Source organism: Drosophila arizonae, chromosome 4 (genome assembly GCF_054131065.1).
Source record: "Drosophila arizonae isolate 15081-1271.41 chromosome 4, UAZ_ARI_1.0, whole genome shotgun sequence".
Classification (NCBI taxonomy): Eukaryota; Metazoa; Arthropoda; class Insecta; order Diptera; family Drosophilidae; genus Drosophila; species Drosophila arizonae.
Genome location: NC_142924.1, coordinates 12,979,962 through 13,197,068, shown reverse-complemented (window position 1 = coordinate 13,197,068; position 217,107 = coordinate 12,979,962). Strand labels below are relative to the sequence as shown.

Below are 217,107 nucleotides of genomic sequence, written 5' to 3'. Positions count from 1 at the left end.
TGCACAGAAGATAGTTGCAGCTTCTATGGACAATATCCTGAAGCCCTATGGCGCCATCAAAGGAGCTGCCCAACCGCAGCCAGAGAAACTTACAGTAGACAAAGCAGCTGAAACAACAAGTTCAACACAGTTCGCAGCTCTAACGCCATATGGCGCTCTTAAATCTACCATACATGGTAATCTGTTGCTGTTAAACTCACCATATTATGCTGCCTATAGTCTGCCATTCGCTTATGTGGCGCCATCTGTGGGTATAGCAGCCGCAACAACGCCGAGTACAACAACCAGCACAGCAAAGTCTGAAACCACTGACGATATTCCAATAAAAAAAGATGAAGAAGAAAAAGAAACAGCCGAAGACACCATTGAGACATTGCAAAAGCTGCGAGCGAAGCCACAAACCTCAGCTGGTGATCTAAAAAGCGATACTCGCTTACGCGCCGCTGTTAGTCGCATCAATTCAGACTATGTGATCGAAGAGATTATCTCCGTGCCGGGCAAGCATATATTGTCCAGTAGTTCTCGCTCCATCAAACCACAGACGAAGAAGGCAACAGCTGCCAAGCTACGCAAAGGTAGCGGCAAACGGCCACCCGTCAAAGTAGAAGCCACTGGACGCACCAGCACCAGCGCAAAGAACTTTCCCCAGATACCATTTGCGAACTACTTCCTGCCCTATCATCCCGAGCAGGCACAGGCCATACAAGGACGCAAGCAGGCGGCGCTCATACTAGAGCCCCACTCCAAGGCTGTGGTAGGCAACGGTGGTACCGCTATCTCTACGCCCATCTCCAGGGCGCTGCTGAAGAAGGGCGTGCCCACCAATGTGTACTTCAATCCGGAATCGGTGGCCATTGCAGGCGTGGGTGGTAAAGCGCATGCAGCGGCCGATCTGGAAATCGATTTGTTTAACTGAAGCGGAGTCTGATCCACTGGAGACATATCTGTCTCCAGCTATGTAGCTTAGTGTAGAAATCCATATGTTCCTATCCTATCTCTCTCTCGCTCTCTGTAGTTGTAAATAAAGATGTAGTAAACTATTTGGCTTTCTACCTCAGGAGTAGTCGTCGCTTGCTCACCATCCGTAGAAATTATTGCCCCATTGCTTCTCCTTATCCACGCTTTATCCCTGCACTATCACAAGCAGAATTGTACAGGCAAAAGCCGCACTTCACTTCCATAGCACTTTAACGAACTCTATAAAATTTAGACACAGATCGGCTGGCTCCAGATTCGGTCCACTGATCTACCAGGATCAGCTGCCCTACTACGGTGGTTTGAGTGGTCAGGTGTTGCTGCTGCAACCGCAGCAAGATGGCAGCATCCGCAGCAGCATTTTGCAGCGTCAGCAGCCGCACCCCAAGGAGGCAGACGACACCATCAGCATTTCGGCAGCCAGCATCTCGGCAGTAGCCAATGATAGCCCCGGCTCCTCCATCTCGGCTAGCGGCAGCAATTTCAATCGCATTCAGGAAGCAGCCGCTCGTCTGGTGGCCATACAGGAGCTGGCCAAGCGGAAGGGCGCCTTCAGCGAGGAGGACAACAAGATCTATGCCAACAGTTTGCTGGAGCTGGGCCAAGCGGCTACAGCCTTGGCTCTGCTGCAGCAGAATGGACAGATCAAGGATTTCAGTGTGCTGCTGCAGCCGGAATTGTTCGGTGTAATGCCGCAAAAGCAGCCCTCAAATCTGGGCCTGGAGGCCAACAATCCAGCGGATCAGAAGATCGATGACCATAAGCTGGAGGAGGTGACCGAACAGCAGTTGTCGCCCGATGACATTCTACCGCCCCCCGCCGAGGATCCCTACGAGGATGTGAACGACAGTGTGGCTGTCATAGCGCCCAAGAAGGATGCTGCTGTGGCTGAAGCCAAGCCCGTGGGTAAGTCTGGCTAAGCTTAGGTTATTAGTTAAGCTAAGCTAATCTTTATGCTAATTGCTCTTTTAGGGGTCTCCATTGCCGGCGAGGGCGGCGTTGCCTCCTCCAAGCCCAATGCCGTTGCGCTCTCGGGCCGCAATGGCCTGGCTGTAGCCTCACCCAAAGCCACGGCCATTGCTGGAGTTACGCCCGAGGAGGCGGCTGCGTTCAGCATTACGCTGCCATCACGCAACCAGCTCGTCATCAAGACGTCCAATTCCCAATCAAACGACGATTACGACTACAGTGATGGCCCAGTGGCCGTGTCCACTTTTCCACGCGTGCGCGACGCACCGCAGCGACCCAATGCGCTCGTCGAGAAATGGCGTGTGGCCATTGCCGAGGAGTACGCAGCCAGATCCAAGGAGCAGCAGGCCCAAAAGCCAATCATACGAGCAGCGCCCAAGCGACGCCTGCACCACGAGTAGAGGAACACGCCGAGGAGCAGCCTCTCGCCACTGAGCATGAAACATGAAATTTTCTATGTACATCAAAATTGCCAATAAAGAGAAGAGAAAAAGATTTGCGTATCAAATTCATTCGGCCATTGAACCTTTGATCTTGGCAACACTTTGGCTAAAATCTAAAACCTTTTTTCTGTTGCCTGCCAGCAGGGGCTACAGCTGCGATGCATATCTAATAGACCAGCAAGCTGTGATTATATTTTAAAACGAAATAAATTTTACTAAAAAAAAGAAAAAAGAGGGAAGGAATAGGAAAAGAAGATATATATAAGGGAGCCCAGCCAGAGAAGGAGCTGATATAAGATATAAGTACGAGCTGGCAAGCGCATATCTTGATTAATCTTTTCCGCCAGCAGGCGGTGCAGGCAGCATAAAAATAAATCTAGCCAATGGGCCAGGTGGGGGTGAGGCGAGGCGAGGATGCGCTGCACAATGTATTCAATTTGCACCTGAACCAGTTTCCCAGTTTCTAGCCATTGCCATTGCCATTGCCATGGCCATGGCCATGGCCAAAGCTCCCATGATGGTCGTCGTGAGTGGCTGTCAATGCGCTTGCAGCGCTTGACTTCTATTACAATGCAGGTTTAACAAACTCAGCTTGACCAAAAGCGCACACCAAGGCGAAGACCAAGACGAAGACCAAGACCAAATCGTAGCGACATACGTGCAGCACGTACAACAACATCTACGTTGACCATCTGCCATGGCCAGAACCTGGCTAGCTGCTAGCTGCCGGCTGCTGCTGGCTGTTGCCTGCAAACCAGAAAACCCTCTTCTGTGTGCAAGTGCAAAACGAGTACGAATAGTGAGTGCGAATGCGAGTGCGAGTGTGAGTGTGAGTATGTGGTATGAGTGCTTGTTATTGTTGTTATGCTCAACAAGCCATTGAAAATGTTTGAACCGGATTGAATGGTTTTTTCCGACTGTATGTAAGATGCAAAGGGGGCGTGGCTGATGGCGTGTAGTATGTATATTACTGATTAGAAATGATAGTAGAATCATTATCGAGCTGTCTCCTTGGGATACATAAAGATAGTATTATCTCATTGTAATAAAATTTCTAAATGTAATTCCTTTTGCAAACATTTGCTACAGGGTATCTTCTAGTCTGGCATTTTCGTAACAAACACTCTTACTTGTTGCTGTTGTTATTGTTGTCGCTTTAGCTTAGCCAACTTTGGTCATTTGCCGCCTGCTTTGCGTGTACTCCTTTTGGCTATCTTGGCTATGCCACTCCCTCCGCCCCTGCCCCTGCCCCTGCCACTGCCCCTTCCACTCCCACCGCACACTATTCCTGCGGGAAGCTGCAAATGTTGCAGCTTGTTTTTCAGCTTGGGCTTCAGCTTGCTGTGCTGCTTCTTCTTCTTCCTCTTCTACTTCTTCTTCTCCGCCATCTACCAATTGCAGCTCTTTGTTCTTGCGCTAGGTCAGTTAGGCAAGCGAGCACATTATAAAAGGCCCATGGCAGCCAGCATTGGCCACCAGTTTCCTTGAAGTGGTCGGCGTGTCAAGACTGAGCCACTCAGCCACAACCACCAACTCCAAACCACTCACAACATTTGTGCCAAGTCTCAAAGCAGCATCGCTTGTGTTACCATTCGCCATCTAAGTTAACCGTTTTTTGTGCCGGATTAAAGTGAGCTGCTCGCGAAGAACCAAACCTCTCGTACAGAAGCGGCAGTTGCCATCAGGTAAGCTCTCTAGATTTTTGTTGTGTTATTGCCTCTAATGTGGTTTAATGTCGTGCCCTAAGCTCGTTTAGAAAGTCCATGTCCGATGAATTAAGCTCAGTAGGCGCGACAAAGCGTCAAATAGGAAAGCGAAAATTAGACTTGAATTTGTTGTTAAGATCTCTTTATGAGGGCATTTTTTATATATTTGTCATTAAGTTAACTGAACGAGTTGTTTATCTTAGCGATAGACATCTCTCTCTGGAAGGCATCAAATATGTTAATTTATGAACAAGTATCATGCAACCGATTCAATTATAATCATTTGAAGTCTTTTTGCTAGAAAATTTAATTTGCCTATTGGTAATAGATTGACTAATGGAATCTTAAAGGAATTTCTTAAATATGAACCCATCTTAGTATTAAAAAGTAAACTACTAAATATTTTAAATATATATCCATTTAAATAAATCTCTGACTGAATAATTTACATACTTTACATCAGAAATCCAGTATTATAAAGAGGTTTTTGTTGAAATATTAGAAATCTTTTTTTCTTAGTAATAAAGACTTGTTTATATTTATTTTATGTTGATAAGGATTATTTGCTATTTTATTTATATAATTTTCTGATAAACCAAATGCATTTTATAGAGATCAAGCTTTAAATAGATATCTATTCAGTGAACTACCCAAAAATATACTCAAAGCTAGTTTTAATACATTAAAGTGTGATTATTATTTAAAATTGGTTAAATTTAATCACAAATTTTGTTTAATATATATTTAAAAAAAATCAATATATTGATTTAACTTATGTATTTCTAATAAATTCACTGAATGGATAATAAAACCTGAAATAGTAGCTTACGACTCTAGAGAGTCTATGCTTTCGCATATTTTCCCTTGAGGTATTGATAATCGCAATACTATCATACTCAACATCAATGTAGACTCATCTAAAATATAATAAACTAAAAAATTATATATCAAATATTTCCTCTTAGACAAGAAATATCTGCTTGTCCCTTAATAAAGACAAGATTTCTCAGTTCGAGGAACTAGTGGGTACTACAATATTTGTCGTTAGATCACTATACACCCCATTTAATATGAGCAGAGTAAGACAGAAAACGTCTGCGAATTCCTTCAGTATAAATGCCTTAAGTCAGTTTGAATCAGTTTGCTCAGTTTCAGCTTGCTTGCTAACAGACATTCTTTCCTCGAGCGATGCACAAATTAAGTTTCCAGTTCAATTAGTAGTTGCAATATTTTTCCCTTCACTATCAAGTCGAGCTAAAGGGGAAAGAAAAAAGCGGCCCAACGCGCTGACAGAAACCTCTGAACTATTAAAAACATTTTCAAGTTCTAAACGCTGCAGTTGCTGCAATTGCCACGCAAATGATAGGGAAGAAGAGACGGTGGGATGGGTTGGCTTTAAATAGAATATGCGCGAGTAATAAGACTTGGGGGAATTTGATGCCCCTCGGAGAGATATGATCAGGAAAGCGAAAAACCAGTTATTAGCCGAGCTGCAATCAAAAGAGTTGGCCAAGAACTTGGTCTGGCAATTGCAGCTGAATGGCTCGAGTGGATTGCTCGACTGCAGCCAGAGAGCACATTGGACACTTTATGTGTACACCAGAATTGGCTGCTTCAGAGCTTTTCCAAGAGCCAATCAAACCGCAAACCGGTTAATAGTTCGCATCCTGTGGCACATACATGCAATTATAATGTTTAAATTTAGAATGGACTTTGGTTGGCCGACTATAAATAGCTAGCCAGGGCAATACCAGTTTGGCAGCAGCGGCAGCAGCAGCAGCTACCAAGCTAATGCCTGGCATAGACAACTGTAGCTAAAGCCTTTGCTCTTCCCTCCCCCTCTTAGCATAATGTTCATCTTTGCGCTTGTCTGCCTGCTGGCAGTGGGCAGCCAGGCGAAGCCACTGCAGCAAGTCGTGGAGCCGGCCCAGCATATTGTCATTGTGACGCCTCAGGCGCAGGTGCACCTGGAGCCAGCGGTGCGCTACGTGCACGGCTTGTCCCCAGTGGCGCGCGTCTCGGGGCCTCATCATGAGGAGACCATTGTCTATGTGCCAGCTGGAGCTGCAGCCTCTGTGGTGCCCAATCTAGGCGATGCCGTGTCCACTGGCCGTGCCAGCAGCCGCAGTCCAGCACAGGAGACCAGGCAGACTGAGGGCTTCCCGAGTGTCAATCAAATCCAGCAGCAGGTGCAGCAGGGCGTTGAGATCGTAGGCGGACAGTTGGGCGAGGCTGCTGAATCAGCAGCTGCTGCCGGCGCTGGCTTTTTCCCCGGCTTCTTCCCCAGCCCGGGCAACAAAAACGAAGAGTTGCAGAAGCTGAAGAGCGAGAAGATCGAACTGATTGAAACTCCGGCCAATACCCAACCGCTGCTGGCTGCCACCGAGGCGCGTCACTTCTACAGTCTGCCTCAGGTGTATCACACGCCCGTGGTCGATGTGGTGCATACCCCAGTCTACTCGTGGCCCATCTCAGCTATACGCGCACGCAGCATTCAAACCGATGAGGCACCAATTCAGGCCACTGAGGAGAAGGCATGGCCAGACCAACCAGAGCCTCAGCCACTGCTCAAAGAGCAGAAGCAGCCAGAGCAATCGGAACAGCCATTGGATCAGCTGGCACAGACCATCATTCCTGCAGCCGTCGAGGCCAGTGAATTGAAGGCAGAGATTGCGCCACGTCAGTTGGAAGAGAGCAATGCTATCAAGGTGGAGCAACAAAGTGAAGAAAATATTAAGCCAACTCTTAAGGACGCGCTTCAGGAAACCAAAGCCGACTTCGCCGAGCCAGCCGTCAAGGAAGCCCCCAAGGAGGCCGAGAAGGAAGTCATACCGGAAGCCAACCCAGAGATCAAGAAGGAAGCCCAACCTGAAGCCAGAAAGGAAGTCGTCCAGGAAGCCAGGAAAGAGGCCAGCCAGGAACCCAGTTTGGAGGCTCGCAAGGAGTCCAGTAACGAGGAGATCAAAGCACCCATTCTGAAGTCCGATGAGGGTAGCTTAAAGGAGCTAATTAAGGAGACCAACCAGGAGCTCATCAAAGAGGCCATCAAGGAGCCCCTCAAGGAGACCATGAAGGAGCTCATCAAGGAGGAAAGTGAGTAGGAAATTTGAAAAGAAATTTAAAAGTTAAAAGTTAAATCATAAAATATACAATATTTATTTTGCATTTCCTGCATATTTAGTCAAGGAAGAAATTCCTTTGCTCAAGGCCTCAGCTTTTCCCGATGCAGCTGCCATACCCGCTGATTCAAAGCTCAAGGCCGCAGCTTTTCCCGATGCAGCTGTCATCCCCGCTGAGGCCCAGCACCAAGCGGAGGCACAGCAAGCAGAGGCTCAGCAGGCCGCCATCGAACAGGGGACACCAGCAGCAGCAGCAACAGCAGCTTAGGTAGCCACAGCCATGAGATCAATTCACATCGCATCAAACCACATCGAATCGCATCACACACACATAGAGACACATACACACACTCATACACAGATATTCTATATGGGCAACTTTGGTATTCTACAACTCGATCTGTTCCGTGCCTAGGCTCTGCGCCAGGCCGTGGGTTAATACATTTAGTTACTAACACAGTCACAGCGAATCAATTTCCGACTTTCAGCAACAATTAATAAAAGCCAACAACAACAACAACAAAAGTATAATACAAATAAAATAAAATATATATGAAAACAAACATCTAAATGCATATACGTTCATTCATAGCTAACAACATCTAGAACACGTTCATAATCATCATTCATCATCATTCATTCATTCATTCATATTCATAACCATAACAAATGAAAAATGTAAAACAGAACAATAAAAAAAGTGAATGTAAAATGTAAAATACGGAGAGAGTTTTTATTTCTTATTCCAAGTTGAAGAGAGAGACAGTCCAGCAAAGACTGAGAAAACAAACTTGCATGAAGGATTGTCGAGAGATTAAAATATTAAGTGCAGAGAGAAGTCTTATGAGTGAAGAGCGTATAATCTATACAGCCATCATCGACCGATCACTCATACATGACAAATATTGCATATACTCGTATACTCATGTTCAAGTCTCTGAGATGATGTCTACCCTTTCATTTGGAATGGGTTCTCCATCATTTGCACACTCGATTTTTGGTTGGCCTCTTCTTACTCATGAGCGAACGTCGAATCGAATTTGGAGCAGCATCATTTGCTCTTTTTTGAGTGAAATCCTATGGACTATAAAATGCGAAGACTGCAGCAGCACTTGTTCAGTCGTTTCGTGCAGAGGAGTGAGGGAGGAGCTGTGTTCTACTTTGGGACTTGGTATTTATTTAGTAATAATGTATTTTAAATGTTTCGTATAAGCACAATATTACGATGTTAATTATGATAATAATAATAAATTGAATGATGGTCTTTATCATAATAAACTTTACTATAATATTGTTGATAGGTAACTGTAATACTTATTTTAAATATTAATATTTCATCAATTGTGATTATTAAATTAACATGAATCATAATTATTGTTTGCAAAATTATATAGACATTTATTTTCAGGAAGCTGCCAGCGGAAGGTAAGCTTGACATACATATTAACATATTGACGTAATACATTTTATAATATTAAACTTCTAAACACAAGCAGAACACGGTAATGCCAGCCCCACCCTAAATACATATTGTATTTGCAAACCTATATATAATTATACATACATATATGTATATATATATATATCTATAAATATGTATATCGTCTATAATTATGCAACTGGCCAAGATGGGCTAAACGCGTACCCGTAATTCCCCCTGAACATAAAAATATTGCACATATTACAAACTCACACACACACACCTACACATACACAGAGCTAAGCATAAATCGCGCTCCATGCTGCATGCGCGACGCATACTAAGTGCGCTTAGAGACGTGCCCAGCCATGAGCTATGGGCAAAGTGTGGGCGCCTCTCTCACGTTACAGTTACAACGATACTCGTGGAGCTGAGTGGTTTATTGACAGAATATATAAATACAAAAATAAATAAATATAATAACTCTTAGCTGTATATGCATGTGTATATATAAATATATTTCTGTATGTATGTCAATCACTCGTCCTCGCCCACAGTTATCCAAACATCTTTTCGTGGCAGGATTGTGGTTGTTGTTGTTGTTGTAGTTCTTTTTGTCGTCGTCGTTGGTTTTGTTGGTTTTGTCTGTGGCTTTATTGCCTTCACCGTACTTGCCACAATTTGAGGCGCCACAGTGGTTACCTCATCTTTGCGCACGGGATGACTGGTGTCCGTATGGCGATAGATGGAGAAAAAGGTTTGTATGCGTTGTATTATCCTCTCCAGCAGCGGCGGAAACTTGTGCTCCACACCATCGCCGTACATCTTGATGTTGAGTTTCGCGTGCTCCTGGTTTGAGTGCAGCTTCAGGGCTTGCAATACGCTGCGTAATAGCAGGAAATTTTGTATATCGCCGCCACTCTGATTCTGTGGATGCTCCAAGATCAAAGTGCCATTCGGCTTCAGCTCCAGATAGCCAATCTCCTTCGTATCCATTCCGATGGCATTGCTCGTCTCGTCCAGCTCGAGGGGCACCACAGCCGCCTGCAGCGCCGCCGGCGAAAGCAACAGAAGTAACAGCAGCGTCTGCATCAGCGCTGCCTTGATCTGCATCTTGAAGTGGTTTATTTTCCTTTATTTGCTGGTAAACCTGACTGTGGACAGCTCCGATCGGCCAGTCGCTTGGTATTGCACTGGTTTTGACTTTACTTTAGCTTTCGCACTTATTTCAACTGCTGCTGTTGCTTCTTCTTTTTCTTCTTCTTCTTCTTTGGCTTCGAGCCCTGTGTGTGTGATTGAGCGCTGTTTGCTTTGGAGCCATTTGATGGGCACTGCGAGTGTGTTTACCTGGCGGGCACCGGGCCAACTTTGTTTATTTGACATTTTCCGTTGCTCACCTGGCTCTCGGCGCTCTCAGTGCGCTTCGACTTGGCTGTTTGAGTTAGTTATTTGCATTGAAGTTTCGAGCTATTTGTTCATATCTTGTTACACATTAATACATCTATTTGCCATTTGCGTATACGTAATATTTCGTTTACCGGTGCAAAACATTTCCAAAACGAACTCTGTTGTATCTCAGTTCACTTCTCATAAGGAATTCAATAAAGCGGCATTATTATAATAAAATATATTCATATTTAAATATGAGCGACAGTTGCACAGCGTAAACCGGCTTTACGAAAATTAGGTCTGCGTTTTTATTTAGACTTTTGCATCATCGGCAAATAAATAAATAAGAAACAATAAACTTATTTACAGAATGTCTAAAAAGGAATTAAGAATGTGGCAAAGTGATTCACTGAATATTAGATGTCACACATTTGTTTACCTGAAGATAGAAGTCAGCATACTCAACGTAAATTCCAGAAATTGTTTATTTATATTTATATAAGAAATCACGAAATAAGACTAAGTAGCATAGATTAACTTTGACTAGTTTGTTGCTCATTTCGTTGTCAAGAACCAAGTCTTAACCTGTTGCTGATTCATTCAATATTTGGAACCTCTTTTGTGTGCCCTGAGGCCATAGCGGTTAGAAAGGGTATTTAGTGTTTGTTTGTCAATCATATGAACTATGATAAGTTCTTAATTAGTTTGACTAGTTGAGTAATAGCTATGTAAGTCTATCTGTTTATTTACATGTCTAAATGTTCCTCTGCGTGACATTCAGTATAAATATATATTCGCATATATCGTATAATGTATATACTTAATAATATACTATATAAATAATAAACATTATTAAAGTTAGAGATTATGATATACAAGCAGCAGTTCCTTGAAAAAAAATCTAAAGAACCACCAATGCTTGATTGACACAGCAAGTCTGCAAATGATGAGGGTATTTCCCAGTCTATCATTCCTAATTAGTGCTCCCATAGTTTGTTTTTGAATCTGTATATCTTTTGTATTCTTTTCAGCTAATGAAATTCAGTCAGCAGAACGTAAAAGTAAAAAAATCGCCATTTGCGTCTATGAACAGCGATAAAAAATAACATAAGCTAAAAATACGTTTTAATATTATTAATGGTCAATAAGTTGCATAATGAAATATATACATAACATACATATATAATATTGATATTTGTTTTGGTATAAATTACGTAGAGCCCCGCTGTCTGGGTGGGAAATGAAAATTTGTTTTAACGGTCAGCTTCAAATGCTTGAGGCGTGCTTCTTACCTATTATTTAAATAGCAATATCATTTCTGTAATTGTAATTGTAATTGTAATTGAGAAACTGCGCAGTTTGTTGTGGACAGCTCAAAGCTGAGCCCTTGCACGACTTACAAATCCAAAAAAAAAAAGCCAACAGAATTTAAGTCAAAAGACTTAGGCAACAAACTTGCGGAATCACAGTCAAGCAGCTCTCATTGCTTGAATTGCCACTCGAATTGACATTTGATAGCGCATCTGGGAAAAGATACGATTAATTATGCATACATACACACATATATGTTCATCTGTAGCAGAGACAAGTAAAGTGCTCGTCTGCCTGAGCTTCCGCTGATCGTTTCTACAGGAAACCCGAACCCCTAGAGCTAAAGCTAAAGCTGTACATTTTGCATTAATTAGAAGTGAAAAAAATTGATGGAAGTACTCAAAAATTATTTAATAAAAAATAAATCATTGCCAGCATATAGCAAACGCAAACGTGGTTGGCCACGCGTATACCCAATGCCCAAAAAGCTATTTCATATCCAATTGATATTTCCTTAACAGATGAACAGGTTTTAGATGCCTGTCACTAAGTAAGATTATTTGATATGATATGAGCCAAATTTAGTATATTATCGGCTCAGAATATGTTAGACCTAACGTATCGTAACCACAAGATTTAAAATAGCCCACATATTTTACTCTAATTTGCTTACCTAGAACTTATATAAAGCTAGTAACTTAGAAAAGCGTTTATGAACATGTGCTTAACTCAGATATTGTTGCGTGTGAGGGAAAATCCCAAAGAACTCGTTCTGCTATACTTGAATTATACTTACGATCAAATATGATGTATTCATAACACAAATTAAATATTATAGCATGTGTAACATTAATATAAAATAATATGTGATCTTCGCGAATCTTCTGGTTGTTTCAAAAAATTCTTTTTTTTTTTTATAAATATTGTCGTATTTAAAGTAAAACAGGAAAAACAAGTATATGATATCTGATCGGTATCATACACTTATTTCTCCCAATCCTTGAATCCCACTTCCAGTAATCTTAGCTGGTGATCTTGTTCAGCTCTTCGTACATGCTGATTCAAGTAACGTGAAAGCTTTAAGCACAACCTTGGGAAACAAATTTAAGGAATTCATATTTAGCAGCTCAATTTGATATAATTCTTGAACAAGTAATATAATAAATAATTATAAAATTATTTTAGAGATTCTCGTATACTTTTATATCATATTGCGGATATAAAACTACCTATCAAATTGCGGAATCTTCTCGAAGCCAGTATATACTACCCTATGCCACATTCTTTATAGGGTATCAGTCAGAGATCAATGAGATAACTGACAGCCGTCGAGCTAGCCAAAATGCCACTTAAACTACGATAGACACTTGCGGGTGCGCTTACAAAACAAATATTCTATGAACTACAACAACGGCAACAACAACCAAAAGAGAAAGATGATAATAAAAAAAAAAAATTGTAAAATAAATATTATTTAATAACTAATTGAGCATTTGGATGCTCGCATACATACAATTAATGATGTGAGCAAAGCAGACACAGAACAGCAGAAGCAACGCGTGAGAAGTGTGAATTTTCAGCTAAGATGAACTTCAAATTGTTGTTGATGCCGATGCCGATGCTGATGCTGATGCTGACGCTGAGTAAGAAACCGGACAGAAGCGACGAGCACATCTTCATTCAACGTTCATTTGTTAATTTTATGCAAAACAACAAAATGTATTGTATAAAGAAAAAATAAAACGGAAAACAACAAACTGCGAAGCAGAGTTAGTATAAAAGCCTTGCGCTAAAGTTATTTAGTTATTAGTAGATCGACAACAGTTCAAGCAACAGCAGCAGCATCCAGAACAGTGTTTGTTAAGCAATAAAATAGACACTATATATACCATATATATAGACATATATATATATCAAGTGATAATCAAGTTTCGCAATGAAGTGCTTTATATTAGCCGCCTTTTTGCTGGTTAGTAGCCCAAAATATGAATCGTGTTAGTGTTTTATCATTATGCATATGAATTGGCAACAAGTTATGAGCTTTGGATAAATAATGCGACATCTATGGATCTACTCAATTAGAAGTCCGGGTTGTAAAAATGTCAAATGTGCAAATATAAATGTCTCTGACGTCTATTTGCCACGCGTATCATTTATAGATGTGCAAATTGTGTTACACGTTCCGAGGAAGTTGACCAAATGACATCATCATCATGATCATCATCATCATCGTCATCATCAAGATTGAAGTTTATCAAAAAGCTGTGAAGCGTGGCACATTTTATAAGCCATTAATTCTTAACTTTTCGGGTTTCTTCTTATAGGTGAGCTGCGCCAGCGCCGAGAACATCTTTAAGATTAACATCACGCCAGAGGAGGCGCAACAGTATCTGAACAGCGCTCAACTGCGAGGCGTTAATGAGATCGAATATGCGCCCAAGACTGGGGAAAATCCCCTGCCCGAGGCACGCAACGAGAAGGGAGAATTCGTGTATATGGGTCGTGTGATTGAACATCCCGAGGATTATGTGGAGGAGCACTACGATGCGCATCAGTACCATGGCCAGGATGGTCTGGGACAGTATGTGTATGGCTACAAGGACTGGAATCAGGGCAAGAACGAGAAACGCGATGATGCTGGCACCGTCACTGGCTCCTACAAGTATGTGCAGCCACATGGTCGCGATTTCATTGCCAAGTACTATGCGGACAAAACTGGCTTCCATGTTGAGGACAACCGCCCGGCGCATTTGAAGCTGCCAGCAACCAAGACACCCGCCGTGCTGAAGGCCGAGGAGGAGCACTTCAGACTGTGGGGTGAGCTGGCCGCTGCCGCTGGCCACAATCCCGATCCGTTTGCTCCCGAATACCAGACGGGCGAGGGCGCCTACCAGCCCAGCGAGGCAGAGACTCGCGAGTACGTGCACGACGAGAAGCCCTATGTGCCCGGACCAGAGGAGACGGGCGAGCCCAAGGGCTTCTTCTACGCCTTCGACTACAACGTGCCGCTGTTGCGCAACAAGGCGGAACGCGAGGAGCTCGAACGCCTGCGCGCCATCAACAACAAGGACGAATAGAGTGCTCCTTGACGTAGCTAATACTCACATAGAAAATAGCCTAACTCTAGATATTTATTCAATGATATATTAAATAAATCCAGCAGCTATTACAATTCTCAAATACGTTCTGTTTTCTTGATTTTATTGTTACATATACATATATATAAAATGTGGTTTGGTTGTTTTTGTTTGCTTAAATTGTTGTTTTAAACCGTCCACTTGTATAATTTTATTTGTTGTTAATCTTAACACATTAGTTGTTGTTTTTGTTGTTGTTGTTATACGTTCTTTACATTTACATTTTGTATTTTTGTTGTGGTTTTTTATTTTATTTATTTTTTGCTGCTTTTCAAGTAAAATTATTGCTTTTTTGAACTTAAATTAGGTTTTTTTATAAGCATTCGAATCAATAATTTTTAATATTTTCGTTTTCTTTCTGTTGTTTTTTTTTTTTTTCGACAACCAGCTAAAACTAAGTTTTAATTTAATTAAATTATTTAATTAATAAATCGATTAATCAATGCTTTAGTTTTTTATTATTTTCATTTCAAGTTACAAACACAATTTTGTAATTATTATAAAAACGTACTTTTGATTTTAAATATTTTTGTTCTTCTTTTCTATAAATGCAATGCCATTTTTTCTATGGCACTGAAGGCTGGCGAAATGCATTTTAGAGAGAACAACGAAAACAAAACAAATCTCTAAACTGAGACTCAAAGTATTTTATAGCATGCTTTTGGGCGTTGCATAAAATATATTTTAAAATAAATCAAATTTGTATAGTACTCTCGCAAAAAGTAATATTTAATGAGACGAACGTAAAAGCCAAATTTTTTTTAAAATAGTTTAAATTTTGTTTCGTTAATTTTTTTTAAAAGATATTCCCTTTAGATTTTGCAAGAGTATCAAAACTTCGGCTGACCAAAGTTAATTGATTTGTTTATTCGATTTTCAGTATAATAAATATATATATATATTTGTTTTGTAATTATGTTGAAAATAGTTTCGATGTTAAAAACAAAAATTTGATTTTCAAATGAATCACAATTGAATTTTCGTTTTAAATGAAAAGCGAACATTACAAATGCACACATATGTACTCGTATACTCGCCTATATGCCTTGTGTGTATATATATATACTTATATACATATATATATATGGATATATATGCTTGTACATATGTATGTGATTTATATATGGCAGCTTTGTTCAGTCCAATATTGAATTTTCTCTTTTGCACATTAAGTTCTATTTAATTTTCACTGCATTTTTGTGGTTTAAGTATATAAATATATCGAGAGCTCTTGAAGTTCTGCTCAATTAGTGCGAACGACATGTGATTAGAAAATGGAAAAACCAACTTTAAATAAACAATACAATAACAATATAGAATAGAATAGATGTTTATCATATGAGTACTTTTTCTTTCAGGTCATTTGATTTGCATTACTCAAGTAATTTGGAACTGTTCTTTGACTACTGAAGTAATTAACTTTAGTTGATATTGAAATAAGGCAAAACGAAGCATTTAGAAATAGAAAACAATATATAGCATCTCATATGGATAATAGTGATAATGCAAGGTCACAAAAAGGTACTTTATAGAGCCTGCGTCGTCGTTCACACGAGTTCAAACTTCAAAGAACCGAAAAAATAAAACTTGGAGATCATTTGAGCAGAGTGGTATAGGAAAAATGAATGCGTAATACTTGTACAGCTGGGTTCTATTTTCTATTGTATCAATAGGCCCTCGCTAGTCTAATAACTAGTGGATGATAGGTGTTTTCGTGCAATGTCCATTGCTGTGTGTGTGCGTGTGATTTTCTCTTGTCTACATATTTCTGATGATAATTTGGCGCATGAGTTTCTTTTTACGATTGCCATTGATTGGTTTGATGACCTAATATTTAAGTTCTCTATTTTACTTATTTGCTTTTATTTTCCGTTTCTCTCTCATTTGGTTTGTATATAAGGCAAACTGTATGCGAAACATACAAATATTGAACTATATAAATACTTGATTTTTATATTTGTTAATCTTTACGTATGCCGGGGAAGAATTATGGAGAAACTGTGGATGACAAACCCAGACAAATTGGGCGCTACATATATATACATACATATAGATATGTATATATATGTACATATATGTATTTGAGTATGAATGGAGCATGGCACAATATTATATTTTTCTTTTTCAGATATTATTACACTGAGAGTCTGTCGATTTGCCTTCAAAAATTGACTGATACAACGGTATATATTGTATATATATTCATATATAAACGTACTTTGTATACATATATATATATATATATGTATGTGTATGTATGATTTATGTAAATCTTGTATATATTAAATGTCCACGACTCTAAATACTCCTAGGTGCTAGTGAAGTGCTAGTGCTACCCGAAAGGTAGTTCTCTCTCTACTCATTACTCGTATCGTGCCTGTTTACTCGGATATCCTTTACTCTTCCTACTTATGAAACTTTATGTGATCATTGTTATCAGATATACTTAACTACTTGGCCACAGCAGCCGCTGCCGATGCTGCACTGGGCGCCACTTTCAGCTTGATGAACATATTGTTGTCGTTGTTGCTGCTATTCAGGTCGAGTTTCTGCACCTCGCACTCGAGATTGTTGATGCAGTTCTTCTCGTACTGTGTGGTGCCATTGTCCGTGGCTGTTTTGTCACTGGGTGCTTGCTCGCTGGGTGCCACCTTCTTCTCCTTACTTTTCTTCAGCGCATTCAGCAGAGTCTTCTCTTTGCTCTTGCTCTCCTTGTGATTGCCATCCTTATCCTTGTGTTTGTTGTTCTTGAAGCGCGGGAATATGCAACCGTTGGGCAAGAAGCCACCAAGCTTCTCCTTCTTTACTGGCGCTGCTGGAGGTGGCGTGGTTGCGGGAGGCGTGGGCGTGGGCGTAGGTGTAGCTGTGGGCTGAACAGCAGCAGCGTTTGGCGTTGGAGCTGTTGTCAAGTTTGTTGGAGTACTACAACCATTGCTGGTAGTCGTATTAGCAGATCTGCTCTCTGGCTCTTGTGTCACTTGCTCGACTGTTGATAGAGACTCTGAAGCAGATGGAGATCCGCTGTTGCCATTAACAACGACACCCGCATCCGTTTGATCACCGCAAGAATCGCCAGGCGTTGACTCGTTGCTACCCGCTTGTTGCTCTTGCTGCTGCTGCTCATCCGACTGTTCACTGGCTACCTTGTTATCCAACTGCTGGGCAAATACGGCCAGTGTAATGCCATTCCCATGATCAGTCGTCATAAGATCGGCATTATATGCTGGGGGCAAGCCGATCTCCGATGCATTTGACTGAGCAGCGCTTCCAGCACGCATTGCATCCGGTGACTTGGGAAACATTTGTTGCGTAGTGATGTTTTGATAGTGCTGCTGTTGGCGCTGCTGTAACATTTGCTCTTCACGCTCACGGTCCCGCTGCGCCTGCACAGCATTCCAGACATCCTTAAGCTCGCCCGAAATGTCACGATCCTTGAGTATGACGGCGTTTCTGTAATAAATGAATTTTATTTTAAGTCCTCAAATGGAAAAGCAACGCTATACGCACCTGACTAGTTTCACGCCAGGATTCATAGCCTCCACAAAGTCGCACATTAGCTCTACCATAGCGCGTCGTTCCTCTGGATCCTTGCTATGACGTCCAGAGTCTTTGAGCACTTCAGGATTCGCCATAACGGCAAACACAATTGGTGGACTGCGCGGGCTGCCAGGCGGCACCTATTAAAACAAAATCATTAAAGACCTGTAGAAGATTTTCGTTGTAGCTTGTACTTACGCGCATGCCTCCATACAAAGGTATTGGATCACTGGGCTCCTGTGGTATGACAATACGTGTCCAACTTAGCACATTGATAAACAACTCCTCGCCAGTTTCAGTGGTGGTGCGAATACACATGTGGGGCTGCGGCGGGTTCTTGAAGTGGCGATAGGCTCGTGAGTGTCGATAGCTGTGTGGTGGTGGCGATGATTGCATCAGTGTCATCCCCAACCCCATATCGCCCTGTTGCTCTAGCTGTTGTTCTTGCTCCTGCTGTGCATGTTGTGCATGTTGTTGCTGCTGCTGTTGCATTTGCGCATGCTGCTGCATATTATTATGCTGCAGCTGTTGTTGCTCCATATCAATGCTGTAGTTGTTGCTTGATGTCATAGTCTCAATGGTTTCTTCTAGGTCTATGCCAAAGGTATTGGCTTCAGCATCATTGGCAGTGCTGTTATTGTTGCTTGTATGTTCGTTATGTTGTTGTTCTTGTTGTTGTTGTTGTGGTTGTTTCGATTGCTGCTCCTGTGCGGAACTTTCAGTCTCAAGCTCCGCGGCCGACATTTTCGGTTTGTATTTATTTTGTGGTTGTTATTATTTGAGTTACTTTTGTTTGTTTATTAGTTTTAAGCAGTCTTTTGTTTTGCCCTCCTCTGCTGCTGTTTCTTAGACGGGTTTTTCGTGCTCTTCGCTCTTCTCTTTGTTCTTATCGTATACACTCACACCAACATGCGCTCGTTCTCTTTCTCTCTCTCTCTCTCTCTCGCTCTCTTATTGCTGTCGCTGACTTAAAACATTACGGTGTCTTGGTCCTGTTTTCAGCTTAACTTTTGACCTTTTGCTCTTATTAATGTGTGTGCATATTACGCGTTGTCTTCTTTGACATTTACTCTGCATATATATTCAATTATATATTGCCCGCAAATACAAGCCTTATCGTGCACGCAGTAACACACACGCACACACACTAGCGCACAGACACAGCAGTCAAACTCCCTTCACCCCTACAACACGTACAAGTGGGAGGAGTTGGTCGTTGTCGTTGTTGTTCTCGTTGTCTGCGAAAGAGTGGGGGGAACGTTTAACAAAAAGAAATCAAGTAAATGGTAAAAGTTCAAAAGAAGCGCATCTGTATTTTCATTTTTTATTATTACACTTACACATTTCACGCGTTTTCATTAATAATAATGGTTTTCCAGTTTCATTGCACAATACACATACAGAAGCACACAATGTACATACACATACACACAAACAAAAACTGCGTTTCTGCTTCACATAATTTTTCCTCATCAATTGCTGCTGCCTACTGACTGCACTTAGAAAACAATGCAACGACAGACGGCCGCGCGCTGCGCTGATTTTTATATTTAGCTTTTTAGCAGCTTTTCATTGCGGCACACACACAAAATAGCCGAATTTTCCGACGACTTCCCAACATAAACAAAAAACTAATGTAAATGTATCCAGAGTGACCAGTCACCTGTAATGTGTATATTTCGTGCTGCCAGATAGTTAAAAAATATGCCATTCGCTATCAAACAGTGTACCCAATGCCGGCGCATTATAGAAATTTCAGTGTGTACCTGTCTTTGGTATATTCTGCATTCTCTGCCGGTGTGGATATTTTTTGCAATCGAAAAGCAGAAGTAAAAGCTAAAAATTAACACATCCAAACATCAAAGTGTTAGAAAACAAACGAATTAATTGGAAAACTATTCGAAGTGCCGTAGTGTGCAAAATAGATAAGGGTTGACTAATTGAGATTTGGCGCCGAACTAGTAAATTTTTCTATTGCCATTGCGGCATTGTGTGGTGTGTATAACAAGATGGCGTCCTCGCAAGTCTCAAACAAATCGGGCTCCGGCTGGCCCCGGCGCGGTAGCCAAGGCCAAGCGGATGCCAGCATTAGCAACAATGGTACACAAAAATATGCACCGAATCAGGCATTAACCATAAATCGCACAATCAATCTGTAAGTAGTGCCATAATCCAGTTGTATAGAGGAAAAATCTCACATACATTTGTTCAACCCTTTAGTTACCCATTAACGAATTACACATTCGGTACCAAGGAGCCGCTCTTTGAGAAAGATCCATCTGTGCCGTCACGTTTTCAACGTATGAGAGAAGAATTCGATCGAATTGGCATGCGTCGCTCTGTAGAAGGTGTGCTCTTAGTGCACGAGCATGGTTTACCTCATGTACTCTTGCTGCAGCTCGGCACCACATTTTTCAAGCTGCCAGGTGGTGAGTTGAATGCCGGCGAGGATGAGGTTGAGGGTCTCAAACGATTGCTTTCTGAGGTACGTTGGTAAAAAAAAAATTAGCCTATAAACATATCAATAATAATGTAATATGCTTTGCAGACGCTGGGTCGTCAAGATGGTGTTAAGCAGGATTGGATTGTTGAGGATACGATTGGCAATTGGTGGCGCCCCAATTTCGAGCCTCCGCAATATCCATACATTCCACCACACATAACCAAACCAAAGGAACACAAGCGACTGTTCCTGGTGCAGCTACACGAAAAGGGTAAATATCCAATCCGCTAGCCAATGGTGTTTTTCGCAGCGTAGGTATTAATGATGGCAAAAAAAAAAAAAAGACAAGTACATTTATATATATTATACATATAACCTTGTATAAAGTTTTTGCCAAACCGATACGCTAACAAACCTCATGTCATATCTTTTCAATGCTGTTTAGATACGGACAGGAACGCCAGTTACGATGTACCCTGAGCTGTTCCATAATAGCGCCGTGTTGTGTTGTGTAATCTCACGCATCTGGCATCTGCCCAACCAAGCATAGAGCTCTTCCTCAACGCTCTACTCTCAAGAGTCCAAAACAAACAGAAATGAAAAGAATCAGAAACAGATCGCATAATGGCCCCGAGGCGCATACAATTTTAATTAGTTCGTCGATTCTAGTTCAAAACTTTTTGTACAAAATTTTTACTTCAAATTGTATTTGTTGCTCTCTAGAGTTGTTGGCATATTTTGCGCATATCCCAAAATTCTTTGATTGTTCATGTTGTATTAATTTTGTAAATATGTCGACATTTCTGTAAACCAGAGAGCGCAATCCTACACACGATACTCTATCTAATTTGTTTATTCTTTTGGATTGTTATGTGTTGAGCCGTTCTATTGTAATCGGGCAGGCAGTAAATAGTTTAGTTGAGAAGTGCATTGTAAAAGTTGCCGGTTGTCGTCTGTTAATGCGCACAAATCTCGCGTGTTGTGCTGATTTGAGTGCATTGCAAATGCAACTGGACTAGGCAGGCAGTCGTTACCCGCTCCTTAAATAATTTTTAAGCACTCGTTTATGTAACAATTTAATAACTCTGTGTTTATAGTATTTCCTTGACATCATCCATTGTGCAACACTCGCACCCTGTATAATGTATGTTGCTTTTAATGGTAATTGAAATTATGTTCATATCTACTAGACTTTGTTTAATGCACAAAATGCTATAAAATTCATGTTTATCAAATTATATGATTTATTTGGTGCATCAATAACGAAGTCTGGTAAATTAGCTTAACGAACTATAAATGAATGTAAAAACAAACAAAAACAAATGAAAACTACCACAAAAACCAATACAAACTTTTATATATCATACTTAATTATGGCAGCGAATCTGTAAATTGTTTTGTATAACCAATTGTAATTATTTAGTTATTTCAATAATCATGTGATTTACAACCCTTGTTATATCTAATGGTCTCTTCTACATACATAAATTCTGTCTCTATCGTTTTCTGTAATCTAGCACTATTTGCTGTGCCCAAAAATTATAAGCTTGTTGCGGCGCCCCTATTCGAGTTGTACGACAATTCACAAGGCTATGGACCCATTATATCATCGCTGCCGCAGGCGTTGTGCAGGTAAGAATCGTATTGGCAGGGATCCTTTCTTCATTTCTCTATTTATTTTTAACATATTTTTAATCTTCATTACAGATTCAACTTTATCTATATGTGAAGCAGAGGCGAAGACCCCCACTTTTCCCTAGATAGGCTGCATCACCAACGATAGCTCTACTTTAAAAAATTTAATGCACCTCAGCTGAGCGCGTCGCCAGGAGATGATTTCCATTTCATTTGTATATGTGTGTGTGTTTGTATAGCAGATTAAATGCAAAAAGACCAAGCGTATTGTGGCTTGGCGTATAAATAGAACTTGAAAGTTTATTTTATTTATTTTGGACTATTGCATTTACTTAACTAGGTATTACAGAGTACATATTAATTGGTTCAAGAAAATTGATATTTTAAGTATGTTAGGGCCACTTATAGCATATATTCGCTATAAATTTGCTCGTAATAATCGCGTTTGCTGCAATGGAAGATACGCACAGCTTGTGATTATCAAAAGTATTCACTAATATACTATGTTATGCATGTGACTGCTGTTAACTAAATTGAACTACAGACTGTAATTGATGCTGGACTAACATTTAACTGCGCTGTTGAGTGCGAGGGTGTAACAAATGAACTAATTAACAGAGAACTAAAGAGCATTACAAGCGAACAACAAAAGTGAACTAAAACAAGGAGGAACCGTTTGTGTCTGTATCTAGTATTTGTTAATAAATATATCTTAAATGTTATTTGCTTATTAATTGGTATGCATATTTTATGTTTTTATGACACGTACAAAAAATGTAAACATATTAGCAAATATTGCTTGCAAATCTATGCTGACTGATATTTCGTGTAGACGAGTTTACCACAATTTATTGTGATAGAATTTTAGATCGTTATAGCCCTGATCGGTCAAGCCGCCAGTTGATGACACTGTAGACATGGCATCTGTGTTGTCCTGGACGGGCGAAGTGATTTCATTGCCCAGAGGACGATTGATCTTCACTACACCAAAATCTTCGCGCTCCTCTTGATTGAACTCCATCTTGCCGGTAGGCATAACGGCCATGCCCACGCCAAAAGAGCGATTCTTCATGCCAGTGTGCTGCTTGCTCAACTGAAATGCTGGTGCCCTACGATTATCCCCAATAATGCTCTCGGCAGCCTCTGGCGAGCGCACTTTAGGTGGAGTCGGGGTTTTACTCTTGGGAGGTGGTGTTGGTGGAGTGATCACCTCCTCTGGCTCAGGCTCTGGCTCAGGCTCCGGTTCTGGCTCCTGCTCCTGCTCCAATTCGTATTCGATATGATTTTCGACCGTCTGCAAATGCTGCATTTGCAATTGTTCAGCAATGTCTGCAATCTCGTTGCCTCTGTTGGGAAAGTTAACAGAGGCTGTTAAATAACATACTACTCGAGGTACTAAATAAAATTTGAATTTGAATTCATGTTGATTTTATTGCACGGCAAATGAAAATAAATAAAGTATAAAAAATTGCGAAAATCGAAGGAGTAAATGTTAAAATAAAAAAAATTTACATAAATGTAATCACAATTATCAGGTATTTTGTGTGTAACGGTCGAGCGATCGAACCAATGTGAGCGTGTGTGATATGTGTCTTAGTGATGTGGGTGTGCGGCGAGTGCAGCCTCCTTTCCTCTTCGTTAATATTAACTATATGATAAGGCAAAATTATAAATAATTTTCTATAAACAAATAAGAGCTTTGTACAATTGTTTAGTTAACATTATATTGTTTTGTTTTGTATGTAATGCAGCCACTGGTGCGTATGCGTAATTATTTGATTCTGAAAGATAACAAAAGAAAAGTAAGTGAAACCAAAAATGAAACACAGATCAAACAAAAACGAACAAACATATACTCGACAAGTGTTAGTTAAGAAATATGGAGAAAGGTGAGCCAATCGGCTTTACCTGTTAGACTCTGCGCTGCCTCCACCGCCGCCCTTGCCGGAACTAGCGCTGCCAGCATGAATTATCTGCGCAACAAAGAGATGAGAACGAAATATATTAGAGACAAACACAATAGAGAACTGGGTCATATCTGCTTACTGAAACATTAGGGGTAGTATTATATTATATAGCCAAACCAAAAACCAAATGCAAATTAAATAGCTCGATTAAACTAAATTCATTTAGCTTAGCAAGAATACCTTTGTAAATAGTCACTCACACATACACGCATTTAAATAAAGGAAAACAAAAAGCTTTCATATTATATAGTTTTAGTGGACAGCCCGTCTCCTCCACCGCAGCTAACGCCTTGAATCTAGCACAAGTGTCAAGCGAAGTTTTATTTTCTACACGAGTCGCCCTTAAAACAGCCCCTTGGCACGCAGCCAAAATAACTGCTTCTTTTTAGGGGTTGACCCACAAAAATAAAATGGCCAACCCCAAAAGATTTTTCGGAATTTGTATGAAATAAAATCTGTAGTTTATTTACAATGAAATTTCGAGTCAGAGCATGGAAGCTTTAGCTGTTCTAGCAAAAAAAAGTTGTTATTCATCTTTCGACTTGGGCAGACTTGGTCGGAAAAGGTGAACAGGGAATTTTGTATAGCTATGTATATATGTATATATGTTGTGTCTTTGCTAGTTGTTGCTTGTTCATTTTGGCACTTGGTTAACTTCAAATTTGGATGCATTGTGAGTCAACACACTCACACGCAATCGCATCTAAATTTCCTCAAATTGAATTTCGTATGCCAAAGATCACACAAGAATTCAATTTTCCATTTTTGATTTTTAGACTTCGCAGATGATATCGAATTTGGTTATTTCTTATGGGTTGTTCCTGCTTGTTGGTCATTATTGCATTGGCATACCAGCGTCGCCATGGCCCAGCTCAGGTGTGCGCACCAGGTAAATGGTTGTCTGGCAATTGGGGCATGTGGTGCACATCTCAGCAGCCGGCGGCACAGCATTAGCCGCCTGAGAAGACTGTGGGAATAGGTGGTTTATCAGTTCAGTTTACGAGCAGTTTCTATGCAACATCAATTTACGTAGCCCTGTTGCTGCTGCTGCTGCTGCTGCTGTTGCTGTTGCATCTGTTGGTATTTACGTGGCGACATCTGTGCCGGTGGCTGCTGCTGCTGTTGCATTGGCTGCTGCTGCTGCTGCATCTGTGCTTGAGCTTGACCTTGTCCCTTTGCATCCTGCTGCACCATCTGCTGCTGCTGCTGCACATCCGGTTGCTGCTGATGCTGCACATGGGCTCGTCCAGTTGGATAGGGATCGTGGCGAGTGGGTTGACCAGCTGCCGGTGGCTGCACATATTGCGGCGCCTGTTGATTCTGCTGTTGCGGCATCGATTGCTGTGGCTGCTGTGCGGTCACAACTGTTGCTGGAGCCAATGGCTGCTGTTGCTGTGGCACCGCTGCAGGCGGCTGCTGCTGCTGCTGTTGCATTTGTACTTGTGTCGGAGCAATATTGCCGACAGCCTGCTGTGGTGTCTGAGCAGCCTGTGGCGGCAGCTGCTGCTGCGGCTGCTGCATTAGAGGTGGCTGCTGTTGCTGGTATTGCACCTGAGACTGCAGCGGCTCTTGGCCAGAGGCGACACGTATGGGTGCGACAGCAGCATTGGCAGCCGGCTGCTGGGTGCCGGCCACAGGCACATTACTGGCTTCCAGACCCGAGTGACGTAAGCGTGAGGGACGTGCAAAAGCGTTCGAAGCCAAGAACGAATCGTCCACATCCTGTAAGCCTGAACGGCGCTGGAACGGATCCTGGCGATAATTCATGCGACTCAAAGCATCCAATGGACTCTTGCGTGGCTATTATTAGAGGTTTCTCTTTAATTTGACTACAACTCAGAATCTAATTGCTGTGGCAGCAGCTTACATTTTCCACGTTCTGCCTGGCCTGGCTGGGCGTTAGGCTGACCTCGCTGCCGTATTTGCGTGCCACGTTAGTAGCATTGGCCGGCATACCAGCAGCATGTCGCGACTGCAAGTCAAAGTTGAGCTAGATGCAAAACACTCGAAACACCCCTGCAATATCAACTTACGGCAACGCTCGTCCTGGAGGCGCCTTGGCGAGCATTTCCACGCTTTTGATCCATATCAAATCCTTTTCAATTTCAATTCAATTATAAAATTCGCACGATAAAAAGCACACAAAAATTACGCGAGCGTAGAAAAAAATTTTTCTTTCAGTTTTTCTCTGATATTTTAAAATGACGCTAATCGAAATAATTTTTATGATTTGTTCAGAAATTAAAACAAAAATTCGTTGTGAATCGTGTGAAGTAGAAATGTTAACTAAACCCTAACGAACATTTCAATTCAGTGGCAAACAGAAACCGAACGAGGCCTACTACGATCCAAATGATTTTTACTCTTTGGCATACAAAAAAGAAAATTCAAAACAACAAAAAACAATTGAAGCAAAAGGTGGCTCTGTGGCGCACTCAAAGTCCACTTATAACTGTTAAGCTTGAAAGGTGAGAAAAGTGTTTGAATATTTGAGTACCTCGGCCATGCTGCATGTGGGTCGCGGTGCGCCGTAACGTCCATTGGGTGAGATCTGTGTTATTTGCTGCAGCAGTGCCGCCTGCTGCTGTTGCTGCTGTTGGTGGTGTTGCTGCGACTCGCTGCCACGCCTACCGAAACGCTTTTGCTTAGACGTCTCGTCGCCCAAGTAAGTGGCCCCAAAGAGTTGTGTGTTAGGACTTGATTGATGTATGGATGGGTTGGTTGATGTATTTGATAGTTGTTTATTTGTTTGTTGATGTTTTTGTTGTTGTTGTTGATTAACGTTAGTAGGCAGGCGCAACATGTGAATTGAAAATAATTAATATTTAGTATATTTACTTAATTACATATGCATATTATTACAATTATAATTAGTTACTTTTAATACGTTTCGCTCAACTTGATAGCTGAATATCGTGCTCAACTGATATAAATATGAATTAATAAAAATCTCGTGATAAACTCATATAAATATTAATAATAATGAAAGAAAGGTAAACTTGACGTTATATTGCCTGATTGTTTGAATAATTGAAGCGAAAATTTGATTTTCAAATCGCACTAAATTTCTCTGGCATTTATAATCAATCAATCAATTTAATTTTCATGTTCTGCTTCCAATTTTCTATTTATTATTTTGCATTTACATTTATTTTTTTATTATTATTATTTTTCTAATTTAATAGATATATTAATGTTTTCATTTCACTCATTCAATCAAAACGACTTCACACTATCTCAAGTTGTGCGAAACATATCATATACATATAACCAAGATATAGATATAGATAGGAACAGACTTAAATGTATATACGTATATAACTAGTTTTGTCTAGTGAAAGCGCAAGCAACAAGCCACCGTTAATAGATTGCATACAATTGTTTTGTAAGGCTTATTTATCGATAAATGCTTTTCCGCAGGCGATCAATTTTATCGCAGACGCCCACTAATGAAACCGGCACACAAACAATTGGGTGAATTGTTGAGTCGGATGTTTGCGTGCGATATGCAAATGTTGTTGGCCAAGAAATGGGCAACAAAGCCAACGGAAATGTTTCCTGCAAGGCGCAATGCCTCAATTAACCCACTGCCCTGCCCTGCAGTGCCCTGCACCGCCCCCATTGAGCTCACCTGTTTGTAATGTGCAGCCCATTCTTGGTGCGCTCCGGCGATGCGGCATGTCCATTCCGTGAGCCATTCTGACTAGCTTCGTCCCCGAAAAATCCCTCATAGAGTACGAAATTATTCGCCTGGGGTATGGTGCGTACCAGGCCGTAGTGCTTTCTCAGAAATCCGAGCAACTTCTCGGACGGCCGATCGACGGAGCACTTCACTGGTGTCCAGTGCTCCTCATTCAACATGGTCTCGAACAGACGCTTGCCCAATCCTGCACGCTGACGTGACTCGTGCACGTAAAAGTCCAGGATTGAGGGCGACTGCTCCATCTTGCGAGTCTGACCCTTCTCGTCGAACAAGTAGAGATCTTTAGTGCCTACCTTGAGCAGGCCAATGACAGCGCCGCTATACGAAGAGCAGATTCCAGTATAGATAATAATCATGGATAATGATAAGAGTTGATAAGTCGACTTACTTGTGGCCTGCCTCAGTGTCCGCTAATAGATAAATGGTCTGGTTCTCCGACATACGCAGGCGTTGAGCCGTTGTTACTGGCTTGTTCAGGCCCTGCGATATGGCCGACAACTGACCTAATCGATCAATTATCTCGGACATCTTTGAGGTGGCATCTCTGTGGGCGTGAGTGTGGAAAGCGTAACGGTTAATTGACTTACGACTCGAATTGGGTATACCGCCCGCGTACAGTTTCAATACTCACAAGCACTGACGCCGATCCCCTCGAAAGGTGTGCGGCAGTAGATTCGATGCCACTTTGATAATTGGCTGCGGAAACAGCGGCTTAATATCGAAACGGAATTCCACCATAATTGCGACCGCCGATGAGCGAATAGATCAACTGAAAATGCAATCGAGAAGGCCAATTAAATAGAGCATTGCAAAAAGGCGCGTTTCAATTTGATTATCAACTGCTTTTTGGCTGTCGTTGTTGTTGTTGCCGGTGCTGGTGGCGCATCTAATTTTGGGTGCGACCTCGCGTGGGAATCACCGCACCACATGCCATTCAGCTAGCTAGCTAGTTCAGCGGTTAGGAAATACAGGTCTACTAGGTGTGCTGACAGGCAAATTGCCATAAATAAGTAATAGTCTTGAGCTGCGCTGCCTCTGTCAGCCTACACGCCAACCGATAACGGTAACCGTGCAATATGCGTATACATACAATACAATACGTTATCGGTGTCATTAAACTAATGTCTGTGGGCGGAGGAGCATGGGAAAGTGGAACACAATGCGGTTACAAAACTCCTTTATGGCTAATTTGCGAGTGCAACGAACTGATGCCGACAGAAAGAGAGCGATAAGCGCTTTTGTAATTACAATTGAGTTGTGCAGGGCGGGGCGGGGCAATCATTTCGAGCGCATGCAAAACTTTTTGCCGCTGCCACTTTTTGAGTAGTTTTGTCAGCCACAAACTTAAACAACAGGCTGCAATTGCAGTCAGCGTCAACGCTGCAGTCGGCGTCACTGCACAGCGCAGTTCGAATGTCAAAATGCGATAGCAACAGCAGCAGCAACACCAACACCACACAAATGACGTGTTTGCACTGTGCAGCATAGCCCCCAGCAGAGAGGGGATTGCCTTGCAGTTGACGTTCTTGTTGTTTATTTGCCCAACAGCAAACTGTTGACGTTGCTATACGTTGCCTATCTCCTTCTCTCTTTCTCCACAAAGTGCTTTCCATAAGCCAAAGCGCATGATCTAGAGCAAAAACAAAAACAAAAACAAAAGCAAGAGCAAGAACAATGCAATGAAACTCATAAGGAGCGAGCGCGGGTTACCTACGGCTCTTCTTGTTGCTCCCCTTTTAAGCTCATCCGTCTTACATACAATTAGACATACATACATGTATGCGCTTTTGTAAATGTGTCAACTATGTGTGTATGTGTGCTTGCGTGTGTGAGCATGAGAACAGGCAAAGGAGCTAAAATCGCGTGTGAACGGCATATGTGAACGAGTGTAAGTGAGAGAGTATTATACATATGCACATGTTCTTACGCGATCACAGCAACTACTAGTGAACCGTTAATCAGCAATAAATGCAGTTAGAAACAAAACGCTTGACAACTTGCATTTTTGTTTAATCGAAAACAAATCAATTATAGTCCGTCAGACAGATCGCAAATATAAATCTTTTGCTTGTGCAATTAATAGTTGCACGCCCTGTGATGAAATTAAATATAGCAATTGCACGGCCTTCTGTCTGGCCACCTAATTATTTTTTTATTTTCGTCTAGCAGCTGATTAGTCGCTGACTGGAGGAAAAAACCAAGCCCTCGTCTGAGTCTTGTGCCGGTGCCTCACAGGCTAGGGTAAGCCCCTTCATGCCATGCCCTGCTCTACTTCAAGTTGTTTGTTGTGGGCGTATATTAAATATATAGTAATATGATTCCATACATATATACATACATACATACAAAGCACACATGTATGTAAACAACGACTTCTCGATTACAATGAAATAAATAGACGTCAACGTGCATCAATTATTTACCAAGTGACTAAACTGAGCTATATTATGTACATAGGCGTATTCTATTATCGAACCTTAGTCACACACGCGTGGCAAACCAAAGGCCAATACAAATCATTTGTATTCAATACAAACGTACATACATACATATGTATGTGTGTGTGTACACATGTGTGTATACATATGTACAGAGACCATTATAGAGCCTAGTTTTGTCCTGACACGACTGAAATTAAGCTAGCCAAAAGCAAAAGACTTGGGTCAAATTTATGCAGCAACAAGGTCAATCGATAAATGGAAAGCAAGTTGCCAAGGTAAGGGAAAAGTTTGACGCCCAACAACCGGTGCTGTTGAATTTCTGACAGGTGTTTGTTGTCCAAGGCAACAAGGAGCAACGACGGCCTGGCAATTAAAACTTAATTTTTAACTACTGTGTTCAATTGAAGCCGTTAGCTTGTTAGATCTTGCAATGTGCACGCAACGGGATTTATCGTTATCGAAGCCAGTCAGAAACGAAGTGCATAATCGCTGGCAATGAAATATATTTGCGGTCTCGGGCTGTTGTTGTTTACAGCACGCTTCGCAACCGACCTGAACAATGATCAAAACAACTTGTTATTCCTCAAAACAACAAAAAACCACACCAACACCAATAATTGCATTTAACCACAGCGAATGCAATTCAATTTTCATTACTTACTGTTTTTGTTTGCTTTGCACGCGCCTTATGATAGTTTTATCTACTGGACAAAACGGACGGCGCAAAACGAGAGAGGGAGCGAGAGAGAAAGAGAAACTGCGAAGAGTAGAGTCAGTGCTCAGCGGCATGATACGTTTTTTGACGTAACATGTAACGTAAAACTTTATTGCATCAGCCCTCAGAACGCGCCCCTGTATACTAATACACACATGCACATTTAATAAAAATTTATATATACATGTATGCATATATTATATAGAATACTATATATTTTTCTTCTCATCAATGAATTTAAAAAAAAAAAAAAAAAAAAAGAAAGTCATTTCTATATGTATGTTGATTCAGCCATCAACTTGACCACAAAATAGGGTGTATAATGCTTTCCACTGGTAGAAACCTATCAACTGATAAGACAACACAATTCCGGTTCTCAAAAACACGAAAATAACTCCTGCGCTCAAGGTTTTCAGCAGTACAAATTCGGCATGCGATCTCCTACACTCTAATCAGCAATGTTTTATTGGCCTGCTTATGATAACAGACGAACGCCAGACATCAATAGGTCGCAAAACCAGCTCAATCCGGTTTCAATAAGCACTCGAGCAGTAAGTGACACTTTTTTTCTTAAGATTGTGATAAAGACAAACAAACATACTTCGGGTGTCTCACTCACACGCGGCTGTACAAAGGTTGGCTCACGCATTGGAACGAAGAGAATTTGGAACATACAAAGTAGGTGAGCTGAGAGTCGGTGCAGAACTTATGTATATCTATGGCTAATCGACGAACATTGTAACACTCACTCACACATACAAATAAACCAGCTGAGTTGTAATTGGCAGTTATCGTATGATCGCCTCTCAAGCACATGCACAGACACATACACGCACACAGACAGACTGGTCAGCGTCGCGACGATTCGTTTGCTAGCTGCGTGAGAGAACGAGAGAGCAGGGCAGCAAGCTAAGGCGGCGCTGCACTTGTATTTGTTTGTTCAAGTTTTCTTATAAAGGCGCGCACACTGACTATTGGAAAATCAGTTGTAAAAGACCAGTCAATGCGTACAGATCGCAACCATTAAATACAATTTACAAAAATATAACAGAATACAGACAACCGCGTCATGACAAGTTAAACAACTGAAAAGAAAACAGAAACAAAAAACAGCTGAGCAGAACGAAACGCGCGTGTGCAAAATAGAGAACAAAATACATGCGTATGTATATATAAATATATACACACACAAACAACAATTACAACGGAAAATTTTGAGAAGCGAATAGCGTGTGAAAGACGCAGAATCGTAACGTAAGCGCAACCGTCTTTACGTAATTAACAGAATCAACGTGATATCCATACGAAAAATGAGCAGCTCAGTGTTAAGCATGGTTCGTCCAAGTGCTGCCACGAACGGCTGTGCTGGCCCCACAGCAACAGCAACGGCCACTCTGCTCGCCCAGCAACTAAATGCGGCGCTGGCTAGCGGTAAAAGTACTGTAGCCGCTACGCAGCCAAAACAACCGCTGCAGGCAGCCAAGATAATAAAGCAATCGGACATCGTTTGTTTCGATGTCGACTCAACTGTCATCTGTGAGGAGGGCATCGATGAGCTGGCCGAATTTTGCGGCAAGGGCAGCGAAGTGGCCCGCGTAACCAAAGAAGCCATGGGCGGCAGCATGACCTTCCAGGATGCGCTCAAGATTCGCCTGAACATCATTCGCCCGACACAACAGCAGGTAGCCGAGTTCATCAAGCAGCGGCCCAGTACGCTCAGCCGGAATGTGAAGCGATTTGTGGCTCAGCTGAAGGCGGACGGCAAGCAGGTGTATCTCATATCTGGCGGTTTTGATTGCCTCATCGCCCCTGTGGCCGCAGAGCTGGGCATTCCACTGAGCAACATGTTCGCCAACAAAATGTTATTCGACTACAAGGGCGCCTACGACAGCTTCGATGTCACCCAACCCACATCTCACTCTGGAGGCAAGGCGGAGGCAATTAGCATGATTCGCAAGCAGCAGCCGGCAGACACACTAATCACAATGATTGGAGATGGTGCCACCGATTTGGAAGCTGTGCCACCGGCAAACAATTTCATCGGCTACGGCGGCAACGTGGTGCGAGCGGAGGTCTACAGACGCGCCCAGTATTATATAACAGACTTCGAGCAGCTGATGTGAAGGCGGAGGTGGAGGAGGTCAACCACAGCGAATTTAGTATTGCAAATCGGCGTGTTATAGTTTCTAGAGCAAATAAATTAAGTATATAAGCCTACATATAAATAAATAAAAATATATATACAGACATACATTTAAATACATTGATAATGTGTACATGCGAGTGCATAAGTTTATAGCCACTTGGAAAACAATAAAAACGGCAGTTAAATGTAGAGTAACAATAGTTTTGTAAATTGTTTTAATACTTTCCGAAAGTAATTCGCATACTGTAAAGCCTTGCTTGAAGAAACAGCTGCAAGACCACATTTTAATATTGCAAAAACAGATGACGACATAGCTAGCGCAGCAAATCAGTCAAGCAAAAAATAAAATAAATACATTGATGTGCCAAAAATATTCTAGAAATTACGCTATTCGCACCACTGTAAATATTTTTATTTACATACATACATACATGTGTGTGTATACAGTTTATTGCCTTCTCTAAGAGCATTTAACAGCTCTGTTAAAAGGCAGCCCAATGCTGTGATGACACTTTCTATTTGGCTCTGTAGTTGCTGTTACAGTATCATTAAAGCAGGGCATGAAATGGAAACAAAAGTTCGTCGCGCTCTCTTTTAGGGTAATAATAAAAACAAAACTAAATCAAAGGGTAATATCATTAAGCACACTTTCTAAAGGCAATAAAACTACATATTAGCCAACCGGCGCTCCCATTTATGTCATTAACAATAATTATATTACACAGAATTTATCTAAAACAAAAGTCAGACAAGGCCGTGGTCGTGTAGGTGTTATCGACAGCCGTACCGATAGATGTTTACCGGCAAAAAAAAATTGTTGTTGTTTGAGGGTCAACGTCATTTGTTTTAATTTGAGCTTGCTCTACTCTGGCGCCATATTAGGAGCGAATCGGCTGCTGAATCAAGCGGCAAAGGCGTGAATTAAGGCCACATTTGATGTCTGGACCGTTGGGCGGTCAGGTTTTTAACGCTTAGAGCAGCAATTAGCGGAAGCCACCAAACAAACCTATGAGATCACCAACAACAAGAACTGCGTAAAAGCATAATTATGTTTCCAGCTATGGCTTACATACAAGTGTATTTCTATAAGTGTGTGCGTGTAAGATTCAAGATTTCATGGGGCTACCGTTATGACGCAGGTCTTACGGCTACAAATGTCTCATGCAAATGACTCACACACAGTTTCGGCTATGTCGCTAAAAGTGTGTTTGTCGTATCTGTTAGTGTGTGTGTGTGTGAGTGCATGGAAATGCTATAAAAATTATTTCAACCTGCAAATGACGTAAAAATGGTTTTATGCTCACTGAGCCGCATCCAAAACGGCAACAGCCGCACGCACACACAAACATACAAATATTTACACAAACAAAAGAAACTGGTAGCCGAAAGTTTGATAAAATGGCAAATAGCACAAAAAAAGCAATAAACTTACCACAATAATAATAAACTGCAAATACAGTGATTTTATTTATTTTATGGTTAGACGCCGTATGAACGCTCCAATCAGATTCCAATTGCACGGCTGCTGTTGCGTTGGCGTAACTGCTGCACAGATTTGCGTTTTCTTAGTCTGAGGGTGTTTGACTGCAGTTGCGACTTCGGCGCGGGGGTGTTAGTCCGTCGAGTTTCTTATGCTGCCTTTATCGATTGTCAATTTAGGTCTTTGAGGCCAAAACTTAAATAATTTCACAACTGTTTGTTTTGAACCAGATTTAACAAAATTATTGTTGGTCTTGTACAAATAGCTATTGTCTCAAGACTGGGGCACAATAATCGCAGCAAATATCGCTCAATAGTTAATACACCAACTAAATATAATATATTTGTTGTTTTAATTTAAGATATGCCGATTTTTATTTACTTTTGTTAGCTTAAGATGACGGCGTTGCGGCTATGAAAACAATTTCTGTGTATGTATATGCCCCGCTTGAAAACACAGAAAACCGACACGCACGATTTAGCGTCCGAGCAAACGTTGTTGTATGCACGAGAGTTAAATAAGATATAAGCTTTACAGTGAAGCTTTAACGTGCCACAAGCTTTTTAACTAGCAACAAGCTAAGCCGAGAAGTTGCTTATAGCAGCTGTTTGTTGTAAAGGTTGGCCGATAATTCGTAAACAGACTGAGGCGGATGTGCGATAAGTGTATCAATGTTGGCTGGGCACACTGGTAGCAGCACTGTTATTAATATATAACTCCTTAAAGACATAATTACAAGCCACTAAATTGTTTTTAGTCAAATAATACTCTCGTACATAAAACAAACCTAATTCAATGATATTTCAATAGATTTCAATATAAAGGATTCTGTTAAATAACAGATGCTATCGAGCCAAATGAACGCCCTCTCAGAACTAGAGTTCGTTCATTTAGTTAAGTGAGTCATTCGATCGAACTTATTCCGAACGGCTCAATACAACTCTACAAACAAAGGACGCACAGGACGCACACACTAAATACGCATACAGAAACGAAATGCCACGGAATGGCGGCGATGCCGGCAACGGTGGCACAGGCTCAAATGCCACCAGCGATGGCTGTATCTATCCCGATGATGTTATATTGGAAAAGGGCGTAGCATTCAATGTACGCTATACGGGCTGCGTTGAGGTCAAGACCTCCATGAAATCGCTGGACTTTGAAACCCGAACGCTGCTCGCACGGTAGGTGAACAAAAATGAAAAAACAAGAAATTCAACTCCAATCAACAATCTCTGCAAGCTGCTAACGGCATACAACAATTTCAGTGAATGTATTAATCGAGTATGTGAAGCAGCTGGTCTTAAGTCTATGAGCAAACGGCGATTGGACAAAAGGCTGCACAACTTCATTTCGGATCGTCCCAGTATGGAGCATGCGGGCACCAACATCATAATTAATGTATCCAGTCGTGCTTTAACGTTGAGTAATGTGGAAACGGGCGAAGTGATTGCCAGCCACAATATGCCTCGGATATCGTTTGCTTCCGGTGGTGACAATGACACTCTCGATTTCCTGGCCTACATTGCCAAGCGAGAAGGCGACGAGTGGCGTGCCTGTTATGTGCTGGAGTGTGCAGGCGGACAGAGCGAGGATCTGATTGTGACCATTGGGAAGGCTTTTGTGTTGCGATTCAATGCGCTGAGCAGGCAGAATTGTGTGGGCGCAGGAGCAGCAGCTGGCACAGGCGCAGCTACCACAGATAACATTAATCTGAGCTGTAAAGAGAATGTTAAAGAGTATTACAATGACTTACCCAACAAGTTGCCGCCGGATCTGCCTTGCGACGATGAGTCACAGCTGCAGCCGCAACAGCCATTGGCACAGGCACAAATACCGCTTCATCCGCACGCTCCTCGTGTCGCCCAGTTAAATTTGAAGAAGCCGCGCGATCGCTTGAGCAGCAATCTTATCGATCTTAACTCCCCGCCACCCGATCAAACCACCAACAAACATTCACTTGGACATTTCGATCCGCTGCAGGCAGGTTCTGTTGCGGCGGGCGTGGCCACAAATTCCATACGCGACGTGTTCGATGGGCCCCAGTGTCCGCTGACTGCCGAAATCTGGTTCCATGCGGCCATCTCACGTCCCATTGCCGAACGCCTGCTGCAGCAGGATGGCGACTTCCTGGTGCGCGAGTCGCAAGGCAAGCGCGGGCAATATGTATTGACGGGATTGGAGGGGAAGACACCTAAGCACCTGTTGCTCATCGATCCTGAGGGCGTGGTGCGTACCAAAGATCGCATATTCGACAGCATCAGCCATTTGATCAATTACCATTGGGTCCATGCACTGCCCATCATCTCGGAGGATTCGGAGCTGGTCTTGCGTAATCCGGTGCGCAGACCCAACTTGGAGCAATCAACTGACAATGCATAAGCAACATATACAACTCTTCATATACCCCCTATACATATATTGATATCAATATATATACATATATATATATATTTGTGTACACGCTTAGATTTACATATGTGCACTCGTAGAGAATATCTTTTATATATCGTCGTATCATTGTATAAAGAACAAACCCATTTATTTATGGATCGAATGTATACATATTTATATGTGCATGTCTACACAGTATTTTTCATTAAAATGAAAATAAACCAACCAAATGCATTTACTTAATCGCAATCCAAAGACAACACAGTTATTGATTTAATGTTTGCATTTCACACACTTGATGTTTGTTTATTGTGCTCCAATGCAAGGTTTTCTCTTTTTATAAAACAGGCATCTTTAAGGGACCACCATCTTCCGATCTAAACCTAATTGCGACGTCCAAAGTTGTTGGTGTTGGGCTGGGTCAGCTGCAGGCCACGAATGTTGTGGAAGTCCAACAGCTTCAACATCTCCTTAGTATCGGCATCGACCTCAATGATGTCCTGCTCCAGAGCCGAGACAGCGGGCACGTAGTTATCACGACGCTCGCGCTCCTCCTCCTGCAGCTTAATGGAAATACCACGCACCTGGGAGTGACGCAGACGGCCCATCAAGTGGGTAACATAGCTGCAGGAATGTAGACAAGAGCAACAATTAGTATTGCAATCCCATTCACAGCAGCTTCCAGTTGCACTACTTACCCGGCAATCTTGTTGCGGAGGGGCTTGGTGGGAATGATAGCAACCTCCTCGCAGATACGCTTGTTGGTGTGGAAATCCAACGTCAAGCGTGTGTAGTACTTCTCGATGATGACCTTAGCGGCCTTCTTCACTGTCTTGGTTCTGACGCGACCCTAAATTTTAAAGTGAAGAGGGTTGGAATACACAGATTAGTTTGCGGCTGTATACACACATAAACAATCAAGATTTTGAGTCAGTTCTTTGACTGGGCTGAATGAAATTTCACTACGCTTGAGAGCGGCACATATCTGACCACAATAAGCTTCACATATTTTTGCTTTTAGTGCAATGATTGCATTTTTAAATAAAGTTTTTTATTCGAGTTTTGACATTCGGACACCCACCATTGCGAACGTTGTTACCGGAAAAGAACAGAAAAGAGCAGCTGTCAAAATTACATCTTTTGTGTGAATGCACACACAGGGTTGTATGCGCTAGCGACTATCGAAAACAGTCGTGTCGGTGCGAATGGCTAAAAGAAGAAGCGCCGCGGTTACCAAAGTAACGGAAACAGTGCGAATTTATTTGGTTCGCAATTTTCAAATAATAATTAGGTCATCGAAATGGAAAAGTCAAGCAATAATGATGAGGAAGGCGCTGCTGCTGCAGCATCCAACTCAAATTCGGAGGAACAACAACAGCAAGCGGGCAATAGCAATGGGAGCGCAAACGGTTCCGATTTTCAAATCAGTTTAAATGATTTTCTCGATTTTCTCAAACTTTCCTGTCACGTAAACGATATGATAACAAAAGTTGAAGGCAAACCGTATAATCGGGAGCCCGTGCCACCCGCCGAGAATTTAGCTGGTGTCTTCCCGAAGCGAAATTCAAAAAAAGAAGAATTCGATTTCAATAGTTTGGCCGAAAATGATTTGGTTAATGAACTCCTGGGCCTCAAGCGTTCCCAACGAAATACGAGCAGCAGTAGCCTAACCAACGGTAGCACCAGCAGCAGCCGGGATGAGAGCAGTCGTACCAGCCTGCTGCTGCCCGATCCTAGGTCCTCAACGCGCTCCGGACACATTCACAGCGAGCGAGGCCTACATCCAAAACTCCGTGAACAACTGGACTATGTCATCAACGAGGGTGTGTTGGACTCGGTGCTCTCCTTCATTTGTCCAATGCCCTTGCCTGTTACCTTGGCACCCAACGGCGGGCGGGGCAAGGCGACCAAAGTACCATCGTCGCAGCCATTGCAGTTGGTGAAGGCGGATCCTATTCCAAGTTCAAATAATTTAACGACGCCCAGCTCGAGCTCGCCCAACACTCACTCGCCCAGGGAAAGCCCAGCGGCTGAGATGCACAGCGGCAACAGTGTGGTGCGTGCATCCGTAAAGGAGCCAACTGGCAAAGCATCCTCTACCACAGCCACACGACGCAAATCCCTGTTGCTGGTCAAGGACAGTAAGCATTCGCGCCAGGACAAGAAGGAGTGAGTGCATGAAAATAAATACAAGAGTAATTGCATCGTTTCATCCCAAAACCCTTTTAGATCAGAGGTCGTGATCCACGTGTGCGACGAGGTGAAGAACACCTCGCGTGACTTCACCTGTCCGCAGGGTCTGTTGGTGAGCAAAATGGGCTACTTTGCGGATGTTACGGCCGGGCAGCGTCTGGAGGAGATGGACATATCGGTTCACTGTGACATACAGATTTTTGACTGGTTGATGCGCTGGATTAAGTACAGTGCTCAGAGCCAGGAGCTGCCGGCACCAGGTCAATGCAGCACCTCGGGTCCTCAGCTGGATGGCAACAACGTGGTGCCCATTCTGGTCTCGGCCAGCTTTCTGCAAATGGAGCCACTGCTGCTGGAGTGCCTAGCTTTCTGTCACGCCCATCTCAGCGAGGTGGTGCGCACTTCAACGAATTTGTCGTGCCTCAATGATGCCCTAGTCACCCGTTTGGCTGCCATGTTCACCAACCTGGAGCTGGAGATGGTGCGCGATAAGAAGGAACGTGTCACGCCCAGGCTGTGGACGAAGCTAGTGCAAAGCCTCTGCGAGCCAGATCCGGAGGTGCTGCGTGGCCATTTCTATAGCATCTCTGGACTGTTTCGCTGCGTGCGCTGCTGTCGCTGCGTGACCAACACGATGAAGTCCCACGTGAACTGCTTGCCAAGCAACATACGACTCAACCGCTGGGGCCAGCTGGTCAGCAACCATGTGCGCGACACCAACTGGGATCTCAATGTGTACGTGATGCAGCTGTTCAAGGACCTCAAGTCGTGGCGCAAAGTCTACTGGAAACTTTGGGGTCATTGCCACTATCTGTATTGCTGCACTTGTGAGGCTTACTTCCCGGTCTATCAAATGAGCTGGTGCCGCTACCATCCCGAACCGCCGAGTTTTCTAGGTCCCGACGCAGAAGGACGCATTGCCGGTCCAGCTGGACGCTACCCCTGCTGCAAGCAGCAGGCGTTCCGCTACGAAACATTGCCAGGTCCCAATGTAAAGCATGTCATTTGGTAAAGACTTTGAACGATTTCTGTTTAATGGGATTTACGCTTCCTTTCAGGGCTGCCAGTTTCGCGAGCACAGCGTGCTGGTGGACACAGATCGGGAGCGTGCGATCCTGGCCATTGCCCAGCTGGTTGGCGAGAACTACGCGCTGAGTGAGCAGCCACCGTTGCATCTGCAGGAGCTAGCCGCTGCGGGTGAGATTAGTCCCAATTGGTTGGGCATCTCGTTGACGCCACAACGTTGTCGCCAGGGTCTGTTGCCGCAGCTCTGCATGGACAGTGGGTTATGGTTTCCTCTCGACACATAAGAATCTCTTTGATCATCCAACTCAATATCTCTCACAGTGACCAATCATCGCGTGAGCCGACGCTGTCGCTATGAGAATGAGACCAGCTCCGAGTCGGACAACAACTCGACCAGCTCTGAGGATTCGCGCCTGCCGCGTCTACGCAATCGCAATGCGCTGCTCGACGATGATTACTCCTCAAGCAGCGATGGCTGCGAGTCAGATCATCGGCCACCGCCGCGCAAAGCACGCGGCAAAAAGAAACGAAAGCGGTAAATAAAGGGAGAGAGAGAGGGAGAGTTATGCATACTCATCCCATTATTATCACTCATCCCTCATTCATAACTCATCTCTCGCTTAGGTCGGCTGCTGTCTCTGGGCGCTTCTGGTCGGGCGAGCTGTCGGCGCGCAGCAATCAGGACCATCAGCGTGACTTCGAGGAGAAGATCATGAAGCAGGTGGCCAGCTACGTGTCCAAGAAGACGGGCCCCGATCAAAATTCGGCGCACAGTACCCAGCCTCTGGGCGGCACTTATGTGCGACTGGAGACCGAGTGGAAGGAGATGCTCAAGCAGCGTCACAGCAACCACAATATGCCATCTGGCAGTGCCAGCAGTGCGGGCACCGCTGCTGGAGGCGTTGGCGGCTCTGGCTCATCGGGCAACAGCATCAACAATCAAAATGTCCACTCTGGCCTGGGCGCCACAGTGAGCAGCATGATGGGTGTTCCGGGCGCTGGCCAGCTGTCCAAGCAAAAGCACAAGTAGACTCCTAAATCGAATGGCAAATAAAATGTAGACAATATTAGAAGTAGGAATTGTAGACAAATGTGTTTAGCCGAAGAGTTTTACACTATGCAACAAGAGCGACAAAATTATTCAAGTAGACAATAGACGTGATTTGTAGAAAAGTGCATTAATCAACTATGATCTGGAAAATATTATAAATTAATGCAAAGATTACGTAAATATAGTCAAATTGAGCAAATACTTTAGTATTCATTTTTTCAATTTTGTTGCATAGTGTTCTTTTAAGCAACTAATCAATAGATTCACCTTGATGCATTTCTTAATAGTTGTTTATTATTTAACTTAACGCAATTTACAAAGATTTTTATTATAGATCGTTTTTCGTTTTTAGCTTTAAAATTAATTTGCTTATGTTTTGCTTGCGTCGGCTAGCGACATAAATAAAATCGGGATAAAGGATACAAATTGTATGATTATTAATTTTAAATGTGTTTGCAATTCATTTGTTTATATCTTATACATTTCTTTCATAACTCAAATTTGCGTATTTCCTCTTTTTATGAACTTTTTCGTGATTAGAGTTTCTTTTCTTTGTTGTTGTCCTCGCTTAACAATAAATGCGGCTGCACAAACCGAACCCTGGGTTCTATTTCTATCATAAAAAATTATATATATAATCAAATGTCGTGGGCGGGCTGTGCCCCAGGCTCAACCTGTAGCAGGAAATGCAACACAATGTTCAATGTTCTGCTCACTTAAACAAACAAATAAATAATGAATTCCACACTATGAAAAAGAAAAACTATTGGGCCACAACCGGAACTCACTTTTATTACACTTTAATTTATTGTTTTGAGATGAAAAACTCGCACGAAAAATGCGATTGGGGCAAGTGAGAACCGGAATGGACCGCCAGCTTTTGCTTTTTTTGCTTTTTACAATTACACAGTAAATAAATTTGGAAATTAACAAAACAAATATTTAAAATTTTCAATAAATAGATTGTGTGTGTATATGTGTGTGTGTGTGTGTGTGTATTTGTAGTGTTCTTGTGTCTGCTTGTGGGTATTAGATTATCTATGTATTTGTGTGCTCCAATTGTGTATGCCAATTAAATAAAGTTGATCGGCTTTTTGGTGTTTTAACAGAGTACTTAAAATTTTGCATAGTAATTGTTTGCTGTCCAACTGATTCGTAAACAAGATTGACTGATATTGAAATTGAATTTGCTACTGCTGTTGCTGTTCCTGCCTGCATCGTTTTCGTTTAACTTGTTGCTGTTGGTGTTTTGCTGCTGCTGTTAATTTTATTGTTGTTGCTGTTGCTGTTGATGATGGTGTTGTTGTCGCTGTTGTTGTTGCTGTTGCTGTTGCTGTGGTTGTTCGTTTCGCCGCAAAGCTAACTGAATAGACACTCGGTCGCCTTCTCCAAATTCCAATTCTCTTTGGATAATACAGCGCGCGCATCGTGCTCATCAATGCCCATGTCCTTGAGGCGCTGTATCTTTGAATCACAATCGGGAAACGTGGTCGGGCCACCGGCATACGCATTGGTCCAGTGTCGGGCAGTTAATACGAATAGATCGTGCTTATCCTTGAACTGATATGCGACAACGGCATCCTGGGGATCATCGGGCTCGGCGGCGGCCAGCAACGCCTGCAGCGACAATAATACCGTACGCAATGTCATCGCAGCGGCCCAATTGTCCTTCAATATGTCTAGGCAAATGGCGCCAGTGACTGACGAAATGTTCGGATGCCAAATGCGTGTTATAAATCGAACCTGAAACACAACTCCGAGTTTATACAAATATTTGTATATACATATATCATATATCACACCTCATACCATATACACACAACATGCAACGGTAGACTCACCTTTGGTGGATTGAATGGGTATGTTTCTGGTACTTTGATTTCCAGCACGAACTTGCCGCCCTCGTAGGGCGTGTCTGGCGGGCCGGCGATCTCGCCGCGCAGTTCTGTCCAGCTATCATTGACTAGCTCTATTTTGATTGAGCACTGTACGATCTACAGATATGGTTTAGATATACGATATTAGCTTAAATCGATTAATAATATGAATGGAATTATGCAATTTGATTGGTTTACCAGGCTCGCGCCAAAACAGAAAAATTTCGGATTGGAGCCAAAGTCCTTGACTTCTGCTCACATATGTGTGCATGTGTATACATATACATGTACATGTATATACATCTGTATATATTCGGCTCGGGCCACACTCACCTCTTCGCTGCGCATAACTTCTTTAAATTCGCGCTTGATACGTGATACGGCCATGTTCGCCATGATTGTTAATTTGTTCTTGGGAGTTTTTGTTGTTGTTTCTGGTGTTATTTAGCTGTTGGTAGATTTTACTGCCGATTACAGCAGAGTTCTCGATTGTTGTTGGATTGTTGATTGTTGTTTAGTTTGTGCTGTTATTGCTGTTGTTGTCGTTGTTGTTGCGTAAATAACACGCAGTTCGCTGACGCTGGGTAAAAATCTATGATATATATATAGACATATATGTTGCAGCTAAGTGGCGGCAGCATACAAAAACAATATGAAACGCTTCAATATTTCAATTATATTAAACTGACACTTTTTTCAACAAACTGTGCACGTAAGCCAGGGCTTCTAGACTATCGATAAACATTGGCAGTCAGCTGCTGGCAAGTGTGACCCATACGCCATATCGGAAATGATAAACCAAATGTTAAGTTTGCGATTTATAGCTATCGAGTCTGTTAATGGGAGGAGTTTCACTGTGATGTGTTTGAATGTTAATAATTAACCGTTTACCTACAGTGCTGCAAAATGTTTCTATATATTTGAAATTTAGGCGCCAAGTTTTCATTGACTTTGAGATCGTCTCATGTTTTTTTTTTTATGCTAATGCTATGAATATGTGTGTCTTTAACTTAGACTTCATCTATGTCTAGGTATCTGGTAGATACGTATCACATTGATGACACAGTATTTTTCCACAGCCGTTTTCAAGGCATTGCGTTGATCCCTCAAAATGAACTTGATTTGACCTCAGGTAGAGACTTCTATTACGCCTTGGCAACCGATTCACTTCGATGGCAATTCAAAACTCGTTTTTGTCTCTCATAAATAAGAAATGCGCGTCTAGCTTACAATAGGGTTCTCGCCAGCATAGCAACAGCAGCCAAAATAATATACAGCAATTATGCGACTCAACACTATTTATTTGTATTTTTATTTTTTTGCTTTTGTTTTTATGTTTCCTTTCTTCAGGTTTCAAAAGCAGAAAAAACGTGTGGGATGAGAAGCTGCTGAGCAAGACGTGTTTAGCTGTTAAAAATAGCCCAGTCAACATTTTTTAAGGTCATTCGATACGTCTAGAGTCTAGACTATGTCTGCTCTAATTTATTTACATTTCTAACTAACTTTTTATCAATTGGTCAACGCGAACATTCTAGCTCGACGACATCTGAGACCGTTTCTGTTTTAGTTTTGTGCTGCGCTTGCTCGCTGGGCACGTGTTTCGTTTGTTTTCTTTTGCACAGGCGTTCGTCGGCCCAAGCTCCATTAAAAAAATATAAAACACAAATTAAAAAAAAAAAAAAACATACCGAGTTGCCGGCGCGCTTACTCTTTGACTTCTTTGATTACTCTCTCATTCTCTCTATCTCGCTCTCCACGATAATCACTCTCCGTCTTCCATTCTCTGCTGGCTTCTTCACGCTCTCTTTTGCTTGGCAGACAAACTTCATGACTTCGCCACCAATGAAATCATTCAGCTTTTGCATTTTCATTGAAGCGGCTGCATTCTTAAGTGCCAAACAAAAGAATAAACGCGGACTAAGTGAAACGTGAGTAAAAAACAAAAACCAACAAAAAGCAAGAATAACCGTTTCAACGCCTAATTTGTTTGTGTACCTAGTTATTTACGAACCGAATTGTTTCTGCACATGTTTCATGTAAGTTGAATTCTATTGCCGAAACGTGTTTACGTATGTGTGTGTGTTGATGTGTGTGTGTATATGTGTTTTTATTGTGCTTTATCTGTTTCTAATGGCAAAGAAAACGTGCGTTGTCAGCAGCTAAGAAGCTGGCACGTGGTTGCTTACACCTCAAACTTCTCATTTTTTTATATGAATGCAGCGACGCCATTTGCATTTGCGTCAACAATATATAATATATACGCACACACAGATGCACACATACATGCTCACAGACTACGTCAGTGCTTTCCTTTTGTAAAAACATTTTAGCCTGGCATTTTAGCATTGGCTTTAGTTCATTTAAATTTAGACACGAAAACAATTTGACAAATCTCTGCGTATTCCATTGTTCTGCTCAAGTACAGTCGTACTATACAACAAAGCAGCAAAGACGAGCCCCCAAAAATAAATAGCTTTAGTTGGGACCATTAGCATCGACCAGCTTAAATAAAAAGCAATGCAAAATTTAAATGCATTTTTTGTAGCCCTCGCAATTGCAGCTTAACAGCTGGGCAATAATCAGAAGGAAGAGAAAAAGAGATTGAGATAGAGAGTGAGAGAGCGAAACAATAGTCAATGTTGCGGCGAAAGCTTCTGGCACTAGCATTGCTCTGCGTCTATTAGCTTACATGTGTTTATGTGTGCGTGGGCAGATGTATGCATGTGTGCTTATGTGTAAGTCCGTATATGTGTGTGTGTGAAACGCATACGCCATGTACGCGCTCAGTAGTTCCAATCGCTCACTCGCTGCTGGCGGCGTTGCGCTTGATTCTGTTATTCTCAACGCCTAATCTACTGTCATAGTTCTACTAAATATACTTATAAATCATACAAATATATATTATTGTAAAAAGCTATTTCTTTACGTGCGCGCTCTTTGCTTTATAGATTCACCGTTCGTTTCTCAGTCGTGTATTACCGTTAGCACCTGACAAATAGCGGCAAATTGCGCGCGTAGTGTTGCACGTCATTACAGAGTTTTCGAGCATTTTGTCGTGATGCCAGATACAAAAAGTTTAAAATCTGAACAAAATGGTGCGTATTGCGTTCAAGGCTAAAAGTATATTTCACGGCCATTGTCAAACGAAAACCCCCTAACCATCCATACAAACAGCTGTTCGGTTTGTGTCGTGATAAAAGCTTTTCGGCACGCGCCTGTTTGCATACCAGACTATTTCCCATAGATTCGCGCTCTTAAATGAGAGCAGAGAACGTAGCGCAAGGCTTTATCAGGTTAAGTGCGAGCTTTTGATTACTGTTTTGGGACTGCCGGACGCCAGGAGAACAAACAATGTTGCCAGACTGTATTCGAGTAAAATATCATAAATATCATATAAATACGAGTTGATGTTTCTTGCTTTAGTTAGCCACAAATATTGTTTTCTTTCTAACCACTTTGATTGCCAACTCAAGTAGTCTACTTTCAAATTCGTCGCGATCTGGCCACAATACACAACATTCGCTCACTCACACAGGTTGCGATAGCAATATGTCAAAATAGTCACATGGCTGATGCTTGGGGTGGCTCTGGTGAGACTCGTACTCTTTCACTCTCACTCTCTCTCGCACTCTCTCTCTCCCGACAACACATATGCCCATACTGTTGCATGAGATATGTATATATACAGACAAGCTTTTCGCTGCTTACGCCAGATGTATGAATGAATATTTGGCGCGTGAGTGTGAGAGAGCAGCAGCGCAGCAATGCTTTCTGCCGCTGCCATCATCTGCTTACATGTATTCTCATGGCGCTCTATTACAAGCGTTCGTTCACTCTCTACGCTCTCTTCGCTCAATTCCGCCATGTATACGCACACACATACACGGCGACGTCGCTGTCGCTGCTTGTGCAAAAAAATTTTTATAATAAAAACTTGTACTCGTAGATTGTGTGATGCCAGTACGTTCTGCTAATCCGATACGCGCTAGAAGTTTGATCCGAGACAATTTGGAGAAACAGGCTGGTTGTCTAAATCTAATACACTCCAGAATGCCAAACATTAAAGTGTTTTCGGGCACCTCGCATCCGGATTTGGCGCAGCGTATTGTCGATCGCCTTGGCATCGACCTGGGCAAAGTGGTCACCAAGAAGTTTAGCAATTTGGAAACATGGTAAGTATATGCACACTAACGTATTTACACATACATACACAACAAAATCGAATCGCGTGCGCCAGCCGTTTAACCAAATGAAACAACAGCAACAATAACAACAACAATAATAATAATAACAAATTATGTGAAATGTGACCCCGTTAAATGTGTGTGATGATAAGTGCTCAAACGTAAATTGAAAGAAAAAAAAAAAAAAAAAAAACTATGTGTGTCCATGTGGACAGTTCCAGCTCCTTGACATTTGCCAAAGGTTGCCAAGCGCTTGGCCATGCGTTTTCCTCTGACTGACAGCAGAACGACAGCAGGTGCCCTACGTCTGGCTGCAGTTCAGTAAATTATAGTATTTTATTTCGTACATTTCTTTTAATGGGTTTCTTAATACAGTTCGTTTTGCTTTTTTGTGCTTTTTATTTTTATTGATTTAACAAGTGGACTGTACACCGTAGTCATTGGTTGCTTGCCGTGTGCTTGCCTTTCTATATGCATGTATGTGTGCGTGATTGTGTGTATGAGGCTCACGCATATACACACTTACACACACAAATACACACATGTATACTTAAATACTCAGACAATCGCGCAAAACACCAAGAGGAACACGCTCTGGCTACATTGAAGCCAATGTCGCGTGCAATTTGTTTGTCGCCCGTAAAATTTAAATACTATAAAAATATGGAATCTACATAAATATAACAAATTATTACATTTATATTTAATTAGCACATGTGATTTTACTTTGACACTGCTGTGGCGCAGCTTCAGCCTCAACTCTGCTATATACGCACACACAAACGCACACACGCATACTCATACATTCACAAGCGAGCAAGTCAGCTGCTACTCCAACAACAACAACAACAACAACAAATAATAATAAAGTGTCTCTGGTGGCTGGCGCCTTATCAACACGCACACACTGAAACGCGACACATACAAAGCGGCCTAAAAGAATTTTAATAGAATTAAATAAACGTTGAAAATGATATAAAGGAAATTAGCAAACAATTAGAGTGTAAAGGAAGAAAAAACAAAAATATAAAAAAAGAGAAACAAGAGGGCAGGCAAAAGAAATGAGTGAGAAAAGCAAGAAAAATTAGAGGTTATAATATAAATAATGCGCGCTAAGCTTTTTGACATGATACGCGCTAGCCAAATGAGCGTGAGTATTCCATACATTCAGATGTGTGAGTATGTGTGAGTTTGATGTGTAAGCAGTATATATGCAGACACACGTTTATGCATGTATTATGTTATGCTCCCGCATACAGACGCAACGCCACGCAACTCACACAAAGGTAAACTCCAAAACAGAAGCAACGGAAGACAAGTAGGCAGGCAGTAGGCTGGCAAGCAGAGCGCATGCAGGCACCAGACAGCGATAGCAAACCAAACCATAACACGACATTGTCACGTTTTTTCGCCGCCAACTGAGCGAGCCTGAGAGAGCGCACAGAAGAGAGTCACTCATAAGTCAGCCGATGACGATGGCGGCGTCGACGACGACGGCGACGTCAACGACGCCCCCACATGTTCATGCTGCTTTGCGCTCACGCGTTTGCTTTGCATTCTCTCTCTCTCTTTGTCTGTCGCTCTCCCTCTCTCTCTGTCTCTCTCATTGATGAGATGGCCCCCACGTGTGTGCTGCAAACGCAGACACAACAACACGGTGGTTGTGCTAATTTATGTTATTTTTGTTATTGTTGTTACTTGTGCTGCGCACTTGTCGGCTTGTTGTAGCTCTTTCTGGTTTGTTCTCGCGGAGCACTGAGCGCTGTCAGCAACAGTGTAACGTAACTAATATGTTCACAGTTAGATATCTCGCATTGCTCTTCTTCTTTATTGCTTGCTGTTGTTGGTGTTTCTGCTGTTGTTACTGTTATTATTTCTCTTGCACGATGACTTGATTGAAGCGTGTCTTATGTGCTGATTGGCGCTAAAAATTTGTTATTGTTACCCCTATTAGATCTATGTATGTCGCAGACCTGGGTTACAATCAATGATAGCGTTTGTAGGGCGCTGCGATGACGTCATGGAAATTCATATTCTTGATAATTGTTGAAACACTTACGAAATGTCCATTAATTTAATGGAAAATATTTAGAGCAATCATTTTCTGATAGTTTCGTGCGAGTAAATATTATTATTATTCATACTTAATTTAAGGCTTAGCCACAAATGACCTTGCCAAAGGCAACCCAAAACCCGCCGCCAATGCAATTTTTCAATAGCGAACGTAAATGGCCATCAATTCAAAAGGTCAAAACACGCAACTAGACCAAGACTAAAACCAAAAACAAAAACGATTACAAGTACAAATTGAAAAGTTTGATCGATAAGAAATTTGCGTGTTGTCCGTAATGTGAGACGAATGGGAGCAAGGGCTACGTCTGGCTAGCTGATAAGTGGTTAGATGCCAAGGTATGGGCTTAAAGCGAGCATCTATATACATACATATGTATATGCTTATGAGCCAACAGGAATTAAGTGAGCCTAGTCGATCGACGATACTTGTAGATTATACTATCACATATACACACACATGCAGAGGCTTGTCAGTTGTCGGACAAAAATAAAAGTCAAACAGCTAGTTAAAAATATACATGCATAAAAAAAAGCAAAACAAAGGAAACAGCTGCTGCTGGTGCCGGTGCTGGTGCTAGACAACGGTCTACCCTCTGACAGCTGCAGAGCAAGACGGTTAATACTTGGCCCACTGCCAGCATAGAGATCCCAAGAGTTGCTCGCAAGAACCAAAGCCAAAGCAGCAGCAGCGTTTGGCATTCGAGCAATGCCAGAGGCGAAAGTGTTTTTCTTCTGAGGGGAAAAAAAAAAAAACAAAATGCCAAAAAATGCATTCATTTCATGCAACGTCAACTGAAACTGCCACAGCATTAGCATTAGCATTGGCTGCTAATAAAATGCATTTTGGCAAAACCTAAGCGAACAATGCGGCGTATGCGTAATATGCCGTAAAACGCAGCCACAACAAAAGACAGCTGAGAGCGTGCGACTGTAGTCATAATTCCTGATTGCTAATGTCCAACGAGCACATACACACACATTATGTCATTATGTGTATATGTATTTGTGTATACGAATTGGCAGGGCATTGCAAAGGCAACAAAAAATATGTCCGAAAAATTGTCAATCGATGGACTGGGCGAAGGCGTTCGATATTCTGGGCGCAGTTCCACACGTAATTCAATTAACCTTCAGTACAAATAACAATGGCAATGACCAAAATGTGTGTGAGTAGAGAGCAGAAGGAGAAATAGAAAATCAAAACGAAAAAAACACAATAAACGAGAAAGGTAGAGGAAAGTAGGGGAAAGCTGTAAAAAGTGAACTATATATAAGCTAATCAAGGATATGGTGGCATATGAAAGAATACGAATTTATGGTAAATGGATATTATATACATATGTATATGTATAAAAAATATAAATAAAGAAATCTTAGCTGTCTTTAAGTACAACATATATTTGTAGTTAAGCCATTTGATATATAATGTTTATTTATATATGATTTATTTATAATGAAAATACTTTGTTTATAATAGATTGCTATTTTTTTAGATGTAACAAGAACTTAGAAACTCTATCAGACTTTAAACAGACCAAACCATTCTACCCTAAGCAACGATTTTCAGTGGGTATAATAATTACATAGAAATCAATATTTTTTTCAATTTATCAAGAGTGAATCGAGCTTCGCCTGTCGATAAGGTCAACATTGTAGCAACAAAAACGTTCTGGGAATGTGGCTTTAAAAATGTGCAAGAAATACGTTCTTTCGATATTCCACGTCAACATGATGTGTATATCCATAGCTAATGTTATTCTTCATAGTAGGACAACTTGCCTATAATAGCTCAAATGTAATTAAAATGTAGAAAATCTACTTCTTTACAAAAGTGAAAATAGTATATTGGTTTTGTGTTAGGTTCGTCTTGCTGCACGTTCCTCTTTCTGTGTGTTTATGAATGTGATTTGTAAAATGTATTACAGCTAGAGATTATTAAGCTTCTCTTATGATTTACCAAAAATAATTCAAATGCTTCTTAACGGCTTTCAAAAGCGGTAGAAGCCATACAAATTGATGTTGATATTTTCAAAGCTGAAAAACTTATTTGTTTACTCAAGCTAAATGAGCGGGAAGGGTATACAAAGCTATTCGTGAGAGTTGAGGGAATGTTTATAGATATGAATACCTATGTATATATAGTCGATTCGTAGGTCAATTTGGCAGACAAGTGTCAGCAAATTCTATTGATGAGAAATGGTTTCTGTCGCCAGGCACGAGAGTTGTATGTGTTTATGTTTGCCAACTCAAGTGTGCTTGAGAGTAAACAAGCAAATTGTCGCCCAGCAAGTCGATACTTTATATACACTACATAAATATGATATTCGATTCATCATATAAACTTTTCTAATTGAATATTTATTTTGATCAAATTTCAGTGTGGAAATCGGCGAATCGGTGCGTGGCGAAGATGTTTACATTGTGCAGTCCGGTTCCGGGGAGATCAATGATAATTTAATGGAGCTGCTGATCATGATTAATGCTTGCAAAATCGCATCAGCATCTCGTGTTACAGCTGTGATTCCTTGCTTTCCATATGCCCGCCAAGACAAAAAAGATAAGGTAGGTTTGCCCACTAGGGATTGTAGTTAGCTCTCGCTCAATAAATACTCAAATAACTTTCCTTAATTCTTAAATTTACACACATACACACAATATATAAAATAAATAAAATGCAAAGCTAGTTCGGATTTTTATAGCAACAATAAATACTGTAAAGGCAGTAAAGCATTAAACTGTCTAATATTGATAACCCAAACTATATACATGTATATGTATTATACTATATACATATATATATATATAATGTTAATCTCTGTGTGTATTTCTCTTCTTCTTTATTTTGCATTTTGTAATTAAAGTTTGAGTTTTTATTTTATTAATTTTTCCTCCCTAAAAACAACAACAACAAAATCGTTGCAAGGAAGCGAAGCTGTTAAAATGTGGAACTTTTTTCCTTTTGTTAATATAGATCTATCTAAATAATTTAATCTATAAATATTGTACAATTTTACTTACATATATATATAAATATTTGACTTTTTTCTTCTTCAATTAATTATGTTAATGCCGCTGTTTTCAACAACTTTTGGTGTCTACTTCGCGGTATCCCTACTACCCTCTCTCTCTTTACCTCCCTCTATTCCTCCTATTATCTACATATGTGTCTCATTCGTGTATGATCTCGCGGTATATTGAAACTATATCTACACTAGTTGCCGGGCGGTGAGGAGAAAGATGAAAAAGCTAAGCTTGCCAAGAAAAACTACGATTGGAAATTTAGGGTATTTAAAACTTTCAACAACAATTCCAATTCACCATTTTCATTTCAAATAGATACCAACAAAAGATATCTAATTTTCAATTTGTTTTGTTTTACGTCGGGCAAATACAACTAAAAATTTTCTCATCCTCAACTCATTGAAGAAAACTTGCAACAATAATTTCTCACCTCGCTGGGCTCTGGGCAAATTGCAAAATCAAAATCAAAACTTTTAATAATCTGTTGGTAAAAGTTCAATTCGATAATGCTTTAAAAACTAGAAATATTTATATATATTCAACAACAAAATTCTACAAAAAGGTTTTACAATATTTTAGCTTTTGTCTTTTATGTTTAATACACGTGCTGCATGAACTAACTAAAAAAAAAAAAATAAATAAATAAAATGGATTAAAAAACATCAAGAAAAACTGCAATGAAATGCGCTTTTGAAATTACATTGTTAGCAAATTTTTATATATTTATTTTACTTTTTTTCAATTGGTAAAATCAAGAAAATTTCCACATTTTTCTGCTCAAAATTCTATTTGTACAAATTGAAAATTTTGTAACATTTTTCTGTTTGTTTCCTTTTTGAGCGGCGCCGCTTCATTGCAACAAAAATATATGATTTAATACTTATATTAACACAATATTTATATTATTTTCACTTATACTATAATCCTCGTTTTGCTGTCTGCTCGTTAATTTGTCGTTTTGTGCTGTTATAGTATAATAATATATCATACAATATTTACGTTATATCTATATATATATAAATACAATATATATGTGTATATAATTTCTTATTGCACTTCTTAGCACCTTGTATTTGTGTACGTGCCCAATATGTCTTTTTCCGTTCAAATATAATATTTGATTTTAACAACCGGGTTCAATACAATCCTATAGAACTGATAAGACATTCGTCCGCCTAGCAACCATCTATAGTCTGTCTTTAATCCATTGAAAATTAATAGGGTATTTCAATAATATTTTTCGATGGCATAGCTGACCCCAAAAAGTATATATAATATATATATATTTTATTCGTGCCCAACTTTCATATATCTCCTATCTATTTCATGCGGATTCTGATTGAAATGTTTTCCCCTCATTTGTTTACGAAAATAGTTTAAAATTAGTTATTGATAACCCATTAGCAACGTCATTCATTTAATTTGACGTCAACTAGATTGGGGGTCTTTCGTAGTGCAGCGCTCTATCTCTATATGTGTATCTGTTTGTTGTACATTTGCACTCGGTCAGATTAACAGCAATTGTGCATTTAAATATATATTTTTTCCCGTAATTTTTCCACTTATTTTCGTCAACAAGATGAGATGTTTAATCTATAGGAAAAATGCATTGATGTGAACTCAAAATGCGTTTCTTGACATCGAACGATCGTCTGATTACTGTCATGGCATACATATATTATAATATGTACATATATTGTAATGATAGCTGGGTCTTAGAGAGCATTACTAGCAGAAGTATATCTAAAGTCTTTATATTTGCTATATGCATATTGGAGCTATCTAATTTACCTAATTTGAATTAAGCTCTATAAATTTACTCTCTTTTATCTATCTAGATGAGCTTAATAGAATTCACTTGACTTTAATTTCAATTAAACTCTATAAATTTTAAAACTCTTATCTATCTAGATGAAATTTTTATAGTAATACTTGAATTTAATTTCGATTAAACTCTATAAATTTAGTCTGTCTTATCTTTATACATGACATTTCAAGAGTATACTTGACTTTGGGTTCAATTAGTATATATATATTATCTCTCTATATAGTATTTAACTTAACATTCCCATAGATTCTATTTATATCTTAAGATATATTTCTCTAGTTTCAAACTTCTGATCAGCTTAGTTAAAATTTGTCAAATGCAAATTCTCAACTTCAGCTTCAATTCAACCTTCCATAAATTTTAAATATTTATAATTTTTGAGATCCTACAAATTAAAAACAATTTCCTTAGGTTTACTCGTTTGACTTACCTCCTCCCATACGTTCTAATAACTTAAAATTTGTATACTTTGTATAGTTAACCAATTCTTGCACAATCCAAAACAACACAATGTATAAATATACCCTTCCCAGCATATTGTTTTGTTTCTAGTTATTTCTTTTTTAGTTCCCTATATATTTTTTCTTTCTTTAAATTTGTAAAAAAAAAAACTTTGACTAGAATATTTCACTCAAACAACTTTTCGTTTCTTCTTTTTCTTTTTTCTCTACTTTCATTTGTTTATTTTCTTTTATCAAACAACTTTTATGAGCCAAAAACAAACCAATAAACAAATTACCAAATACAAAAACAAATATCTGTTAAATAAATGTGCTTAGGAGTTTTCACCCAGACAATATACTGTGAGTAGTTCTGCTAGCGGGTCTAAGCTTTACATTTTACTTTTAACTAGCTACCAGCGACAAAAATATTTTTAATATTTAATCTATAAAAACAAAAAAAGAGCTTCTACAAATTTTTATATATTTTTTAAAACATTTTTTTTTTTTAATTTCTATTTTTTCCAGTGTTTGCATTGAGCAAGTTTGACTAATATTAGCATATATATTATATAGAGTTTTGCATGTTAGTTTTTTTTTCTCCGAAATTTCTTAGTACACATACTAAATTTTTGCACAATTTATTGTCTCTGGTGCGCACTGTCATTGATGATCTGCACCCAAACATCTCTCTTTTCTCTCTCTTTGCCTCTCTCTCTCTCTCTCTCTCTCTCTCTCGCTCATTGTTGTCCTTTGTGTTTGTCGAAAGTCTTCGTTTCAGTTATTGTTTCTGTACCCATTGGATCGTTACACTTCTTTTTTTTGTGTGTATATATATTTGCCTATATGAACTCTATATTTATATATATGTTTTTTGTACACATGGTTAACTCTCATAATAAGCATAATATATAAATAATATACTTTTAAGCTCATTTACTATCTACGCTAATGATATACCTGATTCTCTTCCATATTTTCTACGCTGGCCCATGCACAGAGTCGTGCGCCCATCTCGGCGAAGCTGGTCGCTAATATGCTATCAGTGGCCGGTGCGGACCACATCATAACCATGGATCTACACGCCTCACAGATTCAGGTGAGTCTCAAATCCAATCCAATCAAATCAAAACAAGTCAAATAATGAAATGCCATATGGTCGGTGGGGGGGATCAAAATACAATTTCGTTTTATTTTTTGTGGTTTTCTAGCCAATGGGGAAAAGCCAAAATTAATTTACATTAAAAAAAAGAAACAGCTAAAACTTGGGGGAAAAAAAAATAGTCCTAATATATAAATATATGCACTTAGACTGCCTGTGCATTTGTGTGTGTGTGTGTGTGTATTTCTAATGATTGATTCTCAATTGCTGGCTAAATATTTGATTTGTCTGGAGGCGGCTCATCGACAATCGACGTTTGCATGGAGATAATGCGCACCGAGAGTGTGGACAGGTGATCGAGGAGCTGATTGATGCGCTTCTCCTTTTCGAGTATGATCTTCTCGAGATATTGTATCTTCTGGGTCAGCGACACTATGTACATTTCCTTCTTGTCGTTGATGCGCAGCTGGTCCTCGTACTTTTCAGTAGTCACTTTCAATTGGTGCGCCAATTGCGCATATTCAGACTCCGCCTGCAGATCCATCTTCGATTGTGTGGGAGTCTGTAACATGTTGATATCATTCGCATTCTCGTCTGGTGCCGGCAACGGCAACGGCAACGGCAACGGAGCATCGTTCGTCGTTTGGGTGGAGGTCTGGGAGTGTGTATTCACGTGTTTCGAATGTACAGGAGTCTCCTGAGACTGTGTTGCAGCATCGCTCGACGACTGTTGCTGGCTCCTGGTCCTTGATGGAGATGCTCGACGTGAGCCGAGCTGTATGCCATTCCGCTCGGTGCGCATCAGATGAAAGAGCAACGAGCATATGGCATTCATGTCGCCCGAGGCGAGCAGCTCCAGTGCGGGCCGCATCAGGATCAGATTCGTTTTACGTAACACATTCAGACTGAATGTCTCCCAGTTGAGTACCTTCTTTGCCAATTGGCCGTGAGACGTGTAGTGCTTCATGTTGACCATCTTGCCAACGACACTCTTAAAGAGCAGCGCCATATTGACCACATCGGATAGATCGCGTCTGGTGCGATGATTCAAGACGATCCTCTTGCCGACCAGCCAATCGCTCAGCTCCTTATGCTCCTCGGGCGTCAATTTGTGCAAATTCGACATCTTTTCCGTTCTGTTCCGTTCCGCTTATGGCATACGCATTGACATTAGCATTAGATATATGTATATATCTGTATACATATAAATATATGTTGTTCGATATCGAAAATAAAAGAGAAACGTTCAATTTGTTTTTGCTCCTGTTTGTTTAGAAGTTTATAGCCAGATAATGCAACTAAAAGTTTTTTTTTGGAAATACAAATTAGCTGAGAGTAGAAAAACTAATGTTGTGGAGCAAATGCGTTGACACAATTATGCCCTGTTGCTAAATGAATATTTTTTGTTTTGTTTTTGTTTTTGTAGGGTTTCTTCGATATACCAGTTGATAATCTCTATGCCGAGCCGGCGGTACTCAAATGGATCAAAGAGAACATTCCCGAATGGAAGAATTCGATCATTGTATCGCCCGATGCCGGCGGCGCTAAGCGGTAAGTGTTACTTTCGTTCTCACTCTTCTATGTATATACATTCATGTGTATAAACTATTTACAGTGTTACCTCGATAGCGGATCGCTTGAATGTGGAATTCGCGCTGATACACAAGGAGCGCAAGAAGGCCAATGAGGTCGCCTCGATGGTGCTTGTGGGTGATGTTAAGGATAAGATTGCCATATTGGTGGACGATATGGCCGATACATGTGGCACCATAGTCCATGCGGCGGATCGTCTGGTAGAGGCGGGTGCCACTAAGGTAGGTTAACGATGCTTTCGCTAGAGCTTCTTGATCATTAATAATTGTTCCATGTGCCCAGGTTTATGCCATATTGACGCATGGCATTTTTTCGGGTCCGGCGATTTCGCGCATTAACAATGCCTGCTTTGAGGCGGTTGTGGTGACCAATACTATACCACAGGACGGGCATATGCGTGATTGTCCCAAAATACAGGTGAGCTGGTATAACTTTCCATCTCTTACTTTCACTACAACTCTCTCCTCTCTCTCTCTCTCTTTTGCAGTGCATTGATGTGTCTATGATGTTCGCCGAGGCTGTTAGACGAACACACAATGGCGAGAGTGTCTCGTATCTCTTCTCAAATGTTCCATATTAAACGTTAAATACCACAACAACAACAACTTCAACAACTACAATCATAACAAGAAGAAGAACAGCAACAACAACAACAACAAGAAAACCAATTGCAAATAATCAATAGAAATTTAATTGAAAGCATCTCTTTGCCATTCATTCATCGTTATAAATATTATATTTTTATTAACTATTAACTATGATATAAACAGCAACAAGAAAGCGTCATTATGTAATTATATAAAGTAGCATAAAGTATATAACAACAATTGCACACTTAATTGCCTTCAAATCAAACAAACATTTTTCTATTAGTTAAACAATTTTGTTTTTCTTTTTAAACAATTCGCATTTTGTAAAAGATTATCAGCTCTTAGAGAGAAAATTAGTTGTATAGATTATATAGTTAAAAAAAAACACATACACTTACACACACACACACACGAATTGTAATTTTACACTGTGCAACAAGAAAATTTTTGATGTTTCCTTAAAATAAGTTTTGATGAGAAAAAATGCTTTGCAAGTTCAAAACGAAAAGAAAAATTAAAAAAAAACTAAAAACTTTTAGTAAATTTAAGTAAATAAGTAAAAATACAATTGAAAAGAAAATTTAGCAACTAGACGTTTAAAACAAACAAAAGAAAAAAAAAAACGACAACAAAAATTACAACAAAAAATAAAAAAAAAAAGTTAAAAAGAAACTGAAAAGAAAAAGTTCATTGATTTTATAATTATATTACATTAAAAGAGCTCGGACTCAGTCTTGAAATCATTAGGCGGTGAGCAAGAGGGGGAAACAAGGAGAGGGACAGGGAATAAATCAGTATCATTATATTGCCTCTACTTATATTATTGACCATAAAAGATTTTGAAAATTGTTTTGTTATTTATGAAGCCAACAATCGGCTTTTTCAATATACTATCATATTTTTTTTTTTTTTTTTTTTTTTTTTTAGTCTCTTGGGGTGATAAGAACTTTTGCTCTTTATTATTTCAGTTACTCAATATAATTTGATGAATTCTAACAATTTTTTTTTAGTTGCTTCATTTAGTACAGTTCCTTTATTGATCCATAGATCTACATGTAATATATAGTATAGTATATACATTTAAGACTTATATGACTTATATGGAAATATATAAATACAACACTCGAATTTTGGGAGGCGCTGATTAGAAATTGTCGGGAACGACAGAGCCCGCGAAACCAGTTCAAGATAATATACTATATAATAATACTTATCTAGGCCTTTTTTTTTACAATTTAAAACGGAATCTTTATGGATATATTGTTATGGAACTCATAAATAGATCTATGTGACAGCTGAGATTAGGTTGAGTTAGAATGTATATTACTGATAAAGAAAGGATGCTTAGAACTCGGCGTACTCTTCGTCGTCCTCCTCATCGTTGTTCAGACCCACTTCGTTGAAGTCCCGTTCGAGCACCGCTATATCCTCCCGAGCCTCGTTGAATTCGCCCTCCTCCATGCCCTCGCCCACATACCAATGGACGAAGGCGCGCTTCTTGAACATCAGATCGTATTTGTAGGCCAGATTGGAAAAGGCAACGCTAATGGCCGTCGTGTTGGAGAGCATGCAACAGGCGCGAGAGGTGGGAGCCAGATCGCCATCCTGGACAAAGGCCGGCTTTTCGTAGTTGATGCCGATCTTGAAGCCCGTGGGACACCAGTCAACGAATTGGATATGCCGCTTCGATTTGATTGCCGAGATCGCAGCATTCACATCCTTGGGCACCACGTCGCCGCGGAAAAGCATGCAGCAGGCCATGAACTTGCCAGCTCGAGGATCACACTTGACCATCATGTTAGAGGACTCGAAGCAGGCATTCGTTAGCGTGGTGATCGCATGCTGCTCGTGGGCAGCCCGATCCGCGGACATCAGCGGGGCATAGGCCACCAGGGGGAAGTGTATGCGAGGAAAGGGCACGAGATTCGTCTGGAACTCATTCAGGTCTACATTCATGGAGCCACTGAAACGCAGCGAGGCAGTCGTCGAGCTAACTATTTGGGCAATCAGGCGATTCAGATTGTTGTACGCCGGCCTGTCCACGCCCAGTTTGCTTTTGCAGATGTCGTAGATGGCCTCGTTGTCCACCATAAAGACGCAGTCCGCATGCTCCATGGTCGAGTGTGTCGTTAGCAACGCATTGTACGGCTCCACCACTGCTGTGGACACCTTCGGTGAGGGATAGACGCCAAAGTTGAGCTTGCACTTCTTGCTGAAATCATTGGACAGCGACTCCATTAGCAACGAGGTAAAGCCGGAACCAGTACCGCCGCCCATCGAGTTGAAGATGAGGAAGCCTTGAAGACCATCGCATTGTTCCACAATCTTCTGCAGTCGCGTTGTCACCCGATCGAGCACATCCTTGCCAATCGAATAGCGTCCACGGGCAAAGTTATTGGCTGCATCCTCCTTACCGGAGATTAGCTGTTCCGGGTGATACAGATACCGCGTGGCGCCCGTGCGTACGCTATCGATCACCGATGGCTCCAGATCCACAAAGATACAGCGGGGCACCTGCTTCCCATTGCCCGCTTCCATGAAGAAGGTATGTGCATCATTGTCGGAGGTGCCTTGGCCAACACTCGCGCCACGGCCACTCTCCACCTGCTGCGCATCCGTTTTGCGACTACCATCCAGATTGATGCCATGCTCCAGCAAATAGAGCTCCCAGCAGGCGTTGCCGATCTGCGTGCCGCATTGCCCAATTTGTATGGAAATGACTTCGCGCTTTAACAGAATTTTCAAATCAATTTGTGTTCTGGGTGTGGAAGGACCAATTATTTATTTAGCTCGCTCACCATAGTTTCGTATGCCAAATTACAGCTAATTAATATACGCAAAAATACAATTTAAAAGCAAAACTTTCGTGAACAGCTCGCAAGAAATTCAAATTGAATTTCTTTCGATGGCCACGTTGCAGAACAAAATGGCGTCAGCGATGGCGCTGGATGGATGCCGTTAGAACGAATGGCGCAAAAGCGAACCCTCGAAGAATGCAGAATTTTCTGCAGAGTTGCATTTGCGATCGCACTGGAATGGTTCAAAATTTGACTAGGTCAGAGTTGCAATATGCAGGACATTTAATTGATTCAGGGATGGAACGCTTTGAACTCATAAAAAAAGCTCTCAATTCTCTGCAGATTTCACATTGAGATCAACAATTGGTTTGAAACTTGACTAAGTCAATTTGCAATGTGCAGGACATTGAAGAGTTGCATTTCCGATCAGCACTTGGTTTGAAACTTGACTAAGCCAACGCTGCCATATGCAGGACATTTAAAGACTTAAGGCATGAGACTTTATATCGGCCGAGCTGCCAATAAATTTCTAATTTCTTTCATTCCTGATCAACCGTTGGTTCGAAACTTCACTAGGCTAGCTTAGCAACGAGGTCAATCAATGAGCATTGTTTAAGGGGTGTTGTGGTTCTATTATTTGTCAAACTTAAAATAATTTGCAATGCAGTGTAAAATAAATTCCTTGTTCCGTTGAAATGGCAACTTAAGCGTAGATTGAATAAATAGAAATTGGTTGGTGCATGCTGCAACTGCAGCCTAATCCTTGCGCGCGCCGGGCGGCAGCGTCACATCAAACACAATGGGAGCATTGTTGGGCAAATAGTTGATGTCGCACGTGGAGGCATTCACATAGATGATCCTGCCATCGCTCGTTATGCCATATCCTTCGTGCACATGGCCAAATACATGGTATTTGGGCTTCACACGCTGCTGCACTGTGCTCAGCAGTTCCACACAGCCCGCTCGTACGCCGGAGCAGCAGAGATCGCCATGGCCGACGGGCGGCGTGTGAGTGACTAGTATATCAACCCCAGCGGGTATTTGATTCCACTTCTCTAGACAGGCAGCGCCTCGCGGCACATTGAAAGCCCAGCGACAAAACTCTGGCTGCCAGGGCGAACCATAAATGCGGACGCCCCAAAGCTCAAGCAGCTCATCTTCCAGATAGATGCAGTTGGTTAAGGCCTCTCGTATATTCGGCGTCGTTACGGCGCTCTCCATGCTCTGTTTGTCATTGCCCAACGTGGGCAAATCATCTAAAATACTCATGCCTGTGTGCTTGGAGCTGAAAAATGAAGAAAATATTTTAGAACATATGTATGTGGAATCCTAGACTAACTTATTCTTACCGGTCTGCATGCGCCTTGTTCTGGAGGGGATGTGTAAAGGTGCGGTCGAAGCTGAGCTCATGATTGCCCGCAATCACGATTTTGTGCCTGTGCGGTAACGCTCCGATCCAATTGTTGAACTCGACAACCTCTTGCAGCTGTCCACACTTGGTGAAGTCGCCGGCATGTATGAATATATCACCATCGGGTATATCGAATTTAATGTAGGGCGTCAGTGAATGGGTATCCGACATGCAGACCACGCGAGCCTTATTGGGAGCCACCGTTGTGGTCGGTGGCTTCATAACAACCTTGATGACCCGCTGGCTTTTGCTGATCTCATTCCAGGCGGCAGTTGGGTCGCTGGTGAGCGGATGTACGACAACAGGCGACGCAGCCATTGTTGGTGCAGCGTACACGGCGATTAATACAACATTGATAGTCAATAATGCTGATAAGTACACGGAATTTTGTGGTTTTTAAATTAAATAAACACCGATTCGCCGATAAATATAGATAACGCAGCGAAGGGTGCAAAACAAAAAGTGAGAATCAGCTGTTTGCCAGGGCTGCCAGGGCACTCACACACAATAAAAATAAAACAAAATTTCCTAGTGGTAGCTGAAAAAGTTATTTAAAAAATGAAATAATTATTAATCACACTATATTTATAAATGTTACTCACACAAGATACCATCAACATATAGTTTATTTTCACTAGCCACACTTTGTGTCGTCACTGCACATCTGAAGCGCCGTCGCTGTTCGCGTCGTTAGGTGGCAACGCTGCATGCTAAACAAAAAACAGCTGTGCCTGCTGACTACTGTATCTGCTGCTTCTTCTTACCACTCACGTCGTGTACATTTTTCGTTTAGACAAATTCTCGAAATTTATTTGCAAGACGCGAATAATTGCATTTAACTGTGTTTTATTTGCTGCCAAGTGCTGGTGCCGTTGCCCGCCGCCGTCGCCGCGTAACGGACGGGGCAGAACTGTATGCACTCCGAGAAAACAAAGATGGCAGCCACTTAGTGTATTAAAAATTGTGTACGCAAGTGTTTTGGGGTCTGAAAAGCAGGCATGGATCAATTGATGGAGCTGGATGCATTTCTGGATGGCGTCAGCTCACGTCCAATCTTTGCAGGTGAGTTCTATTTTGGTGCGATTCAATTAGCTCCGTCTGGGTGCAGCCCCCTTTTGTTGTTTCTCTTACACTCGTTTTTTAATTGCCGCTGACGTCGCTGCTAATTGTTTACGCCCACATATCAAGTGTGCATTTTTATCTGTTTTGGTGTATGAGTGTGCGTTAATGCAAGTGTGTGTGTGTGCTTTACCACCTGGTACCACTTGCACCTTGTTTAGTACTCTACGTCGGCGCTTTGGCCCCTGTCTTCTTATTTCCTCATTTGCTAACCGATGATTCACTTTAATTGCGCCTGCTCTGCTCTCTATATACAAATAATGCCCATGTCCGAACAGCCAATCCATTTAAATATGCCTCTTCCAGTGTGTATTTGTGTGGTCATTGTTCTTTGGCTCTGCCATCATTTATTGAGCTTTGACATCGGGGGCTGTTATTTACCGTTGCCAGTTACAGTTGGATATGAGCGCATGTTTTCCTCTCCTTCGCGCACACACATAGCCGACGGTTGAGAGCCGGAGAAGAGTAAAATTGCAAGGCATTTAAAATTGAGAGATGATCACCAATACACGCGTATTTGGACACTGCATTGACCTAGACCTAGTCGTAAATATACTACGAGTATGTGCGTGTGCGTGTCTGCTCGCTCTTCTCTCAATTCGCTGTGATGGCATTTCATTCACAAACAGACAATGGACGCCGAAAATATAAACCTTGATAATGACATTCACAATAAGCAAGAACGTCAGTCAGTTTGGTCACAACCTCTGGCACTTATCCAACGGATGTTCTCAGTTGCTGCTGGTGCAAAATTAGAAGAAGAAAACAAAAAATAGTAAAGGCAGAATTTTCGCCGCTGCTCGCCAAAAGTCAAATGTCGAGTGAGCTCTGAGTGCGGCACCTGTGCCAATTGCATAAGTTGTGCGATTCTAGCTCAGTCTCCGTTTGTGTTTCAGTTGTAGTCGTCGCGGTTGTCGTCGCCGTTGCCGTCGCAGTCGTAGTCGCAGTCGCTATCCTGAGGCTTCAAAAGCTCATTTGTTTGCCAACGCGCCGAGTGTCAAGTTGCAGTGCGTTCTCTCTGCTTTGCTCTGGTTCTTCCTTTATTTGCTTTTTCTTCTTTAAAACTGTTTCGTGTGTAAAGGCGCGTTCCGGTCGCGTGTTCGTCATCGCGTGTGTTTTTTGCATTTTGTTGCTGTTTTTGGCAATTTATATGGCGTGGGCGTGATGTAATTTGCAATAAAACCCGTTAACTAACACTTATACGCGCTCATATAAGTTAGAGAGTTAGAGAGAGAGAGAGAGGGATGCATTTACGAAATAATGTGCTAATTCCCGAACCTTTTTCCTTTTGTGCATTTATAATTTGTTTCTCTTTTTATTACGGCTTCCACAGTTAATAATCAACTTGGTTGTTTATTGTTACAAAAATTGTACAGTTTGCATGATTAGCAAAGCCTTGCGAAATATAACAAACAAAGCAAATCGAATACAAATTGAAAACAAACAAAAAATTGCAAATATTTGTTTAGAAATTTGTGCGCACTCGAACGCAAATACAAACAAAACAAATACACAAATACACTTCCAGATGATTTATGTAATAAACAATAGCTTGGGGGCGTAAAATGTCGAGAGAACGGGTTATACAATGTAAGCCGCGACGCCTTTTTTCTTAGCCTTCAATTATGCATTTGTATGCGATTACGCATACGCGGCGTATAACAAAATTACGGAACTATTTGTTTGTGTTTGTGCTAAGTGCCATAACAACGTATGAACTACCTTGTTCTGAGCTAATTGCAATGTTGTTGGTTGTTCGTTGTTGTTTTTATCGAATTTATGTTAATATCCGAAATATTAGTGAAAACAAACGAGAACAAAAGCGAAGAACAAGCAACAACTATAAATAATGCCAATCATTGTGCTTTACAATTGCCGACGCTGTCGCTGGCGTCGTCGGCGTCGCAGTCGACGCCACTTGCTCAGCTGATTGAGTTGTTGTTACTTTTTATTGCTGTGCGGCTTTTTCCAATTCGCCGCTCTCAACAGCTGTTTCACACTTACCTCACACACTTACACTTTGGCACACTTGCTGCTCTCGCTACTTCTCGCTCTCTCTCTTTCTATTTCTTTCTGTCTCTTGTGTTTAATCATATTTTTAAATATACAATTATCGTTTGTTTTGATTTTGTGCTTTCAATTTGCGAGCGCGCGCGATTTTCGCTCAGCCTTTTTTTTTTTGTTTTCGCTTTACGTTTGCTTTTATTTATTTAGTTTTTTTTTTTTTTTTGATTACTTATTGGTCGTATTTGTTGTTGTTGACGTCGCTGCCTTTCGCTGCTGCTGCTGATTCTGACGCTGCTTGGAACTTTTTTTTTGGGCTGCGAGCCGCGCGCGTTTTCGCCGCAGTCGAAATTAGTCGTCGCCAGAGTTCGCCTCGCATTTTAGCATTTTACGTTTTCGACGTTTGTGTATTGAGATTTATATATATATATATATATTTTTTTTTTACACACACATATATTATATATGAGCATATGTATATATAAATATATAAATTGTGTGTTTTTGTTTTAGCCGACAGAAATTGTGTTTAGTGTGCGATGTGAACGTGAAGATATATGTGCTGCACACACCTATAAATATATAAATGATCGCGCAAATATATAAATAAATGCGTTAAATTGACTCGAAATTGTAATTTGACAACCGAATTTTGTATTATTGCTGTTGATTTTGTTATTGTGTTCTTGTTGCTGATGTTGTTGTTCTTGCTGCCATCAGCGTCATATGTCGATTTCAAATTCAAAGCGCTGAGCTCATTTTTTGAGACGCCTTTAAACGGGCTCATTAGCATAAAGAAGCATTATAAACACAATAAATACAATACATCAAGCTGAATTTCGAAAAAAGCTGTAAAATTACAAATAATCGTTATTATTTATATTTATAATTATATGAGTGACGTCAAAAAACTAACGAACAGCTGAATTTGTTGTAGCGCTTTGTGAGTTTGTTGTTTTTTTCGTTTTATATACGATCTAATCTCGGCCCGCAAGTCTTCAAATACGTTCGCTTTGTGGTGACACATTTATGTGCTGTATGGCCTGTGCTTATCAACAATAGCAACCAGCAGCAACAACAGCAACAATTACAACAAATAATCCTGCTAGGGAAGAACGAAAATCGACGCGAAATTAATTACTTCTCATAAATATAATGTGTGTTTAGATAGAGCAACACAGCTCACGTGCCTCTAATTACGTGTACTTACAAATGCCAGCGTTTATTTAATCACCTGCCCCCTGCTCCACCTACACACACACACACACACACACAGATAGAGACAGTGAGTGAGAGGGAGAGACAGACACAACCACAAGAAGAAATATTATTGTGCCAATTATTTGCGCTTTGTAATTTGTATTATTATTATTGTTGTCGTGTTTAAACGTTGGAAAACCTGCCTGAGCATCATTTTCCTAGCTGTGATTACTTTACAAATTTATGCGCCAGTTTCATGTTATGGAACTTTCAATGGACACCAAAAAAACTAAAAGGTAACAAATAGAGCTCCCTCACTTACAAAACATGTATCATAAATGTCTGTCAAACAGATTGATAATTAAATATTATCAGTGTGGGTGACAAAAAAAAAGAAAAAAGTATAGAAATATATCTACATATGCAAAGACGTATAGAAAAGTTAAGAAAAGCTCTCGCTATTTTTATTTTATGGCTTCTGATGGCCCATTTTCGCCTGGCTGAGCTCTCTAAATGGTTCATCATTTTGTCTAACGGAAAATCAATAAAAAATCCGAATCAATTCTAAGAAAATTTGTATTGTTTTTTCCATGGTTTTTTCCTACAAAGTCATTTGTTTTTGCAGTAAATTCAACTCTTTTGTTTAATAAATGTATTTGATTCGTGCAATTGGCTGATAATCTATAAAGAATCCTACACAAATCATAAATTTTTAGCCGCAATATTTCACAAAATTGTACGTAAACAAAAGGCAGTGCTTGAGGCGTGGGGCTAACTCGACTAGAAGATACTCTAAATTCATTTTCAAGTCTGGATAAAATCATTCTCAATAAGAAAATAGATATGCAGTTAACAGTTCACAATCAATACTTACTTCTCTGATAACCAGAACCAATTCTTTAAGCCTATTATACCCCAGCCTATACATTTTTGATTGGTATTATAATTTACACAAATTATTTGCCACATGTTTGTTCTTTTTGCTGATTTTTCAAAAATGTTTTTACTTATTTTTAATTGCGCATTTGAATTAAAAAAAAAAAAAAAAAAAAAAAAAGATACAGAAACATGTTTCGTTTTGCCTGCGCTGCAATTCTTCAACTTTTGGCCCACTGAAATTGGATGTGAGAATCGGAGACATTGGCTAAGTGGTGCGCTGGGGCAACAAGAGATCAGGGAGGAGATATTCGTGTTCGGTCGCATATCTTTGCCAAGTTGTTGTTGTTGTTGTTACTGTTGTAGTTTTGTCAAATGACACATCCATGGCGCATTTAAAACAAGAATTTCAGTTTGCTTCCATTCGTGTGCTTTACTTTCGCTTGGCTTCTTCTTCTTTTTTTCGCTTTGATGGGATGCGAGCGTGTTAATACGTTATTAATAATATACACAAACAAATGGGGAGAATCTGTCTTTGCTGTCCGTTTGAATTTTTATATTTTTAACGCAATTTTCCATATTTTCTGCGCATTTGTATACCTATTGAAATGGAAATAGGGTATATAGGAGTTGTAGATTTTCGGGTAGTTTCTCTTGGTGTTTATCTCTTTTCCATATTCAAGTCTACTTATAATATTGAAGGTTTACTCAATTATTGGTGGTTCCTCATTATCTTTCAACTCTCTTGTCCTTTGTTAAGATCACCTTTCTTGGTGATTCTCAAATCTATATTGCAGGGTAACATCTTGTCATTTATGACAAATCGTCACATTCTTGTCTTGTTTTCCCTCAGATCTCTGTTGTGGCGAGCATGTTTAGATAACGGGCAACAAATGTTCATAAGTTTAAATTATATTGAATTTGGAATGAGAAGAAATTTGAATTCTCATTTGGTTTTGTAAACTTTGCGCAATTTTTATGGCAGCTGGGGCAGTCGTCTGATATGCAAACATAAACATGCATATATATTATGCATATACACATGTACTATATATAGTATATCGACTTACGTAGTCTTTTATAAAGTTGATCAATTATTCAGTGACAGCAAAACCTTTGCCCTGAACTTTGACTGTGACCTTTAAGTGTCGTGTGAGCCCTTCGAGTCCTGTGGAACAGCTGACGGCCATGTGTCGGCATTGGGCAATGCCTGTCGCATTCCCACCACACGTTTTCCTTTTTACCGTCTAACATTTAACATTGGTTATTTATATTACTTGCAGCCGTATGTAATAGAGAAAGGCTTGCTGTGGCCGTAATGACAGCTTAAGGACAACAACAACAAAATGTTCGAATTGAACTTGAAATTGCGACTGGATTTTCATTTAATACATTCATGTCTATTGATTTGGGCAGCAAGTACGTGATTTGACCATAAGCTTAAGGGTTTGCCAGTGGTCTTAAAGTGGCACGAAGTTGTTTAAATATTATAAGACATTTATTGGATTTATTGAAGGCGAAATTGATGATAAAGTTTATGGGTCTTATGATTATTGTTTATTGTTTAATTCACACATGGTTAACAATTATCTTGTTTATTTATTTTTTATATTCCTATTATCAATATATCTACTGTGTAGGAATAGTCTACTTCCTAAGAGTTTCTTTATTATGATCTTAATAATTGTGTCTGATAATTTATTTTCGCTTGGATTGATGTCTTCAATACAATTTCAATTCCTCGAATAAATGAATGAACATTTAATAAAAAACATGAACTTCACTGGAAATTGAAATGCTCATGATTTACGTAGATGACAAGTCTTGTGGTGCTCGGAATAATCCACACAATGTTTGCTATATGTACTTACATACATATGTCTGTATGTATGTATGTTATATTTGATATATAATGGTGAAATTGGCTTTTCGCTTGAATTGATATCAAAAGGTGTTTGTTCTTTGACGTGTTGTTCGATAGCGCCGCGATAAAGTTATAGATAAAGAGTGTGTGTTTACTAATAATATTTAACGGAATATTGTATGAGGACGAACATGGACTTGGATTGGCATAGATTGAAAAATAGACGCGATGTCGTCATCTAAAAATAATAATAATACAAAAAAAATCTACACGAACAGAATTGTATCATATTGAATCACAGTCTCTGCCAATATTTGTATATACAAATATAGTATCTGTATATATTTTAGCTAGACATGTGATATGCCGATAATGAATTTATGTTCCATGCATCGTTAACATTTTCTAATTAAGATACAAGTTAACACAACTGAACAAATGAGCGCAAACGAGGAAATGGACTCTTAGCGATAACGACAAAACAAGTCTAAAGGGTATTCTTCATCCAGGCAACCTGTGTTTGGGCTCAAAGTTACAACACACCCACAAAAAAACTGAAAACACATTATGTTGATGATGAGATAATAATATTTTCTATTTGCAGATATGATTTGCTAGGCGCGTGTTAACGACATACAAGAAAAAACTAAATATATTTTGGGTAAAAGAAAAAACACAATCATAATTGTTGAGTAAACAAATTTTTGAACATACACGAATACTCACGAGCTTTGTTGTTGTTTGCTAAAAGGCTAAAAGGGTAGTTGGTAGTGCCGTCACACTTAGTGAATCATATTATATACACAGTTTTATATTGAGCTCCATTTCGGGGTATCGATAAGTTGATAAGAGTGCGAATCCATTTATAACTGCTATTATTTTATGACTGATTTTGTTTTTGCTTTTGCCCATAGGCACAAATCAAAACCCAAATGAGCAACACGTGAGCGACGCCGCCACAGTTGTTGTTGGTGGCGCGGCGGCCCTTGGGTCACCAGCTGGCGGCAGTCCCAATGCGACAACGGCAACAGAAACAGTTGCAGCAACAACAACAACAACAACAGGAGCAGTAGCAGCAGCAGCAGCAACAGGCACAGCTGTTAATACCACGCCCACAAAGAGTCCACAACGTAGTGCTTATCATGAAGATCTTTATCACGCTGGCGGCGATAACGTTGATAACGAGCTACCGCTGGAGGCAAACGGCTCACCCGCTCAGCGTCATTCCATAAACTCCAGTGAATATAGCTCAACGCCCAAGTCAGGACGCATTGGGCCTAACGGTGCCGCCACAGCAGCATCAGCATCAGCAGCATCAGTGTCCGCATCGGCGTCTGCCAATGGCAGTGGCACCACATCGCCCATAAATTATCAAATACTTGGCGAGGAATACCCTTACAGCATAGAGTATGAGTCACAGCAGCCACAACAACAACAACAACAACAGCAGCAGCAGCAGCAGCCACAGCAGCAACAGCTTTACCCACACCAACAACAACAGCAGCAACAACAGCAACAATTGTCGGTGACTAATCAGGAACAGTCGGGCGCTGTTCAAGCCTCGGCCACCGTCAGCTATAGCGCCAATCGTCAGAGTTACGCCTCCCCTCCAGCTGCATTGCCGCCTTTGATCATACCGCAACGCCAGTCGCTGCTGCCCTGGGGCGCACATTCGCGCAGCAACATTATAAACGTGCTGCCCAGTTACACGCAGGCCGAGATGCATGCGTTGGCGGTCAGTGTGGCCAGCGCTGAGCTGACCGCAGGTCCGCGACCCGGCGAGATAGTCATGCGTAATTTGTTCAGCGACTTCACAGCGCAGGCGGAGAAGAAAATCGAACTGGCCATGTTGGAGAGCGCCGATAAGAATCTATCGAAGTTGCTGCAACGCGGCGAGGATCCGCAATTCGATCAGCTGCTGTCCGCACTGGGCTCTGTGGCCGAGCATTGTTTGCCCTCGTTGCTGCACACACTGCTCGCCTGGCATCGCCGCCAGCTGTCCGATATGGAGATCAAGAATGACCTGAAGAAGCCAGCAACGGGCAGCAGTGTTCAGGCTGTGAACAAGACCAGCGTGGATCTGGACTTTCAGCTGCAGCGTCGCGAGGCGGCCGTGGAGTTCTTATTTTGTTTGGCTTTAATTGAGATACTCAAGCAGCTGCCGTTTCATCCGGGCCATGAGGATCTCGTGCGCAGCATCGAGAATCTGGCTTTTAAGCACTTCAAGTATAAGGACGGCCTGCAGAACAATCCCAATGCCCATAATATACACATGATTGCGGATCTCTACTCGGAGGTGATTGGCGTGCTGGCCCAGAGTCGATTCGCTTCGGTGCGCAAGCGTTTCATGTTCGAGCTGAAGGAGTTGCGCGGCAAAGAGGCATCGCCCACGACCACGCAGAGCATCATTAGCCTGCTGATGGGCATGAAGTTCTTTCGCGTCAAAATGGTGCCCATCGAGGAGTTTGAGGCCTCGTTTCAATTCATGCACGAATGTGGTCAATACTTTTTGGAGGTGAAGGACAAGGATATCAAACATGCACTGGCTGGACTTTTTGTGGAGATTCTAGTGCCCGTTGCGGCGGTAAGCTAACATATTTATAATTACATTCGAATATATATTAATCTATTTATTTGTTGTAGGCCGTCAAAAACGAGGTTAATGTGCCGTGCGTTAAGAACTTTGTGGAGCTGCTGTATGTGCAGACGCTGGATGCATCGACCAAGTCAAAGCATCGTCTGGCATTGTTTCCACTCGTCACTTGCCTGCTCTGCGTTTCGCAGAAGACTTTCTTTCTGACCAACTGGCACTACTTTCTGGCCATGTGCTTGAGCAATCTGAAGAATCGCGATGCTAAAATGAGTCGCGTTGCCCTGGAGTCGCTCTTTCGTCTACTGTGGGTCTACATGATCAGGATCAAGTGCGAGTCCAACTCGGCTACGCATTCACGACTGCAGAGCATTGTCAACTCCTTGTTTCCCAAGTAAATTGTTCTGGACATGAATGTAATGGCTTTAAGTAACAGTTTTTCTTTTGCAGGGGCTCCAAGGGCGTTGTGCCGCGCGATACACCGCTGAATATCTTTGTCAAGATCATTCAGTTTATTGCCCAGGAGCGCTTAGATTTTGCTATGCGGGAGATTGTCTACGATTTACTCTGTGTGGGGCGCTCCATCAAAGTCATACTTAATCCGGAGCGCATGAGCATCGGCCTACGTGCATTCCTTGTGGTTGCCGATTCACTGCAGCAAAAGGACGGCGAGCCGCCAATGCCGCGCACTGTGCCGGCGCTGCCCTCGGGGAATACGCTGCGTGTGAAGAAGACGTACATCAACAAGATGTTGACAGATGAGACGGCACGTAGCATTGGCATGTCCACATACTTTCCGCACGTACGTCGTGTATTTGTGGACATCTTACGTGCGCTGGATGTGCATTGTGGACGGCCATTAATGATGACGAATACGCAGAATCAGAACAAGGAGCCCGACGAGATGCTCTCTGGGGAAAGGAAGCCGCGCATTGATCTCTTTCGGACGTGTGTGGCGGCTGTGCCACGTTTGATACCCGACACAATGACCCAAGAGCTGGTCGACTTGCTGTCACGCTTGACCGTCCACATGGATGAGGAGCTGCGCATACTGACGTATCAATCGCTGCAGACGCTGGTCAAAGACTTTCCGGATTGGCGTCAGGATGTCGTGCACGGTTACACACAGTTTCTGGTGCGCGATGTCACCGACACCTATCCGCAATTGTTGGAGAACTGTACGCGCATCTTGTTTGTTCTCCTAACCATTTGGCGCTGCGCGATTAATGTCAACGGCGCTGCAGCCACCGGCAACAACAACAGCAGTAGCGGCAGCAGCAGCGTACCCAGCACAGGCGCCACTGGCGCTGTCAATAATCCCGCACAGTCAAAACTTGGTGGCGCAGCGGCTACAACCGGCACAGGCGTTTCCCAGGCCGCGCCTGTGGCTGCCGGTGCCACAGCAACAACAGCCGCTGGCAAGGAAACCACCAGCAGTCAGCAGTCCAAGCAGCAGCATCTAAACACAGCCAGCAGTGCTGCCTCGAGCATCACCACCTCCAGTGGCATGTCCAGCATTACCCAGCACACGGTGCTCAATATGGGGGCCAGCGATGCGGGCAAAAAGAATGAGATACCATTGATTACCACGCTCCACTTTGTGGAGGGCTTCGCCTTGGTGCTGCTCTGCAATTACAAGTTCTATTTGCGCAAGCTGGCAGTCATTATACTCAAAGAGGTGAAGAACCTGATGCGTGCATTAGGCCTACCCGAAACGGAACCACCTCTGATCGATGTCATGGATCGCTTCTGTCCGCAAGTTGTGGAGAAATGTCTGCCAATGCTGCCGCAGGCAGAGAAGACGGCCATACTGAATGCCAACTGTATTGACCTGTATTGGATAGCTGAGCGCAGCGGCGGCGTTTGGCTGGCCGGACTCACAGATGGTAAGCTGGCTGAACAATCAATTTGTTGTATGGATGGTTAAGGATTTTTTTCTTTTTTATTATTTTAGACAACTCAAAGTCCTCCACATCAACGCTGAATCTCTCGCAGTCGAGCTCGCAAGCTGCTGCAGCCGCTGCAACTGCCACCTCGCCGCAGCCGCCCATTGATCCCTGGGCGATCTGTCTGTTCGGTCTGCTGGAGCGCCAACGTGTGCTGCAGCAATGCCCCTCAGCGGTGGCCCAGGCCTGGCCCATTTGCTACGCACGTCTCACTGCGCTCTATAGCGTCATAGATCCCACGTAAGCGGAAGAGCCCTGATGGGACAGAATAGTTCTTCAACTAACTTTCCAATTGTGCTCTCTCCCAACTGCAGACCTGTTAGTGATAACCGCGCCTCCTTGCTGCGTGGCTCGGCGCCCACAAAGAAAATGCCCACCGAGAGTCAAAAGGATTTGTATATGCGTCTGTGGCGCAATCAGGTGGCCTGTGCCATGCGCCTGGTGCCGCAAATACCAAGCGTGGCCGTGCGCTGTGCCTCGCCAGATCTGAGCCTGAGGTAAGTTTGAAAATGTTCAAAAGGCACTGCCAGCCAACATTGTTCAGTGCATCTGAAAACAAATTGTGAGTGGGTCCAATCGCAGTCGAAAATAATACATTTTCATTTGTCCCATGTTTGATTAACATTTAGCATTCGATTATAATCAGCGCACGTGTGCTTGTTCCACTTTTATGCAAATTCATTTTGTATTTAATTATGTTACCACTTCGTTTTAGTTAGTCTACCTGTTTTAGTTGGTCTACCTATGTTTGTTTGTTTTCAACTATGTTGCATTATTGTATGTCAACGTTTCGCACACACAAACACAACCACACACACACAAACACACACCCATCCATACACCTATTCGCACCTGTAATAATAATGACATATTCAAGTAAAAATAGTTTTCAAATATCTATTAAAGTGAACTCGAATTCTATTTCGATTCACGCATTTGCATAATGTCAATCAAAATTCTTCATTGCAAAAGTGAAAAGTATGCATCCAAAGCAGAGCAATCATACGCCCTGTTGTCCTTTGCTGTAAATAAAGTTTCTGTCTGCTTGTTGTATGTTCTTTGTTATTTTTTCTTATTGTTCGTGTCATTTGATCATTTTATTAAAGTGTTGTTTCTTTAGTTCCTTGTAATTGTAATTTTAATTGTAGCTGTGTTGCATCTAAAACAAACAAACAAACACACACACACACTCATACATATTTGTTTGCTTTGTTTGAAATGCAAATTGCAAATTTTATCAGGAATTTGGCTACGGCTGCCTCTGAATATGTAAATGAGGCGAACGCCTTCAATATGCAATCAAAGCAGCTCTAATTATTAGTGGACCCTGGCTGCTGGTCAAAATGTATAATTTAACGTGTCTCTTATCGGTGCTGCTTTGATTTAAAATTGAATATTCAAGTTTCCTTTGAATTAAATAGTTGCTTAATGCGAGTTCAACTTGCCTCGCTAAGTAAGAGACTTTTGCTTTATTTCTAAATGATTCGAGGTCTGTTCATATCATAGATTCTTATACTTTGATCACAGCACATACACATACACACTCGGTTCATAACTATTGTTATATGTGTGAGTTGGTAGTTCGGGTATGTTATTTATATACACTGTTCATAGTCCATATGTTCTTCATATGTCTACATCAATATTCAGTTTGAGAAAAAATTGTCTCGCTATTGGTCAAAAATCATAAATTCACAAATAAACCATTGTTCGTTTGTTTTTGTTGTTGTCTATCTATGAATTTATATATCTATGTTTTTATCACTATATATGGATTGTAATTTATAGTTTACAAGATCAATCGGACTCACGTTCGCTATCCGATTCGTTGGACAATATACCGTCAAATGTTTTTGGGCCGGAGGGAATTGTGACACGTTTCACTCTGCCGCTCTCCTACGGACGCAAGGAAGCGCGACAGAAACGACTTGGGTAAAGCAAATCAACACAACACAACAAAACACAAAAAAAAAAAAAAAAAAAAACAAGAAACGATAACCTTTAACATCCCCCTACTATCCCAAAGCATCCTAAGATATCCCTCAAAGACATAAGCAAACAAGAAACTTATAATTAATATGCATAAGTCTGCTCCGATTACTTTTAATGTGGCTTTTATAGCCATAAGTGCTTCAATGTGTGTCTCTGTGTGTATGTGTGTGTGTGTGTCTGTGCCGTGCAACTCCATGCTTAACTGCCTATGTCGTACGTAGCTGCTTAGAAATGTGTTTTAATTTGCTAATATTTACCTTTAATTGTCAAATATTCAAGTTAAAGCAGGTTTTGCTGTTTAATATTTTTGCTCTCATAATTTGTTCATTTAATGCGCATTTCAATTGAGCATCACAAATTGTTGTCTCAATATTTGTAGAGTATATGCAAATGTTATTAAAGCATTTATTTAATTTTGTAGAAAACGCCTTAGTTGTAGTTTGATAAAATAAAGCATCGAAGGCTTTGTAGTTGCTTGCAAATCAATATGTGCTTAAAGTATTAAATATTTCAATTTTAGGCTGTGTATTCTGTGAATTCTTTCAGTTTGACCACATTTTGAGACTAATACCCTGTAGTCAGTGAATAAGAGGTAGTCTATATCTGGATAGATAAAGCTGAATATAAGAGTGTATATATGTTTACCTGTGAATACAAATAGGTATATATGTGTATCTATTTTATTTATTTTATATTTTTGCCTACCTCTTTGTGTTTTTTATTATATTCTCTTGTCTGTCCGTCTGTTTATCTTCTCATCTCTATTCACTTTTCAATCTAAAAGCAACAAACAGGTCATAAAGTTTTATAGCAAATCGTAACTATTTACACGGTATTTTAAAGTCTGTTACTCTCGACTATAGCACGCTGTCTTTTTTTTTTTCTCTTATTTTATTTGCCATTTGATTTTTGCTTCAAATTCCTTTGCTGCGCTGCGCGTAGCCCACCTCCTTTTATTGCCTATTTTTTGCTATGCTGAAAAATTGTGAACAGAATCAAGTTTGTTTATTTTATATTTTGCACCCGCCCGCGCACCCCACGTTTGCCTTAGCTCACAGACAGAACGATACGATATGCAGTGCATAAATGTATTTATACATATATATATTTTTATTTACTGTCAACACATTTATTTATTTATTTTTTTGGCTGAAGCGAAATGTTACTTTTTAATTGAAATTGTGCGCATCTAATATTTATAATGTTAATTTCAATAAAGTTGCTGGGTAAATGGGGCAACTCAGTTATAAATATAAATAGAATTACGCATTTGACTGCCAGCGAAGAGCCGAGCCTCTGTCAATAGCTGTTGTCAGAGCTTTTAGGGCCCAGCACGCTTTGAGACAGGAGTTGCGGAACTTGAAGCATTAAAACAGGACACTAAAATGTTGCGACCGTAAAATTTATTTTATAGCTCATCGCCAGATTCCCTAAACGCAGATCGGAGCGACAAATCAGCGATGGGCAGCGCCTCGCCGCAGGCACTGTACAAGCTGGTGGTGCCCCTGCTGCGCTGCGAGGCGATTGATGTGCGGGATGCGGCTGTCAATGCGTTGGGCATGATAAATCACGATGCTCTCAAGTAAGCAAAAAGTTTATATCTTTGATTCGAAGATGCACTTAATCTCAATTTGACAGGGATCTCATGGAGGAGCTGGTGGTCTACATACGCGAGGCCGTCGATCGAAAGCAGGAGAATATGCGACGTCGACGTCGTCGCGATGCACTGCGTCTGCAGGTGGTGCGTGTGCTGGAAAAGATAGCTGAAAATGGCACCTTTGGCGTGAGGTAAGCACCGCTAATCCCCAACACATAAATATGTACATAAATTTCCTTGTTTCCCTCCTCAAAGCTCTTGCGTATTGGAACGTGATACTATGTCGCTGCATCCCACATTTGTGGAGTACATAGAGGGCGCCATGGCGTACCTGATGGCCGAAACGGACAAGGATAATCTCAGCATACGTGAAGTCAAAGCGCACTTCTGCAATTTCATACGGAAAATGATTAAGAACTTCTCACGTAGGTTGCCTTTGAATTGAATTGAAATTATATTTTCTAACTTGAGCAACTACTTGACACAGTTGAATCGTGCGCCACTTTATTATCGCGTGACTTGAAGCGTAATCTATTCAATTTATTTGCCACATGGTGTGGCAGCTTCTCCAAGCCTCTAAGCATCAGCTCTCAGATTGGCCAAACCCCCGAGGAGGAGAAACTGCAATTCAGCGCATTACAGGCAAGTCATTGGCTGCATTTCCGTCCTTTATATGACCTTAAGTGAATATTTCTTGTATGTCTTATGCAGGCCATGTCCGCTTTGCTCTGCTGCGGTCACATCTTCTATACGCCCCTTCTGCAGGACGATGGCATCATCTATAAGTGGCTGGATCTGCTGCTCACCTCCAAGGAGGAGAAGGTGGGTTCAGCAAAACAATGGCTTTTATTATGTCGGGCTATATATCAGGTTATATTGTTTGTTGTTTAGATTTATCAATTGGCACGCGACACGGTTGTGCTATTGCTGGAATCAAATCCGGATATGGGACAACTCCTCGAATGGGTAATCGATCGCTGCTATACGTCGACGCCACGTGAGGCTGATGCTTGCTTCTTGGCTTTGGCCTCAATCTTTAGTGCCAAGTAAGTTAATCACTCGTCAATTTAATATGTTAAGGCATTAGTCGCGCTCCCGGCTTCCGACTGCAGCCAACCCCCCCACCAAGAACGTGATCTATTTACAAATAATCTCGTTTACCGTATATCCTGCCATCTACCCCAGTCCTCTGTGTATCTGTGTGTGTGTGGATGCGTGTGCTGGGGCTTAAGTGACTGCTCACGTGTCTGGCGGCCATGACTCCCGCTTTAAATTTACAGCCTTCATTGACAAGCAACAAACAATATATATGTGTATGTATATGTATATATATGTCATGTATTGTGCATTTATATATCTTCATGGGTGTCTACCTTTTCTGCCCGTGGTCTGAGGCTGTCTGAGTGAGTGCTTGACTGCGTCTGTGTGTTGACTCCTTTTTGGGCTTTATTGCAATCCAGCCAGGTGATAAACAGTCTTTTAGGGTCGCAATAATTTACGTACATGAGTACATAAGTATATATAACTATATATGTATATTAAAACTTAATAAAGTGTATTGCTCCTCATAAAAAAAAAATTTCTGTTGAAAATTTGCCCTTAGCGAAACTTTATTAAATTTCATTGCGTTCGTCAATTTCTCAGTGACTTTTCTCATTACAAATTTCATGGAAATCGCTCTTGATGTGGCTTATTTATATCTTGGCTTTTTAGTAAACTTAATTTGTAGTAAGAAAAATGAATTCCCATGCTGAACAATAAAATGCGTTGAGAATTAAGAACAAGTCGTACTGCAGGTACTTTATTGGAGCATTGAACCTTAAACGAGTCCAACAAATTATATTTATTTGAGCCCTAATACACTTTCGTGTGTGTCATTTGCTTTGGTTATTTGCGGCACATGCCACATGGTGCATGTCGCAAAAATTGTTGATTTTTTTTGTTTATGATATTTCTTGTTGGCGTGCCAAAGAGCGCTATCTGGAAGCAGCTGCTGTTTCTGGATCTGTTGCGTGCTGCTGCCCATATATACAATATAAATTTCCATCTTAATGCTTCGCTGCATTTTGTAGTTTACAAATGGTTAAATTTTTGATTTAGTGTGGCTTTTAATTTTCCAAACTTCAAATCGTTTCAATGCCAAAATTGTCTATGGTCGCCTTTATCATACAATGGCACGAATTGTTTGTATAACAGTTAAGCACACACGCACGCCCACACACACTCACACACACACACACACACACACACACACACACACACACATTGAAAATTCAATATGAATTTCTGCAAACAGAAATTCGCTTTTTTTTTCTTTTGGCTGCATTCAGTGGGGTTGGACATCCTTTTTTGCCAAAGGCCACGCCAGATTGGCCCTTTAAACTTTATTTACTGCAAAATCATTTCCAATTAGCTGCAAAATGCTAACAGAGAGCGACTAGTTTTCAGTTCCTGTTCTTTTGTTATGCTCGTTTTACACTCGTCGCACGTGAGACTAAATAAGAAAACAAATTGTAAAGTAAATTTAAACCCACACTCAACACCTGCCTGGCTGTCGTGCAAAGGGACCGATTGTAATTGTATCAACTAAATGGCCAAAGTGTTGCCTAAACAAAGTGAAGTGTGTTGCAGACAGTGAGCTGCAAAATAAGTTTTAAACGAATCTCGGGTTTGCCGTAATTAACTAAGAAAATTCTTGAGCTGGAGAGAAACTTAATTTAATTTTGTAGTCTCTGAAGAATCATTTGCCATTCAAACTTAATACAGGTTTCAAGTTGCTTATGTCACTTAACCCGTTTACTCTTACATCAAATTTGCAAACAGATTTGTTGTATTAATAATTTATCAGCTAAATAGTTGTTCAATAAGAAGTGAGCGAAATCCGTAGCATACTTTTCTGCGCCTCCAATTTGGTATGCAAATTGAGAATTGATTTTTAGAAAATTTGCATAGGGTACAACTTAGGCAGAGCCGCAGCCGCAGGTAATGGCTTTATCGCTTTTTTTTCTCTTCCTCTCACTCACTCAGTCTACCTCTCTTACCTTCTCTATATCGATTCCATTTCGCATTAGGGCCTTCTGTGTGTGCGTGAGCTCGCTTGGGTTGGGTTATGTGATTGAATTTTAATTGGGCAAACTGTTAATTTGTCTGCCTGTCCCTTTTATCTACTATAGCCAGCTCCAGCTCGTTAGCTGAGGTATAAGGCGGGTGCTTAACGAAACCACCAAACCACAACCGAGTTAACTTTTTACTTACGCCCGAACTTTTAATACCTTAAGCAAAATTCTTGAAGTGCATGAAATCCATTAACCAATATGTGTATATGCTCTTTGTGTCTGCTTCCACTTTCTCACCCACTCTGTTTATCTCTTCTTTGTCGTTTTGCAGAGAGTATCCATGCGACCATTATACGTCAGTTATTACCGTAACGCTTCTGATGACGGGCTGCCCCCGCGTTGAGGTACACGCAACCGCGCTGCAGCTGCTGCAGATACTGGATAAACGCTTCTTTGGCAGCAGCGTGGGCAATTTGCACAGCGACAACGAGAAAGGTATGTATTATCTCCAATAGAAAATCAACCTGCATTTTTCCATCTACCTTAATTAAATTTCACTGCAATTGAATTTAAGTGCTTTAGCCATAAAATTCTGATGATTTTTAGCTGACTGAATGGATAATTTAATATACAAAATACCAACGATTCACGGTGAATCGATAAATTGTTGTCTTGACTTGGCAAAAGTAAAAATATGTGTAGTTTAATATATAAAATGGCCAAAACTATTTTACGCAGAAAAGTTGTTGCACTTCTTAATAATTGTAGGAAATTTTATAATTGTTTTTCAAAGTAAGTTTTTTCTTAATTATTTTGGAGAGTTTTTAATAAAAATAAATACATAAAATACGAAATTCTCTGCTGAAATTGGCAATAATTCATAGAACAATCTCTTATATTCAGAAGTAGGTGTGAGGAGATGAAGAGAGGTGTTTTAGTATTTTAGAGCCTAAGAGAAACTTTTTGATATCTCTATGTATGTATTTGCATTCCCATGTTTCTCTAACAAAGTGTATTCTATCTTCGTCTTGTCATATTCTTGCTTCATCCTTTTCAGTTGAACAATTTGCACAAGCTTAGAATTATTTTTGTTAGAGAATTTTCCTTTCTAATCATTCACATTGAATTTTTTTTATTTTTATTTTTATTTCTTCCCCAATTGTGGCAATAGTTTATGATTTGAGTTTGCAATTGATGTAACACATGTTTTTCTGTTGGTATTATGTATGTTATTTGTTATTGTTGGCAACGCTTGAGATATCCCATTTCATTATACACATTATATAAGCAGCTTTCTGCTGAATTTCGAGCCCACATAAAATTATTTGCTTCACTTGTTGTGTATGTGTGTATGTAAGTGTGTGTGTGTGTGTTTGGGCTGCGTCAATTTGATTGAATTGAATTTAATTTTGTGTGCAAGCGCAAGGGAATTTCAAAACCCGGTGTAATTTTATGGCAATTTGTTATGCACAAACTGCTCGCTAAACCATTAATGTTAACGTTCTGCAAAAAGAGAAAATAATTCGTGAGCAAGTCATCGCGGTTGGCAAAATTTATTTATTTATTTTTTTTTTTTTTTTCGGGGCGTGTATCTTATATGGAATAAGGCAAATATTATTTTTAAACCAAAAAGTGTAAAGTGGCCAACGAGAGCTAACTCTTTAAAATTATGGCAGACTTTCCCGATACTCGACTTGGAATTTATATAGTCAGGACAGTATATAGTGTGGTTGGATTATGTAGTTATATAAACACAGTTATATAAATGAGCTTGCAGTTGCTCTTGCTAAATAGCTTAGAGACAAGTTCTACATTGTAATTAATCAGAAATATTTAACCAAAACATTAGTAACTTATATAACATATCTTTTCTATGTTATATAAGCTAATAGTAGTATACGTTATGTCAGCTGCAATACCTGATTTGTCTCTCTATTACATAACTTAACATTAATGCGTATACTTAATATTAGCTGGCATAGGTTTTGCTATCATAATTAATTAAAATTTCCGTCCCTATTATACAATTCATTGTTATTATTAATATAACATATTATATTCTCTATGAGGATTATCTAATCGGTCCACTTTAGTTGTTTTTTGTGTCGTTAATGCCTACAGGGTATGTTAAGTCAACAATGAAAAGACGCATTAATAAAATTGATTTTCATTGAAATGTGCTAAGCCCCGCGCAGATTTAGAATGCCTGAATGTTAATTCGTCATGGCAATTAGCAGCAATTCGTAAACATGACCAGAGTGCGTGACTTCTGCTCAGCTTTTGCTGCTCTTCATATAATCCTTGAATCGACCTGCTGGAAATTTCAAATTGATATACATTTATATAATGTCTGTAGCTCTTGGCTTGTTGTTATTGCTGCTCGTTTCTTGGTTGGTCTTTAAAGTCTGTCGCTTGGTTGGGGTCACGGCTTATAGGGCATGTCCAATCTCTTTGGCTGACCTTTTTTTTATTACCAAGCACTAAGCCGCTTAGCTTTTGTTATAGTTATGCCTGGAGCAGAACGAACCGTTTGGCCCAAATATTTAGTTAACTGAACGCATTTCAGCAGCTTACGATGTGGTCAATGAAACATGTTAAATTGAAAATGTATTTTGTAATGATTGCGGTGTCGAAAACCCCAAACCCGAAACCCCACACCCAAAACCCCAAAAACCCACTTATAAAATTGATGCGCAATTCAGTTTAATGGTTGATAATTTGATTCGATTTCACATCCTTTGGTAGGCCGAATTCAAAAATCGAAAGTTCTGTGAACAAAATGCATATTTATTATAGTTATTAAATAGTTGGTGTACAGTTAATAATTGAACGTGTCAATTATTTATCGCAAAGCTTATTTATTTTTGTTGCACATTTATTAACGAGTCGAGTGTTTGTGGTTGACTATTGAATACTATTTGACAATCAATTCAATCAAAATTCAATAAGCGCTATTAAGCTGAAGCATTAAAATTAGGCATAATTTAATTTCATCTGCACACATTCAATTGTATGCATGTAATTGTTTGGCTAAAATTTGGCTTACACAGGTATACATAGTAGTTTTATATACACAGATACAACGACTGTTACTATTTGTATTAAAAATTGTTTAATTTGTTTTTAGTTTTTTTCTTTCGTTTTTTTCCAATTAAATTTCTTTTGATTTTACACTTATTTGACTTGAACATCACAAACAGTTTTAGCTTAAAGAAATACGATATTCGATTTGTTTTTTATTTAAAATTCTCTTAATGCTCGTTTACGAGGCAGGGAGACACTGGGTATATTAGGTTTTTTTTTTTTTTTTTTTTATCAAAAGTTCGCCTATCGCAGGCAAGTAAAAATTTTGTAGAGTTAGAATCAGTTAAGATGGATACAGATTATAAATAACACTTTCTCTGGGACACGCAAATTGAGAGATGTTTTTCCTGTACGAACGAGTATTCTGCAGTCGATGTCGCCCGACTGCTTGACGCTTGTTTTCAGTTTCGAAGAGTATTCTCTCCTTCGTTTCGTATTTGCTTCGTTTGTTAGTTTACCTAAGTGGATGCAGCTCGTGCATCTCGTTCCAGCAGTGTTGTGTCATCATGCGTCGCCTAGTCGAGGTGCCCGTGTTGCGGCAATACTCGGAAACTGCCAAAGACAAAAACGAAAGGAAAACCAAGTGAAAAACCTGTGCTAAACAGTTGAAAATAGTGCGAGCGTAAGTCTCGACGTTTTTAAATGCGAGTGCTGTGAGGGGAAAATCTCATTAAATGGAGAACTCTGCTGCTGCCAGTCAAGCGCAGTTAAAAAACTTTATTGACGTAATATATAACGTGTGTGTACGCAAATGTGTGGGTGGGTGTGGTTTCGTTGTGTCTGTGTGTGCTTACAGGTGATTGCGTGTGCCACATGTAGCTGGTTGCTGTGAATTATAAACTTTCTAATTATGCTGCCTTCACTCAGAAATATTTGAAATGTATTTAAACATTTAGCAAGTCTCTCTCGTATTCGAGAATTTGAAGATTTCCCTTCAAATTCCAGTCAAGTTTTCATTTATATTTATTTACTTTTCATAAAATGGGCTATTATTCAATTATCTAGCTGTCTATTTCTTTTGCCTACTTTTTGATGAACTTGGACCCGAGTTTCGACCTTTTTCTCTGCATTTTTAATTTACATTCACGGTCGTTATTTACCTGCCGCGATTCCATTTATACTTGTATTTGCATTAGCTCAGAATTGGGCTAAAATTCTTTTTTCATTTTTTAAATTTTAGCCCAATTTTGGAGACCCTTTACGGCGGATTTGCCGCTGTCAGCGCAGAGCAAACGTAGCGCTGCAAATTTTGATGTTTATACCACAGCAGATCTTGAGGTCTTTGTATATAAAGTATAGCATACAACTGTGCGCTATTTGACCAGCATTGTGTGCCTAATAAACTGAATGAGCGATTCATAGCAATGAGCACCTCATTAAGAGAAATCTTCCACATAAAAACAGTTATCAATATTCAGAAGTTCTGGCTAAACTCTTACTATTTATGTCTATATTGATCTATCAAAATATATGCATAAATCATCTATCATATCCAACATTAAATACTCAATATTAACAGATTTATGTTTGAAGCTATTGCCATGCTAACAGATCCATCAGCTTTAACTATCTTTTCTTGAAACTTTATCGTCTCGATTTTTATAGCAAACAAGTTTTATAACTGCTTTTGTTTTCGCCAACTTTCTTCAAGTAGCTCATCTGTTGTGCTTTGGCGCATTAACGCGCTCATCAATTTTTAATAAATTGAAAAATTTTTGAACTAATGTGAAAAAATTTGATAGGCTGTCAACAAAATTTGCAAAAGTTTTGTTTTTTGTTGTTGGGTGTTGTTGACAATGTAATTTTTTTGTTTTTTCTTTTTTGTTTGGGCGTATTGAATTTCTAGACAATCTCTGCCTATCAATCATGCACACGCTAGCCCGCATACATATTCATACGTAGATAAACATATAAATACACACACACATTCGCACTCATTCTGGCATCTGGTAAGCAACTGATGAAAATTGTTGGTTTGGGTGTGTTATTGTTTGATTATAAATAATATATGTATATATATGCATGTGTATATTTACATATATATTTTTTAATATACTTTTTTAGTCTGGTAGAAAAAAAGCGTCCTATGCAAAGAATTTCACGCTGTTGCCTCTGAAGTTCAAAACAAAAGCAGTACATAAAATGAAAATTGTCACCAGCAAATAATTTTGTATGATGAATGAAAGAAAAAGGAAAGCGGTGCTGAGCCTGACGGCGTTTGCCTGCCTGTGCCTTTGCTTGATTTTAATTAATTTATTATAAAGCCAATTATAAATTGTCGGAGATTTTAAAGAGTTGAGAAGAGAGAAGCCCCCCAGATGCTGATATCGTAAATCGTAGTGCATAAATCAAGCTCGCCCTTTCCCTTACAAATGCTCTTTTGTCTTCATCTATATAGAAGTATACATATATATATATTTTTAGATTAATGATGATGCTGCCCTTTAGGTGTCCACCTGACTATTTGTGCTGTTTTCTCTGAATTATATAGTTAAATAACAATGGAATCCAAATTGTTGGCCATTACATAAAATTCAAAGAGGAAGCATCTCAATGAAAGCCCCAAGTGAAATGTGAGATGTGCGTCAGAGCTGCCACGACCGCAAGTCGCCTAGGCTTAATTTATAAGTACAGAGCTACAGCCATATATAGTGTATGTATGTATCTGTGTATATAAAGGATCTGCGTATCTGCACGTTTTCCTTCTGCTTTTCTTTATTTTTGTTATCAGCTCGAATGGTTAAGTCAAGCGGCCGGGCCTCGATATTGCCACCAGAATCTGTGTATCACTGAGTGCTCCCAAGGCGCTGGCAATATTCAATGAGCAGTCCAAACACACAACAAGTAGAATAGCTCGAGGCCAGAAATGTTCGACTAGCAGATAACTGCAAGGTCCTGCAAAGCAAGGGGATTGACTGAAGGCATTTAAAACAGTGAACCGGCTTGCTAAATATAATAAATTGAAACAGGAATTCCTTAAATGGCTTGACTAATGTCATTAATATCGATCTAGAATCTTTCTTGATATTATTTAAGAGCAAAAAAGTATTGATAATATGTAAGCAGCTCTGATCTTAGTATATAGACTTCAGCCGTCTAGGTTAATTTTCTTTAAATTTCCCTTATCTACTTTTGCCTGTCACATCATCATTCAGAAAAATAACATACTCTGTCCATTTTAGGGTATGAAAAACATAATGAGCAAGCTCTGTTTTCCATGCCAAAGTTCGCGTATTGTATGCAACGCACGTAACACACATGGCGTATGAGCTATATACATTTAACAATAGAGTCTGCCTACGAGTGTGTGTGCTCGTGTTTCTGTGTGTGTGTGCGCGTGTTTCTCTGTGAATGTGTTAGTGCTTGAAACTGTAACGAATACTGTTGGCCAATCAAAGTCGTAATTAACTACAGCCGCATGATTGAAATTGTACCGTTCGGCAAACACTTATTAAATTGGAGAGCACGCGTTCCTTTGTGCGAAAGCAAATTAAAACGCTGTGCAGGATATGCAAAAATTGTCTGAAGCTTAGTTGGGCAGTGATTGGGGCAGATGCAATTAGCATGATGCTCGAATCGCCCGCGTGCCTAGATAGTGGATCTGCAGCTGTATTATGTAATCTGTTTCAATACTAACGCCTTTAAGCGTAAGCGTTAAATCAGTTAGTAAGTTTTTCAATTAGCGCGAGTCGAGAAAGTCCTGCACATAACGCCTGAATGGCGCCTAAGCAAATTTCATTACATTAAACCGGAATGTAGCTAAGAGCTGCTCAAATGAGAATTGGCTAAAAATATATTTCTAGGCTCGTATTTCTTGGAATTCAGATGCTTAAATTGAGTCTTATTAAATGCTGCGATTCTAAGAGACCCTATTGGCCTTTGAAACTCATTAGGCTGACATTTTGATGCACCTGTCTAATCAGCTTTCAATTAAACACGTTGCGACGCTGCCTTGGCTTGGCCAAATCACTTCACAAATTTTAAATCAATATTTGTTTTATAATTGCCAAGTGCTAACAACGAGCTGTCTGTCTATGCTTGATTCTGCAGTGCGATATTTACTCACAGCTGAGTTGGTTACTGTTTAAACACTTGTTATTGACGTGCGCAAAAAAAAAAAAAAACAGAAAAAAAAAAATAACAAGTAAAGCTTTATTGCAGCAGCATGGCTGAAGTCCTTAAGCTAGGAGGAGTATACACAAATATAAAATATGAATGAGTGTTGGGAGAGTGTGGGTGTGTGCATGTAAATAAAACAGGCTGAAGCACGATTTTTAAAACGTTCTGTTGGTCGTGCGACAATGGAAACGCTAATTACATTTGATGTAGCCGCATTCCCAACTGTTGTTCCACCTGCTCAGGTGCTGCCGCTGCCGCTGCCGCTGCTGCTGCTCTGGCAAGCGGATGAGGCTGTCAATATTTGTGTGTAACATACAAAAAACCTTTTGACTGTGCTGATCCCTTTAACCTTGGCAACTTGACTTGCTCTCAACTGTTTTTGCCCGCTTGGATTGTCGGCTTCTGACGTTTTATTTAATTTCATTTGAGTTCATTTTAAATTGTGCATTTAGCCACAAATGCTTAAGCCTTCGCCATTTGATTCACTCAGATTTTAATTTATGATCTAACCGGCTTATACAATACATTTTTAATGCAATAATCCGCGAAGTTGTCTTTATTATTACGCCTCGGAGCGCAATTTGTTACTGCCTCGAATTTGAGCATAAATAAATAATGTACTTTGAACAGGTAAATCTTAAAAAGCAAATTGAATTATAGCATTTGCGGGACTTGGTTATTTGCATAAGTCTTTAGAATTGGCTGGAAATAATTTTGATGATGGATTTGACATTTGTACTTATAATAAATTACACCAACTTGACCCTCATCATTGTTAGCTTCTTTTATCTTCTGTGTGTGTGTGTGTGTGTGTTTGTTATTCTAAACTACAAGAAACAACAACAAAGCTGATATAAACATAACATACTTCGTTGACCTTTGCGTCATTCCTCTCGATTTGGTATTCTACTTTTAATAATTTATCATTTTGATTGGAGTCTATCAATGGCGTTTCACTATCTGCTGCGTAGTTGACTTCCTTTAAAGCTCTTCTTCTTTGGCAAGAGTTAAAGCTTCTTTTCTAGATTAGCATAAAATTCTGCTGAAGTTTTTCTGGGAATTCCTTCTTTCACGAAAATAGGGATAATCAGCGCATAATATTAATGTGACAGTGGGAGGGCAACATAATTCAATAATATACATATATAAATGTATTCTTAATCAAAGCGTAGGTTTGAGTTGGATTAGTCATGTAGGCCTGTCCGTTTTTCTGTTTACATTATAATCATTGTCCCATTATGTTATTATGATGATAAACAAGTTGTTGATGATAATGTGATAATAATAACACTGAATATGATAATAATAAAGTGTATGATAATGAGTGAATCGATTATAATGTTATTAATAAGATTTTCTACTGATATTGGGGGCCTACTACTAAAACTCTTAGTACTATTCCCACTTTTGCTTTTATTCAAACTTCCGGTTCCATTTGTATTCATACTTCTTTATTTAGTTCTACGACTACATCAACTAGTACTCATTTATACTACTACTTCTTTATTTAGTTCTACTACTACTTCAACTAGTACTCATTTCTACTACTATTTCTTCATTTAGTTTTACTATTTGTACAATTAGTACCAACTCCTACTACTACTTCTTTATTTAGTTATACTACTATTTCAAAAAGTACCAAATTCTACAGTAGTAGAAGAGACATAGAAGTACTATGTTTAGTACTAATACTATTCTACTAATACTTCTAGTTTACTTAGCATTCAGCTCTACTACTACTTACTTGTTTAGTTATAATTAATACTATTTCTACTACTCTTCTATTTCTGCTTCTACTACTACTTATATTTGTTATTTTACACAATTCGATTCGTAATTGCATTGATATTAGCTAAGTTCCATATACCCAACGGATGTACAGTTTGTTCCCTTTCCCACATCGAACAAGTTGATTTTCTGAAAATAAGTGAGCTGTCTGAATTTTAGGCACTGGCTGCATCCCGTTGAGATTTGCCACTGCTTGTTTGCATTTATTTGCATGTATGAGCAATAAAATTTTCATTTCTTTGAATTTACTTATGCGAGACGCTTGAGCACTTGCTTAAGTATTTGGCAGCGTGTACATTCAGGTGCACCTACCTGTCACTTGAGTGATGCCTTCGCGTTGAGCCGACGAGACGCGACGGAAAATGCTGAGCACCGCTTTGCTGTATGTAATGTATAACAAGAGAAAAGATAATTACGGTTAAGAGCTTTTCAAGCCAATCTTCTGTGCAAAATTTAAATAACGAAACCGTAAAATAAACAAAGCAAATTATATTTTTCTTTTTTTTTTACACATATGTACACCATATGCACATGCAAACAGACACACAGGCTTCCATGTAAAGTACTTAAGCCCTTGTGTTGGAAGTACTTACCGAAAATTTTGTCCGCTCACGCAATAAAGTACGAAATTGATGCCAAAATTCGTAATGAAAAACGCATTGAAGATGTACTGCAAAACGATTGTTGAATTTTGTGTTTTGTCCGTTTGTGTCTGGCAGGAAAGCAGAAAGAGGAAAATATAAGTTTATCTATATGTATGTATGTATGTGTTTATATAAAATGTAATTTAATTTATGCTGCCATTTGTGGTATGCTTAAGTCTAAGCTGCTCTTTGAACTATTTATGCCATAACTTTGTAATTAATATTTCTTTGGAGAATCGACTCGTATTGCACGCTTCAGTATGGTCTATTAACCTGTTGAGCTTATTTCGACATTTCCAGTTGGTTGCGTATTTTGTTGCTGGAAAACCCTTTCGCTCAATTAATTTGATGTCGCAATCAATATGCAATGCTTGTCGTGCGTGCTGAAACAATTTGCAATTCATTCATTCAATCGCCTGCTGTCGATAGCTAAGGGCAAATTTACATGAAAAATGAAAAGCTACTTTTCCGTTCGGGCATTTCGACACGTCTCGTGAAATAACAATTTTCACAGTCTCTGAATTTATTCATGCGAATTATTATATCTGATTTGAGTATACGCAATTATATTCATATATATGCATATATATAACAGTGAAAAATCATTACACCAGTAAACAAATTTTCTGAGGAAAATATAATCCGTTAAAGCGTTATTTATATAATTAAATGCTGCAAAGTGTTGTCAAGAATCTGCTGTCATTCAGTTAATTCTTTTTATTTTATTTAATTTATTTTGTTGTTTTTTTTTTTACAAGGCAAAAGTGTCAAAAGTACACAAACTAATTAAAGCATAATTTTATGGCAAAGACAGAGCCTGGCATAATCATACTCCAAGCACTTCGCATTGTCGTGCGCTGCTGCGTAAACCCCTTCGTTTGAAAACATTCAAGCATGTCAGTTTATATACATAAGCGTGGCTGACATTTAATCAACTCAGCTAAATTTGTTTTTCTTTTTTTCGGCATTCTAGGAACTTTATTATAAATAGAAAATATCATACAAATAAAAAGGCGCTAATCGTGAAGTGCGTGACTGGGAGATACCCTGATTAATATTTAATGAGCAACGATTCAATGCAAAGTGTAAAGACTCTAGCTTTGAAGTTGTAGGGAACCTTGATTTTACAATTCAAGCTCGGTATATTTCACGGAACTAAAAATTTGCATATTTATTTATCTAACGGACAGCTAGAGGTATTTGGCTAAATTATCTCGTTTTAGCAAAATCATTATACTATTAATTACCATTTTCAATGGGTATATATAAATAGAAGTTTCTGAACTTATTTTATAACTAACTTTAGCTCATTAACGAAACACTATTTGGCATTATGTGTGCTCATTTCTTTTCATCTTCGCATTAAATATAAAAACAATCTCCTTCCAAAAACTTCAACTAAGCAGCAAAGAATATCATGAAATGAATATTATTTTTCTGCCCTTGGTCTCCATAGTGCTAAAGTATAAATCTAGCGTGAGGGCTGCTGTTACGTAAAGGACACAATTAATTAGCAGTTGTGGTTGCCGCAATCATAAAACTTTCTTTATGCAATGGGAGCAGCTGGCGTGCTTTTATATAGAGACATTTCATTGTTTATATATATATATAGTGTATATATAGCTATTCTTCCTGTTATCGTTATGCTTGATCAACTTTAATTAAGTCTATCAAATGTGTCGTACGCGTGTGGCGATGGTTTTTGAAGTTAAACTCTGCGCGGCACACGCGGCGTATGCGTAATCAAAGAGCCTTTGAGGCATTTTCGAAGTATGCATATTAATAAGGATTGACCTGGTGCGGCAATGCTTTGATAGCTCGGAGCGTTTGTGTTGGGAGTTCTATTGGCGATTATTACGCAGCTATGCTCGGCACATAATTATAAACTCACCTCCCAATAGGTCTCGATGCGCAGCAAGCAGCTCGGCAAATTGAGGCAGACAAAAACCGTGGAGACGACAAGCAACATTTTGGTTACCTTCAACTGGGATGAGTTCTGCACCTTGCGACGTCCTGCAAGATCAAGTCAAAGTGTCACATTAGTTATATGATATGATGAAATGCGTAAATTACTTGGCATTTATTTAAGTCCAACTTTTTTGCCCAGCAAGTCGCAATGGAACTCTTAAGTAGTTGGCATTTTCACGCTGCTTCTCAAGCGTGATTAATTGTGGGAAATTTGTGTGCAGCAAAGTTAATAAAGTTTGCCAACAAGTTGACTGCAGTTGTGCATGAGTCTGTCAATGTGTGTGTGTGTGTGTTTGTGTGTGTGTGTGTGTGTGCGTGTTTGTGCTGCTGCCTCGCAGCTTGTGCTTACAAATAAGCTGCTTTTGTGTGGTCTTGTCAACCAAATGCAACAAAACTTTCCGTTACCCACCTGATGGTTTCTGTGCTATCTCGCAATGATGTTGAGGCCTGACTTCCTGCCGTTGTTGCTGCTGCTGCTGCTGTTCGGTTTGCCTTGATACACTGTGCTGTCCACTCGGGTGTATGCCCGTTGATTTTTGACGCTTCAACGATGCTGCACTGCGATAACTGGAAGCTGCATGCGCTGGCATATTTGTCATCTGAGGTTTCCTGCAGGGTTGCGTGTAACAAAAGGAAAACATACTTGATTAGATTAAAATTGGACTTTTGTACTTATAAATGTAATAATATTTGTTATTGATGTGGACAGCATTCTTGTGAAATTGGAATCATATATCATAAATATCAAATGCAACGACAATGCCAACTCACATTTTGTGCATTGTGAGTGTGCGTCGAACGGTAGCAAATTTCCAAACGGTGCAGCCCGTACAGGTGTTCAGCACGGTGATGGTTGTAAAGGGCACCGCATAGACTACAATCGAGTCCCAGTAGTTGAATAAAGCCAGTTGCTCCTGTAATAAAATCCAAATTTCGTTAGAAATACGTATGCCATTTCTGTGTGTCTGTGTGTGTGTGTGTGTGTGTGGGTGAGTGTATGTGGCCCTAATCAAATTGGGATTGTGGCGCGGGTTGACGAGGCGTATGCGTAATGTAATTGCAGCTGTGCGACTGTGCTGGCAAATCGAATTGCATTGGCTTAAAAACAATTAAAAGCTGCATCAAACTGAATGAAAACTAGAACATTTTTTAGTTTTTTAGTTTGTTTTTCGAAAGTATTTGCTAAAAATGCGATTATTTTATGTGAGGTTTCCAGAGAAAAGTAAATGAATATTGTTAACTAGCTGCGAAAAAAAATTGAACTTTTTAATTAGAATTTCTGGCTAAATTGTTCCCTTTTCGGATATTTAATATAAGGTTAAAAGAAGTGCTATTTTTTAAATATTTAGTCATTTTCCAAATGATTTTTTGACCTTTCCTTCTATTTAGAGCATCTTAATCTGAGCTCTTAATCAACTTGTTCCTTCTTAATCTGCCATTTATTTTTAATACCTCTTCAAACAGATGAAGAGTCCTTTCCCAGAAAATTTTAATTGTATGCTGTTTAATTTAATTGCTTTCTGGGTTGCCTTTAAGCCGCCAAAAAAAAAAAAAAAAAAAAAATGTGAAGCAATAAAAATAAATATGGTTAATTCACTGAATTAATTAAAATAAGTATATCGGCTGCTACAATTATCCGAATTAAATTATTTACCAGCCTTAAAATGCCAGAATGTTTTTTAATAAACACTTACTCAATTGTACGCAATTAACACTCGGATGTAATTAATGAATATATATTGCACGGAAATTGAGTGCTGAATGCTACAGGTAATAGAATCAGCTTGCAAATCTTGCCAAAGGGCCGTAATGAGGCAATGTAAGATAATATTCTTGGATTCCTTTGTGTAAGCCATTTTAATTACGTATGACCTTAGGACATTCAGCTATTTTTAGTGATGAATTGAGCACGATACGGCTCGAAATGCAATTAGTTAAAGTAATTTTCCTGAGCCTTTTTCAATTTTTGGGGAAATTCAGCAATTGCTTTTAGCTTGAATCGATCAAAAGCATAATAATTCTTCAATTTCCAATCAATTCTCAGTGTTGATGTTGTTTATGTTGCTCTTGTTGTTGTTCTTGTTGTTTTTGTGGCATATGCTGTAAATTCCTTTGCAATATCCTTTTACAAGTTTTTGTATTAATTTTCCAATTTGGATGAAGCTAAGACAGTTGTAGCATTGGTTGATTTGTCTGTGGCATTGGCCTTGGGTGGATGGGCGGGCCCACTCAGAGAGTGTCGGAGCTAACTTTCAATTGGATTTCTTTTCCGTATACATGGATTACATATTTATTCTATCAAATATGTTGCAGTTGACCAGCTGCTGCTGGAAATTGTCAACAGTTGTGTTTTACCCATTGACAAGTCGCAATTTTAATCAAACACTTCTCTGGGTTGACAATAAACTAAGCCATGTGACTGTTGGCTGTGTGGCCTTGCAGCAGCTTGATTGATTTAGAGCCAGTGGGACTAAATGTGTATATCTATATTTATATATTATATATCTAACATGACTCTGCAAAATATAGCTGTGATTAAAACAACATCGAATTGCTTTCAATGTACACAACTTTCTGACCAAGAGTCGCCCAAAGCGTGTCGTATTAATAGGCTAAATAAAATAGCAAATTTAATTGATTCGCATGACAAGAGCGCTTGACTGGCTAGAATAAACATATTCGCCGAATGAGAGAGGGGTTCCCTCGCTCAAAACTTTATATTTTCGGAGTCTGCTTGCTGCCTTAATGTCCCACGCACTTTTCAAATATGTGGGCCTAATTACAGCTCGTTATGTTTCGTTCTGGAACATATTTCTTGGGCCATTTGCTAATGCAGACTATTTATATATTCTTCTAATGTACTTACTAACAATTACCTCTAATTTAATTCATTTACGTGCGAGCCTGGGCCAGCGCCTGTGCTCTGGCCGGCACATGGCCAAAATTCCTGTGCAATTTGTGCAGATTCAGTGAATAAGTAACTTAAGCAGGAGTAAGAGGAACAGTAACAGCAGCTGCTTTTAATGCGGGCATAGATACAGACCATGCCAGACGAAAAATGAAAAGTGTTTTCGATTTTTATTTTATTTTTTTTTGCGCCCGACCAGAAATCTATGCTCACTTTTCTATATTTTTGGCAATGCCCACGTACAGCCATCGATCTACCAAGTTTTCAATAACATAGTCAAGCGAGACGTTCAAAAGGACAAGTATATGTCCACATCACTCATACGACACGTTCGCCAAGCAACGGCAGCAGCAAGTGGCAGGGTTTGTGCTTTCATTTTCATTTTCATTTTATTTTCTCTTTTATTTTGGCGTTACTGATTGGATTTGAATGCATGAAATGTATATACATATACACATATATATATATACAACGTATTGTTCTTGACAATGCGACAATTTCGGGACACTTTATCATTTTGATAGGCGCGGCTTTGTTGCCAACTTTACGGCTCAGTTGTTGCTGCGTCCAATTTGGCTAATAGCTACGATCGCTGCTCCTGCTACTTTTTGTTTCATGCCACTTTTAAAGGTAGACATTTCTTTCTGTTTGTTTGACTTGCACTGTCTGAAAATTAGCATCGAATTTCAGGGTCTGTACCCTGGCCATTGGAGTGGCCTATACAATATCCAATATATGTACATATATAAACTATGTTTTGTAAATAGAAATTTGAGATTTAACGAATTGCCCTGGGAAGTTTTTATTGGGCAGTGTCTACCAGCTCTACCTCTTTTGTGTGTGTGGGTGAGTGAAGTTGTTTTTTTTTTTTTTTTTTTTTTGGTGCGCGTGTTCGACAATCGGACACACCTATAGCTAGCCCAAGGGCTCTGGCTTGCGTAGCAATTGTTTGACTTTCTTCTTTTGCGTTGTGGTTAAAAAAGAAATTGTTTGCCTTAGTTTTAGCTGCGGTTTGTCGTACGACGCGTTTGTATACCCTGTAGAGGGTAGGCCAGTGGAGTGAGTAACTTAAGGGTGAGTAACTCTCAAGGGTGAGGGATAGTTTTAATGAGGTGGCTTATTCTGAGAATAGTCTAAGCAGTACATTAGTTTTATATATGTATGTGGATGGCAAAGACTTCAGTTTTATTTAAACCTTTCCAAGGTATTTCATATTCGTAGCCAACTTATTTGAGGCTTGATCCCAGTCTTTTGGCCTTTGATGGCATGCTGCTGCTCTGTGGGCTACATTTGTGCCTCTAATTTGTTGTCTCTCTTAATAAATTGTCAATTTGTGCCTAACTCACTCAGCAGTTGGCTAAATAAACTGTGCGTTTGATTAATTGGTAACGTTTACCAAGTGTCATTATTGTTATTTTCCTTTTTTTTTTTTTTGTATTTTGGTTTTTTTCCTCTTGTGTGACCGCAACAACTTGACGCACTTGGGCTTACTCTTAACATGTTCCGTTTTTTACCCAAACTTAAAGATCTCCTCTTTAGTTGGTTGCCCACTCAACTGTGCCACTATTAATTTAAGTGCCTGACATTCAGTGTTCAGCGGACAAAGAGTTTTTTCGATTCGATTTAACATATTAAGCGATAAGAGTCTTATCAGCAGCAGTAAAAAAAGACAGCAGAGAACAGAAATGTTTTCGACAGGAAATGAAATGAAAGAAGAGAAAAATATCGGACAAGTGCTTGGCAATTCGTTTATTTGCTGAAACTGTTGCTTAAATTGATTCTGAAATCCTCCTATGAGCTACACGGAATGTTAAGCAAAGGGTAGCAATTCGAGTGTAAACTTTATACATTTGATATGAATATTAGAAAACTAGAATATTTCATAAAAATATCCGCTACTTTTGACAGACAGTAAATGCTACCTGAATTTGAATTTCAATATATCATTGATAATCACATTAATTAGGTTGGGCCACGCATGAAGTGTTTCCTTATTTTTATATTTCTTCAAATTTTTTTTCTTTGATTTATGAGCAATGTGCGAAATCGTATAAATTCTATAGACTGAAGCTGCATAACAAAGAACAAACAAAGTCAAGCATTTTGAATATGTGATTCGCGCATATGGTGAATTCAGAGAATTTGCGACAGGATGTGCCGTAGTCTGTGCTTTTGTGGCAACCTTTTGTTGGTCGTTCACTTGCAACATTCTTGGCACTAGTCGCTGCCAGTTGCCAATGGCAACCCACTTAAAGCGTTCAGAGACCAGTATCTGGAATTACAAATATGCAATAGAAAGGCTTTTCATGTTTGATATGGATATGAATGTGGGGTGCATGAATGTGTGAATGAATGAGTGAGTGTGTGAAGTCAACTGACATTCATAGGCCTGGTGAGGTAAACTGTCGTAATTTGTCGCTGTTGTAGTTGTAGTGTGAAAGTATTACTCACGTTATAGGAGGTGTTCAGATCGCATATGGTATCATTCAATTTGGGACTGTAGACAGGCTTGGCAATCAATATATACGGCACACAGTGCACACATCCAGCGAGTGTGAGGCCAAATAGAACGATTTTGGCGCGACGTACGGTGCACATAATTTGACGCTTTAACGGATACATGACCGCTATGAAACGCTCGACGGTGAAGGCAACAACAAACCACACCGAACAAAAGCTGGCCAAATAGCTGAAGAACGTGAAGAACTGGCAGAAATAATTCTTATTATAGATGTTCACGTTGAGAAAGTTGAGCCACTGCATGAATAGGCCGCACAGGAAACAGGTATCGCTGATGGCCAATGCGGCCAAATAGAAGCTCGACGATAATTTGCGTAGCTTGGTCATGAAGAAGACAAAGACGGAGAGTATGTTGCCAATGCTGCCCGTGCAGCAGATGATGGGCACGTAATATCTATTCACAATATCGCCAATGAGGTATGCGATTCGCAGCATTTCCTCATCCTCGACGGACATAAAGTCCATGTCCATGTCGCCGCTGGCATTTCTGCTGTCATCTGCCGCAGCAGCGTAGTCGAGAAACGTTTCATTCAATGTGGATGTTGTTGATATGTCCTGGCTTACGTTCGACACGGCTGTCTCGTAAGGATTAGCCATAATTGCGCTTGAGCTGTGTTCGCTGCAAATTGAATGGTGGGTGTGCATTAGTCACACTATTTTCCCGGCTCTTTAACGATACGACTTTACTGCATTTTTAATTCCTTCTTAGCAGCTGCAACTATTTTTAGTTGTTGTTAGTTTTCAATTTCCCTTTTACTACACGGCACAGTGAAACCAAAACAGATGCAAATTTAATAAGACTCAACTTTCTGCTGGACTTGAGATAAATAAAATTTCCAACGAGCTTCAAGTAATGAACTACTGCGACCACAGTTTCCGTGTATTTTCTAGCTAAAAACTTTTCCGCTCTGCAGCCAACTTGAGGCAAATAAAATAATAAGCTTTACAGATGCTAAGAAGAAAGATTATATACCCTGCATAAACATAAATATGAATAAAAATAGAAAATGCACTCGCTTATTTCACTGAGCACTAGATGTTTATATATAAACTTATGCTCTAGTTAATATTACTATCTATTCTATCTATTCTACTTGTCATATTGATAAGAGATTAGTATTCGAGAACTGATTGCAAAATGAAATATGCCCTAAAAACTAAAAAATATGATTTTCCATTGAAAATGGTTTCAGAGTATAAAAATTAATATTTTATATTTTATATATATATTGTCTTGGCTATGGCATTGCTAACCTTTTGCCATGACCTATGTCCTATAGTTAGCCTAGGCAGTCCCCTACATAGACTACTTAATATAAAGTTCATTTCACTCTCATTTCGTAACAAAGCAAAAAAGCAAGTTGTTGAATGTGAAAGTTTTTAAGTTTGAATACTTTTAACAGAATTTTTTTGCATCTTCAAGTTCTGTAAAAGTTTCTTAGTTATTTTTTCTTAAAAAAAAAAACTTATATATATAGTTGAGCCTATTTAATTTTCTGCTTTTGCACGCGTCGTCAAATACGAAATAAATTTTGTTCATTTCAAGTTTTAGGAAGTGCCACGCTATTATCAGCAAAAAATTATTATATCAAAGTTATTTTTTTCCAATGGTTTCTTAACTTTTTAACGTTTGATTTTAACTTTTATTTTTTGTGTAATTTTTTTTTCTTAATTTGATTTTGTTCGAGGAACTTTTTTACACGCTCTGAAATCGGACAAGTGTTCAAGGAAGTTTTTGATTTTTAATAAAAGTTTGACAAACTTTCCGCTTGGCTCTAAAGTTCTTTTTTGTGTGCTCTTTTCTTGCGCTATTTATTAGTCTATTAATTGTTCAATGGGGCTCGCTGAATTTTACCGACGGCGTTTGTTATTACGTTGCTGGGCTCAGGGGATTCCGACTCGCTGACAGGGCATCCGGCCTGCAGGACAATACGCGCGCAACTAAGCCGAGACATTGGTCGAGACGAGTTTATAAGCAATTCGGTTCATTTCGCCGCCATTGGAAGGCGCGAAAAATGCCGGAAAGCTTTTCGCCTCCGATTTGGAGTCGGCGCATTGCCAAATGTCGACATTTCATTCATAGAATCAACAGGTGACAAGGTCACGGGCTAGAGGCGGCCCAACAAGTGGGCCGCCAACTAATTTCTAGGTTCAGAAAGGAGAGGCAGAGAGAGTGGTGCAGCTATTGTTGTCAACAGGAGTTGTAATTGTGTTAGTGGCTTTTAGTTATTGTCTGCTGTGAGCTGGCACAGATTGAAGTAAACATAAACAACGACTTCGCAGCTATCCAGTGCCGGCTTTAAGCTTTCTACCAACTGGAAAACCCGAAGTCTTGGAGTTGCCTAAGCGATGCCCTCGCCGGATGCATTCAGTTGTTGCCGAGCATTCAGCTGCGGCAGAACCAACAAATGGCCGGAAGTATTTTATGTGGTTGGGTTTCCTTTTTACGAATATGTTTCATATGATGGTTCTTAAGTGTTCTACATTCACTAAACTTTCACTTTTTCTTTTTGTTCGCTTTCAGAAGATGATAAAGTTGGCACGCTGGATGAGCTGCTGAGTAATGCCTATTGTCGTTCGCAGCGTTTCCTCTCCAAGCAGCTGGCGCACTTGCGACCCGAGCTCACCATGTCCATATTTTCGGGTGAGTTACGACGACTGGCAACTTGTTAGACAGCAGCAGACATCAGTTGATTTCCTCTATTTTTATATGTCTTTGCAGAGATAACACATCGTTTTCAGAGCGCCCGTGAAGATGTGCGTGCCTTGCTGCTGCAGTGTCTGCTGCCCTGGCTGCAGAACATGGAACTGGTTGCAACGAGTGTGCCACCTGCGACGCCCCTTTCCTATATTATGGTAGGCGTGCCTGTAAAGTCTCTTGTCTGTTGTGCTTTATCTATTGCTATGCTTCATTTGCAGTATTTCCCCGACTCGGGCACACGCGGACGTCGTGAGGGCACCGGCTCAACGGAGGCCACAGAAATGATTTTGAATAATCTATTTTATATAACTGCCAAGGTGAGTAAACTTAACATTTATATTAATTATTTATATTACACTACTTGACTCTCTCTCTCTTTCTCCCTCTCTTTTTGTCTGTTGTCTTGCTTGTCCATAGTTTTCGGATGCCCATCCGCGTGATATTGAGGAGCTGTGGGGCACCTTGTGTCAGTTCTGGCCCAACAATCTAAAGGTCATCCTGCGCTATTTGGTCATTATGAGTGGCATGGCACCCACCGAGCTGTTGCCTTATGTAAGTGACATGCATTTTGGCCACGTTTTCGGCAATTAACTTTTGCATTTTCAGGCTAAGCGCGTGGCTCTCTATTTGGCACGCAGCTGCCCGGATCGCTTGCTTGATGAGCTAATGGCCGAGCTGCAGACAGTGGAGACACTCAACTGCCTTATCGAGCGCACTGAAACACCGCCCTTCTACAGGCTGACCAGCATGCGAAAGGCTTCCAGTCATAGTGCCGATGGTGAGTTGCAGCTGAAATCTGATTTTAGCAACTTAATTGAGACTTTGCTCTTTGATTGCCAGGACAACCTGTGGGCGGCATTAACGATTCGCGCACCCAGGACCTGACCGTGGAGAAGGGCACCATACACACCAAGCGGCACAGCGGCGAGGATCCCATTAAAATTGGGTTTGTTCTATTTAACTAAAATGCAAAAGAAACTCGAAACTAATTAGTTTATTTTGGCATTTATAGCACCTGCAAATCGGACAGCGGCATACGCGCCTATACTCAGGCAGCCGCGGCTGCAGCTGCCGCTGCTGTTACACCCATTACCGGAGGCAGTCGGCCGCCTCGAGGTGCTGATAAAATACGTGCTGCCTCAGGTCCGTCCATACTGCCGCGACCCGAGGACATACTAATCAATGATCCAGAGCTGCGTCAGGAAGAGAATGTGGAGCTACGCAATACAGCGGAGGCGCCGGCCAATCCACATCCCCATCCGCTGCCCATGCCCGAATATGGCGGTTACTTTGCACCACTTACCGAATTTTTACCCGATGTCAGTTTACCTATCAGCGGATTCCATCGGTGAGTGAAAAGCAAATTATCACCGTTTAGTGACTCCACAGGGATATATAGAAGAGTACAAATTTGTTTTGCTCTTATGAATGCTCTTTTATTATTTTCAAAGACTCATACATTATTCGTAATAAATTCCCGTGTTAGATTGTATCCAATCTAAGTGGGAGGTAACACGGGTAAAGCCAGCTGGTTTTCCGAACGTGCAGCCATCAGCCGAACCGAAAGATGTTATGCCCACCAAAACGGGCTCGTCATGGGCTACCAGTGGGCCGCCGGTGTCACCCCTACATGTGGACTTTCCGCCTGTGCTTCTGGCACACACTACGTTCGGTGGCAGAACGCCATAGCTCTCATGGCACTCGTTATTAGTCATGATTTGTAGATCGACACACTGCAGCCTATCGGCAATTTGACCATTGGCAAGTTCTCCCCAGCCACAGGCAACTGCCCACCTGTTCTCAAAGCGTTCGTTCTTTTGACTAAGTCTTGGCAGATTTATCTGGTTTACGGTTGCTGAGAATTCCACGTAGGGAATGCGAATCAGTCCGATGTCATAGCCCATGGACGGCCAGTTCTCGTGACGAATGAAATCATATTCGTAAACTTTAAAATGATATTGACCATTGCCTCGGGAAATGGCACCCAGGTGAACCTCCACAACGTCCGTGCTTAGGCACTGGGCGGCAGTTAGCACAAAAAATTAGATATGATTACGCCACTGCAAATTCCAACTTGAGTTCCGTCGTAGTTTTCCAATAGCAGGCTGACAATGTAGGGCGCTTTTCCTTGGTAGGCTGCATAGCCATTGGCAATAATATTGCTGGGATTATGCTCCTCATCCGTTGAGGTCGTCCGATTGCCGATTGCAGTGGCGCAGGCCAAAGCCAGCAAAAGAATTTGAGCGAAAACTTTCATACTTAATTTGAATGTAAAAATACTTGCAGCTACGATCTTATATAGGAAACTCTACCTACTAATTACACCATTCGCTTAACTTGGTCTGGTGATAGCAAATGATAATTGTAATTAAGGATGGTAATTGAAGATAGTTGTAGATAGCTAATGGCTTAAAACATTATTCATTCAAATGGATAGTTCGCGCCTATGGTTATTGCTACTAAAATTGGTTTGGATTACTACTCAGATTTCTTAACTGTCTACACAAGCTCAATAAATTTTCTTCTTAAAATTAATTATCTATAGGAGTAATTACATACAGTGCATTTTTATTGGTTTTTTACATAGCTCAAGAAGCTTATTTGTTTAGTAGTACGCGATGCCAGAATTTTGACGTATCCAGTCCAAGTGAGCGGTCACGCGGGTAAATCCAGCTGGGCTTCCGACTGTGCAGCCTGCTGCCGAACCAAATGATGTTATGCCCACCAGAATAGGGTTATCGTGTGTCACCAATGGGCCACCAGAGTCACCTCCGCAGGTGGATTTTCCACCAGGTGTTTTCACACACAATATGCCATTGGGCAGATTGCCATAGCTCCTAGAGCACTCTCTGTTGCTCATGATTTGTAGATCGACGCACTGCAGCCAATCAGCCAGTTTTCCATTTGCCTGCCCTCCCCAACCGCACGCAACTGTCCACCAGTTCTCAAAGAGCTCTTTCTGTTGATTGAATTTGGGGAGATTTACCTTGTTCACCCTGGAGGTAAAGTCAACGTGCGGAGTGCGAATCAGGCCAATGTCATTGCCATTGGTATTGGGCCAGAGATGGTGACGAATGAAGTTGTTCTTCCGCACACTGTGATAGTATTGGCCATTGCCACGCCAATTGGAGCCATAATGAATGTCCACATAGTCCGTGGTTAGGCAATGGGCGGCAGTCAGAACCCAATTGTGGCCGATGATGGTGCCGCCGCCTATTGCAACACGATTGCTGTTATCAGTTCTTATCAGTAGACTGACGATGTAGGGAGCTTTGCCTTCGTAGGCTGCATAGCCATTGGTAATGATATTGCTGGGGTCATGATCGTCTGGTGAGGGCTCGATCTTGGTCTGATTGTCTTCTGCAGAGGCGACGGCAAAGGCCAATGAAAATATTACCAGAAGAACTTTCATGCTTAACTAGAAAGTGAATATAACGTCTACTGTTCCGAACTTTTATAGCTGGATGCAGAAAGTAATTACACTTTTTTTCCTAAAAACTATGAATGATAATGGAAAGAAGTGGTTGAAATGGAAGATAATGATTGATTATTAATGAGCTAAGACATTAGGTAGTATTAGACTCCTAAGTGGAAATATAATATTTCAGTTCTTTATAATGCTTCAGCTCTTTAATTTTTAACACAAGCTACAGACAACATTAAGGAGTCACAAATACTGAAATGCGATTATGTTTTATTTAATGATAACTAATATAAGTTTATATACATATGTGTGCATTACAAGATATTAGATTGCTATATATGCAAATTGGAGTTGATTAGTAAGCGATTCCGGAGTGTTCACGAATCCAGTCCAAGTGAGCGGTCACGCGGGTAAAACCAGCCGGTTTACCGACTGTGCAGCCGGCTGCCGAACCAAAAGATGTTACGCCCACTAAAATGGGATTGTCGTGCGTTACCAACGGGCCACCGGAGTCGCCACCGCAGGTGGATTTTCCATCAGGTGTGCCCACACACAGTATGCCGTTTGGTAGATTGCCATAGGTATTTGAGCACTCGTTGTTGCTCATGATTTGTAGATCGACGCACTGCAGCCAGTCAGCCAACTGTCCATTGGCTTGTCCTCCCCAGCCACAAGCTACTGCCCACCAGTTCTCGAAGAGTTCGTTCTGTTGACTGAAACTGGGCAGGTTAACCTTATTAACTGTTGGCGTAAAGTCAACGTGCGGAGTGCGTATCAAGCCGATGTCGGTGCCCTTGGTATCGGGCCAGAGATGGTGGCGAATGAAGTTCTCCTTTCGAACACTGTGGTGATACTGGCCATTGCCTCGCCAAGTGGAGCCATAATGAATGTCCACATAGTCCGTGGTTAGACAATGAGCTGCTGTCAGGACCCAGGTGTTGCCGATGATGGTGCCGCCGCCTATTGCAGCACTATTGCTGTTATCAGTTCTGATCAGCAGACTGACGATATATGGAGCCTTGTCCTCGGGGGCAGGATAGCCATTGCTAATAAAAATACCGACGGGCAGATCCTCCGGTGAGATCTTTGTCTTGGTCTGATTGTTGTTTGCAAAAGCAGCGGCAAAAACCAATGAAAGCAGTAGCACGAGAGCTGTCATACTTGAGTAGAATGTGATTGATCGTTAACAGCTACGATCTTATATAGTCTGTGTCAGGAATTAGCTACGTCATCGTTTAGAATTGTCTGATGATAATATATGTTATGATAAAAGAAATAAGCTATTGAAATACAAGATAATGGTTCACTGATAAAGGCCTAAGACATATCTATAAACTATGTTTGTATAGAATCCACCTTTATTAGTTTTACACTTTGTCTATGTGGTGATGTTTAGTTTCTTAGTAAGCAACTCCAGACAGAGTTTTTTGTATCCAGTCCAAGTGAGCCGTAATTCTAGTGAAACCAGCTGGGCTATCATGCAGCCAGCTCCAGAGAAAAATGATGCTATACCAAACAAGGTGCGATCAGAGTGTGTAACCAAGGGGCCATCGGAGTCACCGCCACAAGTGGATTTCCCGCTTATCGATCTTCCACACAATGAGCCATTTGTTAAGAAAACCCCTGAAGCATTACATTATACTGATTAAATATGGGTGAATTGGTATAATAACATGGTATATACCTCTTTGCGCATATTCTTTAGGCATTTTTAATTAATTTATACTAGATTACAATGATAGTTTATAAAATCACAATGAAATAATGTAAGTTGATTGCAGTGAATAATTTTTATTAAATCAAAACTTCTTCAATTATGATTGTGCTTGCAAATAGTTATAAGGATTTAGTACGAGATGTCAGTGTGCTGACGTATCCAAGCTAGAAAACTCGTAACACGAGTGAAGCCAGCCGGATGCCCAGCTGTGCAGCCTCTGGAAGAAACGAACTGACTAATGCCAATCAGAATAGTATTGTCCTGTGTGACAAGCGGTCCGCCCGAGTCGCCAGAGCAAATGGATCTGCCGCCTGGAGTGCTTATGCAGAGGATTTGGCTGTTGATTGAGCCAGCCGCATAGACTCTGGCACATTGCTGGTTCGATATAACAGTCGCATCGACGCATTGCAGTTGGTCGGGTGTCCTAGTGGAGGTGGTTATACCCCAGCCGCAGGCCGTTGTCCGTTTATTGACATAGAGTTCACCAGCGTTGCTCACACTGGGTAGTTTGACCAGGTTGATGCGATCGGTGAAGGTCACGTGTGGAGTGCGTATCAATGCTATGTCATGGGTGCGATGGTTAATGATATTGTCCGCGTTCACAGTGTGTATCACTGTGCCCTGGGCACGACGATTCGAGCCGTAGTAAATGGTCACCGTGCTGAATCCCTTTGAGCAATGTGAAGCGGTTAGGACCCAAGTATTTCCAATTATTGAGCCGCCACACCATGCGCCTGAATTTCTTTTGCTGAATAGCAGACCCACAATATACGGGGCTTTGCCCTCTGGTGCTATATAGCCATTCGTGATGATGTTTTGAGGTTCCAGCTCAAGGAGCGGCTCTGGCACTGGCTCCACATCAAGTCGTAAGTCATCATATACTCCCTCAACGGCAGCCGAACTGCTTGTTAGAGCAAGGGTAAAGAGCAGAAATATTATCACCACCTTCATTCTGAATGAAAGTAGTAAGAGTTGGGGTTGGAGCTTATATAGTAAACTGACCCACTTTTTAGGTAAAGCCCCTTGGCAAGATATACTAATTAGCATGATTCATTTGCGAGGTAAACAAAATAAGTTTTAACAAATAATGTGTTTGGGCATTAGGCTAAGCATTTCGAAATTGAAGATCCTCAGCAATATCAAGAGTAAAAAAGTTAGTCTTAAAAGTTTCCGTTTGTTACAAAAAACAAAAACAAAAACAAAATCTTTGAGAACGTTTTAGCTCTATAATAATCTCCAATTCTCTTCTCTTGCAGCTGCAATGTGGCTGTCATGCTGCTCACAGACATTGTGGTGGATGGCATTCCTGGCATCGATTGGACGCTTCATTTGCCCCTGATGCTGCACATCTTGTTCTTGGGCCTCGATCACACCAGAGTCATTGTGCGCCAGCATTGCAAGCAGCTCTGTGTCAATTTGCTGATTGTCCTGGCTGAGCACAATGATCATCTGACTGTCGCGCGCATTCTGCTCAACAGTGAGACGAGCAAGCTGGATTTGGGCCTGACTGTGCCCGCTCTGCCCGTGATTGACAATAACTTTACGGAGCTGCACCAGCAATTCGATAGCTATCTGCTGCACGTAAGCCCCCAGGCGGCTGCCTATGCACTGCAGCATAATCTCTCGAGCTCGACGATCATTGCGTCGCACTCGACCAACCAGCAGACGCTGCCGCAGACGCCGCAGAATCAGCAGCAGCCGCCCCCAGTGCAGGGCCCAGGGGCGAGTGCCACGCCAGCAGCTTTGACGGCTACGCCCGCTGCGCTGCAGATCAATCCGAATAATACGGAAAACTCGGAGGTGCCGTTAATCCATGCGGATGAGCACGCTCCTCCCCAGCCGGGTCCCAGCATGCCCATAGCGCATGTTATCAAGAGTTTAATCAAGTTCCTAGCTCAGGACACCAGCCAGCCGCTGTGGAACTACGAGGATATCACAGCTAAGGTGTGGTCGGTGAAGTCAGCGGAGCAGCTGAGCTGTTTCCTCAAGCACATGGTCAAGGTGTTTGCCGATAGCTATCCACAGGCGCGCATTGCCGAGCGATGGGCGCAGACGGCTTTGCAGCTGGGCTTATCCTGCTCCTTGCGTCACTATGCCGGGCGTTGCCTCCAAATCTTTCGCGCCCTCAATGTGCCTATCAATTCGCGCATGCTCTCGGACATACTATCCCGTCTGGTGGAGACTGTAGCGGAGCAGGGCGAGGATATGCAGGGCTATGTAACGGAGCTGCTGCTGACGCTGGAAGCTGCTGTCGACAGCTTGGACTCTGACTTCCGGCCGCTGGACGTCATGAAGGACATTTTCAAGAGCACGCCCAATCTGAACAACAAGGACGGCGGGCCCAACTCTATACTGCCTGGCAAGAAGTCGCCGTCGGGCATGACACCGCAATCCTCCAACTACTCCATACCCAGTCATGGACGCAGCACCAGCTACTCGGTGTCCTATTGCGGCCGCAAGGCCAACAACTCGCCCTGCGACAAGCAGGTGGAGCTGAGGAATCGCGCCTCAGGCATCGAGCTGGAGCGCAGTGTTGTCTGCAAGTTTGGCGTGGGCGGAGTTGGCGTCGGTGCTGGCTCCGCCTTGTCGCGCTCACGTAGCGCACAGAGCCTGAAGATGCTGGGCGATACGGCCACGCAGGATGACAAGATGACCATATTGGCGCAGCTATTCTGGCTATCGGTTTCACTGCTCGAGTCGGACTATGAGCACGAGTTCTTGCTGGCATTGCGTCTGCTAACCCGCGTACTGCATCGCCTGCCGCTGGATAGACCCGATGCGCGGGACAAAGTCGAGAAGCTGCAGCAGCAGCTCAAATGGACCGCATACCCTGGCGTGCATGCGCTGCTTTTGAAGGTGAGCCAATGACGACTGATCACAGTCAGCGTAAGCCGGTAATAAACTTTTCTCTATTTTTCCATCAGGGCTGCACCCACAGTGCCACCTATGAGCCAACAATCACGCTGCTGTCCCAGTTCGCACCGCTGCTCAGCCTGCCAGTCTGTGATCCCACACAGAGCTGTGCTTTTCCCATGAACGTGATTGCGCTGCTGCCGTATATGCTGCTCCACTATGAGGATGCCAATGAAATTTGTATACGCAGCGCTGAGAATATTGCACACGTGTCCACGGAGCTGGGCGCCAAGCTGGAGAATCTGGGCACAGTGATGACCTTGTACAGTCGCAAAACGTTCTGCAAGGAATCATTCCAGTGGACCAAGTGTGTGGTCAAGTACTTGCACGACACATACGCTCACATGGGCCTCCACATGTTGGCCTTCCTCATCGAGGTACTGGAGAAGGGGCCTCAACAGGTCCAAGTGCCGGTCCTCAACGTCATTCACTGCATGTTACATTATGTGGATCTATCGGCGCCACAGGCACAGAATATCAATGCGGACTTGCTGCGTGCCATAGGCAAATATCTGGATGTGAGTTTATCATATAGATTTCGGGACTATCTCTAACTCTACTATTTTGCAGACTGTGAACTGGAAGGATTCTTTGAAGATCTTAAAACTCATCGTTACACGCAGCTCTTCGCTGCAGGTGGTGCCGCCCAGTGATGGCAGCAGCGCCGGCTTATCGTTCTCCTTCTATGGCGCATATCCGGACTCGGATATGTTCTGTAAAAAGGAACTGGCCGGCCGCACCATGGAGTTCACCTTCGACGTGTCGCAAACTCCGCTGATCGGACGTCGCATCTTGCTCAAAACCGAGGAGCCCACATCTGGCTCTGCAGCATCCGCCACAGGCAGCTCGTCGCTAAACTCCACACTGACCAATGCCACCACCGTGACAGTTGCGCCTGCACAGCAGGCGGGTGCACAACTGCAGCAACAGCGCGCCCATGGGAATGTATCAGCCATTGGCGCCTCTGCCGCCGCTGCCCAGCAGCACCAGCAGCAGCAGCACGGCATTGGCCTTGGCAGTGTTGTTGGCACACCCAACTCACCCAGGCGCAGTGCCAGTCTATCTCCTGCGGATACCGTGCCACTGAGCGGCTGGAAGCGTCCTTGGATGTCACAGTGCCGGGTGCGCGAGTGCCTGGTCAATCTGTTGACCACCTGTGGACAGCGGGTCGGCTTGCCCAAGTCGCCATCGGTAAGTTTCTGGCCACAAGGGGTTCGAAAGGGGGTTTCCAGCTTGTACATTAGCCAGGTGCATGCTTTGAGCTCCCCTAGCGCTAGCTTTTTCAGCTCCTGCTTTCTAATATGGCCATCATCTCTACCAAATTATTTATTTCTAATTCTTTTTCTTTCATGTAACAAACAAAAATATAAACTAAATTATAAATCAATGTTGATATAAACCAATTCCAATATCAAACCAAATCTAACACGCCATTATATCATCATTAACAACCCGAACCAAACCTAATTATAGGACGATTTTCTAAACTCTATTTGCTCAAAGGTAAAAGAACATGTTTCTAAATGTCACGTGTAGCTTTGTCTTTGTTTACGTAATTTGTTTTGGCTCGTTTCATTTCACGTGTACCTTTATGCATTGCTCCTCCGTTTCATTCCACACATTTCGTACACATGCTGAAGGCGTGTTCTCAGTCTGGGACATCTCTTTTGGGCATCGCTAGTTCTCTTTTGTTTCATTTGCATTTTTCTTCCGTTCCGCACTTTTCTTGCATGTGTCTCTGTTTTATTTCAAACTGTTTGTTTCGTTTTTCTTCGTTTTAATACGTTCAGTCTCTGAGCACATCGCTACTAACAGGATCGATTGCGACCAGACAAAGCGTAAGCTTTCCACTCTTTTCTTACTTAATGTTTGATTCCATATATCTACTTGAGTGTTTATACTGCATGTGCTCTCTGCCTAGATTACGTACTGATGCAACGTTTATTTTCCAATATTCAGGTCATCTTTAGCCAATCCTCGGATCTCATGGAACGGCAATCATCGGCCGCCTCATCGACGGAGGAGACATCAGGTCCGCAGGGCGATCTAAGCAGCGGCTCGCGCCGCGACGATGGTCAGCCCGATTTTACTGTGTTCAAGGACTTCGACTTCCTGGAGTACGAGGATAGCATTGCCGGTGAATCCACCGATAACTTTAATTGGGGCGTGCGCCGCCATCAGCTCTTTGAGGGTGATGAAGATCTTCTGAATCTCGGCAGCGGCATGGGCGGCTCTATCAAGGGCGGCCATTCGTCAGCGCTGGAGGATAGCTTCAGCGATAAGACACCCATTCTGAGTAAGCGCAAGCGACAGACCGCAGACGATTCATCTGATGAAGAAGCCGAGTCGGAGTCTCCGCTAGACGACGATCACCGCCAATCGTTCTTGAAGTCCTTCCTAGGCGGCGCACCGCCTTCTTCGCTGAGCTTGCGGGAGCGGCGTCGTCGTAATTCGGTGTCGCGCAGTGACACCAGCGGCTCCAGTGCAGGAGACTTGGGTGACATCACGCCATGCAATGCCTCGCCACATATGCAGGGCATCATTCGCTTTGGGGCCGCCGTGCGAGATGAGGCTGAGGAAAACTGGCGTCGTCAACTGCAGTCGATGCTGGTTAATCAACCCTCGGCGCACACTTCTGAGCTGCTGCAGCAGCTATATAGGCTGGTCAAGGAGCTGACCTTCAAGACAATCAGCATTTCCAAGGAGGCGAAGAAATTCTTCACTGGCATCGGCTCACAGCTAGGAAATCGCATATCCCTCTTTACGGATTTATTGAGTGCACGCGCCGATCCGCCGCGTGTTTGGTGCAGTGAAGTGCTGCCCACCACGCCGAAGCTGTTGGAAACTTTAAGATTCAATGTGCTGGAAGTGCAAGAGCATCTGGAGACGTTCTTTGATCGCAAAGATCAGGTACTGGAGGTGAGTACTTTTACTTCTATTTATAGTATTTGTTTTCATTTGATTCCATTTCATTTTCATTCCATTTTGCAGTGCCTGGATGCCGTGAAGACATCTTGCAAACTGTCCCTCTTTAATGAATCCGATGTGGCGGCCTCTAGCATGGAGCTACCCAGCAGTTCCAGCATTGCGTGCATGCCCTTCGATCCCGCCTCCACGGAAGTTGTTCTGGACTTGGGTCGCTCTTTGTATAAGCTAATGTTTCAGCTACTTTTGCTGATTGAATCGAATCATAAAATATCCTCAAATGTCGTTAATCATTTTCGCGTCAATGAAAACGTAAGTGAAAGCGTCTAGGAAAATGTGCTTAATGCTAATTTTTACTTTTCCTAAAGATGCACGACATATCCGATCTCTACGCCTTGGTGCGAGATGCTTTGGTGCGCTGTACTAGCGAAGCTGAACTAGATTGCCTGGAGTCATCCACCTCGACGGAGGGTGAGCATACTCCCACGCCCTCGCCAAGCTTGCCCATGACGCAGGAAGAATTTGAGGCGTCGCTGCACGAACATATTGATCTGCAGCGCTGGTCGAGCGCCATTTCTCATGTGCGACAGTATCGACGCGTGTCCACGCTGAGTGCAGGTGATCAGAGTCTGACTATATTTAGCTATGGCAATTTGGATAGTCGCATCAAGTTCGATGAGATTTCAATCATATTGAATGCGTATGCACATAGCATTATGAAGGATCGCACAGGTTTGTGTTCGAATGACTTAACTATAAGAACTACTTGTAACATATTTGTTTGACCAGCAGAGGCCTTCATTGTATCTAAATCGGACTCGGAGCTGTACGAAGTATATGCTATACTCTCAGAGAACTTGTATCATGTCTCGAGCGCTCTGACCAACATGGAAATCAATATGAAGAGCTACTCTATGGGCGTTGGTTCGGGCAATTTGCATCGCAGCGAGCAGGACATTGTGACAAATCTTTAAGTATAGAGGAACCCTACATATGTTTAAAATTAGTGAGGACTTAAGCTCATTTTGATATGTAATCAAATTTAGTTGTTAATATTTAAGCAGCATTATAGGGCACTATCATTCAGTTGAGAGTTGAACGAGCATTATTGTGTATGAACAAATGTGTTTTAAGTACGATATAATTACATAATATATATACATAACTATTTAACACTGATCGCAATTAGTTTTGACATATAAAGCTCCAGAAGTGAGCTCTTTGATTAACCCTTGGGAACATTGAACAACAATTTGCAATTTTTTGTATAATAAACATTTAATTACAAATTATTTGTATTCTTTTTATGTCCACATTGAACTGCGACAACCTAAAGTAAATAGAGCAAATTTGTCAGCTTAGCATTTAGTCAGGTGTGATGCTTTGACACACATATTCATATACATAAACGTTCTTAACTAGTTGAACAGATTCTTGAGCGCATTTCGTTGCTGTTTATTGTATTCGGCCAGAAGCTGCTTGGCACTGTTCAGTTCATTCAGGATTTGTTTATTTTCTGGCAACAGGCTGTGTGCATGCTTCAGATCTTTTATGGCCTCCTCGTAGTTGCGCAAGGCGCGTTGCGCTTGTCCTCGTCTATAGAACGCTTTGCTGCATTTGGGATCCAAGCGTATGGCCTCGGAGCACTCATATTTGGCATGCTGATAGTTGCCCAATTTCAGCTCGACAGCTGCCATGTTGATGTTATTCACCACGGAAAAGGCATCCAATCTTCTCAGTTCTGAGTCACCTTGACTCCGCTTCAGCTCCTGCCAGTCAAAGTTGCGGCGCAGCATCGTATAATAACGATTCGCTTTGCGGTATTTGGCTCGGGCCTCATAGTAGCGACCCAGCTGAAAAAAGTGATTACCCGACTGTCGCATGCCCGTGAGGAGGCTAACAGCCGCGTCACACTAGCACGAAGAACAACAACAAATGTTTAACATGAATCACGATTGCATAATAGAGATCGCTGGCTTCTTACCGTTGGCTTCTTGAATTTGCCCGTCCAATCTTGGGGATAGGGTGGCAGCTTGTCTGCTGTCTCATCACTGCACTCAATGCCCCAATCCTCACCTGGAGCCAGCTCACCACAGTCTGTTATAGTTATATCTGTCGTTGGTTGGGCTTCATCGTTGCAGTTCTGTTCCATTTCGGCAACGATGCCCAGGCCCCGCAATACACGGCCCACAACCACGTTGATCCCATTGAGGTTCTCACAGCCGACGGCTGTGATGAAGAATTGCGAGTTGTTTGTGTTTGGCGTGCCATAGTTGGCCATGCTGACCACGCCCTCTTCATTGTGCTGCAGTCAAGACGGTGTTAGTTGTCAATGAATCACTTGTATCCCTCGCTCCACTCACCGTCAGCTCAAAGTTCTCATCCTCAAACAGTGGACCATAGATGCTTTCGCCGCTGGTGCCATCGTTGTTCACAATATCGCCACCTTGAACGGCAAACACTCGCTTGATCGTATGGAAACGCGTGCCCTTGTAGTGCAGCCGCTCGCCCAGCTGCCCTATGCCACGTTCGCCCGTGCAGAGGGCACGGAAATTTTCCGCTGTTTTTGGCACAACATCCTTGCGCAGTTCAATTATCATGCGTCCCGCTGTGCACAGAAATCGCGATATGAAATTATACATACATACGATAACGTTTAACTGGGTCAAGCTCAGATTGTGAGCTGCTCGTTTCGCTTACCGCTCTCCTTGCCAATGCTAATGTCGAAATAGACAATGGGATTCGTTGTCTTCACCGGCTGTAGCAGTTCCTGTTTGGCTGGGCTCATATTGGTTATTAAGGCGTAGCCTTTAGCCACTCGTTCTTACTCTCAACTCAATTGCAAACTATTTAAAGGCAAGTAAACAAACAATATGCGATTTACATTTCGACTGTGCTGCCCATCTGTTGCATTCTGCGAACGCGAACAGCTGTTGGCGCTGCCAACCTTGGCAAAAGATTTATGCCGCGAAAATCTGTTAAAATTTGAAATTCTTAACGTATATTGTTAAACATTGCTTCCTATAGTTTTCGTGTATTTACATTCAATGAAAAACAAATTCTCTATATGTTAAGCTTAGACAGTTATTCATTCGCTGTGCCGCTATATGAATTTTATAGTTTGAGTCAATTTGCTGAAGCGAATAATTCAATAAGTGTTGTCTAGCCAAAATCAATTATTCTTCCTAATACTCATTCAATTTTTAATGACATCCTTGTTAGGGCTTCACTTTTTTGCATTCTTAAGCAATATTGCCCAATGTTCAATACAATAAAGTAATTTGCCTAGTTATACAGCCAACAAAACATATAATTTAAAACTAATTGACGATGAACCTCCCACTAAAAATTTACTATAAAAGCTAGTTGCGGATAGATGACTGCTCACAGTCAAAATATTTACACCCATAATGTCGAACATATTGGATCAGGAGTTAGAAAAAATGGAGTTGCCAAATCCGGGCGTAAAATGGGTGGAGTACTGCAGCTTTGCATTGGGCATCAATGTGGCGCCCCGGAAGCGAAGCTCTCGATACTGTGGATAGTGAGTGCTACCTATGATTGGGAAGACTTGACATTAAACTTCGAAAATTTATGTTTAGCTTACGCATATTGGCATATTTGCTGAATTTTTATATTACGTGTGGCCTTATGAACTTTGTTCTTAAAAATTATATGGTGTCCTTTCAAACCAATGTGGAGGTTTGTTTTCGGCTCGGTTAAAAACTTCATTTAACAAATATTTGCGAATTGCTTTCAGTCTATGGTACTTTGCTTTCAAATAATCATGAACATAGTCAAAATTACGTATTATCACAATCATCTCGACGTCTGTGCAGATTTAATGCGGATCTCAGAAACGTGTGATGTCTTAAAGAACTTGGGTATATTTGATGTGGGTAAGCATTGGGAAATTGAAGCAGTTTACTATAAATTTAATTAATTTCTTTCCCAGTTTTAACCGACAAGCAAGTCTTGTGCAAGGCATTGATGACAAAGATAAGAGATAGCTGGAAGAGTATTAATAGTCAGGTTATGTTCTTCTTCAGAATCGTTTCGTTGCCAGTTATTTTTTATTGCGCACGGCCCTATGTGCTATATGTATGCGATTGTTATATTGCGCGAAATATTTGTAAAATTACTTCAAGTGAGTTTATTTATTGAAAAAGCATAGACTGGTGCTATATATAAGAATTCTAATTTTTATAGCATATCCCGCCATAATGCCCTTCGTTCAAGTTGGCAATCATGAATATCCTTCTTTCACTATGCGATTTTTTGTGGAGCAAACTGGACCTGCCTATTGTTTTTGCAGTACGATCTGTTTCTGGCTATTATATAGAGTTCTCCATATCCATATACATATTTACTTTTCGTTTTCTTTTATAGATGTCTTTGGCTTCAATAGTCTCTTTGTTGTGCTCACAAATCACGAGGCTTGCCTCTTTGAGCTGCTGCGAGATTTGGTAAGAAAATCGACAAATGATGAAATCGTGCCCAAAACATCGAGAGTTTCATATTTGCGTTGCTGTGCCAAGCTTTTTGCCCGACTATCCAGGTAAATATCTTATCCGAATTTGAATTGTGTATAAATATTAATATTTCCCAACTGCAGACATCATGCCCAGGTTGAAAATCTTTTCAGCTCTATTATTTTAGTACAGTGCGGGGTCAGCACATTTTTTTTGTGCATGCTGCTTTACAATATTATGGTAAGACAACCCAAATTTATATGGATTTTATTAAAAATTATCGAATATTTCAGGAAGTTGATTGGTCCAAGTTGTCCACGATTTTTGTTTACTTTCTGACAATTCTTTTCGAAATCAGTTTATATAATGTCAATGCGCAGAAGGTGGAGACACAGGTAATTCTTGAGGAACTTAAATATGCAGACCATAATACAATTTCTTATAGAGTGAACTGTTATTTCACGAGTGGTACAACTGCGCATGGTACAACGAATCGGAGGACTTTAAGCTTATCATTAGACTAATGCTGCTTTTTTCGATGCGAACCTTTAAACTAAGTGTCGGTGGCTTTTCGAAATTATCCAATCAGCTGCTAGTTCAGGTGAGCAACGAGAATCTAAATATATGTATATGTAGTACTTAACCTTTTTTTGGAATCTCTGTCAGGTGTTTCGGTTGAGTGGCAATTTCTATTTGCTGTTGCGCAATATGAATAACAAATAATATCAATTTCGTACTTTATACAAAAAATTACAACGTTGGAAAATTTTATTTTAAGGTGAAATTCATAAGGCGACTTAAGCACAGTAGAAAATATTGTAATTGGCACATTAAACGTAAATGACAAATGTATGTTAATATATATATAGAATAGATTGCAATGTGGCATAGCCATAAAAGGGGAGGAGAGATATAGAAATGCAATATTGTTTTGAAAGTTTTGGTACACGGCACAGTTTTCAATATATAGTATAGTATAATACAGTCGTCCATGGCTGGCTTGAATCGAAGGCACAATTGGCAGTTTAGGAAATTTGTTTCAATATTGGCATCATATTACACCGATAATAATAAATCGAACGATGCTTTGTAAAGCTAAACGTTTTGCATTTTCTGTTGCTCGTTTCTTGTTTATCGTTGGCTCTTTTGTTTCTTTCTTTCACTAAACAAAATATTTCAGCTAAAAGACTAAAATTACATAATTTCATTCAACGGCTACGTGTACGGATAATTCCGCATTTGTTCGTCTTCGCCTCGTACTTAGATGTTAATTGAAGTAGTTGGTAGTTGGTAGTGCGCTTAGTTAGGGTCTATATGTCTAGGGCTCTAGACGATTGCGTCTAAAGCAATTACTTGGCAGTGCTTCAGATATTAAACGTATATTATCCACTTCTCCGGATAATTCTTTCAAATCAGCTTCGTATTTGTCGATTAATTTCTTTTGTATGTTCCGCTGTTCCCGGTACTTCTCGATACGTCCAGTTAGATTCACCCGAATGATGTTACCCTCCACCTCAGTGAGCCGATTCTCTGATAGAACACAGAAAGATTATTATTAGGAATGAAATTCTCTATTGAGATTCAGTCACTTGTTCGCTTACCCAGTTTGTCCAAATCCGATGTATTGATATCTTTCAAGTTCTCCAATTCATCCTTGATCGCTGACAACTCACTATTGGCCTTCTCAATTTGCTTCTTGGCGTCCTGCATGTCTGCCTTGGCCTGACCCACCTTGCGCTTGGCATCGTCCACAAGATTATCATCTTCGGTTGAGTTTTCTTCCAGCTGGGAGATGTCTCTTTGCGTCAGCGTCACGCGGTGGTTCAACTCGTCAGCCTCGGCGCGCAGCTTGCGGGCAGAGACCTTTGTCTCATTGGCTTTGCGACGTATCAGCTCAGCATCCTGTGGTTATATACCCAATAAGTAGAGGATATAGATACTAAAAGATACTGTGCAGTGTTTGCTTACCTTTGAGGCTTGCTCCGCATACTTCTCCTGGGCCTCTTGTGCATTGTTCTTGGCCTCGGTGGCGTTCTTATTGGCCCCTTGCAGAGCATTGCCAGCCTGCTGTATTAGATTGTCAGCGTTCTCGATTTCCTTCTTGATGCTGGGCACCTTTTCCAATGCCAAGGTGGCCTTCTCCGATGATTTCTGCACATCAGACTGGAAGCCCGCAAGCGTGTTGTAGGTCTTGTTGGCCTCCTTGAGCGTACTGTCGCCCTGCTCCACCGCCTTGTTGGCTCGCTCGAAGGCAGCCTTGGCGCGGCGCAATAGCTCAATGTCGTCCTTCTTCTGGGCTTCGGCGCTGTGCAATAAATTTGCTAACTGAGGCTGTATTCTATAGCTAACCATCACAATGACTTACCGTTCGAGTAAGACTTGAGAGAAATCGCGTTCAACTTCAAAGTTAGAGAAGACCTCACCATTGCTGTTGGACATTTCGTTGATCTGCTCGAGCAGATTATCTGCATTCTCATTCGCAGCCACTGCATCCCTCTTCAGCTGGTTGATGTCAATGTTGGGCTGCGTTTGACCGTTGACGTCGTTGAGCAGCGTGAGAGCCGCATCGTACACCTCGTTGGCCTTGCGTAGTGCTTCCTTGGAGGTTTGGGTGACGGCGCCAAGAGATTGCTTCACCTGATTCAGCTCGAGACGCACTTCGGAGCGCAGCTCAACACCAACCTTTTGCTGCAAATCGATGGCATTCTTGGCCAGCTGATTGGCCTTCTCTACAGCATCCATGGCATCCTTGGCATTCGTTAGATCGTACTTCGCCTCCGACTCGAGGCGGTCGGCCAGAGCGCGTGCCTCGCGTGAAATGTCTGATATTTGTTTCGATTGCTCGCCAAACTCCTTGGACTTGTTCTTTGCCTTGGCCAGGGCCTGTTCGCCCTCATCGTTGAGCAGATCCAGTGCGTCTTGCAGCTCCTTTTTAGCATCATCGATGATCTGGCGTAATTGTGTATAATTGCTGCGTGCCTTCTCGATTTCCGCATTGGCATCCTTCTGCAACTCATCGGCGCTGACCAAGTGGCTGTGCATGCTGTCCAATCGCTTGTGCAGATCGTTAATAACCTCAACGTAGGTCTGACCGCCGTCGCTAGAGCCGGAGCGCGCATCCTGAGCCAATATGGCCACCTTCTCCTGCACGGCCTTCAGCTTGCCCTCGAACTCCTCATCGTTTGTGACTGGTGTCCGGGCAATCTCGTCCAGCGTTGAGCTCAAGTTGGCCAGCTTGGTGCGATGCAGATCGGCTGCTTCTTGCACGAGGTTATAGCAATCGGGGCAGGCAACACAGCCGCGCTGGCGATCGTATTTGTTCTCCTTGCAACGATCACACCGACGTCCCTCCACATTGTCGTTACATGGACATTGGCCATTCTGATCGCACTGGAAGCCTTTGGAGCCGCTCTCGTCGCACTCACATGGCTTGCAGCCGTCCACGGAGAAGCCAAAGAAGAAGTTCTCGCACTGATCGCAGCGCAGGCCGACCACGCCCGGCTTGCAGTGGCACTGGCCCGTATACCTGTCGCAGGTGGAGTTGTAGCTGCCCACGGGATCGCACAGACAGTTCTCGCAGCCATTGCCGGAACGTATATTGAAGTAGCCAGGCTGACACTCACCACAGTCCCGGCCAATCACATTCGGCTTGCACTGGCACTGGCCCGTGACCTGATCGCAGCGCGAGATGCTCTGCTCGTCCTGTTCGGTGCCGGCGGCATAGCAGCTGCAGCGATCGCACTTGCCGTGGGGCAGGGCCAGCGGATCACCAAAGTGCCCGGGCAAGCACTGGTCGCAGTTCTCGCCAGCTGTGTTATGGATACACTTCAAGCACTCGCCGGTGGTGCGATTGCAGTTGCCCACAGCATTGGGATCGACGTTGCCGTTGCAGTCGCAGCTCTTGCAGGTGCGCACTTCGCCCAGCAGCCCGGTCGGATCTCCATAGAAGCCATCGCTGCACTGCTCGCAGCGGGAGCCAAAGTAGCCCACGGGGCATTCTGTGCAGATGACCGTGTCGCCGTTGATTTGCATGCAGGCGCCATCGTTGGGGCAGGGGCAACGCTTGCAGTCGGTAGGCGTGCCGCCCAAGGCGTTGCCATAGTAGCCCTTGGCGCACTGATCGCAGTTATCGCCCTGGGTGTTGTGCTGACAGATGCAGCTGCCCGTCTCCGAGTCACAGATGTCCGCATGGCCATGGCAGTCGCACGGTATGCACGGCATGAAGGGTCCGCCACGTGCCGGACTGTGGCGATAGCGGGGTGCACACGACTCACAGAACTGGCCCAGATAGCCCTCGGGGCAGGTGCACTGCTCGATCCAGGTGGCCGGCTGCCCGGCTGCGCCTCTATGCGCCGTCTGCAGCTCCACATCGTCCAGATTGGCCTCACCCTGCACGGAATAGGTGGCACGGATTTTGATGGCCGTCAGATTGGACAGTATGGAGAGGAAGCCACGCGCCGACTGGCTGGGCTGCCACTGGTAGTCGTGATGCTCGTGCAGACGGAACGTGTACTCCCGTACACCCTGGTCCGGAATGCCGTTGCCCTGGGCAAAGATGGGCAGCGAGATTTTACTGCCAGCGCCCTCCAAGATAACGTCGCTGGCACTGCTGCTGGGCGCCACTTGACCCACCAGCTGCAGCTTGAACTTCAGATCGCGATTGTAGGAGGCGCGCTGATCGCCCAGGAAGCGATCGGGCGCCTGGAAGTAGACGTATTCGTTGCCTTGAGCTGTGGTGCCAATGCTGCGACTGTACTGATTGTATTTGATGTCCACGTCGCGGCGATTCAGATCAATTGCGGTCCAGCGCTCCTTGTGCTTGTTGAAGTTGGAGGTGACCGAGACAATGGAGTAGCCAGGCGCCGTCTGACACTCGGAGGTGTGGCCATAGCAGAAGCAGGGCGTGCAGCCAAAGCGATTGTTCTTATCCAGATTGAAGAATCCCGGTTTGCATCTGTCAAATGATCAGATGAGATATTTGTTACCCCTGTCCCGATCTTCTACTTACTCATTGCAGCGTCTGCCCTCGACGTTCTCCTTGCAGAAGCAAATGCCGGTCTCGGCATCACAGGCGGGCGTATTGTCGTGGGAGCCATGGGGATCGCAGCCACAGGGCTGGCAGCCATGGGGGCCAAACTGGAAGAAGTTGTTCGCGCACCGATCGCACTTGTCGCCCGTCACGCCGGGCTTGCACTGGCACTTGCCCTGGCTGTTGCACTGCAGCGAACGGGAGCCGACGGGATCGCAGGCACAGTTGACGCAATAGGCGTTGTCGCGCATATAGAAGTTCTCCTTGCAGCGCTCGCAGTTGGGCCCATCGCGATTGTCGCGGCAGTCCAGGCAGTGGCCACCATGGCCCGTCAGATTGAACAGATTGGCATCGAAGTAGCACTTGTCCGCAAAGTTGTTGCAGTTGCAAGCTGTAGGTAAATTTGGAATGTGAGTGGATTTATAATTTGAAGGCTCGTCAGCTTTACAGTTGATGAGATACCAATGCGTGGCAGAGTTGGTGTCTATCAGATTAGTTTCTAGGGCATGGTCATGGGACCAGCCGTAGCCTGTGGCAGATGCCACCAGGCAGACAACTTGCAAGCACAGCCTCAACATGACTGACCATCTGAACAGAAGCTGGAAGTGTCTAATGCATCAACAGTTGTGGCAGCTAACGGCAAAGCGGTTTGTCCTTATATAGGAAATCAAGCACAGTGGGACGAGAGCTATCGAACTGCGAACTGTCGAACTGCGAGAGTCAGTTCAAATCCAAGTTTGGTTTATCTATAGATTTTGCTGACTTTTTTATCGCCACATTGTTGACATTGCCCCACTGTGCCGCATTGTAACCAGTTTCAGCACCTGCTGCTTGCCTACCTTTGCACTCGTTCACTTCCGTTGAGGTTGCCCTCTTCCATTTGACGTCATTGTAGAGCGGCAGACAGCGATCGCAGTCGGGCCCATCCGTGTTGTGGCGGCACTCGCAGACCAGCGTGCGCTCGCCATGCATTCCGGTGCTGGCCACGCACTTGCTGGCGTGTCCGTTGCACTTGCAGCGCGCACCCACGGCAATGTCGCTGATGGCATAGAAGTAGGACTGCAGCACCTGAGCGTCGCCGAAGAGCTCGTCACCAAAGGTATTCAGGCGATCCAGTGTGATGCGAATGTCAGTGGCTGTGACCCATTCCTGCAGCTCCTGACTGCGCTCGAAGTTGATGCCACTGGGACGGCCCTCGAGCGTGGAGAAGGCGATTTCACCGTCGCGCAGCGGCGAGATGTCGCTGTACTCGCTGGTGCAGAGGGCGTGAGCCTCGCCCTCGCCCTTGCGAATGGCACGCGAGTCGGGCAGACCGTAGGTGTCCCGACAGACGGCACTGTAGAACTGGTAGGGTATCCAGGGACCGTTCTCCGTGGTGCGCTTGTAGATCGTAAAGGACTCCGGACGCGGCGAACGGAAGAGGATGCGTACGTAGGTTATATCATAGGATTTACCTAGAATCAGAAACGATTATATCAGCTCGACTTCGAATTTCCTTGCTAGCCTGTTAGACTTACGCAAATGCAGCGTCAAGTTCACATGATTGGGATGCTGGATGCCCTCCAGCATGGTCTCCGATTGCCACCAGGTGGGATTCTGAGGATCGTGCAAGTCCGTCAGGAACGAGGGATTATGATCTTCATATCTAAGTGGCATCATTTAAGTATTTCCTTTCAAATCAAGTGCATTTCTTGCTTACCTGCAGAATGCACAGTTCTTCAGATTCGGATTCATCGTCTGCATGCAGAAGTAAGTATCGCCCTGCTCACCGCAGGTATTTGTCGCTTCAATTTGCAGCTGGTAGGCAGCATTGATAAACTCGGGCAAGCATTTCTAAATAGGGTTTAGAGAGAAGATACATAAAAATATAGTCATATTTAAGCTCATTTTAGATTTATATTATTCGACAGAGTCTCTGCTCTACTTTACTGAACATCTCTCTAGATTTTGTTTCATTATGATATAAGAAAAGAGTGAGAGAGAGAGAGAGAGCGAGAGAGAGAGTGGGGCAGCTATGCGACAATTGTGCTCAACTAAATTGTCTTCATTGTTCAATTGGTTTGTATGTCTGCATACAAATTGCTGCCCATCAGCTCTATCGACCCAGCCGCCGAGGCGCGTGCCAATTCTCTCTTAATTTAATTGCCTGACAGTAAACAATTTGACTATGATTTATGGAGAGAGAGTGATAGAGAGAGAAATAGAGAGAGAGCTCTTGCTCCACTCTCTTCCCTTGTGCATTGCTCTTACCTGAGGTCGGCCATAGGGATCGTAGCACTCCAGCGCCGGCATGAATGTGGTGCCGCGCAGCTCGTGTCCGCCGGCGGAGGTAATGGGCTGGCGCTGTGCGCCAAGTGCGGTCGCCAGGCAGCTGCAGAGGAGCGCTCCGGCGAGCAGGAGGCGCGCTGCGGTAGAGCCTTCGCTGAGACTCCGCCTGTTGCGCTTCATCGTGAGCGCTGGGATTACGAACTGGGGCTGGGCTTGCTTTACGTACTAATTGCAACACTAATTTGCAATGGGTTACTGAACAATTATTAATCGAGTAGTTCTAATATTCTGGGTGGGTATTACGGTTTTTTAGTTGTTGTTCACTGTCACAGTTTAAAGCATAATTGCACTTGAGTTTAAAGGCATCCGTGGCTCAAGGAGATGGTGGCTGGTTCTTGAGCGGCTTGACTCGCTGTAAAATGCACAAGAGATATATAAATACGTCGATTAGCTAATGCCGTTCCATTTGTTCCATTTGTGTATGTGTCGTTGATCTATAATTTTCGGGCAAAGAAGAGAAATCACATCTGCTGCACATATTGTGTGAACTAAATGAAAAAAGCGTTTCAGTTGCTTTGTTGTTGCGCGGTTTTAATTAGTTCGTTCGCCGGTCCCGAAGCTGCCTCATAAAAACAAACTTTGCTGTCCAGTCAGTCAATAAGTTGCACGATCTGTCTGCCCCGGGCAACCGCACCAGAGCTCCCATTCCCCCAGCGCTCTCAGTGTAAACAAAACAAAACAAAACCAAAAAACTGCAAATGTAAATTTCAAATAACAACAAATTGAACAGCAAAGACATACATAAATAAACATACACACACAGACACCTACAGACACACTTATGAAAATGAACTCAAGCATTGAACACAACAAAATTTGTGTTTCCGACTATATCTACGTATATATATTCAGTGCTCACCCCACCCCAGCAACCCCACTCCACAGCAGCACCGCCCCACCGCAATTTTGTAGTTGCTCTAGCCTCTAAATGAAACTTGAAATTATTCCAGACGATGATTTCATCTACGCTTACTCCGCCCATGCACACCAAACACATGTATCTAGATACATATCTGGATAAGCAGCAAAAAGAATATAAAAATACTTTGCAATTACTTGGGAAAATGTGCAGGCTATTTAAGAACTTGTTAAAGGAATCTTGGGTTGCATTCATCTTATGCTTGGCCAAGGTTAGATTCATTTAAAGAACGATCATCTCTCAGATGCCTAAGTAGCTTTTTGTGTTTGCCGCTAATTAGCAAATATGCACAGTAAATTGAGTCTATTTACTAAGTAAAGATTGGAGATGATATCATTAGATAGCTATGGCAAGACATAGTTTTGGAAACGAATAGGTAAATCTATGAGAACTTGCTGAATACTGCAGAATAATATGGAAAGATGCATATAAGGCATATGAAAAGGGGATTTACAAGAAATTTCCAGTTATAGTGAGTCTAAAGCGGAACCTGATAAGATAATGAAACTGAATAAAATTGCAGACGATTGTATATATACATATGTATATATGTATATGTAAATCTAAAGTTGTATGAATTCAAAAATATTCCAGGAATCACAATTTGCTTTTTTTCATTCTTTTTCTTATATATAGACATTCTATTTTCCTTGCAGAGCAAACACAGTTTCGTAATACTCTCCGTATGAGACGTGAGAGCAAATGTTTGTTTGCACAAAATATTTCATTAAAAATTTATTTATAGCTTAGAGAGTGTGGTTGAAGCCGATGTTGAACTCTGTAGACTTATGTTGCGGGCTTATCAGTTTCGTTTCACATGTGGTTTTATTTTTGAAGAACAAAAAATTGTTTCATTACGAAACTGATGCAAAGCACTACTAGAAGATCTTGGAGACTGTCGCCGGGGCAACAGTTGATACACTCTTCTCCGATGTCAAGCGAAGTCCCCGAGTCTGTGTGTGTGTGTGTGTGTGTGTGAAACCCTTTGGGAATGAGTTCAGCTGAGGCCAAGACTCAAAGCATTTGCTGTTGTTGTCGTTCTCATATAGAGATATTATTAATACTGAACCGAACGAACATCCGCTCCATTCAGATTTCAATTGTTGAGCTGTTGCGCGCCTGTTGCGATACGCGCCTATGAGCACGAGTTCCTTTAGAGATAAGAATTTGGGGCTACGAACTAGTGCGATATGTGTTGCTGGCATGAACTGAATTCTGATTCTGATTGAGACTGAGACGAAGACGGAGACGGAGACGATGAGGAAGACAAAGACGAGAGGAAGACGGAGCACACACTACAGAGTGGAAACACTGCACTACACAACATACTATGGCGCACTACACTTTGTGGTTGTTGTGAGTTTGTCGTTTTTGTTTGCACCTTTTGGTATTTATCTTTATTGAAGCGTTTGTTTTTATCAACTGCTTCAACACATACGCTCACGCACACTCACTCGCACGCACACTCATGCACAGCCGCTCAGGTAGAGGAAAAGCAACACGAATTCACTCAAAAGAAACTGCACACACACTTGAGTCAGATACTTTTACGAAACTTGGTTTTTTTTTTTTTTTGGTTTTTGGTTTACTTTTTTTGTTGGTTTTGTTTTTGTTGTTTGTATCTTGACGATGCACAGGGCAGCAGCACAACATTAAACACTGCGTTTATTTATGGCTTATTTTTGTTGTAGATACTTTTGTTGTAGTAGTTGTTGTTGTTGGTTTGCTTCTAGCACATGCTGCATTTGGTTGATATTTTTGAGGGTTTTCCAAAGCATTTGCTGTGTTTGATTTATAAAAATAGTTTCTTGGTTTCTCGCATGGAAAATCTTATGCAGTTGCATTCACATGTGTTTAGTTGCATTTGTCATCGCATTTGCTTTCATTTCGAGTTTTTCATTTTGGCTTTTGTGTACTTTGCACACGACTTCTCACTTTTCCGCTGACTCGGAAATTGTACAATTTTCGTAGTTGCTTTGTTTCATTATTAAGTACAATTTATCGAGGTTTCTTTCATTTTTTTCTCTTGTCTTATTCAGTTGTTGTAATTGTATCACTATACCGAAGGCAAGAACCTTTTGAGTAAACAGTTCGTCATACACCGTCTGCCACACTCACACACACACACACGTACACACATGCACGAATACATGCATCTATGTACGACAAGATACTTTTTTATCTCGAGGTTTTCTTTTTTGTCGCTGTCTGCGACAGCCCAAGCAAACAACGAAAAAAAAAGACACACACAGCGCGAGGCAGCCGAAAAAGCCGTTCGTATAAAAATCAGAAGAGCTCCAGAAGAAAAGCAAAGACTCCTCCGCACACAGAGCACCATTAAGCACCACCGATCACCAATTCCACTTCAGCAGCCAAACACCGTCGCACTTACTCCGCACAGAACACCACAGGCAACCGCTAACGAGGACGTCCAATGCTCAACTGACTCTTGAGGAATGCGGCACAACCGCTCAGCGACTCTCGTTGAGTGAAACTCTATGCTCTGCTCTGCTCTGCTCTGATCGTATTTGTCTCTGTGCCTGTATCTGTATTTGTGAGTAGCTACACGATCGTTGTTGTTGCTCTGGCGCATGGGCACTCGACGAGCTTCGCTTTGCTGGCTGGGCTTAGCTTAGCCGGGCAACTATGTATTGTAGTTGAAATTGGAGAGCGAGCGGAGTGCTTTGCAGATTTATGAATTGATGTTTAATTGTAATACGCTTCTTCTTCTCTCTGGTTGGGTTTCCAATTACCAGCACAATTAGAGAATTTTGTTAGTCTCCGCAAATATTTGCTATCCAGTTGTGAGGCATTGCATATGTACGTATATCTCGCAGACTAATTGAGATGCTCGTGCGTTTATTGCCCAGCACTATCGGCGGCTGTGCTCTCCGTTCTACTTTTGGACCTAAGTAGTTGCTGACAGAGCTAACAGGTTATCGCTGCCCAACTGATAAGAGTTCGTTGTACAAAAAAGAAAGAAGGAAAGCAAAACCACTTTCAGTTTCATTGACTAATTTAATGTCTAAAAAAAAAAAAATGATTGCAAAGCTCAAAGGAAAATTATTGTCAAGTGTTCTTGAATGAAAGTCTATATAAAAAATGTGTCTATTTATATAAGATTAAAAACAAAATTATAAATAAATGAACTATGAATTTTAAAGTTGTAAAAATAAATTTTATACTATAATGCGAAAAAAAAAAAAAAAATATAAAGTAAGATTGTTGCTTAAAAACATTTATAACAAATATGTGCCTATATATTTATTTTAAAGCACCTTTTATTTTCTTTAAATTTGCTCAACTCAATGAGCTGAATTTATAACTGAAAAATTATTGATATTATGTATTTATTAATTTTTTTTTGTACTTAAATTTAGTTTGATTTAACATAGCAGCCTATTATATATTTATATTCTTATAGTTGACTTTTTCAAATTGCGAATATTTCGACCCACTGGTATAAACGGTTTGTGTCTTTGCTGTTGTCAGCCATACTCAAAAGCTGATTGCTATGAAACACATGGCGCATGCATTAGATTATCAATTTCTTTAACTTCATCTTGTCATCTGATTTTAAGGAAAGCAAACTATTTTATTCAATATATATAGATTCTGGATAGACAATTAGGGTTTTGCTAACAAGTTGTTTTTAACAAGTTTAAGCTAAATTGCGAATAGACTAAATTAATTTAATTAGTGAAGAAGACTACGTGGCTTTTGGTTTCTAAGCTGAAGAGTTCTGGAAATAGTTTTAATGCTCATCGCTGTCCTCTATGTTGATCTTAATGATGTTGACCGTGGGTCCAGGTGAATCACTGTGTTCCGGTAGTCCATTTACAGCGGCTGCCGGTGTGGTTGCTGCAGCTGTAGCAGCAGTTGCACTTGATGGATCCTGGTCCACGATGCACTCATCGCTGCCGGTGGTGCTGATGGTAATGGTTGGTATATTATCAGACCAGATGGAGCTTTGGGAGTCCTCTCTCAAGGCACGTCGCCGCTGGGAAGCACTGCGTTTGGGAAACGTTATGGGCCCGGGCATATCCAGCTCCTCAAGATCGTCCATGGTGGCCAAGGTGGGTGTCGAGCATGAGGCACCGGCTCCTGTGACTATTTTGACAGTAGGACGACTTGCTGCCGAGGATGTGCTGGAGCCAAAGTGCAGCGGAGCGCTGGGCGTCGGTGAGTCCGGCTCCGGTGTGGGTGGCATTTCCAGTGCCGTGGCGCTCGAATTGCTCGACAAGAGCGAAGGCGGTGGCGGCGGTGTATAGGCCAAGTATGTGGGCGTGGTTGGTCCTGGTGACTCATCGGAGCCCTGCTCCACGTCGTCCTTCTTGATGTTGACCGCCTCGCGCACCAACGCCAACAAGGAACCAATTTTCTTGCGTCCCTGACGTGATAGCGACGCCAACTTCTCGGAGTTCATCTGGCGCTGACTGTGCATCAGGCTGGGCGTGGGCGAGGGCAGTGCATGCGACTCACTGCCGCTGGCCTGCTCGCTGTTCAGGTGCTCCGAGCTGGGCACTTGTGGTATTTCCACTGACTTACTCTTCTCCAGACTTTGTTCATCAAACTTGAAGACCTCGGGCTCGGGCTTGGCAGCCACGTTGTTTGCCTTCGATCTGTGCTTGCGGAACTTAAACTTGCCCAGGCCCAGGCCTTCCAGGTGACCACCTTCTTTTGGAGGCGTTGGCAATTCCTTGAAGGGCTTTTCCTGCTCCTCATCCTCAAGCTCTACCGGCTTCTTCTCGTCAACAATGTGAAACTGGCTTTCGGGTGGGGCCTGATCCGCAGCCATTACTGGAGGTGGCTGTGATTCCGGTTCCGGCGTCGCAGGCTTCGGGTGCTCCTCCTTGTCTCGCTTGCGACGCAGTAAACTAATGCGTCGCTCGTTGACAACGCGAGTATTCGTCTCTGCATCATGTTCACTGGGCTTGGGTGACGTCGAATCGTTGTGTGGCGGCTGCTTATCCCTTTTATTCCTGAAGCTTTCCCTTTCCTTCTTGTCGTGTCTGTCGACTTTGAAGCGGCTCTTGGGATGCGGCTCTTTCACGGGAAAGTGGTCACCCCCATCGCCGCCGTCAACGCCTGTGCCCGGACTGCTGCCACCTCCGCCACCCCCGCCAGCCCCGTTATCCAGTGCCGCATTGGCTGCCGCAATGGAACCGGAACGTGCCCGCTCCTGCTTGGCAATCTGCACGATGTCCACAAGCGATGGCTTCCGAGTGCGCCGTATTTGTTGCAGGCGTGACATGCCGAAGCGCTTCTCCTTGGGCTCTTCATCGTGTGGCAGCGAGTCCTGGTGCTCAGTGTCCGTGTCATCATCATCGCGTCGCACAAAGGAGTCCTCGTCCGAGGTGGCCGAGCCCTTGCGCAGCGCCTTCTTCATGATGCGTGAGATGAGCTCTGGAGAGGTGCAAGGGAGGCTTATATACGGTTTAGTGAAATTCTTAATATTTGGCTCACCTTTTCTGGCCTGATTCTTGTACTCCTCCGTGTCGAAATCTGGCGGCTGTGTGGGCGTCACAGGCGAGGATGCTTCGAGCACCTTGCGCCAGCGATTTGTCAGCGTGGTGGCCGTTGGTTCCGCCTGCTTGACCTCGGGTACTTTAAAAATCTTCTTGCGCTCCTCCTCTCGCTCCTTCTGCAGCTGAGTGCGCAGATCTTGATTAGCCTCGCGGAGCGCGCCCGTCAGCGAGATGAGATAGTAAATGATGAGAATGAGCAGAAGCAGCAAAGGTATGACGGTACTGGAGGACGTCAGGTAGTCCAGAGGCTCGTGGAGTTGTCTGTTAATGAGAGACAGAGGCAAAAAGAGAGAGTAAGTGAGAGTAAAGCCCAGATTGGTTGTTTGATTTTGATTGTAGTGCTACTCACTTGGGCAGCGCGTTTCGAGTGGTGTTCGTAATGAACTCGGCAATGCGATTGTACTCCGAGAATGGGCCACAGTGCCAGGAGGGACGCAGCCAGACAATTGCATAGCCCACGGGCAGCACGCAGAGGAACAGCATGGTCAGCAGCAGCGATAAGTAGAAATTGTTGGACTTGGACGCTCTGCAAGTAGCAATTGATTAAGTGAAGCCATCGATGAAGGCTAAGCCCTGGTGATTGGAGCACTCACTTGAAGACCACCTCGTGGGGCACATTGCAGGTGAGCACTATCCATGACCTGAAGTACATCATAATCATCAGCTTGACAAGGTTGATGAGCACCAGCCCCGGCGAGAAGAATATGCCCATCCACACCTGGCCCTGGTTATTAATCAACGTCAGGATGTTCTCGGCTATCTTAAAGTCGCCATACTGCATGTCAGACGCCACAAAAACAAAGCGCACCCATTAGTCAGCAGGTCGAAAGTTGAGAGTTGCATAGTGGGCGTGGGACTGTGCTGTGCTATCTCTTACCTGTGGAAACGTTTTCTCCATGTCCCAGCACCAGTTTTGATTGACATATCGCACAAAGAGCGCACGCAAGAAGTCGATGCACAATGGCGCCACGATGGACATCAGCTGGTGAAGAGGATTAGTGTTTTAGGGGCATGTTGCAATGAAGTACTGGCTGACCTCGGCTTAAAACTCGCCACACGTACCGCACGCTGTGCATTGTCTTGCCGTGTCCGGCCGGGCTGCAGCTAAGGCCATGATTATAGCCGATTTGCTTGCCCCAAACTATCTGAGCGAAAAACCCATTCATTTCCCAGCCGAAATTCATGCACGAACACGTGCTCAGCTCCCAGCCGTAAAACCGCACATGGCCCCAAATCCCCAACCCCAAGCGCCCAAACCATCAACCCCTCAATCGCAAAGCCCTAAACCCAATTTGTCCCTAACGAAGGCAGAGCTGAAAATTTTGTTATGCATAAGGCATAAATGCGCTTAACTGAAGCCTCGTAAATTGTTTAATTTATATGCCCAAATCGTTTAATAGAGATTACGTCCGCCATGTCGAGTTGACAACAACAGCAACAACAATAATCTGTTCATAATCAGCATCGTGTGTCCTTTTTTTGTTGTCTGTTCTCTTTTTTTTTTTCCTTTGTTGATTGTTGGCTGCTTCGTCCAAAGATGTTTACAGCAATAGCCAAAAAGTAGGCCTAAAGTGAAGACCGATTGACCCTGAAAAGTTGGCCGTAGATCCCCATGAATTTGCTGGCGATTAGCCTTGAAGTTCAAAATCAAATCCTTGGCCAATCGACACTCGTTCAACAAAGGCAAAACTTGAGAAATCGATGCCAAAAGTTCAAAAATGTTTCTTATGCAAATGGGTATTGGATATAAATTTTTGGCCAGACGCCGGCTGCCAGCTGTGTCTGGTGGCTAAAAGACTCCAGAGAGCGATTAGTATGATAAAATACTTTTCTTCTCATGTTCTCCTGTCTACTGGGTATATTCAATATGGTAACACACGACCTGGCTGTCAAACTTTAGTTAATTGCTAAAATCTTAAAGCCTAAGTCAATATTTTACTGTTATAAAATTATTTAAAATATTTTTGCTACATGAATATTTTCCTATACAGTCAACAGAGTATCTCTTAGTCGAGCAGTGTTAAGAGCGTCACCTTCTAACGTATTTTTATTTTTATCGCTCTTTCCCTCTCTCTCTCCCTCTCCCTCTCTCTCTCTCTCTCTCTCTCTCTCTCTCTCATTGTCGTTATTTTACTTTCTCCCTTTGTAGCTTTTCGCCATGGCTCCACACACAGCCAAAATTTGATTTTTGTGCATGAAAAGCGGAAAACAACATTTTTTTAAAGCATTTTCCGCACAATTTGGCTAAACGGGATTTCACGCTTGGGCGTTGCGTATCTGTAGTTGTTATCATAAACTTCGATCATATTTTAGCTTTAAATAGCTCTTTGATATGTGCCAGGTGGCAGCTGTTTATCTGCCAGAGTCCGGCGCCGGAAATGAAGCATTTGACTGCCGCAAAGGAAATTGATAGCTCCTACTGATGATGATAAATTCGTGTTTAAACTGTGGTCGGTTCGGGGCTGTTGCTAAGTAGCCGCTACGCCACACCCCACCGCCGCCCACCACTTACCCCATCGAAGACGATGACCTTTGACAGCTCCTGACCGAGGGAGGTCTCCCAGCACATGGTCGTCAGATTCATTTGGATTTGTTTGAGTTTCAGCTCAACTTCCTTCATCCGCATCATCTTTCGTTCCAGCTGGGTCTTTTTTACTGTCGTAGGATGATTGACTTCTCCGCTCAGCGTGGTGTCCAAGCCATCGGGTGTGGTGCTGCCCCCAAAGATGTCTTCACCAGGCTTCGGACAGACGGTTATCACACAATATTCCAGATCCTCGTCGTCATCGTAGTAGACGGTGCTGCCCACATCTGCTATATCATCGGCGCCTATGAAAAAGGGCGTGATGGTGGCCCCATTTCGATCAGTGTACTCAAATTCTTCGGTGGTGCTGGTGGGGCTGTAGCTGCTGTAGCCATCGCTACTGCTCGCTTCAGTGCCGTAGCTGTCCGTAGTTGTGGTTGTGGGCTCCTCTGTGGTGGTTGTGGGCCTTCTTGTTGTCGTTGTCTTTTTTGTGGTGGTTGTAGACGTCGTTGTGGTTGTGGTGGGCCGTTGTGTGGTCGTCGTCGTTCGGCTGCGTCCTCCACGCACCTGACTCAACAGGCGATTCCATTCTTCTTCGCTGAGAACTCTCTTCGGCGGTCTATATGGAGGAATGTATGTGGGTCTGCTGCTTGGCGTGCTGGCGGCTGTTGAGGGCTCAGTGGTTATAGCCGAATTAGGTCTCGAATCATTGCGATATCTTCGACTGTATTTGCTCGCATGCCAAACGGGTGGCTCGGGCGCAGCTCTTCTTTTCCGTGGATTCGCTGGCGGCTCATTCACTTGCTCTAGCACCTGAGCCAGTGGATCATCTGATTCCTCGGTGGTTGACTGATAGTCGTCGCCTGGATCGGCCAACTCGGCGCCCTCGAAGTAATCGACATAGTTGAAGTAGCTGTCGTTGCCTGGGGCCGGGGTTGTCGTCGTGGTGGAGGAGTCCAGCTGTGGCTCATCACTGCCATAATCATATGCTGGCTCCTCATCGGTGGTGAATGGCGATTCGGTGGTCGTGGTTGTTGTTGTTGTCGTAGTTTGAGTAGTGCTTGTTGTTGTTGACGGCATTGCTGTAGTTGTTGTCGTTGTCGTTGTTGATGTTGATGTGGGTGTTGTTGTTGTTGGTGTGGTTGTTGGTGTGGTTGGTGTTGTCGCCTCTGTGGTCGTTGTTGGCAAAGTAGTCCAGGGAAGCGTAGTTGGTAGTGTTGTCGCTTCTGTTGTTGTTGTTGTTGTTGGTGGCAGAGTTGACCAAGTGGTTGTTGTTGCTTCCGTGGTGCTGGGTGTGGTTGTTGGCAATATCGCTGTGGTTGACATATTGAGTAGCATCAATGTGGTTGTTATATTCTTCGAGGTTATCCACAGATGTCTGGGTTTTGAGCATTTTATAGTTATGTTATAGCACTTGAGCCTCTGCACAGCGGATACCAACGCAGCACCCAGAGCTGTGCTCGAGTAGAGGGAGTCTGTGGTGCCAGCACCGTCGGCGCCCCAGGGCAGCCCAGTGGTCGTCAAGTCGTCGAGAAATCCATCCGAGGTGCTGTCGCTATAGATGGGCGTGGTCGTTGTCATCGCCCGGAGCGCCGCAATGGAGCTCATCAGGCTGTGCAGCTCCTGCGTGTTGGTGTCGTTCTCCTGCTTCAGCAGTTGCAGCGGCTTCTCCTTGCTGGTAATCTTGTAGATGAACGAGAACATGAGCGAGTACAGATTCAGCATGTTCAGTATCATGATGCTGGGATGGTGGGTGGTGCAGCAGGAGAGACGTAAATAGATTAGTGAATGGCATGCCATTAAAGAGATTTCCTGGTTGCTTACCGGGCCAGCTGCAGACGCAACTGTTGCCTGGGATGCCAGTTCTCGAACAAGCCCAGTGCCTCGAAAATCATTGGCAGGAAGAACGAGAGCAGCGTCATCGTCACGTTCACCGCGTTGCGGCTAAGCCAATTGTCATGCTTGGCCAAGTCCTCGGAGCTGCCGAATGAAATAGTCAGCTATAATTAAATGCATTGGCTGGCGAAGGCGAAAGGACTTACTGATTCACCAGCAATACGACTGTGGCACCTGATAATCCCAGCAAGCCCATGACCAAAATGTTCACCAGTATCCTTTGCAGGATAACGCGCCAGCTGCGAGCGTAAGACTCCAATTATAAACTGCGATTGGCGCTGATTTCCTTTCGACTTACTTGCGATTATCCTTTTTCTTTTCAGCTTCCTCGAGCAGCGCCTCCTTGAAGCCAACCACAACGGATGCGATGCGATTATGCGCTGTCTCTGCGTGCCCTGTGTTGGTGTGTGTGTGTCAATGTGTCGGTGTGTTGGTGTGTTAAGCTGCTGTAATAACGGTACTCGAGGGGCAGGCTACTTACCAATCATAAAGTCCCAGCCGGTGAACAGCTTCCAGGAGAACACACACTCATCATCCTTCGAGGAAAGTTTCGAATTGCGCGAGTTCTCAGCCATCCTGTCAATGCAGATAAAAGAGCGAAAAGTTTCTGCGTTAGCTGCCAGCAAAACATAATTGGCGCACAAATCCCAGACAGAGACTAAAGCCACATAAATATGAGTGCGATTCACGCATGCCGCGCACGTGCCACCAACATGTGGCAAGCTGCGCCAGTGGAAAGTGGCAAGTGGAAAGTGGCAAGGTCAGTGCCGGCATCCACGCTGTTGACATTGCTACTTTGTTCAATTACGAAATCAACATAATGCCGACAAAGCCATTAAACGAAACAAGCGCAGACGCTCTCCAGCCCAACTGTGCCCCATCCCCAGCCCCAATGGGCGGCCACGCAACCACTCAGCCACACTGCCCCACCGTCTCGTGGCTCGTGTCTCGTGTCTCGTGTCTGACTGCGTGCGTGCGTAAATCATAATGGCCAAGTTTCGGCCGATGGGCGAAACGAAAAAAGTTTTGCCTGCTTCTTGTGCTGGACACGCCTAGAGACAAGATTTGGATTATTTAATCAGCGCGATGTTCGGTTTAATTAATTAACGACCACTTTTGGCATTCGGTTTGCTTTTGTGGCTTCGATGTCCAAAGATTTAATGAAGTGTCCCCGCCCGTTCCCGATACTCACTTGCGCAACGTGGCCACAAAGCTGTAGATGTAGACCAGGACGGCAGTTAGGAAATAAGCCAAAGGTAACTTGTAGCCGGATGCGCTGATGCCGGAAGTGCTCGAGTAATAACTAGAAGCCGGAAGTAAGATGTCAGAATAAGGACAGCGGTTCGTAATACGCGGGTTTTTATTTAAAATCCAGCTCTCTCTACTTACCCATAAAACATGGGCGAATACTTCAGATAGCCCTCGAATTCCCAGAATGTAAACAGATTCCCAGCCACTTTGTATTCGGGCTCGGACATGCGTTTGCGCGGATCCGCCTCATCGTGTTTGGTGGCAAAGTACTGAATACATACATATATACATATATTTACAGAGAGAGAGAGAGAGAGAGAGAGAGGGGGAGAGGGAATATATAAATATCCCATGAGAATATTCAGTTGGGAGCGTGGACTCACCTCCGGTCCAATGACAAAGGCCACGAGCGGTATGGCTATCATAATGTTGACCCACATGAGCCAGCGCAGGAATGTAAAGTAGGATGCGACGCCGGAGCCGAAATGCGATTCGATTTCCTTGATGCGCAGCTCCCACGGTATGAGCACTGTGAGAAAGCTGGCGGTCTCCCTTTTCCAGTGCCGCCAGCGCTGCAGATGGCGATGTAGTTATGGAGCGAGAAGAGAGAGAGAGAGGGAGAGAGAGAGAAAGAGATGGAGAACTGTGCCTGCCTTGAGCTCGACTCGAGTCTTGTCGATTTGGTATTTTAATTGGTTTCCATGTGTACAAAAAATATGCGTTTGCTGGATGTGTCGACAAGTTTTTGTGAATTATGGAGCACTTGATTTATCAGCGCTCCATAAATTGTGTGCAAAGCATAAATATATGCAGGACATTTGTTTGGACAGTCGGGCAATGGGATCGGGGCTTGTGTTTGCCAAGCCAAGCCATAATTGCAGGCCAACATATGCAACTATATCTGTGTGTGTGCTAGTGTGTGTGTGTGTGTGAGGTCTGGAGTGCTGAAAGATTTTACTTACCGCTGCCATTAAAATTTTAAACCTCGCCCACAAATCTCTCGTGCTGCGTGACATGGCAAAGCGCTCCTGCAGCGCGCCCTCGTGGCGTGCCACATACGTTTTTGCCTGTCAACATCATTAAAAATGCCAGGTAAAATAGAATAGAAATGAAAAAAAAGAGTCGAAGAGAAAGAAATAAAAAATACATGGAAAACATGGACAAGAGGGCGAGAAAAGATTGACACATGAAATCGAAATATTTGCTGTGAATTTAATGGGCCACTAAGGCAGGCTGGGGCTAAGGCTACGGCGAAGGCGTGAAATGCGACGCGCCCAGCTTTTGGCCTAGTTTGCCCAGGGCGAGGGCGAGGGCAGCCTACCTGGCGCACCAGCTTGAGCTTCTTGCGTATGGGCCATGGCTGTAGCTTGACCGACTGTATGACCTCCTTGTGTAGGCGTATATTCTCAAAGATTTGCTCCTGCGTGGACTCCTGATTGGTGCCCTCCTCTGCAAAGGCAAAAGCAAAAGCAATGTAAGCATTACACATACGCCACGTTAGCCACGTGCCGTTAAATGGGCGCACGTAGCTGCTGAAATAACTACAACTGCCTCCCGTCATCTAAACACACACACACTCACACACACACACACACACACTCTGATTAGCCACTGGAGAGCAGCAAGTTAATGGAAATCTTTGAAAGCAGTTATTGCTCTGAGCCTTGCCTGAGCTTGTGGTATAAACACTGGAGCGCCGCCGCTCCACAGTATCCAGCACGTGATCCATGGGACTCGATGCTCGGCGCGAATTGCGACTGCCACGCTTGCCTCTGTAGCCACGCACACTGGCACGTCTTTGCATTATCGCCGATACGGAAATCGAGTAGTCCTCCTCGTCATCATCAGCATCGACGGCGCCATTTTGCTGCTGCTCGTAGGGCGAGTCCTGCTGATGGTTGCTGTCGACGTCGCTGCTCTGGTTCTGTGCGTGCAAATCTGTGCACACCGAAAACAGGCGAAAATTGTGGGAAGTAATTACAATTAAGTGGGAGCTATTAGTGGTGAGCTACCTCGTCTCGTCTGCCTACCGTTCAGTTCATAAGACCTGTTATCGTCCTGCGATGCAGTTCTAGGGGGATGAAGAGCCTTTCATTTACTAAACTCGAACCGTAAACAGTTTCTCGGAATTGATTTTGATTTGAACTCACCGTCTGCCCCTTTGTCCTTTATAATATTCCCGGCGCTCGTCGGCGCTGCTCTGCATTTGCCAGCCGCTCTTATCCCAATCGCATGGCGGCGCCCACGTCACGGATAACTGATGTGGAGAAGTGACGCCCGAGTTGTTCTACGAATTGTTTAATTTTAATTAAGCTCTCACTCTTCGCTTATCAAAAACATTCACTATTGAATATCGTGTATATATTGAATATTCTTATTATTTATGTAAGGCACATTGCAAATACTTTCGGGTCTTCACTTTGTTTCTTATTATAACTAAATTTATAAGTCTTTAATCTTTAAGATTTTGCTCTTTTCAATTTCGTGCCGAGAAATGAATTTTTTAGTATATTTGCTAGTTGTGCTGTCGTAACGCTTTGGAGCAGCCTTAAGCGCAGACTGAACGGCTTAGCGAACTGGTCGAACCAGCAAAGCCGCACAAACAGGACATCAAAAGGACAACGCGACACCGTAACACACACACACACACACTCAACACACACTCAGGCATTTTGCCAAGACAAGTTGAAGAGCGAGCGAGCTAGCGAACGCTAAGCGCAAAGCTAAATTTTTTCTAATAATGAATGAATATGAATGAAGCGCAAAGAACCAAACCGAACCCTACCCATGTACGCCGGACTTATCAAAGCCAAAACGTGCCCAAAACGCACACACTCACACACAAGTCCATGGTATGGAATTTACATAGACACGCGCATCGGTATTGAGGTAGGAAAAGGGTCGGGGCCGCAGGACGCTCGGGCTGACCACTCGTTGAATTCCTCGCCCAGTTGAAACGAAGACGAATGAGCGCTAAAATCGCCAGCGGCATGTGATAACAACGCCTGGCGTAACCAGTTGGCCAAACCAAGGAGTCAGGCAGCCAGCCAGGGCATCGAATGTTCATTTAGATGGTCGACAAAGCTCTGTCTGTGTGTGCGTGTGTGTGTGCCAGGATTGAGTCACGTTGTATTCTTGGCCGGGCTAGCCGACTGGCCTGGCATGTAAATGAAAATCAAACATGCAAGGGTTGATAAAGAAAATCGCCAATTACAATAGCAACGAACAAACACACGACACACACACATACACACGCACACACATATATTCAGGCATTCTCATACAAAGAGACGAGCATAGGACGCGCCCACTATTGAAATATGTTTTCATATAACTTTTAGTCGTTTGCCGTGTTTTAGCGAAAGCGAAAGCGCTTTTTACCAGATTTCACTATCCTTAGACTTTTTCGACTGTCCTTTTAATTAAATGAAGTTCCGCCTGCCATGGCTTTTTAATTAACGTCCAAATTTATCTGTGCGTGCCAGAGCGGACATGGCCGCCCCCCTCCCCCGCTGACTGACAGCCAATCCCTTTATGCTTCGTCCCGCTATAACTGGAAATCATGTCGCACGTGTAGCATAATTTGGTTGGTTTTTATGGGTTCATTAGCCGCTGTGACAGGTGCAACGGCATTTGCAAATGTCTTCGGCTAGAGAGTGAGAGGGAGACAGAGAGACAGAGAGAGAGAGAGAGAGAGAGAGAGAGAGACAAAGAGATTGAAACCCGTTGACCCAAATGCCACACCCACAAGACAGTAACACACATACCACACACACATTCACATAGTCATAGCTGTGTGTATGTTTTAAGTGGTTTCCCATGTTCGATTGCAGTTTTGAGGTGCCCGCCATAAATCAAACGCCCAAACATGGTTTACGCCCGAGGCAATGCAATATATTTGGCGTATGGCTTTGACCTAAAAAGATGTTGAGCTTGGATACTATGAAATTTGGGTTAGCCGTACAACATATGAATAAATATCAAGATACAAGTTCCAACTATGATTAGTGTTTAGTGATTAGTTCAAGCGGCAAACGTTCTCCTCCGTTTTCGAGCGTCGAATGGGATAGTTTCTTGTGGACACCCGCTTGTATTGGGGCCCATGCTTCACCGTATGATCCATGAGGGAGCTGCAGCTCATGCTGGTGAGGGCCACATGCAAGCGCACCTCCTTGGCCGAGCTAGAGCTTTCCGCACTCCTCGAGCGTCGACATACCCTGTACTTGTGCGCTGTGTTCTGCACCATCGATCGGACCGGATGGGAGGTTAGCTCCTGGGCGCTCTCTAAATTGTTACGTATGATCTGGCGTGCAAACTTGGCCAGCACCTCCTGCTTGAGATGCTTGCCCTTGAGCGGTCCATGGCGGCAATTTTCGCGTATCCAGCGGCGCATCTTGCGACAGCCCACGTACACGCTGTGCGATTCCGATATATGCGGCGGTATATTCTTCAGCATGCCTTTGTCGGTCAGCTCGCCAAAGCCCAGATCGAATATGTTGCGACGCAGCCGCTTCTGTGACTCCTGCTCAGTCTCCGACCCCATCTCCCCCATGTCGACTAAGCGCTCCGCATTGAAGCGACGATCCTCTGCAGTGCAATAGTTCCAGTCCTTGAAGCTGAGCCCGTGGTCCGTTATCTTGAACTGCACCTGCAGCATATCGCTGAAGCTAATTCGGAATATGTGCAGCAGCTTGCCATGCTGATGCAGCACTGAGAAGTACAGACAGTAGGGATGCGGCAGCTGGATAGTTCCGTTGCCATGAAAGCGATTGTTGTGGAACTGTCCCAAGTACTTGGTGCCATCCGGGTAGACATAAAGACCATAGTTCTGCATGCCGAGCTCGTCGCAGTTGCCATAGAACTTGGCGCCCGTTAGCACGCCCGACGTGTCCGTTGATCTAGCTGCTAGTTTATCCATTTGTGCAATGTACAATATTTTTATTGGTTTATATTTGTGTTATTATTTATTATTATTTTCACAACTTGAAGTGTCAAAATGTTCAAAACAGAAAGCCAACCTTTTTTTGTATTTCTACTTTACATTTAACTTGTTATCAGAGCGAGTTTTCAATTAGATTGGTAGAATTTCTCCCCAAGTTGAAGCCGGGTTTCATATAATATTTGATTTACACACGTTTCTAAAGCTGTCATACATAAGTATTTTCGACTACACTGGGAAAGCTTATCATATATGAAATGCCAAATATGATAAACCTTACAGAACATATATATTTCTTTATAAAATGCAACAGAATTACAAACCTTGCCTTGCTTCCTTTTTATCCTTCACAACGAACATTTATTTTGTATATATAAATATATGTTATATTATAATTCCCGATTGTTTTTATTTTTACTTGAATTTACTTCGGAAACTTAATTGAATCATACTTGAGATTAAAAGTCAAACACTGATCGATTCATTTCCATAAAGCTGGCCGGACGCTTCATGTTCGATTGGACCACATACAAGCTATCGGTATGCTGCTTGCCCGCCAGTGCCATCGCCGAATCGTAAAAGGCTCTCACATTCGTTTTCAGGTTCTTCTCCGACATGCTCTTGGAGATGGTGCAGGAGACGCCAGAGTCGCCGCCACGCGGATCTGAGCTGCTCGTCCACACGCGATCCCTTGGCATTGGTGGCATTCTGCCGCGCATACGACTTTTTATCCACGATGTTTTGTGCTCCTCAGCTTTGACCTGCTCCTTGGCGATGTGATCGTCCAGGCAGAGTTCGGTGGCATTCATCATTTGGAATGGCGGGCGCTCATATCGCGGCTGCTCTGTGTCCACCGGCAACTTCTCGTGGCACACTTTGGGGAAGTAGCGACTGCGATCGATCTCCTGGTTGGGTGCGTAGATGGCGATCTCCTTCAGTTGGCCCGACTCAGTTTCCAGATTATTCTTGACGATATCCCTACAAAAGCTGGGCAGCGGCTCTATAATGTCCGCAAACTGTTGGGTACGGCAATGCCGCATTATCCAATCCCTCTCCTGCGAACAGCCAACATAAACGGCCTTTGTAAATGGCGGCTGCCTTTCGAACAGCCAGCCCGAGGCAGAATTGTAGAGCCCCTCCTCGGCGTCAAAGCACTTTGGCGGCACTCGTCGTGGTGGCAAACTCTTGGTCAGATACGCCGTGGGACCCACCGGCTGCTGGCCATAGTACCGCTCCGCCTGATAGCGACGATCGCTCGGCGTCAGATAGTCCCATTCGTCGCTCATGAATTGATCGTTCTCGAAGGTGCCTTTCACATGCAAACCATCGCTGAACCACATGTCCTCAACGCTCACCAGTTTGCCGTTCTTGAACTCGCCCTTGATTGTGAAGCGATAGGGTGCGGCCAGCTTCAGGTGGCCGAAGCCATGGAATTTGCCGTGCGAAAACCTGCCCCGATACTCGCTGCCATCCGGATAACGATAGCTGCCAAAGCCATCCATCATACGCACCGAGGAGTTCCACGATCCCTCAAAGCTGCTGCCGGTCAGAAAGTTCATCGATGTCACATCTCCCGCTTCCCCCGCCATTGCGCTGAGAATTTCTATTGGTTTTTTAGTATTTGCTCAGTTGAAAATATTGTTGTGCGTTTTTGTACTTTTTTTTTAGCTTAAAGTAAGGTAGACAACATGTTTTTCCGAAAGCCGCTTTGACAACTAATGGGCCAGCCAGCTGACGTCCGGCTTACTGAGATTTCACTTTAGCAATTAGGCCATAATGAGTGAGCGTGACAATGTGTGGGCAAGCCTCTCAACTTGTTTGCCCTACGCCGTTCTACGCCCTGGTAATTAAGCTATTGACTTTATATACCCTGTTTTCCTAAAGTGGCTGACAAAGGGTATCATAAAGTGAGACTAGCGCCAATTGCTTTACCTGGGAACTTTTATAAGGGCTGTTAGCAAGGTCAAGCTTCAATAGTTTTAGCCCAGCTAACAGATTTTTTGTGACTTTTTTGTTAAGCGTATATAAATATCTCCGCTTAACCCATTGTTGTTGCTGTTGGCAGCTCTTGTGTGGTTTGTGGGGCTGCACGTGCTCTGGCCAAATCGTAAGCACTCCCTGGTGTACAGTAAATCATGTTCACTTACCTCACTGTTGGCGCCCGTAACGTTGGCGCTGCTGCCCCCACCACCAACGCCACCAGCGCCACCGCCAGCACCACTCACGCAACGAAAGTCCACAGAACCACCTGATGAACGCCGCGGTTTGCTGATGTCCAAACGGAGTATGCCAGGCTTGGGACGACGTGGCTGAGCGGCTGGTGTGCTGCGCATGGAGTCGGCCGAATCCTGCGCTGCGTTGGCCATCGATGGCTCCGCGTTGTCCGTCGACTGGTTTTGCATGGTCGGCTTGGTTGCTCTGGTGAATTCACTGAGTGCCGCGCACACGTCCGCTGTGCAGCGCCAACGCGAACGTACTATAGCCCAGTCCTGGTCGAGGGAAGCAACAATTACGCGCCCAGTCGACAGCCGCAGCAGCAGCGAAAATAAAATGTGAATTAAACGCGTCGACGTTGGCGTTGAAGCCACGCAATAAATGTGAATGTTGGCGAGTGAATGTGCGAATGTGAATGCGAATGACGTTGGCAGAAGCACAGGACACAACAGGACACGCGGCACTTTCAACTGTTTCTTGTTGCTGTCACATAGCTCACATGTTCTTCATGTTGTGCGCTCACTATATGCGTGTCTATAAATTTGTGTATGTGTATGTGTGTGTGTGTGTGTATACTTCCTGTTTTCAGGGTCGTCGCGCTGCCTACACATTTACATGGCTTTTAGCTCTGTATAATTATGTCCGCTGCCTGTGCCCCAAAAAGTGTCAAAAACCAACACAAAAAAAAAAAAAAAACAAAAAATATTACAAAAGTAGAAAGTGAAAATATCGCATGTCGCGCTTTTCATTTTTCATTTTCATGCGCTCCATTAGTGCGCTTCTTTTGCTTTTAGTCAGAGCGCTGCCCCGCACCGCCCCCGAACGCCCACAAATGTCGTCGTTCGTAATTATGACCGCACACATAAGTCGCCTTGGGTGGGTTTTCTAATTTTCAATATACGATATAAACGCCCCCACGCCCACGCGCCCACACGCTCACACGCCCACCGGCCGCCCAATGACCAAGCGCATGAGTGCGCTTGTTAGCTGCCAGCTGCCAGCCAAGCCCACTTGCTGTGCCATGTCCCATGTCCTGTTGCCCGCCCCTCAGCGTCCAGCTGATATGCAGCTCTTGGCTCCATTACATGCCCAGCACGTTAAATTAATTGAACAGCAAAGTGTGCAACAGCAACAGCAACAGCAACAGCAACAGCAACAACAAATTAAAAACCGCATGTACGTTTAATTTTTATTACTCACTTTATTCTGTGGCAGAACTTAAAAACATAAAATGGAATTAATCTATTATTAGATAGTTTTGCAAAATGCGCTTGGAATGATTCACTTGTACATAAAAACAAATGCGAATGTATGTGTGTGCTTGTGTGCGTTTTCTATTTATGCTTAGTACAAATTTAAGTTTCAGTCTCAAAAATTGTTGCATAAATTAACTAAAACATTTAAAATCTCGTAAAAAAATTTCCAAATTTGTATAATCATAGATAGCTTAAAATCGTTAGGGAAATCGTCTCTTACTGTAGCCTTAAGGCACATTTAGCAGAGAACTCTTGAAAATGTTGACACGAATTCTCTGCTGAATGCGCCTTATTAAAATTCTATATGCTAAATGCTAACTTATTTCATGAAACTTTCAATGATGTCAAAGTGTTGAGTGCAATTCAATTCCTGTTACTTTGCACTCAATCTTTAAGCTGATCTGATCCATGTAACTACGCCGGCTTGCTCTGGCTGTCCGTTTAAATCCACTCCAGCTGCGGTAATCACGTATACGCCGCATAGCCCGACGGCGTAAATTTATAGAGCGCCGTCCAAAAATCGCTCGCACACAAAACGAGGGCCGCATAAAAGTAAAATCGATTTATGCATAAAAATGTTTCATGCTGAAAAATGTATGAATAGCAAACATTGGAGCTGCTGTGGCTGCTGCGGCTCCTGGTGCTACTCCTGTGAGCCAAAGTGTGTGTGCGTATGTGCGTGTGTGGGTGTTCATGTATGTTGTGTTTTGCTGTGCTGTCCTTGTTGTTAACTTGGCTTATTTACTTAACCATTCAGTTTCCAGCAGGCAAATCCGGCCGGCAGCTGCTGCAGCTCTCTCCATTTTCCGCTTGCTCTTTTTGCATGTTGTGTTTGCTTAGCTTAATAACCAGTTTTTCTCAAACATGAAAAGTTGGCCAAGTTAAGCAGCAATTGCGGTGCTTTTATGATGTTTCGTTTCGCTTCGTTTCGTTTTTGTTTCGTTGGAGCCAAGCAGGCGTTTGATAAATGCGTTCGCTTTGTCTGCAAAATGAATAGCTTGTCTTCCTGAATTGAACGTCTGCCTGTTTACCTGCCTTCTATTTGTGTGTGTGGGTGTGTGTGTGTTTGTGTGTGTGCTTATCTGTGTCTTACATGCCAAATACTTTTACTTAGTTTATTAATACTTAAATACACATTGAGCTTAAGCCTTATGCTCGCTAATTGACTTACGTCTACGGCTATTTGCTACTTGTATCTTGCTTTGATCTTATCATTTCGAGCGTGTGTGTGCACGTTTGTGTTTGTGTATGTTCATGGCATTTCAATGAGCATGTCGTTCGTTTTGGGTTAATTTGGTCATTTAGTCTATTGATTTTCATACTCGCTAGCCTAAGTTAATATATCAATGTATTTATGTATATATGTATGTATAAGTAACTAGCTACTTGGCTTGATAAAAGCTCCGTTGCTTAGGGCTATGCTTAAGAAAAACGCACTTAACAGCTAATAAACGCACACATTACGGCTGGCCGGGAGCTGGAGCTAAAATGTTGTCACTTTGCCCAAACGCATGCCAAGCAATTTACGACGTTTTTTGGCGCTCAACTTAGTCCAAATGGTGCTGCTGCCCTCGACGAGCAGAAATTCATCGCATAAATCATCCGTTTCCTTCACCATGCCGCCATAGAAATGATCCTCCTGATACTTCTCAGAGCGCGAATCGCCCGAGACGAAGCCGCTCTCGGGGCGGGACAGCGAGGCGGTGTGCCAGGGCAGCTGTTGAAACCAGCGGGCCACTTTGGCCGTCGACGAGAGCTGTGGAAATGAGTCAGGCATAAACAAAAAGTCAGTGTGAAAATTTATGCAAATGAGTTATGTGCGCAAATTGCTGTCCACCAACACTAAAGACGGAAGGAGAGGGAAACGTAAGTAGGGGAGGGGTAGCCTAAGAAAGAAAAGTGAAAAACGGCGACACTTGTTTTTTTTTCTGTGCGTTTTCTTATTGCTGCACTCTCTGCTTGCCTTCGTTTTTCATTTATCACACCAAATTTATGCACTGCCTGCTCGGCCGTTCATTATCCAACGTGGTGTATGCGTAATACAAATGCGCTAAAAAGTATGCAGCACGTTTTTATTCACAGCACTCGAAAGTATGCAATGGATTTTTTGCTCGCTGCCGATGTAAAACTCATTAGTGAAATTGTCCAACGCTGCGAAAAGTGACAATTATTAATGAACATAATGATAATATATTGAAAATATATTGAATTTTTTACCATATAGAAATTAATTGTTTTATATGCTTTTTATATTTTATTGTTGTTGCTTGTTGTTTGCCTGTATTGATTTGTTTGTAGCTTAAAGTTTAGTTGATAAATTAAATTTTATATTATACATTGAACATTTGCTGCAATCAAATTAACTTTGTGTTTGTTTACGAAATTCGTTCACATAATGTTTATAATTATTGAGCTTTTTCAGATTTGTTGAGCAAACATTTGTGGAAGAGTTTTGCATAAACATAACATTTACATAACAACAGTTCTCTAAATAGATTTGAGCTAAAATAATTTTCAGAGCTTAGCAACTATTTACTTTGACACTTTAAAGGGGAGAGCAAATACTTTCATAGTTAATTTATATAATTGTGTGTATATTCTATATATTTTATATCTTTATTTTATGATATGCTGCAGTGGTAGTATCTTCTTCTGTTCAGAATATGCTTTGAAAAAGACCTTGCAGGACTAGAATTTCGAACAACTTAAAATGCAAACTAATAAACAAGTTGAGCTCTATTATTTAATACTGTTACTCAAACGCTCACATACTCATACTCAAACTCATACTCATACTCATACTCATACTCATATTCATACTCATACTCATACTCATACTCATACTCATACTCATACTCATACTCATACTCATACTCATACTCATACTCATACTCATTCACACACTCTCATGCAACCTTAACTTAATTTGACTATCTGTAGTTAAGAGCTGGTCCACTCTCAGCGTTTGCTCGCGTCTCGCTCACTTGGTGGTGTGCCTGGCCCAGGCGGTGCGCTGCACTTGGCTCATCATTTGGCTGCGATTGGGCACCTTTTCGCTGGTGCTGCGCGTTATAAAGCTGGGCGTGGCCGATAGCTTACGCTGATGACCCGCCTCATCCGTTACACGCAGCAGCACCGTATTGAAGCGGGTTTCTCTTGAATTGTTATTATTGCCTCCATTGCCATTGCCATTGCCATTCCCATTGTTGTTGTTGTTGTTGTTGCCGTTGCTACTGCTCGGGCTGATATTATTATTACAGCTGCGTTGACGCGGCGACGACGGCGAATCCAATGTGGAGGAGCTGCGACTCGTATCTCTGGTGCTTGAGGAGCCGCCGCAGGCCAAGCCAGCCAAATTGCCATTCGACACCGCCACCTTCAGCTGCTCCTCCAGGTTGTTCAGATTCTGCTCTATGCTCAGACGCAGGTCGTCGTTCAGCATGGAGCTGCCGGCAAATGAGTTGCGTGTCAGCGTGCCCAACGGCGACGGTGTCAACGTGCCGGCGTTCATGCCGCTGGCCGAGGCCAGAAAATTGAATCCGCCCGCTGCATTGTTGTTGGGCGTGGCTGGTGTGCAGGACAGCGGATTCACGAAGAAGTAGGAATTGTGCGGCGAGGCCGATGGCGTCTGTGTCTGCGTCTGCTGCGCGGCATTCGCATTAAGATTCATTGCCTGCAGGCGATTCAACAGCTCCTGGTTGACCTGAAACAGATCCTTGGACAGTGCATCCTGCTGCTGCTGCTGTTGCTGCTGCTGCAGCTGATTGCTGATGGTCTGCAGCTGGCTCATCGAGGGATATGAACTGCTACCACTGGCGCCGCCAGACGTCAGCGGCGGCGTCGGGGGCGTCAGCTGCGACTGCTGAGCCTGTTGCTGCGCCGTGGTCGTGGACGATGTCTGCTGCAGACTCTGCAGATTCTGTAGATTTTGGCTCTGCTGATTGAGGCCGCTGAGCTGGTGACTGAGCGAGGTCAACTGCTGATTGATGTTGCCCAGATTGTTGATCTGCTGATTGATGGTGGCCAAGTTGTTGTTGTTGCTGGTCGCCTGGAGCAGCAGCTGCAGCTGTGACTGCTGCTGTTGGAAAGGGTATCTCAAGTCATTAACTCTGCAGCTTAACTTAATCAATGAACAACAAGAACAACAAATGAACAGCAAACGAACAACAAACAACAAACAATCAATAAAACGTGCAAAAGAAAACGCAAATTGGGAGAACGAGCGGATCGGGCAGCAAAGTAAAATAAACATGCATAGGGCTCGCCGAGCACCTAGAATTCTTATTTATTTATCTTTCATAAATTTTGTTAATTTTCGAATAATGAAGGCAACCAAACTATGAAGGCATAAATTAAAGCGCAGTTTGTTTACGGCAACTGGGGCAAATGAACATAAACTCTCAAGTTAACTCGGCACGTTCAGGGATCACAATACTTATGCATATAAATATGGATACAGCTATGGGGTACACTCAAATATGGACTCACCTGTGGGGCCATGCCAATGTTCGCAGAGGTCAGACCCGCCGTCTGCTGCTCGTTGTAAGCGCCCAGCGATGCCAAATGCTCGAGCAGCTCCCGATTCTGTTGCAGCAGCTGCTGCGTGCGCGCCTGAAAGAGAGCGAGGTAGAGAGAGAGAGAGAGAGGGAGAGGTAGATAGAGAGAGAGATATAAGATAGAGAGAGTGTTAGTACATTTTTATATTGTGATATTTTGGTTATTCTGTCACTCACCTGCGCCTCGATGCGCGCATTAGTCTCCGAGATGAGCTGTTCGCGCACCAGCATCAATTGTCCGAGTGCCTGACGGGTCTGCTGCGCCTGCGCCTCTAGCTGATCCTTCAGCTGGGATATCTCAGTGCGCGGCGATGAGGGAGAAACAGCTGATTTATCGTCCACATCGCACTGCTTGTCGAACAAAATATAAATATTATTTCAAAATTAGATATTTAATATCTAAATCGAAATAAATTGGAATTTCGAAAATATTTTGTTTTGCAACGATTTTTTCACATCAAAATATATTTGTATATCTTTTAAAGCTAATAATCATAAAAAATCCAATTTTTACAGCTTCTCAAAATATTTGTTCAAATCTTGTTCAACTTTGGGATTTTATTTATTTATATAAAATATTTTTACATAGTCACGGGGCTTTCATAGGCGTGAAATAAGCGATTTTAATGTTACTTTCTTGTTTACACTTTTGTCTCGGCTAAGTAAACAACGGGATTCCTGGCCGAATGCGAATGCGATTACCAATTTATAGGAATGACCTAAACGAAATATTCTAATGGATTCTATTTTTTGCGCATTTATGGCATTTAAATTGGCAACGGGGCCATTATTTCATTTAATTTGCTGATAAGTATTTAATAAGTATGCTGGATTTAGGATTTCGATATGGATATGGCTATAGCTATGGCTATGGCTACGGCTATGGCTACGACTATGGCTATGGCTATGGTATAGGGCATAAGGCATTTCATTTCACTTACCAGCAGGCTGGTCGATTTGCGTAGACTCGACTGCGTTGGCAGCAGCTCCAAGTGGCTCGGTCGCTGTGGCTGCTGTGACTGCGTGTGGTTCAAATCGGGCGTTATGCCCAAGTGCTCTATAAATAATCGGAAATGGGCACAGAATTAGTGGGCAGCTGACAGAAGGCACTGCATGTTCGACCAAATGGAGCGTGTAAATTGACCGAGCAGGCCCAACCATTTGTCAAGGTCACTGCACACATTCGCACACATACACATTCACTTACACACAACCAGACATTCATTCATTGGCTGGCGCAGCATACCTGCTGCTCCTTGGCCTGGCTAACGCTTAATTTCCACTTAATTACAACAGCTTGATTTCAATATTTGTTTTGATTATGATATATATACAATAAATAATGATATAATTATCCCAGCATAGCCCACAAGCAGCTCCCGCTCTCGGCTCTACCCTCTCCGAGAATCCTGATCTATTCATTGTTTTGTTTATTTTGCATTTTGATTTCGCTGCGATATTTGATTTGTGTGCAAAATATTTCAACAATTTTCGTTAGGCAGAAAATTTTGCAAATCATTTGCTCTGCTCAGGCTTTCACAGTAGAAACTGCGCGTGTTTCACGAAACAGCGATTGGCCAACGCCAAGTCGTGGGCAATCGTTAATCCCAATTTGGGGATCGTATAAAATATATTTGCGATTTCGGCTGTTGGCTGCTTCGCACCTGAGCACATGTTAATAACTGCGAACTGTTTCACTTGAGCTGGCCTTACACATTTCCCCACAGCATGTAAATTAATTTGGCGTGTTTAATTGTTCATATAAAACTAAATTATGCCCCTCACACAAATTGCCTCGCTGAACTTTCGCGATTTCCGGCAAGGACGCGAACTAGAAATAAATCTCATGTGCAATATGGAATTATATAAGTATTGAGAACAAGACACATATGCTTGACAGATCTTTTCATCTACTGATTCATTAATTTTACAATCTATATGACCTAATTAGCCAAGAAAAAAATAAGTATACAAAAAGCTGCACATCCCAATCAATTATACAGATTTTTGCTATAAAATATGAATATGAATATATATGAATATGAATATGAATGAAAGAGATAAAGATATATATCTATAACTATACAACTGAATGGCTTTCTTAACTTCCTTATTGATGCTTAAGTTCCATTGATGTAATCAAAATTTGATAAAGACTAAAGCAAAAGCCTTGGCTGTAGCTTAAGCCCCGTTAAGCATAGCATGCTTTAAAGCCAGCGCTTCAACAATGCCCTGCTTAGTTTTACTATGCCTTGTAAGACATTCAACTTGCTTAACTGCCCCGACAACTGTCTCTCCATTATCATTGTTCAATCTCTCAACAAAGACACACAAAGGCAGCATCTGTTGTGCACAAGACAGCAGCCAAGATAAAATACACACACACACACATGCGCATAAATATATATAAATGTATTAGTAAAAGCCAAACAGACGCGACCAAATATATGAATATTAACAAAATTACAAGACTGGGAGTGAGATAGAGAAAGAGAGTGGGAGAGAGAGAGACATAACATATATATGTATATATAAAATACAAAAGTAAATAAATTATTTTTGGCACACGACTCTCGAGCAAAAGACATGCCAAGATGCTAAATGGACGCCTCCACACACACACACACACACACATACACACCTATATATATATATATATATATATATATATATATATATATATATATATATATATATATATATATATATATGTGGCAGCCACGTGATTTGTTGCAAGTAACCTGGCGACAATGTTTCGGTTTTGTCTTACCTATTACCTGCTACCTGTTACCTGTTACCTGTTATCTGTTAACGCCAGCATCAGCCAGCCAGCGCTTCCCGAGCTACTTTAAGCTACTTGACTACATTCTATATCTATTTCTGGGAATATGCTTCCTTTTTTTTAGCTTGTGTCGTCTTACAGCGAAATATCGCGAAATAAAACGAAAATATTTCTTTGCCCCTTTCTTATATTCAGCTTGATGACGTCAAGTGGCAGAGAAAAATGTGAAAAGCCGCTCTGAGTTGATTGAAAATGTAAGAAATACGTGGAAATTACCTAACGCTCAGCAGAATGTCAAGCAGCCGTTGGCTCAATTTAACAATAAATATTCATTATGTACATATATATTTGTGTATACATGTATGTACATATATTACTGCTGGGTCTTCTGCTTCGTTAATGAAAAATATGAAATTGTTTTATGGGCCCATTAACGTTTGCTTTTAATTGCTCAATAATTTCTGTTCAATTCGGAAATATGCCATATTTGTATGTCAACAAGCAAATTTTGGTGCCGGAAAATCGTTTGTCCCTCTACTCTTAGCCAGTCGCTGGCGGAATGCAATTTAAATGCAAATTTGCGACTCGCATTGAACGGAATTCAAAATTAAAGAGCACAAGAAATTTGCATTGAAATGCCAAACTGAATTGCAAAACTAATGCAATCAGCTGCTGTCCAGGGTGTTCTCGGTCTGTGGCCCAGGGCCGCCCACAAGTGGCCGGCATCGTGTCGAGAGCATCGCATTGCAGTCGACGACGATGCGCCCCAGGAAGCAGCCGATGGCGTCGACAGCGCCAGCTTTTCATTTATTTATTGGCCCACAGTCTGTACAGCGTACAACGACCCAGTGTGAAGGGAAGGGGTTCATCAGACGGTTTATCTGTTGAGAAAATTGCATGTGCCATGCACTCACACACACACACACACACACACACAATAAGAGACAGAGAGAGAGAGAGGGGGCATTCATATACGATTAACATTTACCTTTCTTTGGCGTCTCGCTGGTTAGAACGCCTCCATCTTCGCTGAGCTGCTGCTCGCTGATTTGCTCCACATCCAGCAGCTCCGACGATGAGACATCGGAGCGTTCGTCATTGGGCTCCAGGGAATTCTTATGAAGATTAAATTTGTGGCACACTTCAAAGGCTTGTCCGACGGTGCGCACAATGCGCATGGCCTGAGACTGCAAAAGACAAAGGGAGACACAGACACAGCAATCAGTGAGCGTAACTGGACTACAATATATGCATATGTATTTGTGCACATGGGCTGGCCAAGGGGGTTAGCAGCAGCAATTAATATTAAGCCGCACAGCTGGCAGTTAAAGCACTGGTCAGGCTGACAGCGACAGCTGCGGCAAGACAAAGCAAATTACGCATACGCCCCGTGACGCGGCGTACCCACCTCCGGATCACTGGCAGCACAGCCGCTGTGAATAGCATCCTTTATTCGATTATTGCACACACTATCACAGTCCAGGCCGTGACCCATTTGCGGCGCGTTGGTGCGCTCGAGCGGCGAGCTGCGACGCCGCTGTCGCTCCAGCCGCTGCTCACTCACCATGGCCGCTGACATGGCCATGACCACGGGCGAGAGGCCCGCCTCGATGGGCTCGCGAAAGGAGAGCTTCTTGCGCGGCTTATCCGTCTTGGGTCGCTCCAGCATAATGCTGCTCGCAGTGGCCGCGGCCGCAGCGTGAACGCCACTGCCGCCGCTGCTCAGGCTGGAGCTGCTCTGCTCGTAATGCGAGTCGCTGAGACTTTTGCGGCGCTGCAGCTGGTGACGTTGCTCGGAGCGCTGGTAGAGCTGCTGGGCGCGACGCAGCGCCTCCGGAGAGGCCGCATAATGGTCGCTGGGCAACCGCTTGAACTTCAGCCGCGCCTTCAGCACATCGCCACCATTGCAGTCCCGGGCAGCGTGCGTGGGCGTCGCCTTGTGCGCCTTGGCCACCGGCTGCTCCTTCTTGATGAGATACACAGTGTTTTCGTCGTCGTTGAAGAGTATGTGCCGTGGCTTGCTGTCTATGTAGGTGTCGTCAAGGAAACGCTGCGGCTGGGGCGAGCTCAGCGCATTTGTGCGCGGCACCAGCTCGCTGTCCACGCAGCCAATTAGCTCTCGGATGTCCAGGCTCTTGTTGCGGGACAGCTGCTTCTGTTTGCGCTGCGTCCGCTTGGCCTCCGAGAGGGGGGATTGCGGCGGCTTATCCTTCTGCAGCTTGTCCTTGTCGCCCACGAGCATGTCGCGTATAAGGCCGCCGCCGCTGCGAAAGATGTTGCGATGGTAGTGCACCTCGGCGGGCTTCTCGCCAGCTGCTGTGCTCGGCTCCGGTTCCGGCTTGCGGCTACGGCTGCGTGACCAGGGCAGGAAGTCAAAGGCCTTGGTGATGGGACTGCGCGGATTGGCCGCGTCCACCAGCGGCTGCTGTCGCTGCTTGTCGCGCTTCAGCGGGGGCGTACCATTGGCGGCCATGGCAGAGCTCTTCTCGTGCTTCATGGCCAGCCGTGCATGCGTTCACTGATCCGCCAAAGTTTGCCGAAGAGCAGCAAGGTCTTCTAGTTGGCCCGCAGTGAAGGAAAACTACAACTTGGCCAACTTGGCTTGTCGACACTTTCGCTGGACTTTTCACACAACTTTTCGTCGGACTTTTCTCGCACTCGCGCACTTTTCGCACTACTAAGTTCAATGCTGTTCAATATTTGTTTTCAATAATACTTATTATCGGCGCCAATTAAGAGACTATTAATTTCATAATTGTTTAGCTGTCTGCAGATTGGGTTGGCGCCTTGGTTCAGGTTATTCACACACATTGCCATTTTTCGCACCTTTAGTGCGAATGTTTTGTTGTTGTTTGTTATTTTTGATTTGTTCGCCCTTCGATTTTGAGGTGCTTTGCACAAGATATATCATATAGTATTTGGCATACGGCGCGTATGCGTAATATAGTATTTATATTGAATTATTTTCGACGATTGTTGCCTATATTTGTAGTTGAATATTTTGTAGTTATTTGTTTTCAATGCATATTTCAGTGGTTGCTCGTTTCGCGCAGTGTATATATGTATATATGTATTTATTAGCATTCATGTATATACATATGCAATTGCAATTGCATTTACATTTACATTTGCATTTGTATATGTTTTTCTGCCAGCATGAGGCTCGATTCCTGACTGTCAATCTGTTTGGATTTTGTTTGGGTTCATCATTGTCAGCGCGCTGAAACCCAAAGTGAATTCCCATTTCGACGAATCGCCTATCGCCGCCAGCTAATGTGTTTGCCTGCATTTTGACTGGCACGGAGACAACAGCTCGAAGGTCTCGGAAGCTAAAAATACGCTCGATTACGCATCGAAAGAGTTGCTCTTCTGGCTAAATTCCGCCTTAACTTTCTTCAGAGTCGGTTTAATTGAACTGTGTGTATTTCGCAGTTAACCACTTTGATTTTGCCATCAATCATTTAATGGGAATTTTCGCTTGAATATGTGGCGAACTATGCTTGCTGTTGTCAAGAGGTGGCTCATTTGGCATGTCCGTCATTTCGAGCATTTGCTGACCACAAATTGAGCACTTTGCAGGCCAACAACAACAACTAAAACAACAACAATGCCAGCAAACAGTAACAACTTTAGCGAGACATTAACAGGAGACATCAAATTGAATTATGCTGACAGGCGCGGACAGAATTAGTTTCGCCAATGCGCAGTACTCAAAGCAAATTACAAAATGCCGCGGCACTTAAGTCACCGCGCTGCAGAGTGTGTGCTCGGCTATAAATATAGTTGGCAAGTTAATTATAAAGTAAACCAACTGTTGAAATCATATCACTCTATTCGCCCTTAGCACGCGCGCTGAGCGCAAACATTGCGCATACGCTGCGTGTGCCGGCAAATTTGTCTAACGAAGTGGCAAAGGTGTCGATGGATTGCCTGTTTGTACGTCTGTTCGTCTGTCTGGCCGCTTGTCTGTCTATTTAACTGCCCGTCCATTCGCCTGACTGCACACACAGACACACAAGTCAATCCGTGCGCATTGTGCTGACGCAGCAAACATCTAAATACTAAATCAAATCAACAGAAACTATAAAAAAAAAAATAAATCAAAATAGAGCACAGGTGAATTCGAAATTCTGAATTGCTGGCATTTATTTTCTTTGTTCTCTTTATGTTTTCGGGTTTTTGTTACATCGGCGCTAACAATGAAAACTTAAATAAATAGAAATTTCGCAGTTGATTTGGCTTCGTGGAAAACTACTTTAAGATTTATGGCGCAAGCAGCGATTTTTCTTTTTTTTTTCATTTTTAATGTATTTATGTGATTTAGATTTTCCATTTCACTTCAGTTGCAAAGGCAACAAACTCGGCGCTTATTTGTTTTCTTATTCCTTCTGTGTTTGTTTGTCTGTCATAAGGGAAAATTTTAACAGCAAATCTCTGCCGCATGCCCTTTGGAGCTCTTTGGCTTTGCTTAATGCGGCGCTGGTTTCTCTCTTTTTTTTTTTTTTTGCCAAGATTTTTATTGCTGCAGTTGCAGCATGTGCACTGTGGCCATAAGTTGTGGCAGTGGCAGTGGCACTGACTGTGGCAGTGACTGTGGCATGGCCGCAGCAGCAGCAGCAGCCGCAGCTGTTGCCGTTGCAGTTGCCGTTACAGGTTTCTGTTGATTTTCGTGATTTTCCTTTTGCTACTGTTACTAATTAACTTTTCATTAGTCATGGCACTTAAATTATAATTTTCCCTTGCCCCCGCTCTATCTATCTCTCTCTCTCTCTCGCTCTCTGGGCACAAAGAAAAACAGCTCCAGAAATATACACGTTTATATATTTATATTATAGCTTCAAGTAGCCGCCCCCTATTTGCGCTTTTGTTCGATTTACGAAATACTTTAGAGCAGGCTATTAAAATAATGGATCTATTTCGGGTTTAAAGGCAGCAAGACTAATAAGAGCGATCTCGCAAGAAAATAAAAGAACATATAGGAAAGGAATGGCGAATGCGAGCAAAAATCAACGGAATAATTGAAAATTTCAACGATTGCGGCCGCCATTTTGCGCCAAGAGCAACAAATTACAAATGCAAAAGTAAATTTGCTATCTATATAGATGTGTATGTGTGAGTAATGCAAGTGTATGGTTTGCAAAGTATATTTAATTTACAATAATAAATAAGTGTATCTGCTTATTATGCTGGCCCCTTTTGGGCCACTCTTTGCTCTAGAATATATAATATTTTCTTCCATCGATTTATATATTGTTTTCCCCTTTTCTTTGCCAACTTTTGTTTTGTTTCTTGGCTCTCCTAAGCAGCTACGAATTATAAATAAAAACGTATCATAAATATTTCTGGCTGTCACGTGTGTGTGCGCCTGATTGACCATCATGTTATTTATTTATGCTCCCTCGACTACCTGTGGCGAGCGCGGCTCATTAACTGCCTCCGCGTGGGCAGTTGCAGATGGATGAATATTGGAATTGGGAATGGAAATGGAAATGGTAATTAAAATGAAAATGAAAAACGTTATTAATAATGGGTATGAGAGTATTGCGGCATTTTTATGGCACTAGCCAAGATCTCGTAAACATAAACAAGCTGCTAAGTGCGTCAGTGGGCGAGCCTTTTGGGATTTGTGTGCAGGTACTTTTAGCACGCACTATACACGATTCTATTCTTTTGGATTGCCAACAGTCCTAAGGTCAACATCGATCTGTATATTACATATATATAGATATTTATATATATATTATATATAAAAGGCGGCACGTTTTATGTATTTTTTGCAATTAATTTTCCAGTTTTTGTTTGACAATTCTCATTTGATTTTCTTCTTTCGGGTTTTGTTGTCGTCGTTGCTGTGTGATGTTGCTTAACTGATTGGCCCGGCTGCTTTGCAGCTACTTGATGGCGTCAGCATCAGCCCATGACAAGCACTTTTGTCGCTTGGTGAATTTTCCCAAATTTTTATCGCCGATTTTGCTTTAGTTGTTGCCCGGTTTGATCTATGGTCTGGCAAAATATTTGTGCTTAACGCTTCTGACATGCCATTGCCTGAATTTATTTAATTAATTCTTGCGACATTTTCGCATAGATATATAAATAACGAATAAATATTTCCCAGCTGGCAGAAAATTAAATTTTCATTTATTTATTATTATGAATTTTGTTTTTATTGCTTTACCAATAAATGTTTATGGTTATTTTTCGTTTTACACTTCACTGCACTTTTCAATCACGCACACACGCACACACACGCGAACACACTCTTGCATATTGCATAATTACACAGTATCGAATTTGTTCTGTTTGCTTTTGTGGCATACAACGCACGTCTGCAGCGGCGCACCGTCGAGTGGGAACTGGACAAAGCATCCGCGAACTGAGCGGCAGACCGCAATGAGATCTACGCTGATCTGTAGCCGGCACAGCAGAGCTTTTTCTTTTCAGTTTTCCTTTTCTGTCTTTTTTTTTTTTTTTGGCAAAAAGCTTTCGCTGAGTGCCGACTCAGCTGTTAACACGGCCGTTTGTTTTTGGGCAGCAACATGCTGCGTTTGTTTTGGTCTTTGGCGGCGACCTGCTGGTCGGCGGGCTGACATGGCGTATGCGCGTTTTCGCATTCTCACTTGCAACTTGTGGCGCTGTGACGTCACTGCTTTGTGATTCGCGGAAGTAAACAATGGCAACTTTTCACATTTTTTTTTTTCTGTGAGTGCTGTTTGCTATTTGCTGTGTGCTGGCATTTATAATTTTTCGTGGCTAACGGCTGCTTAGCCATAAATCAAGCGTTTTCATCACTTTATCTGATGTTTATTTTGACGAACCAGGTCCATAATACAAAGTGCAATTGCGCTGCAGCTTGTGCTATTCCTGTCTTGTTTATTGTCGTTCATTAGATTGCTCGCCTGACGCACGCAGCGTATGCGTAATGCTTAACACGTGCCGTACCGCACCGTACCGCATACGATGTGTGAACCGACCCCTGGCCTGCCTCCGGGCCCGTCCCGACCTGAATTTAATATGTCACTTGTCACACATTTCGACAGCCATTGTCATGCTGTTTGTCTGAAGTCCTCTGACTCGTTGCTGTTTTTTTTTAACTTTGTTAATTGGAAAACTGTGTCGAAATTAGAAATGCCAGCCGAGGGCCGACACGAACTTGACATTGTCTGCAGCGCAAGGTTGAAGGCCGCACCGAGCCGCAGATATCATAAAATCTGTACACTACTTGCATCGCCGACCGCAGTCGAAATCAAAGTGAAGGCATTGCATGGCGGCGACTACAAAGTAAAAGCAATCTATTTATTTGGCAAATCGCGGTCAAAACTTGTCAGTGAAATGGCCACAATGCAGTGCACGATTTCTCTCTCCATCCGTCAGATGCGGAAATCTAGCGCCACGCCTGGCGGTCAGCCTGATGAATAGTTGCGTCTCAGCTGATGCCATATATCTTTAGCAATGTCGTAAAATGCCCGGACACTGATGAATGCTAATGACTGCAGTGCGTCTGGCTCAATTATGCTTAAGCCCGATCCGATTCGCATTTATGGCCAATAACTTTTATTGATGCGCGCCGCAAAAGTTTTGCAGCTCACTTTGATCTGATTGGAAGGAATTTGCGATGCCCATATCCATAGTCACAGCCAACCGCAAAGAGCACATCTAAAGACCGCCAGCCATGCTGCTGGGGCAATCGCACTTATGTATTTGTTTATTTGCCGCTTGTTTGCGTTTCAGGTTCACTCGCAATGCGACGTCGCTGGATGCCAGCCAAAATTGTGCATATGAGAACACATTTTGCGAAAACAGGACAGTCGAAATGTCATGTACAAATGTGTTTAAAATTAGAAAACACACTGAGCAAACAGACAGCGGTCCAGGCGGCTGGGCAGCGGCGTACGAGGTGTAGGAAGTGTAGCAAGCGAAGCAGGTGTAGGAGGTGTAGGAGATGGGCACCAGAGTAAGTCACATTGCGACTATTAAATTTACAAATTTTCATGTTTTGCCAGAGACAAAAACTTTTGCAGTTTATGGATAACGTAATTTGAAATTTCTATATTCTATACGAAAATGATATTTATTGAGCAAATGATAATAATAATAATAAAGTTACCTTTTTGTGACTTTTGAATACGGAACACTTGAACGTATCCGTGCTGGCATCGCGTGCTATATAGCTGAATATTTTGAGATCGCTGCTGTCGTGGGACACATAAAATATTCTGTAGATGGGATGATTGAGCAACTCGATTTCCTCGGGGTCATTGGTCCAATTCTTTTTCTGCACAAACAAACGCACACATCAAAGGACAGTTTGACATTTAAATGATTGATGAGCATTGTTGAGTTGAGGCTTTTCACTTACTTTTCGACGGCGTTTCTTGACCACAACCCGAACGCCGTTAACTGATATTTGTATTGTAACCTTACGTTTCTTCAGATTTTGCACTTTGCACTCGTACTACAAAATGAGAGGGAAAGAGAGAGAGAGAATGATATTATAACAATATAAATGTCAAGTGTTTGCATAACTGCTGTGTGGATTCTGCCTCAGGTTGGCTTTAGCTGATTCCCAAATTTTTCAATTAACATTTGACTGGCTTCGACGCAGGCAGCTAATGGCAAGACATGACAATAACAAGCGTCATATCAAGCGCTTTCTAAATTGAAGTCAGACAACGCTAATGTACGCACACACACACACACACACATCACCCACATCCTTAGCTCGGCACATTTAAGCCAACTCACGCACGAGCTAACTAAGGGCAGCGGGGCAGCAGGAGGCTGGTGCGCTTGGCATGTGAGGGCGTAGCAGATAAACAAGAACGCTACATTGGCCATGGCACGTTTGCTTTTTATGCCGTTAGCTTTTGCCGGCTGTAGCGACTGCGGCTTGTAGCTGTAATCAAAGCACATGACATTGGCAGCGACAGGGGCGCCGGGCCTTGGGAAAAAGCGTTGCCTGCTTTTAGGCTGCACGCATAAAGCAAGGGAACTTAAAGGGCGCCGAAAGTTTCTTTGATTGGCGAAAGTTTTGCATGCGGGCGCTTGAAATTTGGTTACTCGGTCTTAGGTTTCAATTGTATGTGTGTGTCAATTGTGTGTGTTGTATGTGTGGACTCACCCGTATGCGACGCATGGCCTGCACAATTTCGGCTCTCGTATTGGGGCGCGGCACCTCCTCCCAGCCCACGAACTACAAAGAGAAAGGAAACATAAATATTTGTTAAAAAGACAAAGTAATAACGCAATAAAACATTATAACTACACCCTAGGGCATATTACTTAGGATTAAAGACACACACGCCTCGTATCTGAATCTTTAGTTTGGCAAATAGTCTAAAATTAAAGCCTAGAAACAATGCGCAATCTGTAGTCAGCCCGCCGCTGCCCTTTGGCCCCCAGCAGATCAGGCCACAAGCGAATATAGTTAACAAATTGACGTCACGGATTTCATTTTCAATTCACATTGCATTTTACGGCCTGTCTGCTGTCTGGTCTGTCTGTGTGTCTGTGTGTCTGGCACTTGAAGATTTTGCACTTGCACTTGCCGCAAAGCGTGTGGGCCAACATTTAATGGCCGCCTCTACAAATTTATGGTCAAAATGCATGCACAAAGCGACAACAAGACAACAAGACAACAAAAGTGTAGAGAGATAATGAGCGTGAGAGTGGAAAAGTGGGAGAGTGGGAGAGCAGTGAAATTATTTTGAAAAATAAATTGCAATTTTCACGCGCAAATTATACGTATCGCCAAGGACGAAGAATGCGTAGATATGGACCTAGATTTGAACATTTTATAGCAGCGAGAATAACAATTTAAACGAAAGTGACATGGCCATAATACTACAAGCCAAAGCTATAGAGAACGAGACGGCAGCTCACTTCAAATGCCAGCAATAAAAAAATGTGCATAAAATGTTAGCCACGCCCCCATAATAGGCCATAAAAAGCAAATATTTATGTTCTAGCTCAGTGTAGTTGAGCTCCTGCCTGTCTCCCTTCCTCTCTGCATCCTTGTACATATATCAAAGTTCAGCCAGATTCTGCTGCGCAGTTTCTCTCACAGTTGATGAATTGCTGATGTCTCTAATTATATGGATCGCTCGTAACTGGGTCGGCGTGCGCCATATACGAAAGATCAACACATTAACAGCGGATCAGCCCCCCGATACCTGCCGCTTGCTATACTCGATTACCTGATTCCAGATGTCATGCTAAATATAGCTGAGCAAATGCTGAAAATTCGTAGAAAATAGATTTTGGCATATTGGCAGAATTAATAATAAATTGCCAAATATGAAATGCTTTCAAGACATTTTCACCCAGTTAGTCAGAAATAATGCTGGGCAAATTATCATTATACACATAAGTTCATTAACTTGGAAATCGAAATGGAAATATTGCTGGAAAGCTGTATTTATAGGCAGATTAATAAAAAAAAAAAAAAATTGAACGTGAAATTTTACGTTAAAATAAACAAATGATTTCTATTGAAGTATCAATATTTTTATAACCTGACCCCTTGAAAGGTGATAAATTTGCATAGACATTAACGAAATATTAATTATCTGATTTTATTTCTTGTCTTTCTCATTTGGATCTATTTCTAAGCCTTACCATAAACCAAGCTAGTCTCTCACTTGTGAAAACCTGAGATGGAATCCCAGCTGTCGATTAACACTCTCAGGTTAGACACCACATCTATATGTATCACAACACATTTTCACTAAGGCTTATGTATTTAAAAAAAAGTTCTAAATTAAAATTTACCTGTCTCCCTTTGAAGCTCAATCCTACTCTGTTAGCAGGCGCTCGCTGTCGTTGCTGCTCAAACAGTGCTGGCAGCAATAGGTTTTTAAATATGTATTAATTTGCATTTAGTTTGCATTAAAACCCCCAACTTGTTCTTTTACTTGTTCTCGCCACAAACCATCCAAGCTGAATCCATTTAAATAAAGCGTTCCCAACACTTCGCATCAGCCAAGCCAAGATGAAAAGCAACTGCTACGAAAAACATGAAAAATCACTTTCGCTGGAGTGCCAGCGTTGAAATACCCTGTAAGGCTTTTACGTGTGAGTTGTGCCTAAGGGAGTTATAGTCTGGATGTCTGCATGTCGTAGAAGCTTGAATTACAACTAAAAGAGAGAACAGCAGGAAAATTTTAAGACTCACATTTTTGGCATTGAAAATACCCTGCATGGCAGCATTCGCAGATGAAGAAGTTGCAAAAGCAGAAAAAGAGTCTCCCACAAATATTTAGATTGCATTAAATTCATGCAAACACAAAGGATAGCGGATACAGCGCTTATCCTCTCCAGCTATACAAATCCTCGCGCAAATAAAAAAACCAACTCAGCTTAAAAAAAACAAGTAAGAACGTTGCAGTCGGGCGTTACCGACTGCGGAATACTCATTCACATCCCATCAACAATTTAGTAGTTAAGTTTCGTTCTAATACTGTAGAATATACAGGTTTTTCCGATTTGCCACGCCCCAACTGGGCGTAGACACCTCATTTTTGGTCAGTTTTTAGAAAGAGATAACGTTACCCTAACTGCAAAGTTTGAATGCTTACCCTAAAAAAATGTGAAAATTACAGGGTATTTTTCGATATGCCACGCCCCTAAAGAGGCGTAAAAATTATTTTTGGGGAATCGATAGAGGAGGCTACCAGTAACTCAACTATCCAAATTTGAAGCTTCTAGCTATTATACTTTAGGAGATATAAACTTTTGCGGTTTGCCACGCCCCCTGTGGGCGGACATATATCCGACAAAACTTTTTGGTCTTGGGTGATCAGTCCGAGTATATATACAAAATTTGAGGTCTCTGCCATCAATAGTGTCCAAAATATAGGAGAATTTAAAAAATTACTATATCTTCAGGTCCGATTTGCCACGCCCCCAACGGGCGTAGACTTATAATTTATCTTCAGACTTTATAGAATCATACCATTAGCTGACGTGCAAAATTTCAGCATTCTAGGTTTACAACTTTAGGAGATACAGTTTTATCCGATTTGCCACGCCCCCAATGGGCGTAGATATATCCGCCATAGCTCGTGATCTTAGGTGGTCAACGCGGACCTACATACCAAGTTTCAGCTTTCTAGCTCTTCAACAAACATGATTTCTGGTATATCGGAAAATGCATTTTCCGATTTGCCACGCCCCTAGTGGGCGGATCGGGAAAATTTTAACACTTTATAAATCGGAGATATACACGAGTATGTGTTCCAAATTTCAAGTCTCTAGCTTCAATAGCGCCGAAATAGATTGCGTTCATACGGACAGACGGACAGACGGACAGACGGACGGACGGACAGACGGACAGACGGACGGACAGCAAGACGGACATTGCACAAAACCAATATACTGATTCACTTTCGTGAATGAGTATAAAAAGAAGTAGAGCTCCCCCTTCGCTCTTCAGGCTGTCACGCCCCCTCAGACAGCGCCCACCCGCTGTTGCTATATATTTCTAGTGCTCGTCTCTTTTATGCTCCACCATCTATGGCTATTCGCATCCTTTTTTTCACTTAAAAAGCGTTTCACTACAGCGACTGCTATGCAAATAGCTGGAGGACTTTGTGCGTCGCTTCGTTTAAATTCATTTGCTTTGATTAAAGCCCAAGTTGAAATGGCCAACTTTGGCATTAGGCGAGCATTTTTGTACAGCCCAAAATGTAATCCTCAATGAAATGCCCGGGGCCGAGTTCATAATTTAAGTAATAACAAATGTTGAAATTGTAGGGCCTCTGGCCTTTTACGACCCGCTCGGCCAGTAAATAGACACAAAGACAATTTTGTGGGCGCATTATTTTTATTGATTTTACAGATGACCGAAGCGGCACAGACACACACACACACATACACATATACATAGAACTGGCGATTTACCTATTGTTTGTTTTATAATACAACTCACGTTTTCGTAGCGCGGCCCTTTGCTCGTTTTCTCTCAAAATTTCTTTCAGTGGAAATTCTATTTCTGGTTTATTTGTTTATTTGCGTTCATTTAGCGTTTTGATGGAAATCATTTTTAAAGAAATATACAAAAGTGAACATTCAAAAAGCCAAATACTGCCAAACGGCTGCTGTCCGTCTGCTGCGCCGTGACGTCAGTTGAAAATCAGCAGAAAAGAAAACGTCGACGTATTTATGCTTGATAAGCTACATACAGCATTAATGCTAACGCCCAGCAAATCAGCGTTGCTTAAAGTCAGCCGAAAGCCAAACTAATATCATAATGCAATTAAATGCGAAGTCAGAGCCGAAGCGCCAGGCTTAGGCAGGCAAACGTGTGGGCGGCACACGATAACCCGCCGGGCAGCGTCAAACAGATTAGAACAGCTTAGTCTCGTGCAGCACAGGAAAAACAAACACAAATAAATAAAATCATTCAAAACAACAACAACAAAATACGAATTTTATGTTATATAAAATGAAGAATCGTTGCATAAAAAGGATTTAGAATTGGTTTCGGTTTCAGTTAGGGTTTCCGCTTCCGTTTCTGTTGCTGCTGTTGCTGCTTTGGTCACGGCTAATGGCGCTGCAGGGCAAATGGCTTGGCCAATGGGCAACAGCAGCCAGCATTCAGCTTTATATAAGCATTCTCTTCATTCTGCTTTTTCATTCCCCTATACCCACTCTCTTGCACGCCCCCTCAGTCTGGCTCTTGCCTTTGGCTGCTGTGCAACAATGTAAAACATTTGTTTGCCCAGATTTTGAACAGCGTTCAACACATAATTTTTTATGCAAGCATACTTATATATGTACTTATGTCTATATACACAGTTTTTATGATTTTTTGCTGTTGTGCCTTTTTTTTACCCTTTTACGTGGCTGGCGCCACTTTTGCCGCAGGACAACAACAAATTGTTGCCCAGCAAGTTGGGTGTACTTTAACTTTGTCGAGCATATCAGACGAGCTAAGTAACTCAATTTAAATAATACGATTAAATTGAAAATGTGCTCAAGAGCTAACAGGATCAGGCTTATCAGTAGAGCGCTTAAGTCTTGATATGACTGCAACCAGCTCCCATTTAGATAAGCGTATAAAAAATTCGTTTTGTTGCCGCAGTTTTCTTTTTTCCTGCTTCATAATTCGCATAACGAAAGTCTAACCAGTGCTGCCCATGCAAAACTAGTTTTACATTTTTTGCTGCATACTTTCAGGCGGCGCCATTAAACTTCACAGCGAAAGAGCGCAGCGAAACGCAATGGGAGCGCTTTATTCTCTTAAAGCTTGACGCATAGCAACAACAACAACAGCAATAACAGTAGCAACAGTAAAGCGAAGGAAAAAGCAGCAACACATGGTAATTAATTAACAAAAAGAAAAATCGTATACATAAAAAGCAGCGCATGCATAAATAAACGAAAATAGATCATTATTTTATAAGAGCTGTGAATTTTGCGCTTGGCGTTGTTTATTGAAACATTAAATTGAACACTTTGCGGTGGCATTGAATGTGCAGCAGGCGCGCATAATCTTGAAAATTATGTAGCTACTGCTGTCATTTGCAGTGAATGCGTTTTATGTTCGGGGTAATAAATAAATAATGCTTGACAGCATCTTCTCTTCTGGAGGCAAGCGAAAATTGTGTTTACCATTTGGTTGGCGCCTAATAAAACGCGAGTCATAAGGAATGCGCAGCGGCAAAGCATTTAACAAATGAAAATCAACAGCGCAAAAGTTAAAAGTGACACGAGTTGGCAACCCAACATCAACTCAACCCCATCCCCATCGCCATTCCCATTTCCAGCTCTAGCTCCTTTTCCATTCCCAGTAGCAGCTGAGGAATTTCCGCTAATAATGTTAATTCCATTGCCAGCAGCCATCCAGCCGCTATTCTTGGTACACGCAACCGCCACAGATAATCAACCACGCCCCAGCACAACCGCCCCACGCGCACGCCCTTGCCGTTGCTTTGTTTTGCTTTCATCTTGAGTTTAGTTTCGTGCTGCGCTTCCGTTCTTCCTTCCTGTGCCTTGTTTTTGCTATGTTGCGAAACAGCGCAAGTTGGCTTCCTGCAGAAGCAGGAGCAGCAGAGCCTGGAACAGCAGCTTCGGAAGCAGCCACCTGCCAACAGCACGCCCACACGCCCACCGCCTCGCTCTGTTTCCTTTATTATATTTGAGCTGCCAACTTAATGATAGCGCATAAAAGTTTCGCCCGCCATTTGCAGCTGACTTTTTGCGCTGTGCATAACTTAAGGCGTTTTGCACTGCGTTTAATTTAAAACAATTATTTGAGCAGCTCAGCTCAGCTCAGCTCAGCTCGACGGCCGAGAACAATCAGCAGACCCAAATCAACGAATTGGTTAGCTCATTAAATGTGGCCTAAGCATTAAACGCAGTTTGCATTTCGCCTCCAGCAAATTGCAGTTGAAAATGTTTTGGCATTTACGCCCAACTGCAATTATTCTCGAGCTAAGCAGGAGGAGAACACAATAATTTGATGTTGTAGCTGGCTGCAGACAGCAGGATGCAAAAAGCGGCATGGCTCAACTCTAACTGGCCAACAAATGCTGTTAAGTAGCGCAATAAATCAGCTTGGCCTGAACCAGGTCTGAGTTGCCTTTTTGCTGCATGAACTTTCGGTTAAGCGCTGACAGGAATCAACTAAATTTCGCAGGTGTTAAACTAGTTAAAGTTGGACAAGTTGCAGGAGTTTTCCCACTATCTAACTGCAACAGCAGCAGCAGCAACTGTAGTTTCGGCGTCTTGTGAGCCATAAAACCAAAACCCTTTGGCTCATAAAACTGACAGAACTCCGCACTCTTTCGCCTTTCGCCTTCGCTTTGCCATATTTGCATAGGCCGCAACAGGCTTTGCAGCAATTTGTCGCTTTGATTGACTTCGAACCAAAGTCTTTGGTGAAGCAACCCAGCCCCAGTCCAGCCCACAGCACGTAATAAGCCATTTCCGGCTTGACGAAAGTGAGACTCCAATGCGAACTGACACACTTACGGACACAGACGTACATAACAATTACGACTTCACATAATAGTAATAAGCGATACGAGCCAGAGGAAAGAATACCAACGCCTATGGCGATAAGCAATCATAAAAGTAACACACACATTCACACACACACGCACACTCACAGAGTTGGAGTTGGTTTTAATTGTATGTGTTGCATTCTTTGTTTGTTCTTTGTTGGAAACTTTCGCTGGCTGTCTGCGGACTTCATTAGCTGCGCCCAGCACAATTGCTGGTGTCAAGTTTTATTAGCTCTTCGACAAGGTTCAATGCATCCACACATTTCTTCTACATACATAGATATATACTTATCTATTTATAAAGCGTATTACGCCCATATCAATTTATGAATCAAACTGAAAAGTTTCAGAAAAGTAAAAGTTCACAGCAACCACGGCTGCTGTTCAGAGCTGACCCACATTTTCCCTCTCCACCCATCGTTTTCCTAAGACGAAGCCAATTTTTAGATTTGTAAGCATTATGCAAATGCAGCTGCAGCAACATGATGTGGCTGTAGCTGTGGCTGTGGCATGTGGCATGTGGACTGTGGTATGCAACGGTGCGGGGGGCTCAGCGTGGCCGACGTGTGGCTCATGATGGCTATGTGGGCGGTTGCTTATGATTAGATCGAAGCGCTGCTCGCTCGGACAAGGCACTTGGCTTGTTCGAGAAACAATGTTCGGCGACAGTCAAAGCTGGCCATAAAGCAATTAAATTAGCTGCCTGAGTGTGGGTCAAAATCAATAAACCGTCTGGCCTTAAGCTGGCCAAAGGACTACAGCCAAGTGAAATTGAAGAGTCCTGAACAAGGACCGCCCGAAGCAGCAGCAAAAAGCGACAAAGCGCATAAAACTTGAGTAGCCAACAACAATAAACAAGCAGAAAATCAATTGAAGTACTTAAGCAAACAATGGACGTATTGCTAAGCACAATGAAAGCGGCGCCCACTGCCACTGCCACGGCCCACAGTGCTACCTCGACAATACACAAAGGAAAAGAGACGCAGCGCACAGAAGTTGTTGGCCCAAAACAAGTGGCGTCTAATTTAGCACAGGGCGATTATTTAGATATCAGCAGCAGGAGTAGCAGCAAGAGCAGCAGCAGCAGGAGTAGCAGCAGCAGCAGCAGGAGGCGCAGCAACAATGCCAACTACAACAACAATAAGCTGGCAAATATTTAAAGGCCCAGCGCGTGTGGGAGATGGCAGCAAAAAGAGTGAGTGTGTGTGTGTGAGATAGAGAGAGAGGGAGAGAGAGAGAGACAGAGAGAGCAAACATCAATTAAAATAAATGAATTGCGTGGTGAACGGGGCGTATGAGCAACGCGGCAAACTAAACGACCGGAAGCATTTAATTAGCGACTTTAATAATTTAATCAGCTGCAGCAGCCGCGTTCTATGCCATCTCATTCATTCACAACGCACACACACACACATACACACACTCTGTGCGTGCGTGTAATGTGAGCCGCTAATTTCGGTTCAAATTGATCAAAAAAATTGACTAGCTTCAAATTCCCACGCGGGCGCTAAACATTTTTAAACGGTTTCAATTAAAAATCATTTCAATTGAATTTTGTGGCTTTTTATTGTTTTTTTTTTTTTTGCGATCTGGTCAAACTTATTTATGGCGTTGCGGGCCTGAGTAATGAGCCGCCTAATATGTTGCGGCCTATTGAAGCGAGCTTGTGGTTGCAATTTTAGGGGTTGGGTTTATTTACAATGGGGTTATTTTCTGTTTGGGGTTGTCCTGCTTCCTCTTTTCTGTTTTTTGTTTACGTCCCAAGTGGGTTACCAGGCAGAGGGTTTAATGAACTCTACCTAATTATGTTTGAGCACCATTTTCTAGGACTTAACTTACCCCCTAAGTGGACAAGTCCACTTGTCCACTACAAGTATATCAATTGACGTCAGTAATAAAGCTTACCTGCAAAGAGAAAGAAAGTGTGAGAAGTTAGTCGAGTATGTTAATGAAATTCCATATGAGACAATTAATGACATCAGCTTAATCAATAAATATTTATCAATAGCTATTTATAAGGCTTTCTGACATCAAAGATTTCCACGAGTATTAAGGGGCCCGCCTTATTGAATGCTATTGTTAATTTGACATTTAATAGCAGCTACTTCATTATGTGTCAAATTAACAATAATCGTTTGATCAATAGAAAAGCCAAAGATATTATTGGCTTAAGGCTAAGTTTTCCACAGGTCTTAAAGCAATACCATGGACAGCTTTAAAGCCGTTTGTTGACTTTACTAGCTATACGAGGGTATTATTAGCCAGCTTTGTTAGATACGTATATTTTGACATTTTCCAACACATTGGCCATGCTTTGCTTTCTCGTGTCTCTGACTAAAGCGTTAAGATTGCGAATACCTGCGTGACGTAAATGGGAAAATGCATTGCAATAAATTCAGCAGGCAGGCCAAGAGACAGCAGCAGCAGCAGTAAGTGAAGGAAGAAAAACAACATCTAGTCAGCTAGTGCAAATAGCCGCCGTTTCAGTTGGCCGAGTGTTCGCTGGAACTTGTCGCTGTTTAATGAAAAAACACAGCAGGCCAAAAGCGAAAAAAATATCAAGGCTTGGCCAAGAGACGCAGAGTCAAATCCAATGCCAATGACCATTGATGCCTGAGAACACACAGACGCACTCGATCGCCAAACAGACAGACAGACAGACAGGCGGACGGACGCACTGAGAGACTGTCGGGCCAAAGTCATCAAAGCCAGCGCCAAATGTTGGCAATTGCTAAACTCAAATATGGCCATCTACAAGTTGTTAGGCCCATTGGCAGCAGCATTGGCCGCATCTGTTGTAGCTGCGTGCGTCTTGATGCCAATTTCCTTTAGTCTGCCTAGTCTGACTTGGGCCTGCCCCTGCCGCCCCCTCCCCCTCCCTTGCCGCCCCTCACTTTGAACATGACAAACTGAGATTTGATGCTGCGGCTGCCTGTTGGCTGATCTCCGCTCAGAGTCTCCCTCTCACTCTCTAGCTATGTAGGCCCGCATTTCACTTTGCTGCGCTTTAAGGCGTTAGTGAAATTTTGCCACATTTAACACTCGAACGCAGCGACAAACGGTTTGTGGCTGCCAGCAGACGATTGCAAGCGATTTGTTGTTCAGCTCGAGCTCATAGCCCAAATGACGGCATCCGGCGGCGTGACAGACGTGAGAGCTCATCGCAACGTAGATGAAGTAATTTCATGCAATTTGAGATAAGAACCCGAAAGGGGAGGAGCACCGACTGGCAAAAGCCAAGCTCTAATTATATTCAATTTCAACCAGTTGCCAGCCGCAAGAACAAGTGCAAAGCTCATTTGGACTAAAACGAAAGCAAACAGTTTCCACTCTTTTTTCTGATTAGACAGCAACTCTGCTGGTTGCTGCTTAAATGGAACAAAGACTGCAGCTGCATTGCTTGGCTGGCAGGCAGCTCCAGTAAATATAATTACAATCGGCAGTTGGCAAACATCTGGGGCGAGAACAGTGAGGTGCAACAGTGGCAAGGCGGCAAGAGAGAGAGAGAGAGAGAGAGTGGGAGAGAGAGAGAGAGATTGCCAGGCTGCCAGCAGGTTAATGCATACAGGACACGTGCGGCTAAGCCAATCGGCTTGTTAACACAGCTCACCCACACACATACACACACTCTCATAGAAATGCATGGCATAACTATGCAGATTACCCACATGCATATGTTAGGCGAGCGACGAGCGACGGATGGCGCACGCTGCGTATGAGCAATATGCAATCAGATTGAAGCCTCAAGCCACGTGGCATGCGGCGTGCGCTGCTACATTCTAATGGCCCAGCATACATTGGCATGCCATGCATGTATTTGCACTCAGAGCGCAATTAATTGTGATTGACTTCGAACAACTCAGCGAGCAAGAAAGAAAGTTCGAACAACCGAAATCTATGACAAATGGCTGACAGACACAAGGGGCGATACAGAGAGAGAGAGAGAGAGAGAGCGAGAGAAAGAAATGTGGAAATACAGCGGGTATTCCATCAAAACAAAAAGAAAAATTGACAGCAGCTAAGGTTGCTGCTGGAGTTTCAGGCTCAATACAACTGGCCCATTGAAGTGCTTCAACAATAAGGCGCGCGAAGATTTTCTCATATATCTGCGTCGGAGCGTTGGAAAAGCGATTTTTTAGCCTTTCGGCTTATCAAAAGTTTTGCACACAAAAGTTGACGTTGGCATTCTTTTGGGTTCATTGTCAGCGCGTATATTTCAAAATGTGCTAAATTATGTATGCCCGTTAATTGAATGGAAAAACTTTTCTTTTATATTTGTACCATGAATGGAAATCGATAGACGCCACGCCCTGCCACACGTACGGCCGGAAAATGTTGGACACAACATTTGTTTGGGCCATAAAAAAAACTGTCGCGCATAAGAAGTTGGGGCCACGTTTAATGACACGCAACGCGCTGGCATTGAAATTTTAATAATGCCAGGGGCGTGGTCAGAGCACAGTTAGACAAATAACAGAACAAAAAGTCGAATATGCATGCATATGTCAGAAGGCGACAACTCTGCGTATGAGTGATGATGCGTGCAAGCGACGTCGACTTTCGCGCAGTGAAAATCGTATTCGTAGCGGGCTAAGGCACAAATGAGGAAAATGGAGAAAAATCGAAAAGCCCAAACGAGGCCACGCACATTATATAGCAATTTGTGAGCTTGCAGCTGCCGCACAATGGCAATGCCAGCAAAAAACTAAAAAAAACTAATAAAAAACTTCCGCTCGACTTTCGCGCAAAATTAAAGCAATTTGCTGATTGGCAGCTACGCACAATAACTATGCCAGTGGAAATCTAGTGTCTGTCTGAGTGTGAGTGTATGTGTGTGCGTGCCTATTCATGCCCAATAAGGACATTTCAACAATTAAGTTGCACATTCAATGAGCACTTTTTAGCGGCTCTAATCTGGACGTACTTGTGGAGCAAAGTCAATGTCAAGGCGAATTGGCGAATTCACAATGAATGCAATTGTGCCAGGCATAGCTGGCATTGTTTGTGCCCGTTGCTGTTGGCTGATTGGCTGCTGATTTGTTGATTCGTTGAATTTTTATTGCTGCTGGTGCGGCTGCCACCGATCATTAATTATTTATGGCACATACCGCACGCTCTGAGTCACAGTGCAAATGGTTCATTATTTTGCAATTATTTATGCGAAATTCTCAGCGCATTGCAGCGCATTTACCAACACTGGCTGCCACTTCCAGCACACATTTAACTATTTTGTGTTTGAGCTCAGTTTCAGTTGCAGTTTCGGTTTCAGTTTTGGTTTCGGTTTCGGTTTTGGCATCCGTTTCGCTTCCCCTTCTGAAAGTGCAGCTACAAAGTTTTGCTACTAATTCAATTGTTCGGCAACATGAACTAAATTGCTGAAATGCCAGTTTCCCCTAACGCTGGCAGTTTTTTAATTAAATTTTGTCAATCTATGTTGGAGGCAAACGCTGCCCTTGTTGGCGCTCCCTTTGTCCTTGTCATTGTCTCTCTCGCTCTCTCTCGCTCTCGCTCTCGCTCTCCCGCTCTGTCTATCTCGCCCCGAACACTTACAAATTTTTTAATTGATGAAATTGATTAAAATGTTACTTTACATTTGTGCCAAACTGACATTTATCTTAATTGCTGCTCGCCTGAAAGACACTTCAAACAGCTCGAGTGCTTAATTAAATAATAGCTATTTTTTTTATATTGTTTTAGACCAGAGCAATTTGTGCCATGGGCATGGCAATTGAATGAATCAATATCTATACAGAATGATATTATTAAAGCTGAGCAAATATTGACTTTAATTAATGTTTCCATCTAAAGCAATTAAAATCTTTATTCTATACAAAGTTTTAATTAATAATAAATGAAAAGCGAGCTAAATTAAAGCTTTTATCAAAAGTATTTCGAATATGAGACTTACATGAAATCAAGTTAACTAGCGACAACATAATTATACAAGAAAATCATCCTGATCAGGAATATTCTTCTCTTTCTTCCTTCATCTCTACCTCCCTCGTATGACTTTTTATTTGATGAATAGAAATTCGTTCTTCTTATCTATGAGTTACCTTAATCTCGCCTCACCTGCCTTTCCACATGCGATATCTAGCCCACCCGGAAACGTTTCTCTGCCACCGCGCACATTTTCATGTCACATCAGACATTACTAATACGCACCGTGTGCTGTCCGCCTTTTACCATCAGCTACACGCGTCTATTTGTATTTATATCAAATATACATATATACATATATTCATATATAAACATAAGCAAACGTTCCGCAAAATTATGTTTTTGAATATGGAAAATCTAAATAAAGTAAAGCCCATGCGATTGCTGCTGCTGCGAAAATTCTTCAGTTTCGCGTTTCTGTTTATTATTATTTATTTATGTCTTGTGCCATTGAGCGACTGTTGACACGACAGGCACGCCCCCTTCGTATGTCACCTTCATGTTCTTCTGCTGCGCTCCACGCATATATCCAACATTTTGTTGTTGTTGTTGACATTTAAATAAAATTTAATGTGAGTTTTTGCTGCGTCAGAAATAATTCTTCTTATTTTAGAAATTTCATTTGTAAGACATCAAATGTGATTTATGCGGCGCGGCGTATACGCAATATTTCAACAACGCCAAGCCTTGGCCTGACTTGGCCACTGCTTGTGCTGCTATTGCGGCTTCTGCTGATGCTGCTGATGCTGCTGCTTCTGCAGCTTCCTCTGTTTTAAGCACTTGGCTTACAAGCACTTTGGGTCTTGTCCTTTTGGCCTACGACCTGCCTCATTTCGAGTGCTTCCTGTGCAATTTCCACACACACACACACACACACTGCAATGCACTTGACACGTTTTGGCAGAGGGTCTCCGAGACCAAAAACGTGTGCGAAATCTTCGAATGGCCAAGCTGGTCGTCTCTCTCTCCCTCTCTTCCTGTCTCCCTTCTTCTCGCTCTGTGGGTTGCCAGCCATTTTTATGGACTGCAGCGATAGGTTTGTGACCAGTGGCGCTTATTGACTTTACAAATGGAATTCTCTCAACCGCACTCAACTCATTTAACTAATCAAAAGCAATTTTAATCAAAGAAATGCCACGCCCCAGGGCGCAGATAGCAGAGACCAGAGCAGGCAGACAGGCCAGACCAAAGCAGCAGTCCAAAAGCAATTAAAGCCACGTGCAAGAAACTTTCCTGAAGGTTAAGCAAAAGTTGCCTAGGTGCCAGGACACGAAGGCAAAAGGTATGACCGAAAGGATGAATAGCTCGTAGTTTTTTCTGTTTGCCCTGGCATAGAGATCAGAGCCACGTACTATTTGCCTTTGCTTAGGCAGAGCAAACAGAATCTAACAGCGACAAGTTGCTTCGCAGCAGGCGAAGCAATTCCGGGCTGCACGCTTAAGCAAACTTAATTAATAAATGGCAGACAAGTTCTTCCCATTGTTGCTGTAGCTCTCCAGCCCCCCCACCTCGCAGCTCTCTAGCACGCCAGCTGCAAGCTGTGCCTGAGTGTCCTGTAGGGAGATGCGTGCAAATGCGTGAGCAATGAATCGAAACTCATTAAAAAGTTTCGCTGTGGCTTCACTCGACTTCGATGGCGGCGGCAACAGCTGCCTACACACATACATATGCCACGCAGCTACGCACACACACACGCTGCACCCATACTCGCCAAGACTTGGGCACACATTGTGCTGACAAATAAATTTGAATAATTAAAAGACGAACAAAGACGACTGTTGTCCTTTTGTGTGCGTGTGTGTGTGGGTGTAGCGTGGTGGGGGTGGCTTTAACCACAGTGCTCTATATGCCAAGCTGTTGGCACTCATTATGCTGCCTTGGCAAGTGCCATTTAAATGTGCTTCATTATTTTCATTCAGGCGCTGGCCAGAGCAACAAAACAAAAGCCAGGCAAATAAAGCAAAAGATAAGCAGCTGGCGAAAGGGTAGAGGGAGAGGAAGAAGGAGTGGGCGTAGGAGGCGTGTACTGCCCAGATATTATCCCAAGCAGGCGACAGCTTGACAAACTAATGGCAAACAATGAAGTGCCCAGCCAGATAGCGAGAGACTAGCTTAACTTGGCCAGGCTAAGACCAAGAAAGATGGCCTAAAGGCGTGCGCTTAGCTCATTAAAAAAGGCCGGGAGTGAAGAAGGAAGAGTGACGTAGAGCGAAGCGAGCGCATTGCAAGTGTTGTTTGGACTCTACAAGTGCTAAAGCCAGAATTTTAATTTAGCCAACTGAGAAAACACTAAAAACCAGGCAAAACAACAGGACCTGAGGCCAAAACATGGCCAACACACAGTTGCGCCGGTTAGTGGTCCTTCGCCCAGACAAAAAGCGAGTGTGTGTATGTGTATGTGTGTGTGTTTGAGTGGGTGTTTGCATAATCATTTTCAAGTGCCCACGCCAAACCACGCCGACCAACCCGCCAGCCAGCTAACATGATTAGCCAATTATGTGGGGCAACTGTGAAAACATTGGCTGCGCAGCTTAGCGTGCAAAAGTTTCAGCTTTAAGCGACAGCTGACAAAATGTGTTTTAATTACAAATTTGCCAAAAATGTAAATATAACAAAATATAACAAATATGTATATGAAAACCGCAGCACAAAACTGAAACACAGAGCACACACCACAAGGGCCAAGGACACGCCGACCCAGCTGCCCAAGGCCTTCTCAGACTTGTAGATGAAACATACATGAAGACGCCCTCAGATTATTAGCTGATTTGGTGGTAGTGGAAGAGGCTGGTGAGATATTGAAATTGTTATTTTTAAGAAAATATGCAAAGTAATTACCAGCTAATAAGACAGAGCCAGAGGTCAAAGTGCAAACAGCCAACAGGCGAGCAACAAAGCACATTGCGTATACGCCGCGTCGTTTGTGGTGGCTGCCTTTTGATATTTTACAATTAGGCGCCAATCGACGGCAATATTAATTTGCCTTTGGCTTTCAATTAAGCAATTAGGCGGGCATAGCCAACGGCCACGCCCACAGCAGAGCCACACTACACCACACCCCAACCCACCACAATATAGCCCGCACATTTGTGGGCGCTGCTGGAAGAGGGAGTGGCAGTGGGCAGAAGAAGAAGCATCCTAATATGCATGCAAAAAACTCTGAGAAATTTGGGCCATTTATGAGCTGAGTTTAAGGTCGTTTTAGATTTTTTTTTTTTTTTTTTTTTTTTTTTTTTTGTCTGCTGCATGCGATATTCTTTTTTTTTTTTACATTTAACATTTTAACGATTGGCAGCAAGCAGCAAATGGCAAAAAATGCCAAACGTTTTATGCTAATTTTCACACAAAGCACTAAAAGGCAAGGCAGCCAGTGAGGCAGTGTGGCAGCGAGAGGGCAAGACGGCGGGACGGGTGGACAGACAGACGGCATCAAGTGGAAAACTTTCACAGTCTTCTTGACTGTCGGAAAAATGTTTGTTTAGAATTTGGCCGGGCGTTATTTATGGCCCAATAACTTTTAACTTCACATGCGGCCTCCGGCATGCAAATTAGTTGGCCCATTTGCTTGTTGGCCACGTAAAAAGCTCAAATAAATTCAATTGCGGATGCCGTCGCTGGGGCTGAGGTGGGCACCCAGGTGAGCCCAATCCTGGCGCAATGTCAATAAAAACCACAGCAGCAACAATGCGTGTTTAATTAATGTCCAAATAATTGACAGCCAAAGAGCTTATTCGATTCCACGCCACCTAGAAAAACAATTCGAGCGTCTTCTTTAAATTGAAATTTTGTAGCTATAAGTCGAAAATGTTGTTGAAAATTAATTTGAAAATATACGCAAAAAAAAAAAAAAAAAAAAAAATAGAACAACAAACAACCGCGAAACAACTTGTGTTTGTCATCAAAGCAGCTATATATATACAATGTTATGTATGATATATATGTGCTTATACATATATACATTTTCATATAAAGGCTAGTAATGACATCATGAATATTGCCAGATATTTTTGGCCAGCCCAAATCCAATTAATTTTGCTGTCTGTGTCGCTGTGAGTATATAAATTATGGAACATAACTACACATACTTATATACAGCATCCTAGCACATGTGGTGATCCATCATGGCGCCCTTATCACGCCAGCAGCTGTGTTTAATATAGTTGTTTAAAGCAGCTCAATAGTTGCCGCAGAGTTCATCGCTCATATCGAACATACATGAAATTTCTTCACGCCAATCAACGGCCACATACTTATATAGAGAGAAAAGTTGACTTTCACAAAAGCTGCACGCATCAAATTTAATAGTTAATTAAATTGTAAGAGCACCATAGTTGGTTCGGGTCCAACTGCTGCCTGGTGGCTGTGTCAAAGGTCGTGTTGCAGTCGCAGTGAATGCCTGCCCCATAATTGCACTTGACAGTGGCAGCCGAACGACAACAACAACAACAACAACAACAACTAGCTGTAGCAGTAGCTGACAGTCAACGCTAATGCCACAAAGCGTGCGCTCCGATAAGAAACAGCAAAGCAACGAAAAAACAAGTAAGAAAGCTCCAGTCGAGACTGCTCGACTAGGAGATACCCTGAACCCTCCAAGCTGATATTCTAATCATTCTGCACTTCTTTTATGCACACATACATACACATGCATCCACACGCACGCATAAGCCTGCGCTCTGCTAACTGCGCAGTAAGCAGCGACTGCGCTTGGGCTGCGCTGCAGTGTTGGCAATATTATGAGAATTTATTTGTTAAATAATTTCTTTTGTAGACATATGATCTTAATGAAACTTTCAGAGCGTAATCATATGGTGAATATGTGTGTATATTCCAAAGCCCAAGTCTCTAGTATTTGAAATACGCTTTTTACAAAAGTGAGGGTAAGGGGGTGAATTTAAGGGTGGGGGGTAAATTTTAACAAAAACCGAAATTGTATAAATTGCATATAAGCATACATTAAAAATTTGGAGACTCTAGCAATAAGGGTGTAGAAGATATAATTTTATAACTGGTTTTCGATAAGGTTTTTTATCGATAAAAAAAGATCGGGATGAGTTATCGATTTTTAATGATAAACTTGATATGCGCGCTGTAATTACGGACATTTTAAAAAAAATTTGAAGTCTCTAGCTCTTATATCTTCTGAAATCGACGCGTTCATACATACGGACGGACGGACGGACGGACGGACGGACGGACGGACGGACGGACGGACGGACGGACAGACAGACGGACAGGGCCAAATCAACTCAGCTCGTCGCCCTGATCAAGAATATATATACTTTGTGGGGTCTGCCACGCCTCCTTCTGCCTGTTACATACTTTTAACAAAACCATTATACCCTGATTTCCCATTTTCAATGGGTTCAGGGTATAAAAAGAAAACAAAACAAAACAAATGCATGTGGCAGGCAGTGGCAGCAACTACAACAACTGCAACTGCAACTTCAACTGCAACTGCAACTGCTGTGAAAGATTGCATAGCTAAGTGACTTCAATTGCATTCAATGCCTGTCGCTGATTAAACTGGGAGCTCTGGGAGCTCGCCGCTTTGATGACGGCCTCACAGATAATTTTCAATTTTTCTTCTTATTTGTACTATTTTTTTTCTACAGTTTTTTTCAATTTTTTCCTCTATCTCTTGGCTGAAACGTGAGCGGCAGTTAACGAGCTATTTTTGCAGCTACCCTTTAAGATTTGCGCCTGCACAAAATTGGCATAAAAAGATTGCAGACAATCGATTCTTGTCATTATCCACAAGAGAAAAAACAAACCGAAAAAAATTGCTAGTTTTATTTGCTGCTACAATTGTTTTTTCCCTATTTTTTTCCACTGATTTTCAAACAAAGGGCATGAGAAGATAAACTGAAGTAGGTAGCAAGGAAAAGTCTTGATTATTATTTATAGCATTTGGTTAAGGTTAGAGATGAAGTAGCAGAGGGGAGCTGCAAAGGAAGGAAGGAAGCTGCAAGTGGAATTTCATCAAACAATGAGTTAAAAAAAAAAAAAAAAAAATTGTGATCTAAAATCGTAGTCAAGAATATGCTAAATTATTATTAAATTCAGACAGACTAAGGAAAGCCTGAATTAAAAAGAAAATCCAGTGAATACAAATCTCAGATAAGTCTTAAACAACTACTTAATCTAGTTAACTGAAAAGCGCCAAGTCTTTGACTATTATGGATCTTAGAATGTCTTAAGCTATATTGTGTAAGAAAACCCTGTTAGATGTACAAAAGGAGATAGTGTATAAAGCAAGTAATGAATCATGTTAGCTGGAAAGCAACAAGTCTAGGCTATAAAAGGTCTTAGAATGGCTAAAGCTCGTCTTGGACCATAAACTGTGTGTTAGACATCATCTCAGACAACAGGTTGTCAAATCTTAAGGCAATTACTGTTAAGAACGAGTCTAAAATAGGTGTTAAAATAGCTTAATATCAATCTTGGATTTAAAGTGTTAGCTAAGACTTGTGTAAGTCTCATATAAGATAATTTTTCCTTTGACACTTAAATCGCATTAACTTATCTGATTGCTATCAAATTTGGTGGAATGTCTTCCGATCAATTGTTCAATTTTCAGCAACTTCTAACATCTGTCAGCAGCAGGATCCATTGAGGGTGTGTGCACTTCGGTTAGCCCAAATTGGTCTTGTTTCTCTGCGCCGTGCTGTTTTATTGACAATTTGGCCAGGGCCAAGCCCAAATATTGCCAGAGGCAGCTGTCAGCGACCATTGGCAGCCGAACAGACAGGCAAAGGGTCGGGACGGTTGGGAGTTGGTGTGCCACATACGAGCGAACGTGCAGCAGCTGCCGTTGCAACTTCCGCAATGCTGCGCTTCGCTAGACACCAACAGCAGCAACAGCAACGGCAGCAGCAGCAGCGACTACACAATTTGCGTGCGTTACCCATTTGCCAAACTGGAAGAGCAGCGTACAAAGTGGGTGAGAGTGGCTGCAGCCGCCGTTGTGGTTTAATGCGCCTGCGCCACTGACTGCCCGTTTTGGTTCGTTTTTGGCTGACTCATTGGCAATGTACATGTGAGCTGCAGCTGCGCCAGGTGAAAAGCGATTGCATCCAATTGCGAAATGGCCAGCCAATTTGTGTGGCAACAACAGCAACAACAAATTGTGTAATAAGCAGATAATAAATGAGCAGAGTAGAGCATTTGCCGCATTCATGCCTCATTGGGCAATGCCAGTCGAGTGAGTCAGCTGAGCCAGAATGGCACCACCCAAGCACCACAGACACAAATATCTATGCATGTGTGCTCCACAGCGAGCCACTAATGGGCTCTTAAAGCCTGACGAGCAGCATTAAAAACGCACTTGACACACATTAAGCATCCGCAGACATCTGCCCGACCCAACAATGAGAAGTCACTGGGCGACTTCGGGCTGGCAGCAGGGGCGTGGCAATCAAACTGTATTTATCTACAATAACTACTCGTTGGCCGTTGGCAGGAGTGGCACCTGAACACAGAACACAGCTATAAACATATTAAGCTAATAATTTGCAATCAATATGAAAATGAGATGCTTCAGGCCGAGTCGCAAGCCGAGGCAGATAATCCTGGGAAATGTGCGCCAAATCGACACAGATATACATATTTTATGGGCTATTATTATTGTTGTTATTGAACTTTTTATGTGGCCCGAGCCCAAAGACAACAGAGATAAAATAAAATGAAATGCGTTCGCATTTGCCACAACATTAAAAATATAGCCAGAGGCAGTGGCTGATAAATATCGATATATATAGATTCATATTTAAACAACAATATGCAGCAGCAGGTTGTGTTTGTTTATAGCAGGAGTAGAGTGAGCAGAGGGGAGCGAGTGAGCGGCCAGGGGCATTGTTGTTTTAATAGTGCAACAAAAGTTGCTGCACATAAAGTGTATTCATTTTTGCCATCTAGACCAGACGAAATCTAAACAGATTCGCAAATTGATGGCGCAATGCCAATGGCTGAAAACTGTTGCCGGAAAATCGAGGAAAATTGCTAAATGTTTAGCTCGCCGACTTAACGAGCCGATTGAACTTTGGTGGTAAAGGTTAAGCAAACACCTGAAATCATTCTGCTTGTCTTGCGGCAGTGGAAAATATGAAATTCTTAAAGCGTCTTCAAGTCTGCACAAAGCCAAAAGTGAAAAGCAATCCTGACAGTGACATATACAAGGCCCAGCAAAGTCTGTCGCTGTCGCTCCGAAAGGACACTTGAGATTTTATTTGCATTTTATGACTCATTTTTCACGCCTCCTCCTCCTCGTCCCCTGTGCCCTCGAGCCATAGTAGCCCGGCGGCTGGTGGCTGGCCGGGTCGTCTGGCCGTGTCAGTTGTGGCTGATAAAAGCCAGCAGCAGGACCCAATTGCACGCCGCATAATCCTTTTCGGGTTTTGTCCTTTTCGACGCTCAACCAATAACTTATATAGCAAAGATGGGTTTTTGGCACCGCCTCCAACCAGCAGCCAGGGCAGATAATTGAAATTGATATATGAAGAGGCAGTTTTCTTGGCCGTTGCTCCCACCGTCCCTGGTTGGCCAGAAAACAAACGAGCAGAAGCTGCATGTGCCACTTAGATAAACAAAACAAAAAGCAACAACAGAAGCAGCCGTAGCAGCAGGAGTAGCAGCAGCAGAGCGGAAACATTGCGTATACGCCACCGACGTTCCATATGAAAATTCATAATTTTGCGTACGCACACACCAAATGGAAAATGGGTAAACACAACAAATGTGAAAAATTACCCACACACAGACAGACACACCCACACACACACACACACATTGAGAGAGACAGGCAGCACGTGGACCGCAGACTCTGTGCTCGCTTTTTATATGTTTTTCAATATTTTTCTTTATGCGCCATATTTTTTATGTGTCTATATATAAAGAATATTGTATATTTTTGAAATGTTCAGCGTCTTGAGATGTTCGTCATTCTGGATCGGATGCGTCTCACCTTCACCTTAATATCGAATAATTAATTTTGCAACAGACAATAATAATGGCTAAATACATAAACCGAACATTTTCATAAATAGCAACGAGAGTTTTGTAAGATGGCGAAAAGGCAAATTGTTTTAGGCGGCGGGTGGCAAATCATTCAATTGGATTTATGTTCATGTCTGTATTCAAAATACCATCAGCATAAAATTCGAAAATTTTATGGAAATTGCAGGAAATTACTTACGGATCGAAGTCTGAGGGCATTCAGTTAAGGTGATAAAATACATACATACATACATACATATATGTATGTATATATCAAGAGCAGTATATTTTTCATAGCGAGTCAAAATATTGTCAAATTTAAATGCTATTTTGGGTTAATATAGAAACAAATTGTAAATTAAGCTGAACACGCGCACATCGAGGCGCACATAAATAAAGCAAAGAGGACTGAGGCAACGTAGCCAGGGGAAACACCTATGACAGAGCCTCAACTTAAATAATTGATGAGCCGAGTGTGGAAAAGCGCGTCAAAATAACGGAAACTGTGTGCGGAAACATAAATCGAATCGAACTTGAGGGCTTGCTCAATAAATTTTTGATAGAGCCAACTTGCAGGAAATCGCCGCGCTACAAAAGTTAAGTATACGTCATGTTGCCGAGCAGGCAGAAAACCAAAAAGTAGCAAAAAGCTACAAAAACCAAAACGAAACAAAAAAAAAAAAAAAGTGCGAAAGAAAAACACGGCGCCAAGCCAAGTGCGTGAGAGCGAATAATTTATACACCTTTTGAAAGATTTATGCGGCATGGCCCACAAGGAGGCGGCAGCAGCAGCAGCAGCAGCAGCAGCAGGAGCAGAGGCAGCGGCAGAGGCAGCAGCTAACCAATTTTCTTATGGCGCGAAATCAAAGCGTGAAATTCAATTAATCTAAGCAAGCAAAAGTCAGGGCAGACAAAGTTAGAGGCTGGCGATTGCGGGATTTGTGTATGCGAGTGTTAGAGAGCGAGATTTGCAGGCTGTGGCATAAATATATTTATAAGTGGCGTCCTGTCCGATACCTCTCATAAATAATGCCTTCAATGACAGCCACACATACACACACACACACACACACACACCCGAACACAAACACTCATGACTCACACTCGTTATTTGAGCCTGCGACGCAGATGAATCAGTTGGGCTGACACAGCTAAAAAAAAAAAAAAAAAAAAAAGAAAAGAAAACCGAAATAAGGCAACGAAAGAACAATCTGCTGTATGCACTGCAGGCAGTCTTTAAAACTGTTATCTGCCCGAGTTGTGTGTATCTTATTTGGGTTAGCCAGCCAAGCATATCATATGCGCGATATGCCGCTTTGTGTATATAGTTGGGCTAACGGTATACAGCTGAAAGCAAAACGAGCATCGGAAAAGTGCAAAACTTTGTGTTTTGCTTGCTTTTCATTTATGGCAAATGCAAATAGCAGCGTGCTACAACAACAACAACAACGGTGAACAACAACAAACAACACGTGGATGGCGACACAAAGAGCCTATGCACATACGTGAGGGCTACAGTGGCAGACATGCCACGCCCCCGCCGCCTCTACGCCAATGCAAATTGTTTCGGCTGTTTGTTGTTAGCGTGGGTCTTAGCGCTGCTTCACGGCAATTTGGCTAAGCAACTGAGTGCATTTAATTGCAACTGCAACTGCACCAGCAACAACAACTGCACCAGCAACAACAACAACAACAACTCCCAATCCAAGTGCAATGTGTTTCACATAATGCAGAGGCAGAGACTATGGCTGTCTCAATGCTGCCGACTAATGTCAAGCGCTTTGCATACAAAGTGTGGCATCAAGACAGAAAGAGAGGGACAGAGAGTGAGAGAAAGATGCCATTGAGTCGACAAAGTCAAAGCTCAATGCACTCCAGCAACAACAATTCGTGAGCCGCTGGGAAACATGGCCCACTAGTAACTAGCCGAATATACATATGACTGCCAAAGGGTCATTGGCTTCGCACTTAGCCGCCCTCGCGAGCTAATCAAATTAAATCAAAATCAAAAACCATCAACTTCAACTGACCAAAGCATAAAAATAACTGTACTTACATACACTTTGATATGTGCGTGTGTGTATATAAACATATATGGAATATGAGCTTGGCACGCAAACAATTTCCACACATTGCACAAAAATAATAAACAACAACAAACATATAAAAATAAAAATACAGCCAAATACAAAACAAAAAGAACTAAACAAATGCTCGCCATGCGTTCCTGAATAATTGAATGCGAGTAAACGCATACACGCACACACACATACACAAAATGGAAATTTGTTTATCATTTTCCCCTCTCAGCACAAACAACAACAACATGTCTGGCCATGTGACAGTTGACTAACTTGCTGAATGCTCAAATAAAATTAAAAAAAAACAAAAACAAAACAAAACAAAGTAAAAACAAAACCAGTCAGAATATTAGATCAGGTATAAGCGACTGCAGCATGCTCGTTCAGTTAGTCAGCTTTATTGTATAACCACTTAAGAGCCAAACACCTTTGGTGTATATTGATTTTAATGACTCACTGTGATGCCACAAAGTCAGCAGCAAAGACCCCCAGGCTAATGAGTCTGACAAAGTGCAAGTTCATCAAACGAGCATGCACTGCCCACACCCCCGATATACCCCTCTCAGCCATTGTTGGCAGTGCATAAAAACTTCCCATATAAATATATGGGGAAGGGGATATTCATGTAACCGATGCTTCCGTCAGCAACAACCTCAACAACAAAGCTGCCTCAATTCAATTGCAAAAATATATATAATTGCATTTATAAAATTGTAAATAATTGATTGTGCTAGTATTCGTATGTGTGTGTGTGTGTGTGTATGTGTGTTGGCCACGTTTGCAACAATGATATGAAAATAATTGCCAAACGAGAAGAAAAGAAATTTAAATTTTAGTAAATTTTAGTAAATATACGTTTCGGCCATGGCCAATGGATATGCCAATTACGAGCGGATATTGTTGCGATAAAAGAGAAATGGAGCTGTTGCTCAAGCACATACACACGCACACAAACTGACAGACACTCACACCATGAGCAATTGTGTGCGAGGGTAGACACACCTCTTCCTTCGGCCAAGACAACTTGAAAGACAAAGCCGACGAAATTACTTTGCGTATGGCAGAACCATTTGGGAATTAGTATGCGACTTGAGCGTTTCGCATACCGAGAAGACTATAAAATAATGATGGCTCTCTAAATATGAGATTAGTCACTGAAATGTGTACAAATGGTTAAATGATTCATAAGCTTAGAAATTACTCAAATGGGGAAATACTGAAGAAAAAAAATGTAAATGTAAACTTGGCCAAAACTCAGCCAAAACTCGAGCCATTCAATTTGTCATCTTCGACTCACCTTGGCCTGAAATGTGATGCCATGGAAGAACGCCTGCTCGGCATGAAGCGGCACGCGCAAGTCCTGATCGTCCTGCACCAGATCGTACGGCGTCGATGGCATTCTCAGATAGTTCAATAGCACCGATTCGGACCACTTGTAGTATCATGAAATTGTTTTCATTTTCCTTGTGCTACGCCTGTGCAGCTGATGGCGCAGTTGCCATAAAATGCCACTCGAACGACGCTTACCCTGGCTCTGTCCCTGGCTCTGGCTCTGGGTCTGACTGTGGCTCCCACTTTGGCTGCGACTCTGGCTGTGGCTGCGGCTGAGCTGGTGCGGCGGCTGCTGTTGGCTAATGCTTTGGCTCATGCAAATTGTGTGGAGCGTCGAGAGCGCGCTCAGTGATTGATTTGTTATGTTTTTTCTACTTCTGCTCCCCTCGTGCTATGTTGCTTCAGCTCTGGCACTCTGCAGCCTCCAGTGTGCTCTTGCTTAATCTCAATTTATGAGCTTGTGGTCGCCTCTGTTGCTCTCTGTAGCTGGCAAATTGAATTGCGTCAGTTTGGCTCAGCGAGAAGCGATTCTTTAGCTGTTTGCGTTTTATTATTATGAAATCAGCCCATTCACCGACAATTTGTGCTGCAAAAAGAAGAAAACGAGACAGAGATGAGAAATAGAAGAAAAAACTCCCAAGTTGAGCGAAAATCAGCAGAAAAGTAGAAGTATCCAAAGGCCAATAAGCCGCTGGCCAATATCATGTTATCAAATGCGCCTAAACGCTTCAGCTTTCCGTCTAAGCTTTGGCTATCGAAGTGACTCACTCAACAACTTTCGAACTTTATCATTGAGTCAGCAAATCAAGTGTTGAGTTTATTGGAATCACGCTAATTTGCCACTGAATCACAAGCCTCGTCTACTCTCTTACTCTCTCTCTCTCCCTCTCGGTCTCCCTCTCGGTCTATTGTGCTCTATCCATTTCTATGTCTGTCTCGCTCCATAGGCGATGACACCTACACGCACGTGCTGACAACGCTTTGCATTGTCGAACCGAATAAAACCTTTGCAAACATAATAGCAATAATAATAATTATTGCTATTATTTATTATTTGTTAAGCACGTCTTTTCATGCTCATGACGCTTATATGGCGCTGCAGGAAATGTCTGTGTTTTAATTGAAATCGGCTTTCAATTTGACTGATGCCACGCAGGAAAGGGCTGCGGTTAAACAGATAAAACCATGAAAGCATAAATAAATATATATTTATTTAAACTTGTATATATTCTATTTATATATTTCACAGTCTAAAAGCAGCTCGTGCTGTCAGCTGAGCATCCCTTGGTCGTGTAATCTCTCTCTCTCTCTATAGCAACCCACTCTCCCCACTCGGCTCTCTGGTTTATTGATGAACCTGTTCAATTGTCGAATCAATGCCTCGTCCTCTCACTTCATCTCTAGCTCCATCATATTTCACCAGCTCTCAGTGGCTTTTAATGAACTCAGCAAAAACTGAAACTGAAACTGAAACTTTATGTCAACAGCTGTGATTTTTTTGCTCATTCAATTTGTTTTTATTTTGATTTTGTTTCTGTTTCTGTGGTGTCTCTGCCTGCGCCTCTCTCTCTCTCCCTCTCTCGCTATCTATCTCTCTCTCTCTATCTATCTCTCTCTTGCTCTGGCTCTAACCCAGACTCTGGCGCTGTTTCTCGCTGTGCGACAGGCCAAAGGGTCATGGACGTTTATGCTTGTAAATGACAATATCAACAACAATAACAAAACAGACAGAAAGCTCCAACAGTGACTCCGTCTTCGTCTCCAACTCATTCGCAAGCCTCGCGTCTCGTGTTGCCTGCGCGTCTACAAGTGAGGGGGGAGAGCGGGCGGCGGTCGCTTTTAAAAGGTTAAAACAAAAGTTATGCCAGCAATTCTCGAAAAAATCTTTGTCGTTTATGTTGTCTGCGTTTCCCTCACTCTACCTCTCTCTCTCTCTCTCTTTATGTCTTTCTCCATCTTCATCTTCACTGGGCCTTAACTTATCAATTTGCCCAGCGATTGAGTTCAAATTGCAGCCAGCTGACACCCGAATGGAGGCCACTGGGCCGAGCAGTTGACACTTTTTCGGGCAGAAACATAAATCAGCTTAGCTTAAGTGGAGCTCAGTTCGTTATCGGTTGCTGGGATAAATGCGAATGAAATACCAAAAGCTTCAACAACTGCACCTCAGCTCGGCCCTACTCGCTAGCCTTTTGCCTAGCGTTGCCGCAACTCTTGGGCAAAGTTCAATGCCTGCCATCGCTTACATTCATATATCATGCATAAATGGTCGGCTTCCACTACTATGTACGACCGAAGGTAGCTGCTCCAGCGCCATTTTGTGTGCTCCGTACTCTGGGGTTCAAGTACCTCCAGCTAGACACGAGCTGGGCCAAAGCACTCGACGCATGCGTTGCAAAGCATACCAAAAGCCTATTGCTAGAAAACTGCCTCACATTGCACCCGTCGGGGGGGAGAGGGGGAGGAAGAGAGCGAGAGAGAGGGGGAGAGTGAGAGCGGAGTAGGTGGAACGGAGTGAAGTACAGAACCAAAGAACAGTATGCATTACCCAACCCAATCGTTGCTTCCCTTTGCCTAACAAGAACTTTCTTAAGTCACTTCTCTGCTACGCATTTAGAGGTATACACTGAGAAAAATTACGAGTCTGAAATGTGAATTATGTACAAAATTAAATATAAATAAATAATGAATAATAATCCTATGCTGCACATAACTGATCTCTTATCTCACACAATATTTCTCGCAGTGTCATATTAATAAATGAATATTTGATATGAAATTAAATATAAATAATAGTTAAATATCTATATGCATAAAATACTTAAGTTATAAAAATCTTCTGCTTCGCTCATTCTGCTTATTTCTCACTTCACTCTATATTTCTCTCAGTGCATAACCATGCTGCTCAGTTTTGTTCTTGAATGCACGCCTAGCTTCTGCTGCGTCTGCGCCGCTGGCAACTATCAAGATTTTGTATTGCGCTTTGTCTCGTGCTTCGCTTCGTTTCGTTTTATTTCATTCCATTTCGTTTCGTTTCGTTTTGTTCTTCGCCCGCACTATCAACAAAGCTGCGCCTGCGCGCTGCACCAACAACAACAACAACAACAGCAGCAACAAACACAATGGAAAAACTCGTATCGCCTGCAAGTGAATGACTTGGCATAGCTGACGATGTGCTTCCAAGAAGCGTGCAGGAGGTGGGCTCGCGGGCTGCGAGGGCTGCGCGGGTTCCCTTGGCGTCAGCCGATGGAAACCGGTTTTGGCTTGCTTGGGTTCCAGCAAGTCGCAGCCGAAGTCAAAGTCTTGGTAACTTACACGCTCACTTCCTTTCCGGTTCTTGCTGCGCCGCGCTGCGCTGCACTGCCCGCCCCTCAGCCTGCCACGCCCCCAGCCCTAACTGCAGTCAGCTGCAATTTGTGCTTTAGCAGTTTTTCAAGTTTTTTTTTTGTTTTTCGCATTTTTGTATTTTGCTTTTGTTTTTTTTTTTTAATGTTTTTTTCTTGATATTTGATTTCTTGTAATTACGTACGGCAGCAATCAAGCGGATCGACGGGCTCTGCGCTTTTGTCAGCTGCAAAACTGCAAATGTTTCTGCGCACTTGCCGCAAGCTGCACGCTGCATGCTGCATGCCGCGCTGGTTATGCAAGCCCCCAAAAAGAAATAATGAAAATAATAATAAAAATAAAACTAAGCGAAACAAAAATGAAACTGGTCGTCGGGTTTGGAGCTCATGATTTCCAATGGCTTTTGTTTTCTTTTGGCTTTTTAGCAAAGAAACAAAAATTGCGCACATTTTTCTTATGGAAAATATTTTTCCAAATAATGCGGAAAACTTAAAAGCCTTACGATTGCTGTTATTGCTATTGTTGTTGTTGTTGTATATGCTATTTTGAGCTGGCAAATAAACACATACACAACAATTATGCGCTTTGATGGCCACAATCAGCAAATCTGACCAGCTGTGCCAGCTGCGTTAACTCCCTAGCCTTTGCAGCCATCTTTCAGACTGCCTGCTGCCTCTTCCCCTACCTTTGCGTCTGGCATCAACTTTGTTTTCGATTTCAAAGCAAACGCTAACAGGCAACGGCAACATGTTGCAGAATCGATAGCCAAGTGCTGTCAAGATCTGCAGATACAGAGACAAAGACAGCCAGTGAGAGAGAGAGAGAGAGAGAGGGAGAGAGAGAGAGAGAGAGAGAGGGAAAGAGAGGGAGAGAGAGATGCAGAGAGAGAGAACCTTTTTTTTGGCCGGATTCCTTTGTGTCGATCTGCGAGGCAATGCAGACGTCCATTTGGCGCACTGTCTCGCCAATGTCGCTTCGGCTTTATATTTATGAGCAGGCTGGCCCAGACGGGCAACGAGTCAGAGGCGATGGTAGCGACACAGACACCGACACAGGCAGAGGCAGAGGCAGTGGCAGCGGCAGAGGCAGAGGCAGGTCGATGCAAAAGTTTTTGCCTGCCAGGCAGCCAGGCAGCCAGGCAGCTAGCCAGAATGTATCTATAAGATACATGCTATACGCGTATGTGTTACGCGCCTATAAATAGCGCCAAAGCAACCGAACACACAGAGAGAGAGAGAGAGAGAGAGAGAGAGACAGAGAGAGAGAGAGAGGGCGCGATACAACAAACAACAGAATATCTCTCTATACGTGTACCTATATGAAATACTTTGGGCTAATACAACACACAAACATAAATCTTAGCTGATTGCCAAATAAAAGTTTTTGACTTTCTGCCGTGGCAGAAATTTCGAAAAAATATCTATAATTCTCCACATAGCTGAGCGAGCGTATGTAATTGAGCTCAGCTAAAAAGTATCTACAAGATCTACACATCGCTAGAGTGGTAGTATGGTAGGAGTGGTAGTAACCTTGAGCGTTTAGTACGATTCTATTCAGCTATTTAGCATAAGTCGTGAGCTTCGAAAGATTTTTCCAGCTGCAACATTCCTTACGTTGTCTCGCTTTAAACAGAAGTTTCGATATATGAAACGAGATGAAATTCCGGGCCAAGAGACGCAGAGACAAAGCAGAAACTGAAACATAATTAATGATTGAGATGGGCGATTGGTCAGTTATCAGCAATTTTGTCATTGCACTCAACTTTAGCGTTGATTATATTAGCTACACACGGTCCACTGAGTGTGTATGTGTGCGTGTGTGTATCTGTGTTTGTGAGTGTGTTTGTATCTGTATCTTATGGATGCATTCGTTGCGTTTCACATAGCGAGACCCAATTCGAATTGTTTTTTCTGGCTGTTTGCTGTCATATTTTATAAAAATAATAAACACAACGGTTTTGGCACACGATTCGACACAAAGCAACTCGATTGTATCTCCAGCCAAGTCAGTGTATATATTATATAGATATACGTATATGTATGTATGCAGTTTTGTATCTAGAACGCGTCGCGTAATCAGTTTTTCACTTTAGTTCAGCTCTTTTTCTTTTTCTTTTTTGTTGCAAATTATGCGGAACTTTCAATTTCTATGCGCTTTCTGCGTGGGTAGCTTGAGATCTTCTGCATCTATATATCTCTTTAATACACACACACACACACACACGCACGCACAACAACTCGTATTACACGCTTTCAGCTGCTGCTGTCTCTCCTGTGGGTTTTGCGGTTTTATTTTGTTGGTTTGCTCATTTCTTATACTTTTTTTTTTTTCAAAAATTAACTGCCAATTCTGGGAAGCCGAGGCGACGCGCAGCTTTGTTTTTGTTTTATTTTTTTCGAGCGACTCTTAGCGAATGTTAATAAATGGATAGAGTGTTGGCAACGTTGTTGACCAAATGGCGCCGACTTGTTGCTATGTTCTCTACATTTTTTCTTTCAGTTTGTCTGTCGGAGAGTTCTGTTTTGGTTTCTTTTGCTAAGCGACGGCAAGTTTTATGAATATTTAATAAATGCCCGTCAGTATTTTGTGTGTGCATACAAATTTATGTGAGTTAACTGTTGCGCCGGGGCGTGTGAAACGGGGCGTGTCTGACTTTTTGGCTAAGAACTTGACCTGTGAACCGAGCACTTAGCTAGCTAGCGACAAATGCGAAAATCCAACAGGGCTCAAGCACTAACTAACACTAGTTAGTTGCTAGCAGAGATACACATAAATTTGCAGATACTCAGATACTTGGATACGCAGATGCTTATTCACATACTCGGGAATATTCAGATATTAAGTTACTTAATATTAAGTTAAGCCGTTGCCTTACATTTTTTTTCTTTTTAAGATCTTAACAGGAAGCGCTCGCTTGACTGAATCAAAATTTTAACGGCTTTTTGTGTGGGAACCGGTATGCAAAATTTTTGCCAATTTTGGTTTTTTCGTATCTTGTATTTTTTTCTTGTTTACTATACTTCTGATTTTTGTTGATTTTGTTTTCTTGTTATATTCGACGACGCGTTACGAATTCGCGCTGCCCGTTAACCGTTAGCCTTGCTGCGTTGCGTATACGCCTGGCCTGCACTCAATGAACGCCGAACAACAACTGAAAACGTTTCGTGTCGCCTCATCGTCGTATGGCCCCAGCCAGCGACCAAGCAGCATGCCATACAGGGTGCCGCCAAACCAGTTTGCGTATGGCCGTTGCGCTCTCTTAGTCGCACGAAGAGAGCAGGCGAGAGAGCGAATGCGCTCTGTGCTGGCGAAAAAGCGAAAGCCGCTGGCCAATCAGCGTCCGGCAAATACACGTGCTTGACGCTTGGCGCGTTTCTCTGTTTTGGTTTTGTTGTTTCGGTCGCGAGAGTCGTCGCTGGCCACCTGTCCGCGCTCTTAGCGAAGCGTTCAAAGACTTTTTAGCGACTTTTAAGCATTGTCTTGCGACAATTGAGCCTCAGAAGTTTGTTTAAATAATTCACTTCTCAAACAAGTTCAGCGCGCAGTCTAGACTTTTTAACGATGTGTACTGTAATGCGACTCATAAATCATATAAACAAGTATTATACGAGCATTTAGTATGTCATTTTAGCTAAACTGATCTTATAAATTAGAAATTAACTCTCGGCCAATTAAATTGTATTATTTTTTTATAATTCTTATTATGCTTAAGTTAACTTTATAAATGTGTAAAAATAAATTGAGCTTCTTCTCTTGATATTCAGCCACATCAAAGCTGTCCCAACTGGAAGTCTGCATGCCTAGCATAGGGCACATAGCTCTATCCCTTTTGAAATTCCAGGAATAGGCCAAATAGCAAAATATGTAACGAGTTCTAGGCTGTCACAGCATCTTTTTTTTTACTTAAGCAACGACAGCTCAATCGCAACAAATATTCACGAATACTCACGCATAACTCAACGTATATCCACGTATATCTGACTGTGTGTGTGTGTGAAGGTGTGGCACGTGTGTTCTTGTGTGTGTTTGGATGGGTGCAAATAGTATTCATGAGAAATATGCCAAAGCTTTGCGGGCATCATCAGATGAATGTCAACAAGAGCAGACAGCAAAAATAGAAGCGGGCAAAAACAAAAATATGAGATGAGTTTCGATTGACATTCAATGCTGAACGATGATATACATATATATTTCCGACTATGCTGTGGCTGCATCGCTGAGCCCGTCAAGTGCCAGAAATTCTAATCGAACTCAATGCACAAATATTTGTTGCACTTAAATTTCAACTGCTGCCATTGACGGCGAAGCACGCTTTCAACTTCTCTCGGCCAAATAAAAGAGCTAAGTGAAAAACTCCGCCTGGCAGTCGCGTTGTCTGGCAAATGCGCTAAAATCCTGTTACCAACTTTTTCCGGCCGGTCACTTTTTTAATTAAAAACGGGGCAAACACCCGGCTCGCCTCGACTCGCCACACAGTTTAACAGCTTAAATGAAAAGTTCTTCATCCGTCTGCTAGAGAATCGTTTCGTGTTTAATATACGCCGCATGCGAATCGAGCTTTAAAATCTCAACAGGATATGCGTGCCCCGAAATGCGTTCAATCATGGTTCTCTAACGAGAGTGCGTGCCCCTAAGAAAACTTTCGTGCTTTGTCATTTTTTAGCCCGAGCACATTGTCAAAAAGGAAAGGCGGCAGCTGAAGGAGTCCTCTAGCATCCTTACTTAACGGCGCCAACAGCCCATCGATGTAGTCACTTGCCAAGTGGCTGGCAAACTTTTTTTTCTTGCTTACCTCAGGCAAACTTTCCCGATTGTCCTGCTAACGTGTGGATGTGCGAGTGTGTTGATGTGTGGGTGGTTGGTTGTACACATGTGTGTGTGTGTATGTGAATGGAATGTCGGTGGATGTGTGTCAGATGGCAGGCGTTAAGCTTCAAATCGGCTGTTATAGCTTTAAAGCCTTAGTCAAATCAATTAACAACTTGGCTTACAGAGCAGCGCCTAAGAGCATGGAATATATTGTTGTATTTAAGGTGTGTGAATTTAAATCAATTAATGGGATATTTAAATATTAAATTTAAATTATATATTCGCATACATATCTAATGACAATCGTTACGAATTTTACGTATATATCTACATTGCTTGTTCTGGCTGCTACTAATGTCTTCTTTCCATTCCTAATATATATATTATATACATATTGTTCCATGAATACTTCTGCAAATACTAATAATAGTGATTATCTAGTTACAGTTCAAGTAGTAAAGTAAAAACTGTTATACTCAATGTCTTTCGTTAATCTTCGTTTATTTTTTATTCTCATTCGTTTACTGGTATACCTCTGTCTCTACTTAGTGTTCCACTTTCACGTCACCTCAAGTCTCAATTCTACTAATACCATCTTCCATATTTCTTACTGATAGATCTTCAACATGACATTCTTCTCTTTCTATTACTACATCTTCCTCTATTCAGACTTCCACTCTTCCTAATTTTACATATGCAATTCATATCATTTTTTACTGTCATTCCTTATCTTATGCTTCTTCTTCCATCCCATGCTCTTCTCGTCCTCCAATTTCCTCGACTCCTTTACTCTACCACCTACAGCGACTGCGTCTGCCGAATTTTGCCTACTTCTAGTCCTATTTTCACACCTAATGCCATTTATACTCCACTTTTAAGACCTCCTCCTCCTTCGTTACTTATCACTCTAGTCAGTTAAATTTAATTGAATTTATGAGAATGGCACCGTACTTTGATCAGAAGTCAGCCAGCTCAGTCAGCTCAGTCAGCCCATTCAGTCAGTCATTTAGTCAGGGAGGATAATCGCTTTGCTCACATATAGCCCCAGATATATGGGACGCATTTAGCATTCATATTTACAGCACATGTGTCGCATTAAAGCGCAGATGAGCTCCAATTCCGAGCCCTTTTTTGATAAGCCCCATCACACAGGCCAAGCAGCTGTGGATAAAAACCAATAAATTTATTGTCAACCTCCGCTGCTGCTGCTGCTGTTGTTGTTGCTGCTGATATTTTATCCATGCTTCGTTAAGCTTACGTTAATTTATGTGGGCGTGGGCGTGCGCCGCGAGCATGGACGAGGGAGCGGCCCGTGGGCTATGCGCAAATGATACACAAAATGACTTTGATAAACGCAATTGTCTAGCAAATGACAGGGAGTAGGGAGCGGAGGCAGCCTTAAGAGCTCGGATAAAATTAAAATGTAAGCTTTCGGGCTTTCAGGTTTTGTCAGACTGCGAAGGCTCTGGTAAAATCAATCAACAAAGCAAATAAATACAATTAATGTTACATTACGTATACGCCACACTGCACAGCAGCCGAGACACACATAGGCAGGCAGCCAGCCGTAGCCCGCCGTAGCCAGCTGTAGTCCTTGTTGTTGCCGCTTCCTGCTGCCGTGCCTTGGCATAAATTATGCTAGCAACAATTCTTTGCAATCTTATGCATGTCAACGCGGTGCGCAGCATTCGGCGCCAGCGGCGGAGAGTCCTATGTAAATGCAAATACAACAAATAGACAAGTGTCAAAAAAGGACACAGCCCGACTTGGTAATACCCTACATGCGCTAACTGGTTTGCATGAATGTATGCAGGGTATTCGCTAGTTGAGCTAGTCGAATCTGGTTCAGCCAGAACAATACAGCTGTTATTTGTATATATGCATGCAGGGTATTTTCTAGTCGAGCTACACATACTATTTCATCCAGAACAATACAGTCGCTTGCTTCTTCGCTTCCTTTCCACTTTGTAAACTTTATCAACTGTTGCGTTTACACTTCCTGGCTGAGCATACCTCACACTGCCCCGATCAGAGGATATATTCAACATATTCCGAGAAACTGGTAGACGTGCATTTCCCATGACAACTGTGAATGGAAGTAAAATAAAATCAAATATGCACTGACGTGTAAATTAATGCGCGAGTCTCTTCAAATGGTATTAAAGTATGAAATGGAATGAACATAAGTACGAAAACGAATATGAATATGAATGCGAATGCGAATGCGAATGTGAATGTGAACGTGAACTGAAGAAGAGTGCGGCATATGCACATGTGCTGCTATCTTTGGCATTCGCTTGTCTAATTGAAAGAGCTGTAAAAGCCAAAAACGCGAGAAGAAAAACCCAAATGCAAATGCTCAGAATTTCACAAGTCGTCGCATGGACCATAAAGTTGTTGAAAAGTTTTACTTTACGTTGAGTTTCCCATGAAAGGAAGCACAAACTTTGACATGCCATGAGAGAGCGGAGAGCAATTAAATATGTAATACAGATTAACAGCTTAAAATATTCACAAAGTTCTTAAATGTGAGTCGAGTTATGGCCCAAAGCCAATTGCTTGCAAATTAAACTGTGAACTTATTTGCAGCAAAAAAAAAAAAAAAAACAAAATACTTTCAAGTGCTTAAGCCGCTTTAAGCTGATGGAGTCGGCCAAGTCAAGTGAAGTGGATTTGAAGATTTACAGATATAAAATAGATTTAAGCGTCACTTGAGATTGCCAAAGATTTCATATATTCATTGACATTAAATTTTTAAATATTTGTGTTAAATTTATAATAAAAATCCCTTGCTCAAGCAATTTTGAAATAAAGAAGAGCTATTATTTATGTCAGGAGTCTGTGAGTTGTTGTATTTCGGAATATTTATTTATGTTCTATTTATACATTAAATTACTGAATATACTTGTTTCAAGAAATTTTAAATTCAGAAGAGTTTGTTGTACAAATAAATAATAACTTTGAGAATGCTGATTAATTCACATGAAACCCAATCTTATTATGTCTTTCTCTTCTAGACAAACAAAGGTCTATGCGCTTCTCAGTCTGTGTACAAAATTTAGCTGAAGAGAGAGAGAGAGAGAGAGAGAGAGAGAGAGAGAGAGAGAGAGAGAGAGAGAGGAAGAATCTACTTGACTGATAAAGTGGCGAAGATGCTGAGTGAAGCAAACGTATGGGTTTTGGTATAAGTTAAAGGGTTTGATCTGCTCTACTTAGATTCTACTTGAGAGTTTAAGCTTGCTTGGTGACGCTGGCAGCCACAAAGATTGAAGACGATCTTGCTCTTTGTTATCCTATCAGTAAATCTTGCGCTCTTTGTTGAGGAATGGCTCGTATGCTTGGCACTCATCAGTGGAGCTAGAGCACAGTAAATTAAATCTGCAAATGAATTTGTAGAGAGAATTCGAGAGATGTCAGCGCCAGACAATTGTTTGGCCGATATAGAAATTTTATAAAAATGAATGAACATATGCATATCAACTCCCACTTATTATTATATATTATGACAGCACTTATCTGAGTGACCCCTGGGCCTTTACGAATTAAACTTGTCCTTTATCACTAAATACCGTTTCATTTGGTTTTTAATTTGAAATCCTTGGCCTGTCTAATATTCACCACCCATTCAGCATTTCTCATACAAAATTACAAATCACACGAATGTTTTTTGTCATCAGCCCCAACCGCCATGAGCTTAGCAATAAAAACTAATTATTTTAGTCAGCTTTCAAGCTTTTAGTATTAATCGTTTTAATTGTAGTATTAAATGTCTGTCAATAGCTCATTGGCAGTTGTAAGCGCGAAGGCGCGACGTTCATTAATGGCAGGCACTGTGGATTTGCTCAACTCCATATAGACGTTGCTATCGACCGCTAACAGCTAATTAGCCGCGATGCCAGAGATAAACCACATTTTAGGCAGAGCTGCAGCCAAGTGGAAACAGACAGCCGCAACATGTGGCAAGCAGAGGTTGTAACTGGAGTCCTGTGGCTACTGCTCGGCTGTATGCCGAATCTGGCCCTCACACCAAATGAGCTGCTGCAACGTAGCTATGGAGAGCAGCGCTTCGAGACGCTCCTGCTGCTGCGGCACAGGCGCCAGCTGCAGTGCAGCCAAATGGAGGAAGTGGCAGCTGCTGCCACGTGGCCCTTGCTGCGGCTCAACAGCGATGCCAACTTCTATTTGCAGCAGAGCCAAAACACAGAGATGCTTGCCCTGATCTGCCTGACTGGCAGTGGGCGGCTGGATGCGGAAATGTGGCAGGCGCTGGCCAGCAACTTGAGCAACATGAGGCATATTCGACTGCTGCTGCTGCTGCAGCGGGCAACGGATCAACAGTTCCACGAAATAGCCAACACGGCTCGCCAGCAACTGTTTCCGCATGTGGTGCTGCTGCTGCTGGAGTCGGGCAAAGCCTATCAGCTGCAGCCGTATGTGGACACGGATTGGCTGCTGCTGCACTCGAACAGCAGCCCGATCTTCGCCAGGCAATACAACTACCATCAGCGCATGGCTCGCACTCTGCCGGAGGAACAGGTGCCGTCCGCGCTGTCCTACACGGACTGGAGGACGGGCAAGACACGTCTGACTGGTACCATGACCATGATGTTGATGGAGTTCGCACGCGTCCACAACATATCGTTGCAGTGGGAGGAGCAGCTGAAGACCGTGGAACACATATCCATGATTCTGTTGCGCAACATGACGCTGAATGGAACACTCGATTTGCCCATGACACTGTGCGGCTATGAGCTGTCCACCGTTGAGGGCGCCTTTACGTATCCCTACGACATTTCCGAGTGGTTCATCATCGTGCCCTGCGCCCAGGAGATAGCTACGGCCAAGGTCTACCTAATGGTGGTCAGTCGCAACATGTTGATCGTGCTCCTGGCCAGCTACTACATATTCGCCCTGCTGGACACCTGCTTTGGCTGGCTGCTGATGGATCGGCAAGTGGACTGGACAAACCTGTACTTCAATGAGCGCATCATCTCTGGCCTAATCGGGCAGTCGAGCCGGCTGAAGGCCCATGAAATGAACAGCTCTCGGCTAGCTCACGCTCAACTCTTTCTGCTGGGCCTCATACTGAGCACGCTTGTCGCCGTCCACTTGAAGACGCTGCTCACCAAGCGACCCATGGAACGAATGGTCACCAATTTCGAGGAGCTACGCGACTCTCATCTCGATATTCACTTCACCGAAGACGAGCATTTCTATGTGAATAAGATGTCGAAACTGAACCCCCTTCATATCGTTAGATCAAAGATCGTCTTCCTGGATGCGAGGGAGTTTGAAAGGATGCGCAAAAGGCTTAGCAAATCGAAAGCATTTTCTATGACGGAAGTGATTTGGGAGTTTTACAAGCAGCAACAGAAACTATTCAAACGACCTGTGCTGTGCTACCAACCCGATCTCGTCTTTCGCTCCAAAATACTCGCATCGATGCCATTGCCGCCGAACTCCATCTACGCCGAGCCACTGCATCAATTCATGATTCAAGTCAAGGACACGGGCCTTGTCTCGTACTGGATGGATCAGTCGCTGCGCGACTTTATGACGCTGGGCGAGATCAGCCTCAAGGATCCGTATCCATATGAGCCCTTTCATGACTTTAAGGTGAACGACTTGATGTATGTCTGGTTGGGCTGGGCAACTGCTTTGCTGCTGGCATTTGCCATTTTCCTGTGCGAGCTACTTATTCATCGGTTGAACAAAAAATAGTTCAAAAGTATATATAATATACTATAATATCAATATAAAAAATACTTTTTTTTTAATAAATAGATATTCAAATAGTGAAAAAGTATTAAACGATATTTTTTTAATATTATAAATAACAGTTCAAAACAGTTCATAAATATAGATTTAATTGCCATTTTAGTTAGTTTCATAAAAGTACTTTATGGCGAATACCTCTTAGTAGATTGCTGGCATAGGGTGTCCACTTCACAGTCGATAAAGTTGACATAAATCAAACGTTTTTCAAATGGGGATTGGTGGAAAGTGTCAACTGATACCTTTACGGCTGTCGTTGACAAGGTTTCAATGTTGTCGAAACGTTTTATTGCTTTAGTTTTTGTTTTCCCTTATTTTCCCCCACTTTTGTTCTCGATGCCAGAGAGCCAGGCAGCCAGACAGCCAGAGAGCCAGAGAGCCAGGCATTCAGCTTCGCATCCAGATAATTGACGTATCGCTTTATCTTTGAAAATGTTGATGCGGATGGACAGGAAAAGTTGGTTGGATTTGCTGGTTATTGCAATTTAACGCGTGTTTTATGGCATCAGCCTTAGAGAGAGATAGAGAGAGACAGATAGAGAGAGAGAGAGAGAGGAAGAAGAGATGAAAAGCAGACAGGGCCCCATAGCTGTTGATGGCAAATCGATGGGCCAATTGGCACTTTAAGCGCATTCTGCTGTGCTCCAGGCCCAAAGGGAAATTCAATTTGATATGCCCTGCAGTAGAGTGCAGCCATTGTCGACGCACACACAGAAAAGCTCTATTGCCGGCAAATCAAATTAAACACGGCCCAAGGCCCTAAGCGATGGCAAGAGTCTATTAAGGCAATATTTTTCATAAATTTATCGATTTTCGTCAGGTTTGCTGGACTATGTCAGTTTTAGATTGTGAAATCTGCTCTCATATTTCATATTAATTCATATTAATATTAAATTCACATTAACTAAATCTTCAACAGTTCAATACCAATTAAATATGAATTAAATTTTAATTTAGAAAAAATACTTATTTTTATATCTTGCATATATTTGAATTTATAGTATTGATCGCTCACACTTTATTTACGATGTTGTATGTAATATATGTGCATTAATAATAACCTTCCATTCGTTGTTGGTGGCAGCCATAAACTGAAACTTATAGTGACCATGTGGCAATGGGGCAAACTTCATATACTCCTCTTTGAATATCATGTTGCGCACAATTATTTCATTCTGAAATAGATTCAATTTAATATGTCATAAGGTATTCAACGAAAATTACTTACTTCGTATGGGCACGAGTGATTTAAGTTTGAGGTTTCCAACATGTAGCTCATAAATATTTTTGCAAATGACATTTTTTGTGTCGGCTTCGCCATTAATTTGCATAGGTCAAAAGTTGAATTGACAAGGAATGGGTGATATCCGTTGAATTTGCGCCAAAGACTGATAGAAACCTTAAAACAAACATTATTCATATACTAAATACGTACTTTATATCTATAAGAAGCACACACAGCTTACCTTCGCATTGTCCCAAGGTTGATTCTTCAATGACGCATATATGTTCAAACCGACGATGCCACGACCAAGCATTTTGAGATTGCATTGCTGGAATGCCAATCTCGATGGATCCAACGATTCACACTCGATATTGGTAAAACGGGACATATCAGCAGTTAGAGCACTAGTTACCAAAAGGAGAATTGCGAACGGAAGCCTCATTGTGCGACAGGTTGCGAAGCCCATTAACGACTGTTCAAATGAGCCCCCGTTAAAACGAATTTAAATAAATTGAAAATTAATGTTATAACAACCCTAAAGTTGGATAGGCAATATGACAATATGAAAAACAAATCATCAGTAGCCAAATCAGCTCAGTAGCCAATAGGCCAATAGGCATGCCAGCTGCCTAGCCTCCAATAGGCGATACCCGATAATTATCGAAATATATATTACATAAAGACCAGACCTGCGAATAGCCAATCGGCCATACTGCTAGCCAATATGCCCACTACACTGCGTGAATATCCATAATCACTGGACCATTGGAATAACGATCAAGATTGTTATGCCAATGACTAGCATAATTTATGCAATTAAACTTATATAAAAGCAGTAAATTATGAAAGATTAACATTGATTCAACTTAAAGATTACAAACCAATTTTGAAAATAAGAGCCAAACTGAAACACTATGTAACCTCTATTGAATATTGAGCTTATTTACACCTGATCTGCATTCACATGGATTAATATAAATGAATATAAAACATAACAACTTAAATAACAAAAGGTCTTATGATTGTATTACAATAGGCGATTACGTTAGGCTGAGATTCCTGAATATATATACAAATATCAGTCACATATACTCATTCTGCTTAAATAAATTTTCATGAAACATTTCTGATCTAATTTGTATATTTATATAGTTAAATCCATGTAGCAAATAAATAACAAAATGAAATATTAACATTTATTTACATAGCTGGAATTAATCGCATTTTGATTTTATTGCCTACTCTTGTGCGCACTCAAATTGAAGAGCTTTATATCCATAAAGTATTTCCAGCTAAAGTTTTGATTTTGGGTGCGTAAAAGCTCTATACAATAAACAACCACTATAAGCAGATCGTTTTTATTTATTAAATATATTTCATATACATACTTTCAAATCTTTAATTGTTCCTCTGAAAATGTAAAGAATGCTTTGACAATTGTCTTCCACTGCTTGTCAGTTGCTGCCATCAATTGAAATTTATACTGGCCAGTAGGCAATGGCATAAACTTAAAGAAATCTGCCTGAATTATCAAGTCTTTTACAATTATAGCATTCTGTAAAAAAAAAAAAAAAATTTAAATCTATCAATCAAAATCATTTATCTCACACATTTTGGCTCACATCAAATGGACAGGAGTGATTTAAGTTTGAGTTAGTAAAGATGCTGTCCAGAAATATTTTTTCAAATGACAATTTCCCATTTGGGTTTTTCATATAGTTACAAAAATCGAATGTCTTATTAAAAATAAATGGACGATAACCATTAAACTTTCGCCAAAGACTGATATTAATCTAAAAGAAAGTTTCAATTAGCTAGACCCAAAATTATCTTATTGGCATTAGCTACCTTGGCATTGTTAAAGGGTCCTTTGTTCAGTTTAGCATATATGTTCAAGCCAATGATCCCACGACCAAGTATTTTAAGTTCACACTGCTCGAAGGTAGCATATGATGGATCCAACATCTCGCACTCGACGTTCGTGAAGCGGGTCACTTCCAACGAAAAAGCGTTTTTCACCAATAAGAGAATTACAAATTGGAGCCACATTGTCACATTCAGTCGGAAGCGAATCTTTAACTGGAATGGAACACTCAATTTCGATATAGACATATTTATCTGAATTGACATATTTGTACAAACTGAACGGGATTATTAAACTTGAGAATACCCTACAATATCTACCCTATAAATCTAACACTTTTAATACTGTAATCATATCCTCAAAATCAGAAGACAACAGAGTCACAAATAATTTAGATTCTTTACAATGTTAAAAGACTTCACTCATATAACATCATGATGATAATGAGATAAGAATATATACATTTTTGATGGGGAGGCAGTAACTTTCATCTTAGTATACCCTAAAGAGGTGGATATATTTTTTACAATATATCAAAATCACATAATTTGTTTTTATTAACCATTTGATTGGAAAGATTGTTCCGCTTGTGCATGTCAATACTTGATAAAATGACAAGCTGAGCTCCGTTTTTCTCCCGCTGTTAGACCTGAGTCTGATAAAGTGTTGTAAGATTTCGTTGCCTACTTTTTTGCGCAATTAAAATTAGAAAATCCATGCAGAATCTAAATTTTTATTTCATAAATACATTTGTTGAAAAATGACCCAGGTGCAAAACTGTAACATTTGACTTTCTTTAAATTTTTATTTCTTATAATTATTCCAGTCAACCGAATGATGTCAAATTTTCAGGTAAGACAGCTAAATACCATACTAACAAAATAAAATTAAGATCTTAAACATCCATATAGTAGAAGCAAAAATACAGACTCTTAAAGTTGCAACAATGAATTCGTGTTACAGTTTTGCTCGTCACTGTATAATTTCAATATAATTTCAATATAATTTCTATCTGCTTTCATTAATTCTTGAACCTTTCGCAAATATATCCTAATAACTCATGCATAAATTACCATTTAGATCTAGTAGCTTTATTATATGGTTTCACAATTTATCTTAATTACAACCATCTTCACGCCAATGACGTTAATAGTTAATTGCTCAACCGTAACAACTTAATCAAAAAGCTCTCCCTTTATCGTTCATTCAGATATGAGAGAATATATTCTTGCTCTGGACAAACTTTCGGATAATATTACATTTGAGAGAGGATTTCAGACTCGCAATTCGGCATAATTAGCACTGACCGCATTTAATGGCAGCAAAAACGAGCTCTCAAACACATTTGGCACGGAACTAGATCAAAATGCTAATTTGCGGCTGTCAGGCCCCAAATCGAATCGAGCGTAATCAACTATGCATTCGGGCAACGCATTTTGTGGCCTCTCTTGCACTAATTAAACTCGATGCACAAATGTAAATTGAACTACATTATGTGCGCTCCACGAAGTTTACAAATCAGTGATGTAGCCTCTAATTGGAATTTATTTCGTGAAGGCCAAAGCATCATATCAAATAATGGTCTGTAGCTGTAGTACCTAACCAAGGTAGTACAGAAATAGAAGATATTATCAATGCTCTATAATGTCTAACAATCGCTCATTTCCATTCATTTTTCTCATATTTCGTATACCCTAATGGATTTAGAATCGAATATTTCATAATATTTACTCGTAAATCTATCGTTTCATTGCGAATTCTGATTTGTTCAACTGATGTAATTAACTACAAGACAAATGTGGTCACACGATTTAAATTACTCGTTCTATAAGCATATATGAGTATACTAAAAAGTCTACATAATACTATTAAATTGATGTAATTCAATTTGCATTTTTTGTTGCTTTAACAATTCACAAGATATTTATTCAATGTACTTGTTTCAGTCATTGATTTCAGTATTGATGAAGTGTACGTTAACGACTGTTTTCCAGTCGTTATCGGTAGCTGCCATAAGCTGGAACATATAGTTGCCTGGTGGCCATGGGAGAAACTTGAAAAAGTTGGCGTCGAAGACCAGGTTTTTTATAATTATACTATCCTGGAAAAGACACATATCAATCAAGTGAAATATCTTTTCAAAATATGAACTTACTTCGTAAGGGCAAGAATGATTCAAGTTCGAGTTTTTATTTAAGTAATCCATAAGCACTTTCTCATATGACATTTTCCTGGTTGACTTGTCCATATACTTGCAGAAATCAAAGGTGGAATTCACAAGAAAGGGATGGTAGCCATTAAATTTCCGCCAAAGGCTCATATTGATCTTTGAATTTAAAAAGTCAGCTGGTTTCCATTAGCTCAAGCAACGTACCTTGGCATTATTGAAGGGGCCCTTCTTCAGGGTCGCTTTTACATTCAATCCAACGATACCACGACCAAGAACTTTCAGTTTACATTGCTCATAGACGGCATAGGATGGATCTAGCATCTTGCACTCAATATTTGTGAACCGCGATTGAATGGCCGAGTGAATCTCTGCCACCAACAAGAGCAGCACAAAGGCAAACAACATTTTCCGACACTTTGCAAAACGCTATTGCGCCCAATGAAGTCGAATCAGTAGTATTAGTAGATGTCGAGTATGAAATGTTAAATAATATCTATCCAAAATTGTTCGAAAAGTGTATACCCTCACCAGGCATACATGTACATATATAGATATATAAGTATATATGCATATATCCTTATATACTATCCCAAGTTTCTATCCTCAAGGATCACACTCTTTTCTCTCTTGCCAATAAATCTATCTGAAATACAACTTATCCACATATATTTATGCACATTGATAGCCATCAGAACGAAAACCTCGTAAAACAAAAAAGTTCTGTCAATCTACGGTGTTGAATTTACCTGCTCGCTTTCAGTATACCCATCTCTTGTAGCGTATTTTAATAAGTTTTTAACGATTTTTTCTGACTAATGCTCATGCTAAATTGTTTGATTGGAAAGATGGTTGTGGCTCTTGGCTACTGTTGGTATATCGACGGCCTGTAGCGCTTGACTGGCCAAATCAAACAAAGCTTAACTTAGTTCATAGCTCATCATCGTTCATGCTTAGGTAACGCTCCACTATATATATAATGAGATCGAGAGCATTTTCAGACAATCCATGGCAAGTCATGGTTGTTGTTTGTTGCAGTTGTCGGACGAAAGTTAGAAACCAAAAGTTGTAGCTGTGTTTTTGCATTTGAAATCAGGCGTAAAGTTTTACAGCCTGACGAGGCAGCTGGGCGTGGCAACTGTTGAGTCGGGGATTCACTAATTTGCATATTTTCAATGCAAATGCCGTTCGGTCAATGAAATGACATAAATTAAGCAGCCACATTTTCATTTTGGAATATTAGGGATCTCGTGCTATATTTACTTTTTTATTATTTTTTTTTTTTTTGCTGGGCAACCAGCAAATTAATTTTTGTGTAATTGGTCGCAAGAATTTGCAGATGTCACAATTTGGCGCCCAGTTTGTCATTTGCATATATTTTAAAGTAACTTTGAACATGCACAAAAAGGTCCTGCGGAAAATGAGAGAAGTGAAAAAAGCAAAAGCAAATGTTTTGCTGCGATAATTATGACGGAGATTGAGTGCCGAAAACTTTGCCGACAGCCAGGCGAACATAATGAGCGAGAGATGAAAACACGCTTAGGAAAAACACCTTGGGAAAATCCCTTGAGAGCGGCCATGTATTAGGCGGCATAGCTGAAACTCAATCAAAAACTTCATCTAAGCTATGCAAAACTTGCTGTTGCCAGCTGCTGTGTGATTCTAATGTTATATATGTCGGATATTTCTGCAGATTAGATAATTTTGTGGAGTGCAGCGTGTTCCTGCACTGTTGCCCTTCTTCCTCTTGCTAATCAACTGTCCGATTTTCACTAGTACGTTCGATTACATCTATCGTAACCAACTGGCAACCTCGTCAGGACCACACTCGATATTAGTGTTAATTAACATCTCACTCTATCAATATTACCCAATACTATGCATGAACCGATATATCGATAAGATATTCTATTCGAATAATACTGTCATCTCCGACACGGCCATTCTGACGTTCACACGTCCTCGTGTGCTACAAATTAAAGACTAATAAGATAAACTAAACAGCAATATGCATAGCTCAACTTAAAAGACAAATAAATCCAAACCTATTACTTTGAATCAAAATCCAGTTAATTTCAATTTTCTCAAGTAGGTCATTCAATTGACAGTGTCTCTAAGATAGAACAATTATTTTCGTGATGTATCCGGTAGCAAAAGGATTTCCACTAGTTATGTGCGGTTATCTTAGATCATCAGGACAACAGCCCACTCAAAATCTTACTATACGTGCCTACCAGCGACTCAATAGGATAACACATTAACTCGTGTCCCTAATAGCTTTAGTAGTTAAGTCACATATCAGCAAGATTCCTCGGCATAGTGTCTGATATCTCACATGTTAGACTCCACTAACATGTCACTGACGTCTCTTTCAACGCCCTCATTGACGTCTCTTTCAACGCCTTCATTGACGTCTCTTTCAACGCCGTCTCTACACATTTCCAACTCAATGGGAATCCCCTCCGCCGGCATACACTCAACGACTCATAACGGTCTCCATCGAGAACCTCTGTCACTAAGAACGCACCTTTAAAATTTGGGATCTAATTTAGTTTGGTGTCTTTCCTCATTCTTGAGCAGTGCATAATCGCCAACCTTAAATCTTACAATTTTTGACTTATATTTGTCGAATCGCATTCTGTTATACTGTCTCTTATTCTTTAGGTTTATCGACATACATATCTCTCGTTTTCTGAAATTTCAGTTATTTAAAAGATACCCTCGAAACATAGAATTTAACTTTGTCTGATGTCTCTTGCAATTATTAACCAGTACAAAATCACACATTTTAAACCTGACTACTTTAGCATTATTTATCCACTTTTTTTTTTACTTAGCTTTTATGTAAATCTATCTTTAATTCACCACAGTCAAATGTAATTGGAAAGATTTAACCTTGGAACGGCATACTTATCTTCGGTTCATCTGCCACACATATTTCAGTCACACAATTTCACTCCACACAATTCAGATGTTGATTCTCCACTAGTGCCCGTACATGTTAAGCCATATTTGTAAGCGAAAAGTTGATCCCACTTCTGATGTCGGATATTTCTGCAGATTAGATAATTTTGTGGAGTGCAGCGTGTTCCTGCACTGTTGCCCTTCTTCCTCTTGCTAATCAACTGTCCGATTTTCACTAGTACGTTCGATTACATCTATCGTAACCAACTGGCAACCTCGTCAGGACCACACTCGATATTAGTGTTAATTAACATCTCACTCTATCAATATTACCCAATACTATGCATGAACCGATATATCGATAAGATATTCTATTCGAATAATACTGTCATCTCCGACATATATGTATTAGTATGTCCTTGTGTGTGTGTGTATGTGTGCGTGTGTTTTGAGTGTATCAGCAGGCAACTTAGTTGCCATTATTAGCAAGTTTTCTTTATGCAAATGAGTGTTGAACAGCAACAGCACAAACAAAACAAAACAAAACAAAATGAATGAATATCCCCCACTCTGCAGAACTTTGCAAAGCATAAAGAGTTATTCACTAACCCAAGGTATTTTCAATTTCAGCACGTAGTGTGTGAAGAGAAGAGTGAATTCTCAGGGCTGATTATAGAGAAACTTGCAGTTTGTTCGCTGATTGAGCCAAGTATCCTTTGTTTTGGCCAAAACGGCATTGCCGTTTGCCAAGCTCACCAGCAAGGCTTGCGCTTTTTGCTTTTGCTGTGCCCAATAAGAACCGCGGCCAAATACTGCACAGTGACTGATTTGGCTTACAGTTTCAGAGTCAGATTTCCACAAGTTTCATAGCATTCAGCTTCTGTCATGCAGTCTTAGAGCATTTAGTTTTTCCATATAGTCGCTGAGGACATAATTCGGTGTATGATTTGATTATGTTTTCTATTCCGTAAGCAATGAGGATCAATATTTACATCAGCTTCAGATTATTTAGCCTTCGACTTTGATGTACCTTATTCTAGTCTTGTAGCATTCAGCTTTTGTCATGCAGCTGTCTCTCAAGTTTCAAGTTTTGTTTGTGTAACATTCACTGGAAGAGCGTAGCACGGTTTAATATTCATTCATATGGCTATGCCTTTCATTTAGCAAGCAAATTATGATCACAAGTTTCATAGATGTACCATCCATAGAGTGCCATAGCATTCAGCTTTTGTCATGCAGTCTCATTGAATTAAGCTTTTGCCATAAATTCGTTTGAAAACCTAAACTAAGATAATATACATTTCTGTGAATGATTTGATTATGTTTTCTATTTCGTATACAATGAGGATCAATATTTACATCAGCTTCAGATTATTTAGCCTTTGACTTTGATGTACCTTACATCGAGTCTTGTAGCATTCAGCTTTTGTCATGCAGCTGTCTTAACTCAAGTTTCAGGTGTTGTTTCTGTAACATTCACTTGAAGAGTTTGGCACAGTTTCATAATTATTCATAAGGCTATGCCTTTTATTTAGCCAGCAAACTATGATCACAAGTTTCATAGATGTACCATACATAGAGTGTCATATCATTCAGCTTTTGTCATGCAGTAACATTGCATTTAGCTTTTGCCATAAATTCGCTTGAAAACCTAAACTAAGATAATATACATTTCTGTGAATGATTTGATTATATTTTCTATTTCGTATACAATGAGGATCAATATTTACATAAGCTTCAGATTATTTAGCCTTTGACTTTGATGTACCTTACATCGAGTCTTGTAGCATTCAGCTTTTGTCATGCAGCTGTCTTAACTCAAGTTTCAGGTGTTGTTTCTGTAACATTCACTTGAAGAGTTTAGCACAGTTTCATAATTATTCATAAGGCTATGCCTTTTACTTAGCCAGCAAACTATGATCACAAGTTTCATAGATGTACCATACATAGAGTGTCATATCATTCAGCTTTTGTCATGCAGTGTCATTGCATTTAGCTTTTGCCATATATTCGCTTGAAAACCTAAACTAAGATTAATATACATTTCTGTGAATGATTTGATTATGTTTTCTATTTCGTATACAATGAGGATCAATATTTACATCAGGTTCAGATTATTTAGCCTTTGACTTTGATGTACCTTACATCGAGTCTTGTAGCATTCAGCTTTTGTCATGCAGCTGTCTTAACTCAAGTTTCAGGTGTTGTTTCTGTAACATTCACTTGAAGAGTTTAGCACAGTTTCATAATTATTCATAAGGCTATGCCTTTTACTTAGCCAGCAAACTATGATCACAAGTTTCATAGATGTACCATACATAGAGTGTCATATCATTCAGCTTTTGTCATGCAGTGTCATTGCATTTAGCTTTTGCCATATATTCGCTTGAAAACCTAAACTAAGATTAATATACATTTCTGTGAATGATTTGATTATGTTTTCTATTTCGTATACAATGAGGATCAATATTTACATCAGCTTCAGATTATTTAGCCTTTGACTTTGATGTACCTTACATCGAGTCTTGTAGCATTCAGCTTTTGTCATGCAGCTGTCTTAACTCAAGTTTCAGGTGTTGTTTCTGTAACATTCACTTGAAGAGTTTAGCACAGTTTCATAATTATTCATAAGGCTATGCCTTTTATTTAGCCAGCAAACTATGATCACAAGTTTCATAGATGTACCATACCATAGAGTGTCATATCATTCAGCTTTTGTCATGTAGTGTCATTGCATTTAGCTTTTGCCATAAATTCGCTTGAAAACCTAAACTAAGATAATATATATTTTGTGAATGATTTGATTATATTTTCTATTTCGTATGCAATGAGGATCTATATTTACATAAGCTTCAGATTATTTAACTTTTGACTTTTATGTACCTTATATCGAGTCTTGTAGCATTCAGCTTTTGTCATGCAGCTGTCTTAACTCAAGTTTCAGGTTTTGTTTTTGTAACATTCACTAGAAGAGTTTATCACAGTTTCATAATCATTCATAATCATAAGACTTATTGGCTATTCCTTTTATTTAGCAAGCAAATGATGATCACAAGTTTCATAGATGTACCATACATAGAGTGTCATATCATTCAGTTTTTGTCATGCAGTGTCATTGCATTTAGCTTTTGCTTGAAAACCTAAACTAAGATAATATATATTTATGTGAATGATTTGATTATATTTTCTATTTCGTATGCAATGAGGATCTATATTTACATAAGCTTCAGATTATTTAGCCTTCGACTTTGATGTACCTTACATGGAGTCTTGTAGCATTCAGCTTTTGTCATGCAGTTGTCTTAGCTCAAGTTTCAGGTTTTGTTTTTGTAACATTCACTAGAAGAGTTTATCACAGTTTCATAAGCATTCATAAGGCTATTCCTTTTATTTAGCAAGCAAATGATGATCACAAGTTTCAAAAGTGTACCATCTAACGAATTTTATAGCAGTCAGCTTTTGTCATGCATCTGCCTTAACTCATATGTATATATTTATGTAAGTATATCAGGGCTTCTCTGAGTCTGACGGAAGTCGATAAACAGTTATCGAAGTTGATGAATTCTTATCGAAATAGCCATCGAAATCGGTAAATGATATCGATAAATGAGTCGATAAACGACTGAACGCCCAAGACATTTTGAGCTTGTGCTTGGCGTTCATAACTTGCCGCAATTACATTGCCATTAATGCCGCACTCGCTGCGACCTTTAAGGCAGCCCATTGATTTGGATCCATGGAAGCCATCCACACACTCACTCACACGGCCCGGTCCAATGGCTTGTCATAAATCAATCCAAGCGAAATTTTAGCCAGAGCATTAAAAGCATTACAAAAAGCGCAATTTTTTCTGAGCCGCGTCTGCTGTCATGTCTTTGTCATGTTGAACAAAGCCAGTTGCCAGTTCGAATGGAGGCAGCGACCGTGCCGTTACGTATACGCCCCCGTAGGCACACATGCAAAGGACATCGAGGCAAATGAATGAATAGCAAACCCAAGGCAATCTATTGTCTGCTTCTGCATAATGCTATGAGTGTGTGTGTGTATTGGATGTGCGTGTGTGTTTGTGTAGATGCTTAGCACAGTTTCTGTGTCTATTTTCTCTTTGCATGTTCACTTTAAGCATTTGCCTGGCATTTGATTGTTTCGCTTGTGCCTAGCTACGCCCTACCAAATCCTTATACACGCCCGCATGCCTAAATATATCTGTAATCCTCATTTATATGCATTTGCCCAGCGGCCATATCGAGAGGGTATAGAACATTTGTATACATTTATATAGTATATATTATGAGAATATCTGAATATCTTACATCGTGCTCTAAGCAATTGTCGCAAGCTTAAGCTGCTGCCTGTGGCTCTTTAAGAACTGCTCTTAAGCTTGCCATGATATTGCGTTCCACATGTGGCATGCAACACGTACCACAAGGAGCCGCAACACCGCAACACCGCAACAGCCGCACCCACCCCCTTTGTAAACCAGCTTCATTTCGGTTTCGTTCAGCAAACTAGTTTGACAGCTTAGCTCCCAGTTGAGATGCAATTGATACGAGAATCAAAGCAACCAGAACTCGCCTGAATTGGCCAAAGTTCATTGCCACAAGTCTTCTCACAGCCACGAACATGCAGCATAATGAAAGTGAAGATGCAAATAGTTGGTGAACAGGTCTCGATTTTGGATTTTCAATGTACGTGCAGCTGGCATAGTTCGCCAATAAATTTAGCAGAGAAAAGAGCAAAAACCAAAATACTATGCTCCACTCAAATAAAGCGCAATCGTGCGCATTAATGAAATATGAAAGAGACTGAGATACAAATAAAAAAAAAGGAGGAAGAGAAATACAAATAAATTCAATTGATATATATGGCGTCAAATAGTTGCAGCCATTGCAAAAGTGCATCGCATGACATAAACCGTGCAGCATTGACATTTGGAAATGCTTTCAATTCACATGAGCGAACATCAATAACACATTTTCAGCTAACCGAACGAGACAGCCAAAAGCTCTGCTCTATCCTATGGATTTAACCATGCAGACACCAAATAACTATAATGGATATCATCTAAAGAGATATATGTTTGTGTGTGTGTGTGTGGGTGCGAAATGGCAAAAGTTTTTGTTCACTGTCGAAATGCAAAAATGAACATAAATTTCAATTCGATTTTTGATTTTGTTTGCAGCTAATGACTGTTTCAATTATGAATAGCGCTTTTGTGGCTAGTGAAAATATTTGCAATTTAGCCTAATGAGCATAAATAATAGCATGAATTATTAAAATACTGTTTACAGAGTTTAGAACATTGAATAATTTCGATTGGAATTAGAATCAAGTTTATAATTAGTTTTAAATATGAATTGAATGCTTAATGAATGAGTTGAGTTTAATTAGGGTTTACATTAATGCAAATGGAATTAAAGCGACTGATGTAAATAATAAATAGTAATAATAATAATAAAATATAAGTTAAATTTAAAAAAATAAAATATGTATTAATAATAAGATTAATTTTAAGAAATTTATGAAATTTATTATGAAATTTATATACAAAGAATATATAAAGGTAACAATATAGTTTTTAATTTCCACTTATTTAAGAAAATTGTTGCCGCCCCTTTGCTAATGCTGCATTCAAACTGTGTTCATTCGTATGTATATGTGTTTCGTAATTCGAAATGGGTTTCGTTTCCGTAGCTTGCACAACATTAACCGCATCATTACGTTTGCATTCATTGCACAACGTGACATTTCAATTGGCCCAAGTCGGGTCGAAAGTGCGCGCCAAGACTACATAAATCCACTGCGGATGGCGGAGCTAACCGCTCCCCTAAGTACAATGCCACACACACACACACGCAAGTGGGGAGAGATGTACACCCACATACGGTCGTAAGTCAGCCAAGTGCACTGGGCACGTACAACAAAAACCCCGCCGTAAAATGTTGGCAAACTAGCGACGAGGGCAACGCTAAAAAGTGTAAGAAAATCAGCAACTAAATGGTTGGCGGAGCGAACGGAACGCAGGCAGCCAGAGGGCCATGCACATTTTGCTACTTAAAGCCACAAAAGCCACACGCACACACACACACACATACATACACACAATGCGACGGCGTCTTTATCACCGCCATTGTTGTTAATTTTGCAAGGCTGGCTGGCAGCTTTACGCCGGAAACGGAAACTAGCGGCACTTGGCTGTCGCGGCAACGTCGCGGCTAATGTGTCGGTTTGTGTGCATGTGTGTGCGTGTGTGTGCGTGTGTGCGTGTGTGTGTGCGAGCGACATTTACAGTTGAATTATGAGCGCACATAAATAAAATGTCATTTGGAATGACAGCGACAAAATGGCTGCTAAAATTTCCGTTGCTCACAGCACGGGAAATTACCTGAACTGCGTCGTTCACACGAAATTGAGCCCGCAAAATGTGAAGAGGCACACATTGACATAAACCCTATAATAATATGCTCGCAGCATCACAGAATATTATAACAGTTAAGAGCCCCAACGAACTCAATCAAAACGCTGAGCCATTTAAAGTTGCCAAAGTCAGTTGGCAACAGAGTCGAAATCAAAGCCAACAAAAAGAGTGGAAATGGGAATGGAAAGCGTGGCTCAACCCTGCCACACGAAATGTGCGTTTGCAGCTATCTATTAAATATTTACATTTGTTTGTCAGTTTTAAGTGTTTCGCCATCCGATGATGTATTCAATTTGATTTTAATCCCATTTTCCATGGGCCATGTTCAGGTTCAGGATTCACATTCAGATTCAGGTTCAGGTTCAGGCCATACAATATTTATACGCACTCATGACATGCATATTTAAAATAGCTCGGAGACCTTTTTGAATTGATTTTTTGCCAAATTTGCTTTTTGATTTGAATAAGGGGGAACCGTGCCACAGCACAGAGCAGAGATAATGGCAGCAGAGCAGAGTGAGGAGCTGAAGAGTGACTAGCTGATAAAATATGCAAGTCGACTTTTAAGCACAAGCCACAAAGCCAACTTCAATCTTATTTGAATTGCAATTTCTAGAAGTCGAGAGCAACTAACTTGCGTTTCAACAACTTCAAATGTTTTCATGTTGATGCGGCAGCTGAGCTGGGGTCTAAATTTAGAAACAAGTTTGGGGGCAAGCGAAGCAAGCAACTGCAATATTTATTTATTTGTTTCTTGCTTTGCTATTTTCAATTTACGTTTACAATAATTCAACAAACGTGGAAATGGACAGCTATAAATTCGAGCGGGCAAGCACGCAATGCAGTACGAAAATGAAAACGAAAATGAAAACGAAAATACAAACGTATTGTTGTCCAGAGAACAGAACGATTTATATGGCAACAAACGATTTACTTTCACGACGTATAAATACGAGTTTGTATAAAACAAAAAGAAATAACCAGCAAATGTGCTCTAGTCGGGAGTGCATGACTAGGAAACACCCTGAAGTGAAGAGAGAGCTATGGTGATTTGCTTATTTCTTGTCAATTTCGTTTTCCAAAAAGTTATGGCTGCGTCTGTCTTTATGGAAATAAATACTTTGATCAAATATTATTCTAAAAAGCTTAATCATATTCTAAAATATGATCATCAAGCATAATATGTCAGAAACTAAATCGAGGTCAAGCTATGCTAGGAGTAGGTACATCTATTTTCAGAAGCTGCAAAATGAAGAATATATTTTAATGCGCAGACAGTAAGGGTATAAATTTACAAAGTATAAAATGTAGAGTTTTTATTTCTCTGGTGAACACAGTCGGGGCAATTTATGTTATGCCTTGCTCAACTCGAAAACATAAAATGTGCTGTGAATTGAGGGAGAAGTGAGTTTCGAGTTACGCGGAGGCAGGAGGCAGGAGTCTGCTCTTCCGGTTTTGGGGTCAGTGTAAAACAAATGCCGACAAGTGCAATTAAGTATAAAAGGTGGCCAGAGGGGTGAAGCGTGCCCAAACGGTTGTAATGCCAGTAAATGGCGATGTGAGTGCGGTCAGTAGTTGCTTCTGTTTCGTTTGCTGCCAGCTGCCAAACAGAGACTGAGATGAGTATGAACGATGTGGGCGGTGTGGGCGTGTGCCAGTGGGCAGACCTTGCATGAGTCACGCGACATTATGTCAACTGGCGCGAGCTCAATTTGTGCGCAACACAATTGGCCATTGACATTTACCGTGAAATTTATGATTTTTATGACAGCGCTGAATCAAGCAGAGGATATTATAGCAAGTAAATGTTAATGGGAGGAAATGACATGTATGACAATGAATATAGAAAGCATATGATAATAGTGCTTTAAATTAAGTTTTAGCAGAGAATCAGTATGAGTAGATGCTGAAGTAAATGCCAAGGCTTGATCCCTGCTTTGCATTTTGCAAAGGTTAGCTTTCTCCTATTAACTACCTGCTCTACCTACTTATCCTGCTCTTGTTTCTTTTATATGCCCATAGCACAAAAGTTCTCAGCGTAAATCCCAGCAATTAAGCCATATTGCTGCTGCCATGTTTTAGTGTCTGCCAGCCATAAAACTAAACTCTTTCATGTCAGCCACCCATGGGTTAGCTCTACTTTATGGACGCTCGCAGCTCATATCAAACTGTTGCCGCATAATACTTAAATTTTACCATGCATAAAACTTTGCTAAAGCCTTTAATGAATTTATGTCATTGGCAGTTCATTTGCTAGCGAGCTGGTGAGTTGGGGCATCTAGAGTAACCCAATCGTAAGGCCTTTACCTCAAACCAGAGACTAAGCCACAAGCTGACAAGTTTTGTGTCTGACATTAAATTAATTTGTTGCCTACAACTTTGGACGCTCAAATAGTGGCCCTGAGTGGCAATCGAGGGGCTCTTACATTTTGATAGTGGTAGCGAATGCAGTGCCGGCAAAAACTTGTTAAAGATGAAAATAACAAGAAAAGTTTTAAATCATTCGCAGTGCCAGCAACAACAACAACAAAGCCAAAGTTATGGCCAAGTAGAAAACAAAAACGCAGCGAAAACCGTTCAGCATGTTAGCTAGGGTTGTACACTTTCCCCTCTCTCTCTCTCTCTCACTCTCTATCTCTTTCTATATCTTTGCTTGTATAGGGTTATTTGGCTTGTATAGGCAGTGCCGGGCAGGACAACAAAGCACAAAACAAATGTATAGAAGGGGAAATACTTTCGTGGCAGTTACGTTCGCTGCGTGGATTGTCAAGGCTGTGTTATGGCAGCCTCCAGAGGAGCTTTACATTCAGCCGACACAGCTGTATTACGTTACGCTTAAAGAACAGAAAAAGGAGTATATTCGAGCTGTTACCGAAGACTAGATGATTACTTAAGGAAATAGATATCGGTTTCTACATGAGTAGATTAGCTAGAAGCAAGGCTCACCACAGTTGAGCTATATGAAATATAGAGATCAGTTTCTCTTCCCTTCAAGAAAGATGGCCAACAATGTTGGCAGAGTATTACTCAGTTGATTAAACCCGCCTAAAGGCTGCTTGCTAACTTTATTGGACAATGCTTCGCCGTAATAAACAACGTTTTAGGAAAGTTTGTTCGGGGACTCTTTTTCTTTCTTTTGCACTCACGCCCCATTAAACAACTCGAAGTACACGTATGTGAAAACATGCGTTGCAGCTATTTGTGAATCATTTGCTGCCAATCCATTGCCCACTCAACCACTCTGCCTCTTTGTCGCCCTCGCCATGCTGCTGCCTCTTGCTGTGCTGTGGAACAACTTCATTAAGCGCTCGGACTCGCTGCAGTCGAGTAAACCAATTACGTATCCGGTTCCGGTTCTAACAAAATGTGATTAGAGTGCAGCTGCGAGCAAACGAAATACAGTTACAGTTACAGCTCTCTGCCTTCCATCTCTCTGCCTCTCTCACTTTCTCTCTGACTCTTTCGCTGTGGCTCTGTGACCAG

The 217,107-nt window shown here is 42.0% G+C and overlaps 29 protein-coding genes and 4 pseudogenes across 81 annotated transcripts; 10 read left to right on the top strand and 23 right to left on the bottom strand.

The window, feature by feature from the left end:
• The first annotated feature begins 3,850 nt into the window (after positions 1-3,850).
• On the top strand, positions 3,851-7,931 carry LOC108612318 (uncharacterized). The gene is made up of 3 exons (XM_089466719.1): positions 3,851-4,072; positions 5,940-7,186; positions 7,275-7,931. Exons 2-3 carry the CDS (start codon positions 5,944-5,946, stop codon positions 7,478-7,480), a joined length of 1,449 nt encoding a protein of 482 aa, XP_089322845.1. The 5' UTR covers positions 3,851-4,072; positions 5,940-5,943; the 3' UTR covers positions 7,481-7,931.
• Positions 7,932-9,057: 1,126 nt separating this feature from the next.
• Positions 9,058-10,440, bottom strand: LOC108612722 (uncharacterized). The gene has a single exon (XM_018005688.2). It carries the CDS (start codon positions 9,743-9,745, stop codon positions 9,170-9,172), a length of 576 nt encoding a protein of 191 aa, XP_017861177.2. The 5' UTR covers positions 9,746-10,440; the 3' UTR covers positions 9,058-9,169.
• Positions 10,441-13,123: 2,683 nt separating this feature from the next.
• Cpr67B (Cuticular protein 67B) lies at positions 13,124-14,512 on the top strand. Its single transcript, XM_018008856.2, has 2 exons — positions 13,124-13,301; positions 13,657-14,512. Exons 1-2 carry the CDS (start codon positions 13,269-13,271, stop codon positions 14,407-14,409), a joined length of 786 nt encoding a protein of 261 aa, XP_017864345.1. The 5' UTR covers positions 13,124-13,268; the 3' UTR covers positions 14,410-14,512.
• Positions 13,662-19,692, bottom strand: LOC108613145 (uncharacterized). The gene is made up of 4 exons (XM_018006409.2): positions 19,347-19,692; positions 18,205-19,244; positions 17,977-18,146; positions 13,662-17,919 (listed from the first exon to the last, which is right to left on the bottom strand). The coding sequence occupies exons 2-4, from the start codon at positions 18,748-18,750 to the stop codon at positions 16,920-16,922; spliced, it is 1,716 nt and encodes a 571-aa protein (XP_017861898.1). The 5' UTR covers positions 18,751-19,244; positions 19,347-19,692; the 3' UTR covers positions 13,662-16,919.
• A 135-nt stretch (positions 19,693-19,827) lies between these two features.
• Positions 19,828-35,182, bottom strand: Atat (alpha-tubulin acetylase). Its single transcript, XM_018006413.2, has 7 exons — positions 34,489-35,182; positions 28,386-28,523; positions 28,143-28,298; positions 27,683-28,072; positions 26,549-26,747; positions 23,993-24,057; positions 19,828-23,430 (listed from the first exon to the last, which is right to left on the bottom strand). Exons 2-7 carry the CDS (start codon positions 28,490-28,492, stop codon positions 22,923-22,925), a joined length of 1,425 nt encoding a protein of 474 aa, XP_017861902.1. The 5' UTR covers positions 28,493-28,523; positions 34,489-35,182; the 3' UTR covers positions 19,828-22,922.
• Cpsf5 (cleavage and polyadenylation specificity factor subunit 5) lies at positions 20,016-22,375 on the top strand. 2 transcript variants are annotated; one of them, XR_016269676.1, is made up of 5 exons: positions 20,016-20,161; positions 20,227-20,491; positions 20,555-20,720; positions 20,895-22,081; positions 22,157-22,375. XR_016269676.1 is itself a non-coding variant. In XM_018006434.2 (5 exons), the coding sequence occupies exons 1-5, from the start codon at positions 20,016-20,018 to the stop codon at positions 22,176-22,178; spliced, it is 714 nt and encodes a 237-aa protein (XP_017861923.1). In that variant the 3' UTR covers positions 22,179-22,375. The 2 variants fall into 2 exon arrangements, 1 of the variants encoding a protein (XP_017861923.1); XM_018006434.2 differs by having other exon boundaries at positions 21,967-22,081.
• Positions 24,490-26,497, bottom strand: LOC108613154 (uncharacterized). Its single transcript, XM_018006425.2, has 4 exons — positions 26,085-26,497; positions 25,919-26,023; positions 25,081-25,851; positions 24,490-25,018 (listed from the first exon to the last, which is right to left on the bottom strand). The coding sequence occupies exons 1-4, from the start codon at positions 26,136-26,138 to the stop codon at positions 24,887-24,889; spliced, it is 1,062 nt and encodes a 353-aa protein (XP_017861914.2). The 5' UTR covers positions 26,139-26,497; the 3' UTR covers positions 24,490-24,886.
• aay (phosphoserine phosphatase) lies at positions 31,876-33,256 on the top strand. Its single transcript, XM_018006430.2, has one exon. The coding sequence runs from the start codon at positions 32,221-32,223 to the stop codon at positions 33,031-33,033; it is 813 nt and encodes a 270-aa protein (XP_017861919.1). The 5' UTR covers positions 31,876-32,220; the 3' UTR covers positions 33,034-33,256.
• Positions 35,183-35,258: 76 nt separating the features above from the next.
• Shc (SHC-adaptor protein) lies at positions 35,259-37,785 on the top strand. The gene is made up of 2 exons (XM_018006417.2): positions 35,259-35,720; positions 35,805-37,785. The coding sequence occupies exons 1-2, from the start codon at positions 35,533-35,535 to the stop codon at positions 36,916-36,918; spliced, it is 1,302 nt and encodes a 433-aa protein (XP_017861906.1). The 5' UTR covers positions 35,259-35,532; the 3' UTR covers positions 36,919-37,785.
• RpS17 (ribosomal protein S17) lies at positions 37,196-38,143 on the bottom strand. Its single transcript, XM_018006438.2, has 3 exons — positions 38,012-38,143; positions 37,629-37,780; positions 37,196-37,554 (listed from the first exon to the last, which is right to left on the bottom strand). The coding sequence occupies exons 1-3, from the start codon at positions 38,012-38,014 to the stop codon at positions 37,314-37,316; spliced, it is 396 nt and encodes a 131-aa protein (XP_017861927.1). The 5' UTR covers positions 38,015-38,143; the 3' UTR covers positions 37,196-37,313.
• Positions 38,144-38,217: 74 nt separating this feature from the next.
• On the top strand, positions 38,218-41,963 carry LOC108613144 (uncharacterized). The gene is made up of 5 exons (XM_018006408.2): positions 38,218-39,099; positions 39,160-40,114; positions 40,182-40,404; positions 40,471-40,684; positions 40,774-41,963. The coding sequence occupies exons 1-5, from the start codon at positions 38,231-38,233 to the stop codon at positions 41,177-41,179; spliced, it is 2,667 nt and encodes an 888-aa protein (XP_017861897.1). The 5' UTR covers positions 38,218-38,230; the 3' UTR covers positions 41,180-41,963.
• Positions 41,473-43,836, bottom strand: Ubc4 (ubiquitin conjugating enzyme 4). Its single transcript, XM_018006437.2, has 3 exons — positions 43,411-43,836; positions 43,042-43,194; positions 41,473-42,943 (listed from the first exon to the last, which is right to left on the bottom strand). Exons 1-3 carry the CDS (start codon positions 43,471-43,473, stop codon positions 42,560-42,562), a joined length of 600 nt encoding a protein of 199 aa, XP_017861926.1. The 5' UTR covers positions 43,474-43,836; the 3' UTR covers positions 41,473-42,559.
• A 1,019-nt stretch (positions 43,837-44,855) lies between these two features.
• Prps (phosphoribosyl pyrophosphate synthetase) lies at positions 44,856-60,835 on the top strand. 7 transcript variants are annotated; one of them, XM_089466722.1, is made up of 10 exons: positions 44,882-45,005; positions 45,077-45,113; positions 47,024-47,249; positions 51,713-51,896; positions 52,550-52,618; positions 55,624-55,722; positions 57,152-57,276; positions 57,341-57,539; positions 57,601-57,735; positions 57,806-60,835. In XM_089466722.1, exons 3-10 carry the CDS (start codon positions 47,032-47,034, stop codon positions 57,896-57,898), a joined length of 1,122 nt encoding a protein of 373 aa, XP_089322848.1. In that variant the 5' UTR covers positions 44,882-45,005; positions 45,077-45,113; positions 47,024-47,031; the 3' UTR covers positions 57,899-60,835. The 7 variants fall into 7 exon arrangements, with proteins under 7 accessions (XP_017861909.1, XP_089322848.1, XP_017861912.1 ...); XM_018006420.2 differs by lacking the exon at positions 45,077-45,113 and having other exon boundaries at positions 44,856-45,005; XM_018006423.2 differs by lacking the exon at positions 52,550-52,618 and having other exon boundaries at positions 44,883-45,005.
• On the bottom strand, positions 55,782-57,095 carry LOC149269148 (uncharacterized). The gene has a single exon (XM_089466726.1). It carries the CDS (start codon positions 56,849-56,851, stop codon positions 55,997-55,999), a length of 855 nt encoding a protein of 284 aa, XP_089322852.1. The 5' UTR covers positions 56,852-57,095; the 3' UTR covers positions 55,782-55,996.
• On the bottom strand, positions 58,068-60,849 carry alphaTub67C (alpha-Tubulin at 67C). Its single transcript, XM_018006416.2, has 2 exons — positions 60,707-60,849; positions 58,068-60,635 (listed from the first exon to the last, which is right to left on the bottom strand). The coding sequence occupies exons 1-2, from the start codon at positions 60,707-60,709 to the stop codon at positions 59,253-59,255; spliced, it is 1,386 nt and encodes a 461-aa protein (XP_017861905.1). The 5' UTR covers positions 60,710-60,849; the 3' UTR covers positions 58,068-59,252.
• A 465-nt stretch (positions 60,850-61,314) lies between these two features.
• Positions 61,315-62,856, bottom strand: LOC108613156 (UPF0046 protein C25E10.12). Its single transcript, XM_018006428.2, has 3 exons — positions 62,720-62,856; positions 62,056-62,655; positions 61,315-61,991 (listed from the first exon to the last, which is right to left on the bottom strand). The coding sequence occupies exons 2-3, from the start codon at positions 62,433-62,435 to the stop codon at positions 61,463-61,465; spliced, it is 909 nt and encodes a 302-aa protein (XP_017861917.1). The 5' UTR covers positions 62,436-62,655; positions 62,720-62,856; the 3' UTR covers positions 61,315-61,462.
• Positions 62,857-62,869: 13 nt separating this feature from the next.
• fry (microtubule binding protein furry) lies at positions 62,870-112,251 on the top strand. 26 transcript variants are annotated; one of them, XM_089466699.1, is made up of 32 exons: positions 64,126-64,243; positions 65,754-65,873; positions 66,460-66,736; positions 70,095-71,764; positions 71,824-72,164; positions 72,221-73,656; positions 73,725-73,956; positions 74,031-74,213; positions 75,505-75,648; positions 77,123-77,290; positions 77,347-77,496; positions 77,561-77,730; positions 77,793-77,947; positions 78,017-78,127; positions 78,197-78,351; positions 80,693-80,856; positions 99,917-100,036; positions 100,115-100,248; positions 100,312-100,410; positions 100,511-100,645; positions 100,700-100,871; positions 100,934-101,039; positions 101,106-101,441; positions 106,491-108,090; positions 108,159-108,665; positions 108,718-109,338; positions 109,621-109,650; positions 109,938-109,985; positions 110,107-111,066; positions 111,139-111,384; positions 111,441-111,804; positions 111,865-112,251. In XM_089466699.1, the coding sequence occupies exons 3-32, from the start codon at positions 66,697-66,699 to the stop codon at positions 112,044-112,046; spliced, it is 10,779 nt and encodes a 3,592-aa protein (XP_089322825.1). In that variant the 5' UTR covers positions 64,126-64,243; positions 65,754-65,873; positions 66,460-66,696; the 3' UTR covers positions 112,047-112,251. The 26 variants fall into 26 exon arrangements, with proteins under 26 accessions (XP_089322815.1, XP_089322814.1, XP_089322835.1 ...); XM_089466692.1 differs by having other exon boundaries at positions 66,408-66,736; XM_089466706.1 differs by lacking the exon at positions 64,126-64,243 and adding an exon at positions 65,598-65,647 and having other exon boundaries at positions 66,517-66,736.
• On the bottom strand, positions 83,013-99,337 carry CNMaR (G-protein coupled receptor). 7 transcript variants are annotated; one of them, XM_089466715.1, is made up of 8 exons: positions 98,647-99,337; positions 97,324-98,011; positions 92,736-92,878; positions 92,374-92,573; positions 91,888-92,009; positions 89,946-90,064; positions 89,665-89,732; positions 83,013-83,997 (listed from the first exon to the last, which is right to left on the bottom strand). In XM_089466715.1, the coding sequence occupies exons 2-8, from the start codon at positions 97,987-97,989 to the stop codon at positions 83,900-83,902; spliced, it is 1,416 nt and encodes a 471-aa protein (XP_089322841.1). In that variant the 5' UTR covers positions 97,990-98,011; positions 98,647-99,337; the 3' UTR covers positions 83,013-83,899. The 7 variants fall into 7 exon arrangements, with proteins under 7 accessions (XP_089322841.1, XP_089322843.1, XP_089322844.1 ...); XM_089466717.1 differs by having other exon boundaries at positions 99,252-99,326; XM_089466718.1 differs by having other exon boundaries at positions 99,267-99,322.
• LOC108613160 (serine protease 1 pseudogene) lies at positions 101,504-102,372 on the bottom strand (annotated as a pseudogene).
• LOC108613158 (serine protease 1 pseudogene) lies at positions 102,645-103,537 on the bottom strand (annotated as a pseudogene).
• Positions 103,787-104,700, bottom strand: LOC108613159 (serine protease 1 pseudogene; annotated as a pseudogene).
• On the bottom strand, positions 105,289-106,206 carry LOC108613155 (serine protease 1 pseudogene; annotated as a pseudogene).
• Positions 112,252-112,331: 80 nt separating the features above from the next.
• Cyp40 (Cyclophilin 40) lies at positions 112,332-113,992 on the bottom strand. Its single transcript, XM_018006424.2, has 4 exons — positions 113,773-113,992; positions 113,436-113,680; positions 113,057-113,377; positions 112,332-112,985 (listed from the first exon to the last, which is right to left on the bottom strand). The coding sequence occupies exons 1-4, from the start codon at positions 113,858-113,860 to the stop codon at positions 112,491-112,493; spliced, it is 1,149 nt and encodes a 382-aa protein (XP_017861913.1). The 5' UTR covers positions 113,861-113,992; the 3' UTR covers positions 112,332-112,490.
• Positions 113,993-114,472: 480 nt separating this feature from the next.
• Positions 114,473-116,340, top strand: Or67b (Odorant receptor 67b). The gene is made up of 10 exons (XM_018008459.2): positions 114,473-114,616; positions 114,675-114,774; positions 114,833-114,971; positions 115,028-115,219; positions 115,282-115,386; positions 115,462-115,630; positions 115,688-115,784; positions 115,838-115,939; positions 115,990-116,145; positions 116,211-116,340. Exons 1-10 carry the CDS (start codon positions 114,483-114,485, stop codon positions 116,265-116,267), a joined length of 1,251 nt encoding a protein of 416 aa, XP_017863948.1. The 5' UTR covers positions 114,473-114,482; the 3' UTR covers positions 116,268-116,340.
• LanB2 (laminin subunit gamma-1) lies at positions 116,274-126,333 on the bottom strand. The gene is made up of 10 exons (XM_018008458.2): positions 126,213-126,333; positions 122,824-123,253; positions 122,273-122,406; positions 122,091-122,218; positions 121,413-122,027; positions 120,553-120,964; positions 117,910-120,498; positions 117,513-117,849; positions 117,146-117,446; positions 116,274-117,074 (listed from the first exon to the last, which is right to left on the bottom strand). The coding sequence occupies exons 2-10, from the start codon at positions 123,019-123,021 to the stop codon at positions 116,863-116,865; spliced, it is 4,926 nt and encodes a 1,641-aa protein (XP_017863947.1). The 5' UTR covers positions 123,022-123,253; positions 126,213-126,333; the 3' UTR covers positions 116,274-116,862.
• Positions 126,334-127,163: 830 nt separating this feature from the next.
• On the bottom strand, positions 127,164-142,616 carry Tmc (Transmembrane channel-like). The gene is made up of 19 exons (XM_018008392.2): positions 142,106-142,616; positions 137,170-137,306; positions 137,050-137,090; positions 136,688-136,957; positions 136,341-136,468; positions 135,982-136,086; positions 135,403-135,591; positions 135,158-135,288; positions 134,961-135,071; positions 134,250-134,344; positions 134,067-134,163; positions 133,915-134,007; positions 133,697-133,852; positions 131,861-133,613; positions 130,226-130,330; positions 129,942-130,123; positions 129,698-129,874; positions 129,287-129,609; positions 127,164-129,226 (listed from the first exon to the last, which is right to left on the bottom strand). The coding sequence occupies exons 1-19, from the start codon at positions 142,358-142,360 to the stop codon at positions 127,575-127,577; spliced, it is 6,000 nt and encodes a 1,999-aa protein (XP_017863881.2). The 5' UTR covers positions 142,361-142,616; the 3' UTR covers positions 127,164-127,574.
• Positions 138,889-140,094, bottom strand: LOC108614323 (uncharacterized). The gene has a single exon (XM_018008399.2). It carries the CDS (start codon positions 139,935-139,937, stop codon positions 139,038-139,040), a length of 900 nt encoding a protein of 299 aa, XP_017863888.1. The 5' UTR covers positions 139,938-140,094; the 3' UTR covers positions 138,889-139,037.
• On the bottom strand, positions 140,292-141,696 carry LOC108614322 (uncharacterized). The gene has a single exon (XM_018008398.2). The coding sequence runs from the start codon at positions 141,545-141,547 to the stop codon at positions 140,417-140,419; it is 1,131 nt and encodes a 376-aa protein (XP_017863887.1). The 5' UTR covers positions 141,548-141,696; the 3' UTR covers positions 140,292-140,416.
• A 737-nt stretch (positions 142,617-143,353) lies between the features above and the next one.
• LOC108614321 (capon-like protein) lies at positions 143,354-191,628 on the bottom strand. Of its 10 annotated transcripts, none has more exons than XM_018008397.2 (10): positions 191,338-191,627; positions 185,083-185,703; positions 159,885-159,956; positions 159,123-159,218; positions 158,871-159,038; positions 151,755-151,953; positions 148,926-149,041; positions 148,162-148,332; positions 147,917-148,039; positions 143,354-145,184 (listed from the first exon to the last, which is right to left on the bottom strand). In XM_018008397.2, exons 2-10 carry the CDS (start codon positions 185,182-185,184, stop codon positions 144,912-144,914), a joined length of 1,320 nt encoding a protein of 439 aa, XP_017863886.1. In that variant the 5' UTR covers positions 185,185-185,703; positions 191,338-191,627; the 3' UTR covers positions 143,354-144,911. The 10 variants fall into 10 exon arrangements, with proteins under 10 accessions (XP_017863886.1, XP_017863884.1, XP_017863885.1 ...); XM_018008395.2 differs by lacking the exon at positions 143,354-145,184 and adding an exon at positions 145,656-147,506 and having other exon boundaries at positions 148,162-148,335; positions 191,338-191,628; XM_018008396.2 differs by lacking the exon at positions 143,354-145,184 and adding an exon at positions 145,656-147,503 and having other exon boundaries at positions 191,338-191,628.
• Positions 191,629-197,558: 5,930 nt separating this feature from the next.
• On the top strand, positions 197,559-198,992 carry Ir67a (Ionotropic receptor 67a). The gene has a single exon (XM_018005195.2). It carries the CDS (start codon positions 197,559-197,561, stop codon positions 198,990-198,992), a length of 1,434 nt encoding a protein of 477 aa, XP_017860684.2.
• Positions 198,993-200,068: 1,076 nt separating this feature from the next.
• On the bottom strand, positions 200,069-200,737 carry LOC149269147 (uncharacterized). Its single transcript, XM_089468995.1, has 3 exons — positions 200,513-200,737; positions 200,275-200,445; positions 200,069-200,221 (listed from the first exon to the last, which is right to left on the bottom strand). Exons 1-3 carry the CDS (start codon positions 200,735-200,737, stop codon positions 200,069-200,071), a joined length of 549 nt encoding a protein of 182 aa, XP_089325121.1.
• LOC108612316 (uncharacterized) lies at positions 200,610-204,203 on the bottom strand. Of its 2 annotated transcripts, XR_016270092.1 has the most exons (5): positions 202,120-202,707; positions 201,894-202,064; positions 201,660-201,826; positions 201,476-201,594; positions 200,610-200,743 (listed from the first exon to the last, which is right to left on the bottom strand). XR_016270092.1 is itself a non-coding variant. In XM_018005194.2 (4 exons), the coding sequence occupies exons 2-4, from the start codon at positions 202,318-202,320 to the stop codon at positions 201,662-201,664; spliced, it is 537 nt and encodes a 178-aa protein (XP_017860683.2). In that variant the 5' UTR covers positions 202,321-202,350; positions 204,073-204,203. The 2 variants fall into 2 exon arrangements, 1 of the variants encoding a protein (XP_017860683.2); XM_018005194.2 differs by lacking the exons at positions 200,610-200,743; positions 201,476-201,594 and adding an exon at positions 204,073-204,203 and having other exon boundaries at positions 201,662-201,826; positions 202,120-202,350.
• Positions 202,849-207,624, bottom strand: LOC108612315 (uncharacterized). Of its 5 annotated transcripts, none has more exons than XM_089468991.1 (4): positions 205,052-207,624; positions 204,510-204,948; positions 204,291-204,461; positions 202,849-204,236 (listed from the first exon to the last, which is right to left on the bottom strand). In XM_089468991.1, exons 2-4 carry the CDS (start codon positions 204,708-204,710, stop codon positions 204,078-204,080), a joined length of 531 nt encoding a protein of 176 aa, XP_089325117.1. In that variant the 5' UTR covers positions 204,711-204,948; positions 205,052-207,624; the 3' UTR covers positions 202,849-204,077. The 5 variants fall into 5 exon arrangements, with proteins under 5 accessions (XP_089325117.1, XP_089325119.1, XP_089325115.1 ...); XM_089468993.1 differs by having other exon boundaries at positions 204,510-204,731; XM_089468989.1 differs by having other exon boundaries at positions 204,510-204,731; positions 205,855-207,624.
• Positions 207,625-217,107: the final 9,483 nt, after the last annotated feature.

Coding starts and splice junctions, on each gene's coding strand:
- LOC108612318 (XM_089466719.1), top strand. CDS start 5,944: ATGTTCATCTTTGCGCTTGTCTGCCTGCTGGCAGTGGGCAGCCAGGCG. Junction 7,187..7,274: donor GGAGCTCATCAAGGAGGAAA/GTGAGTAGGAAA, acceptor CTGCATATTTAG/TCAAGGAAGAAATTCCTTTG.
- LOC108612722 (XM_018005688.2), bottom strand. CDS start 9,745: ATGCAGATCAAGGCAGCGCTGATGCAGACGCTGCTGTTACTTCTGTTG.
- Cpr67B (XM_018008856.2), top strand. CDS start 13,269: ATGAAGTGCTTTATATTAGCCGCCTTTTTGCTG. Junction 13,302..13,656: donor TATTAGCCGCCTTTTTGCTG/GTTAGTAGCCCA, acceptor TTCTTCTTATAG/GTGAGCTGCGCCAGCGCCGA.
- LOC108613145 (XM_018006409.2), bottom strand. CDS start 18,750: ATGTCGGCCGCGGAGCTTGAGACTGAAAGTTCCGCACAGGAGCAGCAA. Junction 18,147..18,204: donor CTTTGTATGGAGGCATGCGC/GTAAGTACAAGC, acceptor TTGTTTTAATAG/GTGCCGCCTGGCAGCCCGCG. Junction 17,920..17,976: donor CCTGGCGTGAAACTAGTCAG/GTGCGTATAGCG, acceptor CATTTATTACAG/AAACGCCGTCATACTCAAGG.
- Cpsf5 (XM_018006434.2), top strand. CDS start 20,016: ATGGCGTCCTCGCAAGTCTCAAACAAATCGGGCTCCGGCTGGCCCCGG. Junction 20,162..20,226: donor ATAAATCGCACAATCAATCT/GTAAGTAGTGCC, acceptor TCAACCCTTTAG/TTACCCATTAACGAATTACA. Junction 20,721..21,966: donor GGTGCAGCTACACGAAAAGG/GTAAATATCCAA, acceptor TCTGTAATCTAG/CACTATTTGCTGTGCCCAAA.
- LOC108613154 (XM_018006425.2), bottom strand. CDS start 26,138: ATGGATCAAAAGCGTGGAAATGCTCGCCAAGGCGCCTCCAGGACGAGC. Junction 25,852..25,918: donor CCAGGCAGAACGTGGAAAAT/GTAAGCTGCTGC, acceptor CTCTAATAATAG/CCACGCAAGAGTCCATTGGA. Junction 25,019..25,080: donor AGCAGCAGCAACAGGGCTAC/GTAAATTGATGT, acceptor CTATTCCCACAG/TCTTCTCAGGCGGCTAATGC.
- Atat (XM_018006413.2), bottom strand. CDS start 28,492: ATGGTGGAATTCCGTTTCGATATTAAGCCGCTGTTTCCGCAGCCAATT. Junction 28,299..28,385: donor GGGGATCGGCGTCAGTGCTT/GTGAGTATTGAA, acceptor TCACGCCCACAG/AGATGCCACCTCAAAGATGT. Junction 23,431..23,992: donor GGCAGCGCAGAGTCTAACAG/GTAAAGCCGATT, acceptor CTTTCCCAACAG/AGGCAACGAGATTGCAGACA.
- aay (XM_018006430.2), top strand. CDS start 32,221: ATGAGCAGCTCAGTGTTAAGCATGGTTCGTCCAAGTGCTGCCACGAAC.
- Shc (XM_018006417.2), top strand. CDS start 35,533: ATGCCACGGAATGGCGGCGATGCCGGCAACGGTGGCACAGGCTCAAAT. Junction 35,721..35,804: donor ACCCGAACGCTGCTCGCACG/GTAGGTGAACAA, acceptor CAACAATTTCAG/TGAATGTATTAATCGAGTAT.
- RpS17 (XM_018006438.2), bottom strand. Junction 37,555..37,628: donor CTCCGCAACAAGATTGCCGG/GTAAGTAGTGCA, acceptor ACATTCCTGCAG/CTATGTTACCCACTTGATGG.
- LOC108613144 (XM_018006408.2), top strand. CDS start 38,231: ATGGAAAAGTCAAGCAATAATGATGAGGAAGGCGCTGCTGCTGCAGCA. Junction 40,405..40,470: donor GCCGCAGCTCTGCATGGACA/GTGGGTTATGGT, acceptor TATCTCTCACAG/TGACCAATCATCGCGTGAGC. Junction 40,685..40,773: donor GGCAAAAAGAAACGAAAGCG/GTAAATAAAGGG, acceptor TCTCTCGCTTAG/GTCGGCTGCTGTCTCTGGGC.
- Ubc4 (XM_018006437.2), bottom strand. CDS start 43,473: ATGGCGAACATGGCCGTATCACGTATCAAGCGCGAATTTAAAGAAGTT. Junction 43,195..43,410: donor AAGTTATGCGCAGCGAAGAG/GTGAGTGTGGCC, acceptor CCATATCTGTAG/ATCGTACAGTGCTCAATCAA. Junction 42,944..43,041: donor ACCCATTCAATCCACCAAAG/GTGAGTCTACCG, acceptor GTTGTGTTTCAG/GTTCGATTTATAACACGCAT.
- Prps (XM_018006418.2), top strand. CDS start 46,136: ATGCCAGATACAAAAAGTTTAAAATCTGAACAAAATG. Junction 52,619..55,623: donor ACTACGATTGGAAATTTAGG/GTATTTAAAACT, acceptor GCCCATGCACAG/AGTCGTGCGCCCATCTCGGC. Junction 57,277..57,340: donor GATGCCGGCGGCGCTAAGCG/GTAAGTGTTACT, acceptor AACTATTTACAG/TGTTACCTCGATAGCGGATC.
- LOC149269148 (XM_089466726.1), bottom strand. CDS start 56,851: ATGTCGAATTTGCACAAATTGACGCCCGAGGAGCATAAGGAGCTGAGC.
- LOC108613156 (XM_018006428.2), bottom strand. CDS start 62,435: ATGGCTGCGTCGCCTGTTGTCGTACATCCGCTCACCAGCGACCCAACT. Junction 61,992..62,055: donor AACAAGGCGCATGCAGACCG/GTAAGAATAAGT, acceptor TTCATTTTTCAG/CTCCAAGCACACAGGCATGA.
- fry (XM_089466688.1), top strand. CDS start 63,116: ATGGATCAATTGATGGAGCTGGATGCATTTCTGGATGGCGTCAGCTCA. Junction 77,497..77,560: donor AATGGCACCTTTGGCGTGAG/GTAAGCACCGCT, acceptor CCCTCCTCAAAG/CTCTTGCGTATTGGAACGTG. Junction 80,857..99,916: donor GCACAGCGACAACGAGAAAG/GTATGTATTATC, acceptor GTTCGCTTTCAG/AAGATGATAAAGTTGGCACG.
- CNMaR (XM_089466713.1), bottom strand. CDS start 98,037: ATGCACACCCACCATTCAATTTGCAGCGAACACAGCTCAAGCGCAATT. Junction 92,879..97,323: donor ATCTGAACACCTCCTATAAC/GTGAGTAATACT, acceptor ATTTTATTACAG/GAGCAACTGGCTTTATTCAA. Junction 92,010..92,373: donor GATAGCACAGAAACCATCAG/GTGGGTAACGGA, acceptor TTGATCTTGCAG/GACGTCGCAAGGTGCAGAAC.
- Cyp40 (XM_018006424.2), bottom strand. CDS start 113,860: ATGAGCCCAGCCAAACAGGAACTGCTACAGCCGGTGAAGACAACGAAT. Junction 113,681..113,772: donor TAGCATTGGCAAGGAGAGCG/GTAAGCGAAACG, acceptor TTCTGTGCACAG/CGGGACGCATGATAATTGAA. Junction 112,986..113,056: donor GCAAATTCAAGAAGCCAACG/GTAAGAAGCCAG, acceptor TCTTCGTGCTAG/TGTGACGCGGCTGTTAGCCT.
- Or67b (XM_018008459.2), top strand. CDS start 114,483: ATGTCGAACATATTGGATCAGGAGTTAGAAAAAATGGAGTTGCCAAAT. Junction 114,775..114,832: donor CCTTTCAAACCAATGTGGAG/GTTTGTTTTCGG, acceptor AATTGCTTTCAG/TCTATGGTACTTTGCTTTCA. Junction 116,146..116,210: donor CCAATCAGCTGCTAGTTCAG/GTGAGCAACGAG, acceptor AATCTCTGTCAG/GTGTTTCGGTTGAGTGGCAA.
- LanB2 (XM_018008458.2), bottom strand. CDS start 123,021: ATGAAGCGCAACAGGCGGAGTCTCAGCGAAGGCTCTACCGCAGCGCGC. Junction 117,850..117,909: donor TCTCAAGTCTTACTCGAACG/GTAAGTCATTGT, acceptor TTTATTGCACAG/CGCCGAAGCCCAGAAGAAGG. Junction 117,075..117,145: donor ATCGGATTTGGACAAACTGG/GTAAGCGAACAA, acceptor GTGTTCTATCAG/AGAATCGGCTCACTGAGGTG.
- LOC108614323 (XM_018008399.2), bottom strand. CDS start 139,937: ATGGATAAACTAGCAGCTAGATCAACGGACACGTCGGGCGTGCTAACG.
- LOC108614322 (XM_018008398.2), bottom strand. CDS start 141,547: ATGGCGGGGGAAGCGGGAGATGTGACATCGATGAACTTTCTGACCGGC.
- Tmc (XM_018008392.2), bottom strand. CDS start 142,360: ATGCAAAACCAGTCGACGGACAACGCGGAGCCATCGATGGCCAACGCA. Junction 135,592..135,981: donor TTAAAATTTTAATGGCAGCG/GTAAGTAAAATC, acceptor CGCCATCTGCAG/CGCTGGCGGCACTGGAAAAG. Junction 134,164..134,249: donor CGGCTGGGACTTTATGATTG/GTAAGTAGCCTG, acceptor ACACCAACACAG/GGCACGCAGAGACAGCGCAT.
- LOC108614321 (XM_089468982.1), bottom strand. CDS start 153,263: ATGAAGCACGAGAAGAGCTCTGCCATGGCCGCCAATGGTACGCCCCCG. Junction 151,954..152,174: donor GTGCTGCCAGTGATCCGGAG/GTGGGTACGCCG, acceptor TGTCTTTTGCAG/TCTCAGGCCATGCGCATTGT. Junction 147,507..147,916: donor ACATTGGCATGGCCCCACAG/GTGAGTCCATAT, acceptor CCTTTCCAACAG/CAGCAGTCACAGCTGCAGCT.
- Ir67a (XM_018005195.2), top strand. CDS start 197,559: ATGAGGCATATTCGACTGCTGCTGCTGCTGCAGCGGGCAACGGATCAA.
- LOC149269147 (XM_089468995.1), bottom strand. CDS start 200,737: ATGGGCTTCGCAACCTGTCGCACAATGAGGCTTCCGTTCGCAATTCTC. Junction 200,446..200,512: donor AACCTTGGGACAATGCGAAG/GTAAGCTGTGTG, acceptor GTTTGTTTTAAG/GTTTCTATCAGTCTTTGGCG. Junction 200,222..200,274: donor ATCACTCGTGCCCATACGAA/GTAAGTAATTTT, acceptor AATCTATTTCAG/AATGAAATAATTGTGCGCAA.
- LOC108612316 (XM_018005194.2), bottom strand. CDS start 202,320: ATGTGGCTCCAATTTGTAATTCTCTTATTGGTGAAAAACGCTTTTTCG. Junction 202,065..202,119: donor GACCCTTTAACAATGCCAAG/GTAGCTAATGCC, acceptor ACTTTCTTTTAG/ATTAATATCAGTCTTTGGCG. Junction 201,827..201,893: donor ATCACTCCTGTCCATTTGAT/GTGAGCCAAAAT, acceptor TTTTTTTTACAG/AATGCTATAATTGTAAAAGA.
- LOC108612315 (XM_089468989.1), bottom strand. CDS start 205,896: ATGCCGCCTAATACATGGCCGCTCTCAAGGGATTTTCCCAAG. Junction 204,462..204,509: donor GCCCCTTCAATAATGCCAAG/GTACGTTGCTTG, acceptor TTAAATTCAAAG/ATCAATATGAGCCTTTGGCG. Junction 204,237..204,290: donor ATCATTCTTGCCCTTACGAA/GTAAGTTCATAT, acceptor TGTCTTTTCCAG/GATAGTATAATTATAAAAAA.